General features: G+C 46.1%; 1 protein-coding gene, 1 long non-coding RNA gene and 3 other non-coding genes across 5 annotated transcripts; 4 read left to right on the top strand and 1 right to left on the bottom strand.

Moving 5' to 3' along the window:
- Window positions 1-100,294: 100,294 nt before the first annotated feature.
- Window positions 100,295-100,360, top strand: LOC144774635 (small nucleolar RNA SNORD58). Its single transcript, XR_013600404.1, has one exon. It is a non-coding gene; the product is annotated as a small nucleolar RNA SNORD58 (small nucleolar RNA).
- Window positions 100,361-100,438: 78 nt separating this feature from the next.
- Window positions 100,439-101,809, top strand: LOC144772057 (uncharacterized). The gene is made up of 3 exons (XR_013599623.1): window positions 100,439-100,494; window positions 100,711-100,751; window positions 101,680-101,809. It is a non-coding gene; the product is annotated as an uncharacterized LOC144772057 (long non-coding RNA).
- Window positions 101,533-101,598, top strand: LOC144774636 (small nucleolar RNA SNORD58). The gene has a single exon (XR_013600405.1). It is a non-coding gene; the product is annotated as a small nucleolar RNA SNORD58 (small nucleolar RNA).
- Window positions 101,810-106,204: 4,395 nt separating the features above from the next.
- Window positions 106,205-106,269, top strand: LOC144774634 (small nucleolar RNA SNORD58). Its single transcript, XR_013600403.1, has one exon. It is a non-coding gene; the product is annotated as a small nucleolar RNA SNORD58 (small nucleolar RNA).
- An 8,813-nt stretch (window positions 106,270-115,082) lies between these two features.
- Window positions 115,083-238,778, bottom strand: LOC144772056 (nicotinamide N-methyltransferase-like). The gene is made up of 3 exons (XM_078656249.1): window positions 238,615-238,778; window positions 159,423-159,630; window positions 115,083-115,843 (listed from the first exon to the last, which is right to left on the bottom strand). Exons 1-3 carry the CDS (start codon window positions 238,760-238,762, stop codon window positions 115,408-115,410), a joined length of 792 nt encoding a protein of 263 aa, XP_078512375.1. The 5' UTR covers window positions 238,763-238,778; the 3' UTR covers window positions 115,083-115,407.
- Between the last annotated feature and the right edge of the window lie 49,580 nt (window positions 238,779-288,358).

Raw genomic sequence — 288,358 nt, 5'->3', positions numbered from 1 at the left:
CAGTGAGCGCGACCTCTATATGTCCCATATCAGGACCAAAATAAGGGCAGACTTTGAAAACGAGCGCCGAAGCGCACTTCCTACCGTGGTTCAGCCGGGAGTCTGTGCCGTGCGCTTCAGGAGCCGGATATTCATGTCAATGGCAGTCTCTAGCGAAGCACGGAACCCGACCAGCGCATGAGAGTCTGCAGGCCCCAAACTCGACTGGCTGCATCATCCGTGGTCCGGTCTGTCCGGATTCGTGCAGAATCAACAGAGGCTGCAGGCACCACTTAACCTTTTTGCCCAGCACTGACCGTGGTCCTCCAACTCTGTTCCGGAGCAGGCAAGCGGCTCTTTGACAAGAGGGCAGCACAACAGAGGTGCGAGAAGCGGCAGGGCGCTCCACGGACTTAAGTCAAACGGTAGGAGGCTCAGGCACTCAACTCTCTCGAGACCCCCGTCGATTCTAAGGACCAGGGACCTCACTTCCTCTGCAGGCAGCCGGGACGTGATGAGGTCACATCCGTTAACAATCCCCCCGGCCCAGTCGATACATTTGTAGCGCGCCGGCTCTCAGAGAGCTGCGCAGTCTGCTGCCAGGCTGTTAACTGTTTCGGGGCACAGGCGGCAAGGCGCACCTCGAGCAGCAGAGAGAGCCACGGTGACGGGCACAGTGGCAGGCGCCGTTGGCTCGCCTGGCAGGGCGAAAATGCGTGACATTTAATTTCAGTGCGGTGATGCGGATCACCGAACTGAAATGCGTGGGCGTCACGCGTGTTGCGTGACGCTTGACAGGACTGCATCGGTGACCCTCAAATCGACGAGTCACGACGAGGAAGCGGCCAGGCTTAGAGGATGGCCTCAGGCTCACCCGATCTGCCCAGCGGGAGACAGGAGCTGCCCCGCGGGAGACCAGTGCTGCATCTCATCGCATCACCCCTCCACTGATGCCTTAACCCGGCGGCATGGAACGACGAGACCGCGCTCGCTCTGGATGATGTGAGGCTCGGCTCTGCTGCCCCCTCACTCCGCAGCGCGATACGGGAGAGGGTGAGACTCCCACCCCCCTACCCCTCCTTGCTTTACACAGTGGGACCCAGACTTCAAGGGACCAAGACTTAAAGGAATTAGTAGAGCCGGGATCGGCTCAAATGGAGAAGCCTGGCCCCAAGATGGCCGCCGCCCAGGACCTGAAAGACTGAAGGTTGAACACATCAGGCTGTTCCCTCTAAAGGTGGAGTGCGCCTCCACCTCCCGTGCCCTTCACAACGAGCCCCCCCGCTTTACCCTGATAGAAGCCTTTAAAAAAAGAGATGGAATTCCTCACAGGAGTGACTCAAATGGCGATGCCTGGCCCTACGATGGCCGCCACTTGGGACCTCGAGTGATCTTTGGAGATCACCTGAAGCTGCCCCTGCCCCCTTTTTCAAATCACCTATTTACCCGAACGCGTAACCTGTGTTCATTGGGCCACCCAATCAGATGAAAAGAATTGAGCTCCTTCACGCTCCGGACTAAGTCTGTTCTGAAAATGGCCGGCGCCAATCCACCTCGGCATTAAAAAAATGTAATTTCACTCGACGCCAGGCTTAAGACTACACTTAGGTCGCCAAGCCCAATACCCCTGCAGCCGAAGGGCTTACCCAGGAGGCCCAACCAAGCACAAACCGTCCTCCACATTTCCCACCTTGACGACAAATTAGGGCAGCCTCCCGAAGCCTATAGATTGAAGGACCCGCCGATGGCGACCAACAAGGACCAACAAGGACCACCGTCCGCTCTGTTCCAAAAACGCTAGTGACTCCCAGCCCAAGCTAAGGTACCAGACACACTCCTTGCCACCTGTCGCGACCACTCTTTTACCTCAGTCCACTTTGAGCCCCTCCACTACTTGCTCCGGGTCCATTCTAAGCTACCAGACCCGCTCTGATCCCCCTGCCGCAACCACTCTTATACCTCAGTCCACTTTGCGCCCCTTTTCTACTTGCTCCAAGCCTCCCGCAGCAACCACTCTTACAACATAGTCCACTCTATGTCCCCACTCCACATGCTGCATGACACTTTCTCCCCCTTCAGTAAACACCACTAGACCTTAGTCTACTCTGTGCCCCCTCAACCACGGCTCCCATAGTAGGGTAGAACCTTAAATGCCCACTAAACATTCAGCGTGGCCAGTCTCCCATAGCCGATACTACCAGATCCAGGGAGCCCTGCCCCCATCTATAGCTCATCCCGACCCACCTACACAATATACAATCATGTCACCAGACACGCCAGTCTCCGCCGAACCATCCATTTCGATCCACATGAAACCGCACGGCGCGAATGCCTTCGCCATTAGCTTCCCCCCTAAACTCTCTCCTAAAGCGAGAAGGAATCACAAACATAATCTAATTAGACAACACCCAGAAATTCTATTTTTAGACATGACCACTGGTCCTCCAAAGGGCAGGTGAAGATGGATCTCATCTTCCACACGGATAGACCAGAGAGTTGGAACACCACTCTAAGAACACAACTTCACATATCTAAAACGATGACCCCCTCACATAGCTTTAAACTGACAACCTCTCTTCCCAACCAGGCAACTAGAAAAGGTAATACATCAGTGACCATTTACGCTAACGGCACAGTTTTGATACAGGCCAACAACGATAACTTGGAGGCCTTTGACTCCCTCTTCCCTACTCTTCGCTCCGCTCATCTGCACCCTCTTTGTCATGCTCCACCCCAGCCCCCCTCCCTGATCAACCGGCCCCACCAGGAGAAGCAATTATCTACTTCCACTCCCCTGATGAGGCCCCCTAGCCACCACCACAGAAACTCCTCCCACTCCCACGTTACCACGAACCATGACAAGGAAGATTAGTCGTCACTGCCCCCAAACCTACCCTCTTCAACATCACCCCATCATCCCATGGGATCGGTCTACTGACCCCTCTTTATCTCCCAAAGAAAGGCAATCCGCATTGCCCCCACATTCTCCTCCTCCTCAACAGCACAACCTCATCCCTCGGGCTCCTGCAGAATCATCGAGAAAGAGTCCATAACTAAACACGATACCAAGGGCCACTAACAGAGTCAGCCAGGTGGACCCACTCATCATGAGACCACACAAGGGAGACCACACTCCCAACCCTCGAGATGTCCCTACCTAGAACTGCAAGTCTACAGCCCCGGAAGATATGGCTCACCGGCTGGATCAACTATAACACCAGCTAGAAATTATATTCAGAGGCCTGGATGAAATCCTTTCCAACATAAACAAGGCGCGAAAGCCCCAGCATTCACAACTAATGGCCTCATATCCGACTGACTCTACCCCCCAAAAACCTCAATTCGGGACAGCACCCGCCGGAGGGAATCGACTGCTAAGGTCCTCTAAAACCGACGCTATTTTACAATCTCTCACAGGAATCAAAGCCTCCACGTCTGGAGCTCAGAGCCACACTAATAAAGATGTGGAGACCCAAAAACAAAGACCATCCAGAACGAAAGCAGCAATGTCCGCTGAAGAAGCTATGGACCAAGTCTCCACCTACGACTTCCCTTTCCCATTTTCCACTAACTCTAATATTCAAGTGATCACGGGCTTCGGAAGAGACCTTCCTCTCGTGAAAACCCCAAGACCCCCCCCTCCCTCACCTCCATACCGAGGGCCCCATTAGGAAAGCATGGGAACAAAAGTAATCTAGTGACTAACTGCATGCTCATTAACTGCAGATCAGCCACCAAGCATGCAACGGAATTAGCTGAAGCCATCCTCTCTCAGGACCTAGACATTACGCATTGCGTTCATCGCAGAGACATGGCTAAATGAGATCTCCCCACCCTGTCTTGACATGCTGGTGCCCCCAGGTTTCACCATCATCAACAAAGACAGAAAAGATCAATGCGGGGTGGTGTAGCCATCATCCATAAAGATGACATTGACATCGCGGTAATGGACCCATGCAATTACAGCCCTTTTGAATGTCTATCTGTCACCATCAAGACTAAAGACAACCGCCCTCTAGTTGTTCACCTTATCTATCATCCACCTCGGAACTCCCCCACGTTTGGTGAACACCTTTCTGACCTGACGCCCACGGCGCTCTCAAAGACACTAACTTCATAATCCTGGGTGATCTCAACTTACGCTGGAACGAAGCCAACAACACACTAATTCAATCTCTCAATACTCTCCTTTGTGACAATAACCTCTCCCAACACTGCTCTGAAGAAACCCACAACAAAGGAGCGACCCAGGATGCCCATCAAGACGCAATCACGATCGACAACATCCTCCCAGTGGACAGGTCCGACCATCACATGTTCTTATTCCACATCAACGAAAGAGTCCTTTCCCTGCCTCCTGCTCATGACCCCCCCAAATGGTCAAGAAATCTCACCCAGATCCCCTTGAACGCAATGGAGGATAGACTAAAAGTGCTCCTATCCAGTGACAAAGATCTCTCCACAAATGATCTCATCGTGCTCTATAACACGAACATGGGACTCCTCCTTGACCAACTAGCACCCCTGAAACTAAGAAAAAAATCGAACCATTCCGTCCAGATCCTGGTTCGACTCTGACACTAACGAAGAAAGGAGACAACTAAGAGCTGCAGAAAGACGCTGGAGGAGCTTGCCCACTACCTGTGAGCGTGAAGAAATACAACAATCACATCAAGAAAAAAAATCTATGTTTTTCCGCTCTGCTCTGGAGAGTGCAAAAAACAGACCTAAGCAACTCTTCAGGATTATTAGACAGCAAACTTCCAAACCCGACACTTCCCTGGGGCTGGCCTCCAAAGAACAATGCGACAACTTCGCCAACTTCCTTAATGACAAGATCTCCAAGATCGAACAATCTCTGATCACCAACTGCTCTTCCCCTTCACATAGCAGATACGGCGGGGTGCTTGGTAGCCCCCCTGCCCACTACTAAACCTTGGTCACTCTTTCAGCCCATTCCAGAAGAAGAGATAGTCAAACTTATCTCCACCTCTAAACCTTCATCTCATACCCTTGACCCCCTTCCTGGTCAACTCACCAAAAAACTGAAACTCTCCCTAATCCCACTGTGGTGCAGGATTATCAATAGCTTCCTAAAAACTGGAGTTGTCCCAGACTGTCTGAAAGTTGCACAAGTCACTCCACTGCTAAAAAAAACCAGGCCGGACAGAAATGACTTAAATAACTTCAGGCCGTCTCTAACCTTTTGTTTTGGTGTAATACAAAAGCTATTTTTATACATAACCTTGTGTGGAGTTTCCTTTGTGGTGGGCCTTGGGTGGTGTTGCTGGGGGTGCGTGCGCAAACACTTAACTCACATTGCCTCCAAGTTTAGCCTTACTGCTCGTGCTACGTTACCAAGGGGGTGAGCAGGGGTTATCTTGGCGTGTAACTCCCTTGCTCACCCCCTTGGTAACGCTCCCAGGCGCCAGCAGGCTGCAGATGTCCCAAAAGTCCAGGGACAAGGTAGAGAAATGCAAAAAGGAAGATAGGGGGCAAGGCTGGGCCCAGAGCCAGCTCACTGGCCCTCCAGGCAGGGAGGCAGTCACCAGTGGCGGTCCTCCTGGCACCCAGCAGCAGCAACAGCCCCCCTCAGACAGGATCCTGGAAGAGAACAAATTGTAAGGGGACACAGCCCCTTCTTATACATGAAATCCCTTTGTCTGTAGGTGCAGGGTGGGGGAGAAACCAGTCGCAGCTGGTTTTGAAGCACTCTTGATGTGCTCAGCCCCTCGCTCTATTCACTGGCAGGGTTACGGTCATCAGTCTCACCACAGGGGGCGGAGCCAGCATTGTGTGGGGAAAGCCCAGCCCTATTCAGGACCCGGATGCACTCCGCCCCAGCCATCAGCATGCTAATCTCCACACTCACCACCGGGCAGACCCATCATGACTCATGGAACTTGGCATCCCAGCCAGCTCCAGCCAATCACACGCCAGCACCTTTACAGCACATGCACAGCCATGGCTAGAAGTGGCACTTCCACACTAGACACATACACGCCGCATACGTCATTTTGCAGCATTCAATCACACGAGTCCGCACATACCAGACTCGAGCCTGTACACCCCACGCATCAGGAACTACCAGGGACACATACATTCCCCATGCATTCCTATGGGAGGGCAGGCCAACCTTACTCCACGCACTCAGTGCGCACGCGCTTTCCACTGGGACACAGTGAAAGTGCGCAGAACCCAAAAATCACCATCACCAGGTCACCATTAAAAGCAAAAAGTTTAGGGGTGAACCTGCCAGAAGGGCCAAGTCCAACATTGATTTTACCTTGTCTAATGTTTGCTAGGTCAGATCTATATAGCAGCGATTCTCCTGCACTCACTGCTGGACGATTTGGTCGGAGTATATCATTTTAATTCTAAAGTTATAGTTGCAGGAGATTTTAACACTGCATTTGAACCGTCTATTCTACTGAGTACTCTGCTCGAGGAAGAGGATGAGCTATGGGGTATCCCTAATTTGGTTGCTGGCGAACAAGGCCCATACCTATCAAATGTCTCCTTGCAGATGGCTTCTTTAATCACAGGTAGGAGTCTGAAGGCCTGTAATGGGAGAACTGCATCTGATTTAGGGAGGAAGGCCACTTTCAAAAGGGATGCCTACACTGTCTCCCCCACCCCCCATTGTATTTCTGTAACTCTGCTTTTTCCTTGTCTCCTATCTATCTGTTCCCATTTTGCACTCTCTTGTTCTTTGTCTACTTCCCTTGCTCCTATCCCCTCTCACCTGAATCTTTTCCCTTGCCCGCTACACCGCCTAGTCCCCTGTCCTTTTGTGCCCTTTGACTAAGCACTCCTTCTCCCCTTGTTGGGGAAAGATTCAAAATATATACTCTGGAGTCTCAGCGAACCCGCTGAGAGAGTCCACAGCACCAAGGGAGCCACTCACATTTGAGGTATGGTATGGCACCCCTTGCCAAAGCACTCCCTCCCCTTTTTGGGGAAGGATCCAGTATGTAGGCCTTGGAGTCTGAGACCCCTCTGAGAGAGTCCACTGCATTTAGGAAGCCTTTCGCAACAGAGATGGGGAAATGATACCACTTCCCCTGGGATCACAGCTTACTGGACTTTGGACGCAACTTTGACTTGTCTACCGGTTTGTGTCCCCGTCACCCTCCCCCTCCTCTTTCCATGCTGTGTCTCTCACCCTCCCCTCTCCCTCCTCTATTCTCTGTCTACTTCCCCTGCTCTTACCCCTCCCCTGAATCTCTCCCCTTGCCTGCTTTTTCTCTTACGTAAATGTCCTTTTTGTTAGTCTCGACCTTACTTGTAACTATGCTGCCAGGCTCTTTTTTTTTATTTTTTTTTATTGGCAGATTTTTCCCATATTTTTACATACATACAGGGCACGACAAGAGCATTTATCTTACAAATATCTAAACATGTTATCAGAAAAGAAAAAGAGGAAAAGAGAAGAAATACAATATTTTGTAATCTCGATACATACCCAACAATATTAACATTTTCTATCCGAATCCTCCTAAACCAATAAAGACATAATTCACATATCTCAATACAAACTCTCTTCCTTCCACCGGATAATAGGTCCCCAAATCTGCCTACCAGTTTTCCTACCATTTTTCCCCTTTCTTGCATAAATCTCTATCTCCAAATTATAAATTGAGAGTAATTTAGCCAGCCATTGGTATATCACCAATCATATCGATGGTGCTTTAGGGTCCAACCATGCCGATGCAATAATGAGTCTTAATACTGCCATAGCCATAAACAAAAAGTATTCCCATCTCTCACCTACCCTGAGGTTACTCTGTTGCTGTTCATTTCCTTCTTCTTTTACCCCCAAGAGAATAATTGGCGCTGTAAGAGTGACATCTATTGCTAAGCTTTGAAGAAAACCCTCAATATTTTTTATCATTGGCTGCAAGTGAGGGCATATTGCCAGAATATGTACTAAGTCTGCTTCAGGATCCCCACATCTGAAGCAATTAATTCCAGATATGCCACCCCATTGAGCTATTTTAGCAGGCGTATGATATAAGTGATATAGTGTTTTATAATGTTGTGCCTGTAAAGACGCCGAGCATAACAATGTATATCCCATTTCTAAGGAAATATCAAAAGTTTCCTCACTAATATTCAAGCTATGTTTCCACTTGCTTGCCCATTTCTCTATATCATCCTCCCTTGAGGCCAACAATTCCGCATAAAATCTCTTAATGGTGCAATCCTCCCCTGCTTGTATCACTTCCATGATTGCATTTTTGTTAAACCCTAGTGGACCACCCTTCTTATTATATAAAAAACTCCTAATTTGTAAGTACTTAAAAAATTGTCTTTTATCTAGTGCAAATTTAGTTTGTAATTCAGAAAACTGGTAAACTCCCTGCTGCCCCAGGATGTCTCCAATCTTTCTAAGCCCTTTTCTTTCCCATTCTCCCAATATAGTCCCCGAAGTGATTTCCTCGGAAAGATTCGGATTTCCTTTCAATCTTGTGTATGCATTATATCGCCCTAACCCAAACTTTTTTATAAAAGCTTTCCATACAGTATATGCGGCAATGAGTGTCTTAAACCGTGTCCTTTTGTAATAACTGGGTTCAGTAAACTTCAAAAAAACATTTTCTGCTTCTGGCCCTATTACCAAACCATATATTGCCAATGAGCCTAACTCATTCCCTCCTTCATCTTCTCCCCCTCCCACCAGACCCACCATATTCTGGAGAGCTGCTGCCCAATAATAAAACCTTATATCTGGCAGTGCCCAACCACCCCTTTCCCTCGGTAGGACCATGAACCTAAGTGCTCTCCTGGTTTTTCCCTTTGCCCATATAAACCTGTTAATCATATTTTCTATCCTTTTAAATAAATTATTCTCAAATAATAAAGGGATTGCTCTAAAAAAATATAAAAACTTTGGCAATACCAGCATTTTTATCACATTAGTCCGCCCCAAAATTGTTAAATGCAGATTATCTATTCTATCTAAGTCCTTTCGTACTTTATTTATTAAAGGAGTTATATTTGTTTCCACTAAATTGTCTAACTCAGCCGATATGCTCACCCCCAAATATATTCCCGATTTAATTACTCGGCCGTCTGTACAGGGGGTGTGGCGGTTCTTAATAATCTGCGTCTTAGCAGTATTAAGTTTATAACCCGAGATTATTCCAAACTTCAGGGCTTCAGCTTCTACTTGGGGAATAGCCTCCGTTGGGTCTGGTGTAATAACTGCAACATCATCGGCATATGCCAATATTTTACAATGGCCCATCAGAGTGGGTAATGATTTTATTAAAGGGCTCACTTCTATTCTTCGAATTAATGGGTCCATATACATTGCGAATAACAATGGGGAGCAAGGACACCCCTGCCTTGTACCTCTCATTATCGCAAATTGAGTAGTAACCCCCGCATTCACCCTAACCGAAGCCATGGGATTTGCGTATAGCGCTTGCACTGCCTTAATAAAGCCCTTTTTAACTCCTACCCTTCCCAGTGTAAACCACAGATAGCCCCAGGAGACCCGATCAAATGCTTTTTCTGCATCTAATAACATAATTGCTATCGGATCCCCTGAGGCTGCTGCGGCATCAAGCAGTGTGATCACTTTGCGCGTGTGATGGGTGGTACCCCTCCCTGGTATGAAGCCATGTTGATTTTTGCTCACCACCCTATCTATTATCCTAGCGTATCTTGTCGCCAATGCCTTGGAGAAAATTTTTGTATCCGTATTCATTAGCGTGATGGGCCTGTATGAGCCAGGTTCTTCTGATGGTTTCCCTTTTTTTAAAATTATAACTATCTCGGCTCCTCCCCAAGTCTTCGGTATTGAATCCCCATTTTGTGCCTTTAGCATTGTCCTAAGCATATCTATTTTTAAGACCTCCCAGAATATTTTATAGAACTCTATTGGGATCGTGTCCGGGCCAGCTGCTTTTCCAGATGGGAGACTTAATATAGCATTTTTTATTTCTTCCTCCTCAAAGATCTCCTCTAACCCATCTGCTTCCTCATCCGGGAATCTAACCACCGGAATATCTTGTAAATAATCCCTGATTTTCCCGAAATCAGTCCTTATCGGCTCCTCATATAGCTTTTCATAAAAAGATCTAAAAACTTCCCTGATTTTCTCGGTCTCTGTATGTATTGTGCCAAAGGAATCCTTAATCTCCCTTACACTGCCTAATGCTTCTTGTTGTCTTGTACGAACTGCTAAAGTTCTGCCTACTGTTTCACTAAACTCGTGGCATTTTTCTCTTTTACTAGTATAAAGTTTTGCAGCTTTTCTAGCGATATCACCTTCAGCTTCACCTTTCACTTTTAACAATTTCGATATGCATTTTCTACAGGGGTTCCACTCAAAATACATTCCTCTACACCCTCCTCAGCCTTTAGTACTGCCTCGGCTATTTCCACATTTTTCATTTGTTCCTGCTTTCTCCTATACGAACTAAAACTTAAAGTCTCTCCCCGTACCCCCGCCTTAAATGCATCCCATGCTATCCCCACAGAGGTACTATCTCTATTATTCTCAAAGAATTCTTTAATCCATAACTTCATGTGCTCCACATATTTTTCTTCTGATAACAATGCTCTTTCAAAGGTCCATTGCCTTGTCTGTTTGGTAATTCTTAATGTTCTCACCGTAAGAGTTAGCGGGTTATGATCGCTTAAAATTCGCGGTAGCCTATCTATCCTGGATTCTATTAGAATTTCATTTGAAACAAAGAAATAATCCAATCTCACGCATATTTTATGTGGGGCAGAGTAGTATGTATATCCCTTATTCCCTGGCATTTTTTTCCCCCATACATCATATAAAACATTATTTGTCGCTAATTCTTGTAAAGCACGGCACATTCGCTTTTTTCTGCCACTGTAGTTGCCAAATAAGTCTAGACCCAAACCATCAGCACCATTAATATTCAAATCTCCCGCCATTATAATTCTCGGAGCCCAAGTAGCCAATTCCACATCTAAATATTGAAAGATCTCTGGGTCATCCTCCGTTGATCCATATACGCTTATTAACGTTGTCCAGACCCCATCAATCCTACATTCCACCATTGCCCATCTTCCCCACTGATCATGTGCCTTCTTCCTCACACAGATATTGCTGCCAGGCTCTAATAACTGTGTAACCTTTGTAACAATGTAACCTGCAATTATGGTCTGATACTCATGTAAAGCGCTCTGATACCTCCGGGTCTAGCCAGCGCTATATAAAACCTTTTTAAACAAACCTTCCTCTTCTTTCCAAAATCCTAGAAAGATGTGTTCTCCACCAACTAACCCGGCACTTGGACAATACCAACCTACTCGACTCACATCAGTCGGGATTCAGGAAAGGGTGAAGCACGGAAACTGCAATCCTTAACGTAACTGATGACATATACAAATCACTGGACTCTGACCAGTGTTGCCTCCTCATTCTCCTAGACCTATCGATGGCATTCGACACGGTCGATCACAATCTTCTCCTCAAAACTCTCGAATAAAGGGCCAAACTCGCTGACGTGGTCCTCAACTGGTTCTCTTCATTCTTTCACAACCGCTCCCAAAGAATCAAAATCAGAAGCTTTGAATCCGACCTTCACCCAGTCAAGAGGGGAGTGCCCCAAGGATCTGTGCTCTCCCCCCAACTCTTCAAAATCTACATGGAACCCCTCACCACCCCTCACCACCCTACTCAGAAAAGCTAACATCCCCTTTCACCTCTATGCTGATGATACCCAACTCTACTTGGAAATCTCCTCTTGGAAATCTCCTCTTCTAAAGACATTCACAGATTCACAGACTCAATGAAACACTAAAGGAAGTGCAACATTGGCTGGCAAGCAACCATTTAAAGCTGAACCCGGACAAAACAGAACTACTCCTCATTTCGAACAAAGAAGACAATCCACAAATGGTTGATTGGTTAAAAGATATTGATGCGCACAATGGAAACCTCACCTTGGCTGACTCCATTAAATCACAAGGCATCACGCTAGATACCAAACTAGACTTGACAAAACACATTAAGATCTCGGCAAAGAGTGCTTTCCTTAACTTGAAACTACTAAACAAAATTAAACCTTACATTTCACCCAAAGACCTCAAACAAGCCACTCAAGCATTGGTGTTGTCTCGATTGGACTATGGAAATGCAATCTTCTTGGGAATAGCCAAAACTCATCTTGCTCCTCTGAAAACAACCCTCAACGTGGCTGCCAGAATGGTCACTGGAATAAAGAAATTTGATCACATCTCTCCGGCACTAAAAGAACTCAAGTGGCTACCAATTGAAATGCGGGCGAACTTTAGAACAGCTTGCCTCACACACAAAGCTCTTCACACAGGCAAACCTGAATATCTGGCGTCCAAACTCAGAAAAGCAGGTCAGAACAGGACTCTCAGAAGTTCTAATACTCTACTTCTTATCCCGCTAAAAGCACAAAAACAAAAAACTGCGACCAGATCCTTTGCCGGTAATGTGCCCAAAATATGGAACTCTATCGCCCCCCCACATCAGAACAATTCCTTCCTTCCCCAAATTCAAAAGCCAGCTCAAAACCCTTTTCCTCAACCGCTCCCTATCGAACAGATAGGAGTAGCTCGGAGTTCTTAATGTCACTGCTCCTTTCGTCAAGGTGGTTGTCAAGACTCTGTATTTAGAACTCGTCAGCATCCCCTCTTACGATCTCTACACTGAATGTATTGCTTACTGTACTATGTTTGCCTTCTTTTGCACTGCTCTATACTTGTTGTGAAGCGCTCCGATACCTTCCGGTCAGGCTAGCGCTATATAAAACTTCCTATATAAACAAATAAATGAATGGTATTTCGATGTCCGGTGGTCCCGGGGAACACAGTATCTTTCTGAAACTTTGTGGAAGGCAGCACTATGGTTTAAACAATGCACAAGACCATCTAGATTTGGGTGATCCCTTGGAGGGCATTCTTTGGATCTGGAGCATTGTTTTACCTGCAGTTTGAAGGGGACTAGTACCACCAGTCCAGGGGAGTCTGAGAGTGCCTTAGACTCTGACAGGGATCCCTATGACTGGAGGACCTGAGCTTTAGGCAGAACAAGTCTTGATCATGCAGTTCCAGGAGCATTACCACCGGTGCAGAGCATCTCTCTTTTGGTTTGTTCAAGTCCTGTTGTCGCAGACACAGTTCTCTTCTTTGTCCTCTTCGATGCAAGTTGAGTCAGAACTGAAGTTCTGGTGTTAGGGATAGCTCTTAAATCCTAGATTTAATTTTGTTAGGGGTGAGGGTGCAAATGGCCAATGGGCTATTCCTCCCCTGAGGTGACCACATATTGGGAGTGTAGGTGACCTTTTTTACCCAGAACCCATTATTTCCTACCACTTAAACATTTTTTGAACAGTTCCTTAGCTATACGGTAAAGGCAGCCCTCCCTAGAGGTGTGGCTAACCTTTTTGGCGGTGAACACCTCATGTATACCTAATTTCCCCTTCTGTCTGGGCGTAAATATTCCTGGGGCAAAGGGAGGCGTGTTTCTTCCTTTGGGAGGCAGCTACGATGCACATCAGAAGTGGTGTAGCCTTTGAAGCTCACCGCCTTCATTTGCCACTTCACTAGTCACCCTGAGAGGGAGGAGTTGTGACCTCCTTCCTGCTCAGGCCTTTGTTCCTGACTCTTGGGAGTGTTCCCACTGCCTAGCAGGAGGACAGAATCCTGTCTTGGCAGCAGCAGCCGTGGACTGGCAACCAGAGCACAGAGAAGCAGTAGGAATCAGGTGGGCAACCTCTAAGGCAGAACCTGGGTGAATGCATATCGCCCTAGACATGAGATTGGTGTCAGGGGTGAGAAGGCATGTTGTTTGATACCAAACTCAACATATTAAGTTAGGAGCATAATGGAGCTAGCAACCCCAGATTTGCCCAGGTGCTAGCCCATGTTATCCTAAGGTCTGCCTATCACTTATAGTGTACAGGGATGAGAAAGGCCACTATGAGGACTGTTGGAACTGGCAGTTTCTGGTTGGCTGAAGGGTTGCCCCCAGCCAGGCAGAACCTACCACTCCTGTCAACGGTGGATGACTACACGTTTGGTACAACCTGTGCTCAAATTTGGGTAGCTTGGCTCAGAGGAAATGTGTAAAGCAAAGGCACAGCAGATAGTCACACACATGAATTTTTTTGAAACATGAACATTAGGACATTTGGGCATAAAGCACATTTAGAATTATTACTAGCAATACTAGGCCTACTTATAGGATTATGATATCAACAGTAGGTATGTGAGGACAATTCCTAATCTAACCCCCCCCTACAGAGGGAGCTCCCTTATGTGGTTTGACATGCTGTTCCCTCCAGGGCCACTCTGGCAATACAGTCCCACATAGTTATATGTCACACCCCAGATCACAACAATATCAACAATATGTGAATAGGCTATGTATTGACATATACGTTTACAATGCATGCCTTTACAACGTGTGCCTTACAATGATCGTGTCGTTACCACATAATCCATTGCAACGCAAGTCTTTACAACAACTTGCTTTAGGGAAGTGCTGGAGTTTGGAATAGTATATTTTACTATCCCAACTCCAATCTGTGCAACAGTAGGGAAGGTGTGGGATTAAATATCCAAAACTGGGTTCCCTAAAGCAAGTTGTTGTAATGACTTGCATTGTAATGGAATGCGTGATAACGACAAGTTTGTTGTAGTGCCTGCATTGTTCTGACAGCATTGTAAACTCTGTTTCCCACAATATGTACATGTATTTACAAAGAAACTTTTAAGCAGCACCCGAGCCACGTGGGAAAACCCAAAGTCAGATGTGTTGTGCTTTTAGCACTAAATCAACGCATAAAGCGGCACGGCCAGCCAGAGTTGTGAATCACAGGCAGTCCGCGCACTATTACTCCGACCCACTCACTCCACACCACTTTACTGTGCAACATGTAAACAGCACAGTTCGTACGGAATGCTCTTACACATACACACATACACACTCAGCACCCTAATGCGGTGCCACCGGTACCCTGCAAGTCAATGGATAAAACACTCTGTGGCACCAGCCTTCTTCCACCATCCAGTTCTCCCCATTTGTCCTATACCCCCAGATGGTAAATAACAAACCTCGCCTCCCAGACACCGAGCTACAAACAGCCAAAGTCACTTAGTCTGAGTCATCAGTAAGCAGGTGGGATTATGTAGCAAGTTTCATTAAGAGGTAGATGTAAACAACAGGAGTTTAGCTGCCACTCTGGAAGTTCACCCACAGGTCTCAAAACACAATGGAGTCACACATTTTCTTTACCCGCTTCTGAACCATCTTGAAAACGTTCTTTGACCCAGTCAATCTCTCTCGCTACTAGCTGGTGCCAAGATGATGTCTGGAGGGGCCAGGTGTGGAAAAGTCTGTTGGTCTGCCATTATGAGGGCCAACAGGGAACAACCGATGAATGGGGAGTAACACAGGGGAGCCTCTTGATAGAATGAGGTACCTCAACGGGTACACAATGATCATGGTAGTGTTCAGGTAATCTTGGCATAGCGTCTGGTGGGTGCTCATCTGAGTTTCACCAGACCATTCAGATCTCATTCACAATTAAAAATTCAGTGCCTCCCTGGAAATGAGGCACTATTATGGTACACATTGAAATGGGTTGAACCAGGCAATTCCTATTACACACAATGAAAAGCTGCTAATTCCATACTTACCTGGACAGTAGGCACCACTTCCGGTGCACGATCATTAAGTTTTACCAGACCAGTCCGGTCACACACAGGAGCAAGTTCAGCCGAGCACTACTCCATCACTACTCCGGGCACACCCTCACCTTTGAGGGTCATGCCCTGTAAATCAGACACTGCATGCAATGAGCATGCAGTTGGTGTGTCACACAAGAGAGCTGCAACACAATTAGCAAAGCAGGTCACTTTGGATCCCACAACCGGCGAAGCCACTCACCACCAGCAAGAGTTTCAGGGTTCCTGCATTTTGAGAACCTCACACCTTTGCATGTCGACGAAGTTTCGACCCCGCAAACAATGAGGGTGGTCTGATCAGGACACCTGCAATAAAGTGATAAAAAATACATAACTGTTATATATTTTTTATCACTATATTGCAGGTGTTCCATATAATAAGGTCCTGATGAGACCCCCTCAATGTTCCCGGGGTCGAAACGTCGACGACATGCAAATGAACCACCTTTACAGGCTTCTAGTATTGTCCTAGAGGACTGAATGATGATTTGAACATATTGTATTGTGATCTTTTTTTGTATATAGAAACCTTTTCCACCAATTGTCCACATCCCCTTTCCCTTTGCAAGGTTCTATTTCACTTGGGACACTCCGCACCTATATGTGTACATTTTTGGTGAAAAAACTATCACTCAGTAAAAATGTTTGTCTTGATAACTATATCTAGTGTGTTGTTCTGATTCTCCTTCTGACATTCACCACCCACACATCTATTTGCCATTTGGTGTTTTTTCCTCTCAAGTATCCAGACACATAGGCCAGAGGAACCATTGTTCTGTGTTACAATACTAATACCCTGGTTCCTTGTGGGAATGGTAACCCTTGTTCCAGATACATTAGTAGCCAATGTAGGCACTTGAGTGGGCACCCTCTGCAGATATAAGGTATATGGTGTTGTCAGTCACAGGAGACCTTTGATGTCCCTGAGACCCCCGAGAAAACAGAAGGGCCGCTGACTTGCCCTTGGTGAGTACGCTTCAGGCACCACACTTCAGCAGGCCTTGGCCCAGGACAGCTACTATTTCAAGAGGACAATCTGTCCCTTTCATGGGCAGTAATCCTCCATGTGCATGAGAGAGCGCAATTTGAGAAAAATATAGTAGTGCACCATATTGTCGAATTTATAGAGTGAAAACATATAAGAGTGTTTAATTAGATTAGAATACATATATCAGAGTGGAAAGCTAACATAGAAGTGTGTAGAGATGTTAGAATAATGTTGAAATCTCATGTTATGTGGCTGTGGTGGAAAAGAATACAAGGCTGCTCAACGTAGAAATGTGTAGGCCACATGGCAGTTCACAGTGAATGCAAAAGTACTATTATACTTACACATGATGTGGATTTTAATGTTGTTATAATTCAGAGCATTGCTGACCATAGAACCGAAATATATGTTTTATAGAAGTGTTTTATAATCAATGTGTGTATTAAGTTAGAATACTGTTTAGATAGAGTGCACAGGCCCGTTTCATGTAATTTTAATAGGCCTGAATAGAGAAGTTCTTTTCTTTTGATCTGTATGTGTTAGTTAGAGGAAGGTCACATTGAGCATAAATTGCAGAGTTTGCTCGATGGTTTACGACTTAGCAGATACGGTGGAGACTGGAATTTGGGGCCCACTGTACAAATGTCTGTTTGCAGGTGCGAGGAGGTTCCAATCAAGAGAATAATGAATAGGGTTTTGTCCAGGGTGCCAGGCACAGGCCTGGAGGAGGCTTCAGGAATTTCCTGGGGGGTACCGTCCTGCCGGAGAAGGGCCTGAGAAGTAAGGTCAACGCTAACGAAGAGGCCCAGAGGAGTATCAGCATGGAAAATACCAGAACCAACACCACGTGAGGGGCGTCTCTAAAGGGCGTTCCTATTGTAAATGTGATTTTTGTATTAGGGACAGCACCCCTGGGTGGAGTTAGGGCAGATGGTCTGAGGAACCTAAGAGAGCGGATGGGTAGGCAGATAGGGAACTGCGAGACATCGATTTACAACGAAGGCTAAGGGAAGTGAGTGATCTTCTGACACCTTTTTAGGTAAAGATCTTGCTAAGTAGGGATGTCACTTAGTCTAGTGTAGGGACAGTCTAACCTGGATTTCTTCCTTTCTGTAAATGACTCACACGCTACAGCTTGTGTCTATTCTTGCAACTCTGATGATATTTGAATTGGTTTTGGTAATATTCTTCTGCCGATTAAGAACTTTTAGAAAAGTTATGTTTGTATTGATACCAGTATATCTTTTGAACCTTATTTTGAGATGTTTGTATCTCCAGTTAACTTTGGCTTTGTAATAAACTTTAAAAACGTATTCGGAGTAGGTGGTTCTTTAGAGTGGTGTAAGTCCTTATTGTTTAACCTAGTAGTGGATTGCCTTTTACTCTATGACAGGTACCAACGGTTTAGTCGACCTGAGTTGGGATCTAGATCTATGGTAACAGATCCAAAATCCCGCCCTAGCAGTTGGTAGCGAACGAGGATGGTTACCTTCTAGAGGAAGGTGATCTAGACTAGGTTAAGATTACCCCCAAGGTCCCTAGAGATCGAGAGATGAGCAGCGGAAGAATCGCCTGCCGAAGAAGGTGCTGACGGTGCGAGAGAAAGCAGCAGGGTCGGACGAGAGTGAGTATAACAAGGGTCATGCGTTGATAGATTGCGGTGTTTTGTGTTGTATTTGTATTGTAATGTTATGCGGAGTTGAATGCCTGTAGTGTGAGTGAGAGAGGGTTGTGAGCGCGCGCAACCTGGCAAACTGGGAAAATCTTAAGTTCGGGGAAGAACTTAAGTGGTTCGGGTGTATCGAACATCCAGAGTAGTTGTCGACCAGAGTAAAGGGGGTCATGAGGTACCATTGATCGCCCGCAGGACCGAGATAGGGGGAACGCGAGAGTGAGTGTGTGGGTAACGGACGCAGGTCGAAAGTTACCGTGTGTAAGAAACCTATCAGGAAGGCGATTGTCTGGACGTACACGGAAAGACATTTCGTCAGTTAAGGTGACAATTACGGTTAGACTGTGGGCGTACAGTCAAGGAAAGTGATCGCTTGGTCGGAAGTAATCATTTTTCAGAGTATGAATGGGACGCATGCATGACCGGGAGACGAGCTGAGAAAGGAGGGGAACTGCTGCAAAGGGGGACGAGTGACGTCAGCGAGAGCCGCGCTGTGATAGGGCGGTTGGTGTGAAGCCGCGCTGAGATAGGGCGGTTGGTGTGACGTCAGCGAGAGCCGCGCTGTGATAGGGCGGTTGGTGTGAAGCCGCGCTAGGATAGGGCGGTTGGCGTGACGTCAGTGAAGAGACGCGCTGTGATAGGGCAGTTAGCGAGAACCGCGCTGGGATTGGTGGATTGTCATCAGGAAGTAAACGAACACGGAGAAAAATAGAAATTTGTAGATTTTGAACATGAAGTGTTTTAAATGTTTGAGAGCGATCTTTAAGAGAAAAAGAAGAGAATCTTATGAAGGGGAAGAGGCACCGCCAGAGGGTACACCAGCTCACTATATGGCAACGAATGTTGGATTGCATACTATACTGTGGCTTGATACTTGGAGTAAGATTACAGAAGGGAATGAGGAACTGACTTTTCCGAAATACGGAACGTTTAGACTAGAGGTGTTACATTAGTTAAAAGCAGTTATGTCCTCATTGAGACCTTTGCCTAGACCAACACAATTTGAGGCCCTTAATGCATGGCTTAGGGCGGCGCACAACAGGAATCAGAACAGACGCCAGGAAAGGGTAAGGCGATCAGTAAGGGCAGTGCAAGATGCAAATGGGATGCGGAAGCCAAGAAATGGAGGGTACAGGCGATTGAGGTGGATAAGTTGTATCCCATGAGAGAGGTTGCGGGAGGAAAGAAACTCATGGAAGAGGATGAAGAGAGCGAGTCGGAGGATGGCCTAATAAATAGGTTGTTGATAGATAGACCGCCTCCGGACTATAGGGGGATGGAAGGTACTGAACTCCCAAGGGGAGATAGGGTCGATATCGAAGGGAATAGGCCACTCCCTATTGCGGATTTGGTACCTACCAAAGGTGAGGAGATACCTCAACCTAGTCCTGTACAGAGAGTAGTCGGAAAGGTGGTGGTGTAGAAGATGCCAGCAACAGAGAGGGTTGAGTCTTATGGATTGCCAGATGCTCTTCAAGTACCCGTTACCATAGGTCCTATAGTGTCGGTTTATCACCCAGAGAAAGGGAGAGAGGAAGAACAGGTACGGCTAGACAGAGAGAGAGTTGAGATGGAAAGGAGGAATAACATGACAAATGCCTGGAGGCAATTGCCAGGACCGATAACGTGGCGCACCCCATTGGATTCAGCAGTGGGTCCCGTAACAGAACAGGGGGGTCAGAGAGGACCGATGGACCTGAGGGGACCACAGCCGAAATCCTTTAAAGAGTTGAGGGCTGACTTGAGGGAATGGGATGGGTCCACAGAAGCACCGAGCAACAGGTCAAGAGAAGAAGCTGAATGGGGAAGTCGAGGCAACGGGATATTATCTCACTGCGGGGCTAGCGAAAGCAGTCAGGAGTGGGGAGGTAAAAGTCAGGAGAGTAGAAGAGTTACACGTCATATTGACGGTGGGAATGGGCAGGAGCAAAAAGACAGAAGTACAGAGTGTGGAGAGGCGTCTCGTCTCATCCAAAGTGAGGGGGACCAAAGGACACAAGAGTACAGGGATAGGTTTAAGTGCACTCTTCACACACCTGATGTTAATGTACAGCATTGGAGTCGGGGGAGCATGGGGAACTGCGAAGGATCTCACCATGCGTCGAGTGATCAGAGGTCACAGGAGAATTTCGAAGGCATGGGGAACAATGGAATGTCTTGCCATGCACCTAGAGAAACCAGACCGAACAGGAGATGTGGGACTATGGGAAATAGGGAAGTGTTTCACTATACACCCAGACAGGATGGAACTGCATGGGACCTGGAGAGATGGGAGCATGGGAGGACTCCCCATAACACGCCTGAGCCTAGACGTAGGACTCAGAGCTGTGATGGGAGAGATAACATATTGAAAGCTGTGGTAAAAGCTAAAAGACTCGATGTGACCAGCTTAAAATCTGACCTGGACGAGGTAATAGATGGTACATTGCCTGTAGGAAGGATTGACATGTATGAACAAGATGAGCTGTTGTTTATAGCAAAGGATATTACTCGGAAGGCAAGAGCAACTCATGAGAAGCTGTCTGAACTGGCAGAAAAGTATATGGTAGATTTCTCCGGAACAAAGGTATTGCAGGGTAACCATAGGTTGCACTATTCAGATCAGGACTTAGATGAGAAGAGGACAACTGGATTAAAAACACACATAAGGGAACTGATCACAGGAATAAGAGCATGGAGAGATCTGGACAAATGGGAAGAGAGGTGGTCCAAAAAGGGAACTGTTAGGGGGAGCACGAATGTGATGTCTCCGGAGGGGAGACTAATGCAGATGGAGGCGTTCCCTTTGCGAGAAATATCAAATTGAAAATATGTACACGTGCCCTGGAGTAGGGGGGATTTGGCTGCATTCACAAACTCATTTCCGAAGTTAAGGGAAAATCCCGTAGAGTGGTACAAGCAGGTAGAGAGGTTTGTAAAGATCTCAAAAGTATTGTGGATTGTTTGAACACCCTATTCGATATTGTGGTTCCAGGAGACTTGTGGTTAGCATGCAAGGTTAGTGTCGACTGGCCAACTGCAGAACCAGAAAGAGAACTTGGTACTAATGGACCGTCAGAAAGTGTAATGATAAAATATGAAAGGGTGATAACATGGCTGAAGGATAAGGTACCACCACAAGATATAGATTGGGTAAAAATAGACCGAACAAGACAAGAACCAAAGGAGACAGTTCATGACTTTTATGAGCGATTGCTGAAAACGTTTAAACAATACAGTGGATTAGATGTAATGGATCCCAAGGATATAGAACAGTTTGTATCGAAGTTTGTTTTGGGGTTGAGACCTGATATTTGTTTGATGATTCAGCAACATTTAATTTGTTGGCAAAACAAACCATTGGATGAGATTTTGAGGTACGCAAGGTATTGCAGTGATGAAATAGATTCCAAAGCAAAGAAGTTAAAGGAGAAACTGATGTTGGTGCAGATGCAGTCAGCTGGAAAGGGTGGACAGCAGCAACAGGGGATAGGGACAATGGGACGGAAATCAAATAATCAGAATAAGGACAGTGAAGAAAACTCGAGACCTAGAATAGACATTGCTACATTGAAAAAAATGACAAAGTGTCACCAGTGTCACCGGGTGGGGCATTGGAAACGCGAGTGTCCCTATAACCCTGAAAACGGAGAACTAGAGGTAGAGGAGGAAGTACAAGAGGTTCCAGTTCAAAGGGTGACAGTGCCAAAGAGTAAGGTGGCCCAAGGGGGGACTTCAGCTCCACGAGCTCAGATCCCACAGCCACCAAAGATTTCGACAGGGGGAAAGGTCTACAGACAAATGCCTCTTTTCACAGATGAAGAAGAGCGTTACTACATTGATCCATTGACAGGACGACGTGTAAGTAGAGAGGAGGACTGCACCCTCGGGCAGTTCTAGAGGTGGATCAAAGAGGACCGTTTGTAGAGGCTGAAGTGGCAGGGCGTCCTACATCTTTCTTGGTAGATACCAGAGCTACTCGATCAACTTTGAGGTCGGCATTGATTCCAGATCTACCAATGTGGGGAGAAACAATTCAAGTGGTAGGAGTCGCAAATAGGAGAATGACTATCCCTTTGACTGAACCAGTGCCAGTGAAAATAGGGAACTACACTGATGAACATCAGTTTGTAATATGTGATTCTAGTCCTGTGTGTCTTTTGGGAAGAGACTTACTGTGCAAACTGAACTGAACAATATACTGCACAACTCAGGGAGTGGAGGTACAGACTACAGAAGATGATGCTACTTTTAAAGTTGCAAACTCGAGGGTATGCATAGAGCTGTACCCTACCCTGACTGTGGAGGAGCTCCCATTGGACTTACGAGATACAGTATCATCAGAGGTATGGGATTTTACTGGAGAAGAGATAGGATTGATCAAAGGAGTAGAACCAGTGAAGATTGTGGTAAAACCAAATGCTGAATATCCCAGAACGCCTCAATATAAATTGACCCCAGAGACGATTGCAGGAATTAAACCCGTAATCGACTCTATGATCCAACAAGGGATACTGAAAGAAATCGTGGGTAGTCCATGCAACTCCCCGATTATGGGTTTGCAGAAACCTAGTGGGAAATTTAGAATAGTACAAGACCTTCGAAAGATTAACAACATAGTTGTTTCATGTTGTCCAGTGGTACCGAATCCATCAGTGATATTGTTTCAGATACCATTCCAAGCTGAGTGGTTCACAGTGATAGACCTTTGTCAGGCTTTCTTTTCGATTCCCTTAGATGAGGAAAGCCAGTACCTTTTTGCTTTTAAGCTGGAAAACCGTGTTTTAACATGGTGTCGTATCCCACAGGGGTATACAGAAAGCCCATCGATTTTCAACCAGCTATTGAAGAAAAATCTTGAAAGTCTGGTACTGCCACAGAACTCGGTTCTGGTCCAGTACATAGACGACCTACTTGTTGCATCAGGAACGGAAGAAGCTTGCAGGATAGATACCATTGCCTTGCTGAACCATTTGGCTGAAAATGGGCATAAGGTATCTCCAAACAAATTGCAGTACTGTCTGTCAGAAGTACAGTACTTGGGTCACCGGATAGAAAAGGGAAAGCGCAAAGTGTCACCAGATAGGATAGAGGCGATAATGAAGATGAACGCACCTACGACACAGAGAGAAGTCAGGATGTTCCTAGGAATGGTTGGTTATTGCCGACAGTGGATAGCTAACTTTTCACTGAAAGCAAAACCTTTACAAAAACTGACACACAAGGAGGTGAGTGATCCGCTACCATGGGACAAGGATTGTCTGATGGCGTGCGTTTCTACAGCTGAGAGAGGACTTGTGTCGTGCTCCGGCTTTGGGGATGCCTGACTATGACAAACCATTTTCACTTTTCTGCTGTGAAAGGGAGGGTTGTGCTTTGTCAGTTCTAGTGCAAATTCATGGAAATGCATATTGACCAGTTGCATATTTTTCGGCTACTTTAGATCCAGTAGCCGCAGCGTTGCCCGGATGTCTCAAATCCGTTGCTGCAACAGGTGTCAGCATTGAGCAGTGTGAAAATATTGTCATGGGACACCAGTTAGTGGTGTATGTACCTCATTCTGTAGAACTGTTAATGACCAGGACCAAGACACAGCACATGACCAATAATAGGCTCACGCGCTACGAGCAAGTTATTCTTGCTGCGGAGAACGTGACCCTTAAGAGGTGCTCTGTTTTGAATCCTGCTACATTGATGCCACTTCCTAATGATATAGAAGGCTAGGAATGTGAAGATCACGATTGCCTTGATGTGACTGAACTATGCACCAAACCAAGACCAGATATTGTGGATGAGCCGTTGATTGACCCTGATGAAATATTCTTTGTAGATGGCTCATGCTTAAGAGACGATACTGGTCGGTTGAGAGCAGCTTATGCTGTTTGCACCATTACTGGAGTTGTGGAAGCCGCTTGCCTGGAAGGAGTACACTCCGCTCAGGTAGCTGAAATCATTGCATTGACACGTGCCTGTTTAGCAGGTAGCAAGATTAGAGTCACCATCTATACCGATAGCCAATATGGTTTCGGGGTAGTTCAAGACTATGGGCAATTGTGGTCTCAGAGGGGTTACATGACCTCCTCTGGTTCGCCTATCCGAAATGGGGAATTTGTGAGACTGTTGTTAGAAGTATTAAAATGTCCAGCAGCAATTGCAATCGTAAAATGTGTAGCTCACACCAAAAATAGAGATTTTGTACCGCAAGGTAATCGATATGCAGATGAAGTTGCCCGCTATTGTGCGGAGCAAGGATATTCTTTCACGGAGGTGGAAGTAGGTGGGGCTCAGGAAAAGACAGAGTTAAACATGATGCTAGAAACAATTGACACTTGGGAGGATTTAAAAGACATGCAAGAGAACACATCAGACTCTGAGAAAAAGGCATGGGAAACAGCAGGTTGTGTGAAAAGTGACATGGATTTGTGGGTTTCAGCAGATGGAAGGGCAGTATTACCTGATGAATTAGTGAATCCAATGGCACGACAGATACATGGTCCAGTACATTTAGGAAGAGATGCCATGCTGAGGTTATTTAGGCAAACTTGGTACAACCCTAAATTCAGGGTTGCAGCAGAAGCAGTGTGTCAAAGATGTGTTGTGTGCCAGCAATTGAACATAGGGAAAAAAACACCAGTTAGAATAAGTCACATTGGGAGGTCTGGGGGGCCTTTCAACAGAATGCAATTAGACTTTATTGAGATGCCAAGAATCAACCGCCTCAGGTATGTTCTGGTGGTTGTATGCATATTTTCCAGATGGGTCGAAGCATACCCTACACGCAGGTGCGACACACTCACAGTAGCAAAGTTGTTGCTTAGAGAGTTGATCCCGCGCTTCGGGGTGCCGACCTCCCTGGAATCAGATAGGGGAAAACATTTTAACAGCGAAATTGTGAAGATGCTTTGCTCTGCATTGAACATTGATCAGAAGTTGCACTGTAGCTATCGACCAGAGGCTTCAGGTATTGTGGAGCAGATCAATGGAACTCTTAAGTCCCGAATGGCCAAAGTATGTTCATCGACGTCCTTAAGCTGGCCTGATGCTTTGCCTTTGGTGCTCATGAGTATGCATAGCACACCAGACAGGAGGACAGGTCTCTCTCCACATGAGGTTTTGATGGGGAGGGCAATGAGACTTCCATCGGTTCCCACTACAGCGTTGTTGAATATTACAGATGATCTTATCCTGGATTATTGCAAAGGATTATCTGACGTCATTCATTCTGTGTCTCTTCAGGTGCAGGTTGCTGAAGTTCCATCTTCAAGAGACTTGTGTCACGACTTGTGCCCTGGAGATTGGATCCTAATTAAAAAACAAGCCCGGAAGAACTGCCTAGACGTGCGTTGGAAAGGGCCCTACCAGATAATATTGACGACAAATACAGCTGTGAAGTGTGGGGGGCTCGGTAACTGGATCCACGCTTCCCATGCTCGAAGAGTTCCAGCACCCTTAGAAGAAACAGCTCCTCTCACAGATGAAAGTCAAGCTGTGGATGGCAAACCACTAGAGGGGACCAGTCAAGCTGTGGGGGTGTCTGAAGAAGTTGGGAGTGCTACGGATCCAGAAGAAGAAGAAAGACAGGACGACAGTGAAGCTGAAGTTGCAACTGAAGGAGAAAGTTGCTGTGAACACGGCTCAGACACAGATCAAGACAAGAGTGATCAAGAACTGAGTGCGAGGACAAGAAATAGGAGAACAAGACGTGGAGAAGCTAGTTGGCCTGAAAGAAAGAAGAGGTCGAGCTTGAAGCAATCTCCAGAAAGACCTCTTGCTCCTATATCTGAAGACTCGGATCTAGACGAAGGTGTACAAGGTCAAGAACAGGAAGGTCTGCGAAGATCAAGGAGGGTGCCAGTGCCTTGCAGAAGATACGCCACTCCTGAGTGGACCTACCTAGCTGCAGATGTCCAGTGCACGGAGATCCGGGAGGGTGAGGGAAGTGACACTGGCCAGTACTGACCCCATCATAACAGTGGAAATAGTGTTGGTGATACCCGGAGTGGAGGTCCAAGGGTTGCTGACACTCACTGTCCCCAATCCTCCTTATCTGAGTGGAATAAGAGACATGGTTTTAAACAGAATAGAATTTCCGACTTTTTGTGCAACCAGGCCAACACATGAGGAGATCACTCTTCGTTTTGAAATATTGGAGTACGTGATTAGAGCCGCTGGAACACGTCTGATTCCGGATTGTTAAAGACTTTGTAAATACATAGATTGAAAGATAACCTAGCGCCAAGTGGAAAGAAGAAAAAATGTAGGTACTTCCCATATAGTGGATTGAGAAGGGCTAGGGTTGTCTGTTGCTAAAAGGACTTAAAGACTGATCTTGCATAAGGGATTATCAGCTTCCAAGTGTGGTTCGAAAAGACTGAATAAGCAAATAAAAGAGACTTTGAGTTGCGAAAGAAGACCAGAACTACACTGTTTGAGATCATGGAGGCCGGCAACCCAAACCGCAGGACAAAATGCATAGTAGGCACACTTTTAGTGGGAGTAATTTCTCTTATAGTCTTAGTAGTTACTATATCATATGTAGTGGGACATGAGAATGAAGAAAAGGCAGCAAAGGAAGCAAAAATTGTACTGATACCGAAACCTACTACTGCTGGTCAAAAGGAGGACCACACAGAGAAAGAAAAAGCTTTGTTAGCAGCAGAGACTCGTAGGTTACATGTAGACGAATCCCAAGGAAATTTTAAATCAAATGCTTATGCCAAATTGCTTTATGAATATGTTGATGCGATGGAGGTAAAGAATTGTTATGTCTGCATGCAATTGCCAGCCTCTGTAGACGAAGGTATTAGATATCATCATCTTCCATTGACTTATGGAATCACATGTAGTTTGTTGCTTAGTATATTTTATGAACGTGATGGTTTTGAATACTATTTTTCAAATTTTGATGCTATTTTACCAGAGATGCCAAATTACAAACACTTGAACAAGTGGGATTATTATAAGAGTGAAGATAGATTAAAGAAATTTTTCATTCCTTGGAAAACGTTGGATACTTCACATGCCCGGAGAAATAATTTTACTTGTAAAGTGTCAGAAATTGAGAAAAAGTTTATAGGGCAGGTGGATGATCGATACAGGAGACAGAAGATCTTAAAGGCTTCAGGACAGTGGAAAACAGATTGGACCGGGGAAGAAAGGTCACACCAAAGAAAGGGTAGCAATGGTCCAATAGCATTAGATCGAGAGAAAAGGGGAAAACTGTGTATATATAGAGGTCAAACCTATTATGAGAATGTGTTTGTGGGAGAAGTAAGTTGTGAACATGCTTTCCAATTAGAATATTATTCGAAGGATTTCCTGAAGGAAATGCAGGTGATCCCGAATGTATATTTTGTCTGTGGAAGAAATGCATACGTGAAACTACCTGATAATTGGTATGGATCATGGTATTTAGCCATTGTCTTCCCCAAAATATATCATGCTGAGGATTTAAAGATTATAGAGAGAGGAACTCAAGTTAGGACAAGAAGGGACATTAGCTATGAGGAAGAAGTAGGAGACGTATTTGGTGCTATGCTTCCTATTTTAGGGATAGCACTAAATGATGTCAAGATTAGAAGATTGGCAACAGTTGTTGATAGGTTGTCCGCCAGCACTGCTAGATCATTGATGCTGGTGGAGGGAGAGATGCAATCGATAAGGGCAATGGTTCTTCAGAACCGACTTGCTTTAGATGTTCTGTTAGCCAAAGAGGGAGGAGTCTGTAAGGCTTTGAAGGTTCAGGAATGTTGCACTTACATTCCAGACAATTCAAAACCTCTAGAAAAGTACCTACAGAACATCACTGAAATACACCATGAGATTCAGGACTTGACACAGGTAACTGTGTGGGAGAAAGTAGGTCAAGGAATGGGTAAAGTTGGAGGTTGGTTTGCCAACCTAGGAAAGAGTTTCATTTGGTACATACTGAAACCTATTATCATAATAGTGATTTGTATAATCACTTTGTGGGGATTGGTGCGGCTGTACCAATGGTATAGATCAAATAGATTGCAGAGATCCATGAGAGAGCAGGAGAGGAGATTAGCTGCGATGCAGGATAATCAATACAGGAGTCTGAGGGCTCTAGAAATGATGAAACGAGGGAGTACTGCAACGAGTTCTGATGACAGCTCATACCTCAAGGATGGTGTTGCGATGGTGATGACTAAAAGTCATCAAAGGGGGGACTGAGAGAGCGCAATTTGAGAAAAATATAGTAGTGCACCATATTTACAAGCACGTTGTATTAGCTTAGATAAAGACTATATTAGAGTGTCGAATTTATAGAGTGAAAACATATAAGAGTGTTTAATTAGATTAGAATACATATATCAGAGTGGAAAGCTAACATAGAAGTGTGTAGAGATGTTAGAATAATGTTTAAATCTCATGTTATGTGGCTGTGGTGGAAAAGAATACAAGGCTGCTCAACGTAGAAATGTGTAGGCCACATGGCAGTTCACAGTGAATGCAAAAGTACTATTATACTTACACATGATGTGGATTTTAATGTTGTTATAATTCAGAGCATTGCTGACCATAGAACCGAAATATATGTTTTATAGAAGTGTTTTATAATCAATGTGTGTATTAAGTTAGAATACTGTTTAGATAGAGTGCACAGGCCCGTTTCATGTAATTTTAATAGGCCTGAATAGAGAAGTTCTTTTCTTTTGATCTGTATGTGTTAGTTAGAGGAAGGTCACGTTGAGCATAAATTGCAGAGTTTGCTCGATGGTTTACGACTTAGCAGATACGGTGGAGACTGGAATTTGGGGCCCACTGTACAAATGTCTGTTTGCAGGTGCGAGGAGGTTCCAATCAAGAGAATAATGAATAGGGTTTTGTCCAGGGTGCCAGGCACAGGCCTGGAGGAGGCTTCAGGAATTTCCTGGGGGGTACCTTCCTGCCGGAGAAGGGCCTGAGGAGCAAGGTCAACGCTAACGAAGAGGCCCAGAGGAGTATCAGCATGGAAAATACCAGAACCAACACCACGTGAGGGGCGTCTCTAAAGGGCGTTCCTATTGTAAATGTGATTTTTGTATTAGGGACAGCACCCCTGGGTGGAGTTAGGGCAGATGGTCTGAGGAACCTAAGAGAGCGGATGGGTAGGCAGATAGGGAACTGCGAGACATCGATTTACAACGAAGGCTAAGGGAAGTGAGTGATCTTCTTTGGAAGTCACCACTGCTGACACCTTTTTAGGTAAAGATCTTGCTAAGTAGGGATGTCACTTAGTCTAGTGTAGGGACTGTCTAACCTGGATTTCTTCCTTTCTGTAAATGACTCACAAGCTACAGCTTGTGTCTATTCTTGCAACTCTGATGATATTTGAATTGGTTTTGGTAATATTCTTCTGCCGATTAAGAACTTTTAGAAAAGTTATGTTTGTATTGATACCAGTATATCTTTTGAACCTTATTTTGAGATGTTTGTATCTCCAGTTAACTTTGGCTTTGTAATAAACTTTTAAAACTTATTCGGAGTAGGTGGTTCTTTAGAGTGGTGTAAGTCCTTATTGTTTAACCTAGTAGTGGATTGCCTTTTACTCTATGACAGGTACCAACGGTTTAGTCGACCTGAGTTGGGATCTAGATCTATGGTAACAGATCCAAAATCCCGCCCTAGCATGCACAACAGAGTCCTCTGATGATGTACAAAAAGCAGTCTGATTCTCCGGTCCTATGCCCTGACAAGCGTATCTCACTGTTTGCTGAAGTATTGCACCCATACTTAAATTATCGCGTGCCTTTGAAGTTAGGGGGCGTGTAGGGTTTTTCGTTTGAACACCAGATGTCTCACCCAAATTGTAGGCCTGTCTGCCATGGGGCCGTGGAATGTATATCCTAATCTTTAGTGGGGCCATGATCCGGCCCAGGTGCCAAACACCTTGCTCTCTCTAAATTTTCCATCCGACCCTCAAATGGCAGAGTACTCCTACTTGTTCAGTGGCAGCAAAATCTAGCCTTAAAAGCGCAAAATTGTGTTCAATTATGCCCTGGTTCTCCTGGTCTGTGTGTTGTAGCATTCAGACAAAAGATCACGGTCCAAGAGTAGAGCATGGGCACTGTCAGCTAACACAAACATAATGTTACACTTTAATTCAATGCAAATATAAAAATGCAAGGTGCACTGAAATAAATGCCTAGTAGAAAGCTAGCCCCACAATCACCTCTTGGCAGATGTTTGAATCATGTGTTGATCCTCGAAATGTGGCTTCAAGGTCTTTTATTAAACAGTCTGGATTGCATATAATTTGTGCTGGCTTTTCCCATTTCTATAAAATATTCAGTGACACGTTGTGGTCAAATGAAAAAACATGTGTTTCATCCACATAGCCTATAATGTGTGGAAAGTGAGCCATTTGAGAAATGCAATGTGTTTGTCAATGTTAAGCAGCATTTCTAACTAAATGGGAAAGTGACCCCTGGGAAACGCCTCCTTCTGTTTTTACTACACCCTGAGAGCTCCACGAGGCTAAAAGGTGAAGGTAGGTAAGTATTTGTATGTGTGTGGGGCTAGACATATCTCTGGGTGTGGCCCTAGACATTTTGGGAATGATTACGATGTAGGTCGGAAAGCTTCCGACCACGCGTCAAAGGTTTTCCAACCTATATGGTAGGTTTACATTTTGATCACCATATTATAATGTTGGCGTTTGGAGAGTAAATGGCCAGGGAAACCAACTGGATTCCGACGCCCGTCAGTCAGTCAGAAAGATCACATAATCCCATTAGGAAGGTGTTTCCGCCTTCAGGATTATTATGGCACTTTCCAGCTGCAGTTCCATGTTGGCCTTTCTAAGTAGGGCCCGTTTCTCCCCTGGTCTCCGGAGAGGCCCTGGATGATGGAGAAATACATCTGCTTCAACATAAGCAAAGTAAATCCATTCATGAGAGGGACCACCACTGTGGACAGACTGCCTCCTCAGTTGCAACAGGAGACAGGAAAACGTCAGCATTTAAAGGTAAATAAACAGTCATTTGGCTCTGCTCAGGGTCCCTCCTTGGCCCCTTGCTCACCCCACTGCAAATGCTACACAGATTGTAAAACCCAAGGGACCTGTGCCCGCATTCAGTTCCACCTGAACTATGGGAAAACAGTCTCCAATGGTACCCCACAAAAGATGTAAAAACTTTAGATGATCCAGAACCATAGCTAGCACTGCAAAATAGAACAAGCATTTGCAAGGCAATAGGTCTTGCATTTACGTGAGTTTAAGCTATTGGCATTGTAAATGCCTTTTATTTATGTTTTGAGAATGAAAACAAAAATAAAAGGCATTGTTATTTGCAATATCAATAGCTCAAACTCGCGTATATATGAGACCTATTGCATTGCAAATGCTTGTTTTAGATGAGTGACTGAGATCATTTGTTGAGCACGCATTTGGACTGTACGTCTTTGTGCTGCCTATTGGTGAATCTCCTTGTGATGTCAACACTGCATGTATCTGATTTTTGATTTTTGGAATTTATATAGTGCACGATTGCCCTGGAGCGTCTAGGCGCTGTTTGCGGAGGAGGAGCCAGAAGTGGCGTATTAGTTAGAAAATAGCGATGTCTTTAAAAGTTTTCTGAAACCAAGCAGTATTTGGCAGCTTTTGATGTTTAGTGGAAGCGAATTCCATAACCTGACAGAGCCCAGTACAAAGCTTCTTCCTCCCCAGCTGGCCTTCTTAAATCTAGGTGTCTGGAGGAGTTTGCTCTGTGCTGAACGTAATTGCCTTGAGGGATGGTACCAGATGAGATGTTGTTTCAGGAAAGTTGGTCCATTTCCGTGTACAGCCTTGTATGCTAGGCATAGGGCCTTAAAGTCTATCCTCTTCTTAATCGGGAGCCAATGAAGTTTGCCTAGACCTTCGGAGATGGATTGAAACTTGGGAATGTCCAGCAGTAGTCTGGCGGCAGAGTTTTATGCTCGTTGTAGTTTGATCATGTGTTGTTTCTGCGGGCCTAAATAAAGTGCATTGCAATAGTCCAATTTCGCCAAGGCTAGGACTATCACTAGTGTTTTCGTGGCTTCAGAGGGAATGAAGGGGCGTACCTTGCGGATTAATTTAAGAGTGATGACCACTGATGAGACATCTTTGTTGACCTGTTGTTGGAAGGTCAGTCTGTTATCAAAGATAATGCCCAGGTTCCTTACTTTCTGGGCTGTAGTAGGGATAGCGCCCATACTAGAATGCCACCAGTTTTGTGCCCAAAAAGATGTGTCCGATCCTAGTAGTAGTACCTCGGTTTTTGAGCCGTTAGGCTTCAAGCAGTGGGATCCCATCCAGTTGTTGATGTGAGACATACACTGGTTGAAGCGCTCGGCTGTTTCATCTGGATGGCTGGCGATGGACACCACAATTTGGGTGTCATCTGCATAAGATAGAATTGTGAAACCGAATTTCCTGATGATCATGGCCAGAGGAATTACATAATGGTTAAACAAGGTGGGACTTAAGGAGGAGCCCTGTGGCACCCCACAAGGCAAGGTGAATTCCTCTGAGCGAAAGTCCCCTATCTGAACATAGTGGTATCTATTGTTCAGAACGGATTTTAGCAGTGATTGGGCAGAGTTCTTAATTCCCATCTCTTGAAGCCTCCTGATTAGGATATCATGGTTCACGGTGTCAAAGGCCGCCGACAGGTCCAACAGGATAAGGCCGGTCTTGGCACCCGTGTCCAGTGTGGCCGAATCTCTTCTGCTGCCATGATCAAGGCAGTTTCCGTGCCATGACCTTGTCGGAAGCTATACTGCGAGGAGTCCAGTAGGTTCGCTGACTCAATAAAGGTCGTTAGCTGGGAGTTTAGGATTTTCTCCAGGATCTTGGACGGGAAAGGGATCCTTGCTATTGGTCTATAGCTGTTATTATCATTGGGATCAAGATTGGGTTTTTTCAGCAATGGAAGAATGGATGTTAGTTTCCATGCGTCTGGGAAGACCCCAGACCTGATAATCTCTTTAAAAAGAATACTAAGTTGTTCGCTTATCATGTCAGGTGCCATGTGGAATATGTTGGGGGGGCAGGGGTCAGATGGTGCTCCGGATTTAATTGAATTGATTACCTTCTCTACTTGCTCCCTGTTTGGTGATTCAAACGCGTTTAAGACAGCGGAGGGGGATGTGGGAATTGCGGCAGGTGTTGCTATCATGCTGACTTCCCTGTCTAGGAGTGATTAGAAGATAGATTCTACCTTATTCTTGAAGAATACAGCTAGTTGATTACAAAAGGATGCATCAATGTCTTTTTTGTGTGGTTCTGGGAGTTTATCTAGCTTTTTTACCGTTAAGAATAGGGCTTTGCTGGCGTTGCCTGCTTGTTAAATCTTATTTGAGAAGTAGATACCTTCTTTTCTAGTATCAGCTTTTTATAAGTGCTCAGAGATTGAGCGTAGAGCGTTTTATCAGTTGTTAGATAGTTGCTTCTTCAATGCCTCTCTGCCTGTCTACAGAGTTGCTTCTGTTTGCGCAAGGTGTCACAGAACCAGGGCTCAGACCTTTTTTCCCTTTTGCTAGTTATACTTTTTTCTGGTGCAAGTAGGTTGACTGTGGATTTAATCTAGTTGGAAAAATTGTCCGTTGCTCTATTTGTATCATATTTCAGATCAGATATAGAGGAGGACAGGGTATATTGCATCAACTGTGGGCCTATGTTCCTTCAATTACGTCCTCTAGTTGTCTTGAGGGATATGTGTGCCTTAGGGATATGATATGTGGTAGTTATTGTAAACAGAATAGCTCTGTGATCTGACCATGGGATTGGCAGAATTTCTTTAATTTGAAGGTGTTGATTGGATGTAAAAAGTCTGTGTAAAGTGTGACCAGCTTCATGCGTGGGGTGCAATGCTTTCTGTTCGAGGGAGGCATTGGACATCATCTCTACTAGAGATGCTGAGTAATTATCATTAGGGTTTTCTAGGTGGTAGTTGAAGTCACCTAGTATGCAGTAGTCCTCTGAGATGGCACTTGTTTCTATCACTTGACTAATAATTTCCTCGAATATGCTTTTGCTTTTTGAACTGGGAGGTACATAAAGTAAGGTGCCATTAAAGGTGTAGTTGGCACTCAAGTTGATACTGAAGGAGAGTAGTTCACAATCGGGGCTACTTCCTACTGGGGAACCTTTGAGTTCCAATGAATTATTGACTATGACTGCTAGACTGCCTCCTCCTTTATCTTGTCTATCATTTTTAATGAAAGAGTAACCTTCGGGAATAGCCAGTGCCAGATCACATTCTGTGGTGCTATTAGCCCATGTTTCGGTTACAAAGGCCATGTCAATTTTGTGCGTGGACATTAATTCTTCAAATTCTATATAATGTTTTAATAGGGAATGAGTGTTGAGGAGCAGGCCTGTCACTGTCTTGGGGGCTGGTGGCTGTTCATATAAGTTAGGATTATCTCTGTGGTATGCTTTAGTTTTATTAAAAAGAAACTTAGCGTTGCAATGTGGGCAAGTCCTAGTTCTCTTTAGAAGGGTCAAGTCGAACACAGGGGCCTTTGATGTAATTTTTATTAAGATTCATAAGCTTATCGGTCGAATAGGTCAGCCGTGTGCCAATGTTTAAGGTGAAATGGGCAGGAGTTATGGCCCTGGGCCCAGTCTGGGCGCAGACAGGCTTGCCTTTGGCGTGCCTTCGGTGCGCTAGTGGCACGACAGCTGCGCGCGCCCGCTGCGTGTTCGCTGCTGCATCTGTATTTATGCAAGTGGCAGGGGATATGGCGCGCACAAGAGTGATCGCCCCCTATGACCCAGAAGTCAGTCAGGGAGTTCCAGTTCACTCTGTCCTCCACTGCAAACGGCACCAGCCGCGGTGGAACGGGGCAAGAACATGGAAAGGCAGGCAGGTAAGTTAAATTGCACTGGCGGTGGCGTCACAGTGCATTAGTTGGGGAGATACAGTAAAAAACTGATTCTAGCTAATTAAAAAAGAATCCCAACAGTTCAGGTTCCTGGACATATGCCCGAAATGCGTGAAACATATCATTTTTCAGACACAGCCAATTTCAGTAGTAAGACAGATAATACATCTTAGGAGCCCTATGCTGATGGGCTACCAGGCCTCAGTGGTGACTCATGCACCCCAGGGATCCCTCTACGAAAAACACAGCTCTGCACTGTCCCCTAGGGTGTGCGAGTAGCCATTGAGGCTTGGTTGCCCACTGGCAGAGGTCACAACCTACCGAGTGCAGAGTTATGTCTAACACCAGTAGGATCTCCATTTAATGCATGAGGTTAGAGAATGGGTGTCACTGGTGTCTGAACCAGATGGTGACACCTCAAGCATGAGGCACGCATTGCGCTGATATGAGATGCATGTGAATTGAAGTAACTGCTTGTCCGAGGCTGTGACAACTGGAGGGTGTTTGTTTCACAAGCTCTTTGTTTTTATGCTCACGCTCTAGGCATTGACAGTTACAGCAGCTCAGCAAAGCTTTGTGGTGCCTTTTTCTGGTGGAGCTCATAGATGATTTAAAAGGTGGCTGAGACATGCAGGATGAAGGAGGAGTGTCACTGTAGAGTGCAGGAGATGAGTCAGACTGCCAGCGTAATATCCAAGAGACGAGAGAGAATGTCAGTGTGGAGGACAGGAGATGAGAGAGACCGTCAGTGTGGAGTGGAGATGATCATGAGAGAAACCGTCAATGTGGCGTGCAAGACTCAGGAAACGCGAGAGACAGTCAGTGTGGAGAGATTGTAATTGTGGGGAGTACGAGGCGTGGGGAGACTGTCATGTAGGATGCAGCAAATGAGAGAATCTGTTAGTGTGGGATGCAGGGGATGAGAGACACTGAGTATATGATGCAGGTGATGAGAGAGACTGTCAATGTAGGATGTATGAGGCAGGAGGATTATCATTGTGGGATGCAGGAGTTAAAATAGACGCAGCGTGGGACGCCTAGGATAGGAGACACTGTCGCTGTGAGATGCAGAAGACATGTGAGGCAGTGTAAGTGCAGGTGTGTGGGTAAGAAAGGACGGCATGTAAGTTATGAGAGTGCCACACGGTTTCTGTGCGGTGAAGGGGGGAGGAGGGCTTCTGGTCTGGGTGGATGGTCTATAGGAAGAGGGGGTTGCCATGGAAGGCACTGATGATGCAATACTGAGGGAGAGAGTCAGTGTGAGCGCTGAGTGGTCATCAGAGATGTGAGGGTACAGGCCACGGTGCCTGTGACATTGTGAGTGAGGGTATGAAGCCGGATTTGAGGGACAGCTATGGTTATCTTCCTCTGTCCTGCGGGGTGGCGCAGATTGGTCAAGCGGAAGGGGAGACACTGTGTTGCTGTAGAGATGCCAGGGTTACCGCAGGCGCAGAGTGCAGCTCCCGCTGCTGCAGGGGCTTCATGACAAATGCCTGTCCTTAATCCTTGTGAGAGGCAGCATTGCATAAGGCCCGGTGTCCCTCTGGGAGCCCCTTCCGGCACCGGAGGAACAGTGGGAAATGGAAAGGGGCATGGAGGGATGGCTTAACGGCTGCTGGTGCGAGAGCTAAGGGCGAGGGGGCGGGTGGGAGGAGACAAGAAATAGGGCAAAAAGGGCAGCAGAACTGCTAATAATGAGGAGGTAAGCTTTAAAAACAAGTAGTCCATAAATGAATAGATAACAGCCAACAGCGGAACTAAACTGTAGTTGGTCGGTGCTGCTTCCTGTAAAACTGAGGCAAAACGGAAGTGACGTACCGGATCAAAAGTCAACCATAAGCCAGATAAGAAGACCAATGCCAGAATCAACCAATGGCAAGCAACCCTCCATATTTGTGTTTACTATACGTCTTGCGACAGCGCATGCGCTGTCCAGGTGAGACCTAAAAATGGAGCCCCTCGTTCATCCCTGCAGAGGCCTCTGCTGTTATCTGCTGCAAAGGAGAGTTCTGTAAGAACGTTTCTCCAGCACCTCATCGGGGTTATGAAGCGCCCTGTAAGTGTAACTACAGTACAGTGCAGTTATACAAGGCCTACAGAGCCTGGGACCAGCCTACTTGTGGAACAAGAGCATCCTTACACCCTAAGACAGACCCTCAGGTCAGGCAATGCCAAGCTCGCCACACGAGCCAGAGAAGCTGAAGGCGGAGGAGCACAGACATAAAATGACAGGCCGCCCCGCTCTCGCCTCCCAGCTGCTCCTCCCTCCCACTTGGCCTCTTATGGAGGCAGCGCAGCGAAGGTGAGTGTGACCTGACCTCAGGTCACTCCCCACGCTGCACAGCTCCTCCTGGGTGCCTAGACTCTTCCCCACTGTGTCGCCGCTGCCAAGGGTTCACCGCTGGTGCGCCATGATAACTGCTTTCCTTCCTTTCTGTACCCCTAACCTTTTTTTCTCCACCTGTGCATTTGTTCCTTTAGCTGTTTACTGTGTTTTTAGGCGCTCCTTTGCGCAGCTGCCCTCTGTGCCCCCCCCCGCTCCCCGCTTCCCGCCGCTGCTCCCCTGCGGCCCACCCCCTTTTGCCTTCAGTTGTCCCGTGCCCTCACCCTTTGGCCACCCGCTCCCACCTCCTAGCTGCTCCTCCCTCCCACTTCGCCTCTTATGGAGGCCGCGCGCAGCAGGCGTGCCGCTGGTGCGCCAGCCAGTCTGCGCCTGGACCGCATCCAGCGCCAGAACCCCTGGACCCCGTGCCCCCGCAACGCCAGACTGCACTACGACTCCAGCACCCTCCATGCACTCAACTCCGGACGAGACCACCCCTGCTACCAGGCCACCCCGAAGCGTACCCAAGGGCCCTTCCCCTGTCGGAACTGCAGATTCACCAGCATCCAGCCCGCCAACCAGAGAACCCAACCACCTCCGCTGCATCCTCATCAACACTCGCTCCGCTCGCAAACACGCCAGCGAACTCTGGGATCTCCTAGACACTACCGCCCCCGACGTCGCCTTCCTGACAGAGACCTAGCTGAACGCCACCTCAGCACCAGACATCACCATAGCCATCCCACAGGGCTACAAGATCTCCCGCAGAGACCGCGCCAACGGAGATAAAGGGGGAATCGCCATCATCCACAAGGACACCATCAGAGTCTCGACCAACACCGACGACACCCTCACCATCACCGAGCACATGCACTTCCAGATCCACACCGACCCAAACACCACCCTCAGAGGAACACTCGTCTACAGACCACCCGGACCACGAGCACAGTTTAGCGACACCATTGCCGACCTCGTCAGCACCCACGCCCTCGCCTCCACGGACTACATCCTCCTCGGGGACCTGAACTTCCACCTCGAGAACAACAACGACGCCAACTCCACCGCCCTGATCGATAACCTCGCCAACCTCGGCCTCAAACAGCTCGTGACGACACCCACCCACGCCGCTGGACACACGCTGAAGGAGACGTGGGGCCACTCCACAAGCCCCCACGTCTCCTTCAACCACACCACCGAACCCCACTGGACAGACCACAGATGCGTCCACTTTACTGTCAGGAAACCCACCACACACGCCGCACCCAACAGCTGCCACGCCGCTGCTGGGGCAAAGTCACCAAGAACCAACTGACTACCACCCTCGCCCTGAGACCACCCGCCGACCCCACTGACCCAGACACCACCGTGACCAACCTCAAACAGTGGATCAACGACTGCGCCCACACCCTCACCCCCCCTCAAGACCTCCACAACCAACCACACCAACAAGAAAGCCGCCTGGTTCACCGAAGACCTCCGGATCTCCAAGCGCACCAAGAAATAGCTACACGACCGAACACCAGGCAGTCACACAGCCCACAAGAGCGTCACCCTCATACACCACCAACTCATCAGGACCGCCAAGAGGACCGCCTTCAAGGACCGCTTAGAGAACAACGCACACAACACCAAAGAGCTCTTCAGCATCGTGATAGAACTCTCCAACCCCAGCTCCAACACTAACGACATCCCACTATCACAAGACCTGTGCGACTCCCTTGCCACATTCTTTCACTGCAAGATCACCGACATCCATGACAGCTTCAACTCCGACACCCCCGCACTCACCACCGAGTCTACGACCCCTGCCACCACCCTCACCAGTCGCCTGACCACCTGGTCCAACGTCAGCGACGAAGACACCATCAAAACCATGAACTCCATCCACTCCGGATCCCCATCCGACCCCTTCCCCCATCACGTCTTCAACGGCCCATCTCCCTGCTCCCGTTCCCAGCAAAAGTGACAGAAAAGATTGTCAACAAACAGCTAACCCGCTACCACAAAGAAAAAACATCCTGGACCCCTCCCAATCTGGCTTTCGCAACAACCACAGCACCGAGACTGCCCTTATCGCTGCCACTGACGACATCAGATCCTGATGGGCAAAGGAGAAACAGCTGCCCTCATCCTCCTTGTACCACTTTGTTCGCCATAATTTGGCAGGGTATGCTCAGACGTGAGTCCCTTGTTCACTTTGCCACTGGATTCAAGCAAGCCGGGCTGAAGACGTCTGAAATGCCAGAAACCGGTCCTCGGAAGCTTGTTTCCAGTCCAGGGAAGGCATGGCTTGGCAGTTTGGGCTGGACTGTTCCCATGAGGCACAGGGTCAGACTGAATTGCATATGACCATGTCTGAACTGAGGTGGCAGAGTGGGCTAAAGAACGGTGATGGATTAAACCCAGATCTGTTGACTGGGTGCGAGTGTTTGATTGGTTCAGATGCTCCGTCCATCACCACCCCCTTTTGTAAAACTCATCCTCCTGGACCTATCAGCAGCCTTTGACACAGTCTGACACTGCACCCTACCAGCACGCCTCCATGACGCCGGAATTCAAGAGAAGGCCCTGGCCTGGACCACATCCTTCCTCTCCGACAGAACCCAGAGTGTCCGCCTCCCACCCTTCCGCTCAAAAACTACCGAGATCATATGCGGCATACCACAGGGATCCTCCCTCAGCCCGACGCTGTTCAATATCTACATGGCACCTCTTGCCCACGTCGCACGACAACATAACCTCAACATCATCTCCTACACCAACGACACCCAGCTGATCATATCCCTCACCGAAGACCCCTACACTGCCAAAGCCAACCTCGTCACCAGCAGACTCGACTACGGGAACGCCCTCTACTCAGGAACAACAACCAAGCTCCTGAGACGACTACAATGAATCCAGAACACCTCGGCACGACTGATCCTCGACACCCCACGAGGCAGCCACATCACACTCCACCTGAAAGGCCTGCACTGGCTCCCTGTCAACAAGAGGATCACCTTCAAACTCCTCATCCACGCACACAAAGTACTACACAACACCAGACCTACCTAAACAACCGACTCAGCTTCCACACCCCCACACGAAGCCCCCACTCAGCCAACCTCGCCCTCGCCAAGGTTCCTCGTATCCGTAAAACCACCGCCGGCGGAAGATCCTTTCCCTACCTCGCCGCCAAGACCTGGAACGCCCTCCCTACCAGCCTACGACAGACTCAGGACCTGCTGGCCTTCAGAAGACTTCTCAAGACCTGGCTCTTCGATCAGTAGCGCCCCCCCCCCAGCACCTTGAGACCCTCACGGGTAAGTAGCGCGCTTTAGGAATGCAGTGATTGATTGATTGATTGATTGATCCTGGAGTGCTTCTATGGGCTACTTGAGCTTTACTAATGTTGCGGCCCCCTCTGTGAGGATCTCACCAGAATACTACACCACAGCTCCCTCGGGCACTTACATGAGCGATACTCTCATCGTCCTTGTGAACCCTGACTCTAGCAGCTAAAGCGGGGGTTGCCAGTAGACTCAATAGGCAGCTAAACTGGGTCACACAAAAGAGGGGACTGTTTCTTTATGAACCTTGACGGCCTTTAGTTCTGGAGAGGAAATGTCCTAAATGACATAATGGAGGGAGGGAGGAAGGAAGGAAGAAAGGGAAGGAGGAAGGAAGGGAGGAGAAAAGGAAGCTTTTAAAAAGTCGATAAATGGCAGTATTATTTGTGGCGTTTAAAAAACTTTTACATGTCTCCATACTACAAGTGGTCTTTTAGATAATACATGTTTTATTTAGATAGTTATATATTTGTTTGTAAAATAGAATAACCATAATCAGAATGATAAAGGGAAGGGTACATTAAATAAAGAGGGAAAGTAACTGTATGAATTGCTAAATGTTTGAATGGGCACCCTGTATAAAGGGTCAAAGGAAGAATTGTTGGATAGTTGGTGGAAGGGATCAATGAAATATTGGATGGATGGACAGCTGGATGAAAAGACAGATGGATGGAAGGATGGATGACTGAAATGATGGACAGATGGATCAGTGAAAGGATGGCTTGATGGACTGAGGTGGAGTGATTGATGGGAGGGTGAGTGGCTGACTGAAAGTGAGAAATGATGAATGGCTGGACAGATGGATGGATAGACGGAGAGACAAATAGAGAGTCATACAGAGAGATGGACAGACAGTTGGATGTTTTTTTTAATGTATATTCTGTTGTTCATTCCGGGCAGTACAGCCACTCTGCCTAGTCCTGTGCACTGGATCTTCCTGGCTTGTGAAGTGGCTTAAGGCATCCTACCGACAAGTGGCAAAACACAGAAATACACTGATAAAAATAAGGGAGTTTAGCATCAGTGATAACCTAAACCCCAGGGCTCTTGGTTAGTGAAACCAATGACCGGCTTTGCTGAGGAAGGTGATGTGCCTAAGGAGGCAGGTGCGGCTCTATAATCGACAGGGATAATAGTAGTGACCCTGGGAATGTCCTGAAGACCATAAGAAAGGTGAACATTAATAGTAAGGGAACGTTCACGGGAACACCAAATAAATAGGAAATTAAAGCACAGAATAATGTGTCCTCCATGTAATCATGTTGCCGGGATGTATTGCACGTGGCTCCCCTGCCTCTATAATCCATAATGTAATTTGATAAATTGACACCGGATAAATTAAAGATGTCAAAAGGGAGAGAGCACATGAAGCAGCCTCCGGGCTTCAAGAGGAGCGCTCCAGGGGCGAGCATAAGGTGCAGTATTAATGATTGTACTCAGGTGTGACTTGCATGATGCAAACCCTCAGATGTCCACAAAAGTGCAAATCACACAACACATAGGAAGATGCATAACACTAAAGAAAATAGAAAAAGAGATCACCTACACATAAATATTTGAAAAGACTAGAATACTGGACAAGTGCTTATCATGGGCCAGAAGCATAACAATTTAAACTATGTGCATCCCTGCGCCCTAGACTGACTTCCAGATGAGCATCCTTCCATGCAAGAGGAAATACATCAGTAGAACCCCCCCCCCCTTCCTCAGCACGAGCAGTAGAACTCTGCCACTCTCTCTAAGCAAAGACCAGAGACAGCCCAAGACCACCTGGATTTCAAGGGGGCGGTGACAACATGGTTCTTCCCCAGATGATCCTAATGACTGCCATCACCAGAAGGTGCTCACAGAGAACTCAAAGTTATGAAGATGAGAAACTGAACTACATCACTCCAAGGAAGGTAGGTACAACCACATGCACACCTGTGTGTCACTCTTTTTTACTCTATTCCAGGCAACAACACAGCTGTACGTTCACAGCAGAGTGAAGCCATGTGAGTGGCTTCTGATGGACTACCACAACATAAAACCCATTCCCTCAAAGACCACACAACAATCACATGCCAATGAGCTGCAACAAAAACATGATAAGAGCACTAATCAGGTCTTCATGAATGATTTATAATGCTATCATGCACAAGCAACAGAGACAAATGTACGTCTGAGGGACATGTTCCCCTTTTTCCCCTACTCTGGACTTTTTGTTTTATTTTTATTGATTTGTCTGGTCATATGTTGACAAGAGACAAAGAACAGGGATATTTGAAACACATAGGGATAATTCCGTCCTGATGCAAGTGTACTGACCTTTTTGGCATCTAAGAATGCTGAAACATGTTGACAAAGAAGAAGAATGGTTGGACTCTAAATTCCCTTTCCCATGCAATTTAAAAATTGTCTGAAAAAACACATAAGGCAATAAAATGTTGATGGTATTTTTCAAGACAATTTTATTTCCAGTAGCACAGTTACATCAAATCCCCAACGCAAAATATTAAGTGCTCTCATTCGAGTGATCAAGCTCATTCCGATGAAATAAATTTCGGGATTTAGAAACGGATAATGAAGCATGTCACTAATTTTTGGTGAGAGCTAATTTTTTCAACAACATGCGGTTGTGATCCAAACATGCACTCATAATGGACCTTACCATGGGTCTATAAAAGCTCAGCAACACTGTTTTGTGACGTTCTCAACACTACCCACACAGGCTACATCAGAGGCACTTATTGTTCAGTTCAATTGCTCCTGCAGAGGTAGGAAGTCCTTTATTAATGGTAAAGCAAGTTGGTGACTAAAGGACTGAACTGTAGATTGGCAGATCGGTTACACCATTGCAAACAAGACTGAGTGTTGCAAGTGACCTTGGATATAATGCACTTGTAATAGGACAGGCGTGAAATCCGTCACGTGACGGAGTAACCGATCCGCCAAACTCTAAATCAGGTCTTAGCTTGTCTTCATTCTGAGATGAATCTGAGTATAATAAAACAATCTATGGCAGATGACATGGTTCAGTAAAAATAGAAATGCAATATTAGCAAACAAAACACCAAGATAAGGTGAGACATTGCAACATTATTTTTTATGGCACATTTATCAGATTGACCTTTTTGTCATCCAATACAAAACATGTTATCGAAAAGCACAAGAAATGATTGAGAATGGCCAAAAGGACTTGGGGGTTAGGCACACAAGTTCAGGAAAAATATGAGGTAGGAAAAGCAGCAAGGTAAATAGATGTAAAAAATCCTGGAACAATAAAAATGTTTTTGTAAACATGCCTAGCTAAAGACTTTGCTTCTTTTTGCCACTTTGACTTTGTGCAGCTCATATTGATGGTGTTTTAGGGTATACATGATATTATTCCGACAACTTACCTATTCTCCTTCATGGCACTACCTCAAATTTCACCTCTGTCATTGCCATTTGGTGGCTGCTTTGAATGGCTTTTGTGACATAAGATGTTTACCTTAAATTCTAGTGACAGAAATGGCACACGGAGCCGCACCAGCCACTGACATCAGTTTTTCCCTATGGGCGACTTCAGGTCACAAAAAATCTCTAACACATGTGGAATACCCAAGGACCTCATAGAATCTCCTGCCTTCTTCATTCTCTGCATGGAGTGGCTTGGTGCTTAACTCACAGATAACAGCATCAAGATTCACCAATGCACTGGTGATACACAACTCTACCTGAAAGTCTCCTCTGCGTTAGATATCCAGTGCCTCAAACACTGCTTGCCGGTCATCCAGATATGGATGCCCTGCACCTGCCTTAAGCTCAATCAATCCAAGAAAGATTGTCTGATATTTGCCAACAACAAACACATTACAGAACAAACCGGGCCCAATGACATGAACTTGACCATTTTGAGCCCCAACTCTCACTGAATGCTAAATCACTTGGAATCACCCTGGACACCAATGTGTTTCCTCAAGGAACAAATTGCAAAACAGTAGCCTGGTACCAGTTCTCACTTCGAAAACAATCAAACCATTTCTTCCAGAAAGTGACTTCAAACTGCTGTTCAAGCTATTATACTCTCTCATCTGGATCGTGGTAATGCCCTTCTCCATGGCCTCCCAGACTCCACACTGGCACCACTGAGGGGCATCCTACATTCTGCACCATATATCATTCAGGGTTTGATCACTTCATCCCATTCCTGATAGAACTCCATTTAAAACCCGACACATTATTTTCAAAAGTAATAAAACCAGCATGCCAACTTATCTAGCAAACAAGCTCACCATCTCTTGTGGTTCTCGGAACACCCGCAGCCAGGATACCATCAGACTGCACACTAAAATATGCAGAAGCACATCAGTGCTGCAACTAAAGGAGCTAATTTCCAGATGGATACGATGAGAAAATTAAAACCTTTCATACCGACAAGTGACTTTAAACAGGCAGTTCAATCTCTAGTAATACCCAGAGTGGATTATGGGAGTGTTGCTCTTTGCGGCCTGCCCAGATCAACGACCACTCCTCTAAGAGTCTCAATCAATACAGCCACCAGACTCATCACAGGCTCCAAAAGAAATTGCCACATTTCCCCCGACCTTCGTGGCCTCAACTGGCTACCTTTTGAGGCCAGAATCCATTTGAAAATCGCCTGTATGACACATAAGGCCTTACATCACAAAACACCGAGCTACCTAGCAGAGAAACTGGTACTTTCGGGTGGTAACAGATCTACTAGGAGCTCTAACAATCTTCTACTTAAACCACAACATTTCTCCAAGAAGAAAACATACAATCGTACCTTCTCAGGAATGGCTGCTTGGATTTGGAAAGCCTTGCCCCCAGAAATGAGACCTAATCCATCCGCAGCTTTTTTTAAAAATGACGTTAAATCGATTCTCCTAGACAAAGTCACCTAAATCATTTATACTCTCTTGTAAATATGTGCTGTTCTCTAATGTTTGCCATTACTGTATTCACCTAATTCATTGTATTTTTATGTTTTTATGTTAATATATCTGCACTGTAAAGGGCTCCAATACTCGCAAGGGTCTGGTTCGCGCTATACAAAACTGTCAAAATAATTAATAATTAATTTTTATTTAGTGGTTAAATTGATATGCTCGTATCAGAAATAGACAAGCAACACAATCATGTGGTGAATTGTCATAATTAAATGTCGATGTTAAGAATTGTGCTGATGCTGAGCACTGGCAAACACTGGCTCAAATAACGCACTGACATGCATACCACTATTGACACTCTCAGGTGAAACTCAAGAGACTGTCTTGGCCTGAGGTGTGGCCATCTCTCTGAACATCCTAACCAGGTTTCCTCCATATTCATGAGCAGAGTGATATAAACTACACTGTTATAGTGATATTTTTTGGGACAATCCCATATCCAGTGACATCCACAAGGGCTAATTTTATTATCCTAGATCCACACAGTAGTGGCTGTTATGGAGCAGTAGTGTTGGGGCCGTGGGGAATGGGGGATGTGGGGAGGCCTGGGGGAGATGGGGGGATAATGAAAAAAAGAAATTTTCACTTACCTGCCAGCCACTGCTTTTTCTCTGTCCTCCGTGGTCGACGCAGGAAGCAGACTGCCCTAGTTGTGGTTGGTCTGAGAGGCCTGGTTCGGCACTTTTTCATGTTGTCCACCCAGGCTGTACAATACAGCAGTGTGGAGAACATGCTTAAGTGCACATGTCTGTTTGCCGACCAAACTGACATGCACACTTAGAGTGCTCACCATCCCCCCCCCTGCTCTGTGGGAAGCCCCCCGCCATTTCACAGCCAGTATTCAAAAATAAAATGATAATAACATGGTGTTATTATCATTTAATTTTTCCTGTGGGCGACACTCCTCCGCCATAGCGCCGGAGCCTCCGCTATCACTAGAATTAATGCAATCCACAGTGCTGTCAGGTCAAAAAACACTATACTCACACTAGAATGTGTGTAAGTGTACATGAGAGAATATTCAAATAAGCCCTGTAAAAAATGCACTGCGCACACCTCATCTTATGGTATCTCCCACTACAGCTCCATTAGTATCCCTCGGCCAAGGCGCATGGAAGCACATTAGACAACTTTAAAGAGCTTTGCATAAACACCATATTTATAATATAAATGAACACACGTGCTCTGCTTGAGCTGTGGGAAGGTGTGCCTCAGGCCAGAATAACAAAGGTCCCAAACACCCATAAGTGCTCATTAGTAAATAATGCTAATTAAGAAACATTATTTGCTTAGCTCTGTTCCACCTTGCATGCATGAGTGGTCAGGAAAAGTTGGGATTAAAGTGACTGCCTGCAGAATGTTAGAAGGTCCACATTCCATTGAAATTGCAATTCTCATATTCACATGTTGATTGATTGATTTATTGATATTAATCTTTATTCGACTATACATGAAATCAGAAAAGATAAAAACACACATTAAAAAGAAACACATAAACCATTTAAAAAAAACTAATTTCAACACTGACCAGATTGATGTGACCAGTAAAAAAAATCATGATCACTTAAAAACCAATTAAGATCCAGCCCTCGGCCTATCTTGTACATCTTCATTACTAAGCACACAATATTTTTTTCCAGTATAAAGCACCTTTTAAGTAGCCAATGACTGCCATCATCACCGCCTGAACCTGCAATAACTGTAAGAATAAAAAGGCGGGACGGAATTGAGTAAAATCCCTCTCTTTAAAAAGTGGTAAAAGGTATCCTCTTTAGAGGAATTCATAATATTTACAAAACAGAACCAGGAGTATTAGAGTCTGGGGGGGGAACAGTCATCACAAGGACAGGTTAAAAGGACGTGGGGATTAAACTGGCCCCTAAGGCAAGCAAATCATCGAACGAATAGTACCCAATTAAACTTTAGAGAGTAAGGATCTGTCCCTAGGGTTCTTGACGTGCCCGTGCTTCCCTTTCCTCTTTGGCCTTGTTTAAAATAGTTTCCATTAGGAGCCTGCAGTCACCCTTTTTGAGGGAGTTTGGCCTATTGAAGATGTCCATACGGTCGAGGGAACGAGCAACCAATTTAATATAGTGTATCCAAGGAATCTTCTGGCCATACGTGCATTCCATGCAATCTTCCATCACATTCACACTCCCGTTACACCACAGGCTCTCATTCGCCCAGACAGAGATCCATAATAACAATGGAACTAATGTGACCTGATCCTCCACAAAGTGTAACCCAATTACTCATGGGTGACAAATGAGGGGCTGTTTACACCCACCCCCAGGCGTTTCCTACAAAAACGGTCCTCTTCTGTGTGGATTCATTTGGGCTTTCGATACCCCAAAATCGCTGCTCCATATGTCAAAACTGTGAGTCACTTCAATTTGTAGATTTGTAACAAGGGCAGAACTGGCTTGTTACTAACCCTGGGCAAAACACTACGCTACGCTCGCGCAGTTTGCGAAGTTTCCGCTACTTCTCACTACGAGAATTGCATGTAGCACAGTGCAAACACTCGTAGCGTAGCGTAGTGCAGCTGTAATTTTTTGCCTGCTTGCGGTCTTCAACGTCAAGTTGGCAAGCAAAATGACATCCCGTCGAGACTTTTTCCTCGTTCGCGATCAGCAACATCAAGTTGCCGAACGCGAGCGTGGAAAATAAACCTCCCGGTGAGATTCTCAACGCGGGGAGGACAGGTTTCTCATTGCGAGTGGTCACGTATGCTCGCGACCGCTCGCGATGGGAAACTACCAGTCCGCGTTGAGAAAGCTGCTGCCAGAGTAAAAATCTACTCGAGCGGCAGAAAACTAGAGCTCGCACTGTGCAAGATGCCGGTTTCAATGATTGCACAGTGCCGGATGCTTGTCCGCACTGCGCAATCATTGAAAACGGCATCTTGCGCAGTGCGAACAGGGTACTACGTGGTTTGCATAGTGCTACGCGTAGCTCGCGTAGTGCGAAGTGCACTTTGCGTATACTACGAGGAAGGCGCATGCGCAGGCTCCCGCGCATGCGCAGTTCCAAGAAGAAGGCTAAATGGACCAGCATGATCCCGCGATAAGGTAAGTTTAATTTAAATCTTACTTTAGGCTTTGTGATCTCATTTAATGTTGCGGGCGGGAGGTGGGCGGAGGGCAGGCGGCGCGTAATGGAAATATGCCGAGAGGCACAGAGATTGGTTCAATCTCTGTGGCTCTCCGTGTAAGTCCCTTACGAGACTTCCGCCCACCCCTATTTCTAACCATAGTGAACAAGATACTGAGGGCAATGACTGTTTCTTTTCCCTGTCAGATGAGGTCTGTCAGAGTCAGATTCAGAATCACTATGTGACTCTAGTGAGGAGACATCAGATACTGACAAAACTGACCCAAACAGCTACAACGCGCAAAGTGCCAAGAGGAGCAGGCCACTCCAAACCACATAAATGTTTTTTTAAATGGGAGTATTCAGGGGCAGAGCTGCTTAGCAGCGCTACAACACCATCCCCTAAAGGTAATATAACTTCCCCCACAACACCCCCAACTCTAGGCACGGCCCTACAATGTATACACTTTCAATGTGAGGAGACACACTAGGATAGTAGGCGAGTACAGTCAGCCATGGAAGCTTCAAGGGACTGTAAGAAAAGTGGCAAAGACCTGCACTCTAATAAGTGAATGCTTGACAACTCTTGAAACCAGAACAGAGGCTCTGGAGAGCAGCTTGGCAGGCACACCACCACAAACTATGGCACATGAAGCACAACTGATTGACATACAACGGAAGTTGGAGGACCAGGAAAAGCAGCAACGCCGCAATAACCATCGGGGATTGGGAGTTCCGGAGGGATAGGAAGGGTCAGATGTTCTGTCATATATGGCGGATATGTTGGCTAAGGCTTTCCCTGACTTGGCAGGCTGGAACTGGGGGTCGGAAGTGCAGAGGGCACATCGGGTTCCAATAAATCTTAAGCAACCAGTGAGACCAGATGCGAAATCCCGTGCCGTTTTGGTTTACTTTGGCAATTTCCTTTTGCAGCAGACCATCTACGAAAAAACTAGTCCAGAGGCAAAGCAAAACAGGAGAGATTACTGCTTTTTTGTCAGACCGGACTTCTGCCCCTTCACGGTAGAGAGGAGTTGTCGGCTATGCCAGATGATATAACCCTTTCAAGATCAGGGGGGCAAGATTTTTTGTTAAATCCAGCCAGGTTAAAAGTAACTAAGGGCGACCAAACCTGATTCTTCACCTCAGAGATTAAGGCCAAGGAGTACCTGGAGGGTGGGGGCCAAACCCTTAAACAGATTAACACAGTGCAGAGGGTAAATATGAGTTATGAAAGTAAGGGGGAAAAGATGTTATTTACTTTAATTATTTGCCCCCTACTGGAGGCTAGCCTCATTCTGCTATTTTGTTTCTCTGTTTTCTCTTTTGGATATTTCTGCTGTTTGTTTGTCTTACTGCTGGCACAACAGGTTGGGTTGGATTCTCTTCAGCCGTATGCTACCACAAAATGATTGGAGGGTGTATTGGTCAGGGAGCAGCAATCATCATCACAGACTGAGATCACTCTGGAAGCCTTTCAGCATGGGTGGCGTACACGCGAGGAGCGAAAAATGGCGGCGGTGTGTTAGACCGCTGTAAGGCACCTCCCAGGCCAGTACCTGGTCCATGATGAGAACGGTGGTATTTTCGCTTGCTTTTTGCCTGCTTTGAGTAATTAACTAACGAGAGCGAAGGGGACTTACGCTACCTCTCTCCCCCGATGACAACGATGAGATGGCCGGGAGTCGAGCAGAGAACTGGGGTTTGAAGGATACACTGGACCCGGCTGCCTTGGAGCTGCGCTTCTCATTCTGCACTTCATTGATCGGAGTCTTCGTGCTGAGGCTGATTGCTCGCATGCAGACTGGGAAGGTGGCCGCACAAAAGAAACGGGTTATCCTCCCAGGGACGGTCCAAACAGTTCTTCCTCCTAGCGCTGCGCCACCCTCACAGAGAAACTCTGACGATATGGCGCCGAAGAACGCTGCGGTGGTAGCCGCTGCCGCAGCCAAGACCAGAGCAGCAAAACAGGCTCTCCGTGACAGAGAGCTGATGTCGAAACGAGGTGGCGCTCTGCGTCTTGAGGGAAGCGGTGATCTTGCTGACTCTGATGTCACTGTTGGCAGGCCTGTGAAAAGTTCTAAACAGCCGCCTGTAACACCCATTTCTGGCCCCTCGGTGATCGAACTGCTCCGGAAGACTCCCGCCTCCGCTCTTTCAGCTCAGGTGTCGGCAGTTACTTCGCATCAACCCATGGTTCAACCGACAGCTCAGCCAACAGCTCAACCAAGTGCTCCGAGTGCACAGAACGCCCTCTCTGGGTCAACAGTGACACCCAGTGGACAAACTAAAAATGAAAAAGCTGGCGAAGAGGGAAATGCTGCCACTCTTACAATCTCTTCAGCGGCTGAAGAGAATACCTCTGTGAGGCTCCAGGAATCTATGATGGCAGGGTTAGCAGACTCTAACGCTGGAGTGCGAGGTATGGAGAGTCGCCTTCCTTGTGATGTACTACCCCTCTCTACTGATCTGGTAGCCCAGGTTACACCGACAATTTTGACAGCTCCGGCAGCCCCACCAGTAACAATACCTGATGCTGCCCTGACAGCTCTTAATATCTTTGAGAATGTGGTTGTGCAGGATGGTCAAACACGGCAGGGTGGGCAGACTCAGGCTACATCTAGCGCCTTAACGAGCGATACGCAGGCATCGGGAACCAGAGATATTTCAAAGAATCTGGAGAATCTTTTGGGGGAGCTAGATGGTAGTGGGAAAGACTGTAGAGATGAGATAACCCCTGACCCTACTGACACTGATAGGGATCCATCAGATTTTTATTCAATCTCCGAAGGAATTGAAGAGGCTAGATGGTCAGATGACTCTGAGCTCGATATCGAGACTAATACCGAGTCTGGGACAGAGAGTGATCATGAGGCAAGAACTGGTGAATCCAGGGAGAATAAGAGAACTGCCCTACGGAGGAAAAGAGCCCAGGGGTTAGCTTGGGACTATTCCCCTTCCATGGTACTTGGCTCTCAAGAACAAGAACATACTTCCAGGTCGCGCTCCACACAACGGAGTTCTGTACATCAGCAAGACGCTACACTCTCCACGGTGATGGATACAGTCCTCCAGGCTATCGCCTCCCATCGTGAGGAAACATCGAGAGATGGTCGCAAGGCGCAACTAGCTCTTCATAAGGTACAGGGAGTAGTACGTAAACTGTCAAAAACTGTTGGCACCTTTAACACTCGAATGACAGAAATGGAAGATCGCATAGTCATCAATGAGGCTGAGGCTACAGCCACTCAGGAACAGGTTGAATCACATGAAGCAGAGCTAAGCGATGTGAGATGGAAGCTCGAGGACATGGAGAATCGTCTTCGACGTAACAACCTACGCGTCCTTGGAATACCTGAAAACATCGAAGGTACTGATATGCGAGCTTTCATCATCCAGCTCTTTAAAGACACACTTCCTGTGCTCTCCTCATGGAATTGGGAGTCAGAAGTGCAACGCGCACATAGAACACCATTTGCTTTAAAATCCACCCAGAAACAGGGAAACTATCCACGGCCAGTCCTGGTATTTTTTGGTAACTTTCTTCTCCGACAAGCCATTTCAGACAAAGCCAGGCCAGAAGCTTGACGTACCAGAGACTCCATCTCCTATTTTGTTAGACCGGATTTCTGCCACACTACGGTTGAAAGGAGGTGGCGCCTACGACAGCTTATCAAACCCTTTATGGAGAAGAAAGCACAAGTATACCTGAATAACCCAGCCAAACTGAAAGTACTGTATAATGGACAGACCACATTTTTCACCTCTGAGATAAAAGCCAAAGAATTTCTAGACAGTATGAATTAATGACTTAATGATGACAAGTCCGGTTTAAAAAAACTTTTTTCTGGGCAGATGGCTGGGAAGCTAAGGAGGTTGGAAACTGGGTTATGTCAGGATAATTGGCTAAGATAATTGGTTAGGGATATTAGCTATTATATTCATACAGGGCCAATTCCCCCTACATCTTCATCTTCTTTATTTCTTTTCTCTTTATCTTACCTTTATCTTTATTCTTTCGTGCTCTCTCCATATTCAATATCAATCTAACAAATCTCTCTCTTTTTTTCTTTCTCTTTCCTGAAAAGTATATTTTTGATGGGGTTTTTTTTTTTTTTTTTATTGTTGGCCTGGTCTGGGAGTGTCTTTCCATCACTAACAGACTCTTATAGAGTCTAATTGCCTCACTGTGCGGGTTCTGGAGGGTGGGGGGTGGGAAGCAGGGGTTGGGAGGGAGAGGGAGAGGGCAGCGGAGGGGGAGAGGGAGAGGGGGGGAAAAACGATAAAAATGAGCTTGATCAATAGTATAAGTATAAGAAATGTTCAAAACTTGCGATCCTTTTTTCTTATCCGGAACTGCACGTTAGTTATGTTGATTAATTGGAATTTTGACTGGAATATTAATACCGAGTTTGAAATATGCTGGTTTATTTTATACGGTATAGAACATGCTGGTGTGCTGGGGGATAACTTTAAATGGGGAGATTAAAATTGCGGTGCTGGAATGTTGCTGGCCTTAATGACGGAAAAAAAAGGGCTCAACTTTTTCAGTCATTACATCAGGATCCTGCTGATATCCTATGTATTCAGGAGACCCATATAGCCGAAAGTGATAAAAATCTATTAAAAATTCCTGGGTATAATCTGATCGCATCAACATCTCAAACATCTAAAACACGGGGAGTTGCTATTCTGGTTAAACCGGGCTTGGGGGTCCCTAGACGCCAACTGGTAGATAAGTGCGGCAGGTGGGCTTTGGTCCAACTGGAGCTAGGCATCACCATCTGTTCACTTTATGGCTCCAATCTGGACGATCCACAACTGTTTGGTGACCTTGAATTAGAACTGGCCTCCTGGCCTGGTCCCCTCATCTTATGTGGGGATTTTAATTTGAACCTAGGGAATTTAGTGAAAATCAAACTGCCCCAGAATTATAACGGCCGTAAACCTAAGGTTTATAGGGCAGTATCCCATCTGATGGATAGTCATGACTTATTTGATGTACGGGATATGTTGAGACAGAATGATAACGGCTCTACCTATTATTCTTATCCCCACAATAAGTATGCCCAATTAGATTACATCATGACATCGCTACAGAAAGTGGCCCTAATAGATATTATTAAATCCCCTAAAACCATTTCTGACCACAACGCGCTCACTCTTTTCTTTGATTTGGATAGTTTTAAAAGACCTAATATACAATGGTCATTTGACCGCAAGCTCCTTGTCAACCCAGAATATATAGACCATATAACATCATGGGCCCAAGCTTTCTTTGATTGTAATCAATATAGTGCACCTAGGTTCATTGTCTGGGACTGTTTTAAGGCAGCGATGAGGGGGGAGACTATATCGTTTGTAGCTAAGTGTAAAAAGATTCAGGATAGTATCATCACTCAGCTTAATTTGGAACTCACCAACCTTGAAACACTACATGCTAGCCAGATTCAGCAAGGAATTTCAACTTCTAATACACTTCAAAAGCTATTGATTTTAAAAACAGAAATTAATAGCTCGCTAACGCAAAAAGCTGCGGAAATATATCAAGCTAACAAAAATAAAAACTATGAATCAGGGGAAAATGTAGGGAGACAATTAGCCCTTAGAACCCGACAAAAACAAACATATAATAAAATAAAATATATTGAATATGAGGGACAACAATATTCTTCCACCCAAGACATCGTAGGTGTGTTTCAAAAATACTATCAGAAACTTTATCAAGGGGAAGATGATCACCAGCCTACCAGCAATACGAAAACCTTTCTCAGTGAGTGGCTGCTTGAACCAGAATTAATTAAAAACATTGATCAAGCAGTTAAGGAAGATCTTGAAAAAGAAATTACAACTATAGAGCTAGAGATAGCACTATCGGATCTCGCTAATGGAAAAGCTGCTGGCCCCGACAAGATCCCTTTAGATTTATATAAGGCGCTGGGCAAACAGATACTACCCTATCTATTAGATCTCTTTTTGGGGGTACAGTACCACTCAACATCACCAGACTCCTGGAAACACACCAACATAGCGATATTCCCCAAAAAGGGGAAACCCCCTCAGTTTCTGTCTTCATACAGGCCTATATCCCTCATAAACTCTGATTCAAAGCTATATGCTAAGATTCTTGCAAATCGGTTGAGTAGGGTCATCGAACATCTTGTATCCCCGTGGCAGCATGGCTTCATTCCCGGGCGGGGCACGACTGATCATACCCGTAGAGCTAGTTCCCTATTTGACATCACAGGCGCCACGGGGGGTGAAATGTCGATGATCCTGCTCGATGCCGAAAAGGCATTTGACCGTGTATCTTGGTGCTTTTTATGGGACATTATGGAATTCAACAATTTTGGTCCTGGTTTTATTAAAGCCATAAAAGCTCTGTACATCAATCCAAGGGCTAAACTTTCCATCGGTGGCGCAGAATCTGAGTTTGTAGAGGTACAAAGAGGCACTAGGCAGGGTTGCCCATGCTCCCCGATATTATTTGCCCTAGTAATTAATCCTTTAATTTTAAAGCTTCTTACTTCCCCTCAAATACAGCCAGTTAAGATGGGCCTCTACTCAACTAAAATTTTGGCATATGCCAACGATATCGCCGTGCTTACAACCAATCCGGCTGACGCAGTAATAGAAATAGAGCAAATTACCCAGGTTTTTGGATCTTACTCTGGCTATTCTCTAAATAGGGATAAAACCATGGTTCTCTGCACGAATAACATCACATATGACAGCCCATATAAGGTTAAAAATGCAACTTACCTTGGGGTAAATATATCTCCTGAGGTGAAGAACATCAACCGACTTAACTATGATCCTTTGATCAGTATAGTAAAAACCGACCTCAGGAGGGTAGACAATCTACATCTATCTATAATAGGGAGGGCAAATTATATTAAAATTAGTATATTTCCGAGAATACTTTATCTGTTCCGGGCCATTCCACTGATGGCCGATGGTAGCACTATTAAAATTCTAGACTCCACTATATCTAAATTCTTATGGAGCTACGGGAAAATTAGGAGAGCGTTACCATTACTGACTCTTCCCCTACACAGAGGTGGTCTTGGAATCCCGAATCTGACATTCTATCTTTGGTCAACATTACTTCAGCAAATGGGTCAACTTTTTAATGCTAAACCCTCCATTTCGTCTAATATAGATTTACATATACCTCTAGGAAATGGGAGAATCTTGGCAATCATACACTAGGTGACTTTTTTGGACAAAATGTTTCTCTATCCTTTGAAGGGTTACAGCAGAGATTCGATATTCCATCTACAGATTACTTAAAATACTTTCAAGTGTTTACCAGTATCCGTAACTCTAAACTTAACATTAATTTAGAGAATTTTCATTTTTTTTCTATTGTTGGGAGACGGGCTACCAGGATAGGAACCCTATATGACTTACTCTCTGAATCTTCTGTTGATGATTTACATCATGTTGAGCGATCTTGGACACTAAAATTGGGAAACCCAGATGTGGACATTGACTATTCCTTAACCCTTTCAGCAACATTATTTTTAGCCCCCAACCTTAAAGCTCAACATTATAAAACTATTTACAATCTGTATTATACTCCGTTTAAGCTTTTCATGTGGGGACTGCGGGCAGATGACTGCTGCCCAAGATGTGGACAGGCTCAAGCAAATCTAATCCACATGTTTGCAGAGTGTCCCAAACTTGATATCTTACAAGCTATGATTGGTGGATTTTGGGCACAGGTTTTTGGTCGGAGTCTTAGATCTTCTGCTACTTTATATATTCTGGGTCATGATGAATCCTTAGGCTATAGTATGGAGGAACGTAGGATTGTCTTTTTAGGCACCGCCGTCCTTCGTATTATACTGGCTGCGTGATGGAAAGATCCTGCTGCACCCACTTTTCAGATGTGGCTTAGTCGATTTCTTGCCACATATAAACAGGAGATAGCTATATATAGGACAAGAGGTAGAAGATCTAGAGCTCTTGGTATCCAGATTTGGGCCCCAATCTCTGATTGGTATTCCAATGCAAGACTCCCTTCCTGATATGAGTTGAACTGACATGATGTTATGAATTTATATGGTGTTTTCTTTTTCTCTTTTTCTATTTTTTTTTACTTGTCATTGGTAAATATATATATTTTCTATTGAATTATTCGATGTATTATTACTATATTGTGTTGGTACTCTTTTGTAATGAAAACCCTTAATTACTACTGATTATGCTCAATAAAAATCTTTAAAAAAAATAAATAAAAAAAAGGAAGCCTTTCAGCATGGGATAGGGTGGGGGAGGGCAGCAGGGGCCCGTCAGGGAGGAGGGGGGCAGAATGGGAGTGGCAGTGTGGGATGGGGGAGCAGGGTCTCTTGAGGTTTTGTGCACAGGAGAAGCGGAGGACGAAAATTGGAGAGAGCACGAGCTAAGAATTTGAGGAAAAATTTTGAGCAAGAAAGAGGGGGAGAAGGAGGGGGGATCAAGAGTAAGTGATTTGTATTACATAAATGGGTAAGATAAGTACATGCTCAATCACTGTAGGGGCTTTTAATGACAGAATGAAATGCATTAGTGTCGCAGAGGCCTTAAGAATGCAGAAAGCTGACATAATATGCCAGCAAGAAACACGGGGGGAAGCGGGACACTTTAATTATCAAAGGGTACACCATTGTAGCATGTTCTACGCACATTTCTACTATAAGGGGGGTAGCGATCCATGTAAGGAATGGAATAGGCTCTGTCAAACGTGTATTGGAGGATTAATGGGGGAGATGGGCTATTGTACTGCTGCCAATAGGATTGGCAGTTTGCACGATGTACGGATCAAATCAGGATGATCCAAAAATATTTAATGATTAAGAAATTGAGCTGGCATCATGGCCAGGCCAACTAGTAGTATGTGGAGATATGAACATTAATTATGAGGCAAGTAGAGATCAAACTCAAAGATACTTGGGAAGAAAGACACTAGTGTAAAAGGCATTGTCTGCCTTAATAGCTAGTTATGATTTGACAGACTTATGGGATGCAAAACATCCTACCGTCCCAGGATATACATATTTCTCATGCCCACATAAAAAGTATGTAAGGCTACATTACTTTCTTGTTTCTTCCTTCATGCTTATGGCGGTAGGAATCAGGAAGCTACCAAAATTATTGTCTGATCACAACCTCCTAATTTGGGATCTAGCACTTCAAGGGGGAGGTCGGGCTCAAAGCAAATGGACATTTGACAGAACACTACTTATTAAAAACCTATGGCAGACTGCTCTGACCCCAACAACTTCCGGCCCATATCCAACATCCCTACACTGGCAAAGCTCTTAGGAAAATGTCTACAGAAACAACTCTGCAATCACATAGAAAAGCTTCAACTACTTGATCAATTCCAATGAGGCTTCTGTCAAGATCACAGCACAGAATCAGGCCTTACCCATATTGTAGATGACATACTAAAAATGCTGGACAAGAATGAATCATGCCTTCTAATATTTCTTGATTTATCTGCTGCCTTTGACACCGTCAAACACGACACCCTCCTAAAACTACTGGAACAAAGAATGGGCTTATCAGGGGCTATTTTACAATGGTTTGCTTCGTTCCTCCAGAACAGATCCTTACGAGTCAAAATTAATCAATCTCTATGTAAGCCACAAGTGATAACTCTTGGTGTTCCTCAAGGATCCGCTCTCTTCCCCATTCTCTTTACCTTATTCCTGGAACCACTAGCAAACCTCCTAAAATCAGCTAACATCCACTACCATATGTATGCTGATGACACCCAGCTGTATCTCAAAATTTCTTCTCCAGATGATATTATATCCCTCAATTCCATCCTACAAAATACACACCTCTGGCTCACAGTTAACCACCTCAAACTCAACTCTGCTAAAACGGAATTTCTTGTCATCTCTCCACCAAATAAAGATTGATCTGTGGCTGAATAATCTTACATCCCTCAAATGCTCGCCCCACATCATAGGCTTTGCCAGAACCTTAGGTATTACATTAGACAAACACCTAAATATGCAGAGTCACATTAGTGCTGCCTCCAAGGGAGCAAACTACCAACTGAGCATTCTGCGGAAAGTGACACCATACCTACCTCATGAAGATCTAAAACAAGCAGTACACGCCCAAGTATTACCCAGATTGGATAACGGTAGTGCCACACTATGTGGCCTTCCTAAATACATACTAGCACCACTAGAGGCTTTTCTCAATGCAGCAGCAAGACTTGTACTTGGAACTAAAAGAAATGCACACATCTCACCAGCCCTAAAAACCTTAAATTGGCTACCATATGAAACAAGAATCCAACCGAAAATTGCTGGCATGACGCACAAAGCGCTACACTTCAACACCCCAAGTTACCTGGCAAAAAAGCTAAAAAAATCAGGGGGCAGCAGATCCTTGCAAAGTGCGCTCACCTTGTTGCTGAACTCCAACGAACCCATAAAAAGAAAACTGGGGCTAGAGCATTCTCGGCTGTCGCTCCCAAGATATGGAACTCTTTACTGCTGGACCTTCGCCTAATTTCCTCCATGTACGCCGTCAAAAGAGAAGCCAAATCATATCTACTGACTAAGTTCTTACCCTAAATCAATATATCAATGACATTGAATAGATTCAGATAGCAAACTCTTATGTAGACTATCCGGCCCTGTACGTGCTTTTATTTTACTCCAATCACTGTTAGCCTATTCTTAATTGGTGATTTGTTTGTCTCTCACGCATATGTTTGCAAGTTGATAAGACCAAGTGCTAATTATGTTATCACTATGTAAAGTGCTCTGATACCCTTGAGGGTCACGTTCGCGCTATCCCAAACTATCTAAATAAAATAAATTAATTAATTAATGAATCATGTGAAATATATTAGATATTTAGTGATACAATATTTTGAGACGAATCGCTATAGTTCATCACGCTGCATGGTCTGGGACAGCTTCAAGGCGGGTCTGCTGGGGGAAACATTTAGTCTTGTAGGCAAGGGCAGGAAACAAGAAAAAGAGGAGATCAATGGTTTGGTTGAAGGGCTGGGAGCATACAAAAACGATAGTTATGAGTATGGGGAGTCAGTGGTTAAGCTGCTGGCCCAACGCACTAAGCAGAGGACCGTAAGGAATAACATCACTTGGGTTAAAGAAAAGGTGGATGGGCAGGTCAGAGATTTAAAAAATATTATCACGGTCTTTGAGAGATTCTATCAAGACCTATACCGACAAGATAATCTAGACCCTATTCTTTCCGGCGAGATTGAAACAGTTATGGGGAATTTATGTAGGGTAGATGAGGATACATGGCAGGAGTTGGAAAGAGAGCTAACAATCGAAGAGGTCTTACAGGCTCTGCACTCAATGGGCTCAGGAAAAGCGGTAGGTCCCAATAGAATTCCTCTGGAATTTTATAGAGCTATTCAGGAAGAGATCGCTCCCTTACTTCTGGACTTGTTTCTTGGAGTAGAATATAGCAGGGGTCCCCCCAGGATCCTGGCAGGGAGCAGATAGGGTGATTTTTTTTAAAAGTGGAATGCCTTCAGATACCCCTGCATCCTATCGGCCCATACCGTTTATGAATTTGGATGCCAAACTCTATTCTAAAGTCTTGGCGACTCGGTTAGGGAAGATCGTAGGCCATCTAGTCTCACTATGGCAACACAGGTTTATACTGGGAAGCGGCACCACAGACCTTATCAGACGTGCTATTGCCTTATTTGACATAACTGAGGTAACATGAGAGAAGATGGCTATGATCCTCTTTGGATGCCGAGAAAGCATTTCATCGCGTTTCTTGGCATTATCTATCGGGGATAATGTCAGAGAAAGGGTTTGGCCAGGCTTTATAACAGCGATACGGGCACTGTAATTTAGACCTTATAAGAGATTACAAATAATGGGCCAGGAGTCAAGTCGTATTAAGGTGGCCAGGGGTACAAGGCAGGGCTGTCTATGTTCTCCTATTTTAATTGCACTATACATTAATTTATTTATCCAACAAATCCTTCAATATCAGACAAATAAACCAGTCTGTTGTAACCGTTTTGAAACTAAGATAATGGCTTATGCCGACAATATCGCTGTAGTGACCACAGATCCTGAAGTAGTGATAATATAAATACAAAAATTGGCCAGGGAATGTGGCCGGAAATCAGGCTACCTATTGAATGATGGTAAAACACAGTTCTTCTGTAATTCTAAAACCCCCGAAAGGCAGGAGGTAGCAGTGTATCTTGGGATTAAGATCAACTGCAGTGTTGACTCAATTTGGAAAATAAATCCGTCCCCTTGATAAACACGATCAGTAAGGATCTAAGATATATGGATAGACTCCATCTTTCAGCAATAGGAACATGCAACATACTTAAAATGGGGATCCTTCCCAAGATATTATATCTGTATAGATCTATCCCACTAGAAATTGAAGGCCAATTCTTAAAGAAATTAGACTCCACTTTTAGCAACTTAATTTGGAGATAAAAGAAAATTAGGCGATCCCTTAAATTGTTATCGCAACCACAAGAACGCGGAGCCTGGGCGGCCTCTAATTTAAGATTTTACTATTACGCCACCTTCCTGCAGCAGGTGACGTTATTAGTTTCATTAGGAAATAGAAGTATGCGTACCAGGAACCAAGAGGGCAGTATGGGCATCCCTTCCATATATGAGTTGGCTAGAGAGAAGGCAGCGCAGGGAGTACTCCTTCGGCAATTAGGGGCCAGTTATTATAAGAAGACAAGGTTTAAGATAATCATAACAATCTGGAAGATCGGGAGTAAACTAGTCGGACTTAAGCAAATACATTAGTATAATAGATACACACCCTTGTGGGGATCTCCTCTATTCCCTGATACAATATATGATAATCTGTGTAGGCAATGGGAGGAAAGGGGCATTACAAAGGTAGGGGATCTTTTCTCAACCTATCAGAGGTTTTCATTTATAGATATGCAGCAGAGGTATGGACTAATTGTAGGGACTTACTTTAAGTATAAACAGATTACTAGCTACTTAAACCAAATAGGGAGGGAAAATATCTCTGCAAATAGAACCCCCCTAGTGGAGGCTCTTTCTCACCCACAGACAAGATGATAGCGCAGGATGAATTTGTATCTATTTGTATAAATAATTTTTCAGTGATTTCATGTTTTATTATGTCAGTCATTACTTTCTAACCTATATTGTACTGTATTGGTTCTTACCCTTCCTTCCTTTGTGTTTCCTTTACCCCTCTCATTGTTTTCTACACTGCTTGTATTGACAGTTGTCTTATGTGATGTATATACATGAAAATGTACGAAATTTTGAAAACTCATATCCGAAATGGCTCTATCTGTATTATGAATGAATAATTTTTCTTTTAATACTCTCTTCAAATAAAAAAAAAAAAGAAGGGCTGCCCATGACTGCCTTATACACCTCAGTGAACTCAACCCTAATCTCCAAGGGGTACAGATTATCCCCATCACCCTGGGTAGGGGCAACGTATTTGTCCAGCACATACACCTTTTGATAATGTTTAACCCATGCAGCTCGAGGAATGGATGAGACTATGTCATCTTGAGCGACCACATTAGGACACCAGCTGGTCCCAAGAAGCTTCTTTGAGCTCTGCCTTCCACTTCCCCAGGGCAAGTTTATACGCCATCCTGGCCTCCTTAATATTACCTTTGTTATGGGGCACTGTATTTAGGACCTCCCGCAAATAATTTCCCGCAGACCCAGATGTTTTTTTGAACCAGCTCAATTGGTAGATAAACTGGGTCACACAAAAAGTTGACTGGTTCTTTAAGGACCTTGTTGGTCTGCAGTTCTGCGGAGGGAGGGAAGAAGGGTGGGAGGGAGGGAGGGAGCTTTTAAAATGTTGATGAATTTCAGTATTATTTGTCACAGTGAAAAAACCTCTATATGTCTTGATACTACAAGTGGTCTTTTAGGTAATACATGTTTTATATGATTTTTCCATTTAGATACTTATTTATTTTTTGTAAAATAGAATAACCATAATTAGATTGATAAAGGGAAGAGTAAATTAAATAAAGGGAGAAAGTAACTGTTTAAATTGCTAGATGTCCCGGTATAAAGGGTTAAAGGAAGAATTGTTGGAAAGTAGGTGGTAGGAAGAAATGAAATATTGGATGCATCAACAGTTGGATAAAAAGACAGATGGATGGAAGGATGGATGAGTGAAATGATGGACGGGTGGATCAGTGAAAGGATGGATTAATGGATTGAGGTGGAGTGACCGATGGGAGGGTGAGTGGCTCAATTAAAGTGCGAAATGATAGATGGCTGAACAGATGGATGGATGGACATGGAGAAGAACAGAGAGTCAGGGAGATGGACATATAGTTGGACCGATTTTTAATTGTTGGATGTATATTCCCTTGTTCATTCCGGGAGTACAGCCAGTCCGGCCAGTCCTGTGCACTGGACCCTCCTGGCTGGTGAAGTGGCTTAAGGCATCCTACCGACAAAAGGCAAAAAAACGAAATACACTGTTAAAAATATGGGAGTTTAGCCACAGTGATAACCTAAAACCCAGGGCTCTCGGTTAGTGAAACCAATGACCGGCTTTGCTGAGGAAGGTGATGTGACTAAGGAGGCAGGTGCGGCTCTATAATCGACAGGGATAATAGTAGTGACCCTGGGAATGTCCTGAAGACCATAAGAAAGACGAACTTTAATAGTAAGGGAACGTTCACAGGAACACCAAATAAATAGGAAATAAAAGCACCGAGGAATGTGTCCTCCACTGTAATCATGTAACTGGGATGTATTGCACGTGGCTCCTCTGCCTCTATAATCCATAATGTAATTTGATAAAGTGACACCGGATACATTAAAGATGTCAAAAGGGAGAGAGCACATGAAGCAGCCTCCGGGCTTCAAGAGGAGCGCTCCAGGGGCGAGCATAAGGTGCAGTATTATTGATTGTACTCAGGTGTGACTTGCGTGATGAAAAACTCTCGGATGTCAACAAAAGTGCAAATCAAACAACACATAGGAAGATGCATAACACTAAAGAAAATAGAAAAGGAGATCAGCTACACATAAATATTTGAAAAGACTAGAATAATGGACAAGTACTTATCATGGGCCAGAAACATAACAATGTAAACTATGTGCATCCCTGCGCCCTAGACTGGTACCCAGATGAGCATCCTTCCATGCAAGAGGAAACACATCAGTAGAACCCCCCCCCCCTCCTCAGCACGAGAAGTAGAACTCTGCCACTCTCTCTCAGCAAAGACCAGAGACAGCCCAAGACCACCTGGATTTCAAGGGGGCGGTGACAGCATGGTTCTTCCCCAGATGATCCTAATGACTGCCATCACCAGGAGGTGCTCACACAGAACTCAAAGTGATGAAGATGAGAAACTGAACTACATCACCCCAAGGAAGGTAGGTACAACCACATGCACAGCTGTGTGTCACTCTTCGTTACTCTAATCCAAGGAACAACACCGCTGTACGTTCACAGCACAGTGAAGCCATGTGAGCGGCTTCTGTTGAACATGTACAACATAAAACCCATTCCCACAAAGACTACACAACATTTGCATGCCAATGAGCAGCAACAAAAACATGATAAGAGCACTAATCAGGTCATCATGCACCAGCAACAGAGACATTGGTCCCTAGAGAAATGTACATCTGGGGGACATGTTCCCTTTTTCCCCCTACTCTGGACGTTTTGTTTTATTTTTATTGGTTTGTCTGGTCATATGTTGACAAGACCGATATTTGAAACACATAGGGATAATTCAGTCCTGATGCAAGCGTACTGGCCTTTTTGGCATCTAAGAATGCTGAACAATGTTGACGAAGAAGAAGAATGGATGGACACTAAATCCCCTTTCCCATGCAATTTTAAAATTGTCTGAAAAAACACATAAGGCAATAAAATGTTGATGGTATTTTCCAAGACAATTTTATTTCCAGTAACACAGTTACATCAAATCCCTAACACAAAATATTAAGTGCTCTCATTCGAGTGATCAAGCTCATCCCGATGGAATCAATGTCGGGATTTAGAAACCGATGATGAACCGTGCCACTAATTTCTGGTGAGAGCTAATTTTTTCAACAACATGCGGTTGTGATCCAAACATGCACTCATAATGGACCTTACCATGGGGCTATAAAAACTTAGCAACACTGTTGTGTGACGTTCTCAACACTACCCACACAGGCTACATCAGAGGCACTTATTGTTCAGTTCAATTGCTCCTGCAGAGGTAGGAAGTCCTTTATAAATGGTACGGCAAGTTGGTGACTAAGGGACTGAACTAGAGATTGGCAGATGGGTTACACCATTGCAAACAAGACTGACTGTTGCAAGTGACCTTGGATATAATGCACATGTAATAGGACAGGCTTGAAATCCATCACGTGATGGAGTAACCCGTCCGCCAAACTCTAAATCAGGACTTAGCTTGTTTTCATTCTGAGATGAATCTGAGTATAATAAAACAATCTATGGCAGATGACATGGTTCAGTAAAAATAGAAACGCAATATTAGCAAACAAAACACCAAGATAAGGTGAGACATTGCAACATTCTTTTTTATGGCACATTTATAAGATTGACCTTTTTGTCATCCAATACAAAAAGTGTTATCAAAAAGCACCAGAAATTATTGAGAATGGCCAAAAGGACTTGGGGGTTAGGCACACAAGTGCAGGAAAAATATGAGGTAGGAAAAACAGCAAGGTAAATGGATGTAAAGCATCCTGGAACAATAAAAATGCTTTTGTAAGCTAAAGACGTTGCTTCTTTTTCCAACTGTGACATTGTGCAGCTCATATTGATGGTGTTTTAGGGTATACATGCTATTATTCCGACAACTTACCTATTCTCCTTCATGGCACTACCTCAAAGTTGACCTCTGTGATTGCTATTTGGTGGCTGCTTTGAATGGCTTTTGTGACATAAGATGTTTACTTTAAATTCTAGTGACAGAAATGGCACACGGAGCCGCACCAGCCACTGACATCAGTTTTTCCCTATGGGCGCCTTCAGGTCACAAAAAATCTCTAACACATGTGGAATACCCAAGGACCTCATAGAATCTCCTGCCTTCTTCATTCTCTGCATGGAGCAGCTTGGTGCTTAACTCACAGATAACAGCATCAAGATTCCCCAATGCACTTGTGATCAGGGTCGGACTGGCTACCGGGCACTTAGGAATGCTGCCGAGCTGCTGCCTGATTTTACTGCAGTGGAGGCTGATTTCGTCCATGGAGATCTGCGTGTGCGGCGAAATACTGAAAGCAAAACGAATTTCGTTTAGCTCACGCAGGTCCCCATTAATGAAATCACCCCCCAGCTCAGCAGCATTACTAACTGCCGGGTAGCCAGTCCGGCCCTGCTTGTGATACACAACTCTACCTGAAAGTCTCCTCTGCGTTAGCTATCCAGTGCCTCAAACACTGCTTGCCAGTCATCCACATATGGATGCCCTGCACCTGCCTGAAGCTCAATCCATCCAAGTAAGATTGTCTGATATTTGCCAACAACAAACACGTTACAGAACAAACCGGGCTCAATGACATGAACTTGACCATTTTGAGCCCCAACTGTCACTGAATGCTAAATGTTAGACGGGGATCCGGAGGGTCGGCCGAGTACTGGGGGAGAGGCCTCCGATAAGGGCCGTCTCCGGCGATCGTACAGACAAGTCACTTCCCCCCCACAGATAGACACCACACAAGGATGAGATCAACTCTCTTTATATAGGGTTCTTGCGGCAAGGTTATCAGCGATACAGGGGGTTCAGGACTCGAGGGTCCCCTCAATTCTAGTCTCTGTAGGGAAAGGGGGTAGCGGGACAGTCTTGGTACCGGATCGGTACAGGTGGTGGCGAGAGGGAAGCTCACAATCCTCGAGCTTAGGAGCCTGCAAGGTCGGGCCGCGGCAGCGACAGCAGGCCAAGGCGATGGTTCAAGTGGCAGAGGGCCGCGGCTGCGCCAGCAGGCCAAGGCGATGGTTCAAGTGTCAAAGGGCCGCGGCCGCGCCAGCAGGCCAAGGCGATGGTTTCACGAGGCGGAGGGCCGCGGCAGCGCCAGCAGGCCAAGATGATGGTTTCACGAGGCGGAGGGCCGCGGCAGCGCCAGCAGGCCAAGATGATGGTTTCACGAGGCGGAGGGCCGCGGCAGCGCCAGCAGGCCAAGATGATGGTTTCACGAGGCGGAGGGCCGCGGCAGCGCCAGCAGGCCAAGACGAAGGGATCACAGGGCAGGGCTGCGGCAGCGCCAACAGTCCGTCAAGGATGAGATCTTCTCGGTGTCTCTCGACTCCAGGATACAACTGCCTTCCTGGTCTGGAGCTGCCCCAGTTATAGGTCTGGTCCCCTTTGATGTCCGGACCCTCGCGCCTGGAGGTCGGGAGGTCCGGGATGAGGGAGTCCAGACACCCAGCAGGGGGGTGGAGCCAGCGCCCAGGGAGGCCGGGGGTGATCGACGCCTGGCGGAGGAGAGCCGTTGACGACTCCTTCTTCCATTGACCTGCCAAGTGGTCTTGTTACCTCCTGTGTGGAGGTTGGTGCCTCGATGTCGGGGCCTGGCCAGGCCCAGGGTTGGGGTCGAGTCGAGGCCACGCGGCCTCGTGCTGTAGTGTCCAAAGATGGCGGCTGGGCCGGGGCCATGGTGCTGATGGGGGCCAGGGCCAGCCGGTACGGGAGGGTTCAGGAGCTGGAGTCCCGTTCTGGACGGGTTGTGGGTTGCCTCGGGGGGTTGCCGGGGTGGCTCTTGCTGGGGATTCAGGGAGAGCCGGGGTCCGGGCCCCGTTGTGCGGCGGGGGGACGGCCCAGCTACGAGGCCTGTCCAACACTAAATCACCTGGAATCACCCTGTACACCAATGTGTTTCCTCAAAGCACACATTGCAAAACAATAGCGTGTTACCAGCTCTCGCTTCGAAACAAATCAAACCCTTTCTTCCAGAAAGTGACTTCAAACTGCTGTTCAAGCTCTTGTACTCTCCCATCTGGATGGTGGTAATGCCGTTCTCCATGGCCTCTCAGACTCCACATTGGCACCCCTGAGGGGCATCCTACATTCAGCAGCATATATCATCCAAGGTTTGATCACTTCATCCCATTCCTGATGGAACTCCATTTAAAAACAGTTACATAATTTTCAAAAGTAATAAAACCAGCATGCCAACTTATTTAGCAAACAAGCTCACCATCACTTGTGGTTCTCGGAACACCCGCAGCGAGGATAGCATCAGACTGCACACTAAAATATGCAGAAGCACATCAGTGCTGCAACTAAAGGAGCTAATTTCCAGATGAATACTCTGAGAAAATTGAAACCTTTCATACAGACAAGTGACTTTAAACAGGCAGTTCAAACTCTAGTAATACCCAGAGTGGATTATGGGAGTGTTGCTCTTTGCAGCCTGCCCATATCATCAACCGCTACTCTAAGATCCTCAATCAATACAGCCGCCAGACTCATCACAGGCTCCAAAAGAAATTGCCACATTTGCCCCGAACTTCGTGGCCTCAACTGGCTACCTTTTGAGGCCAGAATCCATTTGAAAATCGCCTGTATGACACATAAGGCCTTACATCGCAAAACACCGAGCTACCTAGCAGAGAAACTGGTACTTTCAGGTGGTAACAGATTCACTAGGAGCTCTAACAATCTTCTACTTAAACCACAACGTTTCTCCAAGAAGAAAACATACAATCGTACCATCTCAGGAATGGCTCCTTGGATTTGGAACGCCTTGCCCCCAGAAATGAGACTTAATCCATCCGCAGCTTTTTTCAAAAAAGAAGTTAAATCGATTCTCCTAGACAAATTCACCTGAATCATTTATACTCTCTTGTAAATATGTGCTGTTCTCTAATGTTTGCCATTACTGTATTCACCTAATTCATTGTATTTCTACCTTTTTATGTCGATATTTCTGCACTGTAAAGGGCTCCAATACCCGCAAGGGTCTGGTTCGCGCTATACTAAACTGTCAAAATAAATAAATAAATAAGACGTGTGAAAAACAAAACCAAGATAACAGGCCTTTTCCATCTATTCACCCAGGATCTGAAACAACATCTCTGCATCCATCATGACTGCACCAACGAAGCTCCAATTTAGGAAAGAGTTGAAGAATCGAGTTTTTTAAAGAACACTACAGCTGAATGAATTAACTGTTCCCAACTGAGCTTCAATTAATATTACTACTTGACTTTAATCTTGCCTTTGATGAATTACAGCATTCTGCAGTTTTTGGCTAGGTTTGCACTATAGAAATCCCAAACACATGCATACATAGATCAGTGCTTAGTTTCTAAAAAGAAAATTGTGCTACCGGCCACAGTATAGCTCAGGAGGCCACTGCAGCTTGCCCACCTAACTAATCCTGCATTGTTTCCAAATGTCAGTACAAACACTCCCTGCTAGGCATCAAACCTACAAATGTGACAGTTTGGACACTTCAAGGTGCTACAGGTAATTTATTTTTATTTAGTGGTTACATTGATATGCTCTGATCAGAAATAGACAAGCAGCACAACCATGTGGTGAATTATCATAATTAAATGTCGATGTTAAGAATTGTGTTGATGCTGAGCACTGGCAAACACCGGCTCAAATAACGCACTGACATGCATACCACTATTGCCACTCTCAGGTGAGACTCCAGAGACTGCCTTGGCCTGAGGTGTGGCCATCCCTCTGAAAATCCTCCATATTCATGAGCAGAGTGATATAGACTACACTGTTATAGTGATTGTTTTGGGACAATCCCATATCCAGTGGCATCCAAAAGGGCAAATTTTATTATCCTAGATCCACACAGTAGTGGCTGCTAAGGAGCAGTAGTGTTGGGGCGGTGGGGAAGGGGGGAGGCCTGGGGGAGGTGGGGGGGATAATGAAAAAAAGAAAATTTCACTTACCTGCCAGCCACTGCTTTTTCTCTGTCCTCCGTGGTTGACGCAGGAAGCAGACTCCCCTAGCCAATCACGACGTGAATGACACCAGTGTTGTGGTTGGTCTGAGAGGCCTGGTTCGGTACTTTTTCATGTTGTCCACCCAGGCTGTACAATACAGAAGTGTGGAGAACATGTTTAAGTGTACATGTCTGTTTGCCGACCAAACTGCCATGCACACTTAGAAAGTTCTCACCATTCCTTCCCCTGCTCTGTGGGAAGCCCCCCCGCCATTTCACAGCCAGTATTCAAAAATAAAATGATAATAACATGGTGTTATTATCATTTAATTTTTCCTGTGGGCAACGCTCCTCCGCCCTAGCGCTGGAGCCGCCGCTATCACTAGAATTGATGCAATCCACAGTGCTGTTAGGGCAAAAAACACTAAACTCACACTAGAATGTGTGTAAGTGTACATGAAAGAATATTCAAATAAGCCCTGTAAAAATTGCACTGTGCATACCTCATCTTATGGCATCTCCCAGCACAGTTCCGTTAGCATCCCACGGCCATGGCGCGTGGAAGCACATTAGACGACTTTAAAGAGCTTTGCACAAACACCATATTTATAATGTGAATGAACACACGTGCTCTGCTTGAGCTGTGGGAAGGTGTGCCACAGGCCAGAATAACAAAGTTCCCAAACACCCATAAGTGCTCATTAGTAAAAAATGCTAATTAAGAAACATAATTTGCTTAGCTCTGTTCCAGCTTTCATGCCTGAGAGGTCAGGCAAAGTTGGGCTTAAAGTGACTGCCTGCAGAATGTTACCTGGTTCTGCTGCTCAGATGCACAGATTCGTTCTCCAGGGCAAACAACTAAGAAAGTGAGTCCTGGACCTTCGAAGAGGAAGGTCCACATGCCAATGAAATTGCAATTCTCATATTCACATGTTGATTTATTGGTATTAATCTTTATTCGATTATACATGAAAATCAGAAAAGATAAAAACACACATTAAAAAGAAACCATTAAAAAAAACAAATTTCAACACTGACCAGATTGATGTGATCAGTTAAAAAAATCATGAACATTTAAAAACCAATTAAGATCCAGCCCTCGGCCTATCATGTACATCTTCATTACAAGGCACACATTATTTTTTTCCAGTGTAAAGCACCTTTTAAGTAGCCGATGACTGCAGTCATCACCGCCTGATCCTGCAATACCTGTAAGAATAAAAAGGCGGGACGGAATTGAGTAAAACCCCTCTCTTTAAAAAGTGGTAAAAGGTATCTTCTTTAGAGGAATTCATAATATTTACAAAATAGAACCAGGTGTATTAGAGTCTGGGGGGAACAGTCATCACAAGGACCTCCCGGCAAGATTCTCAATGCGGGGAGGTCAGGTTTCTCATTGCGAGTGGTCACGTATGCTTGCGACCGCTCGCGATGAGAAACTACCAGTTCGCGTTGAGAAAGCTGCCGCTTGAATAAAAATCTACTCGAGCGGCAGAAAACTGCAGCTCGCACTGTGCAAGATGCCGTTGTGAATGATTGCACAGTGACGGATGCTTGTCCGCACTGTGCAATCATTGAAAACGGCATCTTGAACAGTGCGAACAGGGTACTATGCAGTTCACGTAGTGCTATGCGTAGCTCGCGTAGTGCGTAGTGCACTTCGCGTATACTACGAGGAAGGCCCATGCGCATGCGCAGTTCCAAGAAGCAGGCTAGATGGACCAGGATGACCCCGCAATAAGGTAAGTTTTATTTAAAACTTACTTTAGGCTTTTTGATATCATTTAATATTGCGGGCGGGAGGCGGGCGGGCGGGCGGGCGTAGCGTAACGGAAATATGCGTAGAGGCACGCAGATAGGTTCAATCTCCGTGGTTCTCCATGTAAGTTCCTTATTCGACTTCCGCCCACCCCTACTTCTAACCATAGCGAACAAGATACTGAGGGCAATGACTGTTTCTTTTCCCTGTCAGATGAGGTCTGTCAGAGTCAGGTTCAGAATCACTATGTGACTCTAGTGAGGAGACATCAGATATAGACAAAACTGACCCAAAGAGCTACAATGCGCAAAGTGCCAAGAGGATCAGGCCACTCCAACCCACATACACTTTTTTAAATGGGAGTATTCAGGGGCAGAGCTGCTTAGCAGTGCTACAACACCATCCCCTCAAGATAATATCACTTCCCCCACAACACCCCCAACCCTAGGCACGGTCCTACAATGTATACACTCTCAATGTGAGGAGACCCACTAGGATAGTAGGCGAGTACAGTCAGGCATGGAAGCTTCAAGGGACAGTAAGAAAAGTGGCAAAGACCTGCACTATAATAAGTGAATGCTTGACAACTCTTGAAACCAGAACAGAGGGCCTGGAGAGCGACTTGGCAGGCACACAACCACAAACTGTGGCACATGAAGCACAACTGATTGACATACAATGGAAGTTGGAGGACCAGGGAAATCAGCAACGCCGCAATAACCATCGGGGATTGGGAGTTCCGGAGGGAAAGGAAGGGTCGGATGTTCTGTCATATATGGCGGATATGTTGGCTAAGGCTTTCCCTGACTTGGAACTCTGGAACTGGGGGTCGGAAGTGCAGAGGGCACATCGGGTTCCATTAAATCTTAAGCAACCAGTAAGACCACATGCAAAATCCCATGGCGTTAAAGTTTACTTTGGCAATTTCCTTTTGCGGCAGACCATCTACGAAAAAGCCAGTCCATAGGCAGAGCAAAACAGGAGAGATTACTGCTTTTTTGTCAGACTGGACTTCTGCCACTACATGGTAGAGAGGAGTTGGCGGCTACGCCAGATGATATAACCCTTTAAAGATCAGGGGGGGGCAAACTTCTTTGTTAAATCCAGCCAGGTTAAAAGTAATTAAGGGCGACCAAACCTGATTCCTCACCTCAGAGATTAAGGCCAAGGAGTACCTGGAGGGGTGGGGGCCGAACCCTTAAATAGATTAACACAGTATAGAGGCTGAATATGAGTTATGAAAGTAAGGGGGAAAAGATGGTATTTACTTTAATTATTTGCCACCTACTGGAGGCTAGCCTCGTTCTGTTATTGTGTTCCTCTGTTTTCTCTTTTGGATATTTCTGTTGTTTGTTTGTCTTATTGCTGGCACAACAGGTTGGGTTGGATTCTCTTCAGCCGTATTCTACCACACAATGATTGGAGGGTGTATTGGTCAGGGAGCAGCAATCATCATCACAGACTGAGATCACTCTGGATGCCTTTCAGCATGGGATAGGTTGGGGAGGGCAGCAGGGGCGCGTCAGGGAGGAGGGGGGGGCAGAATGGGAGTGGCAGTGTGGGATGGGAAGCAGGGTCTCTTGAGGTTTTGGGCACAGGAGAAGGGGAGGGCGATAATTGGAGAGAGCACAAGCTAAGAATTTGAGGAAATAATGTTACCAAGAAAGAGGGGGAGAAGGAGGGGGCGATCAAGAGTAAGTGATTTGTATTACGTAAATGGGTAAAAGAAGTACATGCTCCATCAATGTGGGGGTCGTAAATGACAAATTGAAATGCATTAGTGTCGCAGAGGCCTTAAGAATGCAGAAAGCTGACACAATATGTCAGCAAGAAACACATATTCCCTGGCGGAAGCGGGACACTTTAATTATCAAAGGGTACACCCTTGTAGCATGTCCTACGCAAACTTCTACTATAAGAGGGTAGCGATCCACGTAAGGAATGGAATAGGCTCTGTCAAACGTGTATTGGAGGATAAATGTGGGAGATGGGCTATTGTATTGCTGCGATACAAAAGGGGGTGATGGACGGATCGTTTGAGCAAATCAAACACTCACCCCCAGTCAACTGATCTGGGTTTAATCCATCACCATTCTGTTCCCATGAGGCACAAGGTCAGACTGATTTGCATATGGCCATGTCTGAACTGGGGTGGCGGAGTGAGCTAAAGAACGTGATGGATTAAACACAGATCAGTTGACTGGGGGTGAGTGTTTGTATTGTCAACGCGCCGTCCATCAGCACCTTTGGTTTTTCTTTGTTCGCCCTAAGTTGGCAGGGTATGCTCAGACGTGAGTCCCTTGCTCACTTTGCCACTGGAGTCAAGCAAGCCGGGCTGAAGATGGCTGTAATGCCTGAAACCAGTCCTGGGAAGCTTGATTCCAGTCCAGGGAAGACATGGCTTGGCAGTTCGGCTGGACTGTTCCCATGAGGCAGAGGGTCAGACTGATTTGCATATGGCCATGTCTGAACTGGGGTGGCTAAGTGAGCTAAAGAACGGTGATGGATTAAACCCAGATCAGTTGACTGGGGGTGAGTGTTTGTATTGTCAACGCTCCGTCCATCATCACCTTTGGTTTTTCTTTGTTCGCCCTAAGTTGGCAGGGTATGCTCAGACGTGAGTCCCTTGCTCATTTTGCCACTGGAGTCAAGCAAGCGCGGCTGAAGACGGCTGTAATGCCAGAAACCGGTCCTGGGAAGCTTGATTCCGGTCCAGGGAAGACATGGCTTGCCATTTCGGGCTGGACTGTTCCCATGAGGCACAGGGTCAGACTGATTTGCATATGGCCATGTCTGAACTGGGATGGCGGAGTGAGCTAAAGAACGGTGATGGATTAAACCCAGATCAGTTGACTGGGGGTGAGTGTCTATATTGTCAAGGCTCCGTCCATCATCACCTTTGTTTTTTCTCTATTGTATTGCTGCCCATACGATTGACAGTTTGCACAATATACGGATCAAATCAGGATGATCCAAGAATATTTAGTGATTAAGAAATTGAGCTGGAATCATGATCAGGCCAACTAGTAGTATGTGGAGATATGAACGTTAATTATGAGGCACGTAGAAATCAAACTCAAAGATACTTGGGAAGAAAGACACTCGTGTAAAAGGCATTGTCTGCCTTAATAGCTAGTTATGATTTGACTGACTTATGGGCTGCAAAACATCCTACAGTCCCAGGATATACATATTTCTCATGCCCCCATAAAAAGTATGTAAGGCTAGATTACTCTCTTGTTTCTTCCGCCATGCTTATGGCGGTAGGAATCAGGAAGCTACCAAAATTATTGTCCAATCACAACCTCCTAATGGGAATCTAGCACTTCAAGGGGGTGGTCAGGCTCAAAGCAAATGGACATTTGACAGAACACTACTTATTAAAAACCTATGGCAGACTGCTCTGACCCTAACAACTTCCGGCCCATCTCCAACATCCCTACACTGGCAAAGCTCTTAGGAAAATGTCTACAGAAACAACTCTGCAATCACATAGAAAACCTTCAACCACACGATCAAGTCCAATCAGGCTTCCGTGAAGATCACAGCACAGAATCAGGCCTTACCCATATAGCAGATGACATGTTAAAAATGCTGGACAAGAATGAATTATGCCTTCTAATACTGCTTGATTTATCTGCTGCCTTTGACACCGTCAAACACGACACCCTACTAAAACTACTGGAACAAAGAATGGGCTTATCGGAGGCCGTTTTACAATTGTTTGCTTCTTTCCTCCTTACGAGTCAAAATGAATCAATCTCTATGTAAGCCACAAGTGATAACTCTTGGTGTTCCTCAAGGATCCGCTCTCTCCCCCATTCTCTTTAACTTATTCCTGGAACCACTAGCAAACCTCCTAAAATCAGCTAACATCCACTACCATATGTACGCTGATGACACCCAGCTATATCTCAAAATTGCTTCTCCAGATGACAATATATCCCTCAATTCCATCCTACAAAATACACACCTCTGGCTCACGGTTAACCACCTCAAAATGTACGCTGCTAAAACGCAATTTCTTCTCATCTCTCCACCAAATAATGACATCAAGATTGATCTGTGGCTGAATCATCTTACATCCCTCAAATGCTCGCCCCACATCATAGGCTTTGCCAGATCCTTAGGTATTACATTAGAAAAACACCTAAATATGCAGAGTGACATTAGTGCTGCCACCAAGGGAGCAAACTACCAACTGAGCATTATGCGGAAACTGACACCATACCTACCTCATGAAGATCTAAAACAAGCAGTACAAGCCCTAGTATTACCCAGATTGGATTACGGTAGTGCCACACTATGTGGCCTTCCAAAATACAAACTAGCACCACTAAGGGCCTCTCTCAATGGAGCAGCAAGACTTGTCCTTGGAACTAAAAGAAATGCACACATCTCACCAGCCCTAAAGACCTTAAATTGGCTACCATATGAAACAAGAATCCATCTGAAAATTGCCTGCATGACGCACAAAGCATTACACTTCAACACTCCAAGTTACCTGGCAGAAAAGCTAGAAAAATCAGGGGGCAGCAGATCCTCGCGAAGTGGGGGTGACTCATCTAGCGCTTCTCATACCACAGTGACTGGAAAAATAATTGCTGCAGCTAATGTTGTGGGGCAGGATGGCAATACTTCTGTAACTTCTGAAGGGGCTTTTAGCAACCCTGAGCTGCTAATGACACAGACCAGTGAATCAACTGCTTTTGAAGAGGTCGAAACGCCAGATAGTCCATGCCCCGATTTGAGCATAGATACACAGACTCTCTCTGGTGGAGCTGGCATTGATAACACAGCCTCATTCCCCCTCACTGAACTAGATATTGCGCCCATGGCTAAGACTGGCGGGTTAGTGGAACTAACAGAGCAAAGCTCCTTCGAAGATCTTGACGATGAAATAGAGGTCGAGTTGGGAGAGAAGGAGGAAAAGGATGACTATTCTGGCACTTTTACAAAGATACGAGCTAAAAAAGGGCGCAAACAAAAAAATAAGTCTAGAGCGAAGAAATGTGGCAAGACTGGTGCTTTATTAAACCGATCCATCGTAAGTAACAGCCAAATATCTAAAAAGGCTCTACAAGATAAAAGCCCACTAAGGAGATGGATTGAAGCAAACGGTTTAGTTAAAAATATGACACAGAGACTATCAGGGGCTAGTCCCTCAGAACTAATACCTAATAAAGAAGTGCCCAGTACCACTGCCAGCACCACTGCCAGTTCTGCCAATTTGGAAAGTTGCTCCCTAACTATTTCACCCAATCCACCACCTAATTTATCTTTGGACAGATTACCCGGATTACTCGATCAAGCATTACCGGTGTCGTATGAGTCTATGGCAGATTCACCAATAACAGAAGTTGATACTTCACAATCTAATATTGTCTCTACCGCCACAGTGACAGTGACTGCCGTCACTCCCCCCTCTCTTGGAGGCTCTTCTTTTGAATCTTCTCCTCTTCCTACTAGTCTGGAGATAAATAAACAGGTAATTTTTTCTAAAGAGAGACCAAATCAAAGACAAGAACCAGCCGATCCCTCCTCACTAGATATAATATTACAACTATTGGGCAGCCAACGGGCTGAAGCACAGGAACATTACCTACAGCTGAGGGAGGACAATAGTAAAGTACAATTATCTTTACAAGAACTTACTACCAAATTCGGAGGGGTGTCACAGGACATTGTGGAACTACAACAACGGGTGGTGATGTTGGAAGAAACGAGCACAAAAACAACACTTGCAGTTGACAAGCATGAGACTCAGCTCGTAACACTTCAACAAAAGATTGAAGATTTGGAGAATAGACAGAGACGATCAAACCTAAGACTTTTTGGCATACCGGAGGGAGCAGAAGGATCTGATCCGAGGGCTTATCTAGTGGGTCTGCTCCAGAAAGCGTTCCCTGACCTAGCGGATTGGGATTGGGACTCGCAAATTCAGCGAGCCCACCGCCTTCCTTTGATCCAGAGAAACAGGGAGAATCAATTCCCACGCCCCTTTCTAATCTTTTTTGGCAATTTTTTACTGCGACAGGCCATCTGGCAGAGAGCTCGCCCTAACACCCCAGTAGCTATTGGTGAGATCTCAATTTTTGCTCCTTCTGATCTAAGTAAAGAAACAATGGACAGACGATGGATGTTACGTAAACTAATAGACCCAATTAAATCTAGCGGTGGCCAGGCGTTTCTTCAAGAACCAGCCCGTCTTAAGGTTATCAAAAATGGACGTACTCATTTTTTTTCAGATGTAAAGGAAGCAGAAGCATACTTAGCTGCTATTGGTGCGGGCAAGAACTAGGTTTAGCATAGCCCATAACCCAAAAATACTGGCTTTATTAGAAAACTAAGCATTTCCAGAATCTTCTATATTCAAGAAACCTTGGTTACACGGGGGGTTTGTCTAATTTAGCTTCAGCTTCATGCTATTTGCATTACTATACACTAGCAAAATGTTTAGCCTATTTTCTATGCACTAAATTGATAAAATGCTTAAATAAATAGGAGAGGGAGGGTGGGATCCCCTTAAGGCGACCTGCCATGTAGGCTGCCCTTCCAGCGGCAGCAGATGCAGAAGGGTGGCTCTTCCCCGACGGGGGCAAGAGCTAGGGGGGAGGGGTGTGGGGGGGGGCTCTTCTCCGCAGTATGGGGGGTTGAGGGGGGAGGGAAAAACTAGGAAAAATGGTTTTCAGGCTGAGGAAGTAGATTTATGTTATGTTATCAGAATCTCTTTGTGTATTAACGGCACTAGAATTAAGCAGAATATGAGGATATGTGGATACTCTGGACAATACCTTGGACAATTTGAGATAGGCCTAAAATTTAAGGCTTCTATTTTTTCTTTTTTTACTTTTAAATGTATGAAATAAAATGCTTAGCCTGGAATGTAGCAGGGCTAAACAGCAAAAATAAAAGGCGTTTGATAAAAGAAGAACTGAAATTGCATAACCCTCATGTTGCCCTTTTATCTGAAACACATATTGCGGGGAAGGATAAAAAACTACTTAACCAATTGGGGTACGATATTATAGTTTGCTCTACCTTTGGGCACTCCATAAGAGGAGTCGCTATCCTCAAGGATAGACGATTTAGGGCTGAAACATTACAAACTTCCTGTAGTAAGGATGGCAGGTGGGCAATAGCGCAGATCAGATTTGAGAACTCTAAATATGATTTATGCGTTGTTTATGGCTGTAATACAGATGAACCCATTTTCTTTGACCAATTGAATATTAAACTCTTGGATTGGGAGGGAGAACTTATCATTATGGGGGATTTTAATTGTATCATGGACTACAGAATAGACCTGGTAGCTATCAAAGGATGCACAAAACCAGGACATCTATCCTTGATCTATGCCGCATACATAATATCAAAGACGCTTGGCGATATTTATACCCAAACAAACCGGGGTATACCTACTATTCCGCACCTCATAAATTATGCTCAAGGTTAGACATGGCACTAATAAGTGACAATCTACTGAAAGATTGCTCTATGGTTCTATGCCCCCGAATTTCTTCAGATCATAATGCAATCATGTTGATATTTAAAACAACACACACTAGGGTTTCTCCCAGACAATTCTCTTTTCCCAGACACTTGATATCAGACACAAGTTACATGACGCAGCTAAAATTACATCTCACTGAATTTATAGATATAAACACAAATTCAGCCTCACTTGGTATGGTATGGGACGCCTGTAAGGCAAGCATTAGGGGCTTTACCCAGACCTACGTGATTAGACTAAATTTAGAACATAAAAAAATAACGACTTACTGATTTCAAAAATAACTACTCACGAAGAACTATTATCTTTAGCACTTCGATCAAATTTACCAACGAGCACAGAAATTGGTCTTAAACTCTGCTCACTTAAAAATGAAATTAAGACAAAATGTATTCAGAAAAGTATAAACAACCTACGCAAATTTAAAATAACACAATATGAGGGGGGGGGACAAAATTGGGAACATTTTAGCTTATAAAGCTGCCGAGGATAGAGCAAACTCTACAATCACAAACATTAGGGGGGCTGGTAATAAAATCTATAATCAACCACAAAATATTTTAGAACAATTCGCCGATTTGTATAGAAATTTATATACCCCAGAATCGGTGCCCAATCTAGACAATATACAGAACTATATCGAAGACTATATAGTAGACACGCAGAACATTCCAGAGATAGATTCCCTATCTGACGATATAACAATGGCGGAATTACATCAAGCCATAGCCTTACTACCTGTAGGAAAAGCGACAGGGGAAGATACTATACCCTTAGAAATATATAAATCATGTTTAAAAGAACTAGAACAATTACTGCTGAAAGTTATCCAATCTGTAGGCTCAAATGGAAAAACACCTAAATCTTGGAACAGGGCAAAAATAATATTTTTTTTGAAGAAAGATAAGCCGAAGGAAGAAAGATGGTCATACCGCCCTATCTCTCTAATAAATGCGGATGCAAAAATGTTTGCAAAAATGTTAGCACTAAGATTAGCCCCCATCATGCCCCAAATCATTAATCCACAGCAACATGGTTTTATAACTGGGAGAGACACCACTATACATGTTAATATGGCTATTACGGCATTTGATGTAGCAGAGACTGAATCCACCCCACTCGGTATGATCTTATTAGATGCTGAAAAAGCTTTCGACCGAGTGGGGTGGGACTTTCTCTGGTGCGTATTGTCTAAAATAGGGCTCGGGGGACAATTCTTGCGGGGCATAAAAGCATTGTATGATAACCCAACGGCTTATACCAGCTAAGGGGGGCTGACATCCTCAGACTTTCCAATTCAACGCGGAACCCGTCAGGGCTGCCCCCTATCACCTCTTTTATTTGCCCTTTCACTGGAACCTTTTTTGTCTGCCCTTCACTCCCAAAGCCAGATTGTACCTTTTAGATCAGGCTCACAAGAGCTAAAAATAACTGCATACGCCGACGATATCGCGGTTTACTCAGAAGATATTGTCGAGGCATTAAAGGGAATAGCTTTAGAGGCCGGGAAATTTGGGAAGGTGGCGGGCTATAAACTTAATCTACAAAAAACACAAGTTATAGCTAATTACACTCCAGCTGCGACAGTGCCTGAGATCTGCAACATTGCAACTTACTTAGGGGTTAAAATAACGGCCAAACTACAGGAAATGAACAATATAACTATAACGAACTAACCAAATCCATCAGCATATTATTAAAAAAATGGCACAGATTACCTTTGAATTTAATTGGCAGAATCAATTTAATAAAGATGAAGGTATTGCCTAAATATGTGTACTTATTCCGATCTATCCCATTAGCGCTAAACAATCAATTTTTTAAGAAACTCGATGGAGTACTCAGTAGATTTTTCTGGGGGTACAAAAAAGCGAGAAGGTCATTGAACCTTATGAAAAATAACACAAACGAAGGAGGGCTTAATTTTCCCGATTTCAAATTATATTTTTGGTCCGCTTTTGTCATCCGCATTCGCTCTTTACTAATTGAAGGAGGGGTTTTGTTCTTTCATTCTTTCATGTTAAAATCTGACTCCAATATGTTTTTGTTCAGAACCAACGATCCCAATTACTACAAAAGGGTCAGATTTAAGACCGCAAGAGACATAACAAAGATTTGGGGCAATATACTCTCTTTTTGTAAAACTATTTTTTTTCATCCAAAGCTTCCGTTGTGGGGTAATCCGGGCCTTCCATGTATTTTTAATGACAATATTATACTTGGTTGGCTTAGGTCAGGTATTACTATTTTAGGGGACCTATATGGAACACAAGGATTCTTAGACTTTAATACTCTTAAACTGCTATACGATCTACCTGAAAACATGAGGTACAAACATTTACAGCTACATGATTATTTGATTAATAATAAACAAATCTTGGAGGTTTCTGAATGTAATATTTGGACCTGTTTATATTCTCTAAATAATAAGTCAGCAATAAGTGAAACATATAGAACATTAATTGACTTTAAACTAAATGATTGTATTAAATTGGCTGGCAAATGGAGCAGAATATTGGGCTCAAATACAACATCTAAACAGATAGAGAGCTCCTTGATAAATATTAATAAACGAGTACGGTCATCTAGTCTAAGACTCCAACAATTCAGAACAACCTGCATGCTATATTATACCCCGGAAAGAATCTCTAAATGGTCCCCTAACATTACCTACAGTGACCGCACAAAATGCCCCAAATGCGCTACTGAAGCAGCTGATCTGGTACACATGCTGTTTTCTTGTCCTAATCTTAAGACTTTCTGGTGCGATATTCAAAATGTTCTGAAAATGAAACAGGTCCAGCTGCCTATGTTCACGGCTGCCTCTGTCTGTTAGACATTTACCCTGCCTCTTTCCCACAGGCCGCCCTGGCCACGGTACTTATGTCTAGTGCTAAGCTAACTCTGGCTGGACCAGTCCAGAAACACCTAAGGTTTGGGACTGGTGGGCATTGGTAATCGAGATACAATCAATGGAACTAGCCTTAGCAAATATTAGGGGAATACGCACATTGAGAAATTGGGGATCTTTTGTGGAATGATGATGCTATGTCCTTTTTTCTTTTGGATATAGGGAAAAATCTTAATACCCTCACGAATCATGACCTACTCGCTTTATGTTATATGATATAATTTATGTATGTTAACTTATGTATCAATGCTTTAAAGTATTTCTTCCTGTCAGCCTGTCAACAATAAAAACATTAAAAAATAAAAATTAAAAAAGAAGACACTGAATAGATTCAGATAGCAAACTCTTATGTAGACTATCCGGCCTTGTACATGCTTTATTTTACTCCAACCACTGTTAGCCTATTCTTAATTGGTGATTTGTTTTTCTCTCATGCATATGTTTGCAAGTTGATCAGACCAAGTGCTAATCGTGTTATCACCATGTAAAGTGCTCTGATTCCCTTGAGGGTCACGTTTGCGCTATACGAAACTTTCTAAATAAAATAAATTAATTAATTAATGAATCATGTGAAATATATTAGACATTGGGTGATACAATACTTTGACACGAATCGCTATAGTTCATCACCCTGCATGGTCTGGGACAGCTTCAAGGCGGGTCTGTGGGGGAAACATTTAGTCTTGTAGGCAAGGCCAGGAATCAAGAAAAAGAGGAGATCAATGGTTTGGTTGAAGGGCTGGGAGCATACAAAAACAAGAGTTATGAGTATGGGGAGTCGGTGGTTAAGCTGCTTGCCAAACGTACTAAGCAGAGGACCGTAAGGACTAACATCAATTGGGTTAAAGGAAAGGGGGGTGGGCAGGTCAGAGATTTAAAAGATATTATCAAGGTCTTCGAGAGATTCTATCAAGACCTATACCGACAAGATAATCTAGACCCTATTCTTTCTGGTGAGATTGGAATAGTTATGGGGAATTTATGTAGGGTAGATGAGGAAACTAGGCAGGAGTTGGAAAGAGAGATAACAATCGAAGAGGTCTTACAGGCTCTACACTCAATGGCCTTAGGAATAGCGGTAGGTCCCAATAGAATTCCTCTGGAATTTTATAGAGCTAATCAGGAAGAGGAAGCTTCCTTATTTCTGGACCTGTTTCTTGGAGTTCAATATAGCAGGGGTCCCCCAGAATCCTGGCAGGGAGCAGATATAGTGATCTTTTAAAAAGGTGAAGCCTTCAGATAGCCCTGCATCCTATCGGCCCATATTCTTTATGGATTTGGATACCAAACTCTATTCTAAAATCTTGGCGACTCAGTTAGGGAGGATCGTAGCCCATCTAGTCTCACTATGGCAAAACAGGTTTATACCGGGAAGCAGCACCATAGACCATATAAGACGTGCTATTGCCTTATTTGACATAACTGAGGTAACAGGAGAGAAGATGGCTATGATCCTACTGGATGCCGAGAAAGCATTTGATCGCGTTTCTTGGCATTATCTATGGGGGATAATCTCAGAGAAAGGGTTTGGCCAGGCTTTATAACAGTGATATGGGCAATGTACTTTAGACCTTATGAGAGGTTACAAATAATGGGCCAGGAGTCAAGTCGTATTGAGGTGACCAGGGGGACAAGGCAGGGCTGTCTGTGTTCTCCTATTTTATTTGCCATATACATTGATTTATTTATCCAACAAATCCTTCAAGATCAGACAAATAAACCAGTCTGTTGTAATGGTTTTGAAACTGAGATAATGGCTTATGCCGACAATATCGCTGTAGTGACCACAGATCCTGAAGTAGTGATAATATAAATACAAAAATTGGCCAGGGAATGTCGCCGGAAATCAGGCTACCTCTAGAATGGGGGAAAACGCAGTTCATCTGTAATTCTAAAACCCCTTGTGAGGATCCCCAAAAGCAGGAGGTAGCAGTTTATCTTGGGATTACGATCAACTGCAGTGTTGACTCCATTTGGAAAATAAATCTGTCCCCTTGATAAACAAGATCAGTAAGGATCTAAGATATATGGATAGACTCCATCTTTCAGTAATAGGAAGATGCAACATACTTAAAATGGGGATCCTTCCCAAGATATTATATCTGTATAGATCTATCCCACTAGAAATTGAAGGCTAATTCTTAAAGATATTAGACTCAATTTTTAGCAACTTCATTTGGAGATAAAAGAAAATTTGGCGATCCCTTAAATTGTTATCGCAACCACAAGAACGCGGAACCTGGGCGGCCTCTAATTTAAGATTTTACTATTACGCCACCTTCCTGCAGTAGGTGACGTTATTAGTTTAATTAGGAAATAGAAATATGAATAGCAGGAACTAAGAGGGCAGTATTGACATCACTTCCATATATGAGTTGGCTATAGAGAAGGCAGTGCAGGGAGTACTCCTTCGGCAAGTAGAGGTCAGTTATTATAAGAAGAAGAGGTTTAAGATAGTCATAACAATCTGCAAGACCTGGAGTAAAATGTTCGGACTTAAGCAAATACATTAGTATAATAGATACACACCCTTGTGGCGATCTCCTCTATTCCCTGATACAATATATGATAATCTGGGTAGGCAATGGGAGGAAAGGGGCATTACAAAAGTAGGGGCTCTTTTCTCAACCAATCAGAGGTTTTCATTTATAGATATGAAGCAGAGGTATGGAATAATGGTAGGGACTTACTTTAAGTATAAACAGATCACTAGCTTCTTAAACCAAATAGGGAGGGAAAAGATCTCTGCAAATAGAATCCCCCTAGTGGAGGCTATTTCTCACCCCCAGACAAGAATTAGGCATATATATAAAATATTAAAGGACACGGAGGGATTGGTTGGCAAAGTTAGTGGAGTTAAAATAATGGGTAAGAATGGGTAGGATAGTAGCCCGAGTATTTCACGTATGATAGCGCAGGATGAATTTTTATCTATTTCTATAAATCTTTTTCAGTGATGTCATGTTTTATTATGTCAGTCATTGCTATCTAACCTATATTGTACTGTATTGGGTCTTACCCTTCCTTCCTTTGTGTTTCCTTTACCCCTCTCATTGTTTTCTACACTGATTGTTTTGACAGTTGTTTTTCTTATGTGATGTATATACATGAAAATTTAAGACAGTTTGAAAACTGATATCCGAATGGCTCTATCTGTATTTATGAATGAATAATTTTTCTTTTAATACTCTCTTCAAATAAAAAAAAGAATAAAAAAAAAGAAGGGCTGCCCATGACTGCCTTATATACCTCAGTGAACTCAAACCTAATCTCCAAGGGGTACAGATTATCCCCATCACCCAAGGTAGGAGCAACGTATTTATCCAGCCCATTCACCAAATCTCTTATGGTAGTAAAAGTAGATTTGTTTAGCTGGTCGAAGGCTGCCACCACTAGGGAGGGTGATGTTTCCAAAGCTAACAGGGGCTCCAAAATGATGGCAATATTCCGTATCACCACATGTTTATTCACTTTGGCCATTTGGAGATTACGCCACTTTACCTTCAAACCCTTGTACTTGGTGGTTAGGCCAGTCAGGCCAGGGTCCGGGGTTACACCCGGGCCATTGTTAACTTGTAAAGCTATTTATATTGGGTTATGGTCCCTAAAGGTGGTTTCATGTACCACTCTGGAGCCAACCAGACTATAGAGAGAACGGGGCATAAAAATATAATCTATAATGGTCCCCTTTCCCCAGCCCACAGAAGTGGGCAGTCCCCTGGACAGAGTATAGCCCCCAGGCGTCACGTTTCTTAACGCAGCCCAACCGAGAGCCTCCGACAACTTCCGGTCCCTTTGATCGGAGTGAAATCACTGATCTCAAGGACTTCTAGCACAAATGGATTCCCTTGTTGACATATATGGCCCAGCTTAGTGTTAAAGTCATCGCCTATAATTATGCTAAAGGATTTAAGATGAGTATATGATCTAAACTCAAAGCGCGATACCACTTCAAAAAGCACCTCGATCTGGCACCCAGGATACACAATCGAGTTATAAAAATTCACAAGGAAAAAATTAAATGTTTAGAAATACACACCCAGAGGACCTTAATGCCACTATGTTTGACGGAGATTGGGTACATTCTCAGATTAACAGCAAATTTTATTAAGGTGATTTAGCCCCGGTGTGGCAGTCGGCCAAGGGAATGAGTTGCTAGCACACAGAAGCTTGCATTGCCATCTCAGCCAACCTGGTCAAGAGCCCAAGTCTCCTGTAACATAATGATGTCAAACTCAGAAGTAAAATTGAGCCAATTAGGATCTGCTAGCTTATGCCTAATACCTGCCATATTCCAGCTTACAATTTTTAATGGGCACCCTGAAGCACTTGATGGTGCTGGCTCTACAGGTAGTGAATTAGGGAGACCCATCTCTAAGCTTGGACAGTTGATCCCGGGAGAAGATGTAATGATGTCTTGTAAAGCGCATGAATCACCCACATGGGGTATCTCCCCGCTGTAGACCGCTGGGGAACCCGTCCTGGCTTTCCCTGTGAGATGGTCCCTACTCGGTATCTCCAAGGTGAAACCAGGCATCCCCGGTGTATGTGTGGGGCCGTTGTGGAGATGAGGCAAGCTAATGCCCAGAGTTGCCGAGTGTGATCCCTGGTTAGAGTAGGACCGAAGCGAGAATTATCGAGTCCGCTGACCCTGGTCCACGACCCTGCTGCGTCGGGAATTGAACCCTGGTCCCGGGCTGTCCTCTGCTTCCAGGTCTGCCGCCTCTAACCAGTGAGCCACACCACTCCACTAGAGATGGAACCTGGAGTGAATCATTTTCCTCCATGGTGCTTAGAGGGTCGAATCTGTTATTCACGGGGATCGCCATATGGTTAGGGGAGAGGGCTGGGAGTCTCAGGGAGCAGTGGATCAAACTATCCGTGGGAGGGGGTGGGCCTGCAAACATTGATAGAAGAAACCCAACAGGAGGATGTTAATGCAGACTTCCCTAATGGTTGATGATACAGAACTGTAGAGTAAGCGCTTAGCCAAGCCAGGCCACCAGCAGTTGATTACAACACAATCCCCCTGTAAGGACTTATGCATTGGTCCCACCCACCCTACCCTCCTGACAAACAAAATATTGTCATCATCAGAATAGCTAAAGTCAACAATATTGGCCAGTCAATAGCATACTTTCTTTTTCAGTTGGCAAAAATGTTCTGAGTCAGTATCGTATAGGCTCGGACCCCAGCCGAGATGACAGTGTATGGACAATGGTACGGCGGCAGATTAAGACGTGGGAGTTGTACACCTGACTTACCAGGCCTGCCCACTAGCTCTCCGTGAACTAATTGGCCCACACGAGTCCCTGGAGGTCTGTCTGCCGCAGCAGGTTTTCCTGCAGCTGGTATGACTGGGCAAGCCAGAGACTGAAGGGGCTGCAGACGGAGGATGGGAGTGGAAATGTCACCTCCGTCTGTGGCTTGACCTTTAGGTAAAGAGTCTCGTATAGTATCCTGACCAAGTGAGGGTCGCAAATCAGCCCCTGTGCCCCTCCCAACCAAGGAGCAAACAGAGATCATGGCATCCTTAAGTGGATCCAGCCCAGCAGCTAGCTTAGTTAAAGCTAACTCTAGTACGGATATTCTTTGGAGTAGAGGGGCAATACTTAGTTGGATCGCATCTTTGAGTTTGCCAATAAAATCTGTCCAGTCTAAGGCAGCAAGACTCAGGGGAATTGAACTATTAGCATCGGGCTGAGAAGCAGGATGGCTGGTAGACACATTTAAAGGTCCTTCGGGCCCTTCACGGCTTTGGTGGTTGATTGATTTGCCTCTTCCTTTTAAGCTTAGGCTAGTATTTGGAATTTCTGAAATTGTGTTGTCATTGGGTAGAGCCACCGAGAAAGAATGAAAAGGACTCTTGTCAGGATGGAGTGCTGCACAGTCCTGTGGGGCAGGCTGTGAGGGTTGCATTACCGATCCTCCAAAAGAAGAACTAGCCCCCCCCCCACCTCCAGAAATAGCCTGCGCTCAGCCAAGTCAATTTCCATAGAAACTACCCCTACTGCTCTTGCCAAAAAAGAGTCCAAAGTAGTGCTGTTAGATAGTTTAATACTAGGCCAATGAGGGCCCAGCGATTTACGCTTTCCCATTACGATCCTCCAATTGTCTATTTATTAAAAGGCGATTGCCATGAGGTATAACTACATTCCGGAATCGACTTCAGGTCCAACTTGCCCAAAGAGCCAGAGCAGGATTGAGACAAGTAAGAACAATGAGTGGAAAACTCACCCTGAAGGCCCCAGCTTCCGTCTTCCTCTCCCAACTCCACGAGTGGAGGCCCAGCCTCCTCAGGGTGATGACGGGCAAGGTCGGGCCCGTCGTTGGCCCGCGCAGTAGGTGCTCCATATTAATTTAAGCGCCTTCAGGCATGAAAAGCACTTGCCGGCGCCTTCCTGGCACGTTGAAAGCTGGGGACAGTAGTCCCCTGCCCGTAGATTGCAGGCATGGCAGAAAGCAGCAGAAGCGGCTCCCACATGTTAATACTCATTAGTGTCTGTAAGGGCCTCAATGCACACAATAGCACTACAAGCAGAACACTGGGCTATAAAGCAAATTTAATTTGTAAAAAGTCAAGCTATGAAACACAACTGTGTTAACTATAGTGACTGTGTAATCCACACTGTGTGCATTGTTACTCACTACACATCAGGCCATGCGTATTAGCAGGCCTGGCCCGGCAGCGCCACGATCCACCGGAGCTTTTTAGGTTTCGTAACCTGGCGAGGGGCGAAGCACCTCCCAGATCGAAATCTGTTGTTTTCAATAGTGAGGTTAGGACAGCCTCTGTTTCCAATTGGCTAGCTCCATAAATGGAGGCTAGCCATTGGGAGGCAGAGGCTGTCAATCGCGCTTTCTCTCGAAAACGCGATTCGGGGGCGTTTCTGGTGCTTTTTTTAAGCCCCGCCCCTTTGTCCCGGGCCGCGCTGCGATTGGCTGCCGGCCCGGGACACCCCCGTGACGTCATTCCCAGGCCGCGCTGTGATTGGCTGCCGGCCCGGGACACCCCCGTGACGTCAGCCAATCACAGCGCGGCCCGGGACCTGACTTGTTAACTACGTTTTGGACACTTTATTAGCATTTACAATTGAACAATAATACTACTACATTTTTATGTTTTGCAATATAAACTTATTATTTTGGCACTACTAACGTAAATTGCATCCGAGGTAACAATAACGAATTCATATTCAATGTACGTATTTGATTTAGATGGATTGTTTTTAAAACTTCGATTGCTTTTCAGCCGGGTATTTTACTTAGGGTGTAAATATATTTTTGTTTACGGCTGATCGAGATCTCGCGATATTTTGAAGTCGTCATGCCGCTCCCGGCGTGATCCGCTTTCTCTTCCTGCGCGGCCTGAGGTGAGTGAGACATGGTATCCAGAGCGGAGAGAAGGAGACTAACTTCAATCCGGGGGGAATATTCGCCATCCTGTTTTGAAACTCTTCGGTTTAGTGCTTGGAGAACAGGATCATTCTCACAGACAGAACCCTCCATGTTACTAGCCCTGTTGTGTTTTGGTTTTCCGGGAGTTTGAAGTATAACAGGGCTACGGTGCGGCTCTACTGTGTCATGAGGCACTGGGTACAATTAGAGCAGCAGCGTGTATCCCTCCCGGTATGTATACTGTCCGTTTTACGCCGCCTGATCATTTTAATGGATCACCTGGACACTGGTAGCAAATGCCTTTCTGTTCCTTCTCTGCGAGATGACTCGAGGATTGCACCACCCTTTGTACACTCAAGTAAATTGTAATAGTGTTGTTGTCACTGATTTGTATGTTAGACTACGTAATTATGTCTAAGAAAGGCACGGTAACGCTTGGAATACACTTCGTGCATACGTGTCTGCATTGCTAAACGTTTGTACCGACTAGAAGTTTGGCAGCGCTAACTAATGATACCGTCTTAGCCAGTGTACTTTTCTTTTGTAATTGCATTGGGATATCTAACAGGAAAGGTCAGTGTTAGACCTGGCACCTTGGCGTGAGTTTCCCTTCCACTTTTTGCTGTTGTGCCTCAGATGTTTTTGCTGGTGTCCGCGACTCAGGGCACTGCGCCACGGCCAACCCGTGCCGCAGTGCAAGTGCTCCCTACTATAAAGTGTACATGTGATTGATATACCTGATTGGTTCATTGGATTTACTGGCAGTCCCCAGTAAAGTGCACCAGGAGTGCCAGGGCTTGTGAATGCCAATACTGCTAGTGGGCCTGCAGCGCTGGTTGCGCCACCCACAGAAGCAGCCTTAAAATGTGTCTAGGGTCTGCCATTGCAGAACCTGCGTGCAGTCTGGTACTGTCACCCTGGCTGGGCAAGTGCACACACTTGCCAGCCCCTAAACCTTCCCTTAACTTCATATTAGTCACCCCTATGGTAGGCCTGAGGGCAGGGTGCATTGTAAGTGTAAGGTAGAACATGCCCTGATGTGTGTGGCATGGTCTAATAGTGAATTACTGCCAAATTCGTTTTTCACTATTGTAAGGCTACCAGTTCCCTTCTAGGCCAGATGGGCTGCTGGAATTATTACACTCTATAATCCCAGCAGGCTCAGGGAACATGGTAGAAATTCATGTTTAGTATGCCTGAACTCAGAATAATAAAATACTTCTTTTAGTAAAGTTTATTTTAATATCCTGTGTTTGCAAATGCTACTTTTAGAAAGTTAGCATTTGCTTGCCTAACCATTTCAGCCCGCCTCTGCTTGGATGTGGATCTGACTGTCTGGTGTGTGTGAGTGACAGGGCTGGGAGTTGACAGGTAGTGATTAGCAGGAGGACCCCTTAATGGGTGGTGGGAGTTTCCCCTGAACGATGCATCAGGCTGTGCTCTGCCTCCACAATGCTGGCTCCGCCCTCCTGGGGAGCGACTGATGACTCAGCCTGCACCTGGCCCAGGAAGGACCGAAGCTTGTCAACAAAGTACTCAGGCCACTCCTGCCCTCTCAATGCCGGCTCCGCCCCCCTGGGGAGCGGCTGATGTGCCTGCCCTCACACTGAATACAGAAGTCCTAAGTACCCACAACAAGTACTCAGAGACTGAAGCAGTTATGCAGAGGCCCCCCTGGCCAGTGAGAACAAAAGAAACTGTGTATAAAAGTAGGAGCCCTGCTCCTTGTAAATTAGAATCCTGTTTCACCACGAAGGACCTCTGCCCGACTAGAAGGAGAAGAGACGCTGGGAGAACTGGCCTGCTGCTTGCCTTGCTGAGAAAGGAGAGGAAAAGACTTGATAAGAAAAGACTTTGCTGCTTTGTGCTTGAACATTCTCCAAGGGCTTGACTGAGCTTGCCCCCTGACCTGAGCCACAGGACCATCTGGCTCAACCTGCCTCTGCTCGTCTGCCGGTAATTAACCGGGATATCTACTACTGCCGGAGCTGTGACCTTGGTGCCCCCAGCCCCTCTCTGAGGCCGTGACCGACTGTGTCTCCTCGTCCCCGCCGAGGAAGAGCTCCGCTCCGTTGAGCCGCTCTCCCCCCGCTGAGGAGATCGCTGTGTTGACCGCCTGGAAGGCTCACTGCTGTGGTGCCCCCCAGCCCCTCCCTGAGGCCGTGACCGACTGTGTCTCCTCGTCCCCGCCGAGGAGGAGCTCCGCTCCGTTGAGCCGCTCTCCCCCCGCTGAGGAGATCGCTGTGTTGACCGCCTAAGAGGGCCCGCTGCTGTGCCTCACCCTCCCGCCAGAAATCCCCACCGGACGCAAACAGACCCAGGGGACAGACCTCCGACCTGGACGGACGCCTCGGGTGCCAGCCTCGCTCTGCCTGAGCCGCTGGGCACCTCGCCTTTGTCCCCGGAGGAAAGCCGCCACCGAGACCGTCAACTGGCTCGGGGCCCGCAACGTTTGTTTCTACCCTTGATTTTGGGGTTGCCAGCCGGCCTGCAAGGGCCCAGGAATTGTGAATATCACCCGCGGTGCGAGCCGCCCCTGTTTCGCTGACCCGCGCCGCTCTGTGTGCCTGCCTGCAGCTCCGCGCTGAGAAGAGCGCTCCAGCCCCTCCCGCTGGAATCCTTTAGCTGTCGGGGAGACGAGGCTGCAATCAGCGCCCCTGCCCGAGTGACTGGGGCTGCGCTGGGTCCGTGAGCCTCCCCTTCACCCGTCTACAGCGCACCCGAGTGCAGAAACAAACAAAGAATCAAGAGAACATTGTGGAATACAACTTAAGAGAAGAACAGTGCATTTTTGAACTATAACTAAAAGAGAGCTTGCCTATTTACAACCTGTGGGCACACAGAACCGTTATTTGATCTTGTGATAAGTCTGACCTAAGAGATATATATATTTTACATAAAGAAGCGTATTTTTATATACTCACAGCCTGGTGTCCATTTGTGGGGGGATTGGTATATTTTACTGTGTGTGTGTCTACAAATGCTTAACTGACTAACGCCTGGAGAATCGCCTTGGCTGCTCACGCCACGCACCTAGAGGGTGAGCAAGGGTAATTCTGAAGGGTCATCCTTTGCCCTGACTTAGAGGAGAGGGTCCCTGCTTGTCACAAGTACCTACTTGCGCCAACCAGAGACCCCCAATTCTAACATTGGTGGCAGCGGTGGGATTTGCGAATTTGCATTTGTAGTTTACATACAGTGAATTACTGATCACCACATAGGGAGAGCAGATCTATAACGCAGCCACAGGTTTCCAGTTCCTTTTTGCTAATTTTGTTGAGACATCTGCCATTACTGAAGCCATGCCTGGCTCACTTCCTGCCGGAAGAGCGCTCTCTACCTTCTCTGGAGCAGATGACATAGATTGGAGAGAGGGAGCCTTGAGGAGCTTAACCAATGACCAGCTGAAAGATCTCTGCACAAAATGCAGAATTGCCAAAGGTGGATTGAGCAACAAGACCCAACTCGTGACGGCGCTGAGAGCCTGGAGGGAGTCAAGAGATCCACAGACCCCGGTGGATATCGTTCCACCAGATGGCGCTGTAGAGCCCCCCAGAGGCCTGTCACCAGAGGAGCTGGCAGACAGAGCCGCAGACAGGGCACATGCAATGGAGATGGCGAGATTAGCTGGGCAAATGGAAATGGAAAAACAAAAACTGGAAATGGACAAGCAAAGATTGGCCATGGAGGCACAGCAACGCCAGCTGGACCATGACCTGAGAATGAAGGAGTTGGATCAAAGAGGTTTGGGAACAGCTCCTTCTGGTGGCAGCACAACGCCGGTGCAGGTAGAGTCCAAGGTGTACATCCCCAAAGATATAGTTAAAGAATTCTTTAGGGGGGATGACATAGGACAGTGGTTTAGGGCATATGAGGTAGCCATGTCCTCCCACCGGGTCCCTGAGAAAGATTGGGGAGCGGGGTTGTGGGGAAGGTTCCTTAGCGAAGGGCGGGACACCCTGCTAGATTTGCCCACTGCAGAACAGATTTCTTATCCCCACATGAAGGAGGCCTTAATGACCAGGTATGGGCTTACCCCTGAATTATATAGACAGAGGTTCAGGGGGTGTGCAAAGCGTCCTGGGACTACGTATGTGGAGTATGTGAATTTTTTTTGCAGAGCCCTGGATGGTTGGGTGAAGGGTAACAAGGTGAATGATTTTCAAAGTCTCTTTGATTTAATTGCATGGGAGCACTTGTCTGATAACTGTTTTCCTGAGTTACGCCAGCACCTGATTGATAGCAAGCTGTCCAACCCGAGGAAGCTTGCTGAGGAGGCGGACCGCTGGCTCAGCACCAGGGTCCACAAGGGTCCAGTGGGAGACTCCGCCAAGGGTGGGCAGGGTCCCCAGCAGAAGAGTGGGGGGGACAGGGGTAAACAGAAAGGGTTCCCTAAAGGCCCCCAAAGTAATCCCCAAGGGAACCAGCAGAAGGGTTCTCAGCCTCCCCCACCCCCAAAGCAGAATGGGGCCCCGACAGGTAGACCTGTTCCAAAGGGGCCCTTCAATTGTTACAAATGTGGTGACCCGGGGCACATAGCCAGTGACCCCAAGTGTCGCCTGTTTGGAAAACCAGCACCCACTGGTGCTCCGCCCCGACAAGTGACCAGTGTTCACTTAGGAGAAGAAGTGATGGTCCCGGGGGGTGGAGATCCTGTTCAGATGACCCTAGTCTCACTAGGAGACAGTGAGATGGTCCCTACAAACTACCTGCCCTCTAACACTAAAAAATATGGGCAGGTGGTTACCATCAATGGTAAGAAAGCTGAGGCTCTTAGAGATACCGGAGCCAGTGTGACTGCAGTGAGGCAGCACCTGGTGTCTCAAGAGCAGGTTGTACCCCATGCCTACTGTAGGGTTGTCAACGCTGACAATTCAGAGAGTCAGTGTCCGATGGCTCAAGTTCCCTTCGAGTGGGGGGGGGTCTCTGGTACTCTGCAGGTCTGTGTGAGGAAAACCATGCCTGTTGACTGTTTGCTAGGGAATGACTTGGAGGACTCCCCTTGGGAAAAGGTGGAGAAAACGACTCACCTGAAGATGGTGGGTCTACCTGACTGGGCGTGCGTGACCACCCGGTCAATGGCAGCCAGTAGGGGTGATCAAGAAGTCCTGGGACCTGAAGGAGAGGCCCAGGAACCGGCCTTAGGGAGAAGGCGCAGGGGGCGCGGGAAACCGGCCCCTGCTGTTCCCACGGTCCAGGAGGAAGCAGACCTTGAGGGGGATGCCCTGGAGCCTACAGGGGAACAGATTGCTGAACTGGGGGACCTGCCTGAGCTGACCCATTGGCAGCAAGAAGGAGGCCCCTCCAGGGAGGAATTCTGCAGGGAGCAGAAAGAATGCCCTTCTCTCGTGGGTATGCGGCAGCAGGCTGCAGACCAGGCCAATGGTGTTCAGGCCAAAACACATTATGTGTACTGGGAGAATGACCTCCTGTATTCCGAGCCTAAGACTGCTGAACCTGGGTCAGCCCGTGTGCTGGTGGTACCCCAGAAGTTCAGAGCCTTCCTACTGGGACTGGCTCATGATGTGCCGTTAGCAGGACATTTGGGGATGGACAAGACCTATGACAGGCTTGTCACCCACTTTTACTGGCCCCAAATGCACAAGAGCTCAGATGCTCATTGTAGGACCTGTCCAACTTGCCAGGCAAGTGGGAAGAGTGGAGGGAAGAACAAGGCTCCACTCCAACCATTCCCTGTGGTCAGTACTCCATTCCAACGAGTGGGTATTGACATTGTTGGGCCTCTGGACCCCAAGACAGCCATGGGCAACAGGTTCATCCTGGTCTTGGTGGATCATGCCACCCGGTACCCTGAAGCCATCCCTCTGAGGACAGTGACGGCCCCCGTGGTGGGGCGTGCACTAATGGGAATTTTCTCCAGAGTGGGGTTCCCTCTAGAGGTGGTGAGCGACAGAGGGACCAACTTCATATCCAAGTATATGAAGTCCCTTTGGCAAGAGTGTGGTGTGACCTACAAGTTCACCACACCTTACCATCCCCAAGGAAATGGGTTGGTTGAAAGATTCAACCGAACCCTAAAGGGCATGATCATGGGCCTGGAAGGTCCAATGAGGCGTAAGTGGGACGTCCTCTTACCATGCCTGCTCTTTGCATACCGCGAGGTGCCACAGAAGTCTCTAGGGTTCAGCCCCTTTGAGCTACTGTATGGTCACCCCGTGAGAGGACCACTGAGTTTGGTAAAGGAAGGCTGGGAGCAATCTCCCAGGAAACCTCCCCAGAATGTATATAGCTACATGCTGGCCTTCAGAAACCAAACCAGGCGCTTCAGACAACTTGCTGAGGCAAATCTGGAAGCTAGCCAGGAGGAGATGAAGCGGTGGTACGACCAGAATGCCACTCTGGTAGAGCTTCAGCCTGGACAAGAGGTGTATGTCTTGGCCCCAGTGGAACCCTGTGCCCTTCAGGATAAGTGGACAGGCCCATTTGAGGTTGTGGAGCGCAAGAGCTCAGTGACATACTTGGTGGACATGAAGACGCCCAGGAATCCTTTAAGGGTCTTACATGTCAACCGCCTCAAGCCCCACTTGAAAAGGTCCGAAGTGGGCATGCTGTTGGCCACTGATGATGGAATGGAAGAGGAGTCTGAGCCTCTTCCTGACCTCTTAGTGGCCTGTGAGAAGGATGGGTCAGTGGATGGAGTTAACCTCTCACCCACCCTGACCCCTGAGCAACAGGAAGACTGCCGCCAGTTGCTGGGGCAGTTTCCAGACCTGTTCTCCCTGGTTCCTAGTGTCACAGATTGGTGCGTCCATGATGTGGACACAGGAGACAGCTTACCTGTGAAGCATAAGGCTTACAGGGTAACTGACAGGGTCCGGGCCTGCATCAAGGAGGAGGTCTCCAAGATGCTTGCTCTTAGGGTGGTTGAGTCTTCCAGCAGTCCTTGGTCCAGCCCCGTGGTCTTGGTCCCAAAGGCTGCTGCGCCGGGAGCCACATCTGAACTCCGGTTCTGTGTGGACTACAGAGGACTCAATTCAGTCACCAAGACTGACGCGCACCCTATCCCCAGAGCTGACGAGCTCATTGATCGGCTAGGGGCTGCCCGGTTCCTCAGCACGTTTGATTTAACGTCTGGGTACTGGCAGATCGCCTTGACCGATGGGGCAAAGGAGAGGTCCGCATTCTCCACACCAGATGGGCATTTCCAGTCCCGGGTTATGCCATTTGGGATGAAGAATGCCCCTGCCACCTTTCAGAGGTTGGTCAACCAGGTGTTGGTTGGGCTGGATGAGTTCAGTGCCGCCTACCTGGATGACATCGCAGTGTTCAGTGGCACCTGGCCAGAACACCTGCGGCACCTCTGGGAAGTGTTGATGGCCCTGCGCAAGGCAGGCCTCACAATCAAGGCGAGCAAGTGCCAGATTGGGCAGGGTTCCGTGGTGTACTTGGGACACCAAGTGGGGAGTGGCAAGGTGGCACCCTTGCAACCCAAAATTGAGACCATCCTGGCTTGGGAACCCCCCAAGACCCAGACTGCAGTGAGAGCCTTCCTGGGGCTCACTGGGTATTACAGGAGGTTTGTCAAGGGCTATGGCACTATTGTGACCCCCTTGACAGAGCTGACTTCTAAGAAGCAGCCCAGGAATGTGATTTGGACTGACACCTGTCAGAAGGCTTTTGACACCCTGAAGACTGCCATGTGCACGGCACCCGTGCTCCTGGCTCCTGATTTCTCCAAGGAATTCATAGTGCAAACAGACGCTTCAGAGCATGGTGTAGGGGCTGTTCTCTCACAGATGACTGAGGAGGGCTGGGACCACCCTGTAGCCTTCATCAGTAGGAGGTTACTTCCCCGGGAAAGTAGGTGGAGTGCAATAGAGCGTGAAGCATTTGCTGTGGTCTGGGCACTGAAGAAGCTAAGACCCTACTTGTTTGGGTCTCACTTCCGGGTTCAGACAGACCACAGGCCCCTCAGATGGTTGATGCAAATGAGGGGTGAGAACCCAAAACTGTTGAGGTGGTCCATCTCCCTACAGGGTATGGACTTTACGGTGGAACACCGCCCTGGCACAGATCACGCCAACGCTGACGGTCTGTCCAGGTTTTTCCGCCTTAGTGATGTGGAACTCCCTGGGGAAGGGTAGTTCCCCCCACATTTCAGCTGGAGGGGACACGTGTTAGACCTGGCACCTTGGCGTGAGTTTCCCTTCCACTTTTTGCTGTTGTGCCTCAGATGTTTTTGCTGGTGTCCGCGACTCAGGGCACTGCGCCACGGCCAACCCGTGCCGCAGTGCAAGTGCTCCCTACTATAAAGTGTACATGTGATTGATATACCTGATTGGTTCATTGGATTTACTGTCAGTCCCCAGTAAAGTGCACCAGGAGTGCCAGGGCTTGTGAATGCCAATACTGCTAGTGGGCCTGCAGCGCTGGTTGCGCCACCCACAGAAGCAGCCTTAAAATGTGTCTAGGGTCTGCCATTGCAGAACCTGCGTGCAGTCTGGTACTGTCACCCTGGCTGGGCAAGTGCACACACTTGCCAGCCCCTAAACCTTCCCTTAACTTCATATTAGTCACCCCTATGGTAGGCCTGAGGGCAGGGTGCATTGTAAGTGTAAGGTAGAACATGCCCTGATGTGTGTGGCATGGTCTAATAGTGAATTACTGCCAAATTCGTTTTTCACTATTGTAAGGCTACCAGTTCCCTTCTAGGCCAGATGGGCTGCTGGAATTATTACACTCTATAATCCCAGCAGGCTCAGGGAACATGGTAGAAATTCATGTTTAGTATGCCTGAACTCAGAATAATAAAATACTTCTTTTAGTAAAGTTTATTTTAATATCCTGTGTTTGCAAATGCTACTTTTAGAAAGTTAGCATTTGCTTGCCTAACCATTTCAGCCCGCCTCTGCTTGGATGTGGATCTGACTGTCTGGTGTGTGTGAGTGACAGGGCTGGGAGTTGACAGGTAGTGATTAGCAGGAGGACCCCTTAATGGGTGGTGGGAGTTTCCCCTGAACGATGCATCAGGCTGTGCTCTGCCTCCACAATGCTGGCTCCGCCCTCCTGGGGAGCGACTGATGACTCAGCCTGCACCTGGCCCAGGAAGGACCGAAGCTTGTCAACAAAGTACTCAGGCCACTCCTGCCCTCTCAATGCCGGCTCCGCCCCCCTGGGGAGCGGCTGATGTGCCTGCCCTCACACTGAATACAGAAGTCCTAAGTACCCACAACAAGTACTCAGAGACTGAAGCAGTTATGCAGAGGCCCCCCTGGCCAGTGAGAACAAAAGAAACTGTGTATAAAAGTAGGAGCCCTGCTCCTTGTAAATTAGAATCCTGTTTCACCACGAAGGACCTCTGCCCGACTAGAAGGAGAAGAGACGCTGGGAGAACTGGCCTGCTGCTTGCCTTGCTGAGAAAGGAGAGGAAAAGACTTGATAAGAAAAGACTTTGCTGCTTTGTGCTTGAACATTCTCCAAGGGCTTGACTGAGCTTGCCCCCTGACCTGAGCCACAGGACCATCTGGCTCAACCTGCCTCTGCTCGTCTGCCGGTAATTAACCGGGATATCTACTACTGCCGGAGCTGTGACCTTGGTGCCCCCAGCCCCTCTCTGAGGCCGTGACCGACTGTGTCTCCTCGTCCCCGCCGAGGAAGAGCTCCGCTCCGTTGAGCCGCTCTCCCCCCGCTGAGGAGATCGCTGTGTTGACCGCCTGGAAGGCTCACTGCTGTGGTGCCCCCCAGCCCCTCCCTGAGGCCGTGACCGACTGTGTCTCCTCGTCCCCGCCGAGGAGGAGCTCCGCTCCGTTGAGCCGCTCTCCCCCCGCTGAGGAGATCGCTGTGTTGACCGCCTAAGAGGGCCCGCTGCTGTGCCTCACCCTCCCGCCAGAAATCCCCACCGGACGCAAACAGACCCAGGGGACAGACCTCCGACCTGGACGGACGCCTCGGGTGCCAGCCTCGCTCTGCCTGAGCCGCTGGGCACCTCGCCTTTGTCCCCGGAGGAAAGCCGCCACCGAGACCGTCAACTGGCTCGGGGCCCGCAACGTTTGTTTCTACCCTTGATTTTGGGGTTGCCAGCCGGCCTGCAAGGGCCCAGGAATTGTGAATATCACCCGCGGTGCGAGCCGCCCCTATTTCGCTGACCCGCGCCGCTCTGTGTGCCTGCCTGCAGCTCCGCGCTGAGAAGAGCGCTCCAGCCCCTCCCGCTGGAATCCTTTAGCTGTCGGGGAGACGAGGCTGCAATCAGCGCCCCTGCCCGAGTGACTGGGGCTGCGCTGGGTCCGTGAGCCTCCCCTTCACCCGTCTACAGCGCACCCGAGTGCAGAAACAAACAAAGAATCAAGAGAACATTGTGGAATACAACTTAAGAGAAGAACAGTGCATTTTTGAACTATAACTAAAAGAGAGCTTGCCTATTTACAACCTGTGGGCACACAGAACCGTTATTTGATCTTGTGATAAGTCTAACCTAAGAGATATATATATTTTACATAAAGAAGCGTATTTTTATATACTCACAGCCTGGTGTCCATTTGTGGGGGGATTGGTATATTTTACTGTGTGTGTGTCTACAAATGCTTAACTGACTAACGCCTGGAGAATCGCCTTGGCTGCTCACGCCACGCACCTAGAGGGTGAGCAAGGGTAATTCTGAAGGGTCATCCTTTGCCCTGACTTAGAGGAGAGGGTCCCTGCTTGTCACAAGTACCTACTTGCGCCAACCAGAGACCCCCAATTCTAACAGTCAGTTACGTGATTATCAAACCCATCGTTGTATGACCACCTCTTTAAAAAGAATGTAACCACTTCTCTTTGAGTTTTTTTGTTTGATAGAAAGATAGTAACATACACTTTATCCGGAAATGCTTTATCGTATTCGTCGCGCCGGTTTTGAGAAAGATGTATAAGGCTACTAACGATGCGGCACTCTTTCCTGGCGTCATTTCACATGCGCCTTACTGTGTGTATTCAATGATGCGAAAATGGGCTGGGCATGTTGCTGCGATGATGATGATCTTAGGACACCTTTGAATTGATTATGAAACTAATTTGATTTCTGAGCAGACAACATTTTGAGTTGTAAACCTACATAAAAGGACGCATTGTTGCATCGCGTTTTTTTCATGCATTTTCTTTGCTTCCACAGTTAATCTCTGAAAATGGTGCGCTATTCGCTCGACCCAGAAAACCCGACTAAATGTAAGTGAGATTCGCGTTTGTCTCGTATTTGAAATTCAGTCATCTGTCGATGATTGAACAATTATATTCATTGTAGGTGCTTGACATGTTTTAAGTCAGCTGGTCTAATTATACTTTACTTCTCAGGTCAATACAATGAAGACGATTAAGTGCTTTGAGCGAAGACGAATCTTAATGTGCCTTACATAGGATTAATATTATATTTTTGTTTTGCAGCATGCAAGGCACGGGGTTCCAACCTGCGGGTCCATTTCAAGGTACGCGTCCTTTAGACCACCAACCCTGCATGATTCACCTGATGCTTTAACGATACATTGAACACCAGGGGCTGTGTAAATCCTATCGCCCGATGTTTGGGACAGTTTTTAGTTCAGTAGACCCTTAGATTCAATTCCAAGTTCCCCCCCAATCCTCTGCATCGCAAACCTGTTGGCTGCCAGTTAATAATGCCACTTTATGGATCTGTGTAAGAGGTTGTTGTGCAACTAAGGCAAAATGTGCATCTATATGGAGTGGTGTTAAGTCTTTCATATGAAAAGCCTTCATTATTCAGACCAGCGCCCTTTTGGAAGTGCTTTGAGCGTAGCTTGTTTGACGGGGAAGCCAGTCGAAAAACGCATATGAACTGTAAATTGCAACAGTTTAATGCTAACTATAATGGCCTTATTATCTAATGATACATTCAAAGGAAGACTGGTGAAAATTGGCAGGCTAATAACATTTTACTAAGCTATTGCACAATTGAAAATTACGATTTCTCGGAGGCATTGTTTTTTAGTAGCTTTTATTTTTTACTCCTGCCAATTTTTTTACAATGGGCCACCTATGTAAAGTTTGTGTAAAACTGAGCATTGCATGAAGTTGGTGTCCAGTTCATTCTCTTTAGAGTGATCCCACTCGGTGTCATTCAATTCAAAAGTTCTTTATTTCGGTAAAAGATTTACCATAAAAGACATAAAAACATACATTTTAAAAAAGTGGTTGGTCGGTGTCATTCAATTTGTGTTCTTAATAGTTCACATAATGGAGTTTGTGTAGCTGTGATGATGACTTGCTTAGGACACCTTTGAGTTTTTCATGAAAATGCTTTGCATTCTGAGCAGCTACTAATTATGCCTTGTGTACAATACTCGTCCTAATTCTTTATTTCTAGAGTAAACATGCCCCTTTAAATTTTTTTTCTAGAACACCCGTGAGACTGCTCAAGCCATCAAGGGTATGCATATCCGTAAAGCCACCAAATACCTGAAGGATGTCACTCTTCAGAAGCAATGTGTTCCTTTCCGTCGTTACAATGGTGGAGTTGGAAGATGTGCTCAGGTTAGATGGATAATAATTAAGTGTTTAATAGTACATGCCATTACTTGTGAATGTTGGCAGCGTTCTAAAACAGTACTCCAAGTTAATCTTTTATAAAAAATAATTTGAGTCTTTGGACACACAACCTAGAATAAATGATCCTTCAGTTCATGCAGATTTTTATGCACTTCACATCCATTGCCTGTTTCATCCTATGGACTTTTTCAGGTTTCATCTTAGCTTTATCTGAGACCCAGTAGACTACTTCTAACAAGCAACAGTTCCCTTCTATTGCTGCTTGTACATGTGACTAATCGGGCGATATAGAGGTATGCCTTGCAATCCAAAAGTAATGTGGAATATGGTTACATCCAGGTCTTTAGAGACTGCTCAGCATGTTTTCTCCGTGACCATAAAAAAAACTGGCCCCTGTATCCCTTGCCCAACCTCTGGGCTTTCACACCTTGCTATGTAGGTATTCTCTCATCTAAAATGTATACTAACTGGCCACTATATTCGTCCAATATTATGGATTTACACAGGTGTGCAAAGAAATTATCCGCTAGTCCCCTCCCGAAATTCAAGAGTTCGTCATCTGCCATCCCACGTTTGCCAAAGAATCCTCTAGTGGCGAACAAGCCGTTATTCGGGGCTAAAGGTCAGTCATTAGAAGGAAACCAAGGGATAGTAGTCCAAAAAAAAATGCTCTAGTCTTTGGAGGAGGGGTGGTTAAAAAGAGAAAAAATGGGACAATAACAGCCATATTATGGTGCTGATTATCCACTATTGGTCGGGTCATTTTCTCCGTGGCCCAGATGGCCATAGAAGCAGTAGACTAGCAGTAATACATGCCAGGCTTCTGGGTGAAATGATCTGGGGTGGTTCCTGGTGTGACCCGTCTCTGCTCTTGCGTTTACCAGAACGCGTCTGCGCTCCATTAATATGCAATAAAAAGGGTCATACCTCTGTATAATGCATTACTATTAAGTTGCTTTTCTTTCTGCTGCTGGTGTAATAGCTTTTTTTTGGCTAAGTGAAAATTAGCTTGAACAGATCCTCTGTACACGTTTAGAATTTGAGCATGAAATACTATTGTATATCACAATACAGCATGTCTTGTATTTTTTATGGTCATTCTGGTTCGTCTGTGCGAAGTTTCTGTACTTCACTCTGTTCGTTTCTTAGCCAACACATGTTTCGTCGCTGTTACATGGGATTACCCTGCGACTTCTTCAGGGCTTATGTCTGTCCTGAGTTCTCTTATTTTCTGTGATAGTTCCAACCCGAAAAGGGTGTCTTTTAAGTGGAGTGGCAATCATGGAGAAGTGGTCGCCATGGTTAAACTTTTTCTTTGCCTATATTTTTAGTAAAGCGGATAAAGTTGTAAATTACCAACCAGCTGCCAAATGGGGCAAAGTTGTGGAGGTTGGATATCATAGCGAACGGCGCACACCCCAGAGCTGTGATATCCAATCTCCACAACTTTGCCTGATTTGGCAGCTGGCTGTATTGGAGCGGTTTACTGCGTGCCCTGCCCAAGGAGCCTGTCCTCCGGTTAGGTGAGATGTGCTGCTCTGCTTACCTGCTGGGGTCTGGGCAAGACCGCTGGCATCACTCAAGGGTGTCCCTTCTGCACAGGCAGATGGACTGCAGATTTGTAGTTGGCGGCTCCAGGACTGAGCGGATACACCTAAAGATGTTCTTCCTAAGCCCAGCCAGGAGTGTGGAGGAGCAAGTGTGTGCCACTGAGGCAAAGGGGTGGGCACTGAACGTCACCCTCAGGCTTTTTTTTAACACACGCACTTACTACATGTGGCCAGGTGTCTACTTTGTCCGGGCAAGGGGCATCTTTACCTCTGTTACCCAGTGACCATGGGTCAGGTGCCACAACCCCTTTGGTTCAGTTGTAGTCAATGGGATTTATTTTGGGTTTTGTAGTTACCAGACCCTAATTTGAGTGTGTTTTAATGGTCACCACTGTAAAGAGGAGGTCCCTTGACCCCTAATTTTAATACCCTCCACACTCACCCTTTCTATGTAAAGCGCTCTGATATCTGCAAAGATCTTGTTCGCGCTATATAAAACTTTCAAAATAAACTCAAGAGAAACTTGTACTCTGCCCGAACAGCTTCCCGTGCCCATTGAAACAGCAGTGGAGCTTCCGAAGTTCAACACAAATTGACTCCGCACACTTAAGTAATAGATATCACAAAATCATTAACATTGTCTGAAATGGTCCAGTATCTCTTCAGTCATTCTCCCAAGAATTCCAAAGTCAGGTAATCTTCAGTAGAAAAATTCTTTATTTTCACAAACACTTTTAAGAGCAATAGCCAACGCGTTTCGTCCGTGACCGGACTTCTTCAGGGCTTTTATCTCGAATTCTCTTATTTGTGATGCTGTACAATGGTCTTCTAATTTGAGAAGTAAGTGTTCTTGTGCAGCCTCTGCCGGCAGCTGCTGTCTCTGTTCGGGTGGTTGCGGGAGTCCGAAGTTCCCCTTCATGTGCAGTTGGAGGATGGGGCTACGCTGCTGTCGGCAAGGCCCACTTTCTAGATGCAGCATAAAACTAGTATGGTCGGGCTTACAACACTGCATGTCGCTCACTTATTCATTCATCAACAGTATTGCACGCAAACTAGCCAGTCAAGAGCTGTTCTGCTATAGGCTGGGCTCCATGGCTTTGCTGGTTGTTGGAGTCCTCTTCCTGTAGCGGGCCTCATGATCTGGAGGTTGAGATTGGTCTCCCTTGCAGTCTGACATATTATTGCTTCAACTATTGTGTCTGATGGGTGCAGTAATTGTAGACTTAACAGTGTTATAATGCTTCCAGTAGTGCTCCAGGCTGCTAGTCTGTGTTACGAGTGTTGTATCTACCAGATATCTCCTACCAGTAGCTCACAGAAACCTTCAGAGTAGCTCCCAGTCTTGAGTTCATTTTTAACTAAAGAAGTGTTTTTCCCTTTTAAGTTAAGAAAAGACTGTTGGTTTTACGTTGTCAGGCTACAGATAGCAGAGACTGATAATAAGCAGTTCTCCAATTTAAATAGATGACCGCAGGAAAGCAGTCATCATGTCTACAGGCCACTAGGAGTAGAATTACTGTAAAGACACTTAAAATGAGTTTTATGTATCTGATCAATTTCATTTTCTTCAATCTCAGCGTGTGACAAATCCAAACAGCAGGCCTCTTGCTCCCAGTGGCTGGTAGAACTTCTGCCATATTTAGAACTTTTTTATGGGAGCAATTTGAAGTGCAGAAAAGTTATTAGGAACATTCTTGCAGAATATTTTTCAGCTCTTAACATTTTCTTAATTAAAAAAAATGGTTCATGCAACAGTGCTGCATATGGCGGAAGGTAGGTTCTTTGCCACAACTACATACAACACATACACTCAGTCACCCATACATCCCATTCATACACATGTTCATACATCGCCACAGAACATGCACTCATTGACGCACACGCAGCTCTATCATACTATAGTCACAATATTTTGTTCAAACCATAGTATCCGGGGCAATTGACTTTAGTTTTAAAGTCAATGAGGAGGGGGAGTTTAGTAACAATGCACAAGTTACTTGGCCATCAGTAGCTCATGATTTTCACTGATCAGAAGTTGCTCTAATTGCAGAAAAGGTTGGAACCCCCCCCCCCCGATTAGCTGTTTTGCTAATCAACCAAAGAGCTTTAATAGTTCTCCTTTGTTTTGCTGAGGCCATGTCTGGAGATATGCTGTCTACTGACCTCGCATTGAGATACTTGTGGTTACTGGGATTAGTGGACACCAGTGAACCGTCTCTGCATCCTCCTCAGAGACCCCTTAGTGCTCAGATACTCGCTGTGTACTGGAGAACCATGGCCTCAGATTAACCGCTCCGTTCGTGTTTCTGCTTTTAAAAAGTACTTTAATCCACACAGTTAAATACTTAACCTAAAATTAAGAATGAGCGAAATGAAAAGCAGTCAACATGAACTCATTGACTAGTCTCTGTGTCTCAAACTGTGCAAGACCCCTTCCTAGAGTGTTTTTAACACTGAGATCTAATGTCTCGATTAGTAATATCATTAAGACACGGTGGACCTTGGTACCATGCTGTTAAGCCATATTTTCCGTGCTCAATGGGTTGCTCATTTGAAGCTGATCTATAGTTGGACTGGACCTCTTTTGCAACAGGTTGGATTAGGGAGACATCATTTTTAACTAAAAGAAGTAATAGGTCCGCTGTCAGTCCAGCTGGTAAAGCTCCCATTCCTGATGGGTTGCCAAATGACATTTTGAAATGCAGCCTAGATCTGTGATTTGCCATTGCATGTCTAAAAACCTAACTTATTGTATTTAGTAAGAGGGATTAGAGATTTTGTTTTTTTCCCCACTTAATGTATTGTGAAGAGCATTTGGATTTTGGTTGCTATGATGATTACTTAGGACACCTTTGCATTAAAGATGAAAACAATTTATATTCTGAGCAACCGTTGCTGATTACAGGTGTTGGATGCTTTCTCCTCACATGACCTTCCCTTCCTCCTAACCTCAGTATTTTTGATTTTGCAGGCCAAGCAGTGGGCTTGGACCCAGGGGCGATGGCCTAAAAAGAGTGCCGACTTCTTGCTTCACATGCTGAAAAACGCGGAAAGTAACGCTGAACTCAAGGTTTGTATACAAGCTTGTTTTCATTCTTCAGGAGCTAGCAAATGACCCCTTTAGACGTTTTTCCCTTCATTTTTTAAGGTTTCGCCTTGCGTCCACTGCGCAGCAGCGTTCGCGCAGACAAAATCTTTTGAGAAGCAGTACGGGGGCTTTGTCCCGCCTGCTCTTCCATTGGCTAGCTCCATAAATGGAGGCTAGCCATTGGAAGAGAGATCTGTCCGTCATTGCCAGAGCAGATTCGTGGGCGTTCCGGCGATGTTTTCGCTCTCCGCCCCTTTGTGACGTCATTCCGGCGGTGGGCGTTTTTTTTTTGTGGGCCAAGGTTTGCTTTTTCATTCCTCCGAAGATGGCGCCGGGGCCCGTCAACTTCTCGCATCTACTGGTACGTTTGTGTGTGTATTGAGAGATAAGGTAGCCATATATACCCGAAGCCCACCTCCCCACCCCCTGCTAGTGTACACGCAATAAACAAGCACACGTTTTGAAGTTCAAATCCCCATGTGATGAATCCGTAGAGGTTACAAGCATAGATGCAGATTGTCAGAAGCGTGTCCATTATTGCTGAACGCCGTTGAGCTATGTCTTTCACTGACAGAATTTTGAGCATTTGCCGGTCCTTTCGAAGCCAAACAGTGGTGCTCATCAGAGTAAACGTGCGAGATTCAAAACCTGGGCAGGGGTCTTCAGTGGCGGGGTCCCTGGACATTATGCACCCTTTTCACAGCTGCATGTAGGCAGTTGCTTTTTTAGGAAGCCTGTGCCCTACTCTTCGTGCCCTTCATCCTTATGTTAACATGAGGCCCCAGGGCCGCTTCGGAGAAGTCATCGGGCGAGTTATTTTTCGGCCTTCAGCACCGGGCACAGCTGGGCTAAGAATAGTGTCCCTGGGCTTGACTAATATGGGGAAGGACAGTGCCCTGACCGGAGTGCCCGCCTGCACTTCAGGCACAGTATTTAAAGTGGCAGGCCTGGTTTGGGGCGAGCTTCGCAGGCCCAAACATGGCCAACAAGGAATCGGCACAGAGCACGTCGGGCCCTTGGGCCAGCCTTGCTGCCTCCAGCAGGAATCGGCGTGGGTCCACATACTTGGGTCCTGCACTACTGCTAATGCCAGATGTCACTTTCTTAGAACTCTTAAACTGTACTTAAGTAACTGAGCTGCGACGGCATACATCGGTCGAGACGGCATTGTATTTGTTGGTAGTCATTGCTGGGAGTGCAACTCGTGTACCTTCAGACTTGAGCCAGGCTTGTCACACAGGAAGGCCGACAGATGGGCCTGCAGCTGAGGGCCCTGTATCTCTGGCACAGGGCTTACATGGGACACCCCCATGTGGCTGAGACGCCTCTCTGATCCCAGCCCTAGTGCCCTACAGAAGAGGTTTGGGCTTCTCAGGAGAGCCTTGGAATTTCACAACTGTTTTTTAAGTTAACTGTGTCTTTAAGATCTCTTCCTGTCTACAGTGCCTCAGTAGTTAAAATCTACTAACGGTTCTCTTCTGCAAAACTGCTCAGCAGTTTACAAAAGCAGTAAGAGGGGGTTCAGAGTGCACAATCTGAGATGTTTTATGATCAAGAAAAATATATATTTTGAAAAAGGTTTAGTCTAAGCAAAACGTTGATCCTAAGCCACGAACTTTGGAACCCCTTGTGTGTCCGCTTTGTCGGTCTTCCCTTTAAGGTACAAAACAGTATTTTCTTGGAGGTCGAACTGGCAGTTTCAGTACAACAATGTATTCTGTAGTTCGTTGCTGGTGAATTCACCTTAGTGAAGTCGTTGAAGGATCTGATTTGTTCTGTATTTAGAAGTCTACATTGATAGCACAGCATTCGCTGGACCTCATGCTAAACTAAAGAGCTTCTAGAGTACTGCTGAGAAGAGGGGATGTGTGGGGGGAGGGGCTCTGTGTGGGGGGGGGCTCTGTGTGGAGGGGGGCTCTGTGTGGGGGTGCTCTCTGTGGGGGTGTGTGTGGCATTTGCGAGAGATTAAGCTATTGGCATTGTAAATGACAATGCCATTTATTTATCTGTTCTTAAAACCAACACATAAATAAAAATGTCATTTACAATGCCAATAGCTAACTTTTGCAAGGGCGAAACCGTTGCATTGTAAATGCTTGTTTCACTAGTCTCCTAACAATATGCGCATAGGCCCTCACAACGAGTTGTTCAACTACTGGTTGTGGTGAATAGACACCCCGTAAGCAGGGCCCAGTTGAACAATTATGCATTTTTTCTGAGTATCAGGGAATCAGAAATACAGGGTTCAGATCCACACTTATCTCTGAATAATAATTCTAGATGTGGAAAATTTGCTAGTGGAATTACCATTTATTCACAGAATCCGACAAGGTATTAGCATAACATGACCTACTGGAAATGCATCATTCCTGTGCTGTGAGGCAATGGCAGGAAGTTAGGTCCAGAAACATAATTCAGTGGATGTTTGACAGCCTGACTCTTATCTCAGGCAGCAGACACTGATGAAGGAGGCAGGCAGCCATTTTGTCAGTACTGGTGCACGGCCAAATGTAAATACACAATCCATTGCCATCTATTGCCATCTTCTGACCATGTAGAAAATATTCCAACCCAGCAAATAACCACAGCTACAGAGCAACTGAGGAAGCATACATTTTATAAAGAGGGACTTTAGGTTTTGGCAGAGGAGGCAGTGAAGGAGAAGCCAGGCCTCACAGGACAACTCGTGATCCACACACCACCGAAGGTCAGAAGCACACTGTGGCAGGACATCCCTCTTAAAGTGAAGCCATTGAAGAAAGATGGAGAATTCAAAAAAGGAGAGTTCTATACTTGCTTGCTTAACAAATCAAGGAAAATCTTGATATAGGAGGGGATCACTATCAGAACTGAAATTAGAGATGTAGACGGAGATAGTGCATGGCCTCACACATATCAGCTCTAAAAGAAGCAATGGTCTATTAGGAGCTCATTTAGAATGTTGGTGACTCAATTGCCAATGTATAAATGCTACTAAACCCGCAGCTAGCCAGTAGAAAAACATCTACTTACAAACACTCACAAGGCAGAAAAAAAGAGGGCCTCACTTACAAGAAACTGATGCATCAGCATGGATGCATCAGTTTCCCTGCACCCGCACCAAATGTCCTTGCGACTCCATGAAGACGCTGTATTTTCAATGCGGGGCTCCGTGGCGCAAGGATTAACAGCTGCGTCAGAAATTCTGATTATCTGTTGGCGCAAAAGGGACTCATTGCTGGAGTTGGATGTAAAACTGACACAACTCCAGCAATGCGTCAAAACACAGAGGTGAGTCCCATTGTCAAAGTCTTGCATAATTTCTTACGCCTTGTCTGAGCACGCGTAAGGATTTTGATGCAGTGAAGTCATAGAGTGACACAGTGCAATGTAAATTTCACTGCTCCACTTCTACATGGCTTTTTTGCGTGGGGACACCTACCCTGCATACATTATGCCTGGTGCAGGTATAATGTGACACAGGGCTCTACAAAGTGAGGTATTGGTCCCACGCATCAGTTTGTGGAAATGACGCAATGTGGTGCACTGTGACTGTATAGAAAAAAGTGATGCAGCAGCGACGCAAGGGGCTTGTAAATGAGGCCCAGAATGACTGATGAGGTTGTCAGTGCCCATAGTGAAAATGTATACCCAGAACAGTGCAATTTGAACCCCCAAAGAAAAGCTGTGGTCACAAAATGTAAATTCACAAAAAGTGATGAAAACCAGCATAACAAAGCTTTGATAAACTATTAACTTTCCAGGACAAAACTTTATTAGCTCTTGAAATGTATAGAAAATGTACTTAAATAGGGCTTTGCGATGCTTTCCATTTAGGTGATGTCCCAAGGGTGGTGCATGGTAATTGCCGTTCTACCAGCCATTATTTTTGGACAAAGCCACATCTACTTACAATGGTAGGCAGGGTTCTGCACTAAAAAGTAACACCTTCTTGCAGCAGGTGAGAAGTAGAACGAAAACATTTGATTTCTCCTAACTTTTCAAAGTTTGCGTGTGCTAAACTGTACTGCACTCATCCAATGAGTAAAATGGTTTTAACTTGTCTGGGCATATTGCTGTGCATTGGTAATGTGCCCTTTCAATTCAAAGCATGAGCTAGACATCACACACACACCGTTGTACTGTGGTGCAAAGGTGTGCATGTGGCACAAGACAGCATACTTGTGCAGCAGTTCCATATCTTAGTAGATATGTTTCTGTGATGCTGTCTCCCCCAGCGCAATGCATCACAGCAACTTTGCTTGCTGTATTAGTCAACATTGTAATACATTTTCCTCTTAGTCTGCTTGTTTTTTTACATTGAGATGTCAACATTATAATTAATGTAGTAATCTCATCATCAGGACAAAGTTCTTGAGTCTTTTTCTGTCAGAACCCTGTCTTTGAAATGCATCCTGCTCAACACCCGCTCCGTCCACAGGCACGCCATCGAGATCTGGAACCTACTCGACACCACAGCCCCAGACGTCGCCTTCTTCACGGAAACCTGGATGAACGCCTCCTCAGCGCCCGACATCGCCATCGCCATCCCAGATGGCTACAACATCATCCGAAGGGACCGCATCAACCACACCGGAGGAGGCATCGCCATCGTCCACAGGAACACCATCCGCATCACGATCAACACCGACGACACCCTCGCAACCGCCGAGCACCTGCACTTTCAGGTCCACATCAACCCCAAGACCACCCTCAGAGGCACCCTCATCTACAGACCCCCGGGACAACGCACACAATTCAGCGAAGACATCGCCGACTTCATCAGCCCGCACGCCCTCTGCTCCGCTGACTACATCCTCCTAGGGGACCTCAACTTCCACCTGGAGAACAACAACGACCGGGACTCAAGCAGCTGGTCACCACCCCCACCCACTACGCCGGACACACACTCGACCCCGTCTTCTCATCCAGCAAGGACATCGCCTTCAGCCACGCCACCGGACTCCACTGGACGGACCACAGCTGCGTCCACTTCAGCTTCCGTAGGACCACGATCCACCACCACCAGTAACAGGTGGCACGCAGGAGCTGGAACAAGATCACAGCCGACCAGCTCGCGACCTCCCTGAGCATGAACCCTCCCACCAGCACAACGAACCCTAGCCAGGCGGCCACCAACCTCACGAAGTGGATCAGCGACTGCGCAGACGAGCTCGCCCCCCTGAGGACCCCGCCTAGCAGACCCGGTAGCAAGAAAGCCCCATGGTTCACCGACGAACTCAAGAGCTCCAAGAAGAACTGCCGAGCCCTCGAGAGAACCTGGCGCAGAGACCCAACACCGGACAACATGACTGCCCTCAAGCTCGCCACCCGAAAACACCACCAACTCATCCACGCCACCAAGAAAACTGCATTCAAGGAACGACTGGACAACAACGCACACAACAGCAAGGAACTCTTCAACATCGTCAAAGAGCTCTCCAACCCCAACGCCGGAAACAACGACATCACCCCTTCGCAAGACCTCTGCAACTCCCTCGCCTCCTACTTCCACAACAAGATCGCGGACATACACAACAGCTTCAGCACTCAACCGACGAACGCCACAACCGAACCACCGCCCCCCACTACCACCCTCCGCACCTGGACTCCGATCAGCAGCGAAGACACCGTCCGCACGATGAACTCCATCCACTCCGGATCTCCGACCGACCCCTGCCCTCACCACGTCTTCAACAAGGCCGACGCTGTCATCGCACCCCACCTGCGGGACATCATCAACACCTCCTTCGACACCGCTACCTTCCCGGAGAGCTGGAAGCACGCCGAACTCAGCGCCCTACTCAAGAAGCCATAGGCCGACCCCACCGACCTCAAGAACTACCGACCCATCTCGCTGCTCCCGTTTCCTGCAAAAGTCATCGAGAAGACCGTCACCTTCCTCAAGACGAGCGGATCCCTCGACCCCTCGCAGTCTGGCTTCCGGGCCAACCACAGCACCGAGACCGCCCTGATCGCAGCCACCGATGACATCCGAGCGCTGCTTAACAACGGAGAAACAGCGGCCGTCATCCTCCTCGACCTCTCCGCGGCCTTCGACACTGTCTGCCACCGTACCCTAGTACAATGCCTCAGCAACGTCGGAGTCCAGGAGAAGGCACTGGAGTGGATCATCTCCTTCCTCGCCGGAAGAACACAGAGAGTCCGCCTCCCTCCATTCAGATCTGAAGCCACCGAAGTCATCTGCGGCGTTCCTCAAGGCTCCTCGCTCAGTTCAACCCTCTTCAAAGTCTACATGAGCCCCCTCGCAGACATCGCACGCCAGCACAACCTCAACATCATCTCCTACGCCGATGACACCCAGCTGATCCTCTCCCTCACCAACGACCCCGCCACCGCCAGAACCAACCTTCACGAAGGGATGAAAGAGGTAGCCGAATGGATGAAGAACAGCCGCCTGAAACTGAACTCGGACAAGACGGAAGTCCTCATCCTGGGATCCTCACCCACCACTTGGGACGACTCCTGGTGGCCCCCCGCCCTAGGCAGCGCACCCAAACCAACGGACCACGCACGCAACCTGGGCTTCATCCTGGAGTCCTCCCTCTCCATGACCAGACAAGTCAACGCCGTCTCCTCGTCGTGCTTCAACATCCTGCGCATGCTACGTAAGATCTTCCGGTGGATCCCCACCGAGACCAGGAAGACGGTCACCCAGGCCCTCGTCACCAGCCGTCTGGACTACGGCAACTCCCTCTACGCCGGAACCACCGCCAAACTCCAGAAGAGACTACTGTGGATCCAGAACGCATCAGCACGACTCATCCTGGACATCCCCCGTCGCAGCCACATCTCCGGACACCTGAGAAACCTGCACTGGCTCCCGGTCAACAAGAGAATCACCTTCCGTCTCCTCACCCACGCACACAAAGCCCTACACAACCAGGATACCTCAACAGCCGCCTCAACTTCTACGCTCCCAAACGCCAGCTTCGATTGACCAGCCACGCCCTAGCCGCCATCCCCCGCATCCGAAGAGCCACCACAGGGGGACGGTCCTTCTCCTACCTCGCCGCCAAGACATGGAACACCCTCCCCACCCACCTCCGCCTGACCCAGGACCACCTCGCCTTCAGGAAGCAACTCAAGACCTGGCTGTTCGAGCAGTAGCGGACCCCCCTCCCCCAGCGCCTTGAGACCCTTCTGGGTGAGTACTGCGCTATATAAATGCGATGATTGATTGATTGAAATGCAATAAAAGACTATGGCTATTGTAAATTGTGGTTTAATATTCTTCGACTAGCCTACACAACCGAGAGACACACACAGATACAGAGAGACACACACAGATACAGAGAGACACACACAGATAGAGAGAGACGCACACACACAGAGAAGCACACACACAGACACACACAAAGAGATACAGAGACACAAGAGACACACAGAGACAGACACACAGAGACACACAGAGGCAGACACACAGAGAAAGAGATACACACGCACAGATACACACACAGAGTCAAACACACACAAACGCACACACCGAGACAGACACACACACAGAGACAGACACACACACAGACAGATGCACAGACAGAGACACACAGAGATGCAGAGAGAGAGATGCACACACAAAGCCAGAGATGCACACACAGAGACAGAGACTCGCACACAGAGACAGAGAACATGCACACACACAGAGAAGCACACACACAGACGCACGGGTGTGTTAGTAGGTATGTAAAAGTCTGTGTGGGTGTGTAAGTGTGTGTGTGAGAGTGGGGATGTAAGTGGCTGTGTGGGTATGTGAGTAGGGGTGTGAGTGTTTCTGTAGATGTGTAAGTGGGTATGTGAATGAGTGGTTTTATGGCTCTGAGTGGGAGTGTGAGTGGCACTATGGATGTGTGAGTGGGTATATGGATATGTGAGTGGGCATGTGAGTGGGTGGGTGCCTGAATGTATGAGTGACTGGTTGTGTTTGTGAGTGGGTATGTGAGTTTTGAGGATCTGTGAGATGGTGTGTGTGACTGTATGGGAGTGTGAGTAGTTGTGTAAGTAGTTGTATGGTGTGTAAGTGGGTGTAAAAGTATGAGCGGTTGTGTGGGTCTGTGAGTGGGTGTGTGAGTAGTTTTGTGGGTCTGGCAGTGGGTATGTGGAAGGCTACATGTATGTGGGCGGGTGCGTGAGTAGTTGTGTAAGTGTGTGAGTGTGTGTATGTATGTGTATGTGGGGGTGCATGTGTGTATTTTGGTGTTATGTGTGTTGTACAGACCTTGAGTTGATGATGTCCATCCATCCAAATGAATAGAATCTATAGAATTGGATACTGTTTCACTGTGCCCCACATAGTGTACTAAAAAACACTGATACCAAGTGTTAATTGGGAAAACATAATTAAAATTACTAATATTGTTTGTTGCATATTTTACTGGTGATTTCTACGGCTGTATCTTGATTTATAAACTGGTAGATAGTGGACAGAGGCTTGTATCCTATCATCAAATGGAAGATATTCACATGACACGTGAACCATCTGTGATGAGCATTTGAGGACACACATGCAAAGTTAAAGCATTTCAGAACAAATTTAAATTCTTTGCAAACATGGAAAATAGTGTTATTATAAGAATGCACTATCCTTTTTCGACTACAAAATTGAATGAAATGCCAGGTAAATTCATCACCCATAGCACCACTTTATTCACTGAGATACAATTCATGTGACCTTGTAGTAAGAGCATGGTGACAATGACTGAAACAGAACCTGGCAGACCTTAGAAAAAGTGTTACCAGCAAATGCAAAGTTTAGTTGTCAAGCAGTGAGAGGAAAGTTGAGGCAGAAAGCAGAGCACCAGTGGTGGCAGCAGAACAGAACTTAAAAAAATGAAGATACATAAAATATGCGATTCAGGACAGAGACAAACAATGCATTTCCTCTTTGTAGTTCATTTGTCTATTAATTCAGTAATATTAGTATAACTATGATATATAAGTTGATCAAGCAGGTATTTTTTTTTGGGCGTGAACCAAAATAAAGCTTTCATAATCTGCCACATCATACAAATGGGTTTCTGTCCTAGGAAACAACTGCAGCTCCTTAATTACATAGTCAGCTTCACTTAGAGCTTTCCTGACTAAAATCTCATCAATAGATAGATGGGGAAACTTAAAGCTACCAATCATAAAATACGTCTGTCTGATACAAGCTATCATTATTAAATGCCCTCCATTTTTTAACAGTGTTGAGAGATTTTTGAAACAACTGCAGAACTCCTCTTCATTCGTCACATGTTTTTCCAAACAATGTGGTAAGAGCAGACAGTCAGCCTGTGGCAGGACGATGGGAAACAATGGGTTGCTTTGGCCGACATCATACGTGACAACTTGTTTGACTTTTCGTTGTATCTTTTTTTGCATGTCCGGCCATTCTTCCCTAAAAATAAAGAAATAATCAAAATGCATACTGTTCCATTACTGACTAGACATGTTCTTTCATTTAGTGGGCAGTTTTAAAAATTAGTCAGTATAAAGAAGATTAATATGTAGGAAGGGCTCTCCATTTATGCACTAACCATCCACTTGCACGAAGTGCACGTCCATTGTTCTAACACTACTCCTACTTTGATACCGGAGTATAATGTGCAGAGCAGTAAAGTAAATATTTCTGAAGTAAAGCATTAAAAACAAAACTATTACATTATTTTAGAATGCAAATGAATGTATGAGGTTTCATCCCTATAGTGCAATTGACTCTCAACCAAATAAAAGATGGGGTTTATTTACAGGGCCGTTTCTAGGTGTTTTGCTGCCCTAGGCGAGAATTGAAAAATGCCGCCCCCTCCCTTTTACTACGACCACTCTCGCCCCCGTCATCCAGGATAGAAGAATGAATGTATCAGATATAAAAGAACTTGTATTCAACATTAAACAATAAAACACATCAAACATTAAATAACTGAATAAGCACCGTTCATGATATTTGAAACAGTGGTGTGTAATTTAATAAAATTACTACTTGTCCATGGGACAGGTTGCTTCTTAAATCTACTTATCCTGTAAAAAAAATCCACTTGTCCATTTGGTGTCATGTAGTGTTACATTTTTAAATTTAATTTTTAAATTAATTATTTATTTATTTTTATAATTTTTAAAATAATTAATTAATTAAAAATTAAATTTTTAAACTTCTTAAATCTACTTATCATGTAAAAATAATTATGGCTGCAATCTCATTATATAAGAGCTTCCCTTCCTTTTATTTCATGCGTTTTTATATAGCGCAGACTTTACCCATAGGTTTCAGAGCGCTTCACAATAGGAACAGTAATGATATATGAGGAGAAAATTACAAGTGAATAGATTACAAAGGCATACGTTAAGTTACATGAGGCAGAAGTGACAATTGTGAGCAAACAAAAAACAAGTAGCAAACGGTGCATTACAGGAGGTAAAAGTGACATGTGTGCAAGTCACGAAAGCGTACAAAGTACAAATAGAGGTATGATACTGCAATAAATGTCAGACCTCCTCCCAGCCTGGCACTGGCGCTCCACGCTCTTGACACCAGGCCCAGACAGTTAAAAGCATTGCTTGAATGTGTGCAGCTCAAGGAAAGGGGGGCCTCAGACTTTAAACTAGTGGAAGGCACACGCTCTTCGCTGCCTTCCTTGACCCCCTCTCCCGTGCCCTGACCTCCACCCAGCCTTGCCCACATTCACAGTTGTGGCGGGATAAGGATTCTATCACCTCACTGACTGGAGCCGAGGCATGCCGCCTGGACATGGGGCCGCGGACGCCAATCACAATGCCCGCCATTTTATGACTTTTGGATTAGGGCCTGCTGCTGCAACTAGGGTGACCAACTGGCATGGGTGCAAATTCAGGACGGTGAGTGTAAAAATTCAGGACAAAGGGTCAAAATTCAGGACAAAATTCAGGACAGGAGGTCAAAATTCAGGACAAAACTTCGGGACAAAAGGTACATTTTACAGACACATCAAAGGAGGTCGCACTATAGTATATAAGTAATCCCATCTATATCCAAACATATTCATCCATTTGTAAACCTATCCATCATGTATCCTTCCTTCCATCCAACCCTCCATCCACACTTTCACTCATCCATCCTTTCACCCTATCCATCCGTACACTCATCCACTAACCCTTTCAAACCCTCCAGCGATCGTGTCACTTACTCATCCATCCACCCAGTCACTCATCCTTCCACTCATTCCCCTTTTCAGTCATCCATCCTCGCTTTTTCTCTCCATTGACCCATTCACTTAGCCATAATTCCTTCCATCCATCCTTCTAGTCATCCACTCATGAATTCATCCATCATTGACTCTATCACTCATCCATTTTTTCACTCAATTATCCACCCATTCGCTCGCCCATCATCCACCCTTTCACTCATCCATCCATCCTTTCGCTCATTATCCATCCATTCACCCTTTCATTCATCCATTCACCCTTCCACTAATCCATCCAGCCATCCACCTATCCCTACCCTCACTCACTAGCCCACCTTTTCATATTAATCATGAGCTGAGTCTTTATCTGCAGAGTTGCATACGGAAGAGGCCCATCAAGAATTTCACCCTTGTGTGGTTCCGAAGGCAAGTTCTAGGATAGGCCATGGGACGAACATACCCCTCAACCTCAATCTAAAATGGAGACCTTCTTCTACGGATATCGATGAATGCAGAAATTGAGCAGGCAGGTTGAGTTTAGTAACTTGCGGGCAATAAACACGACCCCTTAATCGGTCACAATGGACTGAGGGACTACTAAAGTTGCAACCAGGCACAGGCTGCTGGCCGCCTTCAGTACACGCCGAGATCCGCCGCAGATGCTTACCTCATTCTTGGTATGGGTGCCAGTTGTGTCGTAATTTGGCAGTGACTAGGTTAGCATTTAGCTCAGCTACACAAACTTTCGTGTTTAAATTGACCATACTTTCGGGAGCCATTTTGTATTCCCTGGCTTCCATTTTCAATGAACATGCTGCCTCGTGGTCATCATGCCCTTTTGTCCTTTCTTTGTACCAATGACCATTTAATTTGCCCAGCAACAGGCTATTTTTAGCACTGGTCAAGCTCACGCATGCGTACTCGAACATTTAGATTAATGAGTGGTCACCTCTTAGGAATGGTCTCCAAAACTGACCAGTGGTACTAGACTCCTCCCACATGTTGGCTGTGTTCCAAAAATGCCCTTATATGTACCTAAACTGTTCAAAAGTATACCGCCTACCCTTTTTATTGCTGTAAAAATGTATAAAAGAGGTCACGCATCGATGTCCGGGGTGATACTTCTTGCATTACCGAAGGGTGCTGTAGGAATGTACCACCACCCCATGGGGTCTTAATAAACTTGTCTTTTGCATTTCCAGTTTCCGTGCCAACTTCTATTCTATGGTGTTCGGGAGTTTTTTGCAGAGTATGTAGACCTGATGAAACCCAATACCACAAATTGGCGACCACGAAGGGACTCATCGGCGACTCGGATGCCCGAACGAGTGGTCGCGACGAAGGATTGGAAACTCGCCATGGACGCGTACGCTGCCACGGAGTGACCCGAGTCTTGGCACCCACGGTGTTTTTTCCTTTCCTTCCGACCTGACCTTCCAGGTGGCGCCGGTCCTCGACTGAGATCCTGATCAGTTGGGTTGTCGTGCAGTGCCCGTTTGGCTGATTCGATTAAGGAACTTGGCAGTTGGTACCTGGACATTTGAGAATATTTGGTAAGCTTGTGATTGGTAAGGTAGTCTACTGACACTTACTGTGGCTTTTCGAATTTGTTTGAATTAGCTAACATTTGGACCTATGATCTGAGTTATATGTGGAGTGCACCTCACATAGGCAGGTATGTAGAGATATTTCTCTGACTTTGTATTTGTTTGAACGGCACACCATGTGTAAAACATATTAAGTGCCATTTTATGTAATATCGCGTTTTCATGATATTTTGACATGCCTGTTTTAAGCACACTCCGAGGAATGTGCTGTCTTGGAAACTGTACCAATTATCGATTAAATGAATCTCAGCCGGCTCCCCCAGAGGGGACACCTAATCGTGAAATGTACATAAAATTTGGCATTCCTCCCATTATGTATAGTACATTGTGGCACAAATATACGAAAACTGATCATGAATTGCAATGGCCACTACATGGGTCGTTTGATTTACGAAAGGTTCAATATGTGGAGCAGTGTTTGTTTCAGCGCAGGTCTAGACAGGATATGTTTGATTGTGTGCATATGTGGGAGAAAGTGGTGCGTGAACGAATGAAGCGTGAACAAGCCTTGGCGGATAAGGAGCAGCGAAAGGCTGCTCGTGATAAAGCTTTACAGTTGCAGGAGAAAGAATTGCAGGAACAGAAAGAGAGAGACTCGAGAACGTAATTTGCAGGTTAATGGTCAGTTTCCTATTCGACGTCCTCTTTATCCAGTCCCTACTAATGAATCTGATTATTTTTCATTGCTAGATCGTTGCCCGCCTCCGTATGTTTTGCCTACGGCTCCGGATGAGGACTCAGGCGAGGATGATCAGAGGGATACTCGTACTAGGATTAGTGTTGAACGATCCGCGGAATTACGCGGGTTGGCTCGTAAACTTAATCTTAATGTTATTACTGTTTCAGAGATTGATGAACTTATGCGTAGAGTGCCCTATCTTTGGAACAGATAAGAGCGCCGTAGTTCATGTTATGCCTATGCGAGAAGCTGCGCCTTTGTATGTTCCTCCTAAAGGGCAAGGTACAGATGATAATAAATTGTCTGCGGATGCAAAGGGTTATTTTATATATAATTGGGTTTATACGCCTTGGAATAGAGCAGATGTTATGGCGCTTAAGAATGCTTTGCCTGACCCCCGTAAAAATCCAGCAGCTTTCTATGAAGGAGTGGAAGGTGCTATTTCTTCATGTGTTATTTTTTTTTTTTTTTTTTTAGCGATTTGTATAGCGCCTGGTGACCCAAGGGCATCCCCGCGCTGTAAGGAGATTGTTTATCCTGTAAGGAGAGGGAGGGAGGAGGAACAATGTGTTATGACATTAGTTGATATTGATCTTTTCTTTGGGTTAATATTGCCTCCTGATATGTGGAGAGCAATTCGTAAGTTTGATGATCAAACGTTTTAGGTGCAGATTGGAAAGACTTAGCTCGAGCTGATTTGGATAGGGAACCCGCGTGTAAGCCATGCCAATTGATTTTAGACCTCCCAGAGGCTATTTTGAATAAATTAAAAACGCTCGTTCCCCCTAAGAAAATAGATTGGACGATGCTGATGCAACCCCTCCTTCTTTATTGACTATGGCTCAGTATTATGAACGACAGGAATTGGAGGCTAAAGAAAGTAGTGATAAGAAAGTGAAGTATTTGAAGACGAAGGTGATGTTGGCTCAGGTTTATGCTACACAGCCAAGAGGGAATGATAGGGGTAGACGTGGATCGTATGGTACGTCTTCTGCTCGTTCCGATATTTCCGAGGATCAGTGTGCATACTGTAAACAGTTTGGACATTGGGCTTCAGATTGTCCGGTGCTTCGAGAACAGCGTACTCAGCGTGGTCGGGGAAGTGGAAGGTTTCGAAATAGTTATTCAGGGTCGAGGGGTGGAGCAAATGATCGTGGTAGGTTTGAAGCGAGGGGTCGTGGTCAGACTGATCATAATACTTTTGATCGACGGAATCAGTATCAGATAGCTGAGGGAGAGTCTATTGAGTCTCAGGATAATACATATGCATAGGATTGCGTAGGATGGGGTGTGGAATCGGTTGAAGTACCAGTAGATCAAAGGGGTCCATATATATCAGCGCATGTTTTGGGTTCTACTGATCAGTTTCTGGTCGATACAGGAGCTACTCGTAGCGCTCTGTCCAAACACTTGGTTCCAAGGGCTCCCCTGTCTGGCGAAACGATTACCTCAATAGGGTTCGATGGAACACCTTCTCTTAGCCCACTGTCTCAACCCCTTACATTTCACATTGATAAGTTTACTGTCCCATGTTTGTTTTTGTTATCCCCGAACACACCAGATAATATTGTGGGACTCGATATGCTTAAACATTTTCGAGCAACTATACGCTGTGCCCCTGAAGGGGTGCGGGTTATTTTGAATGAGAACTATCCAGAGGTTGAGAGATTGTGCCTCATGCAGGAGGCCGATGCGTTAGCCTCTCTTCCAAAAACTTTGTGGGCTACTTCCGATACTGATGTGGGACAGATGATTATCCCTCCCGTACGTATTACTGTAAAGGAGGGAGTGTCTTTGCCTCGCGTACCACAGTATAACATTTCCAGAGAAGGTGAAGTTGCTTTAACACATATCGTAAATGACTTGATTATGGCAGGGGTGGTGGAGGAAGTCCCCTATAATGTTTGTAACAGCCCAATTCTTCCGATCCTCAAGAAAGACACAGACACGAAGATCTATCGTTTTATTACTGATTTGAGGGAAATTAATAAGATAGTAGTGCCCCAGTATCCGGTGGTGTCTGACATTACCAGCTTACTTACTTTGATTCCACCCACAGTCACTACCTTCACCGTTATCAATTTGAAGAATGCTTTCTTCTCGATTCCCATTCATCCCGATAGCCGATATTTGTTCGGCTTCACATTAAATAACAAATCATATAGATTTTGTCGAGTCCCTCAAGGGTACAAAGAAAGCCCTAGCATGTATAGCCAGGCTTTAAAAAGACAGCTTGATTCTTTCGACTTACAGTTTGGGGTAGCTCTTATTCAATATGTTGATGACATTTTACTTGCAGCAGATACGCAGGAACAATGTAAATGTAAATGTATTTGAGCTTGTAAAGCGCACTGCTACCCGTCCATAGGTTTCCTGGCGCTGTATAACTCTGGGGAACCCGTCCTGGCTTTCCTTCTGGGATGGTCCCTGCTGGGAGTCCCCAAGGTGGAGCCAGGCATCCCCGGAATAGATGGGGCCGTTGTGGAGATTAGGCAAGCTAATGCCCAGAGTTGCCGAGTGGAACCCCTGATTAGAGTAAGCACCGAAGCGAGAATTATCGAGTCCGCTGACCCAGGTCCACGACCCTGCCGCTTCGGGAATTGAACCCTGGTCCCGGCCGACTTCTGCTCTCAGGTCTGCTGCCTCTATCCAGTGAGCCACACTACTCCACAATGCAAGGAGAGTACTCTTTCCCTGCTTTCTTTTCTTGCTAAGAATATTCACAAGGTTTCGAGGAAGAAGTTGCAATATTGTAGACCAAAGATGACCTACCTCGGTCATCTTTTGTCTAAGGAGGGACGTGCACTGACATCAGATCGAATTCAAGCAATTCTAGATACGGCAGTCCCTTGCACTCAGAAAGATGTTCGTGCTTTCATAGGTTTGACGTCCTTTTGTAGACAGTGGATATTAGGATTTTCACACATTATGAAACCTTTGTTAGCATTGTTGTCCAAAACTACACCGATTCCCATTGAATGGACAGATGAATGTCAGAATGCTTTTGAACAATTGAGGCAAGCTCTTTGTTCTGCACCAGTGTTAGGTACACCGGATTATACAAAGATCTTTACATTATATGTCCACGAGAAAGATGGGTGTGCATTGTCAGTCTTAGTGCAGACACACGGAGACAAACAGAGACCTTGTGCGTACTTTTCAGCAGTACTTGATCCTGTAGCATGAGGATTACCTGGGTGTTTTCGAGCAGTCGCAGCAACAGCAGTGGCTATACGACAGAGTGAGGGAATAGTTTTGTCACACACATTGTTGGTGTTAGTTCCCCATGCAGTAGATGCTTTATTGAACCAAACGAAAACACAGCATCTAACTAGTGCTCGTTTAACAGGATACAAGCTAACGCTGTTGGCGCCACATATTACACTGAAGAGGAGCGCCACTTTGAACCCCGCTACTTTATTGCCATATCCTGTTGCTGAGACCCAGAAGGAAGAACAACATGATTGTGTTTTTCTGACTGAAGAACAACCAAAGGGTCGTATCGATTTACAGGATACGCCACTTCCAGATGTAGATGGGAAACTGTGGGTTGATGGATCGTGTTTAAAGTTGCCAGATGGTACGACTTCCGCAGCTTATGCGATCACGACACTTAAGACAGTGGTAGAAACAGCACGAATACCGCAGAAATCGGCCCAAGCGGCTGAATTAATAGCCTTAACGAAAGCATGCGAGTTAAGTGCTGGATTATGTGTGAATATCTACACTGATAGCCGTTACGCTTTTGGAGTAGTGCACGATTTTGGCCTACTCTGGAAAGAACAAGGGTTCTTGACCTCGCATGGAGTGCATATTATGCATGGAGAATTGGTACGTGATCTCCTGAATGCACTATTATGTCCAAAGAAAGTAGCAATAATTAAATGTAGTGTGCATAAGAAAGTGACAGATAAAATTGGACAAGGAAACGCTTTTGCAGATCGCATAGTGCGAGAGACGGCCATGCTACAGAATGTCTCTCCCATGTATGTGGTGAAATCACAGGCTGAGTGATGGCATGATGCTAGAGAAGAAATATTAGATATACAGAAATCAGCATCTGAAGCAGAACTTGCAACCTGGGCAACAGAGGGAGTGTTGGATGATGAGGGTTGTTGGCGTAGCAAAGATATGGAGAGATTGGAATTGCCTGCCGCTTATTTGCAAGCAATGGTTCAAATGACGCATGGGCTGGCACATGTTGGAGCTCTTGCGATTACTAAAATGTTCACACGAGTTTGGGAGCATCCTGAGATTGCAAGCACGGCTAAAAGAGTAGTGCAGACCTGTCTGATATGCCTACAGTACAATCCTGCTAAAGGGACTTATACTCCTAAAGGAGGGTTCGTTCCACCTACTGCACCATTCGAAGTACTGCAAATGGATTACATCCAGCTTGAGCGCTGTAACAATCTCAAGTATGTCTTAGTGGTGGTGTGTGCTTTCAGTAAATGGATTGAGGCCTACCCCACGAAGGATAATACAGCATTGACAACAGCTAAGGTGTTACTCAAAGAGTACTTCCCGCGCTTTGGTGTTTGTAAATTTTTGTGGAATGACAATGGTCCTCATTTTGTTGGGAAAGTAGTGGAGTATGTCCTGAAAGGATTGGTAATTAAACAAAAGTTCCACGCTGTATTCCACCCTCAGTCAGCAGGTTTGGTAGAGAGATATAATGCAACTCTGAAGCTGAAGCTAGCAAAGATCGTGGCATCCATGTCTTTGAAATGGCCGGACGCTTTGCCTTTGGCCTTATTGTCTATTAGATCAGTGCCACATTCCCGATCTGGCCTCACACCTTATGAAGTGGTGTTTGGAAGGCCTATGATTATCTGGGGAGTCCCTAAGCCACCCCTAGTACATGATGTGCCTTGTATAATGATGAACGATTATTTGGCACGATTAACAAATGATTTACTCTCTATTCATCAGCAGGTTCGAGAAGCGCTTCCCGACAATTCCATTGGAGAGGCTCACAATCTCCGTCTTGGGGATCATGTAATGGTCCGTTCGTTCGACAGAACCAGCAGTTTGGAGCCGAGGTGGCGTAGCCCTGAACAAGTGTTGCTGGCAACTCGGACGGCTGTGCGAGTCACGAATAAGAAGCGGTGGGTACATTCCACTCACTGTCGTCGTGTCTCTCCGGACCTGGTGAATCCTGCGGTTCTGTCTGATTATCGAGACATCTTGGATGCAGAGAAGAGCCCAGCTACTACGTCTCACGAATCGGAGGGAGCCTTCCCGGACCACACAGTTTCTGGTGGAGTGAAATATAACCTACGGCCAAGAAAGTAGTTGTTTTGTGCGAGACTGGTTGAGTTACCGTTCTGAGGTTTGTGAAAACGGAAGCCGAAAATATCAAGGGGGGGGGATCAGTTCTGTCCAGTGTAGCGACACGCGTCTTGAATCTCGGAGAAGAAACCAGCGGCTACCTCGGAGCTCAGCACTAATTTTTATCTTTTTTTAGCTTTGTTTTGAAACTTTTGTTCTTTGCACTATGGCACCTATTGCGATGAGAAACAGAAGAATTCTTGGTGCAGTGCTTTTTGTTATGACTGTATTGGTAATAGCAGTAATAGCCTGGATCGTAGAACGATTGCTTCCTGCAAGAGAATATTTACTGCCTACCGCTTCAATCCCATCTGAACATTTTCATTTTACTCTGCCTTGTCATGAAGAGAGACATAGACAGACTTATTTAAATAACAGCTTCATTCAAATTCTACATCATACCCATAATATGACGAACACTTCGAACTGTTGGGTATGTGGAATGTTGCCTGGACATCAGAAGAAAGGAGGAACTCCACTTATTCCTCTTCCGTTCTTTCATAATGGTTCTTGTAATGCTTGGTACACTCTTCTTTTTACCTTGACATGGCCAACCAAAGGAGGACTACTTTCCAGACTTAATAAAGTTTGTTATAATGATAGAGATGGTTACCCGCAGGCAGAAGGAAATACATTTGAATGGGAAGAATATCGACCGGACAATGTATCTATACCTCGTATTTTCACTAATCAGAGAATTGCAAATATGTCTAGTTTATATGTGATTACGGTTATTGATACCAAAGCTGACTTATGTGTACGAAATAAAGGTACTATTCCAGTAGAACCGAATGGTTCTGGACGTAGTATTAGCTGATCGTGGGGGTGCATGCCGCATTATCGGTAGTAGTTGTTGTGTGTACGTCCCAGATAATTCACCTTCTGTGTATGATGCCATTTCTAAACTGCACAAAATTGCTGCTGAAATTCCTCCCGAAAATGGTACATGGACATTCTCTAATTGGTTCTGGACTTTGCTTAGTACCTGGGGTTGGAAATTATTGACTATCCTGTGTATGATTATTGGAATACTCTTCTTCTTTTGTTTATGTATTCAATGTGGCCCTACCTTATGCTCTGTATGTATTACAGCCTGCATTCCGTCCAAACGAGCTGTTGCCAAAAACTAGCAAATGATTAACAAAGAAATGATGAATATAATGTTGATTAATATTGATGATGAGTATCCTGATTACTTCCGTTATGAGGTAGCTTCAGCTAAATGCTAAAAGGGCCGTCTGTCGTAATTTGGCAGTGACTAGGTTAGCATTTAGCTCAGCTACACGAACATTCGTGTTTAAATTGACCATACTTTCGGGAGCCATTTTGTATTCCCTGGCTTCCATTATCAATGAACATGCTGCCTCGTGGTCATCATGCCCTTTTGTCCTTTCTTTGTACCAATGACCATTTAAGTTGCCCAGCAACAGGCTATTTTTAGCACTGGTCAAGCTCACGCATGCGTACTCGAACATTTAGATTAATGAGTGGTCACCTCTTAGGAATGTTCTCCAAAACTGACCAGTGGTACTAGACTCCTCCCACATGTTGGCTGTGTTCCAAAAATGCCCTTATATGTACCTAAACTGTTCAAAAGTATACCGCCTACCCTTATTATTGCTGTAAAAATGTATAAAAGAGGTGACGCACCGATGTCCGGGGTGATACTTCTTGCATTACCGAAGGGTGCTGTAGGAATATACCACCACCCCTTGGGGTCTTAATAAACTTGTCTTTTGCATTTCCAGTTTCCGTGCCAACTTCTATTCTATGGTGTTCGAGAGTTTTTTGCAGAGTATGTAGACCTGACGAAACCCAATACCACAGTTGCACAGCAGACTTCTCTATGTATGCAGTGAGGTAGAGCTTCCGAAGACCTTCTAAAGCAGAGAAATATACTAAAAAGTGATCCCAAACCCTAGAGCCTAAGCGCGGCTCGGCCTTCTGTTGGCCACTCGTTGTATAGTGTATATACATGACTAGCTATAAATTAAATACATGTGAGAGAGGGGCTAAGGAGAGACTAGGGCCACCATGGGGGGTGGTAGTCAGGGAATACATAAAGAAGGGCATTGAATGGGCACCAAAAAAGATTGTCCTCCTGGGCGCCACTAATACACATAGTTTGGGTTTGACAGTTCTTACAGAGTCTTTGCAGCAACCACCTATAACATTTTTGTCCTGTTTTTGTGGTACACAGTTACACGAAAGCTACGCCTCATTGTTTAAAATAAGTTTGCATTTGCAAACAAATGCAGAAAAGAGACGTTTTAAGGCAAGGGCAAAGTGTGCAACTTCCATGTACTCAAAGCTACAAAGCCCCTCCTCCCCCCCTGGAAGATCTATTTCTATAATATTTATGTCTATTTATCTCAACGTACCCCCCTTTCCTGTGTAGTTTTATGGCTTGTTGGTTCCCAAAGGAAGACATATATCAGCTGTGTCTGGATGATTCAGTTTTTAAAACTTTAACGTAGTTTAATATTTTTGTGCTTTGTGTAAGCTTCAGTTTTCAGAAAATGGTTAATAAAATTCACAAATGTTCCCAACAGGTGGCCCCTAAACATATCATGCACAGGGCCCCGAAAAACATTAAGATGACAATGATACAGGGCAGTAGCTATCAACGGTGGAGAAAGAGCCTCGATACAGGGTCCATTGCACATCAATTACTGTTGCCTTTTACACAGTGCAAACAGACACCGGGGTGACATTATCATTGTTTGCACCGGGGCCCATGGCTCTCATGTTACACCACCGCACAGAGACCATATTTTATCTGTCGTTTAATCTGTTTAAAGCGTCCTGCGATGAGGATCTCTTGAAGAATAACCAGAACTGCAGGAAAGCTCCAAAAATGCATTAGGCTCCGATTCTAACATTAACAAGTCAGTTCCTCAGCTTCCAATCCAGCCAAATGCGACTTGAGGCCTGGTCCCTTTAGAATGCGATTTACTGAGTCTACAGGTCAGGGGTCGAGTAAGGGTCCCGAAAAATTAAAAAGGGGAAATGGGTAAAACCTGCTCTGCGCGTTTCAGAAGTACGGGGCTAGGTACCCTAAAGCTGTTGTCATTGGCCCTGAATCAGGGCTAATGAGAGCACTCCTGCAGTGTACCTGCGAGCTCTAGGATTGGCTTATGTCTTTTAAGCCAATCCTAAATAGCTTAGTTTGGTCTCCACGGCAAACGGTTGCCATTAGAAAGACACATGATTCGCTGTCAGTAACAGCTGTTAAAATTACGGACAAATGGCGTCCGTTAAAGAAGTCTTCACGGACAACGGACAGATGGCCGAAATTACGGACTGTCCATGAAATTTACAGATGGTTGGTCACCCTAGCTGCAACAAACAATAACAAAACCCATGCAGACATATCTCTCACAGTTGTGCGCCCGTCTCTGGAGCCATGAGGACTGGGACGAGCTCAGAGACTGACTCAGACTCACAGGCTTCTTTTTGAATTAAGAGTAAGTACTGTACATATTTTGCATATTCGCAGCAGACCAGCATGATGTTCGTAACAGTAGCTTCACTCTAACTGCGCCATAACTTACTCGCCTGTGCTTGGGGGAAAGAAAGTCACGTCCACGCGCAAGTCCGTGCAGTTTGCAGGCTCCGAGGCTCATGCACTGCTGGCCTCTGTCAGATGATCCGCTACCACCGACACTACTACTGTGAGACTCTGGGGTCTCAAGCCAGGCCAGCTGGAGCCGAGGACTCGGAGTAGATATCCGCTGGCCGGGACAGGTCTGTGTTGTTGTTGTGGAGCACTGGCAGATATCAACAGCTCGGGCCTGGCAGTCAATTCTCCATTAGCCAAACACACACTCAGGCCGTCCCTTGTGCACCGACAGCGAGAGGGTGGTGCACGTCACGCCGTCACCGTCAGGGGCTGCTGAAGCACCCATCGGGAATTGGACAAAATTATGATGCCCAGGGCCGTCCTTGGTAGCGCTATCCCGCGCTACTAGATTGACTTCCCTGGGAAGGGACCCGCACATGATACAATACTAGTGTGTACCACCCGCCTGCCCCTCTCCACAGCACCACTATCGACCACTAAGCTAGGGTGCTTTCAGCGCTGCGCAGCAACAATGTACTAGTACAACCATAAAACAGGTGCGCTTGCACTCCACTTATAGGTGCTGCTGCCCGTGTGTTTTTTGCCACCCTCCACCTTTTGCCGCCCTAGGCGGCTGCCTAGTCCTGCCTAATTGCAGAAATGGCCCTGGGTTTATATGGTCTGACATTCCAAATATAATGAGAAGCCCAGTCTCTACGGTGTGTGCTCTGCACAGGTGGCAGAAATAAACACACATACATGTGTATAGACATGCTCCACATACATTTGCCACAAACTCACACACACAAAACTGTCCCCACTCACACTCAAATATGCAGAACCCCAGAGACTCATTCCCACACAAGCCCACATACACACATTCACACGCATGCACATGTTACCGTTCTTATAGAAACAACGGCGGTCATTAGGATAAAGGACAAACTTTGTCCGCCCGTCATCCTACCGGTGATAGGGACTGCTCGCCATAAGGGCGGAGGTCCGGTGGCTAGCATTAGGATGTGCCCGCCACAGTGGCGGGCGCATCCAGCATTCCTACCATTGTGGCGGGCAGTGCACTCTCCAACGCACGCCACAATGGCAGGAAGGTATGCTGTGCACTTCCATGCACAGCATGACAGGCAACGTGAGGTGCCTGCCATGCTGTGCATGGAACTGCTGGGGTGTACCAGAGGTACCCCCCATGTGCACCCTCCACCCCCCCCGGAGTCCATCGGGGCCCGCATCGGGCTCCCAAAGGAGACTCCGCATGCCTTTCCGTGGCGGCATTGCCGCTACGGAAAGGCATCTGGAAAAGCCCATTGTAATATGGTTGGCCGCCGCGGCCCCCCCAACCATACTAATATGGCTGGGGGTCATTCCTGCAAGGATGGCGGGCGGATCACCCTTGCCAGGCCGGCGATGGCTACACCCAGCCTGGCGGGGGCGATCCGCCCACCATCCTAATGGGGCCCTATGTGTGAACACTTGCTTGTGGGGATTACCTTTTCCTAATGTTTTAAAATTATGTAAATAACAGAATACTATGCAGAAAAACTAATAATACATGATCTGTTTCAGATTTGCAAATATGTTGCTATTTAATTGTGTGGTCAGAACCATCCTCATGGGGACTTGAACGTGTGTTAACATCTTTGTAGGGACTTGCTCCATTCTCATCATCTTCCTCCTAAATATTGCCATGGGCACATGGCTAGATGTTTATTTTATCAGCAAAATACACAACTACATCATAGTGGAGAAGTGTGGCTCACTGGTTAGAGCAGGCAGACCCTGAAGCAGAGGTCAGACCCGGGACCAGGGTTCAATTCCCGACGCGGCAGGGTCTCGAGCTCAAATGTCCACGGACTCGATAATTCTCGCTTCGGTGCCTGACCTAATCATGGGTTCACACTCTGCAACTCTGGGCATTAAGCTTGCTTAATCTCCACTACGGCCCCCCGCGGCGGGATGCCTGGCTTTCACCTTGGGGATGCCCTGTAGGGGCTATCTCACAGGGAAAAGCCAGGACGGGTTCCCAAGGCAAAGCGCTTAGAGACCCCTGGGTTATAAGCGCTATATAAATCCAAACATACATACATACATAATCTTTTCATAATAGAATGGTTACATGTATTCTAGGGTTACACAACAGATGGATTATGTTAATATGCACCAGAAAATATCATATATCAGGATTACAGAATGGCTTTTATAACTCTATGTAAATCTTTTCTTAGTGGTATAAGTTCTAGGAGATACAGGACTGATGCATGAATGAATTAGATGATAGACTCAAGCAGTAATGTCTAGTAGTATTCAGTGTGATTACTTTCATTTGCATCAAAGTAGCTATTAGACCGGATCTCCTGAAGAATAACATGTAATATCATTGTTTGCAGGAGGATGGGGTGTGATGATGCACACAGAGGTCAAATGTTATCATAGCAGTATCATAGACTCAGAGACGCAGTCTGCAATCATGATAAAAGTCCTCCACAGAGGTAGCATGTGAAGGTGATGTCCAATTCTCCACAAAGATACTCTATAACTAAAAGAATTCCATTAGAAATCATTTGTGGAAGTAATCTCCTTGAACTACCAAGTAAGATAGTGTGTGATTATAGCAATATTCATGTCCCCACATAGAAACTGTGCAGTTATAGGGTTGTTGAGGTTCCCATACGGAAAGTGTGTAGTTGCTGGCATATATGCAAGTTCCACAGAGATAGTGTTTGGTTGTTGGGATATTCAAGTTCCCACAGAGACACTGTGTGGTTACTGGGATAGTGTTTGGTTATTGGGATGCTCACATAAAAGGTCTTAGAGCATGTTTAAGTCCCTCACAGATAATGTGTGAACATTATCTTCAAATGTTCATTTCTCCACACAGATAGTGAATTAAGATAATGATGCTTGACGCTTTACAGAGTTAGTGCATGATTATAGAAGGGCCACTGGAATTATGCAAGAGGAGAGGTCCAATTATGTAGCAAGGTTAAATTAATTATGTGTCAAAAAAAGAACAAATTATGCAGCCTGGAGTGAAATTATTATCTCACAATTATTTTTAAAACTTGTTAACACTGTCCAAGCATAGGCTGCACCTCATCAGTACCAGTATAACACCTGAATATAGCAATAGGAAACAGAAAGTTGACCCGTCAACCTTTACAAAGGACTTTCCACTGCAGCAACACATATCACTAATTTTTGGGTGAGTTTTGCATTGTTTGAGGTAGAAACTTTGTTTGTTAAATCTGCAGATTATGAAGCAGGTGATGGATTATTTTGCAAATGTGGTAATTCCATAGTTATGTAAAAAAAATGCCATTGCCGCACAGTTACATAATTCCAGCCTGATTATAAGTGTGTTCAAGCCTCCACATAGTGTGTGATTATAGTAGTGTTCATGTCTTTACCAACATCTAGAGTGGAGATTCTGTTGTCTAAGTCCATACAGTGATAGTATGTCTCGCTAATGATGCTCATCACCTACAGAGTAGTGTGTGGTTACAGGTATGTTCAAACCTCCACAGAGAATGTGATTATATTGATGTTCAAGTCCCTATGAAATTGTGAGGAGATCATTACAGTGAAGTTCACACAGAGATAGTGTGAGATTATATTGATGTTTAAATCCCACAGAGATAGTGTGTGATTATTTGGATGTTCAAGCCCCTATAGGGAGAAATGTGTTGTTATTGGAATGTTCACAATCTCACAGAGATTGTGTGTAAATGTAAGCATGTTCGGGTCAGCATAAAGTTAGTGTGTGAAGATAATGTTTAAGTATCCAAACAGATAGTGTGTCAGGTTAATGATGTCTCAAGCCCCAATACAGGCAGTGTGTGATTACAGGCATGTGTAAACCTCCGCATAGTGTGGGATTATAATGGTTGTCAAGTTCCCTACTAACATAGTGTGGAGAATATTGTGGTAAAACCCATAAAGTGATAGTGTGTAAATATAATAATATTTAAATACCCAGAGAAATAGTGTGCAATCACAGTTATTTGTTAAGCCTCTGCATAGTGTGTGATTATTTAAGTCCCTCCATAGACATTGTGTTATGGTATGCAACACAAAAAGATGATGGACAGAATGTTGAACATTGTCAAACATTTACACGCAACCACAGATCTGGGTTAAATCCACCGATATTTTGTTTGCCACGCCATTCCAGTTTGGACCCATCCATAAACAAATCAGCCTTGACCATGTTCCCTATGAGAACAGTCCGGCCTGCACTGCCAGGCCCTCCCTGGACCAGAAAACAGGAATCCTAGGACCGGTTTCAGGACATCACCGCTTATCAGCCAGGCTAGTTTGAAATCGGTCGCATAACAATCCCAGGACCCACGTCTGGGCATAACCTTTGCACTTAGGGTGAAAATGCAACACGAAAAGATGATTGACGGAATGCTGAACAATGTCAAACATTCTCCCTAGTCTCAGATCTGGGTTTAATCCATTGTTATTTTGCTCGCCACGCTATTTTGGTTTGGACCCAGCCACACACAATTCATCCTTGACCCTGTTCCAGATGGGAATGGTCAATCCCGAACTGCCAGGGCAGGCCCTCCCTGGACCGGAAAACAAGCATCCTGGGACAGGTTTCGAGGCATCACCCCTCATCAGCCAGGCTAGCTTGAAACCGGTGGTGTAGCGAGCACAGGACCCACGTCTGGTCATGCCCTTCCCACTTAGGGTGAAAATGCAACACAAAAAGATGATGGACGGAATGTTGAACATTGTCAAACATTCACACCCAGTCACATATCTGGGTTTAATCCATCGATATTTTGCTCACCATGCCATTCCAGTATGGACCCAGCCAAACACAAATTAGTTTTCACCCTGTTCCCTATGGGAACAGCCAGTCTGAACTGCTAGGCCAGGTCTTCCCTGGACCAGAAAACAAGCATCCTGGAACCGGTTTTAGGGCATCACCCCTCACCGCCAGGCTAGCTTGAAGCCGGTGGTGTAATGAGCACAGGACCCATGTCTGGGCATACCCGCCCCACGTAGGGTGAATATGCAACATAAAAGAATGATGGATGGACTGTTGATCATTGTCAAACATTCACCCCAAATCACAGATCTGCGTTTAATCCATTGTTATTTTGCTCACCACGCCATTCCAGTTTGGACCCAGCCATATGCATATCAGCCTTGACCCTGTTCCATTTGGGAACAGTTGAACCCTAAGTGACAGGCCAGGTCATCCCTGAACCAGAAAACAAGCATCCTGGGACCAGTTTGGGGCATCACCCCTCATCAGCCAGGCTAGCTTGAAACCGGTGGCATAGTGATCACGGAATCCACGTCTGACCATTTAGGTCGAACAAAGCAAACACAATAAGGTGATGGACAGAGTGCTGACACTTTTCAGACACTCATCCCTAGTCACAAATCTGCAAGGACGTGGCCTGGCTGTTCGGGCTGGACTTTTCCCCTGAGGAACAGGGTCAATGCTGATTTGCATATGTCTGGGTTCAAACTGGAATGGCGTGGCAAGCAAAATATTATTGTGTTTCATATGCTCACCCTATGTGGCCAGGGTATGCCCAGACGTGGGCCCCTTGCTCACTTTACTACTGGATTCAAGATAGCCTGGTTAATGGGGGTGACAGCCTGAAACCGGTTGCAGGATGCCTGTTTCCAAGCCAGGGTAATCTGGCCTGGCAGTTTGGGCTGGATTTTTCCCATTAGGAACAGGGTCAAGACTGATTTGCATATGGCTGGGTCCAAACTGGGGTGGCTTAATGAGCAGAAGAACAATGATAGATTAAACCCAGATCTGTGACTGGGTGTGAGTGTCTGAAAAGTTTGGGCACTCTGCCCCTCATCCTATTGAGTTTCCTCGGTTTGCCATTAGTGGCCAGGTTATGCCCAGAAGTGGGTCCCTTACCCACTTTGCCACTGGGTTCAAGCTAGCCTGGCTGATGAAAGGTAAAACCCTGAAACCAGTCCCAGGATGCTTGCTTCCCGTCCGGGGAGAACATGGCCTGGCAGTTCGGGCTCAACTGTTCCCATGAGGAAGAGGTTCAAGACTGATTCACTGCTGGGTCCAAAGTGCGGTGGCTTAGTGAGCAAAAGAACGATAATATATTAAACCCAGATCTGTGGGTGAGTGCATGAAAAGTTTCAGCATTCCATCCATCATCTTATTGTGTCTGCTAATGTGTTATGGTAGTCATGTTCAAGTTCCTAAAGATATAGAGTCTGATTCACAAACTGCATTTTGTAGTGAATCAAGTAGTACTACAGTAGTGCTGTTCACAGACCTATGGGTGCTATTCTCAAAGATAACGTTACTTGGAAGTAAATCTACACTTGTAGGTTTACTCTTACACTTTTGAGTAACTTTTGAGTAACTTTATTACTTTTGGTTATTTACAAGTGTAAAGTTACTGAAAAGTGTACACTTACACATCCCGACCACCTGAGTCTAGGAGCTGGAGCCTAATTTACGAGCTTAAAGTTACCACTTGTAATTTTTCACAGGTAGGCGGAGATCTTCACCACTGGGTAGGATATCTCCCTATGGTAAAGTATAAGAAAAGGTTTAAAAGTTGATTAAAGATTCAATCAAATTAGAAAAAAATACTCAGGTGTTCATTATTATTGTTACTTTTTTAAATATTTATTCTACATGGAGAATAACATAAAATAATTAATTTGAATATAATACCTTTTAAATAATGATTTTATTTGAGGTTTGAGTAGCAACAATTTACCATGTAAAGCAAAAATATTATATTTAGTTCATTATGTGTTGATAATGATGACTTGTAATGTATAAAAATAATTACCAGAAGCATTTTTTGCTATTTTAATTCCAGATGAATTTGTGTAATGAAAAATAAAAAATATATATTCTAATTTAGATTAAAAATTATATTAATTTTTAGAAAAAAGTTAAAACAATAAGTACAATGTAAATATATTTTTAAACAGTTTAAATATTTTAATGTATTTTAACATTAATCCTCTGGGTTTTGTTTTCCGTCCCTACCTCAGGTTTGTCCTATGGAATAGTCTTGAAGTGCTTGTACGTGGGCATGGAGGTACTGGATGTTCTCCAGCTCTGGGCAGGTGTGCATTTTTCTTTTCATGTAGTAATTTAAGAAGGGGCAGTTTGTAAATAGGAAGGGGCTAAATGCTTTGTGAGTGTATTCACGTCCCTTCCTAACCCCCTCCTTAACTGTCCATTACCCCTCCCTTTTAGTAGTAAGTATTCCCAATTTTCCAGTCACCCCCCCCTTTGGCATACACTGTAACCACCACACATTAGGTTTAACCTACATACAAATGTTTGGATAGTGGGTTGTTTAATAGGGATCCTGGTCTTAAATAAAGCCACAGAACCTGGCTGTGAGGCTTGTTGGGTGGTTGGAACATGTTGACAATAAGATATTATTATCTGCTCAACTTTCAACTTTGCCACCTGGCATACTAATATAGTACTTTCATCTATAAGGTAATGTTAACAGTTTTTAAATTCCAGTACCAGTCCTTTGATTGCAATAGTTTAGTGGAAAGGGTAAGCACCAATGGCAGCTAGGGATCTTTTAAAGTGGTGGGGAAAAATACTTGCAAGGAGTTTGCCTTTTTCAAAAGTTGCCTTAAGAGTTTCCCATATGTTAAGAATTACCTTACCAAATTACCAATATCAGTATTTTGGTGTAGGCAGTTGCTAAAACTTCCTGAGGCGGAAGCCGGGAAGCGTGGAGGCTATTTTAAAAATATTGATTTAGAAAATATTTTCAATTGTTGCTTGCCAATTGTCAAACCGAATTTGTATTTTACATTTGCCACTGCTGAGGGGATTCTGCTGGAACTCTGCTTACCCCAGCACTTTAGGTCTTAAGGCCGATTAGGTGCTGCTAGGGCCGATATCTTTCTGCGGCCGCCATCTTGGGGGTAGGACGCCGGTTGCGCTCTAGCAGCTTGGCCTCTCCTGACCTCTTCCGATATAAATGACTTCATTTGCCCGTCTGTGCCCGTCCGTGCCGGGATAGGGCCCAGGGCCATACCCCCTGCCCAAAAACTTCCCTTGAGTAACCTGCGCCACCTTAGCGCGACGCTGTTATCCCTCCGCCCACAGGTTAGTTGTCAATGTAATCAATTTTATTTCTATGATGCTCCTGATCCTTGTATCAAGACATGTACTCATTGCTTTTTTACAATAGACACCAATTTTAGCCACAGTGTAAATCATTTTTCACCGGGAGGGAACACAAAAAGACCTCACATTCAGGCAGCACTTATCAATGCCAGGTCAATGTGTAAACACAAAGAAGAGATAGCAGAATTAATCAGCATCAACAACTTGGACCTGTTATTTATTACTGAAACCTGGACTAACCCTTCATCAGATCCAGATTTAATAATAGCAGTCCCAGAAGGTTACAATATTTTGAGACAGGATAGGGCTCTTAAAATAGGTGGAGGAATAGCCATAATACACTGTAAAAACCTGGTAACCACTATAAATCAAGGCCCCACCTCTACCTGTGAGGCCATGCACTTTTCAATTGCACTGGGACCGTCACAGCGTTTTAAAGGTATCTTGTTATATCGGCCACCGGGCAGTAAAGCTCCATTTCTAGCCTCCATCACCCATATAATGGAATCCCTAGCGACAGACAACACCACCACTATATTGGGTGATTTTAATTTTCCTCTAGAGGATTTGTCTGATAGAGATACAACCACCCTTCTTTCAGACCTTCAATCCCTTACACAATGGGTTATTAAAAGTACCCATGATGCAGGTCACACGTTGGATGGACTGTTTACGAATGTTGGAAATGTTGAAATCATAGATAGATGGATAGTTCACATCCTGCTCAAAGGGTGACACATATCAACAACACGTTCAAATCATGGAGAGAGATTGATAACCAACAGTTTACCGATCTTTTAACTACATCAAAATATGATAGGCTAGATGACCCTAACTTTGCTGCAGAAGCATATACGCACTGGTTAACCAATGCCATCAATAAGACAGTTCCCACTAAATCACTGTCAAAAAACCGAAGTACTCCATCTGCTCCATGGTTTACTAGTGCCCTTAGAGAGCAAAAACAGAAATGTAGGAACCGGGAAAGACATTGGAGAAAAGAATATATGCCAGAAAGGAAAGCAATATATAAAAAAGAACTTGTGATATACAAACATATGATCATTAAAGAAAAGAGTCTATACAACTCAGCTCAAATAGAACAAGTCAAAAATTCTAATAAGCAACTTTTTCAAGTTGTGAACAAACTGTCTAAACTACCCTTGCAAACGACCCCGTCGCCTACACAAGAATTCTGCAATCATTTAGCTGATCATTTTTATGGAAAAGTTAATGACATATATACCAACTTTTCATCCCATACCAACAACGTCCCCAGGTCCCCCTCACTAAGGAATTCAAGCCTATATCAAGACCTTTCAAATGGTTGAAATGTCCCAAGTCAAGGAAACTATGGCTTTAGTTAAGTTCAGCTCAGTTAAGGATCCATGCCCACCAGCAATCCTCGTTCCTGTGGCAAATATTGTAGCTGCTTCTTTTACTGAAATATTTAACTCAATGCTCCTCACTGGTGTTTAACTTGCCATTTGGAAAAACACCTTGTTAAAACCCCTCTTAAAGAAATCTCATCTAGACCCAGAGGATGTTAAAAATTATAGACCTATTGCTAGCCTGCCCTTTGCAGCCAAGGAGGTCGAAAAATTGATGAATACTCAAATTTCCCAGTATATTGAACATCACTCTTTACTGGATGACACCCAATTTGGCTTTCGCCATGGGCATAGTACAAAAACAGCCTTGATCAAGGCCGCAGACGAAATAAGAACAATACTGGATCAGGGTGGGACAGCCGCCCTTATCTTGTTGGACTTATCAGCGGCCTTTGACACGGTCGATCACAACATCTTGATCCACTGTGTCAACTCTATGGGCATCCAGGATAGAGCGGGAGACCTGCTGCTTTCCTTCCTCTCCGAACGCTCTCAGATGGTCATGTTGGGCAAATATCACTCTGCCCAAATGACCTTACCACGTGGCGTCCCACAAGGCTCATCCCTGAGTTCTTTGCTTTTTAACATTTATGTTATGGACTTAGCAAGAATCATCAAGCTTTATGGGATGAGCCTAACATCCTATGCTGATGACACCCAATTGATGCTAGCGATAAAAAACAACGGAGAGAGGGTAGCAGCTACCTTCCAACAAGGTATGCTTGCCATCAGCAAATGGATGACAGATAATTGTCTAAGCTTAATTCCGAGAAAACGAAGGTTATGATTTTCGGCAAACTCCATCCTATCTGGTCCAGTTCCTGGTGGCCTGCTGACTTAGGCTCTCCTCCCAATCCAGTTGCTGAGGTCAAAAATCTTGGAGTTACTCTGGACGAAAAGCTCACGTTCGCTGTTCATGCAAATGCCATTGCATCTGCCCCCTTTTATAAAATTAAAATCATCAAAAAGATCTTACCTTACTTACCTCATTGCTCAAGCAGAACATTGATCACTGCCTTTGTAATGTCCTCATTGTATTACTGTAATGGGCTGTTCATGAACACCCAACAGAAAGTGATTCGTAAGTTGCAATCGGTGCAGAATGCGGCTGCCAGAATGCTTTCAGCAACTCCCAAGTTCCCGCCTATCGCCCATGTAATAAAAAGTTACCACTGGCTTACTGTGAAAAACAGAATAAAGTTGAAGGCTCTGTGCATTTCTTATAAAGCAACACGCAATCAAGGACCTCGCTTTCTTTTAAATGCCCTATCATTTCATGTCCCCAATAGATCATTACGATCTTCCTGATGTCCGTGCCTAGAACCAGAACGGCTTCCTGGGGTGACAGACGCTTCTTGGTCTCTACCACAAAACTATGGAACTCACTGGACTTAGAGGTACGATCCTCTCAATCCTTGATGATTTTTCACAGAAAAATCAAAACATGGTTATTTAATTAATAACTCCCAGCTGCTCCCCCTCTAGAGTCTTAGTCTACTGTTACCAGCGCCGAGACGCCCTCGGGCATTTGTGCGCTCTATAAGTTTCATAAATAAATAAATACCCCCTATGCCAAGGGACCTAAGTCTGGACATACACATGTCACTTTGGGAAGTACATAGTTGCAGGTATTTAGCTCAGGAACAGGACTATACTTGGGACATTGGAACATCAGCAGTTAGGGACTACGTCCCCATACTACATGAGTACCATGAGCCCAATTCTGACTAGCTTTAGTGTCTCACTTGCCCTCCTACTCAAAACCAGAGGAACAAGTGAATGGACAGCCCAGAACACAACACTGCCAACCCTCTAAGGAACAGCAGTGACAGGACACTCGCTTTCTCTCACACAATCAAACTCTTCCACAATAAAATATGGAAGAGACACGAAGGAAGTTTGAAATGTTTATGTAAACAATTGTGCTCTGAAATGCAGTAGACGAGCCACAATCAGAAAACAACTGCCCAGCAGAAATACCATCAGCATTGTCAATAAACAATAGATTATGAAAAGCCCTCTCATATTCTAAGACAGAATAGCCTAACCTTACTCCCATTTAACAGAAGCAAACTGATTATACAGCAAAGAAATCTACGATTAGTAGTTTAACCCATTGTAGTGTAGTTCCTATATTCCCAATAAGCTCTGCGCATTGGAATAATATATACTATAGTTTAGACGTAGGACTGAGGTCGACTAGGTCTCTATCGAATATACTAGACTTAATTGTGAGTTCCGGTGGTGGATGCTGTAAATACTAAGCTGGAACGATTGGATCATTTACACCTTTCTTTATACGGTTGTTGCAGTGCCCTTAAATTGTTGGTACTTCTAAAGTGTTTATATCTTTTTAGGATAATTCCTCTAGAACTTTCTCAAAGAAGCTTTGTGAAGGCTGATAGGATTTGTCATAGGTTCCTTTGGGGGTACCGTCGCTCCCGTAGAGCTACTAAGTGGATGCGTCTCCCCCATGATCATGGAGGTTGGGCTGTACCTAATGTATTAATATACTATTGGGCCGCTTTTGTTCAGTTTTTGGGATTGCCACGCTTGGGTTCAAGTGCCGAGGTCCACCTATGCAATAGACCCACTAAACGACTGGGGCATCGGAATAAGACATTTTGGATGTTTAAACAACCTGAGTTTTTGCCACATTTAATTTATATCCTGATACTAAACCAAACTGTTCAGAGGATGCCTTAAGAGCCAAGAATGCGGAGGAGACATCTGAAGTTAGTTCTAGAATATCGTCCGCATAAGCCAAAAAACGATACTCTGTACCTTCGATCCTTATGGGTGATATATCTACATGACCTTCGATCTTACTAAGGAAAGGATCAATATATAAAGCGAAAAGCAAGGGTGAACAAGGGCACCCTTGCCTTGTACCTCTACTAATGTTAAAATACCCTAACTCCTGGCGAGAAATACGTAATGCAGCTACTGGAGAAGTGTACAAAGTACGTATTGAATTGATAAGTTCGCTACTGAAGGCCTTTCTACCGAAGCACGGCTCACAAGAATCCCCAGGAGACCCTGTTGAACGCCTTCTCAGCGTTCAACACGATCACCCCGAGGGGACAGGCCATGACCTGGGCCCAATCCAATAGGGCAATGGCACGCCGGACATGATGTGCGGTGTCCCTGCCCTGGATAAACCCATGTTGACGCAGAGAGACCAAAGGGGCTAATACCTCTAACAGTCTAGACGCGATAATTTGAAAATAGATTTTACTGTCGCTATTTATAGGGGAAATAGGTCGAAAAGATGATGGATTCAGCTCAGGCTTTCCCTTTTTTTAAACAAAACTATTATAGTCTGGCGCCATGATTCAGGAACAATGCCTCTCTGTGCTGACCTGAAAATCAACAACAAATACTGTAAAATCTCATCTGAGAAGGTCTTATATAATTCCAGAGGCAGAGTGTCCGGACCAGAGGCCTTCCCGTTAGCTAGGGTTTTTATTGCCAACTCAATCTCCTCCAATGAAATAGGGGCCGATAACCGTTCGTTCTGTTCGTAAGAGATCTTAGAGGTGTCCCATCCAGAGAGAAAGTCCTCAGTCTCAGACTCCAACCGGACACTCCCAATATCCTCTGTATAAAGCTTAGAATAGTACACACATCAGCCACTCCCTCCTGAGTGTCCTGTACCATCCCATTTACGTCCTGAATTTTGTTATTCCGACTCTGCAGGCCTTTCTGTTGGAGCCTCTTAGCGAGGACCCTCCCGGAGTTTTCTCCAAATTGGAACATCTTTGTGCAAAATTGGAGATACTTAGTAGCGAGGTCCTGCCCAAAAGACTCCAAAAGTTTAGATTTTAATATAGCAACTTCCTGCTGGCATTCTTCTGTAGAGAAACCGTTCTTAATTTTAAATGTTAACTCTAACTCCAAGAGCCTGAGCTCCTCAAGTCGACTCTTAACCAGCTCTTGTCCTGCCCTCCACCGATAAGAAGAAAAGCTCCTGGTCTCGCCGCGGACTTCAGCTTTTAATGCATCCCAGACCACATGCTCAGATGCCGTTACCCTATTAATGTCAAAAAATTCAGCTAACCATTTTTTCATATGTGCCTGATAGGCCTCGTCCATCAAAAGTTTCCTTTCGAAGGTCCAAACCCGGGGAGCTCTAAGTAAGTGAGACCAAGGACATTCCACAATCAATGGATTATGATCCGATAGGATTCTGGGGGGAATAGAAATAGAGGCTATTTCAGCCAATTGGTCAGACAAGAAAAAATAGTCTAATCTGACCATTTTATTGTGGGGAGTGGAATAATATGTAAACCCATCATCCATTTTATTATGTCAATGCCAGAGGTCGGTCACTGCATGTTCTTGTACTAAGGCCTGGAGGGCCTTAAAAACTCTAGGTTTCCTACCAATATACTTATTGTTGCCCGCTAAATTAAAATCGACAGATAAAGTGATATTCATATCTCCACAGATAAATAAAGGAAACGGCCAGGTAGCTAATTCTACACTTTAAAATTAAAAAACAGATTGGGCCATAAATAGTGCATAGAGTTAAGGGTCTGTTATCAACTAAAATTTCAACAATAATCCATCTACCCATTCTGTCCCCTCGGACCCTAGTACAGACCCCAACTATGTGCTTCAATAAGATGGCAACACCCCTGATCATAGATGTCTGTTTAGAGCAAGCAATTAAATCATACCCAGGCAGCTTCACACACTCAGGGTAGATGGGTCTCCTGTATACATAATATGTCTAACTTCAAAATATGAACAAGTATACTTTCTTTAGCATCATTGAGACCACAAATATTCCATGAACTTAGAATAAGTTTACCCTGCCCCATTAACACACAAAAAAGCATTTAAGACCACTGTATCTTTTCCAGAATTGTTGGCCCCTATGAGCTGCTCAATGCCAACATTACAACATTTTATAGCCACAACTGCAGAAAATATCCAAAACCAGAACCAGCGTGAACGTGACCCCAACCCCCTCCCCAAACACCCAACCCCTCCCCCTAACAAACCCCCCACCCTCTCCCACCCCTCCTACAAACCTCTTAAGTGGCAACAAGACCAAGGTCCTTGTGATGGGATGAGCCAAAGGCCAGTTCTCGCCAGGATCCCCTCAACCCCTCAGAACTCAACCTAAGGGCTAGAGACGATTGCTTTCCTAAAACTAAAAAAAAAAAATGTGAAGAAAAAACACATCAAGATGAATAGGAGTAGCTACCCTATGCAATCGACGCACCCCCCACTACTCTAGGAAACCCCCACAGAAAGAAGATAATTAATGAAGAGAGAAAGAACATGTGATGCCATAGAGACTATATAGTAGCGAGGAATTCCTTTGCCTGGATTTCGGAGAGGAAGAATCTGGTCTGCCCCTGATGTAAACTTTTAAGTTTGGAGGGAAAGAGTAGGAAAGCTTGAGAGCCCTTAGACTGAAACGGTGTAATCGGTTGGCGGTGCTGCAACCTCTGCTCAACTGTAGCTGGACAAAAGTCAGGCCGGGCAAAGAACTCACACTCTTTCCCTAACCTTTTTCTGTCGGGTCTGGCTAAGTCATAGATCTTCTCCCTTGCAAGAAAATTATTAAGACAAATCAAAATTGCTCAGGGTTTAGCCCCTGAAACACCAATTTCTGTCTCTGCTTGAAGGGAAATCGGTGCGCATGGTGCACCTCCAACTCCCAGTCCCACTGTTTTACATCGGGGAATGCTTCAGTAAAAAGTTCAACGACTAATTTCCTGGCGTCTCCTTCTTCCCGACCTTCCACAATCACTAAGATCCTGAGATTGTTCCTCCTCGACCTATTTTCCAGGTCAGTCAATTTCCATACTATGTCATCCTTTTGTGCACTAATAGTGTCAGTTGCAACCTTTTGTGTTGCTAGGGCGTCCTCCAGATTGGAAATCCACTCCTAAGCCTCCCCAATTCTAGCCGTAATATCCATGCAAGTCTTGGCGACTCTACGAATGGAATTCTGGACTCTACGACAAACCCCCTGTGTTCCAACATTCTCCTGACAAGACTCCTCACGATGCGCATCATAGTTTGATAAATAACTGCAAGTGTAATCTCTCCTGGTGGCAGCTCGGCCTGATTAGGTAGTAAAAGTAAGCTCTTTACTGATGCAGATCCCACTAGACCAGATTGCGCTGAAAAAGGGCTATGTTCAGAAGATAATCCAGATACCCCGGGGACCTCTCTTAAATCACCCTGAGTTTTTAAACCATTGACTTTGTGAACTGTGCGAGATCCGCAGAGTGAGATCACGTTGTTAAGAACTTCGTTTAGACGCCAGTTCCCAACATCACTACCATCATCAGTCCACTCCTCGTCCTCCTCATCAATTGAGAATCCAATATGTTCTGACAGCGAAAATAATTTGTCGCCCCCTTCAGACTCTTTTAGGGATTCAGGGCCATCAGTAATGCCAATAATGCCATCGGTAGCGTCTATAGCAGCGATCGTATGCAGTACGGTGAGATCAGCTAGGGGTGAAAGTACCGGGTTTAGCTTGTCCTCCACTGGTTGGACTACAACTCCCACAACCCCATTCAATGATGGACTGGAAATAGCCTGAGGAGCTTTAATTACGGAAACGTCTGCATAGGAGACCACCATCAACGGTTCAGCAACGACCCCCGGTTGCACATGCACTGGCGCACCACCAGGAGAGAGTGCGGGACACGCATCAATAATTCCTGAAGAAGCTGACAGGTCCTCCGTTATATTGGGACCGTCAAAAGCTTGTGAAGGGATCTGAGGTTGCTGCTTGTCTCCCTCATTGCTAGCTGACATGTTTGCTTTAGCGATAGCATTTTAAAAAAATGCCGGCAAAGTATTCTTTTTCTTACTGTTCGCCGCCCGACTAGTACCAGACGCCACTCCTCCAGAGGCTTCCCCTGCTCGAACTGGCTGTTCCGGTTGTGGATTCCTGTGAACCTCTGTTGAGTCTCCTGAGCTGTTTGCCCGAGCAGCCACTGCAGCTGATAGAGCCCTTGCAGCCGCTGTTTTTGCCGTAATCTTATGATCCATAACGCAGAAGGGAAACCTCCAAGAACGTTGGCGAAATGGAAAATTAGCACAGCAGGGAGATGCCGGTAGGTAGAGAGCAGGGACACGCCAGAGCCTAAACGTGCTCTTGAATAAAGCACTCGAGGGGCACGATGAAAGTCTTAGCATTAGAGCGGGAGGCACTCAGCCTGTAGCAATCCAGAACCAAGGGGGGATCCAACAGCTGACACAAGCTCAGAAGGGCAATTCATCCAGACGAGACACACCAGCTCAGTCAACCGTGATCTCGGCCGCCATCTTGCTGGTCCAGGGGGGCCGCCTTCATTGTATTGTATTGTATTTTTCAGGTTGCATGCTACTCCTGCACCCATAAAGGGTTAGTGGTGAATTAGTATAGTGAATTATGAAATTAATTTGAGTGGTGGATATTTTACTCATTTTTTGGGGGATTGAGAAGGATTGTGGAGGGATAGAGGGAAAGGTTTTCATCTATTTAGCGCTTGCTACCCCGGATGAGCTGTTGAAGTACTTTTTCGCTCAGTAGCATGCTACTCCAGAACCCATAAAGGATTAGTGGTTAATTAGGAAAGTGAAATATGAAATTAACTTGAGTGGTGGACATGTTAGTCTATTATTTGGATTGAATAAAATAGTGGAGGGATAAAAAAGGGAAGGATTTAGATTTTTTGGGGAGCTCATTGCAGTAAAAGGAGACTTGGGATGAGTAAAAGGGAGATAGAGGGGGCAGTGTCAGAGGTTAATGGTTTAAAAAGGCTTGTTTGGGAGATCTGAATAGTAAAAGAGGTATGAGATGATGCAAGGAGGGGTAGAGTAAGGAAGAGTCTAGAAAGGGTTATTTTGGGGCTCATAGAACAGGTATGAAGTTTGAGATGAATAGGAGAGTAGAGGTAGAGGATATATTGATAGAGGTATAGTGTGAGAAATAGGGTAGCGCATTGGAACGAGTAGTAGAATGAGGTTTGAGATGAGCTCATTTCAGTAGGAGGAGGCTTCAGATGAATAAAAGGGAGATAGAGGGGGAAGTATCAGAGGTTAAGGGTTTAGAAAGGCTTGTTTGTTAGATCTGAATAGTAAAAGAGGTATGAGATGATGCATGGAGGGATAGAGTAATGAAGAGTCTAGAAGATGTTATTTTGGGGCTCATAGTACAAGTATGGGGTTTGAGATGAATGAAAGAGTTGAGGTAGAGGATATTTTGAGAGAGGTATAGGGTCAGAAATATGGTAGTGCATTGATATGCTGAATTAGAAGAAAAGTAAAAAAAAATATATAGATACATAAGTACTGTGGGTGAATAAGAGAAATCAGGCACACAAGGACTTTGTAACCAAAATAATTTTATATATTAAAAGTAAGCAGTGCTACAAGAGTGGGGATGTCAACCCTCATCCCCATAAATAGGCAAAAAGAACAAATACTCTGAGCACATGAAAAATATTGCATGTGCTCAGATTATTTGTTCTAGATACATAAGTTTATGGAAGGTATATATATGCATAAGTAAGGTAGTATGTAGATTAAAGATGCATTTAATAAACTCCGTCTTTCAAGAGTTGCCGTACTTTAAATACATGTTTTAATTTTTTGTGTATTTCAATGGTGAAGCAATTGTAGTTAAATAGTTATGATAACAGATTTACTTATTTATGCAGTCATTTATATATGTTAAAAAGGTAGAATAATGTTACTATCAGTAAAATGTACATTTGCTAAGCAGAACTAATGAATATCTCTATTTTTAAAAACATAATTATTATACACATTTACACAAACCAAATACACATATATAGTTACATATCTATATTCCAAATAAATGCTTATATTCAGAGGGATATGCTGTATATTTCTGTTTGAATATAGTGGTTAGGATGGGAAGAGTCAATTATTGAGTATTTTTCTGAAGATAAGGTGGTTATCCATGGATATTATGTTGGGGGTAAATAGTTCCATAGTTTAGCTGGTTGAACAGAGAAGGATATGCCACCCATGATTTTTTTTTGTATGTTGTGATTTTTGAGGTGAGGTGGCAATCTAGAGTGGAGGTTCCATTGTTGAATGTGTTTGGTGATTTTATTCCTGATTAATTGTAGTTCTGTTCCATGTATCACTTTGTGGGTGATACAAAGCAGCTTGAACGAGGATCTTCTGGTAACTGATAAGTACCAATGCAGGGCTTTCAAGGAAAGGGAAATGTGGTCTTGTGGCTTTGTATGTAAGAATAGTTTGGCAGCAGAGTTCTGAATCCATTGTAGTCTTTTCACACTTGTTAAAGGTGATCAATGGTTGAGGCTATTGGCATAATCCAGTATGGACAGAACAAGAGATGGTAGACTGGACCTTGTGTTGAAATCCCAAATGGGGGAAGTTTTGTTGCAGAGTTTTTATAGTAAAAAAGCTTGATCTTGCTCATTTGTCCACTTTGGCATTCATTGATAGCTTGGAGTCCATGGTCATTCTGAGGTTTCTTACTTCCTTCGATACTTTAAACGGTGTTCACAGATCATCAGGCCAGGCGGCGAGTGGGTTATACATTTTTCAATTGCCACACTTGAGTATTTCATTTTTGGGAGCATTCAATTTGAGATGGCTCCACATCATCCATTCATCCACGGCTCTGAGACAACTGAAAATTGGGGAGTTTCCAATATCTTTGGGGCATTCCAGTTGAAGGAGTATTTGCCTGTCATCTGCATAGTTATAACATATGAGGTGAAATTGAGTGATCGGTGCTGATAATGACTTCATGTAGATGTTGAAAAGCTTGGGTGAGATGATAGAGCCTTGAGGGAACCTTGCTTTTGTGAAGTACGGTTTGGATGTGAAAGGAGGGGTATGGATGACATAAGTTCTGTTGTGAAGGTAGGATGTAATACAATCCAGAACAGTTCCCTCTATGCTGGCTTCATAGAGTGTCATGGTCAACTGTGTCAAAGGCAGCGGAGAGTTCTAAGAGAAGTAGCGCAGCAACCCCGTTGCGATCAACTTTGTTCTTCAGGTTATCCCAGAGGGCAACGAGGGCAGATTCTGTGCTTCTTCCTGAATGGAATCCCATTTGTAAGTCTGAAAGTATGGCATGGTCTTCAATGAATTGTGACTTCTGGGTGAATGCTGCTCTTTCTATCAGCTTGCCCAGGAAAGGTCAGTTTGTAATGGGTCTGTAGTTGCCAGGGTTCGGAGGGTTCAAGTTTGTTTTCTTCAGTACTGAGCGTATGAATGACTTTTTAGTTCTTCTTGAAATATTTTGTGTAGTTAAGGAATTGTTGATGATTCTTCTTACTGGTGTGACAGCCGAGGTTGTTAGAAGAATTATTTTGAAGGTTTGCTGTGGACGCGGGCAGAAGGGCTGCCGGCAGGCCTGCCTCCTTTGACCAGGTTCATAAATTTATCATGTGAAATGTGTTGGAAGGAACTGAGATGCTGAAGAAGAGTACTCTTAGATCGTTGTTTTGAAAAAGAGTCAGTGCTGGTGCTTTGTCTTTGTTTCAAATATGAGTCGAACATGTCTGCTTTGGCTGTGTAATGATATGCCAGTTTGTGAAATCTTAAGTAAAGGGATGAGCTCCTTCTAGGCAATTTGGTTTACTAAATTCATTGCGAATTTTATATAATTCTTTATTTGCACATTTAGCATGTTGAATTCTTTCTGAATAGTGCCTTTTCTTAGCTTTTTTGATAGCTGACTTGTATAATCTGTTAATTTTCTGTAACCGAAGCTTGTCTTGATTGGTGTTTTGAAGCAGGTACATTGCAGCTTTCTAATTTGATGTTTTATCTCTTTTATCTCTGTATTTCTCCAAGGTGCTTGTTTTCTTTTGTTCTGCGTTGTTGTTTTTAGTGGTATTAGGATATCAAAAGCTTCCTGTAGCCACTCGTATAGTTTCTGAACAGAATATATTGTGTCTAGATCTGTACTGGATGTTAGTTGTGTTACTAAGTGATCCAAATTTAGTTTGTTCCACGGTCGATAGGTGGATGTACATAAGGTGGTTTCAGGTGCATCGCTTAGTGTTATTTTAAGTTGGAAAGCAAGCAAATGGTGATCTGACCATGTGACTGAAGTCATTGTTTGAAAGGTAACTAGTTCTGCATTCGACAAAATGACATCTAGGATATGGCCAGTGATGCATGTGGGTTTGTGGATGTTCTGATGCAGATTCAGTGCATCGAGGCCAGCAATGATTATTTTCGAATGAGGCATATTGGGTTGATCACACCAAATGTTGAGGTCACCAAGAACGCATAGGTTGGAGTGTAGTGTTATCAGGTTTGAAACCATCTGTAGAAGTGTGTCTGTAGTTGCCAGGGTTCAGAGGGTCCAAGTTAGTTTTCTTCAGTACTGGGCGTATTAATGACTTTTTAGTTCTTCTTAAAATATATTGTGTAGATAAGGAATTGTTGGTGATTCTTCTTACTGGTGTGACAGCCGAGGTTGTTAGAAGAATTGTCTTGAAGGTTTGCTGTGGACACGGGCAGAAGGGCTGCCGGCAGGCCTGCCTCCTTTGACCAGGTCCATAAATTCATCATGTGAAATGTGTTGGAAGGAACTGAGATGCTGAGTAAGAGTACTCTTAGATCGTTGTTTTGAAAAAGAGTCAGTGCTGGTGCTTTGTCTTTGTTTCAAATATGAGTTGAACATGTCTGCTTAGGCTGTGTAATGATTTGCCAGTTTGACTCTGAAATCTTAAGTAAAGGGATGAGCTCCGTCTAGGCAATTTGGTTTACTAAATTAATTGAGAATTTTATATAATTCTTTATTTGCACATTTAGCATTTTAAATTCTTTCTGAATAGTGCCTTTTCTTAGATTTTTTGATGGCTGACTTGTATAATCTGTTAATTTTCTGTAGCCTAAGCTTGTCTTGATTGGTGTTTGTTTTGAAGCAGGCACATTGCAGCTTTCTAATTTGATGTTTTATCTCTTTTATCTCTGTATTTCTCCAAGGTGCCTGTTTTCTTTTCTTCTGTTGTGTTGCTTTCAGTGGTATGAGGATTATCTAATGCTTCCTGTAGCCACTGGTATAGTTTCTGAACAGAATATATTGTGTCTAGATCTGTACTGGATGTTAGTTGTGTTGCTAAATGATCCAAATTTAGTTTGTTTACGGTCGATAGGTGGATGCACATAAGGTGGTTTCAGGTGCATCGCTTAGTGTTGTTTTAAGTTGGAAAGCGAGCAAATGGTGATCTGACCATGCGACTGGAGTCATTGTTTGAAAGGTAACTAGTTCTGCATTTAAAAAAATGACATCTAGGAAGTGGCCAGTGATGCATGTGGGTTTGTGGATGTTCTGAAGAAGATTCAGTGCATCAAAGCCGGGAATGATTATTTTCGAATGGGGCATAGAGGTCACCAAGAAAGCATAGGTTGGAGTGTTGTGTTCTCAGGTTTGAAACCATGTGTAGAAGTGTGTCTGGGAATGTTGCATTACTAGGTGGTGGTCTGTAAAAGAGCAGGAAGTTACTGGAGGAAGATGCACAACAGCTAGGTCAACTCCTCCTTTTTATATACGATTTTGGGTGATAGTTTGATCACCTAGAAGAAGGGATTCATGCAGGACTGGATCCATATTATCTCTCAACCATGATTCGGTCGTGAGTAGTATGTCAGTTTTTGTGTCAGTGAGAAGGTCATAGATGTGATATTTGTTTTTAGAGAGCGATCAAGCATTCATTAGTACAAAGTTTAGAGAACGTGCTTTGGTGATAGTGTGGCTTTGTTTTGCAGAAGAGTGAGCAGTATTTTGTGGGCTTACAGCAGGTGTGTCCTTAATGTTGGTATTAGTTGTATGGGGATAGCAATTATGTAGCTGTTCTTTATCGTGTTCCTCATCCAGCAGGCTAAGAAGGCATTATGATGGGTCTGTGTGTTTAGGTGGTGGAGACAGTAGTTGAGAGTGAGTTGGTGTGTTGTTTTTGTAGTATAACCTTGTTGTGTAGTAGATATGGAGAGGTGAAGTTGTGAGGTGTGGCATGTTGATTATTTTGTTTGCACCTGTTTAGGGTGAAAGGTGTATGAATTAGGGGTGGTGGTGCAGCATGTGGGTCATGTAGTAAAGTTCTTAGATGTGGTAGTAGAGAGAAAGCTTGGCAGTGGAGTTTGTTCATTTGTGAAATCTGAAAGGTGGGTGTATGTTTTTAGTTTGTGATGGAAAGTATTATGAGGTGTTGCACTTGATAGATTTTGTTGTGCTGGTGTCTGAGTTATGTTTTTGTTTCGAGGAGTAGTGAAACTAGGTGCTGATGTATTTGTTTTATGCAATGGATTGGTTTGTATAGTATTGTTTGTGAGTGGATGTTGTAAGGTAAAGGGAGTGTTGGGATATATGATGTTACAACGCATGCTTTTACAACGCATGCTTTTACAACGCAGTTTTTACAACGCATACTTTTACAACGCATAATGCTTTTAGGCGCTGGATAGTGAATAGTTTAATTTACTATTCCAACTCCAGTCCCCGTGGATAGTAGGGAAGGTTATTGGATAGTAAATTAACCTATTCCCTATCCTAGAGCGCCCCCAGGGCAATGCGTTGTAATAGTTTGCGTTGTAAAAATTGCGTTGTAATGGTATGTCGTTGTAAAAGTTTCGTTGTAATGGCTGTATACCGGAGTGTTGATGTGTTTGTGAGTAGAGTGTATGTTGTGTGGATGGAGAAGAGTTAAGAGTGTTAGTCTTATACTTGATTTCTGCAAGAGGTCATAGGTTTGGTGCAGTGGAGTATAAGTGTTTTGTGGTTGTGTTATTGTGGTAGAAAAAAGCGGAGGTTGTTGGTTGGTGAAATGATGGAACACTGAGTATAGGTTTGTTAGTGACAAAAAGGGGTCTGTTAGGAGTGATAGGTTAGTGGTATAGAATAGAGTTATATACTGTGTGTTGGTAATGGTGGAAATATGTGGTAGCCGGGATAGAAGGGTGTATAGGTTTGATATCTGGGGTTTTATAGTGGGTGGTGAGGCATTGATCTTTGTCTTGGGTTAGTTTGTACTGAATTAGCAGGATACAGGTGCTGTGAGTGTGTTACTCTGGTTCTGGATGGGGTATGGTGGGTGCTGATACATATGAAATTAGGCAGCATTTCTGGCCCTAGTCTTGACCAGTCCTTGTGTGCCTGATTTCTTTTCTTCTGTTGTGTTGCTTTTAGTGGTATGAGGATATCAAAAGCTTCCAGTAGCCACTGGTATAGTTTCTGAACAGAATGTATTGTGTCTAGATCTGTACTGGATGTTAGTTGTGTTGCTAAGTGATCCAAATTTAGTTTGTTCCACTGTCGATAGGAGGATGCACATAAGGTGGTTTCAGGTGCATCGCTTAGTGTTGTTTTAAGTTGGAAAGCGAGCAAATGGTTATCTGACCATGCGACTGGAGTCATTGTTTGAAAGGTAACTAGTTCTGCATTTAAAAAAATGACATCTAGGAAGTGGCCAGTGATGCATGTGGGTTTGTGGATGTCCTGAAGAAGATTCAGTGCATCAAGGCCGGCAATGTTTATTTTCGAATGGGGCATAGAGGTCACCAAGAACGCATAGGTTGGAGTGTTGTGTTCTCAGGTTTGAAACCATGTGTAGAAGTGTGTCTGGGAATGTTGCATTGCTAGGGGGTGGTCTGTAAAAGAGCAGGAAGTTACTGGAGGAAGATGCACAACAGCTAGGTCAACTCCTCTTTTGTCTATACGATTTTGGGTGATAGTTTGATCACCTTGAAGAAGGGATTCATGCAGGACTGGATCCATATTATCTCTCAACCATGATTCGGTTGTGAGTAGTATGTCAGTTTTTATGTCAGTGAGAAGGTCATAGATGTGATATTTGTTTTTAGAGAGCGATCAAGCATTCATTAGTACAAAGTTTAGAGAACGTGCTTTGGTGATAGTGTGACTTTGTTTTGCAGAAGAGTGAGCAGTATTTTGTGGGCTTATAGCAGGTGTGTCCTTAATGTTGGTATTAGTTGTATGAGGATAGCAATTATGTAGCTGTTCTTTATCGTGTTCCTCATCCATGAGGCTAAGAAGGCATTATGATGGGTCTGTGTGTTTAGGTGGTGGAGACAGTAGTTGAGAGTGAGTTGATGTGTTGTTTTTGTAGTATAACCTTGTTGTGTAGTAGACATGGAGAGGTGAAGTTGTGAGGTGTGGCATGTTGCTTATTTTGTTTGCACCTGTTTAGGGTGAAAGGTGTATGAATTAGGGGTGGTGGTGCAGCATGTGGGTCATGTAGTAAAGTTCTTAGATGTGGTAGTAGAGAGAAAGCTTGGCAGTGGAGTTTGTTCATTTGTGAAATCTGAAAGGTGGGTGTATGTTTTTAGTTTGTGATGGAAAGTATTATGAGGTGTTGCACTTGATAGATTTTGTTGTGCTGGTGTCTGAGTTATGTTTTTGTTTCGAGGAGTATTGAAACTAGGTGCTGATGTATTTGTTTTATGCAATGGATTGGTTTGTATAGTATTGTTTGTGAGTGGATGTTGTAAGGTAAAGGGAGTGTTGATGTGTTTGTGAGTAGAGTGTATGTTGTGTGGATGGAGAAGAGTTAAGAGTGTTTGTCTTATACTTGATTTCTGCAAGAGGTCATATGTTTGGTGCAGTGGAGTAGAAGTGTTTTGTGGTTGTGTTATTGTGGTAGAAAAAAGCAGAGGTTGTTGGTTGGTGAAATGATGGAACACTGAGTATAGGTTTGTTAGTGTCAAAAAGGGGTCTGTTTGGAGTGATAGGTTAGTGGTATAGAATAGAGTTATATACTGTTTGTTGGTAATGGTGGAAATATGTGGTAGCCGGGATAGAAGGGTGTATAGGTTTGATATTTGGGTTTTATAGTGGGTGGTGAGGCATTGATCTTTGTCTTGGGTTAGTTTGTACTGAATTAGCAGGATACAGGTGCTGTGAGTGTGTTACTCTGGTTCTGGATGGGGTATGGTGGGTGCTGGTACATATGAAATTAGGCAGCATTTCTGGCCCTAGTCTTGACCAGTCTTGAACAGGCTAAACAGGCAATTGACATTTTCCTCTTCGCCCCTAGCCTCGAGGCCCAGGCTAAGACACCCTGAACCCTGGCCTTAAATAGCTCTAGTAAACAGGTGAGCCTTCCAGGCAATGGGAACCCTAGCCCTAACCCCAACTAATCACAACACTAGCCCTAAGCCGTAGAACCGCTAGGAGAGCAGTCTCTTACATCCAATCACAGCCCTAGTCCCACCTACATTGGATAGAAAGCCTAACCCCAACCCTATTCTAGGCACAGCAGCCAATAATACAGGAAACCCTAAACCCTATGTCCAACAGAAAGCCCAGCCCCAAGAACCATTCAGAAACTCTAAATCTATCCACCAATCAGATCACTAACTCTAAGCCCTACAACAATAGAACCACTGACCCAGTAACCATTCAGCACCCTCAAATACTCAACCAATGAGAACACTAACCCTAAACCAATTGAAACACCAGATATAACCACCAATCAGTGCACACATGTAGCATCCAATAGCACCCTATATAGGGTACCTCCAATGTCAGGCAATATATGTTGGCCAGGGGGCTGGAAGCTGCTCCTCAATTCAGAATCTCCCAGGAGACAGACAGGCTCAATCCACACTTTAGAGTTCTGCAGGTAAGGGCCTAAGAAACTTTTCCCTCTAACAATACTGTTCATCCAAAACTTTTACTCACTCTCCTACCCAAAAAAACAGGTTTACACTCCCTAAAAACATAACTTAAAAAACTAACAGCAGATTACTGCTGTCTCAGAGTACCCTCTGTTCAGTCTCTGATGTATAATATCTCTGTTGCTAAGGAAAAATGGGGGATTTAATCTAGTTTCACTGACTTACTAAGACATAAGAGGGGATGGGGTGGATAACTTAACACACAGGTCTGAGCACAGATCGAGGGAGAAACTAGGAAGGAAAATCAGGTAGTCTCGGGCAATTTTAAAAAACAACAGATTTTGGACTACAAAGCCCACAATTCAACAAGTAAAATAAAACAGTCACAGGCAAGTAAAAACTTCAAATAAAAAAAAAAAAAACAGGTGAAAAATGATGTAATCAAGGGTAGATAAAACCTCAAATTTGTAAACTGTAACAACCACAAGGAAAACAGGTGAAAATGATGCAATCACTGGTATAGGAAAATCGCCTTTTAAATTTCAAGAAAGAGACAGCACAAGTCTTCCTTCTTACCACCTCCTGGTCCTTGATTCACTGCAATCTTGGGCACAAGGAAACTGATGCTCACAAAATAGAGGTGAATATTTTGGGGTTCACTCAACAAACCCTTAAGGGGCCTGGGTAGGTTTGAGGGGAGGGAAGGAGGTGTGAGAATGATGTCTGAAAAATATTCTCATTCTGAAAAAGTCCATTTGAAGAAAGGACCAAAGGATAGCTCAATCAGCAGTCTCCTTTCACATTACCGGGTAAGAAAAATGTTCAGAAATGGATATAGTATGCTCATACGTGAGTCCCTTGCTCACTTTGCCACTGGATTCAGGCAAGCCGGGCTGAAGACGGCTGTAATGTCAGAAACCGGTCCTTGGAAGCTTGTTTCCGGTCCAGGGAAGGCATGGTTTGGCAGTTCGGGCTGGACTGTTCCCATGAGGCGCAGGGTCAGACTGATTTGCATATGGCCATGTCTGAACTGGGGTGGCAGAGTGGGATAAAGAACGGTGATGGATTAAACCCAGATCGGTTGACTGGTTGTGAGTGTTGGATTGGTTCAGATGCACCGTCCATCACCAACCCCTTTTGTACCGCTTTGTTTGCCATAAGTTGGCAGGGTATGCTCAGACGTGAGTCCCTTGCTCATTTTGCCACTGGATTCAAGCAAGCCGGGCTGAAGAGGGATGTAATGCCAGAAACCGGTCCTCGGAAGCTTGTTTCCGGTCCAGGGAAGGCATGGCTTGGCAGTTCGGGCTGGACTGTTCCCATGAGGCACAGGGTCAGACTGATTTGCATATGGCCATGTCTGAACTGGGGTGGAAGAGTGGGCTAAAGAACGGTGATGGATTAAACCCAGATCTGTTGACTGGGTGTGAGTTTTTGATTGGTTCAGATGCTCTGTCCATCACCACCCGCTTTTGTACCGCTAAAGTATTTACGCAGCACACATACAGTGAAAAAGTGTAAACACAACACAAGAAAAATCCCAAACTAATTTAGAAAAGTAGAACAAATTTTCACAAAGTATTTGACACCGAATGATAAATATCCAACTAGTAGAATCAGAGTTATGAATTTTTTCAATATGTGAGGTTCAATACAGCACCTAAAAGGTAAAAGCGCCAACCACAGACATCTGGTCGCAAGAGACTGGGTCAACATGAAAAGTTAAGGCTGACCGTGATAGAGCAATGTTCATACACAGGAAGTCAATCGGGGTGGTCAGCGCTTACCTTTAAACTTTAAAAAACAAAAAATGTCTAGGAAGGTGGCAGTTCAGCAGGGCAAGGTTGCAGGAATGACTGACTGAGGAGGGATCGTCATGGTCAGATGGCTGTGGGGCTTCGCCATTATGAAGATTTTTACCTTTGTCCTTAGTTGTCGACATGGAAGTTGAAAATCTCCAGTGGGATGAAGCAAAAGACGGTAGCCAAAGACAGTTCCATCGGGTTGGATACCCCTTTGGCCAGACATTTGCACCTCACACAGATAGGCAAGCAGATAGGTTTTGGTCTTCTCCTGGTTCTCAGAGCACTTATAGGCCAAATTCTTTCCTTGGTTTTGGGAAATGGCCATATGGGCACATTTAGCACTTCAACCAATGGTCTAGGAGTGGATGGAAAATTCTTGGGTGTGCAGGACTCACTCAGACAGGATTCAGGTGTGGGTTCAAGATGGTGGGAGCATGTTTTGTCCTTGTGGTTCTGAACAGAAGGGCAGCAAACTAGCTCTTGGAATCACATCTGGTTGTCCTGGGTAGAGATGTAGATGCAGGGCTGGCCTCCAAGGGTTCAAGGCAGGCTCCATGCAGCAGGACAGTCTTTCCAGGTACAGAAGCAGTCTGGCAGAGTCCACAGCATGTCACAGCAGCAGGCAGTCCTCTGACAGTCTGTAGTATTTTGTTCATGTCATTATCCTGCCATTATCTCCCTACCTGCTTAGCCAGTGTGAATGTGCTGTGTGCAGCATGGAATGTTGGTGTGATGATACAGTATGGAATGTTTGAGAGCCTGTGAGTGGAAGTTAACAGTTGGAGAATGGGCTGGTGCGGCTGCTACACAAGAACTCATCCACTAAAACTACATCATGCCTGTTGGACGTCTTACTACATATTTTAGCGATGAGGGTGGGATACAAACCCAAGCATGCAAAGCACAATAGATTTGGACTTCATTAAAACACACTCCTTTTATAGGTCCACTAGTAAATTGAACAGTGGGGCTTAAGGTCCTATTTGTATACCCCGAGGCCCTTCTTCTGGAAGGTGGGCAAAGTTTCTAGAAAGTTTCTTTGAAGTTTTTAGAGTTTCCTGACACCCATCTCTGGCTACAAGCTAGCTGCAGTGACAATACATGGTTGTTAGGCCTATTGTTAGGAGACAGGACATAGTCTATTTAGGTGCAAGTGAGGCTGTGCTCAGCTAATCGGCCCACCCTGCCAGTTGATTGCCCATTGAGGCTCAGCTTATCCCATTATTATTGTGTGACTGTCTGGAAGAAATTCAGAAAGTCCAACAGTCAGCAACACACAGTCATGTGGCCCATGACAGGCTGCAGACACAAAGGGCTAAGGTAGGAAAATGTCAACTTTATAAAAGTTGTATTTTCAGAATTATAATGAAAAATCCGACTTTACCATTAAAGAGGGATTATCATTAGAATTCCATGGGTACCAAACATTATATACCTACCTCCTCTCCATTAGGAATTGCAGCTTATTAAATGTTATAAGGAATCTCCAATGTTGTCCCATGGAGGGGTAGACGGTAGACCTCACAGTGGTAAAAAACGATTTTGGGAGTTTTTCACTACCGGGACATGTAAAACGTACAAGTACATGTCCTAACTTTAAATTGCCTTATGGGCTTCCCAGGGCCTATCTTAGGAGACATATGCAATAACAGGAGAGTTTATAGTTTGGAAAGGGGGTTAAATGCCAAGTTGACATGGCCATTTGAGACTGAATTTAGGCAACCATGGTACGCCTGGGACAGGTTTTAGAGTGCTACTTAGGTGGGTGGCCCTAAAACTACTGCTAGCCCACTGGTAGAATTTAATTTACAAGCCCTGAGTATATGGTACACCACTTTACAAGGGTTTTACTAGAATATTAAAAATGACAATTAGATATGTGCCATCCAAACCATGATAAGGGGAGTGAACACAAGCACATTATTACTAGCTTGCAGAAGTAAAAAGCACAGAGTCCTACGTCTAGCAGGTGCAAAAATAAACTGCACAAATGGGAGGCAAATAGACAACCTGTTTGGGAGAAGACAGCCCTAAGGATGACAGGTCTAACAACAGTAATCAACCTGAATTGTTAAAACAAAACAACTTATTTTTACCTTGCAAAAGATATATTGTACCCAAACTATCAAACCCAGATGTTCCATATTGCAAGGAATGCAAGCTAAGTAAGGCCAATGATGAACCTGTTTGTGATTTGCCCAGGTCTCAGTCAATTTTGGAAAGAGGCAACTCCAACATTATCTGCATTTTTTGCAAGATGTTATGGTAAGCTGAATTGTAATACTCTTTCAAAAAGAGCTAGTGTCTAGTACATTCATGCAACCCTTACAGAGGCTACTTCCTTTGTATCTGTTCCGATTGGTCAGAAGAAAAATAGATAAACATTTGCTGTAACCTGGTTTCCCACAGGTGAATGGCTTATATCAATTGTCTACACCAGAAAAACTGACAAAGAAAGTGACACTAAATCAAGAAATACCTTATTTGCAATGTTATATAGATTGGTGGGATTCCAATATTGCCCAATGATTGCATTATTACTAGATGTACCCCGTTATCTGGGTAAAGGCAGCAGCAAAACTCAAATCAGATACGGTATGTTTCAGGCCTGGTATGGGCAAATGTACAGAGGTAATCACTTAAAATTTGTATCTAAAGGTGATACGAGGACTAAAGAAGAAGAAAAAGAATACAAACCCAGTGTTCTGAAGCTCACAAAGTGCCTTTCCTACATGACTCCAGTCAAAACATCCAGGTTCATTTTTCCACCACTTCTGTATCCCAGCAATGCAGTTATCAGTTGAGCCTCCAAGAATGATGTCTGAAAAATATTCACTGGCTGGAAAAGTCCATTCGAAGTAAGGAGCATAGGACAGACTAATCAGCATTTCACCTTTACAATTGCCTATTAAGATAAATGTTGAACGCTGGATTACTCAAGAGAATAAAAAAGGCTTGAACTCTCACCCATTCATTTTCTTTTAAATTAGAATTTAGTCCCAGTCTCAACATATTTTAGAAAACAATTAGTACAAAATTATATTAACAGAGCACAAAAAGGTTTAAAACTTAAAATTATAAACATTGCAAAAGAAGTATTAAAACATGAGTTGACCAGCAATATGGAAATACATATTAGTATATAATTGCATGAAACAGAGCTAAAACAAATTCAAAATTAGAACAATATGGGAATGCCGATGAAGAATGGGTAAGATATTAGAAAGTGAACCGTTGACATTTTGGAGCCTTCTGTGATGAATAGATCTATCTTGTTGTACAATGGTCACAACATCACAATAGCCTTATTAAAGGTAGGACATTTAGAGGGTAAATGAAAAAAGTCACTTATTTTCACTCAAGGCCTTGGACGGGTGATACTTTAATTAGGGGAGTAAATGTGTTTGCTTACTTTTCTGGCACTTCAAGCTTGTACCTCATGTGATTCTGTAATTGGGGAATCGGGGATCTTATGGCATACAAAACTGTTTGAAATAATAAATAGAGGAGGAGACACAACTCATTAATGAGCAGTAGTTGGATACTGCAGTGCAGAACGGTTTTCTATGGAGTCCAGGACATTGTAAATAATTGGCAAGCTTATCTCACCAAGTAAGGAGTAATGACAGACTGCTCACAATCCAACAGTGGGAAAAAAGTTACCACTCTCTCTCAACATCTACCCTGGGTGTACCCTCAGGCAGTACTGGATTCATTCCTATTTTCCCCGTCCCTGGTTACAGAAGGCCTGATTTAATGTTTGGTGGACTGGTTACTTCATCACAAACATGATGGACATCCTCTCTGCCTTATTATATCCAGTGGCACTTGTAATACAGTGGACAAGATATCGATCACATTTGTGAGAGGAGTAAAACTTCTCCTGAACACTAAATAAGACCCACAGTCTCCTTTTTCTACTCCAGCATCATCTGTACCTTAATGACATTCAGTCTTCTCCACCATCTCCCTGGCAACTCTCCATCAAGCACAAGATTACTAATGTGCCATTAGGAACATGATGGCATTCAGCTTCCTTGTGATGTCTTCCAAACCAGAAGCCCATTATGTCCATGCCTGTTGGGATCCTTCCTCTCTTTTCTGTCATCTTCATCCTGACATCTTAATAACCTCCTTTACTAATGAGTAGTCATAAGCCCTAACAGGATATTTGCATCCTCTACACCATCCCTCGCCACCGTAACAAGTTTCAGGTTGCTAATGAAGTCATGGGTACAATTGTGAATGATACACAGATGTGTTTGTTACTGAGAGACTGAATTTACTAAATGTTTTCTAAAATCAAATAGTTTGAAAAAAGTAATGCAAAGTGTATCAATGACAAAGTAAGGAAAGTGTCTTTGATAGGTTCTGCAATTAATCAACAATATAACCAATACACTTCTTTAAATGATTGACACCTGCATTTTTTTATGTGTTGACCAACAGCATTTAATCAAATCATCTAGGTTAATTAACATCCAATACCAAATATAAATGAGACACGATCAAGTATTAAATCAAACAAATTCCTAATTTATGCAATGTTTATAACCAAATTCCACTACCTCCATCGTCAGCACCTTTCACTTTGTTTCTGACACCTGAAAAGACATCTTGTTTCAAAAGAAAGGTATGTATATCCTCTGAGGACATTTTGCTCATAGCACAAGCACAGCATGAGTCTAACCAGAGACTGAAAGCAATTTTGAGAAATTAAAGAGCTTAAGTAACTAGATAATCTAGACAAAACTTAAAAAGAAAAAGAAAAATGGTAGTACAATTACACTGCTGACACTGACAGGCATGGAGGCCCCAACTGTGCTCAAGTGCTGAAACACACACACAGGGAGAGTTTTTATACTTCAATTTGTTGGATACATAGTAATATATATGAGCCTGTTTTTTTGGATGGTTGAATCGATTACACTAGATTGTTCCAATGAGGTTCAGACCTGCTTTTAGTGCTGAGGAAGGTCCAGTTCAAATCTATCATTGAGGTCGAAATTTCAACTTTTCCTTTTTTAGGTCTCGGCATCGAGACCTATTGTCGCCGAGTTCACTCTCAAGGGAAGACAGAGCGGTGCAAGAGCCTACCAGGGTCTGTGGACGCGCACACACACAGGCAGGCAGGCAGGCACGCCCAGACACACACACACAGACAGACACACGCATGCACACACGCACACACACACACCCTCCCTCCCTCTCTGCCACCCCCCCCTCTACCCCCACTCACCGGGCTCTTTCCCTCTGCAGCGGGTCAGTCACGGCAGCAGGCAGACTCGTTGACTTCTCCGGCGATCTTCAGCTGATGTGCACGCCCACGCTGCGTCTCGTGCGCGCCCACCACGCTGTTTCGCGCCCGTTGATCCTCAGCTTGTGATCACTACTCCTTCTAACCCGGATTCTAAATTACTATTTCTTGGTTCTCTAACTCCACTCTGTTGATTCGTAACAAACTGATATTCAGCACATTTCACAGTCTCGCTTTTGCTTCTCATAAATACAATAAGATTATTTTAAGCAAATGTCTACCCTTCTTTTGGTCCTGTGCCTATTATGCTTCGGACTATAGAGTTTTAGAAAGTGTGGTGGAAGATTCCATGATATCGGCGGCGCACACAGTGCGGAACCTGGGTGTCATAGACATAGAAAAAGACTGCCCATGTGCCAACCTGTGTGCTGACTCCAGGTGTGTGTTAACGGACGGTCATTTTAAAACGTCGTCAGTAAATACATGTGAACTTAGAGATCACGTAAAATCACAGGCAAGACCTCGCAGCGTTCTTAACTCATGTCAGCATATCACAACCATATTGTTGGACAGGCCGCATGTTCGAGCTGTCCCCCCTCCCCGCAATGGGACCAGGACCCTGGCTCTCCCTGCATCCCCAGCCAGAGTCCACAAACGACCACCCGAAGTACCCTGCAATCCCTCCACTACAAGACACCAGCTCCGGACCCAGCTGGCCCGGGTCACCATCTACCCCACGACATCGACCCGGCCGCCATCTTGGGGCACTGCAGCACGAGGCCGCGTGGCCTCAACTCGACCCTCACCCTGGGCCCGACCGGCCCCGACATCGAGGCACCAACCTCCCCCCAGGAGGCAGAGTGACCACTTGGCGAGTCAATGGGAGAAGGAATCGTCAACGGCTCTCCTCCGCCAGGTGTCGATCACCCCCGGCCGCCTGGGCGCTGGCTCCACCCCCCTGCTGGGTGTCTGGACTCCCTCATCCCGGACCTCCCGGCCCCCAGGCGCGAGGGTCCGGACATCAAAGGGGACCAGACCTATAACTGGGGCAGGGCCAGACCAGGAAGGCAGTTGTATCCTGGAGTCGAGAGACCCGAGAAGAACTCATCCGTGACTTGGCCTGCTGGCGCTGCCGCGGCCCTCTGCCTCGTGAAACCATCGTCTTGGCCTGCTGGCGCTGCCGCGGCCCTCTGCCTCGTGAAACCATCGTCTTGGCCTGCTGGCGCTGCCGCGGCCCTCTGCCTCGTGAAACCATCGTCTTGGCCTGCTGGCGCTGCCGCGGCCCTCTGCCTCGTGAAACCATCGTCTTGGCCTGCTGGCGCTGCCGCGGCCCTCTGCCTCGTGAAACCATCGTCTTGGCCTGCTGGCGCTGCCGCGGCCCTCTGCCTCGTGAAACCATCGACTCGGCCTGCTGGCGCTGCCGCGGCCCTCTGCTTTATGAGACTATCACCTTGGCCTGCTGGCGCTGCCACGGCCCGATCCACAGACTCTCCAGCTCGAGGATTGTGAGCTCGCCTGTTACCGCTACCTGTACCGATCCGGTACCAAGACTGTCCCGCTACCCCCTTTCCCTACAGAGACTAGAAGTGAGAGGACCCCCGGGTCCAAGTTATCCTGTATCGTTGATATCCTTGCCTTAAGAACCTTATATAAAGCCTTGAACTCGACTTGGTGTGGTGCCTGTTTGTGGGGAGGGAGGGTACTTGTCTGTACGATCGCCGGAGACGGTCCCCCTCGGGGATCTCTCCCTCGGTATCCGGCCGACCCTCAGGGTCCCCGTCTAACATTGGTGGCCAGCGACGGGATCCGAACCTACGCATAATCGTACAGAAAGTCACTCGCCCCACCACACACAACAACCATGTCAATAGAGAGCGGAACAACGGAAAAATTTCAGATGGAAAAATTGGAAGACTACAACCACCGGGAACTGAAGCAATATTGCATAGAACTTGGACTTCCAACCACAGGTCTTAGCACAAAGGAAGACTTCAAACGAGCCCTGGAAGCTTGGGCAGAAACAGATACGGCCGTACCCCGAACACAAACAACCGAAACGAGCCCCGCACCAGCTAAAGAAAGAGTGGATCTCTCCCTGGAAGAGATCCGAGAAAGAGAAAAAACCAGACTCCACGAACTAGAACTTGCCCGACTTCGCTTGGATGGGGAACTCAAGCTGGCAGAACAAAAAATAACCCTGGAACACTTACGGCTCAGGGAAGAGCGGGAAGACAAGCAAAGACAGAGGGAGCTAGAGGAAAAGAGACTAGAGTACGAACATGAGCGCAATCTCAAAGCACTGGAGATTCAGAAACAGAATAAAGACCTCGGGCTCCCCGAACGACCGACCCCGTCTGCCTCGACCGAGCCCAAGGTTCACATCCCCAAAGATGTCATCCGGGAATACCACAAGAACGATGATATCCAGCAGTGGTTTAAAGCCTATGAGGTGGCAATGAGCTCCCACCGGATTCCCCGAAGCGATTGGGGAGCCGGATTATGGGGGAGGTTTGTCAACGAAGGGCGGGACGCCCTGCTGCAACTCCCGGACCAGCTAATGACCTCCTACGACCACATGAAGGCCGCCCTCCTCACTCGATACGGGCTCACACCTGAGATGTACCGCCAACGGTTCCGCGACTGCAAACGGATTCCGGGTACAACTTGGGTGGAGTACGTGAACTTTTTTAGCCGAGCCTTCGAGGGGTGGATCAAGGGCAACAAAGTAACCACCTACGAACAACTCTTTGACCTTATCGTATGGGAACACCTGTCGAACAACTGCTTCGTGGAGCTCCGGCAACACCTCCTGGACAGCAAGCTAACCGACCCTCGACAACTCGCCGCCGAAGCCGACCGGTGGGAAAGCACCCGAGTTGGCCGGAGCGCACCCAGCGAAGTATCCAGATCGTATCGCCCCCGAGGGGGAGGAGGAAGTCAGGGTCGGGGGAGAGACCCCGGCCCCTCGTCACCCCCCAGAAACCCCTCGACCCCGGTTGGCCGGGGAAGCCCTGCCGTCCGGGCCGGTTTCCGGGCCAACATTACGTGCCACAGGTGCCAGCGACCCGGCCACTACGCCAGTGATCCCAACTGCCCAAAGAATCCGAACACGACTCCCCGCCAAGTTGCAGCGGCGGCCCTAGGGGAAGAAATAATCCCGGAAGACCAAGAGGAGTACGAGACCGATCCCTCGGAATGGGCACCCGCCGCCATGGCACTGGTCTGCTTAGGGGAGAGAGACATGATTCCGCGGGCCCCCCTTCCCGCCAACACACAGAAGTACGGTCAATGGGTTAACATCAATGGTCGCCGGGCGGAAGCCCTCCGCGACACCGGGGCCAGTGTAACGGCGGTCCGACGCCACCTCGTCACTCCAGACCAAATCTTGCCGAACATTCTTTGCCCTGTTCGATCAGCCGACAACTCCGAAAGCCTATGCCACATGGCCTGCGTCCCCTTCGAGTGGGGAGGAGTAACAGGGATGTTGAAAGTAACTGTCCGCGATGATGCCCCCGTGGACTGCCTCCTAGGAAACGACCTTGAAAGCTCTCCCTGGGCAGCTGTCGAACGGAGGGAGCACCTGGGGATGCTTGGCCTCCCCGAATGGGTCTGCGTCACGACCCGGTCCATGACCGCCCGCGCGGTCCCCAGCCCAGAAGAGCCCGAGTGGCCAGAACCTCCTCCCGCGCTCATCCCAGAGGAGGCCGCCCCAGAAGCCATTCCCTTGACCCAAACCGAAGAAGGACCCGACCAGCTTCGGGACGTCCCTGACCTGGCACAATGGCGGCAGGAGGGAGGCCCCACGCAGGAACAATTCCGGGCCGAACAGAAAACATGTCCCTCTCTCGAAGGACTCCGGCAGCAAGCCCTGGCCCAGAGCACCGGGGATACCTCGGGGGCCCACTGGATCTACTGGGACCAAGACCTGCTCTACAGCGAGCAGAAAATTGCAGAACTAGGGGCCAGTCGGGTGCTGGTGGTGCCCCTTCGCTTCCGAGACTTCCTCCTGAACTTAGCCCACGATGTCCCCCTTGCCGGACACCTGGGGCAGGATAAAACCTACGACCGCCTGGTGACCCATTTTTTCTGGCCCCACATGCGGAAGGATGTCACCAACCACTGCAAGGCCTGCCCCACCTGCCAGGCCAGCGGAAAAAGTGGCCGAAAAATCAAAGCACCATTACAACCCTTTCCTGTCGTCACCACCCCGTTTGAACGAGTGGGAATAGACATTGTGGGGCCCCTCGACCCTCGAACAGCCCAAGGACACCGGTTCATCCTGGTCCTTGTAGACCACGCCACCCGCTATCCCGAGGCCATCCCTCTTCGGACTGTGACGGCCCCCGTGGTGGGCCGGGCCCTGATGGGGATCTTCTCCCGGGTGGGGTTCCCCCGGGAGGTCGTCAGTGACAGGGGCACGAACTTTATCTCCAGATATATGAAGTCCCTCTGGCAGCAATGCGGGGTCACCTACAAATTCACGACCCCCTATCACCCGCAAGGAAACGGACTGGTCGAGAGATTCAACCGCACCCTCAAAGGGATGATTATGGGTCTAGAAGAACCCCTTCGACGCCAGTGGGACGTACTGCTTCCATGCCTCCTGTTTGCCTATCGGGAGGTCCCGCAGAAGTCCCTCGGCTTCAGCCCCTTTGAACTACTGTACGGGCACCCCGTCCGGGGCCCCCTCAGCCTAGTCAAGGAAGGTTGGGAGCAGCCTCCCCAGAAAACTCCCCCGGACATCTACCGGTATCTCCTGGCTCTCCGCAACCAGACCCGGCGGTTCCGAGACACCGCCAAAGCCAACCTCGAGGCCAGTCAGGAGGACATGAAGAGGTGGTACGATCAGCACACGTCCTCCATTGAGTTCGAACCTGGACAACAGGTCTGGGTGATGTCCCCGGTTGAGCCCTGTGCCCTCCAAGACAGATGGTCCGGGCCCTTCAAGGTAATCGAACGCAAGGGGCCCGTCACCTATTTAATCGACATGGAGACTGCCCGGAACCCCCTACGGGTCCTCCATGCCAACAGGCTCAAACCCCATTTTGTGCGATCCGAACTCAGCCTCCTGATGGCTACCGATACTGGGACAGAAGAAGACTCCGAACCCCTTCCGGACTTACTGAGGGCCCTCGAGCAGGATGGCTCAGTGGAAGGGGTCCAGCTCTCCGAGGCCCTGTCCCCGGAGCAACGCCAAGACTGCCAAACGCTCCTGAGGCAGTTCGCCTCCCTGTTCTCCCTCACCCCCAGAGTCACCCCCTGGTGCCTCCACGATGTGGACACCGGGGACAGCCCTCCTATTCGACACCGAGCATACCGCGTACCAGACCGGGTACGAGCCTGCATCCAGACCGAGGTGTCCAAGATGCTGACCCTAGGAGTGATCGAACCCTCAGACAGTCCCTGGGCGAGCCCGGTCGTCCTGGTTCCCAAGGCAGCTGCCCCGGGCGTTGCCCCTGAGCTCCGGTTCTGCGTGGACTATCGAGGGCTGAATGCAGTTACCCGGACCGACGCTCATCCCATCCCCCGGGCAGACGAGCTAATTGACCGGATGGGGGCCGCCCGCTACCTGAGCATCTTCGACCTAACAGCGGGATACTGGCAGATCGGCCTCACCCCTAGGGCCCAAGAACGATCCGCCTTCTCTACCCCAGACGGGCACTACCACTTTAAAGTCATGCCCTTCGGCATGAAAAACGCCCCGGCAACGTTCCAACGGCTGGTAAACCAGGTACTGGCGGGCCTGGAAGACTTCAGCGCCGCCTACCTGGACGACATTGCTGTGTACAGCCACCAGTGGACCGACCACCTCCGCCACCTGTGGGAGGTTCTACACGCCCTCCAGCAAGCCGGGCTCACCATCAAGGCCAGCAAGTGCCAAGTTGGCCAAGGGTCCGTGACCTACCTGGGACACCAAGTGGGAAGCGGGCTGGTGGCCCCGCTCCAACTCAAGATCGCTGCCATCCAGGCCTGGCAACCCCCTACGATCCAAACGGAGGTCCGAGCCTTCCTGGGGCTCACCGGATACTACCGGCGGTTCGTGAAGGACTATGGCAGCATCGTGGGGCCCCTCACGGAGCTCACCTCCAAAAAGAGCCCCAAAACCGTCAACTGGACCCCGGCCTGCCAATCGGCCTTCGAAAAGCTAAAGACCGCCATGTGCACGGCCCCCGTGCTCCAGGCTCCCGACTACAGCCGGGAATTCATTGTGCAGACGGACGCCTCCGATCATGGTGTGGGGGCCGTCCTCTCCCAACTCAACGCCGAAGGGGTCGACCATCCGGTGGTCTTCATCAGCAGACGCCTCTTGCCCCGAGAACAGCGCTGGAGCACCATTGAGAGAGAGGCCTTCGCCGTAGTCTGGGCACTCAAGAAGCTCCGGCCATACCTCTTCGGCACCCACTTCCGGGTGCAAACAGACCACCGACCCCTGCAATGGCTGATGCAAATGCGGGGGGAAAACCCGAAGCTGTTGCGCTGGTCCATCTCCCTGCAGGGGATGGACTTCACGGTAGAACATCGTCCAGGCCAGGACCACGCCAACGCCGACGGCCTGTCACGCTTTTTCCGCCTCTGCGAGGAGAGTCCCCAGGAAGATGGCTGACTCTCCCCGCCTTCAGCTGGGGGGGACGCATGTTGGACAGGCCGCATGTTCGAGCTGTCCCCCCTCCCCGCAATGGGACCAGGACCCTGGCTCTCCCTGCATCCCCAGCCAGAGTCCACAAACGACCACCCGAAGTACCCTGCAATCCCTCCACTACAAGACACCAGCTCCGGACCCAGCTGGCCCGGGTCACCATCTACCCCACGACATCGACCCGGCCGCCATCTTGGGGCACTGCAGCACGAGGCCGCGTGGCCTCAACTCGACCCTCACCCTGGGCCCGACCGGCCCCGACATCGAGGCACCAACCTCCCCCCAGGAGGCAGAGTGACCACTTGGCGAGTCAATGGGAGAAGGAATCGTCAACGGCTCTCCTCCGCCAGGTGTCGATCACCCCCGGCCGCCTGGGCGCTGGCTCCACCCCCCTGCTGGGTGTCTGGACTCCCTCATCCCGGACCTCCCGGCCCCCAGGCGCGAGGGTCCGGACATCAAAGGGGACCAGACCTATAACTGGGGCAGGGCCAGACCAGGAAGGCAGTTGTATCCTGGAGTCGAGAGACCCGAGAAGAACTCATCCGTGACTTGGCCTGCTGGCGCTGCCGCGGCCCTCTGCCTCGTGAAACCATCGTCTTGGCCTGCTGGCGCTGCCGCGGCCCTCTGCCTCGTGAAACCATCGTCTTGGCCTGCTGGCGCTGCCGCGGCCCTCTGCCTCGTGAAACCATCGTCTTGGCCTGCTGGCGCTGCCGCGGCCCTCTGCCTCGTGAAACCATCGTCTTGGCCTGCTGGCGCTGCCGCGGCCCTCTGCCTCGTGAAACCATCGTCTTGGCCTGCTGGCGCTGCCGCGGCCCTCTGCCTCGTGAAACCATCGACTCGGCCTGCTGGCGCTGCCGCGGCCCTCTGCTTTATGAGACTATCACCTTGGCCTGCTGGCGCTGCCGCGGCCCGATCCACAGACTCTCCAGCTCGAGGATTGTGAGCTCGCCTGTTACCGCTACCTGTACCGATCCGGTACCAAGACTGTCCCGCTACCCCCTTTCCCTACAGAGACTAGAAGTGAGAGGACCCCCGGGTCCAAGTTATCCTGTATCGTTGATATCCTTGCCTTAAGAACCTTATATAAAGCCTTGAACTCGACTTGGTGTGGTGCCTGTTTGTGGGGAGGGAGGGTACTTGTCTGTACGATCGCCGGAGACGGTCCCCCTCGGGGATCTCTCCCTCGGTATCCGGCCGACCCTCAGGGTCCCCGTCTAACACATATGTTATTAACTATACAATATACCTAAAAGCTATTCGTTCCCCACAAACGTGTTTGGACGGTTTTTGAAACAATGTGTTCTAAATAATAGTAAAAATACAAAGATTTAAACATCACATAGTGTATGGTGTTATCAGGCTGGCTCATGCAGAGGGAAAACTCAAACCTTCCCTTACAAGACGGGAGCCGCACTGTTCCACGTCCCACTGTAGCGAACCCCACTGTTGCAGTCCTTTTTTTAGGTCTCGGCAGCGAGACCTATTGTTGTTAAAATGCCTCCCAAGGGGGACAGACAGGTGCACGAGCCGCTTAGGGTATGTGGACGCGCTTTGCGTGCATGCGCACACACACAGCGTTACTGAAGGCCGAAGGCACTCACAAACGCGCATACACACAGCATACACACACAGGCGCACGCACACACACACACACACACACCGCCGCCGCCCCCCACGCACACAAACACACACACACGCCGCCACCCCCCCACAATTAAGCCCCACTTACCGCATCAGCGGCCTCAGCCTCCACTCCTGATGTCTGCTGCCACCGCGGAGGCTTCTCGCATAAGAATGCAGAACTGGATGAGATCCCTCGACTCTGGGAGCACCCTGCAGATCCGAAGCGTCCGCCATCCATGAGGTCGCTGTAACTGCGGCCTGCATCGGGCCTCTGGCCGGTCCACACCGCGGGGGCTCCTCGTCCTCTCAGGCAGCGGCTGCTCACTGCTGTGCACGTGTGCGCCCCTGTTGACCCTCACGCCCGACCCCAGGTCTGCCCAGTAGAACGGCGCTCACTTCATCCCTCTGTGAGGCAGAAGGTGAGTGTGAATACAGAGTGCGCAGAGTGCAGAGTGTGAAGTAGTGAGTGCAGAGTGAGTATGCAGAGTGAGTGTGCAGAGTGCAGAGTAGTGAGTGCAGAGTGTGAGTGCAGAGTGAGTGTGCAGAGTGCAGAGTGAGTGTGCAGAGTAGTGAGTGTGCAGAGTAGTGAGTGCAGAGTAGTGAGTGCAGAGTAGTGAGTAGAGTGAGTGTGCAGAGTAGTGAGTGCAGAGTAGTGAGTGCAGAGTGCAGAGTAGTGAGTGCAGAGTAGTGAGTGTGCAGAGTAGTGAGTGTGCAGAGTAGTGAGTGTGCAGAGTAGTGAGTGTGCAGACTAGTGAGTACAGAGTGTGAGTGCAGAGTGTGAGTCCAGAGTGCAGAGTGAGTGTGCAGAGTAGTGAGTGTGCAGAGTGAGTGTGCAGAGTAGTGAGTGCAGAGTAGTGAGTGCAGAGTAGTGAGTGCAGAGTAGTGAGTGCAGACTGCAGAGTAGTGAGTGCAGAGTAGTGAGTGCAGAGTAGTGAGTGCAGACTGAGTGTGCAGAGCAGTGAGTGCAGAGTGAGTGTGAAGAGTGAATGTGCAGAGTGAGTGTGCAGAGTGAGTGTGCAGAGTGAGTGTGCAGAGTAGTGAGTGCAGAGTAGTGAGTGCAGAGTAGTGAGTGCAGAGTGCAGAGTAGTGAGTGCAGAGTAGTGAGTGTGTAGAGTAGGGAGTGCAGAGTAGGGAGTGCAGAGTAGGGATTGCAGAGTAGGGAGTGCAGAGTAGGGAGTGCAGAGTAGGGAGTGCAGAGTTGTGAGTGCAGAGTGCAGAGTAGTGAGTGCAGAGTAGTGAGTGCAGAGTAGTGAGTGTGTCAAGTAGGGAGTGCAGAGTAGGGAGTGCAGAGTAGGGATTGCAGAGTAGGGATTGCAGAGTAGGGAGTGCAGAGTAGGGAGTGCAGAGTAGGGAGTGCAGAGTTGTGAGTGCAGAGTGCAGAGTAGTGAGTGCAGAGTAGTGAGTGCAGAGTAGTGAGTGCAGAGTAGTGAGTGAAGAGTAGTGAGTGAAGAGTGCAGAGTAGTGAGTGCAGAGTGCAGAGTAGTGAGTGCAGAGTAGTGAGTGCAGAGTAGTAAGTGCAGAGTAGTGAGTGCAGAGTGCAGAGTAGTGAGTGCAGAGTAGTGAGTGCAGAGTGCAGAGTAGTGAGTGCAGAGTAGTGAGTGCAGAGTAGTGAGTGCAGAGTGCAGAGTAGTGAGTGCAGAGTAGTGAGTGCAGAGTAGTGAGTGTGGAGTAGTGAGTGCAGAGTAGTGAGTGCAGAGTGCAGAGTAGTGAGAGCAGAGTAGTGAGTGTAGAGTGCAGAGTAGTGAGTGCAGAGTAGTGAGTGCAGAGTTGTGAGTGCAGAGTTGTGAGTGCAGAGTTGTGAGTGCAGAGTGCAGAGCAGTGAGTGCAGATTGCAGAGTAGTGAGTGCAGAGTGCAGAGTAGTGAGTGCAGAGTAGTGAGTGCAGAGTAGTGAGTGCAGAGTAGTGAGTGCAGAGTAGTGAGTGCAGAGTGCAGAGTAGTGAGGCAGAGTAGTGAGTGCAGAGTAGTGAGTACAGAGTATTGAGTGCAGATTAGTGAGTGCAGAGTAGTGAGTGCAGAGTGCAGAGTAGTGAGGCAGAGTAGTGAGTGCAGAGTAGTGAGTGCAGAGTAGTGAGTGCAGAGTGCAGAGTAGTGAGTGAAGAGTAGTTAGTGCAGAGTAGTGAGTGCAGAGTGCAGAGTAGTGAGTGCAGAGTAGTGAGTGCAGAGTTGTGAGTGCAGAGTAGTGAGTGCAGAGTTGTGAGTGCAGAGTAGTGAGTGCAGAGTAGTGAGAGCAGAGTGTGAGTGTAGAGTGTGAGTGCAGAGTGCAGAGTAGTGAGTGCAGAGTAGTGAGTGCAGAGTTGTGAGTGCAGAGTAGTGAGTGCAGAGTGCAGAGTAGTGAGTGCAGAGTAGTGAGGGCAGAGTACAGAGTAGTGAGGGCAGAGTAGTGAGTGCAGAGTAGTGAGTGCAGAGTTGTTAGTGCAGAGTTGTGAGTGTGTAGAGTAGTGAGTGCAGAGTGCAGAGTAGTGAGTGCAGAGTAGTGAGTGCAGAGTGCAGAGTAGTTAGTGCAGAGTGCAGAGTAGTGAGTGCAGAGTAGTGAGTGCAGAGTGCAGAGTAGTGAGTGCAGAGTAGTGAGTGCAGAGTAGTGAGTGCAGAGTAGTGAGTGCAGAGTTGTGAGTGCAGAGTTGTGAGTGCAGAGTTGGGAGTGTGCAGAGTAGTAAGTGTGCAGAGTAGTGAGTGTGCAGAGTAGTGAATGCAGAGTCGTGAGTGCAGAGTAGTGAGTGCAGAGTGCCGAGTAGTGAGGGCAGAGTGCCGAGTAGTGAGGGCAGAGTGCCGAGTAGTGAGTGCCGAGTAGTGAGTGCAGAGTACTGAGTGCATAGTAGTGAGTGCAGAGTAGTGAGTGCAGAGTGCAGGGTAGTGAGTGCAGAGTGCAGAGTAGTGAGTGTAGAGTGCTGAGTAGTGAGTGCAGAGTAGTGAGTGCAGAGTAGTGAGTGCAGAGTAGTGAGAGCAGAGTGTGAGTGCAGAGTTGTGAGTGCTGAGTTGTGAGTGCAGAGTTGTGAGTGCAGAGTTGTGAGTGCAGAGTTGTGAGTGCAGAGTTGTGAGTGCAGAGTTTTAGGTGCAGAGTTGTAAGTGCAGAGTTGTGAGTGCAGAGTAGTGAGTGTGCAGAGTAGTGAGTGCAGAGTAGTGAGTGCAGAGTTGTGAGTGCAGAGTGCAGAGTAGTGAGTGCAGAGTAGTGAGTGCAGAGTAGTGAGTGCAGAGTAGGGAGTGCAGAGTAGTGAGTGCAGAGTAGTGAGTGCAGAGTAGTGAGTGCAGAGTGCAGAGTAGTGAGTGCAAAGTGCAGAGTAGTGAGTGCAGAGTGCAGAGTGCAGAGTAGTGAGTGCAGAGTAGTGAGTGAAGAGTAGTGAGTGAAGAGTGCAGAGTAGTGAGTGCAGAGTGCAGAGTAGTGAGTGCAGAGTAGTGAGTGCAGAGTAGTAAGTGCAGAGTAGTGAGTGCAGAGTGCAGAGTAGTGAGTGCAGAGTAGTGAGTGCAGAGTAGTGAGTGCAGAGTGCAGAGTAGTGAGTGCAGAGTAGTGAGTGCAGAGTAGTGAGTGCAGAGTGCAGAGTAGTGAGTGCAGAGTAGTGAGTGCAGAGTAGTGAGTGTGGAGTAGTGAGTGCAGAGTAGTGAGTGCAGAGTGCAGAGTAGTGAGAGCAGAGTAGTGAGTGTAGAGTGCAGAGTAGTGAGTGCAGAGTAGTGAGTGCAGAGTTGTGAGTGCAGAGTTGTGAGTGCAGAGTTGTGAGTGCAGAGCAGTGAGTGCAGAGTGCAGAGTAGTGAGAGCAGAGTGCAGAGTAGTGAGTGCAGAGTAGTAGTGAGTGCAGAGTAGTGAGTGCAGAGTAGTGAGTGCAGAGTAGTGAGTGCAGAGTAGTGAGTGCAGAGTGCAGAGTAGTGAGGCAGAGTAGTGAGTGCAGAGTAGTGAGTGCAGAGTAGTGAGTGCAGAGTGCAGAGTAGTGAGGCAGAGTAGTGAGTGCAGAGTAGTGAGTGCAGAGTAGTGAGTGCAGAGTGCAGAGTAGTGAGTGAAGAGTAGTGAGTGCAGAGTAGTGAGTGCAGAGTGCAGAGTAGTGAGTGCAGAGTAGTAAGTGCAGAGTTGTGAGTGCAGAGTAGTGAGTGCAGAGTTGTGAGTGCAGAGTAGTGAGTGCAGAGTAGTGAGAGCAGAGTTGTGAGTGTATAGAGTAGTGAGTGCAGAGTAGTGAGTGCAGAGTAGTGAGTGCAGAGTTGTGAGTGTGTTGAGTAGTGAGTGCAGAGTAGTGAGTGCAGAGTAGTGCATGCAGAGTAGTGAGTGCAGAGTGCAGAGTAGTGAGTGCAGAGTAGTGAGTGCAGAGTACAGAGTAGTGAGTGCAGAGTAGTGAGTGCAGAGTAGTGAGTGCAGAGTAGTGAGTGCAGAGTAGTGAGTGCAGAGTTGTTAGTGCAGAGTTGTGAGTGTGTAGAGTAGTGAGTGCAGAGTGCAGAGTAGTGAGTGCAGAGTAGTGAGTGCAGAGTGCAGAGTAGTTAGTGCAGAGTGCAGAGTAGTGAGTGCAGAGTAGTGAGTGCAGAGTGCAGAGTAGTAAGTGCAGAGTAGTGAGTGCAGAGTAGTGAGTGCAGAGTTGTGAGTGCAGAGTTGTGAGTGCAGAGTTGTGAGTGTGCAGAGTAGTGAGTGTGCAGAGTAGTGAGTGTGCAGAGTAGTGAGTGCAGAGTCGTGAGTGCAGAGTAGTGAGTGCAGAGTGCCGAGTAGTGAGGGCAGAGTGCCGAGTAGTGAGTGCAGAGAGCTGAGTAGTGAGTGCCGAGTAGTGAGTGCCGAGTAGTGAGTGCAGAGTACTGAGTGCATAGTAGTGAGTGCAGAGTGCTGAGTAGTGAGTGCAGAGTAGTGAGTGCAGAGTAGTGAGTGCAGAGTGCAGAGGAGTGAGTACAGAGTAGTGAGTGCAGAGTAGTGAGTGCAGAGTGCAGAGTAGTGAGAGCAGAGTGTGAGTGCAGAGTTGTGAGTGCTGAGTTGTGAGTGCAGAGTTGTGAGTGCAGAGTTGTGAGTGCAGAGTTGTGAGTGCAGAGATGTGAGTGCAGAGTTGTGAGTGCAGAGTTGTGAGTGCAGAGTTTTAGGTGCAGAGTTGTAAGTGCAGAGTTGTGAGTGCAGAGTAGTGAGTGTGCAGAGTAGTGAGTGCAGAGTGCAGAGTAGTGAGTGGAGAGTAGTGAGTGCAGAGTAGTGAGTGCAGAGTAGTGAGTGCAGAGTAGTGAGTGCAGAGTTGTGAGTGCAGAGTACAGAGTAGTGAGTGCAGAGTAGTGAGTACAGAGTAGTGAGTGCAGAGTGCAGAGTAGTGAGTGCAGAGTGCAGAGTAGTGAGTGCAGAGTAGTGAGTGCAGAGTACAGAGTAGTGAGTGCAGAGTTGTGAGTGCAGAGTTGTGAGTGTGTAGAGTAGTGAGTGCAGAGTAGTGAGTGCAGAGTAGTGAGTGCAGAGTTGTGAGCGCAGAGTTGTGAGTGTATAGAGTAGTGAGTGCAGAGTAGTGAGTGCAGAGTAGTGAGTGCAGAGTTGTGAGTGTGTTGAGTAGTGAGTGCAGAGTAGTGAGTGCAGAGTAGTGCGTGCAGAGTAGTGAGTGCAGAGTGCAGAGTAGTGAGGCAGAGTAGTGAGTGCAGAGTAGTGAGTGCAGAGTGCAGAGTAGTGAGTGCAGAGTAGTGAGTGCAGAGTAGTGAGTGCAGAGTGCAGAGTAGTGAGTGCAGAGTAGTGAGTGCAGAGTTGTGAGTGCAGAGTAGTGAGTGCAGAGTTGTGAGTGCAGAGTAGTGAGTGCAGAGAAGTGAGTGCAGAGTGTGAGTGTAGAGCGTGAGTGCAGAGTAGTGAGTGCAGAGTAGTGAGTGCAGAGTAGTGAGTGCAGAGTGCAGAGTAGTGAGTGCAGAGTGCAGAGTAGTGAGTGCAGAGTAGTGAGGGCAGAGTGCAGAGTAGTGAGGGCAGAGTGCAGAGTAGTGAGTGCAGAGTAGTGAGTGCAGAGTTGTGAGTGCAGAGTTGTGAGTGTGTAGAGTAGTGAGTGCAGAGTGCAGAGTAGTGAGTGCAGAGTGCAGAGTAGTTAGTGCAGAGTGCAGAGTAGTGAGTGCAGAGTGCAGAGTAGTGAGTGCAGAGTAGTGAGTGCAGAGTAGTGGGTGCAGAGTTGTGAGTGCAGAGTTGTGAGTGCAGAGTTGTAAGTGTGCAGAGTAGTGAGTGTGCAGAGTAGTGAGTGCAGAGTTGTGAGTACAGAGTAGTGAGTGCAGAGTGCCGAGTAGTGAGGGCAGAGTGCCGAGTAGTGAGTGCAGAAAGCTGAGTAGTGAGTGCCGAGTAGCGAGTGCCGAGTAGTGAGTGCAGAGTAGTGAGTGGAGAGTAGTGCCGGCAGAGTGCAGAGTAGTGAGTGCAGAGTGCAGAGTAGTGAGTGTAGAGTGCAGAGTAGTGAGTGCAGAGTAGTGAGTGCAGAGTAGTGAGTGCAGAGTGCTGGGTAGTGAGTGCAGAGTTGTGAGTGTGTAGAGTAGTGAGTGCAGAGTAGTGAGTGCAGAGTAGTGAGTGCAGAGTTGTGAGTGCAGAGTTGTGAGTGTGTAGAGTAGTGAGTGCAGAGTAGAGAGTGCAGAGTACTGAGTGCAGAGTTGTGAGTGTGTAGAGTAGTGAGTGCAGAGTAGTGTGTGCAGAGGAGTGAGTGTGTAGAGTAGTGAGTGCAGAGTAGTGAGTGCAGAGTAGTGAGTGCAAAGTTGTGAGTGCAGAGTAGTGAGTGCAGAGTGCAGAGTAGTGAGTGCAGAGTAGTGAGTGCAGAGTAGTGAGTGCAGAGTGGTGAGTGCAGAGTAGTGAGTGCAGAGTAGTGAGTGCAGAGTTGTGAGTGCAGAGTGCAGAGTAGTGAGCGCAGAGTAGTGAGTGCAGAGTGCAGAGTAGTGAGTGCAGAGTGCAGAGTAGTGAGTGCAGAGTAGTGAGTGCAGAGTAGTGAGTGCAGAGTAGTGAGTGCAGAGTAGTGAGTGCAGAGTTGTGAGTGCAGAGTTGTGAGTGCAGAGTTGTGAGTGTGCAGAGTAGTGAGTGTGCAGAGTAGTGAGTGTGCAGAGTAGTGAGTGCAGAGTTGTGAGTGCAGAGTAGTGAGTGCAGAGTGCCGAGTAGTGAGGGCAGAGTGCAGAGTAGTGAGTGCAGAGAGCTGAGTAGTGAGTGCCGAGTAGTGAGTGCCGAGTAGTGAGTGCAGAGTAGTGAGTGCAAAGTGCAGAGTAGTGAGGGCAGAGTGCAGAGTAGTGAGTGTAGAGTGCAGAGTAGTGAGTGCAGACAAGTAAGTGCAGAGTAGTGAGTGCAGAGTGCAGAGTAGAGAGTGCAGAGTAGTGAGTGCAGAGTGCAGAGTAGTGAGAGCAGAGTTGTGAGTGCAGAGTTGTGAGTGCTGAGTTGTGAGTGCAGAGTTGTGAGTGTGTAGAGTAGTGAGTGCTGAGTTGCGAGTTCAGACTTTTGGGTGCAGAGTTGTAAGTGCAGAGTTGTGAGTGCAGAGTAGTGAGTGTGCAGAGTAGTGAGTGCAGAGTAGTGAGTGCAGAGTAGTGAGTGCAGAGTTGTGAGTGCAGAGTTGTGAGTGTGTAGAGTAGTGAGTGCAGAGTGCAGAGTAGTGAGTGCAGAGTAGTGAGTGCAGAGTGCAGAGTAGTTAGTGCAGAGTGCAGAGTAGTGAGTGCAGAGTACTGAGTGCAGAGTGCAGAGTAGTGAGTGCAGAGTAGTGAGTGCAGAGTAGTGAGTGCAGAGTTGTGAATGCAGAGTTGTGAGTGCAGAGTTGTGAGTGTGCAGAGTAGTGAGTGTGCAGAGTAGTGAGTGCAGAGTTGTGAGTGCAGAGTAGTGAGTGCAGAGTGCCGAGTAGTGAGGGCAGAGTGCCGAGTAGTGAGTGCAGAAAGCTGAGTAGTGAGTGCCGAGTAGTGAGTGCCGAGTAGTGAGTGCAGAGTAGTAAGTGGAGAGTAGTGAGTGCAGAGTGCAGAGTAGTGAGTGCAGAGTGAAGAGTAGTGAGTGTAGAGTGCAGAGTAGTGAGTGCAGAGTAGTGAGTGCAGAGTAGTGAGTGCAGAGTGCAGAGTAGTGAGTGCAGAGTTGTGAGTGTGTAGAGTAGTGAGTGCAGAGTAGTCAGTGCAGAGTAGTGAGTGCAGAGTTGTGAGTGCAGAGTTGTGAGTGTGTAGAGTAGTGAGTGCAGAGTTGTGTGTGCAGAGGAGTGAGTGTGTAGAGTAGTGAGTGCAGAGTAGTGAGTGCAAAGTTGTGAGTGCAGAGTAGTGAGTGCAGAGTGCAGAGTAGTGACTGCAGAGTAGTGAGTGCAGAGTAGTGAGTGCAGAGTGGTGAGTGCAGAGTAGTGAGTGCAGAGTAGTGAGTGCAGAGTTGTGAGTGCAGAGTAGTGAGTGTGCAGAGTAGTGAGTGCAGAGTAGTGAGTGCAGAGTAGTGAGTGCAGAGTTGTGAGTGCAGAGTTGTGAGTGTGTAGAGTAGTGAGTGCAGAGTGCAGAGTAGTTAGTGCAGAGTGCAGAGTAGTGAGTGCAGAGTAGTGAGTGCAGAGTGCAGAGTAGTGAGTGCAGAGTAGTGAGTGCAGAGTAGTGAGTGCAGAGTTGTGAGTGCAGAGTTGTGAGTGCAGAGTTGTGAGTGCAGAGTTGTGAGTGTGCAGAGTAGTGAGTGTGCAGAGTAGTGAGTGCAGAGTTGTGAGTGCAGAGTAGTGAGTGCAGAGTGCCGAGTAGTGAGGGCAGAGTGCCGAGTAGTGAGTGCAGAAAGCTGAGTAGTGAGTGCCGAGTAGTGAGTGCCGAGTAGTGAGTGCAGAGTAGTAAGTGGAGAGTAGTGAGTGCAGAGTGCAGAGTAGTGAGTGCAGAGTGCAGAGTAGTGAGTGTAGAGTGCAGAGTAGTGAGTGCAGAGTAGTGAGTGCAGAGTAGTGAGTGCAGAGTGCAGAGTAGTGAGTGCAGAGTTGTGAGTGTGTAGAGTAGTGAGTGCAGAGTAGTCAGTGCAGAGTAGTGAGTGCAGAGTTGTGAGTGCAGAGTTGTGAGTGTGTAGAGTAGTGAGTGCAGAGTTGTGTGTGCAGAGGAGTGAGTGTGTAGAGTAGTGAGTACAGAGTAGTGAGTGCAGAGTAGTGAGTGCAAAGTTGTGAGTGCAGAGTAGTGAGTGCAGAGTGCAGAGTAGTGAGTGCAGAGTAGTGAGTGCAGAGTGGTGAGTGCAGAGTAGTGAGTGCAGAGTAGTGAGTGCAGAGTTGTGAGTGCAGAGTGCAGAGTAGTGAGTGCAGAGTAGTGAGTGCAGAGTAGTGAGTGCAGAGTGCAGAGTAGTGAGTGCAGAGTAGTGAGTGCAGAGTAGTGAGTGCAGAGTTGTGAGTGCAGAGTTGTGAGTACAGAGTTGTGAGTGCAGAGTTGTGAGTGTGCAGAGTAGTGAGTGTGCAGAGTAGTGAGTGCGCAGAGTAGTGAGTGCAGAGTTGTGAGTGCAGAGTAGTGAGTGCAGAGTGCCGAGTAGTGAGGGCAGAGTGCCGAGTAGTGAGTGCAGAGAGCTGAGTAGTGAGTGCCGTGTAGTGAGTGCCGAGTAGTGAGTGCAGAGTAGTGAGTTCAGAGTAGTGAGTGCAGAGTGCAGAGTAGTGAGTGCAGAGTGCAGAGTAGTGAGTGTAGAGTGCAGAGTAGTGAGTGCAGACAAGTAAGTGCAGAGTAGTGAGTGCAGAGTGCAGAGTAGAGAGTGCAGAGTAGTGAGTGCAGAGTGCAGAGTAGTGAGAGCAGAGTTGTGAGTGCAGAGTTGTGAGTGCTGAGTTGTGAGTGCAGAGTTGTGAGTGTGTAGAGTAGTGAGTGCAGAGTTGCGAGTTCAGAGTTTTGGGTGCAGAGTTGTAAGTGCAGAGTTGTGAGTGCAGAGTAGTGAGTGTGCAGAGTAGTGAGTGTGCAGAGTAGTGAGTGTGCAGAGTAGTGAGTGCAGAGTGCAGAGTAGTGAGCGGAGAGTAGTGAGTGCAGAGTAGTGAGTGCAGAGTAGTGAGTGCAGAGTTGTGAGTGCAGAGTGCAGAGTAGTGAGTGCAGAGTAGTGAGTGCAGAGTGCAGAGTAGTGAGTGCAGAGTGCACAGTAGTGAGTGCAGAGTGCAGAGTAGTGAGTGCAGAGTAGTGAGTGCAGAGTACAGAGTAGTGAGTGCAGAGTTGTGAGTGCAGAGTTGTGAGTGTGTAGAGTAGTGAGTGCAGAGTAGTGAGTGCAGAGTAGTGAGTGCAGAGTTGTGAGCGCAGAGTTGTGAGTGTGTAGAGTAGTGAGTGCAGAGTAGTGAGTGCAGAGTGCAGAGTAGTGAGTGCAGAGTTGTGAGTGTGTAGAGTAGTGAGTGCAGAGTAGTGAGTGCAGAGTAGTGAGTCCAGAGTTCTGAGTGCAGCATTGTGAGTGTGTAGAGTAGTTAGTGCAGAGTGGTGAGTGCAGAGTTGTGAGTGTGTAGAGTAGTGAGTGCAGAGTAGTGAGTGCAGAGGAGTGAGTGTGTAGAGTAGTGAGTGCAGAGTAGTGAGTGCAGAGTAGTGAGTGCAAAGTTGTGAGTGCAGAGTAGTGAGTGCAGAGTGCAGAGTAGTGAGTGCAGAGTGCAGAGTAGTGGGTGCAGAGTAGTGAGTGCAGAGTAGTGAGTGCAGAGTGCAGAGTAGTGAGTGCAGAGTAGTGAGTGCAGAGTAGTGAGTGCGGAGTGCAGAGTAGTGAGTGCAGAGTAGTGAGTGCAGAGTGCAGAGTAGTGAGTGCAGAGTGCAGAGTAGTGAGTGCAGAGTAGTGAGTGCAGAGTTTTGAGTGTGTAGAGTAGTGAGTGCAGTGTAGTGAGTGCAGAGTAGTGAGTGCAGAGTTTTGATTGTGTAGAGTAGTGAGTGCAGAGTAGTGAGTGCAGAGTAGTGAGTGCAGAGTAGTGAGTGCAGAGTAGTGAGTGCAGAGTGCAGAGTAGTGAGTGCAGAGTAGTGAGTGCAGAGTAGTGAGTGCAGAGTTGTGAGTGCAGAGTAGTGAGTGCAGAGTAGTGAGTGCAAAGTAGTGAGTGCAGAGTAGTGAGTGCAGAGTAGTGAGTGCAGAGTAGTGAGTGCAGAGTGCAGAGTAGTGAATGCAGAGCAGTGAGTGCAGAGTAGTGAGTGCAGAGTAGTGAGTGCAGAGTTGTGAGTGCAGAGTAGTGAGTGCTGAGTTGTGAGTGCAGAGTAGTGAGTGTGTAGAGTAGTGAGTGCAGAGTAGAGAGTGCAGAGTAGTGAGTGAAGAGTAGTGAGTGAAGAGTAGTGAGTGCAAAGTTGTAAGTGCAGAGTAGTGAGTGCAGAGTAGTGAGTGCAGAGTAGGGAGTGCAAAGTTGTGAGTGCAGAGTAGTGAGTGCAGAGTAGTGAGTGCGGAGTAGTGAGTGCAAAGTTGTGAGTGCAGAGTAGTGAGTGCAGAGTAGTGAGTGCAGAGTAGTGAGTGCAGAGTTGTGAGTGCAGAGTAGTGAGTGCAGAGTTGTGAGTGCCGAGTTGTGAGTGCAGAGTTGTGAGTGCAGAGTTGTGAGTGTGTAGAGTAGTGAGTGCAGAGTAGTGAGTGCAGAGTTGTGAGTGCAGAGTACAGAGTAGTGCGTGCAGAGTGCAGAGTAGTGAGTGCAGAGTAGTGAGTGCAGAGTTGTGAGTGCAGAGTTGTGAGTGCAGAGTAGTGAGTGCAGAGTAGTGAGTGCAGAGTAGTGAGTGCAGAGTTGTGAGTGCACAGTAGTGAGTGCAGAGTTGTGAGTGCAGAGTTGTGAGTGCAGAGTAGTGAGTGTGTAGAGTAGTGAGTGCAGAGTAGTGAGTGCAGAGTAATGAGTGCAGAGTGCCGAGTAGTGAGGGCAGAGTGCCGAGTAGTGAGTGCAGAGAGCTGAGTAGTGAGTGCCGTGTAGTGAGTGCCGAGTAGTGAGTGCAGAGTAGTGAGTGCAGAGTAGTGAGTGCAGAGTGCAGAGTAGTGAGTGCAGAGTGCAGAGTGCAGAGTAGTGAGTGTAGAGTGCAGAGTAGTGAGTGCAGACAAGTAAGTGCAGAGTAGTGAGTGCAGAGTGCAGAGTAGAGAGTGCAGAGTAGTGAGTGCAGAGTGCAGAGTAGTGAGAGCAGAGTTGTGAGTGCAGAGTTGTGAGTGCTGAGTTGTGAGTGCAGAGTTGTGAGTGTGTAGAGTAGTGAGTGCAGAGTTGCGAGTTCAGAGTTTTGGGTGCAGAGTTGTAAGTGCAGAGTTGTGAGTGCAGAGTAGTGAGTGTGCAGAGTAGTGAGTGTGCAGAGTAGTGAGTGTGCAGAGTAGTGAGTGCAGAGTGCAGAGTAGTGAGCGGAGAGTAGTGAGTGCAGAGTAGTGAGTGCAGAGTAGTGAGTGCAGAGTTGTGAGTGCAGAGTGCAGAGTAGTGAGTGCAGAGTAGTGAGTGCAGAGTGCAGAGTAGTGAGTGCAGAGTGCAGAGTAGTGAGTGCAGAGTGCAGAGTAGTGAGTGCAGAGTAGTGAGTGCAGAGTACAGAGTAGTGAGTGCAGAGTTGTGAGTGCAGAGTTGTGAGTGTGTAGAGTAGTGAGTGCAGAGTAGTGAGTGCAGAGTAGTGAGTGCAGAGTTGTGAGCGCAGAGTTGTGAGTGTGTAGAGTAGTGAGTGCACAGTAGTGAGTGCAGAGTGCAGAGTAGTGAGTGCAGAGTTGTGAGTGTGTAGAGTAGTGAGTGCAGAGTAGTGAGTGCAGAGTAGTGAGTCCAGAGTTCTGAGTGCAGCATTGTGAGTGTGTAGAGTAGTGAGTGCAGAGTGGTGAGTGCAGAGTTGTGAGTGTGTAGAGTAGTGAGTGCAGAGTAGTGAGTGCAGAGGAGTGAGTGTGTAGAGTAGTGAGTGCAGAGTAGTGAGTGCAGAGTAGTGAGTGCAAAGTTGTGAGTGCAGAGTAGTGAGTGCAGAGTGCAGAGTAGTGAGTGCAGAGTGCAGAGTAGTGAGTGCAGAGTAGTGAGTGCAGAGTAGTGAGTGCAGAGTGCAGAGTAGTGAGTGCAGAGTAGTGAGTGCAGAGTAGTGAGTGCAGAGTAGTGAGTGCGGAGTGCAGAGTAGTGAGTGCAGAGTAGTGAGTGCAGAGTGCAGAGTAGTGAGTGCAGAGTGCAGAGTAGTGAGTGCAGAGTAGTGAGTGCAGAGTTTTGAGTGTGTAGAGTAGTGAGTGCAGTGTAGTGAGTGCAGAGTAGCGAGTGCAGAGTTTTGAGTGTGTAGAGTAGTGAGTGCAGAGTAGTGAGTGCAGAGTAGTGAGTGCAGAGTAGTGAGTGCAGAGTAGTGAGTGCAGAGTAGTGAGTGCAGAGTAGTGAGTGCAGAGTTGTGAGTGCAGAGTAGTGAGTGCAGAGTAGTGAGTGCAAAGTAGTGAGTGCAGAGTAGTGAGTGCAGAGTAGTGAGTGCAGAGTAGTGAGTGCAGAGTAGTGAGTGCAGAGTGCAGAGTAGTGAATGCAGAGCAGTGAGTGCAGAGTAGTGAGTGCAGAGTAGTGAGTGCAGAGTTGTGAGTGCAGAGTAGTGAGTGCTGAGTTGTGAGTGCAGAGTAGTGAGTGTGTAGAGTAGTGAGTGCAGAGTAGAGAGTGCAGAGTAGTGAGTGAAGAGTAGTGAGTGAAGAGTAGTGAGTGCAAAGTTGTAAGTGCAGAGTAGTGAGTGCAGAGTAGTGAGTGCAGAGTAGTGAGTGCAAAGTTGTGAGTGCAGAGTAGTGAGTGCAGAGTAGTGAGTGCGGAGTAGTGAGTGCAAAGTTGTGAGTGCAGAGTAGTGAGTGCAGAGTAGTGAGTGCAGAGTAGTGAGTGCAGAGTTGTGAGTGCAGAGTAGTGAGTGCAGAGTTGTGAGTGCCGAGTTGTGAGTGCAGAGTTGTGAGTGCAGAGTTGTGAGTGTGTAGAGTAGTGAGTGCAGAGTAGTGAGTGCAGAGTTGTGAGTGCAGAGTGCAGAGTAGTGCGTGCAGAGTGCAGAGTAGTGAGTGCAGAGTAGTGAGTGCAGAGTTGTGAGTGCAGAGTTGTGAGTGCAGAGTAGTGAGTGCAGAGTAGTGAGTGCAGAGTAGTGAGTGCAGAGTTGTGAGTGCACAGTAGTGAGTGCAGAGTTGTGAGTGCAGAGTTGTGAGTGCAGAGTAGTGAGTGTGTAGAGTAGTGAGTGCAGAGTAGTGAGTGCAGAGTAATGAGTGCAGAGTGCAGAGTAGTGAGTGCAGAGTAGTGAGTGCAGAGTAGTGAGTGCAGAGTAGTGAGTGCAGATTAGTGAGTACAGAGTTGTGAGTGCAGAGTTGTGAGTGCAGAGTTGTGAGTGCAGAGTTATGAGTGTGTAGAGCAGTGAGTGCAGAGTAGTGAGTGTAGAGTAGTGAGTGCAGAGTAGTGAGTGCAGAGTAATGAGTGCAGAGTGCAGAGTAGTGAGTGCAGAGTAGTGAGTGCAGAGTAGTGAGTGCAGAGTGCAAAGTAGTGAGTGCAGAGTTGTGAGTGCAGAGTTGTGAGTGTGTAGAGTAGTGAGTGCAGAGTAGTGAGTGCAGAGTAGTGAGTGCAGAGTAGTGAGTGCAGAGTTGTGAGTGCAGAGTTGTGAGTGCAGAGTAGTGAGTGCAGAGTAGTGAGTGCAGAGTAGTGAGTGCAGAGCAGTGAGTGCAGGTGCAGAGTGCTGTGTGCTGTTGAGTGCAGAGTGCTGTGTATTGGCAATGTAAATGACAATGCCATTTATTTATGATTTAAAGAAAAAAAAAGAAATGTCATGAGCAATGCAGAGTTGTGAGTGCAGAGTTGTGAGTGCAGAGTTGTGAGTGTGTAGAGTAGTGAGTGCAGAGTAGTGAGTGCAGAGTTGTGAGTGCAGAGTGCAGAGTAGTGCATGCAGAGTGCAGAGTAGTGAGTGCAGAGTAGTGAGTGCAGAGTTGTGAGTGCAGAGTTGTGAGTGCAGAGTAGTGAGTGCCAAGTAGTGAGTGCAGAGTAGTGAGTGCAGAGTAGTGAGTGCAGAGTAGTGAGTGCAGAGTTGCGAGTGACCAGTAGTGAGTGCAGAGTTGTGAGTGCAGAGTTGTGAGTGCAGAGTAGTGAGTGTGTAGAGTAGTGAGTGCAGAGTAGTGAGTGCAGAGTGCAGAGTAGTGAATGCAGAGCAGTGAGTGCAGAGTAGTGAGTGCAGAGTAGTGAGTGCAGAGTTGTGAGTGCAGAGTAGTGAGTGCTGAGTTGTGAGTGCAGAGTAGTGAGTGTGTAGAGTAGTGAGTGCAGAGTAGAGAGTGCAGAGTAGTGAGTGAAGAGTAGTGAGTGAAGAGTAGTGAGTGCAAAGTTGTAAGTGCAGAGTAGTGAGTGCAGAGTAGTGAGTGCAGAGTAGTGAGTGCAAAGTTGTGAGTGCAGAGTAGTGAGTGCAGAGTAGTGAGTGCGGAGTAGTGAGTGCAAAGTTGTGAGTGCAGAGTAGTGAGTGCAGAGTAGTGAGTGCAGAGTAGTGCGTGCAGAGTTGTGAGTGCAGAGTAGTGAGTGCAGAGTTGTGAGTGCCGAGTTGTGAGTGCAGAGTTGTGAGTGCAGAGTTGTGAGTGTGTAGAGTAGTGAGTGCAGAGTAGTGAGTGCAGAGTTGTGAGTGCAGAGTGCAGAGTAGTGCGTGCAGAGTGCAGAGTAGTGAGTGCAGAGTAGTGAGTGCAGAGTTGTGAGTGCAGAGTTGTGAGTGCAGAGTAGTGAGTGCAGAGTAGTGAGTGCAGAGTAGTGAGTGCAGAGTTGTGAGTGCACAGTAGTGAGTGCAGAGTTGTGAGTGCAGAGTTGTGAGTGCAGAGTAGTGAGTGTGTAGAGTAGTGAGTGCAGAGTAGTGAGTGCAGAGTAATGAGTGCAGAGTGCAGAGTAGTGAGTGCAGAGTAGTGAGTGCAGAGTAGTGAGTGCAGAGTAGTGAGTGCAGAGTAGTGAGTACAGAGTTGTGAGTGCAGAGTTGTGAGTGCAGAGTTGTGAGTGCAGAGTTATGAGTGTGTAGAGCAGTGAGTGCAGAGTAGTGAGTGTAGAGTAGTGAGTGCAGAGTAGTGAGTGCAGAGTAATGAGTGCAGAGTGCAGAGTAGTGAGTGCAGAGTAGTGAGTGCAGAGTAGTGAGTGCAGAGTGCAAAGTAGTGAGTGCAGAGTTGTGAGTGCAGAGTTGTGAGTGTGTAGAGTAGTGAGTGCAGAGTAGTGAGTGCAGAGTAGTGAGTGCAGAGTAGTGAGTGCAGAGTTGTGAGTGCAGAGTTGTGAGTGCAGAGTTGTGAGTGCAGAGTAGTGAGTGCAGAGTAGTGAGTGCAGAGTAGTGAGTGCAGAGCAGTGAGTGCAGGTGCAGAGTGCTGTGTGCTGTTGAGTGCAGAGTGCTGTGTATTGGCAATGTAAATGACAATGCCATTTATTTATGATTTAAAGAAAAAAAAAGAAATGTCATGAGCAATGCAGAGTTGTGAGTGCAGAGTTGTGAGTGCAGAGTTGTGAGTGTGTAGAGTAGTGAGTGCAGAGTAGTGAGTGCAGAGTTGTGAGTGCAGAGTGCAGAGTAGTGCATGCAGAGTGCAGAGTAGTGAGTGCAGAGTAGTGAGTGCAGAGTTGTGAGTGCAGAGTTGTGAGTGCAGAGTAGTGAGTGCCAAGTAGTGAGTGCAGAGTAGTGAGTGCAGAGTAGTGAGTGCAGAGTAGTGAGTGCAGAGTTGCGAGTGACCAGTAGTGAGTGCAGAGTTGTGAGTGCAGAGTTGTGAGTGCAGAGTAGTGAGTGTGTAGAGTAGTGAGTGCAGAGTAGTGAGTGCAGAGTAATGAGTGCAGAGTGCAGAGTAGTGAGTGCAGAGTAGTGAGTGCAGAGTAGTGAGTGCAGAGTAGTGAGTGCAGAGTAGTGAGTGCAGAGTTGTGAGTGCAGAGTTGTGAGTGCAGAGTTGTGAGTGCAGAGTTATGAGTGTGTAGAGTAGTGAGTGCAGAGTAGTGAGTGTAGAGTAGTGAGTGCAGAGTAGTGAGTGCAGAGTGCAGAGTGCAGAGTGCAGAGTAGTGAGTGCAGAGTAGTGAGTGCAGAGTAGTGAGTGCAGAGTAGTGAGTACAGAGTTGTGAGTGCAGAGTTGTGAGTGCAGAGTTGTGAGTGCAGAGTTATGAGTGTGTAGAGCAGTGAGTGCAGAGTAGTGAGTGTAGAGTAGTGAGTGCAGAGTAGTGAGTGCAGAGTAATGAGTGCAGAGTGCAGAGTAGTGAGTGCAGAGTAGTGAGTGCAGAGTAGTGAGTGCAGAGTGCAAAGTAGTGAGTGCAGAGTTGTGAGTGCAGAGTTGTGAGTGTGTAGAGTAGTGAGTGCAGAGTAGTGAGTGCAGAGTAGTGAGTGCAGAGTAGTGAGTGCAGAGTTGTGAGTGCAGAGTTGTGAGTGCAGAGTTGTGAGTGCAGAGTAGTGAGTGCAGAGTAGTGAGTGCAGAGTAGTGAGTGCAGAGCAGTGAGTGCAGGTGCAGAGTGCTGTGTGCTGTTGAGTGCAGAGTGCTGTGTATTGGCAATGTAAATGACAATGCCATTTATTTATGATTTAAAGAAAAAAAAAGAAATGTCATGAGCAATGCAGAGTTGTGAGTGCAGAGTTGTGAGTGCAGAGTTGTGAGTGTGTAGAGTAGTGAGTGCAGAGTAGTGAGTGCAGAGTTGTGAGTGCAGAGTGCAGAGTAGTGCATGCAGAGTGCAGAGTAGTGAGTGCAGAGTAGTGAGTGCAGAGTTGTGAGTGCAGAGTTGTGAGTGCAGAGTAGTGAGTGCCAAGTAGTGAGTGCAGAGTAGTGAGTGCAGAGTAGTGAGTGCAGAGTAGTGAGTGCAGAGTTGCGAGTGCACAGTAGTGAGTGCAGAGTTGTGAGTGCAGAGTTGTGAGTGCAGAGTAGTGAGTGTGTAGAGTAGTGAGTGCAGAGTAGTGAGTGCAGAGTAATGAGTGCAGAGTGCAGAGTAGTGAGTGCAGAGTAGTGAGTGCAGAGTAGTGAGTGCAGAGTAGTGAGTGCAGAGTAGTGAGTGCAGAGTTGTGAGTGCAGAGTTGTGAGTGCAGAGTTGTGAGTGCAGAGTTATGAGTGTGTAGAGTAGTGAGTGCAGAGTAGTGAGTGTAGAGTAGTGAGTGCAGAGTAGTGAGTGCAGAGTGCAGAGTGCAGAGTGCAGAGTAGTGAGTGCAGAGTAGTGAGTGCAGAGTAGTGAGTGCAGAGTGCAAAGTAGTGAGTGCAGAGTTGTGAGTGCAGAGTTGTGAGTGTGTAGAGTAGTGAGTGCAGAGTAGTGAGTGCAGAGTAGTGAGTGCAGAGTAGTGAGTGCAGAGTTGTGAGTGCAGAGTTATGAGTGCAGAGTTGTGAGTGCAGATAGTGAGTGCAGAGTAGTGAGTGCAGAGTAGTGAGTGCAGAGCAGTGAGTGCAGGTGCAGAGTGCTGTGTGCTGTTGAGTGCAGAGTGCTGTGTATTGGCAATGTAAATGACAATGCCATTTATTTATGATTTAAAGAAAAAAAAAGAAATGTCATGAGCAATGCCAATAGCTCTACCTTTAATGATGCCGAGACCATTGCATTGTAAATGCTTGCTTACTATTCACTGATTGTTGGGTGTTTTACAATTCTGAACCACTATATGCCAAGATTTTGATGGAAACATGTCTTTGTGGTTAGGACTGTATGCATATATTCATTGGTGCACTGTATTATTTGTTCACTTTTATCAGCTGAACTGTCTCCATGAACATCCATATTTGAAATGTCTGTCTAACATGTTATTGTCAAGAGCAGGTCTTCATGGCAATGAGCAGAGGGCCTTCTTTGTGTGCAGTAATGGTCTTCTATCTCAAGAACAACTGGCCTACTATCTCTAGAAACAATTGTAAACATCAGGTTGTGTCAGGATCGCTTAGTGCACACCCATCCTGTTCCATTGTGTGCTCCCATCATCTGGATTGCGGCTAGTGTCCTATCTAAACACCTGTGTTTCCCAGGAATTGAGGCTGTGCACTATGGCCCATATCCTTAACAGTAGGCTGTTCTGTTGGTGACCACCCTTGTAAAGATGTCCGACATGCTACATCCACTACCTTTTAACAACTTCAAGATTGCCGCCATTCACAAACTCTCAACATATTTGTTCAGTCTCACAAGATCACGCTAACTCTCAGTGGCAATCTTGAATCATCTTTTCTCTTCACTCGTGCCTGCTATTCAGAGTGTTCTTAGATGATGGAGGTGGATGGACGGCGCAGTCTCAGAGGATTCTCAGTGGAGAAGCAGACATGTGAATTCCCAGTTGGCATCAAACAAATCGTTGAGATTACACAGGGGATAGGAAAACTGCTCTGCTTTGTTTTATCCCTTTTTGGAATCAATCATCGTGCACTTCCATTGGCAGACCTATTCCGAGTGCAAGAACGTTAGGACTCGTATTAAGGAGTCAAAGGCTTTGAAATGTAACAGTGACATCTCCCTAAGCTTCATGTGTGTATTCCAACACAAGAGACAATTCTAAATCATGGATATCAGATGAGTACATATTTGTGTGAAACTAACACTGGTGTACACATGGGCTAAAACAAATAGACATTTACACAAGAACTGCCTCGCTAACTTGATTGTGTGACATTAACAGTGCAAGGGATGTGTAGAATGCTGTAACCCTGAACTCTAATTGTTATAATACTAACACTCTTTCTACTTAGGTTTACAGAAGGTTGTAATAGGATATGTTGTTCCTATGATACCTGTTAGACGGGGACCTGGAGGGTCGGCCGAGCAGAGTGATCGCACAGACAGGTAACTTCCCCCCCACAGATGGACACCACACAAAGCTTATGGTAACACCTTTTATAGGCACTACGGGTAGTAGAGTGGTACGATACAGGGCGATCAGGACACGATGATCCTCTCAATTCTAGTCTCTAGTAAGGGAAGGGGGTAGCGGGACAGTCTTGGTACCCACGGGTACGGGTGTGTAACGGTGATAGCTCACAATCCTCGAGCTCGGTGTTCGGATGGGTCAGACCGCGGCAGCGCCAGCAGGTCCCGAAGAGGTCGTAGGTGGCACGGGCCGCGGCAGCGCCAGCAGGTCCCAACGAGGATGAAGGTTACAACGGGCCGCGGCAGCGCCAGCAGGTCCCACGAGAATGCAGGTTGCAATGGGCCGCGGCAGCGCCAGCAGGTCCCACGAGGATGAAGGTTACAACGGGCCGCGGCAGCGCCAGCAGGTCCCACGAGAATGCAGGTTGCAGAGGGCCGCGGCAGCGCCAGCAGGTCCCACGAGGATGGAGGTTGCAGAGGGCCGCGGCAGCGCCAGCAGGTCCCACGAGGATGAAGGTTGCAGAGGGCCGCGGCAGCACCAGCAGGCAGGACAATAGTTCACAAGGCAGGGCTGTGGCAGCGCCAACAGTCCGTCAAGGATGAGTTCGTCGCGGTGTCTCTCGACTCCAGGATACAACTGCCTTCCTGTCCTGGGGCTGCCTCAGTTATAGGTCTGGCGCCCTTTGATGTCCGGACCCTCGCTCTTGGAGGTCGGGAGGTCCGGGATGAGGGAGTCCAGACACCCAGCAGGGGGGTGGAGCCAGCGCCCGAGGAGGCTGGGGGTGCTCGGCACCTGGCGGGGGAGAGCCATCGACACTTCGTACTCCCATTGACCTGCCAAGTGGGCCGTTCACCTCCTGGGTGGAGGGTGGTGCCGGGATGTCGGGGCCTGGCCAGGCCCAGGGTTGGGGTCGGGCTGAGGCCGCACGGCCGCGTGGTGCCGTGTCCAAGATGGCGGCTGGGCCGGGCAATGGTGCTGACGGTGGCCCGGGCCCTGTCCTGCGGGGAGGGAGCGAGCCCTTCATGTGGCCTGTCCAACAATACCATTATAATCTTGTGATTCAGATTCAATGTAACCCAAAGGTGAGGGAGATACATACCTGTTAGACAAGACAAGGTACCACTATTAGAAATACTAATTTTAGTATTTTAGTTCTGTGGATTTCAGCTTTCCATCCCTGCAGTACCCTCCATAGTTCCCTTCCACCATCCGGCTACTCTGATCCAATCAGAGTCAGACCTGATGGAAGGTAGATTTTTCAAAGGTACTGTTCCCAAGGATCTGAGCCCCTGAGAGATTTTAACTGGAGTTCTAGTATGCTTCAGAAATAAAATAAAACTGAAAATAAAACAACTGGAGATCAGAAAAACCTTCCAGCTGTCAAGGCCAACCAGCAAGGGGAAGAGCAAGACCAAACAAGTATGAACAGGAGAGAGTGCGATTCGGCAATCAAGCAAGAACAATAGTGACACAAATGGACTCAAAAGGACTTCCATTTAATAGTGTAGAAAACTGAATGTGATGTCATTCTGAGGTAGTTTGCCCATATTAGATTGGGCAAGGAATTTGTGCAAACATTCAACTAAAGTTAATCCTACAAAATAAACAATTTAGTATCTTGCAGGAAATTCCATATTAATCAGATTATGCAACTATAATATTTACAACATGGCATTATATTAGCCAAGATATATAGAAAAAATCATCCTACCTACGGTGTACCCATGCCAGCATGCATGAGGAAGTCTGAGGAAGTCTCCCCTGAATTCCTTGTGGGCTGAATTGAGTCGCCACAAAAGGAAGAACAAAAATGTCTCTCGAGGATGCCATTGTATATAAAGAGAATGAAGCTGAGACACTCGCAGGAGTCTATGGGAGAGAGTTGCTGTGGCAGATGAACCTGACCAAGGCACGATTAAGTAAGGGGAAAAAACTCACTAGTTTGCTAGAATCTGTGCACTGCTAAAAAAAAAGAAATTAATATAACGCTAAAACACTGAGAAATTATGTATTGTGTTTTAAGCTATTGAAATCCCCTACCTTGCCTGATTATCATCATTGTCAACATCATCTATTACTAAGATGATATTTTTGCAATCGTTTAATTCAATGAGGTCCATTTTTATAATTTTCCTCATTTTGGTGTACCGGAAATTTTTAAGGTAACATATGTTTGTTTTTGTCAGTATTAATAATAATTGTTACAAATGTTAATATATATTTTAATATATATTTAATGGTTCCCTTCATTTTGATTGCCATTTGTTTACCACTGAATGCTTTTTTGTATTATATTGTTGTGTAATCAGTTGCCACTGATCTACTGGTCTACAGTTACAACAGAACTAGCTGTTCCAATGGTCCCTTTAACTGAGGCTATTTTCCGTCTTGGTTGACCAAACTGCACTTTGATGATTCTCTCAGGTCCAGCAGACTTGTGTGCCACTTTTGAGGATCAGCACTCAGTGTCCCAGGCTGCACTTCATCTGCAAGTGGTGGTCTAGTAATTGTGGCAACAAACTCGCCACGTCAGGCTACTTCAGCTTTTATGACCCGGTAGCTGTAACAGGAATTCAGCCAACTGACTCTTGGAAACAAATCTTCTGTCTGGGGCTCAGGAATACCTTTTCATTGAGTAAGGCATTCCAGGCACAGTCCACTCTTTGCTAGCCCAGGAGCAGCAGGTGTGGTCCACTATTGGCTCAGCCTCTCATTGCCAGGTCCAGGGAACAGCAGAGCAATTCTTCTTCGGTCCTCTCTCCAGTACAGATGATATTTGAGGTCTGAATGCCTCTTTTATGCCCAGAACTTGCCATCAGGGATGAGATGATGACAAGCAAATGGGCTACAAGGTCCCCTCGCACCTGATGATGCCTTACAGCAAAATGTGACTCCTATCTACACTGGAATGCAATATTCTGCTTTCTCCCAAGATGGCAGATCCCCTCGCTTTGTGTGTATAGCTGGTAACTGGCCCTGGAGGTGTGGCTGCCTGAGGGCTAAATGCTCACAGGATACCTGGTATGGCAACTGTTTGCCCCTTACAGCCCCCGACGCCAACCTGTCTACCAGAACAAAAAGGCAGCATCTTTTGTGTGCATCCTCTATTTGACCTTCAAAGGCTCCTTCCCCTTTGAATCTCACATTTTAGGTTCACACCCAGTGCGGCCTTCCTGCCAGGGAGAGGTAACAGCTTTTCCAACAGCAGCCCTTTGTTGTTCCTTTACACACACCCCTCAAGGAGGGCAGAAGGTTGCCTTATGGCAACCAGCTATAAACGGTCATCGGAAAACTTTCGACAACAGAGTGGGAACTTTCTACAGTGGATGTTTACTTAAGATACATTATATTTGACTTGAGCATCAAGTCTGATTTAATGAAGATATTCTTTTGGTACCTTGAAGTACCAAGTTAGGAATAACATATATATTTAAAAAAGGAAAGTCAGGACTTTGCCATTAGGTGAAATGACAAAGTCATGTTAGCAGGTTTGGAACAGCCCTACAAAGCAGCATTGGCATACTGAGGGTCATGATTTGCTTTGCCACACTTGTGAGGGCACAATAAGTCCATGAGAGAAATTCTTACTTATAAGAACTGGATATCCCTTGTACCCTTATCCTTCAATCTGTACCGCATTGAATTTATATTCAGAAGTGGTTCCCAGTCAACCCATATATTACAGTTTATGTTATACAGGTTGATGTATAACTTGGGAGTCTTCTTGTCCTTGCTTGCCAGGACAGCTGGGGCTATTGGAACTATTGCAAATATACCACATTTTCCAGGTCTCTACATAGTTCTTACATAAGGCTCAGGATCACTTTACTAGTGTCAGGCACAGTAGGTACAGCACCCTGGTGATTCAAAATGATTGTGATGAAAATATTTGAGTGTTCCTAGCTTGTCACCTAGCACATCAGGATACCATTCTACTCATGTGATGGAGAAATCTGTCTGCCAAATTCCAAATCAGGCCCTAAATACAGTTTGCAAAAAGACATCAATGATAATACAATCCAACTGTCAAAACCCTCATACAGACAGTAGAACTGTATAATACCACATGAAGAATCACACTACTGTGGGTAGGAAGATCTCTAATGGTACTAAAGCACAACTTAAATTACAAAGACACCTATTGTTCTAGGAGGCAGTCCAGGAAGTAACGAAAAGAGTTGACCTGCACAGCAAATACACCTATAGGATTATGGAAATTACCCCAGCAACCCTGGGCCAAAAACTCACTTTAATTAAATCCTCCTTTACAGCTGTTAAATTAAAGCCTTTGTGTACAGACTTGGCTAAACTCCAATCCAAGCTAGGCATTGCAAAACAATGAACAGGGAACCTGTCAGAGGCCCAGACTTAGGACAAGGAGTCCATAAAATGCAGAGGAAACTGGTGGACCAGGAGGATGGAAGCAAATAAAATAATGTATTTGTCATGGTTGTGCCAAAGGGTCCAGTGCAGGAAGACTTGGTGAGAACCATGACCTCTTTCCTCCAAGAAGTAGTGCAATGTGAATTCCCCCTGCCAGTTGAGTTTCAGAGGGCACATATATAACAGTCCATTGATTTTAGATGGCAAAACATCTTAGACCCATAATGGCTCATTTTGTGAAGCAACTGCAGGCAGGAGAGGTCATCAAATCAGCCAAAAAAACACAATGACCCATTCTTCCTTCAGAAATACAACATCTATTTTTGATGCAGACTTCTTAAAACAGATTATCTCGAAACATAAGAAATTCTCCACTCTGGACAAGGAAAATGAAGAGGCAGATTACACTAATCCTGGACTACCTGTAAAATGATAAAAATTGATATGTCTCATGATATGTCTCATGTAACCTTTCAACAATCAGCAGGGACATTTACAGGAGCAGAGATCCCATCTGCTTCAAAAACGAAGAAAGACCCTCTTTCGGGGTGGAACAGATTGATCCATATGATGTGAAGATGGACAAAAGGAAGGATGGTGCTATCCAAATAGACAAATCAGAAACCCACATGAAATTGTGACATTTCTAAACTTGAGGATGAAGCATGCAACACAATTTAGTGTGTACGAGAGCCCTTTTAAATAAAGAGGATAATTTCGGGATAGAAGCTGAAATTAGGGACAAACAAAGTTTTTTAAGACTGGGTGAGAGTTCATTGACTGATTCAAACTATCCTTAAAGCATTTCCTCACCCAGCAATACAAGGCAAAATACACTTTAATCATTGTTTACTACAGAAACACCCAACTGGAATTTTGAAACAAGAAAAGGAATTGTCCTATCGTATGTCCCACTTACATATTATAACTTGCTTATGGAATCCCTTATCTAGCATGCCAGTAAGGAAAAAGGAACTCTCCTCTAGGAATATTTCAAGGACACTTGTGTGGGCACATGCTCTGCTCATGTGACAGGAACCAAATCAAGTTCCACATTCCCTGGTGGAATGTGTACAACAGCACTAACGCTCAAGAAGTCAAAAACAATAATGATGTGAAGGGATGGAAATACTGCTTCCAAGGAACTCTTGGACAAAACCACACTAGCCCTGATCAATTTATAGAAAGACTCAAAAAAAGAACACAGCTATTGGGACCTGCATAAGTAAAACATCCTTATTCAAGCATTATGCTATCAATCCAAACCTGCCAAGTGCATACCACATTAAACTAAAAGGGCACTCCTATTTCCAACTAACCAAGTCCTACATGGCCTCCAAACTGTAACCAAAAACACAGAATATTTTTATTTTTTATATTTGACATTGTCTATTGATGGAGTCCAGTAGGTAGTTATCGTTAGGCCCTAGTTTCTTTAGATAAAGTATTTTAGTTTTGCTAATAACTTTGGCACCATTTGGCAATTATTCAAGAAACCATCAAAACCAGTTCGACATTTACCTCCGCTGGTGTCTAGAAAGTTTTGGGGTTATTTGTGAAGTGGGGGTTGAGAAAAAGGGGGGTTTCATGACAAGTTTTCTCCATTCAATTGCACATAGGGATTTTGAACATGACTACAACCCAAACGACCGAACGGAAATACACCAAATTTGGGAAAAAGGTATGCCTTGGTCCAGAAAACACTCTTTTCCTAATGTGGTGTAAATGTGTTCAGTACTTTTGGGTATATTGAAGAAAAGAGATTTAAATATATATAAGGATGCAGATTCACTGTCGTGGCTCTGTGGATCCATGCACCAGCAGCAATGCTGTAATTGGCTGGCTGCAACCTGATAGGATAGTTGTGGCTGCCATATTAGATATCAGGGCATGGTCCTAGAGCCGAAACTAGAAGTGAAAAGTAATAGAAAGGGTCAGGATAGATGTACCCTGACCCCATGGGTATAATATAGGTGTCTGTGAGGGACTCCTGATGGGCAAGAGATTGTTCAATACCTTTTTTAACCCATGTGAGGATCCACAGATCCATCACGGCCATAGGAACAACCACTGACATGAATCTGTGATGGATCCAATGATCCATAACCCAGACTGACACTCACCCACCCACACAGACACTCAAACGCCCACTCACTCACCATACAGATACTCATATACTGATACAGAAACTCACACACTGATACAGTCACTCACATATCCAATCACACACTGATGCAGCCATTGATACACCCACTCATACACCAGCACAGACACCCACAAACCCACTCACACACACACCCACACATATACTTTCACATATACTCACACACTGATACAGCCACTCACATACCCACTCACACACTGATACAGCCACTTACACATCCAGTCACACACTGATACAGTCACTCACAAACCTACTATCACACCTACACAGCTACTGACCGATGGACTCACACACCTACAGAGACACTTACAAACTCACTCACACACCCATACAGCCACTCATCCTATGGTCAGACACCCACAAAGCCAGTCACATTTCCACACCCACAGAGGTACTCACACACCCATGTAGGGACTCACACATTCATGCACATACCCACAGGCACCTACACACCTACTCACACAGCTACTCACACACCCACACAGACACTCACAAACGCATTCACGCACCCACGCAGCCACTCATACACCCACTCACACACCCACACATAGACTCACATACACATTCACATACCAACACTCCCACTTACACACCAAATTAAAAACCCACACAGCAACTCAAACACCCACACAAACTCTCACATACCTACCCAAACAGTTACACACACTGATGTATAGACCCACACAAATCAATCACATACTCACCAACACACTCACTTACACACCCAATCACAAATCTACACACCCACACATTCACTCACACACCAACTTAACAGACCTACACAGTCACCCACATACTTACTCACAGACATAAATACCCACTCACAAACCCACACAGCCACTCACACACCCGCTCAGACACTGACATACCCACTTACAAACCCAGACACACGCTCACACACTCTCACACACACCTATTCAGCCCCGCACATGCATTAAATGAGTTGAGATTTTTGAATAAGTGCTTTTGGTTCGGAACTGATCTGCACATCCACCATGAATCCTACATTTTCTACTTTGTATTGAATGTGTCCTTTTGGTCTGCAGACCCACGACAGGTTCACAGATCTGAGTGAGAAATTAATAAAAAAGGATTTGAAAAAAAGGAATAGTGTTTGGGAAAAGGTTGGCTCTACAAAGAGCCATTGTGTTTCTGATATTTAGATGTTAATTATGCATAGAACAGAATGCAGGTTTTTAAGTTGTTCAGAAACACCCCGTTGCCGCCGTCTATGAAATTAATTCCATTGTTTCTATATAGTCTATCCATATGAAAGTGTAAGTTATTATGGTATATAGAGTTCATGTTGTGGTCTTGGAGGAATGCAGAAACAGTTGTATGTGCATGTTTACTGGATTTCTCTCTCTGTGGATAGAATTTGGTTGACCATTGCCACTGTCATCTTTGGCAAATGTTGGAGTACACCAAGGCAGTATGAGGGAAAAGGGACATTCATTTACCATGTCCTACCTTCTTAATTTGGCTAGGTCATTGCAACCACAATACCAGTGCACAATAGTGAGGTCAGGTGTTCGCAATCCCCAATGCTTTCAGGCAAAGGCAGAAATTGATTCTGCTTTAACCCTGTCTGGCCAACCCAAGTAATGTCTGCATTAGGTAAACCTAGATCCCTGTCACTGCCAATCTTGATAGAAATCTCTCTGGCCCAAAGCACAAAACCATGGCCCACAATCCAGACTTTGACAATTTTGGAGACAAGCAGAAGTAGCACACAGGAAAAGGCTGCAGCAGAATGAGTCAAATTTGAAGATTAAAGGAAGTTAAAAGTGAGGCCAGAATCTAAAATACAAAATAACATATTTTATTGGATGGTGGAGCTGTGGAGGGAAGTTACATTAGGAAGGTATGTTCACAAAAAAGTAACTACCTCTCTGATTGGCTTTGGGAAAAATGTTATGTGGTTTGGGATGTACTTGGAATTGCAAACAATCAACCACACCTGCTACAGGTAATGTGAAGCTAGAATCCTGCTTAGAGAAAGACTTGTGAACTTTTGACCTACTGGTAGCCAGAGACTGGTGGAAGCCTAGTGACTATGTAAACAGATCTGAAAGAGTTTGGGAGAAGGGAATAGTAGAGAGTGTACTCTGAAACCCAAAAGTAGAGTGGTGTACAAACATGGCTCATAACGAAGTGTTTTGGCTTGAAATTGATTATATTTTACAAAGTAAAGCATAAATGGAAAGGATTAACTTATTATTGTAAAATGCGTGTAAGGGTTTCCATGTGGATCTACCACAGATTTACATGGGGGCTGGGCTGAGCACCAAGGTGGATCCGCAGATCCCCAAAAACCCTACCAAATTGTGCTTTGTTACAAAAATCATGGAAATTGTTAAAAAATAGTGAACATTTAGAAGTGGTATAACCAAATTAATAAATGAAAGGTATTCTGGGATTTTCTAAAGAGAGGATTATGAGTGAAAGCACAATGGAAAGGGGAGCCATTATTGGTACTTTGGTACTTAGAGTAGAACAGCATTACTATATTACTATCTTGTGATTTGCACTGAAAAGAGATATTAACTGATATTAATAGAAAAGTTAGAGAACAGCAAAGAGATTGTACAGTATGTGAATTAGGGTGTACTAAAAATATATGAAAAAATATAAGCTGAAGAAAAATGTGTAGCTTCTCAACACAAGAGCAACAAGGCAACATAGAATAGACGTAAGATGAAGACATGAAGTAAAAATATAGTGAGCAGCAAAGGAGGAAAAGTAATTGCTATAGTGAAAGTATATTTATTTTTATTAAGCCAGTATGAATGACCGGTTTGGATATTAGATGTGGGTGGTTGCTTGTAGTATGTAATTTTATAGTATTTAATTTGTATGCATTCACTCATTCAGGTTGGGGCTTACACGCCCAGTTACACTCCCAGAAAATCATTTATTTTCCAACTACTGATATAGCCAGATAGCTATTTATACACTCAGTTACATAGCCCTCAACGCATTAAAGCATCCATTTACTCACCTATACATCCACTTGCATAGTCATTCACACATCCATACAGGCGCTGTCACACCCAGTCACACACTGATAGAGCTATACATGTGCCCATCAGTCAGACAGTGAGCTACACAGGCACGTGCACACCCATAGGCCAAGTTATACACCCAGATACCAACCTATAGAACCAGTTACATACCTATTTAGAAAACCATAGAGTCAGTCACACTCTCATTCAGACTGCGAGAGAAGCACTTACATATCCACTGACACACCCACACAACATTTATGCATCCCCTAGTAATAGAGCCACTTGCACAGTTACAAACCAAAACACCAATTAACACAGTCAGTTACCAACCCATAAAGCATATACCCATTTAGACAACCATACAGTCACTATAATACCCAGGTTCCCACCCAGAAAGCTACATACACATCCAGTGACAGACACACAAAGGCACATATAGCCAGTGATTGAAATACTGAGTTGCACACCCATAAAATCATTCACACACCTATTTCAAGTCAAGTCAAGTCAAAGATAGCTTTATTCGATTTTAGTATAAAATCATAAAAGCACACATAAAATACATAAAACATTATAAAATACATTCAAATATAATTATTTCATACTGGGATTTCCTCTAAAACGTTTAAAAAAAAATCAGTTCTGCACAACAGTTAACATGATTATCATACAGTATTAAAAGGCGAAAAAATCTTTAACATTCGAGTCCAAATTACAGTTATACCATGGTGGATCTGCATCTAGTTACAAATTTTGGATACTTAGATACAGCAGTAATAGTCATTTCATCAGGTAATGTAAGTAATTTAAATAGGGCAATTCTACACTGTCTCAAATTCCAGGACTTTAGGAGAGGTAATAAATATCTTTTCCGTCCCCACACATAATATTTACAAAACAGAACACAATGAATTGTGGATTGGGTGGAGGAATCATCACACGGGCATTTGATTAAGTTTTTTGACCAGACGTTTGAGTTAGGGAAGGTTACCATCCTGAAAATACTACCAGTTCTCAAACAAGCTAAAAGCATTCTATTATAGCTTTTCTGGTCGGGGATAAATAAAGCTGCAAGCCAGGACCCTGCAACAAAGATTGATGTTGAATAACAGAAGCCGTCTTCCCCTCTACACACCAACGTTGCTCTTCCAAGAAGGCAAGACAAGATTCCTTTAATGCTTTTTTGGAAATTGAGGACAATGATGAGGGTAAATTATAAAATTCTGGGCAACCTATGTTTATAAGAAATTCCTGCACATAGGAAAGCCACTGGATCTGTTTAGACCCCTCAAGTTTAATACAGTCCGCAATAATCGCCCTGTTGAAAACAGTTTCAGTAGAGGTCCAGATCTTGTGCCATAACAGCACCGGACTTATCTTAATCAAGTCTGAAATGTAGACCAGAGCCAGCTCCTTATGGCAGACGTAAATGGAGGTAGATTTGGGGACAGCAAGCAGATATCGAAGGAAAGCATTTTCCTTTAATTGAATTTCTCGACAATCTGCGATCCCCCAAATGCCAGCTCCATATAAAGCAGTAGATACGCATTTTGCCCTATATATATCGAGCAAAATTCGTACAGGCCTGCCCTCTAACTTATTGGCGAACTGTTTAAGTGCGCCAATGGCACGCGAAAACATCCTGGTCATATTAGCTGTATTCCAAGTTCCCCTTTTATTAAAAACAATCCCTAGATATGAAAAGGTATTAACTAAACCTATCTTAGACTTTTCTAAAAAGGTATGGCAAGCAATCTTAACCTGCGATGAACAACACATAGTAAATGTTTTCCCCATATTAATCTTGAGGCCCCTATCTCCCATATATACTGAAAAACAAGTTAGCGCCTTTTGGAGGACTACTTGGGTTCTAGCCATAATAACCGCATCGTCGGCATACAGTAAGATAGCCACTGCTTCTCCATCAATTTGGGGGTAATCCACCTCTAATTTGATTAAATAGTCTGCCACACTATTATTATACAAATTGAAGCGGAAAGGTGCCAAAATGCAGTCCTGGCGAACACCTTTCATAATGGGGAATTTAGACGTACATTCACCTTTCTTACCATAACGGACCTTTGCTCCTCTATATAACTCTTTAAGTAAATTAAGGATATTAGGGTCGATGCCAAGGTCTACTAAGGTGTTCCACATAATATCGTAACTCAAGCAATCGAAAGCTGAGCTGAGGTCTACGAATGTCATAAATAAATTTCCCTTCTTTGCCACCGTATATTTACCTATTAGCATGGCCACGTTTAGGCCTTGTTCAACGGTGCCTAGCCCTGGCCTAAAGCCATACTGGTATTTAGATAGGATAGATTCATTCTCAGCCCATGTCTGCAGTCTATTTAATATAATTCTGCCTGCGACCTTCATCAAAGAATCGAGAAGTGAGATGGGCCGATAGCACCTAGGATAATTTCGATCACCCTTTTTAAATATTGGCACTACAATTGCTTCTTGCCACGTTGATGGAAAACCTTTGATATTACAGCTATTGAGCACGTTAGTCAAAAGCGGTGCCCACAAGGTGACGTGATCCTTATAAATGTCTATTGGAATCCCATCTGGTCCTGGTGCTTTACTATTAGAGCTTTCTGTTATTGCTAATTCCACCTCTGATAAAGAAAAAACTACATCTAGCGGGAACAAGTCTGAAGGAACAGGCTCGGTAGTTATCAACTGGTCAAAGGTTGAATTTTTTAATCTGGTCTGGTCATCTTTCTTATATAACTCAGTAAAATGTTCCACCCAGACATTTTCCTCTATAGCTATCTCTGCCTGATCAGAGTTCCTTTCAACAAAGAAGGGGGCGTTGACCGCCTTCCAAAAAGCAGTGTTGTCTTTTAAAGAACACGCCTTTAGTAAAGCTCCCCAGGCTGCCTCCTTCAGGTACTTTCTCCGGTTCTGTAGAGTAGATTTCTAAGATGCCCTAGCTAATCTAATATCTAACGTGTTTTTTGGTACCTTTTTTAAGGTTTGGATTAGGTAGGAGTGTGCTTTGCTGCACTCAGAATTAAACCAACCATTGGCTTTACGCCTATCCCCTTTCCATGAGGTACCTGTCAATTTACTGCTTATATGAGCAGAAATCTTATGAAATGCTGTGATAACCTCAGTTGGGTTGGGATTTTCCTCAAGGCAAGTCATAAAACCCTCTAGCTGACCTTCCACTAAGTTCTGCAGGAAATTTGTAGGGTTTACCTTATTCCATTTAATTACGTAACCATTGGTTCTGGTCAATGAAATCCCGTGGCAGTATAGATTTTCAGCTACATTAAATGTTTGTCTGCCACGCGGCCCAATATCAAAGATTGAACCAATGGGGAAGTGGTCGCTAAGCGCGATATCCTCTGTTTTAAATGAGAGGACACTACGATGGTAGCTTGTAGAAACCAACGTATAGTCAATAACTGACCGTAGTCCCCGCCCAATGAAAGTAGGTTGGAATTTAACCTGTGGATTACAAAGTTCGTTTGCAAAACCTAAGTCCCACTCGAATATCTATTTACTTAGTTATACATCCACTTACAAAGTCATTCCCACATCTATACAGGCACTGTCACACCCAGTTCGGGATAGAAGCTGAAATTAGGGACAAACAAAGTTTTTTAAGACTGGGTGAGAGTTCATTGACTGATTCAAACTATCCTTAAAGCATTTCCTCACCCAGCAATACAAGGCAAAATACACTTTAATCATTGTTTACTACAGAAACACCCAACTGGAATTTTGAAACAAGAAAAGGAATTGTCCTATCGTATGTCCCACTTACATATTATAACTTGCTTATGGAATCCCTTATCTAGCATGCCAGTAAGGAAAAAGGAACTCTCCTCTAGGAATATTTCAAGGACGCTTGTGTGGGCACATGCTCTGCTCATGTGACAGGAACCAAATCAAGTTCCACATTCCCTGGTGGAATGTGTACAACAGCACTAACGCTCAAGAAGTCAAAAACAATAATGATGTGAAGGGATGGAAATACTGCTTCCAAGGAACTCTTGGACAAAACCACACTAGCCCTGATCAATTTATAGAAAGACTCAAAAAAAGAACACAGCTATTGGGACCTGCATAAGTAAAACATCCTTATTCAAGCATTATGCTATCAATCCAAACCTGCCAAGTGCATACCACATTAAACTAAAAGGGCACTCCTATTTCCAACTAACCAAGTCCTACATGGCCTCCAAACTGTAACCAAAAACACAGAATATTTTTATTTTTTATATTTGACATTGTCTATTGATGGAGTCCAGTAGGTAGTTATCGTTAGGCCCTAGTTTCTTTAGATAAAGTATTTTAGTTTTGCTAATAACTTTGGCACCATTTGGCAATTATTCAAGAAACCATAAAAACCAGTTCGACATTTACCTCCGCTGGTGTCTAGAAAGTTTTGGGGTTATTTGTGAAGTGGGGGTTGAGAAAAAGGGGGGTTTCATGACAAGTTTTCTCCATTCAATTGCACATAGGGATTTTGAACATGACTACAACCCAAACGACCGAACGGAAATACACCAAATTTGGGAAAAAGGTATGCCTTGGTCCAGAAAACACTCTTTTCCTAATGTGGTGTAAATGTGTTCAGTACTTTTGGGTATATTGAAGAAAAGAGATTTAAATATATATAAGGATGCAGATTCACTGTCGTGGCTCTGTGGATCCATGCACCAGCAGCAATGCTGTAATTGGCTGGCTGCAACCTGATAGGATAGTTGTGGCTGCCATATTAGATATCAGGGCATGGTCCTAGAGCCGAAACTAGAAGTGAAAAGTAATAGAAAGGGTCAGGATAGATGTACCCTGACCCCATGGGTATAATATAGGTGTCTGTGAGGGACTCCTGATGGGCAAGAGATTGTTCAATACCTTTTTTAACCCATGTGAGGATCCACAGATCCATCACGGCCATAGGAACAACCACTGACATGAATCTGTGATGGATCCAATGATCCATAACCCAGACTGACACTCACCCACCCACACAGACACTCAAACGCCCACTCACTCACCATACAGATACTCATATACTGATACAGAAACTCACACACTGATACAGTCACTCACATATCCAATCACACACTGATGCAGCCATTGATACACCCACTCATACACCAGCACAGACACCCACAAACCCACTCACACACACACCCACACATATACTTTCACATATACTCACACACTGATACAGCCACTCACATACCCACTCACACACTGATACAGCCACTTACACATCCAGTCACACACTGATACAGTCACTCACAAACCTACTATCACACCTACACAGCTACTGACCGATGGACTCACACACCTACAGAGACACTTACAAACTCACTCACACACCCATACAGCCACTCATCCTATGGTCAGACACCCACAAAGCCAGTCACATTTCCACACCCACAGAGGTACTCACACACCCATGTAGGGACTCACACATTCATGCACATACCCACAGGCACCTACACACCTACTCACACAGCTACTCACACACCCACACAGACACTCACAAACGCATTCACGCACCCACACAGCCACTCATACACCCACTCACACACCCACACATAGACTCACATACACATTCACATACCAACACTCCCACTTACACACCAAATTAAAAACCCACACAGCAACTCAAACACCCACACAAACTCTCACATACCTACCCAAACAGTTACACACACTGATGTATAGACCCACACAAATCAATCACATACTCACCAACACACTCACTTACACACCCAATCACAAATCTACACACCCACACATTCACTCACACACCAACTTAACAGACCTACACAGTCACCCACATACTTACTCACAGACATAAATACCCACTCACAAACCCACACAGCCACTCACACACCCGCTCAGACACTGACATACCCACTTACAAACCCAGACACACGCTCACACACTCTCACACACACCTATTCAGCCCCGCACATGCATTAAATGAGTTGAGATTTTTGAATAAGTGCTTTTGGTTCGGAACTGATCTGCACATCCACCATGAATCCTACATTTTCTACTTTGTATTGAATGTGTCCTTTTGGTCTGCAGACCCACGACAGGTTCACAGATCTGAGTGAGAAATTAATAAAAAAGGATTTGAAAAAAAGGAATAGTGTTTGGGAAAAGGTTGGCTCTACAAAGAGCCATTGTGTTTCTGATATTTAGATGTTAATTATGCATAGAACAGAATGCAGGTTTTTAAGTTGTTCAGAAACACCCTGTTGCCGCCGTCTATGAAATTAATTCCATTGTTTCTATATAGTCTATCCATATGAAAGTGTAAGTTATTATGGTATATAGAGTTCATGTTGTGGTCTTGGAGGAATGCAGAAACAGTTGTATGTGCATGTTTACTGGATTTCTCTCTCTGTGGATAGAATTTGGTTGACCATTGCCACTGTCATCTTTGGCAAATGTTGGAGTACACCAAGGCAGTATGAGGGAAAAGGGACATTCATTTACCATGTCCTACCTTCTTAATTTGGCTAGGTCATTGCAACCACAATACCAGTGCACAATAGTGAGGTCAGGTGTTCGCAATCCCCAATGCTTTCAGGCAAAGGCAGAAATTGATTCTGCTTTAACCCTGTCTGGCCAACCCAAGTAATGTCTGCATTAGGTAAACCTAGATCCCTGTCACTGCCAATCTTGATAGAAATCTCTCTGGCCCAAAGCACAAAACCATGGCCCACAATCCAGACTTTGACAATTTTGGAGACAAGCAGAAGTAGCACACAGGAAAAGGCTGCAGCAGAATGAGTCAAATTTGAAGATTAAAGGAAGTTAAAAGTGAGGCCAGAATCTAAAATACAAAATAACATATTTTATTGGATGGTGGAGCTGTGGAGGGAAGTTACATTAGGAAGGTATGTTCACAAAAAAGTAACTACCTCTCTGATTGGCTTTGGGAAAAATGTTATGTGGTTTGGGATGTACTTGGAATTGCAAACAATCAACCACACCTGCTACAGGTAATGTGAAGCAAGAATCCTGCTTAGAGAAAGACTTGTGAACTTTTGACCTACTGGTAGCCAGAGACTGGTGGAAGCCTAGTGACTATGTAAACAGATCTGAAAGAGTTTGGGAGAAGGGAATAGTAGAGAGTGTACTCTGAAACCCAAAAGTAGAGTGGTGTACAAACATGGCTCATAACGAAGTGTTTTGGCTTGAAATTGATTATATTTTACAAAGTAAAGCATAAATGGAAAGGATTAACTTATTATTGTAAAATGCGTGTAAGGGTTTCCATGTGGATCTACCACAGATTTACATGGGGGCTGGGCTGAGCACCAAGGTGGATCCGCAGATCCCCAAAAACCCTACCAAATTGTGCTTTGTTACAAAAATCATGGAAATTGTTAAAAAATAGTGAACATTTAGAAGTGGTATAACCAAATTAATAAATGAAAGGTATTCTGGGATTTTCTAAAGAGAGGATTATGAGTGAAAGCACAATGGAAAGGGGAGCCATTATTGGTACTTTGGTACTTAGAGTAGAACAGCATTACTATATTACTATCTTGTGATTTGCACTGAAAAGAGATATTAACTGATATTAATAGAAAAGTTAGAGAACAGCAAAGAGATTGTACAGTATGTGAATTAGGGTGTACTAAAAATATATGAAAAAATATAAGCTGAAGAAAAATGTGTAGCTTCTCAACACAAGAGCAACAAGGCAACATAGAATAGACGTAAGATGAAGACATGAAGTAAAAATATAGTGAGCAGCAAAGGAGGAAAAGTAATTGCTATAGTGAAAGTATATTTATTTTTATTAAGCCAGTATGAATGACCGGTTTGGATATTAGATGTGGGTGGTTGCTTGTAGTATGTAATTTTATAGTATTTAATTTGTATGCATTCACTCATTCAGGTTGGGGCTTACACGCCCAGTTACACTCCCAGAAAATCATTTATTTTCCAACTACTGATATAGCCAGATAGCTATTTATACACTCAGTTACATAGCCCTCAACGCATTAAAGCATCCATTTACTCACCTATACATCCACTTGCATAGTCATTCACACATCCATACAGGCGCTGTCACACCCAGTCACACACTGATAGAGCTATACATGTGCCCATCAGTCAGACAGTGAGCTACACAGGCACGTGCACACCCATAGGCCAAGTTATACACCCAGATACCAACCTATAGAACCAGTTACATACCTATTTAGAAAACCATAGAGTCAGTCACACTCTCATTCAGACTGCGAGAGAAGCACTTACATATCCACTGACACACCCACACAACATTTATGCATCCCCTAGTAATAGAGCCACTTGCACAGTTACAAACCAAAACACCAATTAACACAGTCAGTTACCAACCCATAAAGCATATACCCATTTAGACAACCATACAGTCACTATAATACCCAGGTTCCCACCCAGAAAGCTACATACACATCCAGTGACAGACACACAAAGGCACATATAGCCAGTGATTGAAATACTGAGTTGCACACCCATAAAATCATTCACACACCTATTTCAAGTCAAGTCAAGTCAAAGATAGCTTTATTCGATTTTAGTATAAAATCATAAAAGCACACATAAAATACATAAAACATTATAAAATACATTCAAATATAATTATTTCATACTGGGATTTCCTCTAAAACGTTTAAAAAAAAATCAGTTCTGCACAACAGTTAACATGATTATCATACAGTATTAAAAGGCGAAAAAATCTTTAACATTCGAGTCCAAATTGCAGTTATACCATGGTGGATCTGCATCTAGTTACAAATTTTGGATACTTAGATACAGCAGTAATAGTCATTTCATCAGGTAATGTAAGTAATTTAAATAGGGCAATTCTACACTGTCTCAAATTCCAGGACTTTAGGAGAGGTAATAAATATCTTTTCCGTCCCCACACATAATATTTACAAAACAGAACACAATGAATTGTGGATTGGGTGGAGGAATCATCACACGGGCATTTGATTAAGTTTTTTGACCAGACGTTTGAGTTAGGGAAGGTTACCATCCTGAAAATACTACCAGTTCTCAAACAAGCTAAAAGCATTCTATTATAGCTTTTCTGGTCGGGGATAAATAAAGCTGCAAGCCAGGACCCTGCAACAAAGATTGATGTTGAATAACAGAAGCCGTCTTCCCCTCTACACACCAACGTTGCTCTTCCAAGAAGGCAAGACAAGATTCCTTTAATGCTTTTTTGGAAATTGAGGACAATGATGAGGGTAAATTATAAAATTCTGGGCAACCTATGTTTATAAGAAATTCCTGCACATAGGAAAGCCACTGGATCTGTTTAGACCCCTCAAGTTTAATACAGTCCGCAATAATCGCCCTGTTGAAAACAGTTTCAGTAGAGGTCCATATCTTGTGCCATAACAGCACCGGACTTATCTTAATCAAGTCTGAAATGTAGACCAGAGCCAGCTCCTTATGGCAGACGTAAATGGAGGTAGATTTGGGGACAGCAAGCAGATATCGAAGGAAAGCATTTTCCTTTAATTGAATTTCTCGACAATCTGCGATCCCCCAAATGCCAGCTCCATATAAAGCAGTAGATACGCATTTTGCCCTATATATATCGAGCAAAATTCGTACAGGCCTGCCCTCTAACTTATTGGCGAACTGTTTAAGTGCGCCAATGGCACGCGAAAACATCCTGGTCATATTAGCTGTATTCCAAGTTCCCCTTTTATTAAAAACAATCCCTAGATATGAAAAGGTATTAACTAAACCTATCTTAGACTTTTCTAAAAAGGTATGGCAAGCAATCTTAACCTGCGATGAACAACACATAGTAAATGTTTTCCCCATATTAATCTTGAGGCCCCTATCTCCCATATATACTGAAAAACAAGTTAGCGCCTTTTGGAGGACTACTTGGGTTCTAGCCATAATAACCGCATCGTCGGCATACAGTAAGATAGCCACTGCTTCTCCATCAATTTGGGGGTAATCCACCTCTAATTTGATTAAATAGTCTGCCACACTATTATTATACAAATTGAAGCGGAAAGGTGCCAAAATGCAGTCCTGGCGAACACCTTTCATAATGGGGAATTTAGACGTACATTCACCTTTCTTACCATAACGGACCTTTGCTCCTCTATATAACTCTTTAAGTAAATTAAGGATATTAGGGTCGATGCCAAGGTCTACTAAGGTGTTCCACATAATATCGTAACTCAAGCAATCGAAAGCTGAGCTGAGGTCTACGAATGTCATAAATAAATTTCCCTTCTTTGCCACCGTATATTTACCTATTAGCATGGCCACGTTTAGGCCTTGTTCAACGGTGCCTAGCCCTGGCCTAAAGCCATACTGGTATTTAGATAGGATAGATTCATTCTCAGCCCATGTCTGCAGTCTATTTAATATAATTCTGCCTGCGACCTTCATCAAAGAATCGAGAAGTGAGATGGGCCGATAGCACCTAGGATAATTTCGATCACCCTTTTTAAATATTGGCACTACAATTGCTTCTTGCCACGTTGATGGAAAACCTTTGATATTACAGCTATTGAGCACGTTAGTCAAAAGCGGTGCCCACAAGGTGACGTGATCCTTATAAATGTCTATTGGAATCCCATCTGGTCCTGGTGCTTTACTATTAGAGCTTTCTGTTATTGCTAATTCCACCTCTGATAAAGAAAAAACTACATCTAGCGGGAACAAGTCTGAAGGAACAGGCTCGGTAGTTATCAACTGGTCAAAGGTTGAATTTTTTAATCTGGTCTGGTCATCTTTCTTATATAACTCAGTAAAATGTTCCACCCAGACATTTTCCTCTATAGCTATCTCTGCCTGATCAGAGTTCCTTTCAACAAAGAAGGGGGCGTTGACCGCCTTCCAAAAAGCAGTGTTGTCTTTTAAAGAACACGCCTTTAGTAAAGCTCCCCAGGCTGCCTCCTTCAGGTCCTTTCTCCGGTTCTGTAGAGTAGATTTCTAAGATGCCCTAGCTAATCTAATATCTAACGTGTTTTTTGGTACCTTTTTTAAGGTTTGGATTAGGTAGGAGTGTGCTTTGCTGCACTCAGAATTAAACCAACCATTGGCTTTACGCCTATCCCCTTTCCATGAGGTACCTGTCAATTTACTGCTTATATGAGCAGAAATCTTATGAAATGCTGTGATAACCTCAGTTGGGTTGGGATTTTCCTCAAGGCAAGTCATAAAACCCTCTAGCTGACCTTCCACTAAGTTCTGCAGGAAATTTGTAGGGTTTACCTTATTCCATTTAATTACGTAACCATTGGTTCTGGTCAATGAAATCCCGTGGCAGTATAGATTTTCAGCTACATTAAATGTTTGTCTGCCACGCGGCCCAATATCAAAGATTGAACCAATGGGGAAGTGGTCGCTAAGCGCGATATCCTCTGTTTTAAATGAGAGGACACTACGATGGTAGCTTGTAGAAACCAACGTATAGTCAATAACTGACCGTAGTCCCCGCCCAATGAAAGTAGGTTGGAATTTAACCTGTGGATTACAAAGTTCGTTTGCAAAACCTAAGTCCCACTCGAATATCTATTTACTTAGTTATACATCCACTTACAAAGTCATTCCCACATCTATACAGGCACTGTCACACCCAGTCACATACTGATTCAGCTATACATGTATCCAGCGGTGAGACAGTAACTTATACATGCACTTACACACCCATACACCTAGTTATACACTCAGTCACCTGCCCATACTGCCACTCAGATACCTATATAAAAGACTATATAGCCACTCACACACTCAGTCAGATACCGAGAGAGGAACTTTCATATCCACTGACATACTCACACATCACTTATGTATCCCCTAGTAACAGAGTCACTCGCACAAACAGTTGCACACCAAAACACCCATTAACACAGTCAGTTACCAATCCATAGAGCCACTTATATACCCATTTAAACACCCATACAGTGACTAACACACCCAGACCCACACCCAGACACTGTAAGTCACTCACATATGCACTGAAGCATTCACAAACCTGGTCACTTTCCTAAACAACTACTTAAATGCCCATTTATACACCTATATTGAGACACTTAAACAGTGTCTTATACACTGACATAACCAGTTATCTAGCTACTCACTTGCTTATGGTATGCAATTTAATAGTATGTATTATAAAGTTAAATGTGCTCTCTGTTCGCTTTTCAGATATCTACCTGTGTTTAAAGAGGAGGGTTTATAATGATGAAAAAAAAAGAAATTAGAAGAAAACAGAGAAAACAGCACTATATGCTTCAAAGTGAGAGTAAAAAAGCACATGATATGGAGAACATACCAGGAAAAAAGAGCTGCTAGAAAGAGTACTAAGATGTTTGTTAAAACATGTATATGGTAAAATGCAAAATGTGGAAACAGTTTAAAATAAAAAGTGAGGTTTACATATGAGTCAGAATGGAGAAGAAGCATGTCAGCATAAAAATAAAACATGTCATAAAAAAGCACCTAATTTGGCATGGAGGCAGAAATAATTTAAAGAAAAAGGAATTAGAAAGTTTAGAAGTAGGGTAATGCAGAATTTGGTGTGAAAAATGAAGGAGAGTAAGACGGATAAAGAGCAGCACTCAGACAAAAACAATATATTGAGAGTTTGGTTAACTAGTTATTTTGATGCTAAACAGAATGAGAACACGGAAATAAGTAGTGTTTTTGTTGAAGAAAATAGACAAAAAAGCATTATTAATGAAGAAAATTCAAAATTGTCAATGGAGAGTGGAAGTATGTGTCCAGCACTGAGCCTTTCTTTAAAAAGGAAAGCTACTTACAAGAGAATTCTTTAGCGCATGCAGTTGAAACAACTGCCTAATGCTATGAAGTAAAAGACCATACTCCTATTGCAAAACAGGAGATGGTCCCTAGAAATGTAGAGGAGGAGATAGCTGAAGAGGTACGAGGAAGACATAGACATGACATTGGGCTTTTAGGAAAATGATTAAGACGTGGCTTTTCTCCAATTTTTAGCCAACCGCCTCTTTGTCCGCCTTTATCTGATTTAGCGCTGGTACGCCCCGTTGTTGGGACAGCCATGCGCTCTATAAATGCTGATAACATAACATAACATAACATGGTCCTCTGTATAAATGGGACAGTTGCAGAAGCATTCGTAGTATTCATCAGGAATCAATTGAAACATTAAGAACCTTTCTCCCTAAATTTACATGTGAACGTGTAAAGTGGGAGAGGTGTGGCGCCGCGGCCAGGGCGACTGACGTTGGAATCTGGGGATCACGGTTCGATCCCCGGCTCCGGTGGCAGGTTAGCCCAGCACCATGTGACTCTGGGCAATAGCTCGCTTAATCTTCCTGACGGCCCCCAGCGCCTAGAGACCCTTACGGGTGATTGTGCGCTTTACGAATGTGGATTATTATAAAGCAGAAAATGGCAATGTTGCAAGCATTAGATCCAAGTAAAGTGAGGAAACGCACTAATTTACTAAGGGTGGGCGGAGTTCATGGAGTTCAGCTATTCAGGATTCCGTGAACTACCCCCAAAACTCTGCTCTACTTTGCAGAGTTCTGCTCACGGGCAGAGCTGCTATACACACTGCTGCACAATGCCCTTTCTATTTAATAACCACGTCCTTTCCGGTTACCTTTTACTGTCAGTATAAACCATCTAGCAAAACTCGTGAAAGCCAATGCTCTTTAATTCTAGCAGCCCCCATTACAAACCAGGACAGAAAACAGTTAGAAAAAAACAGATCTCAAGCCAAGGCTTGCTTTAGACTGAAAGAGAACTCTGCTTTCGGTCTGCGCACGCGCTGAGCGACACATATCCCCTGATGTTAACGCTGGCAAAGCCAATATGAAAAGGGGGGGCCCTCGGCCCCCCCGCACGCATGGCGGCGCGGCGACCGCCTCACCCCCCTCCCCTCGGGTCTTTCGACGGTGGGGGCGTGCCCTGGGGGCGCGGCCCACCGCCGATTGGCCGGCGCCCCTCCTGACCCGGAATCAATGGACTGGTTCCGGGTCGGGGGGGGCGGGCGTGAGGAGGGGCCACCCGGCCCCTCGGGAATAAGAGGTAGGGAGCGCCCAGGAGACTTCCTTGTCCCTGGACGCTCCCTCGCTGAACGTTGTGCCCCGCGTTCGGGGCCTCTTTGTTTTATAATTTTCTCCCCGTTTCTTTTTCAGGTTCAAAAGCCGATCGCTTGTGGATAGAACGGACTGCTTCAGGCCGCGGAGAGAGACACAGTGCGTCGCCTCACCGATCGTGGTCTGCGGAGACTCGGGGCTTTTGGATCCTGCGAGGTCGTCACACAGGGCCGGTACTGCGGCGCGCTCGTGCGGTGAAGGAAGCGTGTTTCATTGAGGTATCGGGTAGGGGCAGTGGTAGCTCGCTGGCCAGGTCGGAGGGGGACGGGCTGAGTGCGTGCCGAAGGGCGGCCAGGAATACGTTATCAAGGCGCCCCCATTGTTTTAGCAGGGAATTTTGGCGCGCTCCCAGAAGAACGGCGAAAGAAGCCGGGGTGGGCATTCTGTAACCAATTAAGCAGCGGGCCAGCTCACGAGGGGCCGCCCTGCTAATTTTGTATTTCGAAGGTGTGCTCCGGGACTCAAATTTAAACCGCATAGGTAACGCGGTACACACAAGGGTTTTCCCGCCTCGGCGAGTCGGAGCGGAGAGGTTGTTCCAGCGGAACACAAGCGTCTCGCTTGCAGCTAAGCAGGGTCGACCAGGGCAGCACCTGGATGGGAGACCCCCGGTGAAAGTTTATAATTGTAGGAAGAAACTGTTTTCCACGGCTGCATTACATTAATGATTAAGCTAATTTGTTGTTCATCCGGTGACACAAGGTGTACAATTGCATGGTGAAACAAGGGACCATTGCTAACAAGGTTATTGTTAGTTATTAAGTGATTGATTATTAATGTCATTGCACAGTACATCTATGTAATTATTTTCACGCTACACTGCAGTGTTTATTTGTAATTCAGGGGACTGGAGGTGTCACAGAGGGTGCAATTTTCTTGAAAACGAGGTGACAATTTTGAAAGGTTTTCACTAATGTATTATTGTAATTTCGATTAATAAGTGATTTATTGTCATATCCTTACATTTCTGGGGAGTAAGTGCAGATACGGGTCCAGATTTGTCCTGGCCTTGGACGGAGTGTTAATTTAAAGGTCGCTTATACACGGTAATAACACAAGTTTTAATTCCAGGAAATTGGACTAGCGGACAGGACGGAAGAGCATCCAGCACGCAAAGTGGTGTGATCAGGGGCCGCAGATCATTATCGCAGGCGAGGACGAGTGACTGGTCGGTAAGAGGGGTACGGGGGGCTAGCATTCATCGCTCCTGGTGGCCGCCGGGTGGGTCTACATTAGGTTTACTCACCCCCTTACATAAGCGGACAAGCCGCTAGTGTTGCGGTCGCCGTTGCATGGTGCTGAAAGCCCCCTGGTGACCCTCCATCTGAAAGGTACACACAGCTGACCTGTTGGGAACTAAGTAGGCAGCGGGTGTTTTTGGGTTTAGCGTCATGCCAGGTCCAAGGGGTGGAAAAAGGGGGTCCAACATGGAGGCTATGATGCGGGCTATGATGCGGGAGATGAGCGACATTAAGCAACAGCTAGGACAAATTAAGGAGCGGGAAGCTCGGTTGGAGGATAGAGAGGGCGAGGCACCGGGCCCGTCCGGGAGACCGATCCGCAAGAGGGTGGCACCAGTGCCGAGAGGGGAATTTGTCACCCCGCAAGGGAAACCTAGGTCCAAACGGCCCAAGGAGGCGGTCCCCACCCCAGGCCCAGTGGATCCGTTACCCGCCGCACCGCCCGCGGCGGTCCCACACCCGCATGTGCCTACACCCATTGCCCCTGTGGTGCCGGTGCCGACAGGTCAACCAGTAGACGCTGGGTCTGCTCCTGCACCGGTGCCCACAATCCCGGGTGCAGGCGGGCCACACCCGGCGCCCGCCCCGCCAGCTGTGCCAGGACCATTGGGCATAACCCCAGTGGTACCTGTTGTCCCGGGGGGTAACGTAGACTCAATGCCGCCCGAATTGGTAGCTCAGTTAACGGCCATGATGCCATGGCTCCAAAAAGGGGGAGCCTTCCCGAATTCTGCAGACCATGCGGCAGAGGCGGCAAGGTTCGTGGAAAAAATCAGATCGGCACCGAGAGCCGACAGTGTTGCAGTGCCAATTTCTTCTCCCCTTGCAGGTCCAAGTGTTCCCCAGCTGGACGGAGTACAAGGGCAGCCGCTCATGGTGCCCGCACTTGGTAAGGAAGTGGCATTGCCACTCTTGGGGGACGGTGTAGTACCTTCTAGGAGCGAAAATCTAGCACAACATGTGTCTTTAGCGGTTAAAGAAATGATTTGGGCTGATAAATACGTGTACATTTATTCTTTATTATTGGATAATAGGGAAATGGAGCAGGCAAAAGCACTGAAAGAGTGGATGCTCCCAAGTGAATGGAGGGCGCAGTGTACTAGATTCAGGGTTGAGGAAAATCTCAATAATTGGATGCAAGCATGGGCCGTTTTCACTGCAGTTAAGGCTGAGCGTCCTCCAGATCTGCAGGCTGCATTGGCTTGCTACTCGAGCAGGATTGTGGGGTGGAGTCAACAGTATTCTGGGGAAGCATGGAAGGGTTATGATGTAAATTTTAGGAAGGCGTTGGAATTCAATAGAGCATTACCATGGGACACGGTAGACTCCATGGCCTGGCACAAACAGTTCTCTGACACTGCACCTCCCCCTCAGTTCGGTGCGGGCAGGGTGTTCACTAGACCGCAGCAGCCCTTTCGGCCCCCCCAAACGAGTGAAGTGCCTGGGAAATTTAGGGCAGGTGGGCCAGAAAAGAAAGGGGTGTGCTGGGATTTTAATAAGCGTACCTGCACAAGGGCCGCGTGTAAGTTTAGGCATGCATGTGCCTCCTGTGGGCACCCCTCTCACCCAGAATCTACCTGTAGGTCCAAGCAAGGTAACACGGGGCAGAGGGGTAGGGGAAGGCCACTATAAGTCAGACACGTCACGCCCCCCCACTCCTGTGGACGTGGTGGCAATGATTCCATTCTTGAACAGATACCCTGACCACAAAGCAGCCACCCTACTCCAGGAAGGTTTTTCCAAAGGTTTTAGGATCCCGGCCGGGGGATACACAGGCAGTGCGCACTGTAGGAATCAATTATCAGTCACACACAATCCGGCTGTTGTGGCCGCCAAAATTGACAAGGAGCTTTCCTTAGGCAGGATATCTGGCCCTTTTTCTGCAGTGCCAGTACACAATTTTGTGTGTTCCCCACTGGGAGTTGTCCCCAAGAAAGAGAAGGGGCAATTCAGATTGATTCATAACCTATCAGCGCCAAAGGGGGCCTCACTGAATGATGCCATTGACGAAGGGATCTGTAGTGTTAAGTACGCCTCTTTTGATCAGGCTGTGACCTTATTGCAGGCCACTGGACCCGGGGCGCTGATGGCGAAATCAGACATAGAGTCCGCCTTCCGCCTCCTCCCAGTCCACCCGGCGGACCAACATCTTTTAGGTTTCACCTTTAGGGATAGGTTCTACATGGACAAATGCATGCCTATGGGTTGTTCTATTTCTTGCGCCTACTTTGAGATGTTTAGTTCATTTCTGGAATGGGCCATGAGACAGGTGACAGGCCATCAAAGAGTCATGCATTACTTAGATGATTTCCTCTTCCTCGGTACAGCGGGTTCTCAGGAGTGCGCACTGGCATTGCAGGAGTTTTGCGTGCTCATGCAGGCTTTTGGGGTCCCGCTTGCGCCTGGGAAGACGGTGGGCCCGACCACCTGCTTGGAATTTCTGGGCATCGAGATAGACTCAATGGAGAAATGTTTTAGACTACCTAAGGACAAGGTGCGCAAATTCAAGACGTCGCTACAGTTATGCCTCCGGAAGGAGAAGGTCACTTTGCAGCAATTACAGGAGGTGGTAGGGCAACTGAATTTCGCACTAAGAATCATCCCAATGGCTCGCCCCTTCTCTCGCTCCATCGCGCACGCGATGCAGGGGCTGAGGGAAAAGCACCACCGCACGCGCCTATCGGCTGAAATTCGCCAGGATATGCTTATTTGGATGGCATTCCTGGAGGATTTTAACGGTAGGGTGGTCTGGCCCGGCCCGCTCACTACATCAGCGGAGTTAGGACTATGGACCGACGCGGCCGGTAGTGTGGGCTTTGGTGCCATCCTAGGGAATAGGTGGGTCGCTCAACAATGGCCAGGAGAATGGAACACATGGGGTTTGCTCGGCAACATTGGCTTCCTGGAGCTTTTTCCAATATGGGTGGCACTGATGGTTTGGCCAGAACACCTATGTAACCGATCAGTGGTGTTTTGGTCAGATAACATGACAGTGGTGGACTGTATCAATCAGCAGGGGGCGCGGTGTCCTTTCATACTTCGTTTGATCAAAGAAATTGTTCTGCGTTGCCTTAAACTGAATGCTAATTTTAGAGCCAAACATGTCCCTGGTGTTTTAAACAATGCTGCTGACGCCCTTTCTCGCTTCAAAATGCAGGTTTTCAGGGAACATCTCCCCACAGCAGACCCCTCGCCAGCACACTTCCCAGCAGTACTTTGGCAGATTGGTGCCCCAGATTACAAGACCTCGTGGTCGCTAGCCTAGCCCCCAGGACCAAGACGGCTTACGAAGGGGCGTTTCTGTCTTATTGTTCCTTTTTGGGGCCACAGTGGGAAGTGCTTTGGGCAAAGGAGGATGGGTTTGCAGCCTATTTAGAATGGATGCACAAAGAGGGGCGCTCAGTAGCAGCGGCAACCAGACATAGGGCAGCAGTGTCATTCTTCGCTCAAGCTAGGGGCTTTCGGGATCCCACCAATACCTTTATGATACGCAAGGCTTTAAGGGGATGGCGCCGTATTCAAGGACACCAGAAGGACAAAAGGAAGCCCATGGGGTTGGCCCGGCTAACAGCCTTACTGGGCACGCTGGAGATTGTTTGTAACTCAGAGTGGGAAGTGCTTCTTTTTAGGGCGGCATTCTCCCTGGCATTTTATGGGGCACTGAGAATTAGTGAACTTGTTGCAGGATCTAAGGCTGACATACTAGGTGGCTTGCAGAAGGCTGGGGTGACGATAAGGGGTGACACCATGTGGGTGATTATCCAGAAATCAAAGACCGATCAAGAAGCTAGGGGTCACACCATAGTTCTGCAACGGGCCCCCGCCAACCCGTGCTGCCCGGTGAGGCACGTGGAAACACTCATGGGATTATTGGTCGGTTCAGTAGGTAGGGCGTTGCTCTGTCACGCCGACGGGAGCCCCTTGACCAGGTATCAATTCAGGAGAGTGTTCGAAATTGGGGTTACAAAAGCGGGTCTTGACCCTAGAGATTTTGGATCTCATTCTTTCAGGATTGGGGCAGCAACTGAGGCGGTGGCGGGGGGCCTCCCAGTGGACAGAGTGAAGACAATTGGGAGGTGGTCGTCAGACTGCTATAAACGTTATGTGCGGATTGACATGCTATGATTACCTGTCACTCACGCTTGGTCTCTTTTCCGCTCTCTTACAGTTTCTCAGACCTGTTACGCAGGGGAGGAATTTGTCGTCGGGCACCGCCAATATTCATCGGCACGGAGCGGCGACCAGGAAACAACGAAGAACGATGTCTGGATTGTTGGTCATTCATATGTTAAGCGAGCGGAATGTGTTTTCCTGTCAGGTGACAAGAAGGAAAGGGCGGCACAACTAGGGCTGAATATCACGTTCTTTGGCAGAGGAGGGTTGTGTCTTCACGAGTTTAGGGGATTCTTCCAAGGGCTGTTGGCACGCCAGCGGGCTCCACCGTCAGTGGTGATACTTCACCTTGGGGAGAACGATTTGGCAACACTGGGCAGGCGCACCTTGATTGAGGAGATTATCTCAACAGCGGGTTGGATAGCTAGGACCTGCCCCGGGTGCACACTAGTATGGTCACAACTAATACCTCGACTTCAGTGGCGGGGGGGCGATTCAGTCAGGGCTTTGAATCACTCGGTAAAGAGGATCAACACACGTCTGGATAGGTTGTTCCGAACCCCCGTGTTACAGTCAATACCTCATGGGTGCATCTGGGGTCATAAGTATTACTTGAGGGACGGGGTTCATCTGACAGAAGAGGGTAATGTCCTATGGGCTGACAATATCTGGGCTTGGCTGGAGGGCTGGGGTAGGAGGATGTGTCCTTAGATAGGGGCTACAGGGGGAGGCCAGATCGTCGGTTAACAATACTGGCCTGTGGCGGTAAGGTCATTATCGGTGAGCACATATTTGAGGTCTGAGGGGGCGGGCATCATCCTATGGAGGTTCCCGCCCAGGGGGAGGAGCCTGCGGGCCACTCCCAGTACTCCAGGGGCAAGGTAATATGCAAAGGAGCGCGGGTAGGAGTAGTTCACGCTTTCCTTAGGCTGGTAGCCACCCCGCGCGCGTGGACTCATGACGCCATCGGCGCAGAGTAAGGGCCCTCCTTTAGTGGGTAAATGGAGTTTGGGGCGTAGACCGGGCAATTCCCGGGGTAACACTGCGCATGCGCACTTCTAAGGGGAAGGCGCCGCTTGTAGGACCTGACACCGGTAGTGACCCTGCCATATGGCCAGAAATGTACAAAAATCAAGATAGGATGTTTAGTTAAGCTAGGAAAAACTTGTATTAGAGTTTTGTTAAGGTCAGGCTCTCAAACTTGTTGATTACGATTGTATAACTGAATGTCCTGCTGATTTTTGTATTTCATTGTTGATTATGCAATTAAAACCCTTTTTAATTTCATACTTTAATAAATACGGCCGGGCGACTAGCGCCCGCCTTCCAAAGAGTAAACACGTCTCGTGTCCACGTTCCTTGGTGTTGGGTGCCGGATCGGGGGGGGGGCGGCAGCTAGTCGCTGACCATGTGAAAAGGGGGGGCCCTCGGCCCCCCCGCACGCATGGCGGCGCGGCGACCGCCTCACCCCCCTCCCCTCGGGTCTTTCGACGGTGGGGGCGTGCCCTGGGGGCGCGGCCCACCGCCGATTGGCCGGCGCCCCTCCTGACCCGGAATCAATGGACTGGTTCCGGGTCGGGGGGGGCGGGCGTGAGGAGGGGCCACCCGGCCCCTCGGGAATAAGAGGTAGGGAGCGCCCAGGAGACTTCCTTGTCCCTGGACGCTCCCTCGCTGAACGTTGTGCCCCGCGTTCGGGGCCTCTTTGTTTCCCACCCACCATCCCTTGGTACAAAGTTTAAGCAGCGTATGTCCGGTCTAATGGTAAGTTTCATAGGTATAGACCGCGGGAGAGAGTAGGTTGTTGTGGTATTTTGTGATCTGTTGTCAGGACTTTTTTCCCTTTGTAGAAAAATGATGTGTGAAGTGAACTATATTTGAAGATATGTGTCTTTAGGCCTTTTTTCCCTTTGTAGATATACGTAGTTATGGTGATTATGAGCAACATGCGTGAACCGAATTGTAATTTTATGCCATGTATCGTTAGGCCTTTTTTCCCCTTTAGCTATGCGTGGATACTGTTATTTATTAGCCAGTGTAGTTGTCCTTTAGACTTTTTTCCATAGGTCGTCGTATTTATTAGGTATGGGGCATGCGGTAAGGTCATTATCGGTGAGCACATATTTGAGGTCTGAGGGGGCGGGCATCATCCTATGGAGGTTCCCGCCCAGGGGGAGGAGCCTGCGGGCCACTCCCAGTACTCCAGGGGCAAGGTAATATGCAAAGGAGCGCGGGTAGGAGTAGTTCACGCTTTCCTTAGGCTGGTAGCCACCCCGCGCGCGTGGACTCATGACGCCATCGGCGCAGAGTAAGGGCCCTCCTTTAGTGGGTAAATGGAGTTTGGGGCGTAGACCGGGCAATTCCCGGGGTAACACTGCGCATGCGCACTTCTAAGGGGAAGGCGCCGCTTGTAGGACCTGACACCGGTAGTGACCCTGCCATATGGCCAGAAATGTACAAAAATCAAGATAGGATGTTTAGTTAAGCTAGGAAAAACTTGTATTAGAGTTTTGTTAAGGTCAGGCTCTCAAACTTGTTGATTACGATTGTATAACTGAATGTCCTGCTGATTTTTGTATTTCATTGTTGATTATGCAATTAAAACCCTTTTTAATTTCATACTTTAATAAATACGGCCGGGCGACTAGCGCCCGCCTTCCAAAGAGTAAACACGTCTCGTGTCCACGTTCCTTGGTGTTGGGTGCCGGATCGGGGGGGGGGCGGCAGCTAGTCGCTGACCATGTGAAATACTGCGCAGATTACCACTGTCACCCACAGTAATTACATTTCCATTCAGCCAAGTTTTCTTTTTACAAACTGAGCAAGAGCACCAATAAGCACACAGAGGCGTGGAATGCTGCAATATAGATCAAACACGCAATTTGATTTACGTGTTTTAGCTGACATTTAAGGGTTTTGCTTACAATGTTGGATTGTAACCGGTGGGAGCTGTACAGTGCACAACCCAGTATTTGAGGGAGAATGGTGGTCAGTGGCAGTGCATAATGTGCACAATAGACATTTTACAGAACTGCAGGGCATTATCACAGTGAGCGGCAACATTGTGAGATACTTTTAAGAGAACAAGATATTTGTTCCTTGCACCCCCTGGTCTATGTAGAACATTCTGAGTCCTGCCCTGTCCCCAGCCAGACAATGCTGCACAGCTAGAGGGGTCGTGCTCAACTTACACTTAGCTCCCCCGAGAGGCCACAAGCCATTAGCATTAAAAAGGGTGCAAGGCGGAGGCACACGCACAGTGTACGACTAGTGCAACCAGAGAAAGAGAAGAGGGACGGGCTGCAGCCCGGCTGCCAGAGAGGCTACTCGCTACTAGCATAACTCAGGCACAAAAATGAAAGAGAGTCAAGTCTCATAGCGTAGTTATTGAAGGTAGGGGTAGAGGAGTGTGAAGTATCAAAACTCTTTGAACTCCAATAGCGGAGTGGAGTTCACCGTCCTCGCTTGTATTTCACAAGGTCTCTTATTGGGGTGCTTATCGAAGAAAGTGTGCAAACATACGTTTCATCATTTTTTAATGTTGGCTGTTCATCATTCAAAGATGCAATATTTAGTTCGAAGGTATGATACAGTATCAAAGGTTGAAAAAGTTTGTGAAGATATTCATTGACGTTACTTTATTCCTGAAGTGCAGCATGGCCAAAATGAGAAGTTGGTATTTAGATATTAGTACTGATAAGTTTAGAAGATTAATAGCAATGGTCAATGCAGTTTCTACTAAGAAACTAAACTATAGGGCTCATCATGATGCCGGTCAGATGAGTGTCTGAGTGACATCACAGTGGGAGTGGAACCACCCAACCAGTAGTTGGCGGTTTTACCCCCTGTATTCCAATGTGACCACCAGCACAGCGTTTGGAAATATGCCTTTTTCAATTGCAGATTTTGCTGTGGCCTGGAACAGGGCAGCAGGACAATCTGCAATTGAAAAAGGCATATTTCCAAATGCTGTGATGGTGGTCGCATTGGAATACAGGGGGTGGAACTGCCGACTACTAGTCGGGTGGTTCCTCTCCCATTGAAACATCCATTTACCGTTTGCCTAGCACACGGTGCATGGATGTTTGGAATGTCACCACATGGGCCCCCCCAGTCTCCATAGCGGAGGCTCAAAGGGGACAGGGCCCTGCTAGGGACCCCCAGAGTCCCTTTCTGGCAGCCAGCTCCTAGCGGTAGGACTGCCATGAAAAGGCAGAGGAAAATGGGTATGGTAATCTCTACGGCGGTGCATCACCCATATTGCAGAGATTACAGTCTCACCACTGCCCCAATGCGCTCAAGGATCCCGTGGGAAAAGCAGCAGGCTGTCCCTCTACCCAATGCCTCAGACTGCAGGATCCGGATTCGGGGGTCGGACTGCTTCGGTGGAAGTCAGTGGGCCCGCCACTGACAGCCTGTCGGTGGCAGGCTCACCAACATGCGAATAAGGCCCTAGGTTTTTATTTGCTGTCAGCGCACCGACTATAAAGTCAACTTCTAAATATTCATGTGTCTTTAAAAGCGGAAGAAGAAAACAGAGAAAAATTGCCAACATTTGCAGTGTATTTATGTGTGTAAGAACATTTTGATTTGTCAACATGCCACATCAATTACAAGTATTGCTATGATTAATTAGAGGACACCAAAATGCCTGCCAGACCAATGCACAATAAGTAAGAGGTGCTTGAAATTCCAGCAAACTTTGACATCTAAATGTTTATGAGACAATACTGAGACAATCTATTCACAGTTTTCAAGCACTAGTTTGTATGGAACCAATGACTGGAAAAATGCCAGCCGCTGAGCTTCAGAAAGGCCTTAAAGGTAGAGTTGTGTATTTGCACAATATCGTGGGTGGAGGGTCTAAGGGAAGGTTTAAAGACCAGTTTGATTGATTCCCCACAACCAATACTATATCACACAAATAAGTTGCAGGTCTATTGAGCTTAGAACAGCTCTGGAATGCAAACATCCCTGAGCTCCTTCCTCACAGTGAAGGGTTTGTAGCCCTTGGTTGCACTAGGAATTGCAACCAAGAGGAGATCCCAGATGATGAAGCATGCCACCTCGGTTGGTGATGGGATTCCATCCTCTTTAAGGGACTCCCCCGTATTAGAGTAGGAGCCATTGCTTGCACTGTTTGTGTTCTAGAGCTGTTTTAAGCTCGATAGACCCGCAGATTATTTGTGTGATATAGAGTTGTGTATTTACCTTTAGATTTTAAAAACAGCATTGCAACTGTGGGTGTAGAAAGTGATCTTGAAGACCCACTCAGTATTCTAGTAAATGGTGTGCCCACAAATACAATACAAATGTGCAAAAACTAGTGGAAGAAAGCTACGTTCTATCTTAAAGACAATAATGGGTACAGTAAAGATACAGATGTTGCCTCACAATGGAGTTGCATGGAGGAAGTAATGTTGCCTTTACGTAGACAGTTTGTAAAAAGTGGATAAAAGCAGATCTGAAGAAAGCCTCAAAGAATCCATCCACTGCATTCAATAGAGGTTTGAGGGGTGATTTTGAACGGTACCAGATGAAATAAGCTAAGGGGGCTGCAATGAGTTTGTGGGAAAAAGGTTTAGAAGCTGGATGTTTTCATCAACTATTTCCAACTGGAGTAGATGGGCAGTATGATGACTGCCCTGTGCAAAAACCCGCAGCTGAGTATAGGTCAACAAGGTTATTTTCAGAGGACCCTAAATCTTTACAAAGTATGTGATATGTATTCAATCTCCTATTTGAAAGTTTTATCTGGTCTGTCTTATGCTCTTTACTATATTCTTAAGACAGGAGTCAATGCAAAAAATGTGTCCCATTGTATGACCAATGAATACTGGTATTGTCACCATTGCGAGCTCAAGAGTAAGTTGCAAAATTTAGGTGTACCAACTTGGTTTGTAACACTGAGTTGTGCAGAGTGTGCATGGGAAACACCAGAAGAACACTACTCTTTGGATCCTGCAAATGTTCTCAGGTATTTTAACCATAGATTTCAAGCCATGTTGTACTTCATCTACAACAAAATACATCTACCCCTTTGAGAAGTTTCTGCTTTCATTTGATGAAATGATTAACAAGCAAGAGGTGCTCCTCATATTCACTTGAAGTTGTAGGTGAAAGATGCACCTACATTTTGAACAGACATGGATGAGTCTGTACTTTCTTTCACAAAGGAGTATATTCCATGTACTATTTTAAAATGAAATGAGAGAAAAGGCCTAAAGCAGCTAGTACTGCATGTTCAACCACAAAGATGTGGAACATACTGTTGGTAGAAGTACAGAGGAAAAGGAAAGTTTTTACACAAAATGTTGTTTTGGATTTCCAAGACCTGTTATTTCAAAAAGAAGAGTGAACAGTTGTATGTCTGCCATGAGATATACACTTACTTGTAAATCATCATACAACATGTACAATTTCAAGAGAACAGAGGCTTCAAAATATATTATTGACTACAATCCTGGAATTTTGAAAATGTGGAATACCAATATGTATACTCAGTTTGTGGCTTACAACACTATAGCTGTTGCTCATAATGTTACTTCACACATAATGAAATCTAAGAAGACAGAGAGGAAAGATGTGTGGAAAGAGAGTTCTGCTGAAAAGTCTCTTACAAAACATTTGTACAGCTTAAGTTTAATGATGCTTTCACACAGGGAAATGTAATCCTATAAATATAGTGGCCATTTGAGTTCTGCTAGTGTACATTCTAAGTCAAAAGGAATTGTTTAGGTGAATCTAGGCCTAGCATCAAGTCAGAACTGAGTTTCAAAATCTTTTCCCGGAAATTGAATATTTTCCAGAGACTGAGCCAGACAGTACATACATTGTGAAAACAAACATGTTGCATACTTACTTCCCAAAAAAGGAGTGTATATCTAGACAATGTCTGTCTATATGAAGCACTCCAGTATTACACATGTAGAAACAATGTGACAGAAAATGTAGATGAAGGTAAAGTTTCATTAGTTGGTTGCATTTGGTGCGACACAGCAAGGCCAGTCGAATTAGCCATAGAAAACTGAGTTGCCAAACTGCCGAAAAAGATAATTTTTCTATTTTGCACTTTTTCATTTGTTTAAACCATGGCACTTTGAAACAGAATTCTTAATGTATATGCTAGGGGGCTTCAAGGTGGCAAGAAATCGTAAGTTGTAGCTAAACTTGATACAATACTACAGTCTACCCCAAATAACATAATGTCATTGATTGCTGGTGACTTTAACACCACTATTGAACCCCTTGGTTTGGACGATATACATTTAAGAGAGGAGGAGGACACCAGGTGGGGAGTTCATCAGCTCGGTACTAAACCCATTAGAAAATGGACTTAGGCTGCTATCCAGTTAAAGGGCCTCTGCATGGAAAACGAGCTGAGAGCTGCCAACGGGCGCACATTGTCAGATAAAATGGGGAAGGAAACTTTTGACAATGGTGCTAGGGTAAGCAACATTGACTATCTACTCGTCCCTCTCAAGATGTGGTCTACTCTCCTTGACATGGAAGTGGTGACTCGCATCGAAAGTGACAATAATCCTTTTAGTGCAAAGTTTAATCTGGGTATTCATATAGAGGCCGATCCTCATGTAGGGCACTCCTACCCGGATTTGGTCATGGCAAATGATGAGCGCCACCTTAAATGGTGTCAAGTCGCAGAGCATCAGGAAATAATTAGTAATATCGAGGGGGACCTGGAAGGAGCTCTAAAGGCTATGGAGGAAGTCATCCGGAATGGATCTCCCCCTTATCTTTTATTAGAGGCACACAATAGGCTCTTTGTAAAACTGAAAACTTACTTTTGTAAACCTAGCTTAGAAAAAAGAAGAATTCAAATTAAAAAACCAGATAGCTGGTATGATGGCTCCTGCCGCCAAGCTAGGAGAGAGTTGGGTCTAGCCCTAAAGTCTAAAGATATGGGTACAATAAGATTGGCTCGTGCAAACTATAGGCTCAAGCAAAATATCGCTAAAAGGGCTTGGGAAGAGGGCCTGTGGCAGGATTTGAAAGTGGCGTGCTCTGCTAAGAATCCCAAACTTTTCTGGGAAATTTTTAAATGGGATAGGGGGACTACATCGAGAGAGTCCCCATAATAATGTTGATTGTAATTCTTGGGTTGACTACTTTAACCCCCAATATGCTGCTAATGCTAATGGTAGTAGCGAAGAAGCTTTTGTCCATACTGTGTATAAGGAGCCTATCTTCTCTCGGAGTGAAGTGGATAGGGCATTGGACCAGGTCACTGAGGGTCGTGCTACCGGCATGGATTGTGTCCCCACAGATTTATTTCTGAATAACAGAGGGCGTTGGCGATTATATATTTTGTATGTGGCAAATGCCATAGCCCAAGGGATGGAAGTACCTATCACATGGAAAGGGGCAGAAATAGTGCCGGTGTATAAAAAGGGTGATAAGTCGCTCGCAGCCAACTACAGACCAATAAGTCTAATTGACTGTTTACAAAAAATCATGGGACGGCTGGTTTTGGGCAGAATCCAGACCTGGATGGATAATGACAATATTTTGAGTCACCTACAGGCTGGTTTCTGGCCAAAAACAAGTACCATAGACCAGGTTTTCCGGTTTATTATGTTATACTGGCGTACCGTGGTCCTGGAAAAGGGTACCTTGTATGCCGTTTTTGTCGACTTAAAGGTGGCTTTCGACCTGGTCCCTCGCAACATACTATGGAAAGTCCTAGCGGAGCTGGGGATGGCACCTGAACTGCTGAGTTTGATTGTCCGCCTGCATGAGGACACCTTCGCCCGGGTCCGGTGGGGTTGCCAGGTGGAGGTTACGGAGCCCTTTCCGGTGGAGCGTGGAGTGAGGCAAGGATGCGTAATGGCACCGACCTTATTCTTGCTCTTCGTGAATGGGGTTGCAGATTTTTCTCTCCCTGGTCCCGACTGATGCCCCTGCGATGTCTGGCGAGCGGGTTCCGGTCCTCATGTTCGCGGACGACACGCTCATCATTTCAAAGACTCCCAGTGGACTCCAGCAAGCACTGAAGCGGTTTGAAGATTTTTGTTTGAATAGGGGCCTAGAAATAAACAAGACAAAAACCAAGTATATGGTCCTGACTGGCCATAAAACGTGCGGGTCTAATAGACCCTTCAAAGGGGTGATCAATATGAATGGTTCCCCGCTGGAGCGGGTAGACGCCTTCACCTACCTGGGGGTTACCCTTCAGAAAGACTTTGGGTGGTCTAGTCAATTGGACATTGCGGTGCTAAAACTCCGCCAGCAGGCAGGTATCCTTTTGAGAAAATTCACCTCCTCAACAACAAAGCCTATTAGCCCCTTATTGGAAGTATACGGGATGAAGGTCTTAAGTTCGGCCCTTTATGGAGCCGAACTTTGGGGTTTCGAAGATCTAAGAAAGCTACGCTAGCAGAAAATGAATTTCTACGAAAACCTACTAGCGTTCCCATAAGTACCCCGTTAAAACCACTAATGTGGGACCTTGGAAAAAAGGCAGTCCAGGATCTTGCCTTTCTGCGGCCATTACTCTATTGGCGCCGTTTATGGACCACAGAAGAATTACAGCACTATTCCCAGGGACTAAGGGTGATAATGGCAAAGGATCCATGCCATAGAATACACTGGCTGAAGGCCATTAGATCAATACTCTTCAAACTGAGACTGAGGGGACTATGTGAGGATCCGGAAAACGCCCAATTCCCCTCTAAAAAATCACTAAAAGAAAAGTATTGGGAGATGGTGATTGCTGAAGAGAGGTCAGAGGGTCTCCCTTCGCACTTAACTGGTCGTTTCATGTATATTAAAGCCCATCCACAACTGGAACAATATTGGGACATTATTGGTAAACAACAGGACCGAAAGCTTTATTTTCAGCTTAGGGTAGGATCACTACCAATAAGATCCTTTACAGTAAAATGGGCAGACAAAAATGGCAACGACAGATGTCCCAAGTGTGGGGAGGAACAAGAGTCATTAAGTCATTTTTTATTCTTTTGTCCTTTGTATACTGTCCCCAGAATGATGTGGATCAAGCCTATATGTAAACTGCTTGGGATACATAGGCCTGGTGAGGCTCTGAGAATTCTATCTACAGACCCGACGCCTAGAATAGCTGTTGCCGTGGCTAAATTCTTGAGATGAGCTTGGGTAATCCGCACAAAATACATAGCGGTAACTATATGAAGATTAAGTTGTATTCGCCTATGTATATTGGGGTTAACTCTTGTGAATTTTTGTGCAATTCTCCTCTAGACAAATGTATATTGATGAAATGATTTTAGACTTTTTAAATTGTAATTCGGCAATAGTCTATTGTAGTTTAATACTCCTTTTAAATATTTATTGTATGGCTTTTTAAATGATCTTTTTTATTAACAATTGTGTATTTTATGTATACTTTTATGACTTAATTGTCGAATAAAGTTTGTGAAAATGAAATGAAACAGAATTACTAATGACTTTGAATGCTATGAAGACTCTTTTAATGATGCACAGGATATCATTACGTGTTTAGTATTTCCAAACTACTTGCAAATGTTGAATGATGAAATTGAACAGGAAGATATATCTGTTGCTGAGGTCGCTAAGTAGAAATCACAAAGCAGCCAAAGTACAGGTACTCAAAGTTAGGACCCACTAGGAGAACCAATCATTCAAAATGAGGCTGCTATTGCAATGAATGAGATGGAGACTACCATGGAACAAGCAAGACAGGAAACTATTGATTTGACAGATTTATTTGGACAACTAAATGATGAGCAAATGGAAATGTATATGGAAGTGAAAGCTACAGTTGAGCATGGACTGCTTCATGACAAGGAAGATAGTGAGTGTTCAACATTTAAGCCTATACTGTTGCATATAAGCGGTCAAGCTGGGACTGGTAAAAGCCTCTTGATACAAGTTCTTATTGCTTTTCTACAGTCGACTACAAACTGTAATTTATAATGTGTGGTTACAGCACATACTGGGTTAGCAGCACACAATATCAAATGTATTACTTTTATTTTTCTTCTGATGCTGCCTGTGGAACAAGACAACAAACTTTCAATGCCCAACGTTATCTGGTGAAACTTACCATGAAGTGTCAAGAGAGTTGAAATAGTTTACACGTTTAATCTTTGATGATGTGAGCATGGTCTCAAACTTAATGCTTGCCCTTGTGCATTTAAAAAAGCAAGAGGTTCTAAAAAAGGATTTTGATGTCCTATTTGGTGGAAAACATTTGATTGTTTTTGGAGATTACCCCAGTGAAAGGTCAGCCTCAAATACAAAGTATTAATGAGGAATATGCGACAAGTATCTGACATTGAATATGGTAATATCCTGAAAGATATTAGAGTAGGACTTCTTTCAAAAGAGGGAAGGCATGTTCTAGAAAATCATCTTCTTAAAACACTGTATCCAACAACGAAGGCAGCAGCATAACTAATGTTCACTTTTGTACAAGAAGGCAAATATATTGTGTGCCTAATGCCTACATTGGAGCAGTGTGCATCTTTCAACAAAGAATTGATTGAATTGGAGAGAGAAGATATTTTGCAAATGAAGGTAAAAGATAAAATGAAACACCAGGCTTTGACTGTATTGCTAAATGAAAAGTTGCAAGTAAAACTGGATTCAATAGGAAAATCTGTTTTGTGAGCTGGAGGATTGGAAAAATGTTTATGTCCATGCAATAACTGTAAGATGATTTTGTGTGAAAATTTCAGTTTTAAAGTAGCTTTGGTTAATGGTGCTATGGGTAAAGTTGTTGATCTTATACATTTTCCTAATAGGGATGAGGTGGAATACTTTCCGATTACATTTGATCAGGTTGACAACACTAAGCAAATTGGACAATGTACTGCATGTTTTTTGCTTGTGAAATATTTACATGTTTTGCAGAAAGAGTTTTAAGTTTATCTAGCATATGCTGTTACTATTCGTAAATCTCAAGGTTTAAGTTCAATTGCAGCATTCATTAATATTGATAGTACAGTATTCAAGTAACGTATGCCATATGTAGCTTTGCCTCGAGTTAGCACATTGTCTTGTTTGTATCTGTTTGCATTTCATGAAAACAGAGAAATGCTAATTCAAGTTGTATTAATGAATACAACCGATTAATACGTGTTTATGCTTCTCACTGATAGTATCCTGTTTATGAGAAATGTTCCTTCTGTCCAAAGCTGAAACTTTCAAAGCACTGTAGTGTTGTTGTTTGAAAGAAGGAATTGAAAGACAAGAAGGAAGTTGTTAAAAAACTGAAAATAAGGGAAATGTTGCTGGTTACCAGTTGTCAAACCCCACTGGTGTCGACTGCTGTGCTAATGTTGTACTAAATGCATTGCTTTCATTGCCCTATGTTATAGTTGCAATTAAAGAAAAACAATAGAAGGTATTGTGTTCTGCACTGTCTGTTCAGGCTTTTTTGTAGTGAGAGAATTAAAGTACATTCTGCATCAGCGATTTGAGACATTGTAGATGTGTGTACTCAATCTGTACAGTTTACTCAAAGCACTCAAGAGGAGGCACAGGAGTTTCTAATGGTGATGTTTGGTTTTTTAGAAGAAGAGGAAGTATGTTTTGATGCATTCTTTGAACTTAGGGGCTCATTAGGATGGCGGTTTTTCCGCATCCTCCGGGCCGGCGGAAGTGTCCGCCGGCCTGGAGGATGCGGAAAAACCGCGGCGGAGACTCCAAAGACCCACCGCCAAATTAGGATGGCTGGTGGGTCTGGAATTCCGTCCGCCGCTTTTCCGCCGCGGTCGGCTTCCGACTGCGGCGGAAAAGCTATAACATGGCAGGCGGTGTCTATGAGACACCGTCCGCCATATCATGATGTTGGTGTAAATATGCTTTTCCACGGCGGGTTTTCCGCCATGGAAAAGCATACGGACATTCACTTTGGGGGCCCGTTGCGGGCCCCCTGGGTGAATGGGGGGTGCACATGGGGGGTACCTATGGTACCCCCCTGCATTTGCGTACACAAAGCAGCAGGCACCGTGCGGTGCCTGCCGCTTTGTGCATGTAAATGCAACACATGCATTTTTCACATTGCGGCGGGTGCAGCTTGAAGCTCCACCCGCGGCAATGTTAAAAATAGAGGATGTGACCGCCACCCTGGCGGTCACATCCTAATCAGCACGGAGGGAACGCCGCAGCCCCTGCGGACGTTCCCTCCTCCTCAAGGGTGGCGGACGGACGCAAGTCCGTCCGCCATCCTAATGAGCCCCTTAGTTTCTAGAATGCGAAGATTGCTTATACATCAACTACAGAAAAATATTTGAAGTGTTTTAGTTATCTAACTATACAAGATTGCAAAGCTGTGACTTTTGACAGATTGCTGAGACAGGCTACACAAAACAATGTATGCCCAAATTGTCAAATATATCTTCTGTGGACTTTACATGTAGCAAGAAGTGGCAAATGTTTTTTTCACTGCTACAACGATGCAGAGCAGATGGCACTAAATTAAAAACATTGATTACTTACTTTACAGCTGGACAAATCTATTTCTGGTAAAATATATACTACTAGTGCTATCATTTTTCATGAAGGAGTTAGTATTGCATCTGGTCATTACACTGTCTATCTAAAAAGTGAAAGTGGATAGACAGAAATGCAATTATAGCAACCTGCAATGTAAGTAAAGATTGCCTTGGAAGTTAGTAATATCGAGGGGGACCTGGAAGGAGCTCTAAAGGCTATGGAGGAAGTCATCCGGAATGGATCTCCCCCTTATCTTTTATTAGAGGCACACAATAGGCTCTTTGTAAAACTGAAAACTTACTTTTGTAAACCTAGCTTAGGAAAAAGAAGAATTCAAATTAAAAAACCAGAGAGCTGGTATGATGGCTCCTGCCGCCAAGCTAGGAGAGAGTTGGGTCTAGCCCTAAAGTCTAAAGATATGGGTACAATAAGATTGGCTCGTGCAAACTATAGGCTCAAGCAAAATATCACTAAAAGGGCTTGGGAAGAGGGCCTGTGGCAGGATTTGAAAGTGGCGTGCTCTGCTAAGAATCCCAAACTTTTCTGGGAAATTTTTAATGGGATAGGGGGACTACATCGAGAGAGTCCCCATAATAATGTTGATTGTAATTCTTGGGTTGACTACTTTAACCCCCAATATGCTGCTAATGCTAATGGTAGTAGCGAAGAAGCTTTTGTCCATACTGTGTATAAGGAGCCTATCTTCTCTCGGAGTGAAGTGGATAGGGCATTGGACCAGGTCACTGAGGGTCGTGCTACCGGCATGGATTGTGTCCCCACAGATTTATTTCTGAATAACAGAGGGCGTTGGCGATTATATATTTTGTATGTGGCAAATGCCATAGCCCAAGGGATGGAAGTACCTATCACATGGAAAGGGGCAGAAATAGTGCCGGTGTATAAAAAGGGTGATAAGTCGCTCGCAGCCAACTACAGACCAATAAGTCTAATTGACTGTTTACAAAAAATCATGGGACGGCTGGTTTTGGGCAGAATCCAGACCTGGATGGATAATGACAATATTTTGAGTCACCTACAGGCTGGTTTCTGGCCAAAAACAAGTACCATAGACCAGGTTTTCCGGTTTATTATGTTATACTGGCGTACCGTGGTCCTGGAAAAGGGTACCTTGTATGCCGTTTTTGTCGACTTAAAGGTGGCTTTCGACCTGGTCCCTCGCAACATACTATGGAAAGTCCTAGCGGAGCTGGGGATGGCACCTGAACTGCTGAGTTTGATTGTCCGCCTGCATGAGGACACCTTCGCCCGGGTCCGGTGGGGTTGCCAGGTGGAGGTTACGGAGCCCTTTCCGGTGGAGCGTGGAGTGAGGCAAGGATGCGTAATGGCACCGACCTTATTCTTGCTCTCCGTGAATGGGGTTGCAGATTTTCTCTCCCTGGTCCCGACTGATGCCCCTGCGATGTCTGGCGAGCGGGTTCCGATCCTCATGTTCGCGGACGACACGCTCATCATTTCAAAGACTCCCAGTGGACTCCAGCAAGCACTGAAGCGGTTTGAAGATTTTTGTTTGAATAGGGGCCTAGAAATAAACAAGACAAAAACCAAGTATATGGTCCTGACTGGCCATAAAACGTGCGGGTCTAATAGACCCTTCAAAGGGGTGATCAATATGAATGGTTCCCCGCTGGAGCGGGTAGACGTCTTCACCTACCTGGGGGTTACCCTTCAGAAAGACTTTGGGTGGTCTAGTCAATTGGACATTGCGGTGCTAAAACTCCGCCAGCAGGCAGGTATCCTTTTGAGAAAATTCACCTCCTCAACAACAAAGCCTATTAGCCCCTTATTGGAAGTATACGGGATGAAGGTCTTAGGTTCGGCCCTTTATTGTGTTCTGCACTGTCTGTTCTGTTCAGGCTTTTTTGTAGTGAGAGAATTAAAGTACATTCTGCATCAGCGATTTGAGACATTGTAGATGTGTGTACTCAATCTGTACAGTTTACTCAAAACACTCAAGAGGAGGCACAGGAGTTTCTAATGGTGATGTTTGGTTTTTTAGAAGAAGAGGAAGTATGTTTTGATGCATTCTTTGAACTTAGGGGCTCATTAGGATGGCGGTTTTTCCGCATCCTCCGGGCCGGCGGAAGTGTCTGCCGGCCTGGAGGATGCGGAAAAACCGTGGCGGAGACTCCAAAGACCCACCGCCAAATTAGGATGGCTGGTGGGTCTGGAATTCCGTCCGCCGCTTTTCCGCCGCGGTCGGCTTCCGACTGCGGCGGAAAAGCTATAACATGGCAGGCGGTGTCTATGAGACACCGTCCGCCATATCATGATGTTGGTGTAAATATGCTTTTCCACGGCGGGTTTTCCGCCATGGAAAAGCATACGGACATTCACTTTGGGGGCCCGTTGCGGGCCCCCTGGGTGAATGGGGGGTGCACATGGGGGGTACCTATGGTACCCCCCTGCATTTGCGTACACAAAGCAGCAGGCACCGTGCGTTGCCTGCCGCTTTGTGCATGTAAATGCAACACATGCATTTTTCACATTGCGGCGGGTGCAGCTTGAAGCTCCACCCGCGCCAATGTTAAAAATAGAGGATGTGACCGCCACCCTGGCGGTCACATCCTAATCAGCACGGAGGGAACGCCGCAGCCCCTGCGGACGTTCCCTCCTCCTCAAGGGTGGCGGACGGACGCAAGTCCGTCCGCCATCCTAATGAGCCCCTTAGTTTCTAGAATGCGAAGATTGCTTATACATCAACTACAGAAAAATATTTGAAGTGTTTTAGTTATCTAACTATACAAGATTGCAAAGCTGTGACTTTTGACAGATTGCTGAGACAGGCTACACAAAACAATGTATGCCCAAATTGTCAAATATATCTTCTGTGGACTTTACATGTAGCAAGAAGTGGCAAATGTTTTTTTCACTGCTACAACGATGCAGAGCAGATGGCACTAAATTAAAAACATTGATTACTTACTTTACAGCTGGACAAATCTATTTCTGGTAAAATATATACTACTAGTGCTATCATTTTTCATGAAGGAGTTAGTATTGCATCTGGTCATTACACTGTCTATCTAAAAAGTGAAAGTGGATAGACAGAAATGCAATTATAGCAACCTGCAATGTAAGTAAAGATTGCCTTGGAAGTTAGCAAATTCCTATCTTTTGCTTTTGGAACCAAAGTTCTAAGGAGGATTACAGCTGGAAAAGTGGAATAGTCTTGTTATTGTAGATGCATTATTAGGATTTATGACAATGATGTGGCCAACAAAGGGTGATGTCTTTATGAGATTTTTCCTATTCTGGTGAGCCTTATATATGTACTAGTTCTTCTAATGGAAATGTTCTCAATTTCAGCATATTTTTCTTTGGATAAGTAGAGCAAGTATAGGTCAAATGATCGCTTAAAAAATTATATTGAGTGCAGTGCGTAGTGTTCCGTATTTGCAGTGACATAATGAGCATTTTTTATACAGTCAATATGATTTTCCCCACTGTTCAAGGATGATTCTTTATACAGTACATCATTTATGGGTTATAAGTATAAAAGCTAAGAACAGTAAAAAAAAAAAGGAAAATTAAATTCTTAATTTTATTACAACATATTGTCACAGCATTAGAAATTCATAGTAATTTGTTTCAATTTTGAAATTATGCATTTTTGAAATGAAATGTAATTTTATAAATTGTTATACTAATTCATATCTGTTTACTTTTCTTTTTATACAGATAAATGGCACCATTTTTTGGAGTAATGTGGTTTACTAATTAGTTCTATCAGTGTTTCAGCATAAGATTAAGTTCCCAGAGTTTTACAGAGTACACTTATTCATAAAACACTAACACATACCCACTCACACATACAGTCACTCATATACCCCAGCACTCACCTATACCTCATTTCACATACACTCACTTAGACAGTCGGATACCCACTTATACTCCCATACAGCTACTCTCACACACACCCACACACATACAAACAGTCAGACAGTGCTATAGACACTCACACACTAATATAGCAACTTACACACCCAGTGACACACTGATCCACACACTAACTCCCCCAGCAACACACTGATAGAGCAACTCACATACCCATCAACACACCGATACAGCAACTCACACACCCAGCGACACACCAGTACAGCCACTCACACATCCTCACACACACAATATAGATTTTGTACTGGTTCAGAGGACCTGCCTTGGCAATTTGTTCTGGACTATTCCTAATAGAGCAGTACCAAGACTAATTTGCATAGGGATGGATTTAGCAGTGAGGGTGAAAGAACAATGGGTTGGAACACTACCCCAAGTGTTTGCTAGTGGATAGACAAACCACATGCATTTCTGCCCTCAACTCTTTTCTCTCTATTGTAACGCCCTAAGTTGGCATGGGTATGTCCAAAAATGGATCTCTTGCTCACTGTGTCACTGGACTCATGCTGTATCTGGGTTGCTTTTCTTCTACTTCAGAGAGGACTTAGCTTGGCAGTTCCGACTGGACTGTTCCTATTAGACAAGGGAAAAGACTTAGACTGATTTGCTGATAGACAAACCAGAAGTTGCATGGCCGGCAGAAGAAGAATAGGTTGGAATGCTACGCAGTGGTTAGAAAAATTGTAAGCATTCCTCAAATATGTGTCTTCTATGTTTTGAAGAGTTGAAATACTCCTATGACACCTGAAACTTTTTGGCAGGGCACTGTTCCTTGTTCAGTACCAGCAAGCTCTATGCATGCCAGATTCTGGAGAACTTTGCACACCACAGTGGTTTCAGAGCAAACAAAAACAAAGAAACAATTATCCCCATTTCCAGGGAAGGATTTCCTTAGTGTATGGTCATTATTATTATTCATGTTTTTCTGTCCCCACCCCCAGGTGTTGACTGACGGTGAGAGGCAGAAAAAAATGCCTCACAGAGTTTACTGTAACTTGGGGGCAGCTGTGTAAGATGCTCCATTTGACAGTCTTCTGCTTTTTGGGTCCCTTCAAGATAGCTTTCTGTTCATGGAAGCTGGTGTTCCTTCCAACCCTAAAAAGGGTGTCCAGACTGTCAGTTTGGTGGATACAATGTTCCACATGTTAAGTATATAAAATTCTAGTAATAATATATTTCTTTATATTTATATTGAAAGAAAATACAACCTGGAGTAAATGATATATATTTTTCTTATGTATTAATAAATATTAAAAGTGATGTAAATAAATAATTTAAAGTAATTTAAATTATATTCTAAACAAAAAGTAAGTTCACGTTAATTTTCAAATGATAAAATGTTATTAAAACATAAACTAATATAAAATGATGTTTTACATTTTGGATAATTTTAATAGTAAGTATTTAAAATATGAAATATTAATATTGTTGACTATTTTAAATCATTTTGTTTACTATGGTGCATTATTTTAAGACACTACCATCATTACTAATGCTTTTTTGTGCCAGTAGTAACTTTAAACGTAGAAATGTGGCTTTTGTGAATAGGCTCACTGTAGTAAAATTACTCAAATGTGTGAGAGTAAATGTATTAGTAGTAAATCTATATGTGAAGATTTACCTTTGTTAATAGGCCCACACTATGCCAATTTAGCACACAATTTAAATCACCACAGTAGAAATTCAACTGTCAGCTACAGAAATGTGGCGGGAAGATTTTATTTTAATGCAGTCCTCAAACATGCACTATTTATGCTGAGGGTAGGCAAAATAAAGACATGAGGGGCTTAGTGTTATGTCAGTTGTGCAATTGGTTTACTTTATGTAATCTACAGTAGAATATCTGTATCTGTGCTTCTGCACTCAGGAATGAAATATAAAAGACTAATTACAAAGAACAAGGGAAATATGTTGTTTAATTCCTATGCAATCTGCAGGATTTCAATGTCACTAGTATTTAATGGAACTTGGCCTTCAAATCAATTGATCCCATCTCTTTCTCTAGTGCATATTAGATAATGAGTTGCAGAAGCCATCTCCTATGTTGCATTATCCTTTTCCTATCTCAACATGTCTATCATTTGGTGCCAATTCAGAGAAAATATTTAAATGTTTCCCACTTATCTTGCCAATCTATACACAATCTACAACAGGTTTTAGAACGGTTGTAAATTATTACATAGTATATCTTGCACTTTTCATCAACGATGCACTTTTGCCGAAGAAACAAGAATCTAAATGAGCTCATTCTGTCAATATTCCCTTGCTGCTTCCGATTCTACTAACAACATGCATTTGTATTCAACACATCGATCCTACCTGTATTGAAATAACCAGAATTGATAAAAACAAATCACTAAATGAAAGCAAAACAGTTCTCACCAAATATTTTCAGAGTTCAGTATATTTGCACAATAGTAACGATTCTCCACATTTTCAACAAGGATAACAGAATTTATAGAAAACACAACATGAATACACACCTACATGAATATAAACATTACATACCTGACATAAAGATTTTGTTGAAAGTAGGTAGCATACGAGTAATTGCATCATCAATGAAGGCAGATTCCTTTACTTTATACATTTCAATCGCCATGGTAGCATCTAAGTATTGGTCATGGAGCTTTTTCAGCTCAGACATTGATGCCATTTTCAATGATGCAAAATTGTAATCGCTGTTTCTCCTCTCTGTGTGTGTAGCTATTCTTATACTAAATAATTTACATTTTAAATTATTGGCATACAGAAGCCAAATTGATTTGCATTTCTTTCAAACCTCATTCCATTGAAATTCTATTCTCTTTTGATGTCAGCTGAGTGAAGAGCTTAAACATTTTTCATTCTGTTTGCAAGATGTCATCTTGTCAAATATGCCCCCAACTTGTTGAGACAAACAGAATTTTTTCTCCATCACTTAATAGGAAAGAGGTAAACAGTACTAGTGCTGCTACACTTAATAGGATTTTTGTAAAAGCCCTTCAAAAACATTCATTTGCTAGGTTAAAGACCGGGGCACCCTCTCCAGGGCAAATGCTTGGAGTTTCTATTTGGGGGCGCCTGCCTCCTAGGATCACTAAGAGGATTATCCAATCACAGATGACTATTGGAGGTCGGCAAAGAAGCAAGAAGGGAGATTGGTATCCCTTTTTGACGATTCAGAATAAAGTTGCATTATTCTGATTTGCACTTGTGTGGTGGAATAGCTAAATAAGGGGCATTGAACACTGTTATTTATGTGTATATATATACACATATATATATATATATATTCAAGGAAATGCAAATCCAAAAAAAGATCCACAGGAGCTCGCTCGGTCAGTTCAGCATGTTTATTTTTGGTATCGCAGAATAGGATATATATCCAAACTTCCTACCATCTCACTTGGGGGCATATTTGCAACTAAAGAGCTGATAAAAGTGAGACATTCCTGTGGAGATAGGGACTTGTAAATGTGCCCCTTGAAACTTGGACATGCATGCAAGGACTGGAGAAATAGATTCATTTAATGAGGCCCTTCATGACCCAGCAACACAGAGAGACTCATTTTGGCTGAAAAACTGCCTTTTTCAATCTGTGAAACACCATTTTGGTTGCCTCTTTATACTCTATGTAAAATAGATACAGAGAATATAATATAACATGCACGTAGGCAGTAGTAATATATACTCACACAATCATATGCATAAAAGTTATACATAAATTCATCAGTGTAAACAAAATCAAGAATCCAGGACTAATAAAAAAAGAAAATTAAGAAACGTATGCACATTCACATCTGTAGTATCATTAAAATTTACAAAAGCTTACGGTTACACATTGTCTTCTGTTAAGACCGTAATGTTTTGGTTTTCAGTGCCCAAAGAAAATGCTAGAGATGACCTGCCAGGTAAATTTAGAGGCATATTTACAAGCCCCTATCGCCACAGGTACTTCACTTTTATAGACATTTCTGTGGCTCAAGGGGCTTCATCTTATTTACAAAGTGGTATTAAGCCACATAACCTGGCTTAATGCTGCCTTGTAAATAAGGCACCCTATCACGCTATACTTAGCATGAAAAGGATCGGCAATGGGTGTTGTAGTGGACGTTCTGCCGTAACACCCATTGATTTAGATGCTGCGCCATATTTACAAAAGTGGCGTAAATATGGGGCAGTGCCAAAATTAAGACTTGCTTTATTTCTCCTAGTTTTTGCTGTTGCTGTGTGTGCTGCATTTTACAGCAATATGATATGCCATGTATGGTTGTTTATGTGCAGGAAGGTATCCCTCCCTGCACTTAAACAATAATGTTAAAAAATATGGGGTGCAACTTCTATTTGAACTGCACAAAGCAGCACACAAAGAAGTTACAAATGGTAATTTATTTTTCTTTATGTGCAGGAAGGGGCATCTCCCAAAAGATACAAAATGTCCATACACTCACTGGTCACTACATGTAATTCAATGTTTCTCTCAGCACTTGTGCAAGTTACCAATATATCAGGAGTGTTGTTCTAATCTTGCTATGAAAATAAGCAGCACATTACAGTTACAATTTCTTCTGTCAAACAAGTAATTTAAAGTTCACCCAATCTATCTATAGTCCCTACGCTTATGATGCACAATTGGTTATATACCTCTCCCATCGGAAGAGGTTATTGAATCATGAACTAACTCACTGCCTGGAAAAAGTGTCTAAATGAGTGGAAACATTTTTCCTCAAATTGAATGCCGAGAAATTAGAGATAATGTTTCCTGGGAATAGACAGGTACCCCAACCCGCGATTGACGGGCCAGAATGTTTGGGCAATCCTCCTACCCCTTCCTCCTCCATAACAAGTCTCAGAATGTGTTTGAATGACTCTCTCACCATGGATAAGCAGGTAAAAAAGCTAATGGCTCATTGTTTTTGTACACGCATGTTGGACAGGCCGCATGTTCGGGCTGTCCCCCCTCCCAGCAATGGGACCGGGACCCTGACTCTCCCTGCATCCCCAGCCAGAGTCCCCAACGACCACCCGAAGTACCCTGCAATCCCTCCACTACAAGACACCAGCTCCGGACCCAGCTGGCCCGGGTCACCATCCACACCACGACATCGGCCCGGCCGCCATCTTGGGGCACTGCAGCACGAGGCCGCGTGGCCTCAACTCGACCCTAACCCTGGGCCCGGCCGGCCCCGCCATCGAGGCACCAACCTCCCCCCAGGAGGCAGAGTGACCACTTGGCGAGTCAATGGGAGAAGGAATCGTCAACGGCTCTCCTCCGCCAGGTGTCGATCACCCCCGGCCGCCCTGGGCGCTGGCTCCACCCCCCTGCTGGGTGTCTGAACTCCCTCATCCCGGACCTCCCGGCCCCCAGGCGCGAGGGTCCGGACATCAAAGGGGACCAGACCTATAACTGGGGCAGTGCCAGACCAGGAAGGCAGTTGTATCCTGGAGTCGAGAGACCCGAGAAGAACTCATCCGTGACTGGCCTGCTGGCGCTGCCGCGGCCCTCTGCCTCGTGAAACCATCGTCTTGGCCTGCTGACGCTGCCGCGGCCCTCTGCCTCGTGAAACCATCGTCTTGGCCTGCTGGCGCTGCCGCGGCCCTCTGCCTCGTGAAACCATTGTCTTGGCCTGCTGGCGCTGCCGCGGCCCTCTGCCTCGTGAAACCATCGTCTTGGCCTGCTGGCGCTGCCGCGGCCCTCTGCCTCGTGAAACCATCGTCTTGGCCTGCTGGCGCTGCCGCGGCCCGACCCACAGACTCTCCAGCTCGAGGATTGTGAGCTCGCCTCTTACCACTACCTGTACCAATCCGGTACCAAGACTGTCCCGCTACCCCCTTTCCCTACAGAGACTAGAAGTGAGAGGACCCCCGGGTCCGAGATATCCTGTATCGCTGATATCCTTGCCTTACGAACCTTATATAAAGTATTGAACTCGACCTGGTGTGGTGCCTGTTTGTGGGGAGGGAGGTAACTTGTCTGTACGATCGCCGGAGACGGTCCCCCTCGGGGATCTCTCCCGCAGTATCCGGCCGACCCTCAGGGTCCCCGTCTAACATTGGTGGCCAGCGACGGGATCCGAACCTACGCATAATCGTACAGAAAGTCACCCGACCCACGGCACACGACCACCATGACAACAGAGAGCGGAACAACGGAGAAATTCCAGATGGAAAAATTGGGAGACTACAACCACCGAGAACTGAAGCAATATTGCATAGAACTTGGTCTCCCAACCACGGGTCTGAGTACGAAGGAAGACTTCAAACGAGCCCTAGAAGCCTGGGCGGAAACGGGTACGGCCGTACCCCAAACACAAACAACCGAGACGAGCCCCGCACCAACTGAAGAAAGAAGAGCGGGTCTCTCCCTGGAAGAGATCCGAGAAAGAGAAAAAACCAGACTCCACGAATTAGAACTAGCCCGACTTCGCTTGGATGGGGAACTCAAGCTGGCAGAACAAAAAATAACCCTGGAACACTTACGGCTCCGGGAAGAGCGAGAAGAAAAGCAAAGACAGAGAGAGCTAGAGGAAAAGAAACTAGCGTACGAACATGAGCGCAATCTCAAAGAACTGGAGATCCAGAAACAGAATAGAGACCTCGGGCTCCCCGAACGACCGACCCCGTCTGCCTCGACCGAGCCCAAGGTTCACATCCCCAAAGATGTCATCCGGGAATACCACAAGAACGATGATATACAGCAGTGGTTTAAAGCCTATGAGGTGGCAATGACCTCCCACCGGATTCCCCGAAGCGATTGGGGAGCCGGATTATGGGGGAGATTTGTCAACGAAGGGCGGGACGCCCTGCTGCAACTCCCGGACCATCTGATGACCTCCTACGACCACATGAAGGCCGCCCTCCTCACTCGATACGGGCTCACACCTGAGATGTACCGCCAACGGTTCCGCGACTGCAAACGGATTCCGGGTACAACTTGGGTGGAGTACGTGAACTTTTTTAGCCGAGCCTTCGAGGGGTGGATCAAGGGCAACAAAGTGACCACCTACGAACAACTCTTTGACCTTATCGTATGGGAGCACCTATCGAACAACTGCTTCGTGGAGCTCCGGCAACACCTCTTGGACAGTAAGCTAACCGAACCTCGACAACTCGCCGTCGAAGCCGACCGGTGGGAAAGCACCCGAGTTGGCCGGAACGCACCCAGCGAATCATCCAGACCGTACCTAGGGCCCCATCGCCCCCGAGGAGGAGGAGGAGGCCAGGGTCGGGGGAGAGACCCCGGCCCCTCGTCACCCCCCAGCAACCCCTCGACCCCGGTTGGCCGAGGAAGCCCTGCCGTCCGGGCCGGTTTCCGGGCCAACGTTACGTGCCACAGATGCCAGCGACCCGGCCACTACGCCAGTGATCCCAACTGCCCAAAGAATCCGAACACTACCCCCCGCCAGGTTGCAGCGGCCGCCCTAGGGGAAGAACTAAGCCCGGAACACCAAGAAGAGTACGAGACCGATCCGTCGGAATGGGCACCCGCCGCCATGGCACTGGTCTGCTTAGGGGAGAGAGACATGATTCCGCGGGCCCCCCTTCCCGCCAACACGCAGAAGTACAGTCAATGGGTCAACATTAATGGCCGCCGGGCGGAAGCCCTCCGCGACACCGGGGCCAGTGTAACGGCAGTCCGACGCCACCTCGTCACTCCAGACCAAATCCTGCCCAACATTCTTTGCCCTGTCCGCTCAGCAGACAATTCCGAAAGCCTATGCCACATGGCCTGCGTCCCCTTCGAGTGGGGAGGAGTAACGGGGATGTTAAAGGTAACTGTCCGCGATGATGCCCCCGTGGACTGCCTCCTAGGAAACGACCTTGAAAGCTCTCCCTGGGCAGCTGTCGAACGGAGGGAGCACCTGGGGATGCTCGGCCTCCCCGAATGGGTCTGCGTCACGACCCGGTCCATGACCGCCCGCGCGGTCCCCAGTCCAGAAGAGCCCGAGTGGCCAGAACCTCCTCCCGCACTCATCCCAGAGGAGGCCGCCCCAGACGCCAGTCCCTCGACCCAAACAGAAGAAGGAGCCGACCAGCTTCGGGACGTCCCTGACCTGGCACAATGGCGGCAGGAGGGAGGCCCCACTCGGGAACAATTCCGGGCCGAACAGAAGACATGTCCCTCTCTCGAAGGACTCCGGCAGCAAGCCCTGGCCCAGAGCACCGGGGATACCTCGGGGGCCCACTGGATCTACTGGGACCAAGACCTGCTCTACAGCGAGCAGAAAGTGGCAGAACTAGGGGCCAGTCGGGTGCTGGTGGTGCCCCTCCGCTTCCGAGACTTCCTCCTGAACTTAGCCCACGATGTCCCCCTGGCCGGACACCTGGGGCAGGATAAAACATACGACCGCCTGGTGACCCATTTTTTCTGGCCCCACATGCGAAAGGATGTCACCAACCACTGCAAGGCCTGTCCCACCTGCCAGGCCAGCGGAAAAAGTGGCCGAAAAATCAAAGCCCCGTTACAACCCTTTCCTGTCGTCACCACCCCGTTTGAACGAGTGGGAATAGACATTGTGGGGCCCCTCGACCCTCGAACAGCCCAAGGACACCGGTTCATCCTGGTCCTCGTAGACCACGCCACTCGCTATCCCGAGGCCATCCCTCTTCGGACGGTGACGGCCCCCGTGGTGGGCCGGGCTCTGATGGGGATCTTCTCCCGGGTGGGGTTCCCCCGGGAGGTCGTCAGTGACAGGGGCACGAACTTTATCTCCAGATATATGAAGTCTCTCTGGCAACAATGCGGGGTCACCTACAAATTCACGACCCCCTATCACCCGCAAGGAAACGGACTGGTCGAGAGATTCAACCGCACCCTCAAGGGGATGATTATGGGCCTAGAAGAACCCCTTCGACGCCAGTGGGACGTGCTACTTCCATGCCTCCTGTTTGCCTATCGGGAGGTCCCGCAGAAGTCCCTCGGCTTCAGCCCATTTGAACTCCTGTACGGGCACCCCGTCCGGGGCCCCCTCAGCCTAGTCAAGGAAGGTTGGGAGCAGCCCCCACAGAAAACTCCCCCGGACATCTACAGGTACCTCCTGGCTCTCCGCAACCAGACCCGGCGGTTCCGAGACGCCGCCAAAGCCAACCTCGAGGCCAGTCAGGAGGACATGAAGAGGTGGTACGATCAGCACGCGTCCTCCATTGAGTTCGAACCGGGACAACAGGTCTGGGTGATGTCCCCGGTTGAACCCTGTGCACTCCAAGACCGATGGTCCGAGCCCTTCAAGGTAATCGAACGCAAAGGGCCCGTCACCTATTTAATCGACATGGAGACGGCCCGGAACCCCCTACGGGTCCTCCATGCCAACAGGCTAAAACCCCATTTTGTGCGATCCGAACTCAGCCTCCTGATGGCTACCGATAATGGGACAGAAGAAGACTCCGAACCCCTTCCGGACTTACTGAGGGCCTTCGAGCAGGATGGCTCAGTGGAAGGGGTCCAGCTCTCCGAGGCCCTGTCCCCGGAGCAACGCCAAGACTGCCAAACGCTCCTGAGGCAGTTCGCCTCCCTGTTCTCCCTCACCCCCGGAGTCACCCCCTGGTGCCTCCACGATGTGGACACCGGGGACAGCCCTCCTATTCGACACCGGGCGGACCGCGTACCAGACCGGGTACGAGCCTGCATCCAGACCGAGGTGTCCAAAATGCTGACCCTAGGAGTGATCGAACCCTCAGACAGCCCCTGGGCGAGCCCAGTCGTCCTGGTTCCCAAGGCAGCTGCCCCGGGCGTTGCCCCTGAGCTCCGGTTCTGCGTGGACTATCGTGGGCTGAATGCAGTTACCCGGACCGACGCTCATCCCATCCCCCGGGCCGACGAGCTAATTGACCGGATGGGGGCCGCCCGCTACCTGAGCATCTTCGACCTAACAGCGGGCTACTGGCAGATCGGCCTCACCCCTCGGGCCCAAGAACGATCCGCCTTCTCTACCCCAGACGGGCACTACCACTTTAAAGTCATGCCTTTCGGCATGAAAAACGCCCCGGCAACGTTCCAACGGCTGGTAAACCAGGTACTGGCGGGCCTGGAAGACTTCAGCGCCGCCTACCTGGACGACATTGCTGTGTACAGCCACCAGTGGATCGACCACCTCCGCCACCTGCGGGAGGTTCTACACGCCCTCCAGCAAGCCGGGCTCACCATCAAGGCCAGCAAGTGCCAGGTTGGCCAAGGGTCCGTGACCTACCTGGGACACCAAGTGGGAAGCGGGCTGGTGGCCCCTCTCCAACTCAAGATTGCGGCCATCCAGGCCTGGCAACCCCCTACGACCCAAACGGAGGTCCGGGCCTTCCTGGGGCTCACCGGATACTACCGGCGGTTCGTGAAGGACTATGGCAGCATCGTGGGGCCCCTCACAGAGCTCACCTCCAAGAAGGGCCCCAAAACCGTCAACTGGACCCCGGACTGCCAATCGGCCTTCGAGAAACTAAAGACCGCCATGTGCACGGCCCCCGTGCTCCAGGCTCCCGACTACAGCCGGGAATTCATTGTGCAGACGGACGCCTCCGATCATGGTGTGGGGGCCGTCCTCTCCCAACTCAACGCCGAAGGGGTCGACCATCCGGTGGTCTTCATCAGCAGACGCCTCTTGCCCCGAGAACAGCGCTGGAGCACCATTGAGCGAGAGGCCTTCGCCGTAGTCTGGGCACTCAAGAAGCTCCGGCCATACCTCTTCGGCACCCACTTCTGGGTGCAACCAGACCACCGACCCCTGCAATGGCTGATGCAAATGCGGGGGGAGAACCCGAAGCTGTTGCGCTGGTCCATCTCCCTGCAGGGGATGGACTTCACGGTGGAACATCGTCCAGGCCAGGACCACGCCAACGCCGACGGCCTGTCACGCTTTTTCCGCCTCAGCGAGGAGAGTCCCCAGGAAGATGGCTGACTCTCCCCGCCTTCAGCTGGGGGGGACGCATGTTGGACAGGCCGCATGTTCGGGCTGTCCCCCCCTCCCAGCAATGGGACCGGGACCCTGACTCTCCCTGCATCCCCAGCCAGAGTCCCCAACGACCACCCGAAGTACCCTGCAATCCCTCCACTACAAGACACCAGCTCCGGACCCAGCTGGCCCGGGTCACCATCCACACCACGACATCGGCCCGGCCGCCATCTTGGGGCACTGCAGCACGAGGCCGCGTGGCCTCAACTCGACCCTAACCCTGGGCCCGGCCGGCCCCGCCATCGAGGCACCAACCTCCCCCCAGGAGGCAGAGTGACCACTTGGCGAGTCAATGGGAGAAGGAATCGTCAACGGCTCTCCTCCGCCAGGTGTCGATCACCCCCGGCCGCCCTGGGCGCTGGCTCCACCCCCCTGCTGGGTGTCTGGACTCCCTCATCCCGGACCTCCCGGCCCCCAGGCGCGAGGGTCCGGACATCAAAGGGGACCAGACCTATAACTGGGGCAGTGCCAGACCAGGAAGGCAGTTGTATCCTGGAGTCGAGAGACCCGAGAAGAACTCATCCGTGACTGGCCTGCTGGCGCTGCCGCGGCCCTCTGCCTCGTGAAACCATCGTCTTGGCCTGCTGGCGCTGCCGCGGCCCTCTGCCTCGTGAAACCATCGTCTCGGCCTGCTGGCGCTGCCGCGGCCCTCTGCCTCGTGAAACCATCGTCTTGGCCTGCTGGCGCTGCCGCGGCCCTCTGCCTCGTGAAACCATCGTCTTGGCCTGCTGGCGCTGCCGCGGCCCTCTGCCTCGTGAAACCATCGTCTTGGCCTGCTGGCGCTGCCGCGGCCCGACCCACAGACTCTCCAGCTCGAGGATTGTGAGCTCGCCTCTTACCACTACCTGTACCAATCCGGTACCAAGACTGTCCCGCTACCCCCTTTCCCTACAGAGACTAGAAGTGAGAGGACCCCCGGGTCCGAGATATCCTGTATCGCTGATATCCTTGCCTTACGAACCTTATATAAAGTATTGAACTCGACCTGGTGTGGTGCCTGTTTGTGGGGAGGGAGGTAACTTGTCTGTACGATCGCCGGAGACGGTCCCCCTCGGGGATCTCTCCCGCAGTATCCGGCCGACCCTCAGGGTCCCCGTCTAACAACGCAGAACACTACCCAAATCTTAGAGTGTATTGAGAAGAACTGTAGTCCAATTTTTGGTTTTGTCTCAGTTAGACTACGGTAATTCACTTTATATAGCTTCGCCAAAATATGCTATAAATAGGTTATATGTTGGGAAAAATGCTGCAGCAAGGACTTTACTTAACCCCTTCCATGCTGATGACGAGCTCAGCTCGTCATCAGCGTAAACTGCCGTACGCGGATGACGAGCTGAGCTCATCATGTAACGCGGTAATTTAAAAAATGCCGCACACAGCGGGAAAAGCCGCCGCAGCGATGCGGTTAAGATCCCCAAATTTTTCTCTGTTATAGAAGCCATGGTCTCATTACATTGGCTTCCTAATAAAGAGAGGATACATTTCAAAATGCTGTTTTTGGCCCATAGACTGATCAACCTCATAGGTCCTCCCATGATCAAGAATCTTCTGACTCCATACCGGCCCTCTAGGACTTTAAGGTCCGCCATAAGACAGTTTGTGAAAGTCCCCACAATTCTCAAATGAAGATGGGGTGGAAGGTCATTCTCATACCTTATTCCTAAATTATGTAATGCAGTACCAATAGAGTTTAAGGTGCCCAAGACAAGGAGATTGATACAGAAAAATGCGCAAGGCTTGGCTCTTCTGTCAGTTATGTCTACCTGCAGTCTTCTCCCCCTGGTTTTCTGCCTATGTCTCTCAAGCACTGGGAATCTCTAGGGTAGCCATGAACTTTATAAATCTGTAAAATACATAAATAATTACATATATACATATATATGTTAAACAAAGGCTCTGCAAATGAAGAGTCACTTCGCAGCAGGTAGGTTCCAAAACCTTACTTTATTTTTCATTTAAAGGTGAAGTCTCATCATATAATTGAGACTCTTTCCCCAACACGTTTCCGAGCTGTGCGCTCTTTCCTCAGGGGGATGAAAGCTTGCAGCTGTACACAGGTCTCACAATATTAATGGCTCTTCAGTTCAGCCTGCTTGGTAGCATACATTGTGGGACTTGTATTATATCCATTAACCCACAGTGGGTTCTGCGATGTAGCTTCCAGCATTTGGTAAAGTTCACAGTGATTTATCTCGACCTCACCGTGATACTAAAGCCCCCAGTGGGCCCCAGTATGAAAGCATCACCTTTGTAGTTTTTACTTAGAATCATGAAATTTGAATATAATATCGGAGGGTTTAGAAAAATGTAAAAACAGACTGCTATACCTAAGCATTGTAGTGTGTCCTCTATCTCTATGATCACGTGGGGTGTTTGAAAAAAATGCGGAATACTACCACGAAAAAAATGTATTTAAGTTGTGGAGACTGATTTGTCTGACGATCTGTGAGCAAGGGTGGATGCCCGAAACGTGTCGGATCTGGTGGCTCTACTGAATTAAAATCTATTCGCCATTAAACTTTTCGTTGGAGTTGCGTGGTCGTTTTCACTCGCGAGAGCGGAGGTGCTAAAGGCTACACTTGGGTGCATTCAAAATTCGGAAGGTGGTTGCTTCCGAGGCGACTCCATTTCCCCACATTCGGCTGCAGCTTTCAACCAGGACTCTTTTTGTTTCTTCTAAGGAATTTATCTAGCAGCAGCCCCCGCCTCTGATTTGGATCTACACTCGAACGACGAGAGAAGTCTGCGGCAACGTGACGATACAGGTCAACGTTCAATGTGAAAGTATCTCTGCGGTGCGTGATCCACTATACAAGAGCGGTGGGGAGGAGAAAAAGGCTTGAGTGGGAAGACTCTGGAAGCATAGTTTGTTCGAGTCTAAGCAGCGCTTACATTTCAGATTATAGAGCACACCACAAACATGTCAGCAGAAACTCCATGAGATAGAGAGGCAGCGGCGGATGCACTCTATTCAAATCTCCCCAGGGTGGTTACCAATACAGGACCAAACAAAACCACACAAAATGTCAGTGACAACACCGATGATGCAAAAATACGTACTGCATTAAAGCGCCTTGAAAAATGTGTGCGACAAGAACTTACAAAATGGTGGGAGCACAAATCACTAAGTAAATATATTGAGGAAGGACGTGTCCCACGTGGCCTCCGCATACTCCTAGTGCCGAGCTACGAGAATCCAAATCCATAAATGCTAAAAAGATCGGGCCAAACAAATCTGGAATCTTCCACTAAATTAATTCATCTTCTTGTGGAATATGCAGTCATTGATAGGGATGTGCTCATGAAAGAAATCAATGACATTAATGAGCTTTTGTCCCAGTTTGAACCAAAGGATTTTATTGCCAAAACTCGTAAGGAAATTCAAGAAAGACTCACGCTCCAGGAGAAAAAGATCAAAGCACGGAAAATATTCAAATTTGCCCGCGATAAAGAAGATTATGCTCAGGGGGGTATCTTTACATTTGCTCGCAAGTTTGAAATTGCCAAGAAATCCAAATTTGCTCAACAAACTCAGCAAATCAATCTACCCAAAACATTGGGAGCCTCAACATCGACCAATACAGATTCAAGATTGGAGACGAGCGATATTGAATCACTAACCAGTGGTTCAATGTCGGATGATGGCATGCCTGGGGCAGTGGGAGTAAGCCCAAGAATTCTTGATCTAGGGGAAGAGGTCGATTTTTTAGTGTCGGACCGGCTGCAGACACTCAGACCGCGAGTTCAACGGCAGGAGAAAAAAGGTCAAGATGCAGCAAAAGGAGAAGTGAGCGCCGTAAAAAACACAAAATCACCCAAAAAGCCAAAACGGCAATATTGGCGAAAAAATCGGTAAAGGACAATGCTATTATAAATCTATCTATGACCACACTCACTGAGGCAGAAAGACAATTACTCAGCCTTGGTCTCACATACTGTCCAGTCTCAGATTTTTCTTACACCAAGACCAGAGTGGATGTTTTCTGCTACATACGAAAACTCAAATTAATGAAATTTTTTAACATCAAAGATGGCCTTAAAGATAATGCTCTCAAAAAAGAAATTTTGAATACTTCAACACATCTAACTATACCTGCAAGAGATACAAGAACTTTCCTTACGCAACATCAATTGGCACAACATGACATGCCCAATGCAGATCCAGTATCAACTCAAGAGGAACTCAGTGCTGCGTCTATTGATCAAATGGGTACTAATATTAGCCCATTCAAACCCAAATCGAGCTTCATACCTAGTATGCCGAAAGACTAAATTGAAACATTCCATGATGTTATTGTGGAAGACCTAAAGCAACTATATCACAAGGTCAAACACAGAAAACGGTACAAAAGTAAAACTGAACAGGATTACGCATCTTTTATTGATAAACTTAGCAAGGACCATAACATAATTGTCACCACCGCAGATAAAGGTGGAAATGTAGTAATATGGCCTCAAAGTGACTACATTAAGGAAGCAATGCATCAACTTAATGATTGCTCATGCTATACTAAAACCACTATAAAAAGCTACAATGAGGCAAAAGACTCTTTGAAAAAGTTACTACATAAATGGAAAAGAGAAGGTATGCTGTCCAAGCAGGAATTCGAATACCTCCATGTAGAATTTCCTGTTTTACCAAAGCTTTACCTTTTGCCTAAGGTGCACAAAAACATTGTTCCGGTACCGGGCCGACCAATAATTTCGGCAATTTCTGGAGTTGCAGAGCACATCACAGAATATATTGACTATTTTTTGCAAGATCTTGTCAAGGGCCTGCCTACATATATTAAAGACACTGGAGACTTTCTCAGTAAAATCAAGGATGTTCCATGGAATGAAGAGTTCTTATTTATTACCTTAGACATCGAATCGCTCTATACGGGCATTGTCCATGAAACTGGTCTAAAGGCTTTGGAACACTTTTTGGGAAAGAGGTCTATCAATTGTTATAACCATAACAAAATAATTGTTGAACTGACTACATGGTGTCTCAATAATAATTTCTTTTTGTTTGGAGGTGATATTTACCTACAAAAACCTGGTGTTGCAATGGGGGTCTGCTTCTCCCCCAGCTATGCGTGTGTTCACGTAGGCTGGTGGGAGGAGCCGGTCCTTAAGCGCACCTATGGGGCCATTTTGGACAAACATGTGGTGCATTGGATGCGTTATATTGACAATGTTTTTATCTTGGGGAGGGGTGATGAGGCTAGTGCCAATGATTTTATTAGTTCTATTAATATCAATCAAGAAAACCTTAAGTTCACATCTGCCATTAACAAATTTGAGGCAGAGTTTCTTGATGTAAAGATATTTGTACATAAGGCACACCTTGCCACCAAGTTACACAGGAAGAGCACTGCTGGCAATAACATCTTACACGCCAGCAGTGCGCACCCTAGGCACATCGTCAACAATATTCCCTTTGGAGAGCTTCTTCAGTTAAAACGTATTTGTAGCACAGATGAGGACTTAGCTGTGTGTACCAATGAAGCCTTAGATAGCTTTTGACAAAGGGGTTATAACGAGTCCGTTTTGAAACAAGCAGTCCAAAAAACCCAGGCTAGAACCCGTGAATCACTTTTGGCCTCAACAGATATCACTGATACTGATTCTGCCTCTAACTCTAATGATTCAACTCCCAGATTGATCATGACTTTTAATAGACAAGAAAGAAAAATCAGGTCTATTATTAAGCAGCGATGGCCTATTTTGAAGACAGATTTGGTTTTGTCACCAAGATTACCGGATGAACCTACCATTACTTACAGAAATGGACCCTGTCTTAGAACCCAGATTAGCAGGGAATTTCCAGAGCTGAGCAACAAAGACAATTGGCTAACGTCCCAGCTGGGATTTAAGCGTTGCTCTAGATGCAGAGCTTGTAAATTTGGGGTGAACACCACTAAATATTCCACCCCGTTTAACCTCAATATGACTAACATCAAGGGGTCATACAACTGCAAAACGGAATTCGCTGTTTATGACCTGACATGCACCTGTGGCCTCAGTTATGTTGGAAGTACGAAGGTACAGGTGCATGTCAGGATCCTTCAGCATCTGCGTGCCATTGTTAACAATGATGGTGCGTATCCCGTAGCCAGGCATTTTAAGGCTATTCATAACAACAATTTGCAGTGCCTGAGCTACTATGTCATCGCCTCAGTACCCAAACCACGTAGGGGCGGTGATAGGGACAAAATGCTTAGAAGACTTGAATCACAATTTATCTTAGAAGTAGACAGTCGTTTCCCTAATGGTTTGAACACTACTGAGGACCTCCATGTTTTCTTTTAAATTTCTATATTGCCTTTTGGGAATTTTTTGGATATGAATTTCCCGTTCGCTTGTCTCTTTTACTCATGAGTTTCTGAAAGAAAGATTTTCCTTTTTCTCTTAATATCACACAATTACACTTTCTTTAAATTTTTTCTGTAACTTTTTATTAGTAGCTTTTCATACAAATTTCTTGGGCACTTTTATTGAGGACATAGACAATTGGGTACAATTAGTTGTTTGTATACTTTTTCTTTATTTCAGATAAAACCCTCTATTTCAATTTTCGTTATATCAATTTTGAGGTTCCCACTCAATATATATTCTATTTTGGATATGTATTGAGCTTATACTCATGGGTTAAATATAACAATTAATATTCCATTTAACTGATCTTATTTGCCTAGATTTTATGGTTTGGCACTTTTATTATGACTGATCCTATTAGCCTTGCATTTAGATGGATAGATTACAGAGTTTATGTGATTGTCTTTATAACAATACGAATATATACATTTATTACTGCGTAATTTTGCACAGAGATTTATTGTGAAAATTTTCACATTCATGTGAACTGCTTATTTGCACATATCTTCGTAGGTGACATGTTGCACATTTACTCTGTTTCTTTATATAAACTGTGATCAAGTTTTTTATATATTTGCTATTTAACCCCTTCGGGGCTAATGACGAGCTGGGCTCGTCATCGCGCTTACCTGTCCTGCGCGGATGACAAGGCCAGCTCGTCATCAGCCCCACCCTCGGGGGAAGCGCTGGCGCTCCCCCCGAGGCTCTCTGATCTTCGGTTTTGCAATGGGGGCGGCAGTGGAAGAGCTTCCGCTGCCGCCCCCGCCCCCCCCATGGTAATCCCTGATGACGTCAGCGCGCACAGCGCGCGCTGACATCATCAGGGATTCCCAGCGCTCAGGAAGCCATTTGCTTCCTGACCGCGCTGGAAGAAGGTAGGTTTCTCGAGGCTGGCGGGGGTTTGGGGGCAGCGAAGAGGCATCAGGGGAGAGGAAAGAGATTTTCCTTTCCCCTGATGTCTCTTTGCAGGGCATTTCTGCCTCACGATCGCGCACAGCGTCGCGATTGTGCGGCGGAAATGCCCCCACTAGACACCAGGGATATACTTTTAGTTTTTAGGAAGTGACCCCTTGGGCAAGGGTCGCTTCCAGGCGGGCTGGCAATATGTTTTCGTTTTTCTGCCCCCCCTGGGGGGAAATCGGCCCGTTTTTTCGGCCGTTTTGCCCCCAGGGGGGGCAGAAATTCCCCACTAGCACCAGGGATATTGATTTTAGCCAAGATGGCGGCCATTGATTTTGTTTACGTTTTTCTGTCCCCCCTGGGGGCAAATCGGCCCATTTTTTTTTGCCGTTTTGCCCCCAGGGGGGACAGAAAATGCCCACTAGACACCAGGGATGTAATTTTAGTTTTTAGGAAGCGACCCCTTGGGCAAGGGTCGCTTCCAGGCGGGGTCTGAGTATGTTTTCGTTTTTCTGCCCCCCCTGGGGGGAAATCGGCCCGTTTTTCGGCCGTTTTGCCCCCAGGGGGGGCAGAAATTACCCACTAGAACCAGGGATTTTTGTTGGGGCAATGTGTTTGTTTTGGGAAGCGACCCCTTGGGTAAAGGTCGCTTCCAGGTGGACATGATTGTGTTTTTGTTTTTCTGTCCACCCTGGGGGCAAATCGGCCTGTTTTTTTTGCCGTTTTGCCCCCAGGGGGGGCGGAAAATGCCCACTAACACAAAGTTTTTAGGAAGCGACCCCTTGGGCATGTTTGCTGGTGGTGTGTGTGGGGAGTGGTACTTGGCTGGATGGTGTGCGTGGAGCGGTGCTTGGCTGGCGGTGTGTGTGGAGTGGTACTTGGCTGTCGGTGAGCGCTGAGTGGTGTTTGGCTGGCGGTGTGCGTGGAGGGGTACTTGGCTATCTATGCACGGAGTGGTGCTTGGCTGGCGGTGTGTGTGGAGTGGCGCTTGGCTGGTGGTGTGTGTAGAGTGGTACTTGGCTGTCTGTGCACGGAGTGGTGCTTGGCTGGCGGTGTGTGTGGAGTGGCGCTTGGCTGGTGGTGTGCGTGGAGTGCTACTTTGCTGTCTGTGCACGGAGTGCTGCTTGGCTGGTGGTGTGTGTGGAGTGGCGCTTGGCTGGTGGTGTGCGTGGAGTGCTACTTTGCTGTCTGTGCACGGAGTGCTGCTTGGCTGGCGGTGTGTGTGGAGTGGCGCTTGGCTGGTGGTGTGCGTGGAGTGCTACTTTGCTGTCTGTGCACGGAGTGCTGCTTGGCTGGCGGTGTGTGTGGAGTGGCGCTTGGCTGGTGGTGTGCGTGGAGTGCTACTTTGCTGTCTGTGCACGGAGTGCTGCTTGGCTGGCGGTGTGTGTGGAGTGGCGCTTGGCTGGTGGTGTGCGTGGAGTGCTACTTTGCTGTCTGTGCACGGAGTGCTGCTTGGCTGGCGGTGTGTGTGGAGTGGCGCTTGGCTGGTGGTGTGCGTGGAGTGCTACTTTGCTGTCTGTGCACGGAGTGCTGCTTGGCTGGCGGTGTGTGTGGAGTGGCACTTGGCTGTTAGTGTGCGTGGAGTGCTACTTTGCTGTCTGTGCACGGAGTGCTGCTTGGCTGGCGGTGTGTGTGGAGTGGCGCTTGGCTGGTGGTGTGCGTGGAGTGCTACTTTGCTGTCTGTGCACGGAGTGCTGCTTGGCTGGCGGTGTGTGTGGAGTGGCGCTTGGCTGGTGGTGTGCGTGGAGTGCTACTTTGCTGTCTGTGCACGGAGTGCTGCTTGGCTGGCGGTGTGTGTGGAGTGGCGCTTGGCTGGTGGTGTGCGTGGAGTGCTACTTTGCTGTCTGTGCACGGAGTGCTGCTTGGCTGGCGGTGTGTGTGGAGTGGCGCTTGGCTGGTGGTGTGCGTGGAGTGCTACTTTGCTGTCTGTGCACGGAGTGCTGCTTGGCTGGCGGTGTGTGTGGAGTGCTGCTTGGCTGGCGGTGTGTGTGGAGTGGCGCTTGGCTGGTGGTGTGCGTGGAGTGCAACTTTGCTGTCTGTGCACGGAGTGCTGCTTGGCTGGCGGTGTGTGTGGAGTGGCGCTTGGCTGGTGGTGTGCGTGGAGTGCTACTTTGCTGTCTGTGCACGGAGTGCTGCTTGGCTGGCGGTGTGTGTGGAGTGGCGCTTGGCTGGTGGTGTGCGTGGAGTGCTACTTTGCTGTCTGTGCACGGAGTGCTGCTTGGCTGGCGGTGTGTGTGGAGTGGCGCTTGGCTGGTGGTGTGCGTGGAGTGCTACTTTGCTGTCTGTGCACGGAGTGCTGCTTGGCTGGCGGTGTGTGTGGAGTGGCGCTTGGCTGGTGGTGTGCGTGGAGTGCTACTTTGCTGTCTGCACGGAGTGCTGCTTGGCTGGCGGTGTGTGTGGAGTGCTGCTTGGCTGGCGGTGTGTGTGGAGTGGCGCTTGGCTGGTGGTGTGCGTGGAGTGCTACTTTGCTGTCTGTGCACGGAGTGCCGCTTGGCTGGCGGTGTGTGTGGAGTGGCGCTTGGCTGGTGGTGTGCGTGGAGTGCTACTTTGCTGTCTGTGCACGGAGTGCTGCTTGGCTGGAGGTGTGTGTTGAGTGACGCTTGGCTGGTGGTGTGCGTGGAGTGCTACTTTGCTGTCTGTGCACGGAGTGCTGCTTGGCTGGCGGTGTGTGTGGAGTGGCGCTTGGCTGGTGGTGTGCTGGAGTGCTACTTTGCTGTCTGTGCACGAAGTGCTGCTTGGCTGGCGGTGTGTGTGGAGTGGCGCTTGGCTGGTGGTGTGTGTGGAGTGCTACTTTGCTGTCTGCACGGGGTGCTGCTTGGCTGGCGGTGTGCGTGGAGTGCTGCTTGGCTGGCGGTGTGTGTGGAGTGGCGCTTGGCTGGTGGTGTGCGTGGAGTGCTACTTTGCTGTCTGCATGGAGTGCTGCTTGGCTGGCGGTGTGTGTGGAGTGGCGCTTGGCTGGTGGTGTGCGTGGAGTGCTACTTTGCTGTCTGTGCACGGAGTGCTGCTTGGCTGGCGGTGTGTGTGGAGTGGCGCTTGGCTGGTGGTGTGCGTGGAGTGCTACTTTGCTGTCTGTGCACGGAGTGCTGCTTGGCTGGCGGTGTGTGTGGAGTGGCGCTTGGCTGGTGGTGTGCTGGAGTGCTACTTTGCTGTCTGTGCACGGAGTGCTGCTTGGCTGGCGGTGTGTGTGGAGTGGTGTTTGGCTGGCGGTGTGTGGGGAGTGGTGTTTGGCTGGCGGTGTGTGGGGAGTGGTACTTGGCTGGATGGTGTGCGTGGAGTGGTACTTGGCTGTCGGTGTGCGCTGAGTGGGGTTTGGCTGGCGGTGTGCATGGTCTGGTGCTTGGATGGTGGTGTGGGTGGACTGGAACTCTGCTGGCGGTGTGTGAGTAGTTACTTTCTGTTGGTCACTACACACACTGCTAGTTGAGTGACACTCTACGCAGTCCATCATTTTCTGTAGTTGCTATGTCAGATATGTGGGCGTGTGAAAGTGATGGGCGGCTGGCGGTGTGAATGTTTTGTATGTGTCACACGTACAAAAGGTGTATGAATGTCCTTACTGCCCCTGTGTGATATGGGTACTGGTAGTAGCAAAAGACTGACTGGCACCAAAGTGGTCAGGCACTTTAAAAAAATTCAAAAAATTATCCAGTGTCTTGATGTTAAACCTCATCTAATCTCATTTGGTCTAAGCCCTAATTGATGGCCCATCTGGCCGAATTTTAATTTGGGGGGCAAATTTGTGTGTTGTTTTTTTAATTGTTATATTGTTTGTGAAATGTGGTAGTAATTTTTTTTTCTTCTCTATTTTTGTCTTGTTCCAGGCTTTTGCTGTTTGGATTGTTGTAGGTTGCGTGTCTGTTTGCAGCTTGTGTAGTTGCTTGTGCTTGGTAAGTGAATGTATTTTGTACTACTTCTCCTTGATGTTTGTCTTTTTGAAAAAGGTTGTACTTCTAGCAGTTTGTGTGGCTCTGTGTTTTTTTTTCAGCATTAGTGTTTGATGTGCACTTTGTTTTCTAATGTCATTTCTTTTTTTCTTTCTAGTGGGATTTCATTTCTTTTCGCTGTGTCTCAACAGAGTAGGTGCTGGTGAGTGTAGCTATATTTTGTAAGAGTTAAATTGTTTTGGATTGTATTTATCTTTTAGTGAAAGCCTTACCTTGTTTACTTCTTACTTTGCACAGTGTAGGTTGTTGTTCACTTGTGTGTGCAGTCTTCTTGCTTTGTAAGGATAATGGCTAGTCGCAGGATTTCTGCTCAGCAGGTTCTTGGTTTGCTTTTTGAGTCTTCCTCGGACCATGGTTCAGAGTCTGAGTCCGATTCGGACTCCCAGGAAGCGGCAGAAGATTCAGGCAGTGAGTTTTCTCTTTGCATGGAATCATCATCATCGGATGATGACTCTTCTTCTAGTGCTGATGAAGGGCCTATGGTACAGGAGGACATTGTGTTGCCGGTAGTGGGCCAAGAGGCACCTGTGCTGCTGCCTAGGGCCGCAAGGTTTCCTTTCTTTTTACGTCGGCAAGAGGCATGTGGACTGGAGCCTGCACCCAAAAGGCTTCACATTGCTGTGGTGCGCAAAGGGGCATCTGGTGCTTTTCGTCTTCCTGCTGGTGTAGTGCAGCAAGGGGCATCTGGGGCTGTTAGGCTTCCCATTGGTGTAGAGCGGCAAGAGGCATCTGGGCCTGCTGGGTTTCCCGGTGGTGTAGTGCAGCAAGAAGCATCTCAGGCTGCTGGGCTTCCCGTTGGTGTAGTGCAGGAAGAGCCCTCTGGGGATGCTACGTCTTCTGTTGGTGTTGTGCAGCCAGAAGTATCTGTGGCTGTTAGGCTTCCCGTTGGAGAACAACAGCAAGATGTTTCGGTGCTGCAGGCTGGGGTGGCTGCTCCCCCCGTTGATAGGGATGGCCTCTGGGTTCCCCCTGGCTTGGTGCAGCCGGCATTGCCAGAGTTCACTGGTGTTCCTGGGTGTAGAGTGAATACAGAGAATTTTCTGCCAATTAATTTTTTTCAGTTGTTTTTTGACGATGTGTTTTTGCAAGAGATTGTTGAGCAAACCAATTTATATGCAGAACAATATTTGAGGGCCAACAGTGCCAGCCTTAAGCCCTATTGTAGAGCAATCCGGTGGACTCCCACCAATGTTGAAGAGATGAAGAAGTTTCTGGGATTAACTTTTTTGATGGGCTTGATAAGGAAGTCATCAATTACTTCATATTGGTCCACTAGTCCCTTGATGGTAACAGCTATATTTCCAGCAGTCATAAGTCGTGATCGGTATACGCTTCTTCTTCGGATGATGCATTTTGCTGATAATAGTTTAGCGTTGTCACGCGATCACCCTGATTGTGACCGTTTGTTTAAAATTCGGCCTGTCCTTGATCACTTTGTTGATCGTTTTTCTGAGATTTTTGTCCCTGGTAAAGAAATTGCAGTGGATGAGTCTTTGGTGTTGTTCAAGGGCCGCTTGGTTTTTAGGCAATACATTCCTAGTAAGAGGTCACGCTATGGAATCAAACTGTATATGCTGTGTGACAGTGAGACTGGATATGTCTACAATTTCAGGGTGTACACTGGTAAGGAGTCCCGCATTAACCCTCCTGGTTGTCCTTCTACTTTTGGAGTAACTGAGAAAATTGTGTGGGAACTAGGTAGAGGATTATTTAACAAAGGCCATCATTTATATGTAGATAACTTCTACACTGGTGTGCAGTTGTTCAAGGAGTTGGCCAAAGTGGGCACTGTTGCTTGTGGCACAATGCGCAGTAACCGTAAAGGTTTCCCAAAGGAACTTGTTTGCAAAAGGCTTGTGCGGGGACAGTCTACGGCATTGCGATGTGGGGAGCTTTTAGCTGTGAAGTATTCAGACAAGAGAGATGTGTACATGCTGACTACTATCCACGATGAAAGTACTGTACCTGTGCCTGTTTGGGGTCAGGGTGCTGAAGTGCGCAAACCTGTGTGCATTCTAGCTTACAATAAGTTCATGGGTGGTGTTGACAGAGTAGATCAGAGGTTGGAACCTTATGCTGCTCTTCGAAAGGCTTACGTTTGGTACAAGAAGTTGGCTATCCATCTGTTCCACTTGGCATCATTTAATGCTTTCGTTGTGTACCAGAAGTCTTGTCCTGGGACGAAGATGACTTTTCTTAAGTTTCAGGAGTCTATAATAGGCAGCCTTGTACTTGTGCAGCAGGCAAGTGTTCCTAGATTTGGAGTGGTGGAGGAAGTGGCTAGATTGCAAGATCGCCACTTTCCTGAATCTATTCCTTCCACTACTGCTAGAGACTTTCCGACTAGAAGATGCAGAGTCTGTTGGCGAAGAGGCGTGCGGAAGGAGTCTCGTATATACTGTCCTGACTGTCCTTCTAAGCCTGCATTGTGTATGTCAGCTTGTTTTAAATCGTACCACACGCAAAAGAACTATTGGGAGTTTGAATGAGCTGTAAAGTGAATTGCCTGGTCTGCATTCTGTAAAACATTTTTAGTTTGTTTCAAGGATTGGCATTAGTGCAAAGTTTTTATTTTAAGAATTTGTGTTACCTGATTTGTAGGTATTTCCATTTGTTTAGTGTTATTTTCAAAAAAAGAATTCTAAATGTGTTTGTGGTTTGTGCCGGCTGGTGCTTGGCTGGCGGTGTATGTGGAGTTGCGCTTGGCTGGTGGTGTGCGTGGAGTGGTACTTGGCTGTCTGTGCACGGAGTGGTGTTTGGCTGATGGTGTGTGTGGAGTGGTGCTTGGCTGGCGGTGTGTGTGGAGTGGTGCTTGGCTGTCTGTGCACGGAGTGGTGCTTTGCTGGTGGTGTGTGTGGAGTGGCGCTTGGCTGGTGGTGTTCGTGGAGTGGTACTTGGCTGTCTGTGCACGGAGTGGTGTTTGGCTGATGGTGTGTGTGGAGTGGTGCTTGGCTGGCGGTGTGTGTGGAGTGGTGCTTGGCTGTCTGTGCACGGAGTGGTGCTTTGCTGGTGGTGTGTGTGGAGTGGCGCTTGGCTGGTGGTGTTCTTGGAGTGGTACTTGGCTGTCTGTGCACGGAGTGGTGTTTGGCTGATGGTGCGTGTGGAGTGGTGCTTGGCTGGCGGTGTGTGTGGAGTGGTGCTTGGCTGTCTGTGCACGGAGTGGTGCTTTGCTGGCGGTGTGTGTGGAGTGGCGCTTGGCTGGTGGTGTTCGTGGAGTGGTACTTGGCTGTCTGTGCACGGAGTGGTGTTTGGCTGATGGTGTGTGTGGAGTGGTGCTTGGCTGGCGGTGTGTGTGGAGTGGTGCTTGGCTGTCTGTGCACGGAGTGGTGCTTTGCTGGCAGTGTGTGTGGAGTGGCGCTTGGCTGGTGGTGTTCGTGGAGTGGTACTTGGCTGTCTGTGCATGGAGTGGTGTTTGGCTGATGGTGTGTGTGGATTGGTGCTTGGCTGGTGGTGTGTGTGGAGTGGTGCTTGGCTGTCTGTGCACGGAGTGGTGCTTTGCTGGCGGTGTGTGTGGAGTGGCGCTTGGCTGGTGGTGTTCGTGGAGTGGTACTTGGCTGTCTGTGCATGGAGTGGTGCTTGGCTGGCGGTGTGTGTGGAGTGGTGCTTGGCTGGCGGTGTGTGTGGAGTGGTGCTTGGCTGGCGGTGTGTGTGGAGTGGTGCTTGGCTGGCGGTGTGTGTGGAGTGGTGCTTGGCTGGCGGTGTGTGTGGAGTGGTGCTTGGCTGTCTGTGCACGGAGTGGTGCTTTGCTGGCGGTGTGTGTGGAGTGGCGCTTGGCTGGTGGTGTTCGTGGAGTGGTACTTGGCTGTCTGTGCATGGAGTGGTGCTTGGCTGGCGGTGTGTGTGGAGTGGTGCTTGGCTGGCGGTGTGTGTGTAGTGGTGCTTGGCTGGCGGTGTGTGTGGAGTGGTGCTTTGCTGGCGGTGTGTGTGGAGTGGCGCTTGGCTGGTGGTGTTCGTGGAGTGGTGCTTGGCTGTCTGTGCATGGAGTGGTGCTTGGCTGGCGGTGTGTGTGGAGTGGTGCTTGGCTGGCGGTGTGTGTGGAGTGGTGCTTGGCTGGCGGTGTGTGTGGAGTGGTGCTTGGCTGGCGGTGTGTGTGGAGTGGTGCTTGGTTGGCGGTGTGTGTGGAGTGGTGCTTGGCTGGCGGTGTGTGTGGAGTGGTGCTTGGCTGGCGGTGTGTGTGGAGTGGTGCTTGGCTGGCGGTGTGTGTGGAGTGGTGCTTGGCTGGCGGTGTGTGTGGAGTGCTGCTTGGCTGGCGGTGTGTGTGGAGTGCTGCTTGGCTGGCAGTGTGTGTGGAGTGCTGCTTGGCTGGCGGTGTGTGTGGAGTGGTGCTTGGCTGGCAGTGTGTGTGGAATGGTGCTTGGCTGGCAGTGTGTGTGGAGTGGCGCTTGGCTGGTGGTGTTTGTGGAGTGGTACTTGGCTGGAGGGTGTGCGTGGAGCGGTGTTTAGCTGTCTGTGCACGGAGTGGTGCTTGGCTGGCGGTGTGCGTGGAGAGGCGCTTGGCTGGTGGTGTGCGCTGAGTGTTTGGCTGGCGGTGTGCATGGTCTGGTGCTTGGCTGGTGGTGTGGGTGGACTGGCGCTCGGCTGGCGGTGTGTGAGTAGTTACTTTCTGTTGGTCACTGCACACACTGCTTGTTGAGTGACACTCCACGCAGTCCATCAATTTGTGTAGTTCCAGTGTCAGAAATGTGGGCGTGTGAAAGTGATGGGCCCTTGAATGGCGCTGTTTGCTGGTGTGAGTGTTGAAATGTGATGGGTCCGCGGCTGGCGTTGTGAATGTTTTGAATGTGTCACACGTACGAAAGGTGTATGAATGGCCTGTAAAGAGGTTGGTGCCTTGACGTGGCTTTACAGCTCACGAGCTGTGAGTCAGTGGTTCAGTTTATCATACTTGCAATTATACACAGTGTATTTCATTTTTGTGAAATTACTTGCGTATACAATTGTATGTACTGAATCATCACTCACCCTCGTGCCAAATCCAACCAGTATGTGTGTGTGCTTGCGGATTAGATGGGTGTGCAGTAATAATTGTTTTTTTTTCTCTTTCTGCATTAGGGTGTACCTTGTCCCTTATTGTGATTGTTGTAATGTGTTGCTTTTATTCCAGATGGTGTCAGTGGTCTTGTTTGTATCAGGTATGAAAGGTGCGTGAATGGCCTGTAAAACGGTTGGTGCCTTGTCGTGGCTTTACAGCTCACGAGTTGCGAGTCACTGGTTCGGTTTTTATGCATTTATTTATTGACAGAGCATTTCATTTTTTTGAAATATCTTGTTAATAAAATTTTATATACTGAACCATCACTCGCCCTCGTGCCAAATCCAACCTGTATGTTTGTGTCTTTGAGGAATAGATAGCCGTGCTTGAATGTTTGACTTTTGAGTAACTCTGTTACGGTGAGGTACCCTTTTACTCGGGAGAACAAGGGGAACGCTGGGTGGTAGGACATTTTTGCCGGCACGGCGATCCCACGGCAAATTTTTTGGAAAAGTGCTATTTTTACCTAATTAAGGTTTGCAAGGAGTTCTGGGTAGGAAAACATTGGGGGACCCACGCATGCCATACCTCCCTGGACTCCCCCGGGTGTCTACTTTTCAGAAATGTGTGGGTTTGGTAGGTTTCCCTAGATGGCTGTCTCGCACGGGGCCAGAAACCCAGGTAACCCCTCTTGCAAAAGCTGGAGAATTCATGTCCACCAGCTTTTGCAAGAGGGGTTACCCGGGTTTTTGGCCCCGTGCGAGACAGCCATCTAGGGAAACCTACCAAACCCACACATTTCTGAAAAGTAGACACCCGGGGGCTTCCAAGGAGGTATGGCTTGCGTGGATCCTCCAACGTTCCTTTACCCAGAATCCCTTGCAAACCTCATTTTTTGCTTGGAAAAAATCAGTTTTTTCACACGTTTTAGTGTGGGCAAGCGTGGCATCACTGGGCTCACACAAATTACCTCCCACCCAGCGTTCCCCAAGGTCTCCCGATAAAAATGGTACCTCACTTGCGTGGTTAGGCATAGCGGCTGCTTTAGGAAAAGGCCCAATTCATACTGTGGAGACGAAAACATTACCTTTAGCCAAATAATCTTATTTTTTGAGGGGGTCACCTGAGCTTTTGGCCCGGGGCTTGGCAGGCATCTTTGGAAACTACCAAACCCAAACAGTTCTGAGAACTAGACACCCGGGGGAGTCCAGGGTGGTATGGCATGCGTGGGTCCCCCAATGTTTTCCTACCCAGAAACCCCTGCAAACCTGAAATTTTGGTCCAAAAACCCACTTTTCCATACTTTTTTGGGTGGGATCTCGCTGCCGGAACAAATGTCCTACCACCCAGCGTTTCCCTTGTTCTCCCGAGTAAAATGATACCTCACTTGTGTGGGTGGGCCAAAGGCAAGTGACTTAGGCTGGGGTGCTTAATTTGTAAAACGTAAATGTGAGTAAAAACTACTTTTTTCAAAATTCATTTTTGGGGTGTTCTGCTTTGGGGCACCCACACAAGTGAGGTATCCTTTTACTCGGGAGAACAAGGGGAACGCAGGGTGGTACGACTTTTTTGCCGGCACGGCGATCCCACGCCAAAAAGTTTGGAAAAGGGCAATTTTTACCTAATTTTAAGGTTTGCAGAGAGTTCTGGGTAGGAAAACATTGGGGGACCCATGCATGCCATACCTCCCTGGACTCCCCCAGGTGTCTAGTTTTCAGAACTGTTTGGGTTTGCTACTTTGCAAAGAATACCACCGAGCCCCGGGCCACAAATTCAGATCCCCCCCCCCAAAATCAAGGTAGTTTTGCAATAAGGTAATGTAAATTCACCACCGTACGATTTGAACCGTTTCCTGTTGCAGCCACTATGTCTACCCACGCAAGTGAGGTACTGTTTTTTTTGGGAGACCTGGGGGCACGCTGAGAGAGTGGAAATTTGTTGATCCACGCAGATTCCAGAACTTTCCACCACAGAAATGTGAGGAAAATGTGTTTTTTTGGTCAAATTTTTATGTTTTCAAGGGATTCTGGGTAACAAAACCTGGGGGTAGGCAGACGAGTCACCCCATCCTGAATTCCCCTGGGTGTCTAGTTTTCAAAAATGTATAGGTTTGCTAGGTTTCCTTAGGTGCTGGCAGAGCTACGGCGCAAAAACAAAAGGTAGTCTTTTTGTCCGAATCGTGCAAAATTTCACTGGGAAATTGAGGTGCGACCATGCTGCGTTTTGCGCTGTTTCATGTCGCAGCCACTATGCCTACCCACGCAAGTGAGGTACCATTTTTTTCGGGAGACCTGGGGGCACGCTGGGTGGGTGGAAATTTGTTGATCCACGCAGATTCCAGAACTTTCCACCACAGAAATGTGAGGAAAATGTGTTTTTTTGGTCAAATGTTTATGTTTGTAAGGGATTCTGGGTAACAAAACCTGGGGGTAGGCAGACGAGTCACCCCATCCTGAATTGCCCTGGGTGTCTAGGTTTCAGAAATGTATAGGTTTGCTAGGTTTCCCTAGGTGCTGGCAGAGCTACGGCGCAAAAACAAAAGGTAGTCTTTTTGTCCGAATCGTGCAAAATTTCACTGGGAAATTGAGGTGCGACCATGCTGCGTTTTGCGCTGTTTCATGTCGCAGCCACTATGCCTACCCACGCAAGTGAGGTACCATTTTTTTCAGGAGACCTGGGGGCACGCTGGGTGAGTGGAAATTTGTTGATCCACGCAGATTCCAGAACTTTCCACCACAGAAATGTGAGGAAAATGTGTTTTTTTGGTCAAATATTTATGTTTTCAAGGGATTCTGGGTAACAAAACCTGGGGGTAGGCAGACGAGTCACCCCATCCTGAATTGCCCTGGGTGTGTAGTTTTCAGAAATGTATAGGTTTGCTAGGTTTCCCTAGGTGCTGGTAGAGCTACGGCGCAAAAACAAAAGGTAGTCTTTTTGTCCGAATCGTGCAAAATTTCACTGGGAAATTGAGGTGCGACCATGCTGCGTTTTGCGCTGTTTCATGTCGCAGCCACTATGCCTACCCACGCAAGTGGGGAACCATTTTTTTCGAGAGACCTGGGGGCACACTGGGTGGATGGAAATTTGTTGATCCACGCAGATTCCAGAACTTTCCACCACAGAAATGTGAGGAAAATGTGTTTATTTGGTCAAATTTTTTTGTTTGAAAGGGATTCTGGGTAACAAAACCTGGGGGTAGGCAGACGAGTCACCCCATCCTGAATTGCCCTGGGTGTCTAGTTTTCAGAAATGTATAGGTTTGCTAGGTTTCCCTAGGTGCTGGCTGAGCTACGGCGCAAAAACAAAAGGTAGTCTTTTTGTCCGAATCGTGCTAAATTTCACTGGGAAATTGAGGTGCGACCATGCTGCGTTTTGCGCTGTTTCATGTCGCAGCCACTATGCCTACCCACGCAAGTGAGGTACCATTTTTTTTGGGAGACCTGGGGGCACGCTGGGTGGGTGGAAATTTGTTGATCCACGCAGATTCCAGAACTTTCCACCACAGAAATGTGAGGAAAATGTGTTTTTTTGGTCAAATTTTTATGTTTGTAAGGGATTCTGGGTAACAAAACCTGGGGGTAGGCAGACGAGTCACACCATCCTGAATTGCCCTGGGTGTCTAGTTTTCAGAAATGTATAGGTTTGCTAGGTTTCCCTAGGTGCTGGCAGAGCTACGGCGCAAAAACAAAAGGTAGTCTTTTTGTCCGAATCGTGCTAAATTTCACTGGGAAATTGAGGTGCGACCATGCTGCGTTTTGCGCTGTTTCATTTCGCAGCCACTATGCCTACCCATGCAAGTGAGGTACCATTTTTTTCGGGAGACCTGGGGGCACGCTGGGTGGGTGGAAATTTGTTGATCCACGCAGATTCCAGAACTTTCCACCACAGAAATGTGAGGAAAATATGTTTTTTTGGTCATATTTTTATGTTTGTAAGGGATTCTGGGTAACAAAACCTGGGGGTAGGCAGACGAGTTACCCCATACTGAATTGCCCTGGGTGTCTAGTTTTCAGAAATGTATAGGTTTGCTAGGTTTCCCTAGGTGCTGGCAGAGCTACGGCGTAAAAACAAAAGGTAGTCTTTTTGTCCGAATCGTGCTAAATTTCACTGGGAAATTGAGGTGCGACCATGCTGCGTTTTGCGCTGTTTCATGTCGCAGCCACTATGCCTACCCACGCAAGTGAGGTACCATTTTTTTCGGAAGACCTGGGGGCACACTGGGTGCATGGAAATTTGTTGATCCACGCAGATTCCAGAACTTTCCACCACAGAAATGTGAGGAAAATGTGTTTTTTTGGTCAAATTCTTTTGTTTGAAAGGGATTCTGGGTAACAAAACCTGGGGGTAGGCAGACGAGTCACCCCATCCTGATTTGCCCTGGGTGTCTAGTTTTCAGAAATGTATAGGTTTGCTAGGTTTCCCTAGGTGCTGGCAGAGCTACGGCGCAAAAACAAAAGGTAGTCTTTTTGTCCGAATCGTGCTAAATTTCACTGGGAAATTGAGGTGCGACCATGCTGCGTTTTGCGCTGTTTCATGTCGCAGCCACTATGCCTACCCATGCAAGTGAGGTACCATTTTTTTCGGGAGACCTGGGGGCACGCTGGGTGGGTGGAAATTTGTTGATCCACGCAGATTCCAGAACTTTCCACCACAGAAATGTGAGGAAAATGTGTTTTTTTGGTCAAATTTTTATGTTTGTAAGGGATTCTGGGTAACAAAACCTGGGGGTAGGCAGACGAGTCACCCCATCCTGAATTGCCCTGGGTGTCTAGTTTTCAGAAATGTATAGGTTTGCTAGGTTTCCCTAGGTGCTGGCAGAGCTACGGCGTAAAAACAAAAGGTAGTCTTTTTGTCCGAATCGTGCTAAATTTCACTGGGAAATTGAGGTGCGACCATGCTGCGTTTTGCGCTGTTTCATGTCGCAGCCACTATGCCTACCCACGCAAGTGAGGTACCATTTTTTTCGGGAGACCTGGGGGCACACTGGGTGCATGGAAATTTGTTGATCCACGCAGATTCCAGAACTTTCCACCACAGAAATGTGAGGAAAATGTGTTTTTTTGGTCAAATATTTTTGTTTGAAAGGGATTCTGGGTAACAAAACCTGGCGGTAGGCAGACGAGTCACCCCATCCTGAATTGCCCTGGGTGTCTAGTTTTCAGAAATGTATAGGTTTGCTAGTTTTCCCTAGGTGCTGGCAGAGCTACGGCGTAAAAACAAAAGGTAGTCTTTTTGTCCGAATCGTGCTAAATTTCACTGGGAAATTGAGGTGCAACCATGCTGCGTTTTGCGCGGTTTCATGTCGCACCTACTATGCCTACCCACGCAAGTGAGGTACCATTTTTTTCGGGAGACCTGGGGGCACACTGGGGGCATGGAAATTTGTTGATCCACGCAGATTCCAGAACTTTCCACCACAGAAATGTGAGGAAAATGTGTTTTTTGGGTCAAATTTTTATGTTTGTAAGGGATTCTGGGTAACAAAACCTGAGGGTAGGCAGACGAGTCACCCCAACCTGAATTGCCCTGGGTGTCTAGTTTTCAGAAATGTATAGGTTTGCTAGGTTTCCCTAGGTGCTGGCAGAGCTACGGCGCAAAAACAAAAGGTAGTCTTTTTGTCCGAATCGTGCAAAATTTCACTGGGAAATTGAGGTGCGACCATGCTGCGTTTTGCGCTGTTTCATGTCGCAGCCACTATGCCTACCCACGCAAGTGAGGTACCATTTTTTTCGGGAGACCTGGGGGCACACTGGATGGATGGAAATTTGTTGATCCACGCAGATTCCAGAACTTTCCACCACAGAAATGTGAGGAAAATGTGTTTTTTTGGTCAAATTGTTTTGTTTGAAAGGGATTCTGGGTAACAAAACCTGGGGGTAGGCAGACGAGTCACCCCATCCTGAATTGCCCTGGGTGTCTAGTTTTCAGAAATGTATAGGTTTGCTAGGTTTCCCTAGGTGCTGGCAGAGCTACGGCGCAAAAACAAAAGGTAGTCTTTTTGTCCGAATCGTGCAAAATTTCACTGGGAAATTGAGGTGCGACCATGCTGCGTTTTGCGCTGTTTCATGTCGCAGCCACTATGCCTACCCACGCAAGTGAGGTACCATTTTTTTCGGGAGACCTGGGGGCACACTGGATGGATGGAAATTTGTTGATCCACGCAGATTCCAGAACTTTCCACCACAGAAATGTGAGGAAAATGTGTTTTTTTGGTCAAATTGTTTTGTTTGAAAGGGATTCTGGGTAACAAAACCTGGGGGTAGGCAGACGAGTCACCCCATCCTGAATTGCCCTGGGTGTCTAGTTTTCAGAAATGTATAGGTTTGCTAGGTTTCCCTAGGTGCTGGCAGAGCTACGGCGCAAAAACAAAAGGTAGTCTTTTTGTCCGAATCGTGCAAAATTTCACTGGGAAATTGAGGTGCGACCATGCTGCGTTTTGCGCTGTTTTATGTCGCAGCCACTATGCCTACCCACGCAAGTGGGGTACCATTTTTTTCGGGAGACCTGGGGGCACACTGGGTGGATGGAAATTTGTTGATCCACGCAGATTCCAGAACTTTCCACCACAGAAATGTGAGGAAAATGTGTTTTTTTGATCAAATTGTTTTGTTTGAAAGGGATTCTGGGTAACAAAACCTGGGGGTAGGCAGACGAGTCACCCCATCCTGAATTGCCCTGGGTGTCTAGTTTTCAGAAATGTATAGGTTTGCTAGGTTTCCCTAGGTGCTGGCTGAGCTACGGCGTAAAAACAAAAGGTAGTCTTTTTGTCCAAATCGTGCTAAATTTCACTGGGAAATTGAGGTGCGACCATGCTGCGTTTTGCGCTGTTTCATGTCGCAGCCACTATGCCTACCCACGCAAGTGAGGTACCATTTTTTTCGGGAGACCTGGGGGCACGCTGGGTGGGTGGAAATTTGTTGATCCACGCAGATTCCAGAACTTTCCACCACAGAAATGTGAGGAAAATGTGTTTTTTTGGTCAAATCTTTTTGTTTGAAAGGGATTCTGGGTAACAAAACCTGGGGGTAGGCAGACGAGTCACCCCATACTGAATTGCCCTGGTTGTCTAGTTTTCAAAAATGTATAGGGTTGCTAGGTTTCCCTAGGTGCTGGCAGAGCTACGGCGCAAAAACAAAAGGTAGTCTTTTTGTCCGAATCGTGCTAAATTTCACTGGGAAATTGAGATGCGACCATGCTGCGTTTTGCGCGGTTTCATGTCGCAGCCACTATGCCTACCCACGCAAGTGAGGTACCATTTTTTTCGGGAGACCTAGGGGCACGCTGGGTGGGTGGAAATTTGTTGATCCACGCAGATTCCAGAACTTTCCACCACAGAAATGTGAGGAAAATGTGTTTTTTTGGTCAAATATTTATGTTTGCAAGGGATTCTGGGTAACAAAACCTGGGGGTAGGCAGACGAGTCACCCCATCCTGAATTGCCCTGGGTGTCTAGTTTTCAAAAATGTATAGGTTTGCTAGGTTTCCCTAGGTGCTGGTTGAGCTACGGCTCAAAAACAAAAGGTAGTCTCTTTGTCCAAAGAGCTTAAGATTTCACTGGGAAATTGAGGAGCGACCACGTTGCATTTTGTGCCGTTTCCCGTCGTAGGCACAAGGCCGACCCACACAAGTGAGGTACCATTTTTTTCGGGAGACCTGGGGGCACGCTGGGTGGGTGGAAATTTGTTGATCCACGCAGATTCCAGAACTTTCCACCACAGAAATGTGAGGAAAATGTGTTTTTTTTGTCAAAATCTGAGCTTTGCAAGGGATTCTGGGTAACAAAACCTGGTGGTAGGCAGTCGAGTCATCCCATACTGAATTCCCCTGGGTGTCTACTTTTCAAAAATGTATAGGTTTGCTAGGTTTCCCTAGGTGCCGGAAGAACTAGGGTGCAAAAACTACAGGTAGGCACTTTGCCAAAAAAGGGTCAATTTGTAACTGCAAAATTTAGGTGTGACCACGTTGCATTTTGCGCCGTTTCCTGTCGCAGGCACAAGGCCGACCCACACAAGTGAGGTACCGTTTTTATCGGGACACTTGGGGTAATTCAGATTTGTAAATCAACTGTTATTACCAATTGAGCTTTCTTGCATTTCTCCCTTTGAATGAAAGATATTGTGTAGAAAAAAAAACTTTATGAAAAATGACCAATAATTCTCATGCTAGTATGAGTATTCCCAACTTTGAAAATGTGCAATTATATACTGTTTCTGAACTCTATAATTTGTACCCAATACATACATACATAGGTGTCTTTCATACAGATTATTCCATGTGTACATTTTCCAAGACAAAGTGCACTATACCCAGTAAATGAAAAAATACCATTGCAAGTTGCTGCTCAGTTTTTGGATCTGGGTTCGTCGTGTTCTTGGTGAAACTACAAGTCCCATATATCCCCACAACCAGGAAGGTCTAACGGATGTAACGGTATATTGCTTTCCAAGAGCTGTCAAAATTAGAGAAAGTTATAGGTGAAAACGTTGAGACAAAAGGCCGTTGTTTTCAACAAATTTTCAAATATTCCAATATCTAACTGTTAGTTTCTATAACGAAACATTCATGGATTTAGACAAATGACCCCTTTCTGAATTCAGAATTTTGTCTATTTTTCGGAAATGTAAAGCTTTACAGGATCCATTATTGCTTTCAAACTCATTTCTACCATTAACTGGAAGGAGGGGGAAAGCTCTAAAAATAGCAAAAATAGGCTATGTCCCAGAAAAATGCCAAAACTGAGTGAAAAATGTCGGTTCTCTGACAAAACACTGTCATTCCCTAAAAGCTGAGAAAATGGAGAATTCAGCCCCACAAACCCTTTTTTGATACCATATTCAGGGAAAAAGCCAGAGGCTTTCATTTGCAGCCCGTTTTTCCCATTTTTCTGAAAAAAACAAAAAAAACACTATATTTTGGTTAATTTCTGGGACCCCTCCAAGGGAATCCACAAACCCTGGGCGCCTTTAGAATCCCCATGATGTTGGAAGAAAAGGACGCAAATTTGGCGTGGATCCCTTATGTGGTCAAAAACATTTTCTGATAGTTATTTACTGTCCCTCTGCTATAGTTATAGTTAGAGATAGGCTCCTCTGTTATATTTATAGATTGACTTAGGCTTCTCTGCTATAATTATGAATTTATGTGCGGGGGGTGTCTGTGAGGTGTGTATGTGTGTGTGTGTGTCTGGGGGGATGAGGTGTATAGGTGTGTGGGGTATGTGGATGTGGGTGGGGATATGGGTATGTAAGGTGTGTGTGTGGGTGTGATTGTGTGGGGTGTTTGGGTGTAGGTGGGAGTGTGGGTGTGTGAGGTGTGTGTGGGGTGTGTGTGGGTGTGGGAGGTATGTGTGTAGGATGTGTATGCATGTGTGGGATGTGTGGATGTGTCTGTGAGTTGTCTCTGTGTGTGTGGGGGGGATGTGTGTGTGGGATGTGCGGGGTGTGTCTGTGAGATATCTGTGTGTGTGCATGTGTGTGTGTGTGTGGTGGAAGGGGGATGAGGTGTGTGTTTGAGTGTGGGTGTGTGGGATATGGGTGTGGGTGTGGGTGTGGATGTGTAAGGTGTCGGTGTGGGGGTGTGGGGTGTTTGAGTGTGGGTGGAGGTGTGCGTGTGTGAAGTGTGTGTGGGGAGTGTGTGGGTGTGTGGGTGTGGGGTTGTGTGCATGTGGGTGTGTGTGGGACACACTTGTAGGTACCTAAAACAGCCACAGAACCCAAAAGCTCTTTTCAGAGCTACCCTACCTGTAATCACTCAAAAATGATTATTTTACACTATTATTTTCACTATTTTTCACCTCAGTACGCTCCCTGGTACGCTCCCCGGTGCGCGTACAGGGCGCTCCCCCCGCGAAAATCGAAAAAAAAAATAATTGTTTTTTTGTCCCACGGGATCCTTTTATGGCCCCCACATCAAACCTAGGGGGTCAGGGGGGGTGTACCCTGCCCCCTTTTGCTCATTTCCCCCTTTGATTTTTGCCACCTCTTGTATCTCAATCCTACCGAGACACAAGATGGCGGCCGCTGCTGACTGTTTCGAATGTTTACAGACACCCGAGAACCAATCAGCTTGCCGTGCGCAAGTCGCGTGGCGCGCCCGGAGCCATTTGGCCTGTAGCCCTGTCTAAATATCCTGAGGTAAATTACATAACAAAAACACATCTGAAGTGTTAGAATTGACAACCAATTAAAATGTTACTTTCATTTTCTATTTTTTTTTCCTGACATTTGATTGGTTATGTACATGAATATAAATGAAAAATGAGAGGAAAACACGGCCATTTTGACTACAACTACCTGAGGTACATCTTGAAAGGATTTTTGCATTTTGTCTTCTTCACCTCTCTGTAAAGTAAGTTGATAATTTGTAAGGGGCACTTTAAGTTATTTTGTAAAAACATTTTCTGATAGTTATTTACTGTCCCTCTGCTATAGTTATAGATAGAGATAGGCTCCTCTGTTATATTTACAGATTGACTTAGGCTTCTCTGCTATAATTATGAATTTATGTGCGGGGGGTGTCTGTGAGGTGTGTATGTGTGTGTGTGTGTGTCTGGGGGGATGAGGTGTATAGGTGTGTGGGGTATGTGGATGTGGGTGGGGATATGGGTATGTAAGGTGTGTGTGTGGGTGTGAGTGTGTGGGGTGTTTGGGTGTAGGTGGGAGTGTGGGTGTGTGAGGTGTGTGTGGGGTGTGTGTGGGTGTGGGAGGTATGTGTGTAGGATGTGTATGCATGTGTGGGATGTGTGGATGTGTCTGTGAGTTGTCTCTGTGTGTGTGGGGGGGATGTGTGTGTGGGATGTGCGGGGTGTGTCTGTGAGATATCTGTGTGTGTGCATGTGTGTGTGTGTGGTGGAAGGGGGATGAGGTGTGTGTTTGAGTGTGGGTGTGTGGGATGTGGGTGTGGGTGTGGGTGTGGATGTGTAAGGTGTCGATGTGGGGGTGTGGGGTGTTTGAGTGTGGGTGGAGGTGTGCGTGTGTGAAGTGTGTGTGGGGAGTGTGTGGGTGTGTGGGTGTGGGGTTGTGTGCATGTGGGTGTGTGTGGGACACACTTGTAGGTACCTAAAACAGCCACAGAACACAAAAGCTCTTTTCAGAGCTACCCTACCTGTAATCACTCAAAATGATTATTTTACACTATTATTTTCACTATTTTTCACCTAAGTACGCTCCCTGGTACGCTCCCCGGTGCGCGTACAGGGCGCTGCCTGGGCGAAAATAAAAAAAAAATGTGTTTTTTTGTCCCACGGGACCCTTTTATGGCCCCCACATCAAACCTAGGGGGTCAGGGGGGGTGTACCCTGCCCCCTTTTGCTCATTTCCCCCTTTGATTTTTGCCACCTCTTGTATCTCAATCCTACCGAGACACAAGATGGCGGCCGCTGCTGACTGTTTCAAAATGTTTACAGACACCCGAGAACCAATCAGCTTGCCGTGCGCAAGTCGCGTGGCGCGCCCGGAGCGCTCCCCGGTACGCGTTCCGGGGCGCGCTTACAGATATATACATTTTTTTAAACCTAAATTACTCAAAATCCTCTGGAGCACATATCTTGAGACATAGCAAAGGCACATCGGACTACCACTCCCTACAATTTTGCCAAGTTTGGTGAAAATCCATTCAGCCGTTCGAGCTAAAAGTGCGACAGACCGCCCTATGGAAATTAACATGGGGAAAACATGTTTTGGGACCCCCCTTTTATCTCAGCCCCCGCTTGACGAATCCCCCCCAAACTTACAGGGAAAGAGCAGAGCGCCGCGAGGCAAAGTTGCTGAAAAATTCAGCCTGATTGCTCAACCGGCGCCAAAGTTATTCCAAATAGAATGTTGCGATTTCCCTATGGAAATCAATCCTAACTATATATACCTACTGGCGACCGCCAGTAGGTAATATATATATATATGTATATATGACAACAGGTTTCTTTGCGGGAAAGAAGGTGAGTCGCACTCCTGAGGGTGTTTGCGAAAGTCTTTTATTTCGTTAGCAGTACTAGCCAATTGTTGTCCCAATGCATTTCGGTCTAATCCTAGACCTTTCTCAAGGGGGCTAGTGGCATCGAGGGAGGAAGGAGTGGTTGCTTGGCTTCGTGATTTTCATTTTTAAAACCCTCCGGTGGGCGTCACTCGGGAACTTGGATGGATTGATTGCCCCCTGGTGGGCGCCGCAGTCGGCTGATTCGTGGAGGCTCTTGGTCTCTGTAGTCCGCTCCCACTTCCTTGGTTGATCCTGTTGAGGAACGATGCCCGCCTTTACTGCTATACACCTTTGCCTCATCAAACCTATTTTCGAGGCGATGAGGACCGCATACCAAGGTCTGGTCCCTGGTGGATCCCCCTACCTGGAGGTTGCTTGCGCAGTCAAAGGTTGTGGGTCCAAGTTACAGGCTTGTGGGTGCTCTCTTGTTTGGCGGTGCGTCCTCTGCGGCAGGACCCAGCCGCTTCATATGACAACAGGTTTCTTTGCGGGAAAGAAGGTGAGTCGCACTCCTGAGGGTGTTTGCGAAAGTCTTTTATTTCGTTAGCAGTACTAGCCAATTGTTGTCCCAATGCATTTCGGTCTAATCCTAGACCTTTCTCAAGGGGGCTAGTGGCATCGAGGGAGGAAGGAGTAGTTGCTTGGCTTCGTGATTTTCATTTTTAAAACCCTCCGGCGGGCGTCACTCGGGAACTTGGATGGATTGATTGCCCCCTGGTGGGCGCCGCAGTCGGCTGATTCGTGGAGGCTCTTGGTCTCTGTAGTCCGCTCCCACTTCCTTGGTTGATCCTGTTGAGGAACGATGCCCGCCTTTGCTGCTATACACCTTTGCCTCATCAAGCCTATTTTCGAGGCGATGAGGACCGCATACCAAGGTCTGGTCCCTGGCGGATCCCCCTACCTGGAGGTTGCTTGCGCAGTCAAAGGTTGTGGGTCCAAGTTACAGGCTTGTGGGGGCTCTCTTGTTCGGCGGTGCGTCCTCTGCGGCAGGACCCAGCCGCTTCATATGACAACAGTTTTCTTTGCGGGAAAGAAGGTGAGTCGCACTCCTGAGGGTGTTTGCGAAGGTCTTTTATTTCGTTAGCAGTACTAGCCAATTGTTGTCCCAATGCATTTCGGTCTAATCCTAGACCTTTCTCAAGGGGGCTAGTGGCATCGAGGGAGGAAGGAGTGGTTGCTTGGGTTCGTGATTTTCATTTTTAAAACCCTCCGGTGGGCGTCACTCGGGAACTTGGATGGATTGATTGCCCCCTGGTGGGCGCCGCAGTCGGCTGATTCGTGGAGGCTCTTGGTCTCTGTAGTCCACTCCCACTTCCTTGGTTGATCCTGTTGAGGAACGATGCCCGCCTTTGCTGCTATACACCTTTGCCTCATCAAACCTATTTTCGAGGCGATGAGGACCGCATACCAAAGTCTGGCCCCTGGCGGATCCCCCTACCTGGAGGTTGCTTGCACAGTCAAAGGTTGTGGGTCCAAGTTACAGGCTTGTGGGGGCTCTCTTGTTCGGCGGTGCGTCCTCTGGGGCAGGACCCAGCCGCTTCATATGACAACAGGTTTCTTTGCGGGAAAGAAGGTGAGTCGCACTCCTGAGGGTGTTTGCGAAAGTCTTTTATTTCGTTAGCAGTACTAGCCAATTGTTGTCCCAATGCATTTCGGTCTAATCCTAGACCTTTCTCAAGGGGGCTAGTGGCATCGAGGGAGGAAGGAGTGGTTGCTTGGCTTCGTGGTTTTCATTTTTAAAACCCTCCAGTGGGCGTCACTCGGGAACTTGGATGGATTTATTGCCCCCTGGTGGGCGCCGCAGTCGGCTGATTCGTGGAGGCTCCTGGTCTTTGTAGTCCGCTCCCACTTCCTTGGTTGATCCTGTTGAAGAACGATGCCCGCCTTTGCTGCTATACACCTTTGCCTCATAAAACCTATTTTCGAGGCGATGAGGACCGCATACCAAGGTCTGGTCCCTGGCGGATACCCCTACCTGGAGGTTGCTTGCGCAGTCAAAGGTTGTGGGTCCAAGTTACAGGCTTGTGGGGGCTCTCTTGTTCGGCGGTGCGTCCTCTGCGGCAGGACCCAGCCGCTTCATATGACAACAGGTTTCCCTGTGGGAAAGAAGGTGAGTCGCACTCCTGAGGGTGTTTGCGAAAGTCTTTTATTTCGTTAGCAGTATATATATTCACTGAAAAAAACATAGGTTTCAGGGGCGTTTTAGTTAGTTGGACATTTAACTCATACAAAACCATAGAAATTCCCCCCTTATAGTTGGTTAAGCTAGCTATAACTCCCGCGCCCACAATGCACTGCTGATGATGTCACATATTACATCACTCATGACATGGTCAGTGACATCACTCATGACATCACTGATGACATCTCAAATGACATCACCGATGACATCACTGATGACATCATCCTTGTGATAGAGTGCCAGACTTCCTCTCACCCTAATATAACCTTTGATACAAACAGTCAAAAATACAAACTAACATTTTCAAAACAATGGACATACCAATACCAGTTACATCACACCAATTCAGTAATTCCAAGATCTGCACACACATCCACTCATTCACCAACAGTCCCAATACAGTCACTCATACATGTACTCACTCATCATATGTACTCATAGGCCTATACATCCTGTTACACACGCCACTCATCCATGGAGTTACTCACACACATAGTCACACATGCAAACAAAGTATCAAACATCCATTTACTTGCATATACAGTTATACACACTACCACACCTACGCTTACTTCTATAGAAACTTACACATACTTACTCTCGTAAACAATCACTTATTGAAACACCTACTTATTTGTACAGGAACTCTTCCAATCTCTCACCATCACATATACTCACTTATATACACCAATACTCACATATACTAGTTTAAAACATATGTAGTTACTCATAAAGACACTATTGAGACAGTCATTCACTCAGTAACATGCACACACTCATCCACCTATACAGTCCTGCACACATGCTGTCTTCAACACATACAAATAGTGAGTCACTCATTCATGCATCTATGCACTAGGTAATACCCCCCACCAAACCATACAGGTACTCAGACACTCATACTGATACTCAAAAAAATAACTAATAACCCATATAGACACTCATGTAGTTACTCACCAACCCATGCAGCCACTTATACACATACGGGCACATGCATCAATGTTAGTTTTTGCGAATCTTTATTTGCGAAAAATAAGGAATCGCAAATAAGGAATCGCAAAATCAAATGCATCATTATTTTCGCAATTTTTATGCGAATCGGTAAAAATCGCAATTTTAACCGATTCGCATAGAAAATGCGATTTCTTATGTGCGAATTCGCAAACTGCGAATTCGCAAATTGCGAAAAGACGCACATGATGAATCTCACAGTGATTGCTTCCCTTGAGCCTGCAGAGTAATTACAGCCACCTGCTACATTTTTTCAAAGGCAGGAGTCTGTTTTGTCAGTTGAAGCTGCTTTCTGTCCCTGGAGGAGGCATTTGGTGAACTTCTGTGGTGAATATGGCTTCTGAAAATAGTTTAGAAGACACACAAGCAAGAAAGAGAAAAGTTAAATTTAGTGATAAGGAACTTGAAATTTTGATAGAGGAAGTGACAGCAAGGCAGGACCAGCTGTTTGGGAAGCTGTCCCTCAAGGTTCCTGAGGCTGCTAAAAGAAAGATTTGGCTTGGCATTCAAGCAAAAGTAAATTCAGTGGGTGTAGCACATAGAGATATTACTAACCTGCAAAAAAGGTGGTATGATCTGAGAAGTCGTGCTAAGGAAAGGTTAGCAGCCAGCAACAAGAGTGCCAAGAAAACTGGAGGAGGAACACCAAGGGACAGGCCAAATACCCCCCTGGAGGACCTTGTTGAAGGGACCCTTACCCCTGAGGCAGTGTTTGGAGTGATTGATATTGATACTGCTGCGCAAGCTGGCACTTCTCAAGGTAATATTATTTTATGTTTATTACAAATTTAATAAGCAACTCATTGAAATGTACATAGGATTGTGGGTGATGCATCTTTTAAATGGTATGATGACTATGTATAGTTTAATGGGATGGTGGTCACTGAAAGTCATTTTGCCTGCTGAATGCAGTGCATCATGGACTTTGTAGTCCATGGTAACTTCCCAAGGCGCAGAAAAATCAATTACAGGTTTCAACTATTAGAAAATGTACAGGAAACAGATTTAACTTACATGTGTAATGCACCTTTATTAGTCATTAACAGCAATTTCTTTAATGTAATTTCACAAACATTTCACATGGAGTAATACACACTTTACACTCTCTTATTAATAGATGCAGATATGGAAACAAACTTCATTGAATATGCAGAATCTTTCACTGAAGAACTGCTTAGCACAGCCACTAATAACAATGATCCTCAATCTTCACCAACAATACAAGCAAGAAATATGAGGCAAAGAATACGTCAAATCCCAGACTCAGATAGCAGTGAGCCATCAAATGCTCCTGTGACTGGTGATAATTCTGCTGCAACATCTGCATCACAACCTAGACAAGGAAGAAGGAGACACAGATTGCAGCATTTCTTCAGGCGTAGGCAACGTCCAGCACAGCATAGACACAACTTAGATGCAGACTCCAGTGGTACTGTACTTGAGAGGAAGCTTTTGAAAGTTCAGCGTCTGCAGGGGAAGGACATAAGGGTGATGAAAGGAAAATTTAGCAATATTTCAGAAAGCATCAATGGCATCTGTAATTGTCTCAATAAAATGTATGCTGTCTTAGAAAGAACAGAATTGTTAACAGGAGACAAATTGAGCCGCATGACTGTAGCCTTAGAAAACATTAGTGCAGTGATGAAAGAACAACATGCTCATCAATTTGCTAAGTCAGGCACAACATTTTTAAATATGCAGTCATGTTGCAGAACCATGAGTAGGATGTGTAACAGTACTATGCAACTGAATAAGCATGCTTTCAGCATACAGAGGGACATGAGTAAATGCTGTGAGGAGTTTACCTTAGGTATGAAAGCACTTCAGAATTTAGGACAAAACATGCAAGAGAAGTCTGCAGTAGTCAAATCATTTGAGCCAAGAGTTACAGAAGTATGTTCAATGATGAGAGCTGATGCCAATGCTTCAGAGATGTGTGAACGCCGTAGCAACAGACAGAAGGAAAAAGCTAGTGCAAAAGGCAGTGCAAATGTAATTGTTGGTAGTAAGGCCTTAGGTGTACGCAGTAGGAAAGTTTAAAAATCACAAAGAAATTCTCTGTAGCTTCACATATGTCCTGAATTACATTTTGATTTGATATGAAAGGCAAAAGTCCTAAATATATATATTGTTTCACACTTACAATGTAATGTTAATAAAAAACAGTCATTCAACATACTTTGCAAATTTTTAAAATAAATATTTTTTCCATCAGCATTAAAGTGTCATACCTTTTTTTAAAAGAAATAATCAGTCACTTCTGCCCTCCTTCCCCTCCCCTCTGCAGCATCTGGACCATGTAGTCTGGGTAGAGGTTGGTGTGGTTGATTATCAAAGTTATGGAGTACATCCTCTGCATTCAATTGTAAACCTCTCTTTACTGCTACATTGTGCAGCATGGCACAAACAGCAACAATTTTGCAGCAGACATCAGGACGGTATTGCAAAGCTCCTCCTGTTTTGTGCAATATACGGAACCTTGATTTCATAATTCCAAAAGTCCTCTCTATGACATTGCGTGTAGCAATGTGAGCATGATTGTATTGCTGCTCTTTGCGGGTGCTTGGATTGAGATAGGGTGTCATTATGAATGTTCTCACACTATATGCACTGTCACCTGTGGCATTATTGAAAAAGACACAACTTGCAGTGAGATATATATTAATTTTAACCATCAACAAAATGCACTGCTGAATTAAAAAACATACCAAGCAAATATCCATCTCCAAAAACTCCAGCCTGCAGTTGTCCATAGATAGCACTATGCCTGAAAATGTAGGAGTCATGGCCACTTCCTGGATAGCTAGCCACCAAATCTGTGATGACTGCTTTTGAATTGCAAATGGCTTGAATATTGAGTGAATGGAAACTTTTTCTATTTCGAAAAATGTACTCATTCTCTGAAGGAGGACAAATTGGAATGTGAGTCCCATCTATGCAACCTATAACATGAGGAAAATGTGCCATGTTGTAAAAGTCCAATTTAGTTTGCAGCAAATCCTGCTGAGAAGTAGGAAAGGTAATGTAATGCCTAATCCTAAATAACATGGCATCTAAGAAATCATTAAAAAATCTGGAAAGGGAACTCTGGGACACCCCACCAGCTATGGCAATGACACCCTGAAAAGATCCAGAAGCAAGGAGATGGAGGGAACACAATACCTGGACATGGGTTGGAATGGCTTGTGTCCTACGTGTTGGTCTTTGTAAAATGGGGTCCAAATCTGTAATTAACTCCATGATAGAATCAATATTAAGCCTATATTTATCATAAATTTCAGCCTCTGTCTGTCCTAACAAAGTAATACGCAATCTAAAAATCCTTTCATTGATCCATCTTCTCCTAATAGCTGCTGCCCCTAACCTCCTCCTATGTGCGACTGCAATCACTGCTGCCATTGTGAGATACTTTGCAAATCATTTTGGTAACCTTTATAGACAACTTTCATCATTCACACCTGCATCTTTTAGAAAAAAAAAAAAAATACCACCAGGTCAGAGTCATTCTAAAAATAAGAATTCCTAAAAGCGATTTCTTTAAAAATGCATACATGAAAGTACACTGAAAATGCGAATTCTTTAAAATTGCGAATATTTAAGAAGTCGCTAAAAAAATTGCGACTCCTAAAAATGCGAAAACCGCCGTAAGAGATGATGCATACCAAACACAGGAAATGCATTCGCAAACGGGCAAAAATAGCGATTCGCACCGATTGCAAATGCATTTCCCAATGATGCATGTGCCTGAAAGTGAGGGACTGATGCAGAGATTTACATATTTAAACATTACTCACTAATCCATGTATTCACTAAGATACACTTGCAGACATTCATGTACTAGATATAAAAGAAGCTACTCACAAAGGTAAACTTATATGGCAGCAAGCCTACAAATGTGAGTTAACTTCTACACCATATAGCACATTTTGGGCCCTATTATGAGTTTGATGGTCTGACCGCTGTACCCTCACGCTGCCATATTACATGGGTGGAGGTCTTTCTGAATGTAAATTCTGTGAATGTTTTTTCATATTTGTCGATGCATGTGTGCATATTTTGACTGCACAAGTGTTGAATGTACGCACATGCATGAGATATGAAAAAATATCCACTACCCATTGCGGGAGTCTGGATCATATGCGCCCAGTTCAGCCAAGGGCAGTCAATGGCTAAATACTACAAAATGGACTTACCTGTATATTCCCACCAAAAGGGTCAAATTCTTAGGGGCTCAAGATGTTGTTATGAAGAGGGGATACAAAGAGGTATGCAGTTCCTTACTGGTTCAGTGGGACAAGAGGACTAGGTGGTCATAAGTCCTCACTGGTTGCAGGGGGAACAGGGAATTTGTCCTGTTGGAATTAGGGCCCTAGGGCCATAGGGTGTGCTCCTAGTCAGGTCGGCTCTGCAGTACCTGACGGGCTCCCTATGAGGGGCTCTTTGGCGGAGCACTTTTATTCCAAATTTCTGTTAGGTGCAGTGAGGGTGAGGGGCCTATATGTGTAGATGGAAGGAGTGCAGGTGAATGAATCAAGGCAAGTTAAAACAAGAATTGGAAGTACCAGAGATAACAATTATCCATATTGGTAATTTTCCGCATTGATGCCCAGCAAGAATGACACTTGGAATTACCTAGTGTTGTTTGCTGGGTGGCAAAACAATCGGCAGACCTACCCACTCACTGCCAGAGACCCCGACCCGAGTAGGGTTAATCATCCAATTACAAGTCCCACACTATTTATTTTTAGGTTGGTTTGTCAGGGATACATCACCAGTCAACCACCTGTAATTTATTTTTTATTTATTTAGAAGTTTTCTATAGCGCTAACAAGACCCGAAGGTAGCAGAGCGCTTTACAGTAAAAGGTGTGACAGGGTGAACAAAAAGACATGTAACAAGTAGAAGCAGTCATCGAAAGACAGTATTGGGGGAGGGAAAGTTTGTAACAGTGGGACTTTTGGTATAAGGATACATAGATAACACATAGTTCAGTGGGAGATCCTAGTTATCTGGGACCTAGGGAGCGGATGAGGAACAAGGATTTGAGTTGGTTCTTAAATTCCGCATAGGACGGTAGAGTTCTGATATGCGGAGGGATAGAGTTCCATATTTTAGGGGCATTTCCAGTGAAGGAGCAGTCCGCAGTTTTCTTCTTTCTGGTTTTTGGAAGGATGAGCAGCAGGGAGTTGGAGCTTCTCAAATATTTGCTTTGGCCTGCTTTTTGGAGCTTGGTTGCCAGATATTCTGGTTGACCGGTGTGGTGGGCCTTTTGGGTTGGGCAGGCCGTTCTGAAGGTGCTACGCATTTCCACCGGAAGCCATTCAAGTTCTTTAAGTGCTGGGGAGATGTGGTCGAATTTTTTGCATCCTGTGATCATTCTGGCTGCCGCATGAAGTGTTGTTTTTAATGGAGCCAAGTGAGATTTGGGGATACCTGTAAGGATTGAATTCCCATGGTGCAGTCTAGATAGAACTAGAGATTGTGTGGCTAGTTTAAGATCCTTGTTTGGAATGAAAGGTTTGATTTTGTTCAGCAGTCTGAGGTTGAAGAAAGCACTTTTTGACGAGTTCTTAATGTGGTTTGTCAAGGTTAGTTTGGGGTCTAGGGTGAAACCCAGAGATTTGACGGAGTCAGTTGGCGTGAGAGAACCTTTAAGAGCATCGATCGACTTCAGCCACTCCGTGACTTGAGGGTTGTCTTCTTTGTTTGAGATGAGAAGGGTTTCGGTCTTGTCGGGATTGAGTTTCAGGTGGTTTTTTGTCAACTAATCTTGAACATCTTTTAAGACAGCATTAAGTCTATGGATGTCGTTAGGTGAAGAGGTTTCCAGGTAGATCTGCGTGTCATCCGCGTAGAGGTGGAAGAGGATGTTGGCATTCCTGAGTAGTTTGGCGAGCGGTTCCATATAGATGTTGAAGAGCTGAGGTGAAAGTACTGATCCTTGGGGGACACCCTTGTTGACTTGCTGTGTTTCGGAGGTGAAGTTCTTCAGTTTTATTATTTGCGAGCGGTTGTGGAGAAAGGAAGAAAACCAGTCAAGAGCTACCTCGCCGAGGCCAGCTCTTACTTGCAGAGTTTTGATGAGGAGCTTATGGTCTACCGTGTCGAAGGCTGCGGATAGATCAAGGAGTATGAGAAGGCAGCACTTGTCAGCGTCAAGAGAACCGTGAATGTCGTCTATGATGTTCAGCATTGCGGTTTCTGTGCTACGACCTTGTCTGAAGCCAGATTGGAGGGGTTCCAGGAGATTGATGTTATCCAGGTGATGAGTTAGTTGCAGGAGAACGCAGCGTTCCAGTGTTTTGGCGAGTAGAGGGAGGTTAGATATCGGTCTGAAATTGTTCAAGTCGGTAGAGTCGAGGCCAGGTTTGTTCAGCAAAGGGGTGACTTGTCCCATTTTTAGACAGTCGGGGACCACTCCGCTTTGTAGGGAGCTGTTTATAATTTTGCCCCAGATAGGTGCTAAGGTGAGCTTCATTTTTTTGACAAGTGAGGGGGGAATGGGGTCTGAGATGTGAGCTGATGGTTTGGAGGTCGAGATTAGCGAGATTATCTCCGTTTCCTGCACGTGGCGAAAGCTTAGCCAGGGGAGGGGAGGGGGGCCGGAAGGGAGGGCCTGAGGGATGGTCGTGTTGCTGATCTCTAGAGATAGTTCGATTTTTAGGACCTTGTCGTTGAAGAAGCTGGCGAAGTTGTCGCATAGTTCTTTGGACGCCTGTAGGGGTGAGGGCAGAGGCTTTGATGTTTGGTGTCTGATTATGTTGTAGAGTTCCTTGGGTCTGTTTTTGGAATTGGCAAGTGCCTCTCGGAAGAAGTTGGATTTCTTGTTTTTGATATGGTTGTTATACTTCTTTCGGGCTTTGATTTACTGGTCCTAATGAATTGCCACTTGATCTGAGGACTATCAGGTGAGAAACATGTTGACCACTTGACAGAGCGCTAATCCTGAAACATCATATCAGAAGTGCGCCACCTTGTTTTTAAACAGGTTTGAAGCCCTATTGATTAAAATTGTTCTCTTTGGTACTACCAATTTCATTCACATCTGGATGCTACGGGATATGATTCGGACTTCAATGGGAGCCTGTGTTCCGACCGAATGCACAAGCTCCCATTGAAGATAGGGTTATGGGGAAAATCATGCATGTTTGGAAAGTGGGGACCCATAGGTATCCCCACGACCTCAATCTGAAGGCTCTGGGCAAAAGAGGGCCAGTTACGGGCATGTTACAAGCCCCCAAAGTCAGATTCCGACAGCCGATCCAAGTCGGAACAACCGATTCAGAAAGACTGTCCGAATCTGACATCATAATCAGTCGTTTGGAAAGCTTCTGAGCCGTTCGGTAAAGCAGCCCATAGAAACACATGATTCTGCTCCGATAACTTAGTCTTTCCGAATGCCGTCTGGTTCGGATTCGGAATAGATTCAGGAAGTCCGAACCTCGTAATAGGTCATTCAGAAAGGTTTTCGAACCAAATCCCATTCGAAGCCTTTTCGAATGACATCATAATCGACCCCAAAGTAAGTCTAAATTTACATCTTGCCACCCACTGATTTCAGGGGCTCAGTCTAATATATGAGTGTAAAGTTACTTCTATTAGTATTTAACAAGTAGGTGGAGGTCTTTGTTATATGGACAGAGATCTCGGGATGGTAAGATATAGCAAACATTTAAAAGGTTTATTCAACTTTACAAAATATTTGAAAATGTCATGTTAAATATTAATGTAAATTAATGTAATATATGTATTTTACATGTAGACTAAAATAAAAAAGTTTCAGAACGCACAATTTTATTTTAAAATATATATTGTATTGATTTAAATGTAACAGTTTATAATGTTGTATTAAAGATTTTTTTAAACTGAAAAAGTATTCATATTTTATTATGTACTAAAAATTTTAAAAGGTGTCTGTAAAATTGATTTTTAAAAACATTAAGTACATTTTTTGATGAAACATATTGGAATATTTCGAAACAAAATAAATGTTTATTATTTATGCGTACTTTTTAACGCTCTAAAAAATTATTTTATTTTAACATTATTTCCGCTTGCGTTGTATTTTAAGTCCATTATTTTTTTACAGAAGGGTGCTGTAGTACCAGTGACTGGCCATTTGTGGTGCTGATGAGAGTCCAGGTCTGAGCTACAGTACATTTATGACTTTTTTATTTGTAAAGTATATTCTATTGAATATTGGAAGCCAGTGCAGTTTGTCTAGGATTAGCTTTACTTTGTTAAGCAGGGAACCATGGGCCCCAATGTCGTGGCTTAGTTTTGAAAGTTTTTCCAGTTAAAATGTCAATATACCCAGTCAAAGAGAGTTAGAACCGTAAAAAATTTGAAGCATACTATTTCTGCTACAGCTATTTGTCTGCCTTCTTCCGAGAGAAGTGTCAGGGTAGGTCTGACCTTACGCATGGGCAGGAAGAAACCTGTTTATAGTCCATAGTCAGTTTGGCATTTAATTTGTGAAACTGGCAATTTCATAGTGGACCTGGGTAGTGGAGGGCAACGAGGTTTGCCAGCAAGAGATTAGAGTTCCAAACTGGGGAAAATTTTCCTTCAATCAAAGTTTCTGTCTTTTCCATATTGATTTTAAGCCTATTATCCATCCAGCTTTTGGTATAACATGGACGAACAAGGTACTTACCTTTGATAACGATATATCAGTAAGATATATATATATTAGTTATAGATTCCTTACCTTGGAATTAACCCCAGGCAGCAGAATGGATCCAGAGAAATTTTTTCGTATGCATGTTGGTAGGTGGCGTCGGTCGACTCTACTTAGACGTCGACCTTGTGCGCTGATGTCAGTTCTTTACACGACATTCCACACCAGAAGCACAGAGCCATGAAAGACACTGACCACTGGTGCACAAAACTAGCGCCCTGAAAGGGAGTCCCTTACCCTAGAAGTCAGTTTGCAAAATGGGGAAGATGGGTTGGGCGGTAAGAAATCTATAACTGATATATGTCTCTTACAGATATATCGTTACCAAAGGTAAGTAACTTGTTCATCTGAAAGATACAATTAGTTATAGATTCCTTACCTTAGAATAGATGCTCCAGCAATACCAACCCCGTAGGTGGGTCTGCAAACTAAGTTCACACCAGAAAGTCCTCGAGAACTGAACGGCCAAAGAAGCCATCTCTCGACTTGGCGGTCCAGGCAGTAATGTTTGGTGATCGTGTGCAATGAGGCCCACGGGGCTCCCTGGCAGATGTCATGAATGGGGACTCCAAGTCCCAAAGGAGTAGTGGCTGCCGTTGCTGTGGTGGAATATAGGCGCATCTTTGCCAAGGAATAACACATTTTGATGCAAAGAACCACCCACCGAGATATGGTCTGTTTTTGCACGGCCTGGCCTTTCTTGGTGCCCACATAGCCAGCAAAGAACTTGTCATCCACCCAAAATTGTCTTGTGCAATCCAAATAGAAAGATAGCACACGTTTTGGATCCAGACTGGGGAGCCTCTCCTCCTTCGAAGGATTTGAGGGCGGGAAGAAGGTGGGCAAAGTGATGGTCTGTCCAATGTGGAAAGACGTAACCACTTTGGGAAGGAAAGAAGGTCGAATTCTGAGGACCACCTTGTCTGGATGAACAGCAAGGAAAGGAAGCTTGGAAGACAGAGCTTGAAGCTCACTCACCCTGTGAGCAGAGGTGATGGCAATGAGAAAAGCATTTTTTGAAGTTAAGCGTCTGAGAGGACAGTTATGTAGTGGCTGAAAGGGAGCGCACATGAGGTAAGTCAAAACCAGATTCAAGTACCACTGGGGCACTACGAAAGGAATAGGAGGGAAAAGGTGAGTTATGCCCTCAAGAAATCTGTTTACAATAGTGGACTTGAAATGAGAAGGCTGACCAGGAAGCCGAGGAAAGGCTGAAACAGCTGATAGATAGCCCTTAAGTGTGCCCAGAGCAGAGCTCTCGGAAAGAGGGGCAGAAAGGTGATCCACAGTCTTTGCTGTACACTATGC

This window comes from Lissotriton helveticus, chromosome 8 (genome assembly GCF_964261635.1).
Source record: "Lissotriton helveticus chromosome 8, aLisHel1.1, whole genome shotgun sequence".
Taxonomy (NCBI): domain Eukaryota; kingdom Metazoa; phylum Chordata; class Amphibia; order Caudata; family Salamandridae; genus Lissotriton; species Lissotriton helveticus.
This window is presented reverse-complemented; position numbering and strand designations above follow the sequence as displayed.

Excerpts from the sequence above, each read along its gene's own strand:
- LOC144772056 (XM_078656249.1), bottom strand. The coding sequence starts at position 238,762 with ATGGCATCAATGTCTGAGCTGAAAAAGCTCCATGACCAATACTTAGAT. Across the intron at positions 159,631-238,614 it reads CAACAAAATCTTTATGTCAG|GCAATTGTAAAGGTGAAATG; the intron begins GTATGTAATGTT and ends TTATCTTAATAG. Across the intron at positions 115,844-159,422 it reads TGTGAGCTTCAGAACACTGG|GGAAGAATGGCCGGACATGC; the intron begins GTTTGTATTCTT and ends CTTTATTTTTAG.